This window comes from Carcharodon carcharias, chromosome 11 (genome assembly GCF_017639515.1).
Source record: "Carcharodon carcharias isolate sCarCar2 chromosome 11, sCarCar2.pri, whole genome shotgun sequence".
Taxonomy (NCBI): domain Eukaryota; kingdom Metazoa; phylum Chordata; class Chondrichthyes; order Lamniformes; family Lamnidae; genus Carcharodon; species Carcharodon carcharias.
The window spans coordinates 93,076,322-93,364,679 of record NC_054477.1 but is presented as its reverse complement, the minus strand read 5'-3'; the positions used below and the strand labels follow the sequence as shown (position 1 = coordinate 93,364,679).

General features: G+C 41.7%; 3 protein-coding genes and 1 non-coding gene across 4 annotated transcripts; 1 reads left to right on the top strand and 3 right to left on the bottom strand.

Annotated features, from left to right (window-relative positions):
• Window positions 1–62,497: 62,497 nt before the first annotated feature.
• LOC121284302 (V-set and transmembrane domain-containing protein 5-like) lies at window positions 62,498–85,712 on the top strand. The gene is made up of 4 exons (XM_041199679.1): window positions 62,498–62,659; window positions 77,317–77,643; window positions 79,377–79,520; window positions 84,985–85,712. The coding sequence occupies exons 1-4, from the start codon at window positions 62,581–62,583 to the stop codon at window positions 85,014–85,016; spliced, it is 582 nt and encodes a 193-aa protein (XP_041055613.1). The 5' UTR covers window positions 62,498–62,580; the 3' UTR covers window positions 85,017–85,712.
• An 8,368-nt stretch (window positions 85,713–94,080) lies between these two features.
• med17 (mediator complex subunit 17) lies at window positions 94,081–124,769 on the bottom strand. The gene is made up of 12 exons (XM_041198529.1): window positions 124,404–124,769; window positions 122,958–123,124; window positions 116,538–116,748; window positions 114,786–114,922; window positions 112,878–112,962; window positions 109,033–109,185; window positions 107,741–107,871; window positions 100,648–100,832; window positions 99,808–99,945; window positions 99,168–99,285; window positions 97,454–97,613; window positions 94,081–94,609 (listed from the first exon to the last, which is right to left on the bottom strand). Exons 1-12 carry the CDS (start codon window positions 124,753–124,755, stop codon window positions 94,401–94,403), a joined length of 2,046 nt encoding a protein of 681 aa, XP_041054463.1. The 5' UTR covers window positions 124,756–124,769; the 3' UTR covers window positions 94,081–94,400.
• Window positions 124,770–147,736: 22,967 nt separating this feature from the next.
• Window positions 147,737–267,614, bottom strand: cep295 (centrosomal protein 295). The gene is made up of 29 exons (XM_041199489.1): window positions 267,531–267,614; window positions 255,355–255,473; window positions 253,092–253,292; window positions 249,387–249,511; window positions 247,309–247,402; window positions 245,327–245,440; window positions 241,535–241,675; window positions 240,914–241,097; window positions 238,022–238,198; window positions 219,028–219,291; window positions 217,856–217,962; window positions 216,080–216,376; window positions 212,733–212,833; window positions 202,556–203,624; window positions 192,700–192,925; window positions 191,726–191,905; window positions 190,475–190,705; window positions 188,834–188,952; window positions 184,173–184,314; window positions 182,408–182,662; window positions 181,097–181,254; window positions 172,957–173,128; window positions 166,939–167,627; window positions 164,458–164,613; window positions 158,225–158,348; window positions 156,396–156,584; window positions 156,200–156,305; window positions 151,740–151,839; window positions 147,737–148,369 (listed from the first exon to the last, which is right to left on the bottom strand). Exons 2-29 carry the CDS (start codon window positions 255,460–255,462, stop codon window positions 148,328–148,330), a joined length of 5,871 nt encoding a protein of 1,956 aa, XP_041055423.1. The 5' UTR covers window positions 255,463–255,473; window positions 267,531–267,614; the 3' UTR covers window positions 147,737–148,327.
• Window positions 188,258–188,325, bottom strand: LOC121284558. Its single transcript, XR_005944520.1, has one exon. It is a non-coding gene; the product is annotated as a small nucleolar RNA U2-19 (small nucleolar RNA).
• Window positions 267,615–288,358: the final 20,744 nt, after the last annotated feature.

Below are 288,358 nucleotides of genomic sequence, written 5' to 3'. Positions count from 1 at the left end.
TGAGATTTTTAAATTACCCCACTTTACCAACTGCGTCAGTCATAGCACTCACTGGAATCTTGCCACGCCTTCTAACCTTCTGTCATGCCAGCGGGAAATTACATTAGCATCAAACACATTTGAAAAGGGGAGGTGTGCACAAGTCAGACCTCAGTAACTTTGAGGTGAGTGGAACATACCTGCCATAGCACTGTGCCAGTCTGGTTGTGATGGACGCCATTCTGTTGGGACTGTAGGGTTGGACTGCTCTTTCTTTTTGCTTTCATTATCCCAAGGCACACCACTGTACTGTGGTACTCATTCAGGCCTCCACTTTCAGAGACTAGCAGTTCAACCAGGAGTGGGCTGTGAGGCAAGGGTTGGGTCAACAATTATGATGGGGCAATGGGGAGGGAAGAGGGAAGGGTGAACACATTGACGGCCTTCCTGGGGTCGCCTCTAACCTCTTTGGAGTGATTAGAAAGAAAGGAGTACTTTTTTTTTGCAAAATGTAGTTTAGTCATAAAATATCTGAAAGAGCATTACAAAACATTTCAAAATGGCCATTACAAAAAGTGCAATAATATTCCAGTTTTCTACATAGATAATGTTGCACCCTGAGGTGCTTCAATACAATCAAAGAACATTACAGACATTTCTAAATGGTCCTAACAGACATTCAGACAGTGCAATGGTATTTAAGTTGTCTACATAGATCATGTTGCACTCTGAGGTGCTTCCATACAATTGTGATACATGTAATATTCACTGCATACATGCAACATGAGTCATCCAGCCCGAGGGGTCTATACAATTCCCAGCCCCTCGGTGCACTATGACAGAAAGGTCTTAGACAGTGACCTTTCCCCATTGCACCTCTGAGGTGGCTGCCCCAAGCTTTAGTGTGTCCCTCAGCACGTAGTCCTGGACCTTGGAATGTGCCAGTCTGCAACACTCAGTCAGGGACAACTCTTTGCGCTGGAAGACCAACAAGTTTTGGGCAGACCTTAGGGCGTTTTTCACTGAGTTGATGATCCTCCAGCTGCAGCTGATATTTGTCTTGGAGCAGCCCATAAAGCACAGGGTCCTGTGTCATGGAACTGCTTGGGATAAACCTTGACAAAAAAACCACTGCATCTCTCTCCAGCCTTTCTTTGCAAAGGCACATTCCACACAGAAAGAGTCTCTCCCCCACCACAGCCACATCGAGGGCAACATGCCAAGGGAGTGAGCCTTCTGGCATGTAGGAAGGATCTGACGGGGAGGGCCTTTCTCACTACTGGCCAAGCTACGCCTTGGTGCTTGTTGGAAAGTTCTGGCGATGAGACATTCTGCCAAATGACTTTGACAGTCTGCTCAGGGAACCATTCGACAGGATCCACCATCTCCTTTTTCCGCAGGGTCTCTAGGACGTTACATGCCAACATCTGCCTGATGGACTTGTGGTCAAAGGTGTTCCTCTACATAAATTTTTCCATGAGGGACAGGTGGTACAGCACAGTCCAACTACTTGGAGCGTTCCGCGGCAGCGTGGCCAGACACATCCTTTGCAACACTGGGGACAGGTAAAACCTCAGCACGTGATAATGTTTGGTGTTTGTGTACCAAGGGTCTATGCATAATTTGATGCAGCCACACACAAAGAGGGCCATCAGGATGGGGGCGATGTTGGGAACATTGTTTCCTGCTTTATCTAGAAGTTTGTACAGCACGTCCTTATGGACACAATCCAATTTCGACCTCCAGATAAAGCGGCTCGGTGAACGCCACAGCGCCAAAGTGAGGAATGGGCCAGACCCAAGCCACGTACAGTGACACTGAGAGTGCCTCATACCTGCTGACCTGGTTCTTACTCTCAATGGAGAGGGAGCATCACTCCCACATGCCTGGTTTTTCTTTCACCATGTCTACTCGCTCCTTCCAGTTTCTAACACATGATCTGATCCCAGTGAACCATATCCCCATCATCTTCAGGTCATCAGACTTGACCGCGAAGGGGACAAAGAATCGGTCAGCCCGGTTTCCAAAGGACAGGCCCTCACTTTTGCCATGATTTATCTTGGCACCTGAGGCCAGTTTGAACTGGTTGCACATGTTGATCAGCCTGCACTTTGACAGTGGATCTGAGCTGAAGACGGTGACGTCATCCATGTACAGGGAGGCTTTGACCTGAGTGCTTCCACTGCCTGGGATCGTCCCTCTCCTTATGCCCAGATCTTTCCTGATGGACTCAGCAAAGGGTTCCATGCAACACACAAACAGGACAGGGGAGAGAGGCCAGCCATGCCTGATTCCAGATTTAATTGGAAAGCTATCTGATTCCCACTCATTGATTGAAACTGCGCTACTGATGTTTGCGTAGAGCAGTTGGATCCAATTGCAGATTCCCTCCCCACACCCCATTTTGGAGAGCACATCCACCTTGTAGATGTGTCAAAGGCCTTCTCCTGGACCAGGCTGAAGAGCTGGGTGTCCACACCCCTGTCCCATATATGGCAATCGTATCCCTGAATAGCGCAAGGCTGTCAGAGATCTTCCTGCTGGGTACAGCGCAGGTCTGGTCAGGGTGGATCACCAACTCTAGAGCACACTTGACCTGATTAGCAATGACTTTGGACAGAATTTTCCATTCAACAGTGAGATGGGTCGCCAATTTCTGATTTCCTCCCTTTCCCCCTTCCACTTGTAGATGAGGGTGATGGAGGAAGACCTCCTTGTGGTGAAAGCCACTTAAAGCCAATGCCTTCATTAGCACTGTTAACAGGCTACTCAGAACTCAGTGGCTTCACATCCCAGTCGCTGCATCTCAAGAGTAACACACAGGAATGTAGAATTTGGGAATGCAGGCAATAGTGAAGGAAGCACAGCTGCATCACATATGGCATTCCATTAATGAAGGCCTGTCACGTGTTTACCAGATTTGACACTCCTAATGGGCCAAAGGGCATCCACTTATTGACCATGAGCAACTGATTGGTCATTAATATGCTACATCAGAGATTAGAGTACAGAACTATGTTGGGTCACTCATCTCAGTTAAACCTAAGCATCCCATGCAGCTCTCAAGATGTTACATATTTGCGATGCCAGCTTGGTCACTTCGATGTGTGTGTTAGTGTCTCAGGGACAAGGCAGAATCAGCCACCATGCAAGTAGGTCAGGAGGAACTATGGATCCTTACAGTCTCCAAACATGTCATCTTCTGAGCTTTACTTTCTGGCTCTTAGAATCATTAATGCCTTAAGTATTTCCTTTCAGAGAGAAGGCAAAAGCAGATATGTATCCAGGGCTCAATGCTGCCTTTGTCAGGGTCCTAATGCAATAGAGGAAGTGAAGGAGGGAGAGGCGACTCTGCGCGGAGATCCAGCAGGAGAGTCAAGTGGAGATACAGAATGAACAGGAGGGTTAGGAGGAGAGACCCAGACAATGGGGGTGAATCGCCAGATCTAGGGTTTATTGTCCAAGAGTCTCCCATTTACAAATGAGTGAGAGGCAATGCTGTGCATGTCTGCACTTGTCCCGAGCTCTGGTATATCACATATGCCACATTCTTCATGCAGACCTGAAACCACATGGAGTTGGAGGGTACCCCCTGCCAGTGGCTTTGAAGGTGACCACAGCGCTAAATTTCTTAGCCCCTGGGTCTTTCCAGGGATCAACAGGGGACCCTTGTGGCATCTCTCAGTCCGCAACACATCGATGCATTAGGGAGGTCACAGATGCCCTTTACAGGAAGGCCCATCATTATATCAGGTTTGCCCTGGATGAAGAACAGCCAGGCTGTGAGATTCACCTGCTTTGCCGCCATCTCAGGCTTCCCAAGAGTGCAGGCTGCAAGAGACTGCACCCATGTGCCTATACGGGCTCCATGGCAGCAGCCCCTAATGTTAATAAACCACAAGGGCTATCATTCCATCAATGTACAACTGCTGTGTGATCACCAGAAGCATATACTGCACATTTGTGCACTGTACCTTGGGAGTTGCCATGAGTCCTACATCCTGACTCATTCCCAGGTGCCTGAGATTTTCAAGGGGCCATTACATCTGCAGGGATGGCTGCTTGGGGATAAGGGGAACCCACTGAAATGCTGGCTGATGACACCAGTGCGTCGCCAACACAGTCACTCCAAGAAGATGTACAAAACTGCTCACAGCTCCATACTTTCTCTTATAGAGCAGACCATAGGGCTTCTGAAGATGCTTTTCAGATGCTCGGAACACTCAGGTGACTCACTCCAATACACTCCCAATCGGGTTTCCCACATCATCGCAGTGTGTTGCTCCCTTCACAATCTGGCAATGCAGAGGTGAACCCCTGCCAGAGGGTGAACTGGAGGAGGATGAGAGCTCATCAGAGGATGAAGATCCCGAGGCCCAAGAACCTCAGGAGGCTGCTGAAGGTCAGTATGAGCGTGGTCACGCCATGAAGGAAAGAATATGTGTGAGATGCGCCCATGATACGTTAATTGCTGACAGGGTCTTGGAAGTGTAAAGTCAAGCCAGGGTATATGGCCACATCTCTCCTTGCCCTCAATGCCATTTACTTTCATCTCACTTGCAGCGAGAATGAGTCCAGCATTCACTCTTGCGCATTCTGGCCTCATGAATCACCAGGCCATGATCTTTGCTTTGGTCCGTTGGGCCCTGTGAGTGAGCTCACTCTGGGAACTGAGAGTCCACTGAGGAACAAGAGCAATGCGAGAAAAGACTTGAAGCCTTCAGCATCATCTAATGATGCCAACACCACTGTGAATGAGATGTGGACATGCCTAGGGATCTCCTCCTCCACATGTCTTTTCTTCTGCCCCCACCACTGAGGAGACACAAATGCCGCTAGAATATCAATGCTGATGAACTGCCCTCACTCAGTGGTGTTCCTTGAGAAAGAAGGGTGAGAAACACTTACCTCACACTCTTCAAATAAAAATTTAAACACAGCTCCCTGACATCACACTAGGGATGTGGAGACTAGCTCAACTGAGGTTGGCATCACAGGAATGTGAATCTCACACTGGAACACTATCACTGAGTGGGAGGATGATTAAACCTCAAAATAAGAGGATCCCAATGTACAAATTCACAATGCTTTCAGTTGACAGCAACTTTCACATAACCATCAAACATATTAACAGAAGTGCCATTTATTTACAGGTCTAGCACACCCGTAACCTAAAAGTGACATCAATTTTTCTTAACTTTCCTAATTCTACCACCATGCCTGGGTGCAGCCCTGACATCCACAGCAGAGGTGGACGCAGCCTGCTGATAAAAGTTAAATACTGCAGATGCTGGAAATCTGAAGCTAAAACAGAAATGCTGGAAAAACTCAGCAAGCCCAACAACAGCTGTGGAGAAAAAAAAACAGTTAACGTTTCAAGTCCTTATGACTCTTCTTCAGAGCAAAAGAGAAGTAAAATGTAATGAAATTTATACTGTTTAAGGGGGGTGAAGCTGGATAGAAGGCCAGTGATAGGCGGAGGCACAGGAGAGATTGCCAGAGATGTCATGGACAAAAGGACAAAAGGGTGTTAATGGTAGTGGTATAGGCTAAAGGAGGTGCTAGTGGTGGCATTAAGGTCAGAGAGCAGAATATGGCAGGAGTCCTCCCCTCATTCTACAGATCCTTTCATCCACCTCCAGTATTCTCCCTCCAGTGGACTCCTCCCTCTGGCCCCTTGCCCGCTCTTAATCTTTTCATTGAGAACTGTCGGCATCATATCAGCCATCTGAATTTCTCTGCTCCTCTCACCCACTCTAACCTGTCTCTTTCTGAACTTGCCGCACTCTGTTCTCAGGTCCAATGCTGACTATCAAACCTGCTGACAAGGATGGTGCTGTTGTTGTCTGGCGTACTGACCTCTACCTTGCAGAGGTTGAGCGTCAACTCACAGACACTTCCTCCTATCTCCCCCTGGGCCAAGACCCCACCACCAAACATCAAGCCATTGTTTCCAGGACTATCACTGACCTCATCTCCTATGGAGATCTTCCCTCCAAAGCTTCCAACTTCATAGTCTCCCAGCCTCGGACAGCCCACTTCTACCTTCTCCCCATAATCCACAAACAGGAATGTCCCAGTAGACCAATCATGTCAGCCTGTTCCTGCCCCATGGAACTTATTTCTTCCTATCTTGACTCAGTTCTCTCTCCCCTCGTCCAATCTCTTCCTACTTACATCCGTAATTCCTCTGATGCCCTGCGTCATATCAAAAATTTCCAGTTCCCTGGCTCTAACTGCCTCCTCTTCACCATGGATGCCCAATTCTTCTGCACCTCCATCCCTCACCAGGATGGCCTGAGGGCTGTCCACTTCTTCCTTGAACAGAGGCCCGAACAATCCCCATCCACCACCATTCTCCTCCGCCTGGTTGAACTTGTTCGCTCACTGGACAATTTCTCCTTAAAATTGTCTCACTTCCTCCATATAAAATGTGTGGCTATGGGTACCTCCATGGGCTCCAGTTATGCCTGTCTCTTTATGGGGTATGTGGAACATCCCTTGTTCCATTCCTAATCAGGTCCCCTCCCACAATTCTTTTTTTGGTACATCAATGACTGTTTCGGTGCTGTTTCATGCTCTCGTCTGGACTTGGAAAAATTTATCAATTTTGCTTTCAATTTCCACTCGTCCATCACCTTCACATGGTCCATCTCTGATACCTCCCTTCCCTTCCTTGACTTTGTTGTCTCAACTTTGATGATAGACTGTCCACCAATTTTCACTACAAGCCCACCAACTCCCACAGCTACCTCGTCCTGCCATTATCACATTCTGCTCTCTGACCTTTATGCCGCTTTCAGCACCTGCTTTAGCCAGTATCACTATCATTAAAACCCCTTTGACCTTTTGTCCATGGCATCTTTGTCAATCTCTCCTTTGCCTCCGCCTATCAGTGGCCTTCTATCCAGTTTCACCTGCTCCACCCTCCATAAATAGTATAAATTTCATCACATTTTACTTCTCTTTAGTTCTGAAGAAGAGTCATAAGAACTCGAAACGTTAACTCTTTTTTTTTCTCCACAGATGCTGTTAGATCTGCAGGGTTTTTCCATTATTTTCTGTTTTTGTTTAAGGCAGTCCACTGACTGCTACGCCCTAATGCCTGTGATGATCTTGACGGACATTGTCTGGTGTGCCCCTGCCTGATAAGGGGCTTTTGCTCAGGGTCAGAAGCGCCCTCAGCGGCCTGAGAAGCTGGAGTGGATGGGCTCACAGGCAGACGGGGCTGTGAGGGGCTGCACACCCTTGGAGTGTCCTGAGAGGAGGCCCCTGTTATGTCTGGCTGACGCTTATCCTCCCTGTGGGTGCCCAAGGGCCCTGCCCTGAATCCTGCAGGAGATGGTGCACTTGGAGGGAGGTCAAGTTCCTCGTCCCCATGTCACTTATATCCTAATGGTGCCCACCAGGGTGTGTGGCCATGGAGTGCAGGGCCAAGCGCAAATCCAGCAAGACCTGCTGGACCAAAGTCTCCATGGTGGTTTCCGGTCTTCCCATGGTGACCTCGAGGCACTTGCATGTTGGAGCCACGACATGAGACAGAATGCGAATGGACTCCTCCATCATTTGCTCTAGTCTGCTGAGTGACTGTCAAATCTCTGCCTGATGTTCTGCCACATGTTGTTCCATCTCCAGCATAGATTTGGCTGTTGCTTCCAGAGACTCATCATCCAACTCAGACCAAGCGGGTGGCTGGTCTCCAGCAGCCCTTCAAGTGCCAGAGACCTGGGCTGTCCCTGCTTCCGACTGCTGCAGGGACGTGTCAGTGAGGCATCCTCCAGAAAGTGAGCCTGGGCCTAATCTACGTCTGTGCCCCACTGACATGGGTGTCTCTGAGCTGGTGGAGGGTGCGTGTGAGCGCCATGACGGTTCTTCCAGAGCTTCCTCTTCAGACATGGTCTGGGGGCTCGCACTGGTGTTGTTGGAATCGCTTGCAGGCCTCAAACTGCTGGTGCCGTGAAAATAGAAAATAGAGTTTCGGTTAATGAGCATGAGCCAGATAAGACTGTGTGTGGCTCACTGTGAAGGTCAGGATTTGATGAGGTAATGGATCTGTGATCCGTAGCAGGTTTCTGGGAGAGGCCAATCTCCCCTTCCCCACAGGAGCGATCCCTGTTCTCCCCAGACAGTTCGGATGCAGCCTCCACAAACTCAGTGAGGGCAATGATGCTGGCCATCCCCTCCCCCGGTCTGTGGTCTCTCGCATCTGTTGTGCGCCAGCTTGGCCTGTATGAAGAAGAAAGAAAGACATGTGATGTGAAGGGATAGAGCAGAGATTGGGTGAGATGCATGTCCCCTGTGCGTGGTGACCGCGCCCCCCCCCCCCCCCCCACCCCCCGCCACCAACCCCCCCCACCTCCAACCCCCACCCCCCGCCTCCAGCAGGGCCAGAGGATGGAGTGTGAACAACATGTAGATGGGATGGTGGTGATGTGAACGTCTCAGTGAGAGAGTGAGTGTTGAAATGTGTCCCCGACTAATGTTGTGTGAGATCCTTGAGGAGAGTGGCCATTTGACTGCATGAAGCCTTAATGAGAGTTTGATGTAGAAAGTGTGTTGAAGAATGACTTACCCTAGCAGAGCGGGTGAGATCATTCATCCTCTTCCTGCACTGGACGGTATTTTGGGTGCAGGTGCCTGCCACACTGACCTGCTCTGTGACGGCCTCCCAGGCTGGAGATGTGAGGCTGCTGTTCTTCCTGTGGCCATCCCTGGGTTAGACCTCGTGCCTGTGCACCTGCACCCCTCTGATCAAGGCCTGGAGGTCCTGATGGGTGAAATGAGGTGCTGCCTTCTTCTTGAGGCTCTCGGCCTTCTGCTTCTGGCTGCCAGACATCACTTGGTGGGCTGGAGAAAGTGAGATTGCGTGTTGGATTGGCCTTTAAATATGGCTCCGGGACCTGTGAAACCACCAGCTGCCAGCGGCCGCAAGAATCAACTCCCGACCCGTCAAGTGATTCGGACCGATAAACGCCTTTGCCTAATTAATGAGGCTCCAAGCGCAGAATGGGGCGCGAGTTCCCGCCATTCCAGTCAGCGGGGTGGGCACTGCCAAAACCGCCCAGCACCGCACCTACTCTCATTTAAGGAAAACTCTGCCCTATATTTTTGTCCTAATAAAACATGCAAGTCCTAGCAGAATATTTTCAGCTGTAATAAACCTGTAAGTTACAAAATCACAATATATAATTGATTCCCTATCTATTTATTACATTTTATTTTTTTCTGCACAGCCTTCTTTTATCAATAAAAATAATTAAAGTAAAGCAATTAGCTCTAGAATTACTGAAACCGGAGCTACAGTTCATTTGTTTACTGGTAGGCTGAATAAAATTTTGTAAGATTCAGCAATTTGGTTTTTAAGTCACAGTCCTAAAGGAGCTATCAGATTACCAGGGATTCAAACAATTTCACCAGTGCATTGATGTAAAAAGTAGTTGCTAAATTTTGCATGAAGTTATTGATATGGACCACATTTATCAGTGTCTGTGACAAGGCACCTAACACCATGCAAGATAGGCATTCTGTCATCATGACATTCAATATGAGTAAAATAATTACTTAGGCTAACAGGGCATAGAGTTATGAAAGATCATGTTCAAATTCTAGGGCAATGGGTGGCAGCCAGCAAACTATAACCAGAAAGAGCCATTTCATTCCATTTTGTTGAGGTCACAAGTGTATTGCACCCAGTTTATATTTTTGTTTAGAGTTCAGATTTATTCAGGTGGTGGTGCTAAAGGCGAGGTGGAATACTTCCAACATTTGTCACCATAAAACAGTTTCATGTCAGGTGTAGCAGGGAAATGGCACAACTGAAGTGGAGCATATCATCATATGCTGACCTTCTGGTCTGATTTCAATCTGCTGGTATCCTGGTCAGATTTAACTTGGAGAATACACAATCTGTTTGACTCTCCTAACCTTTTTCCAGTCAAAAACTGAATAGGATAAAATGAGTGACAGGACTGTGATTTTAAAATGCTATGGAACGTGCCAAATGGGCCATCTCATGAACGTCTGAACATAAGATTGCTCTATGTGTACACTGCAGTTGCTTAGTTAACAAACGAAAACTGAATTTTTGCGTGTATTGTTTTAACTATCAGGATCATCTATATTGTCTGACACTAAACCCGATGTGTGGTCACCCTGCTGGACAGTAAACCATAACCTCCTATCTCACCAGTGTGGCTTTATCTTTTATTCACCACACCAGCTTTCACTGTGATCGCTGAGTGGGAATGTAAACTTGTGTTGAATTATATTTGATTGACATTCTTCAAACTTATTTTACTTGCTGGCGATCACAGGTTTCAAAAGGAAAGGTCATACTTGAGGAACAGAAAGAGCAGGCAAGAGTAACGTGGTAGATGTAATATGTTGCATTTTCAAACAGCCTTTGTAGTAGCCAAATGACTAAGAGTCTGTGCTGTTAAAGGACAAGTAGCAATGGACAACAAGCTGGCTACAAAACAATAAACAGGGACTAGGGGTTTTGACAGTATTCAAACTGGCAAAAGGTAGGAAGTGGTATTCTGTAGGGATCAGTATTGGAACCACCCTTTACCTAAACAAAAACAGAATTACCTGGAAAAACTCAGCAGGTCTGGCAGCATCGGCGGAGAAGAAAAGAGTTGACGTTTCGAGTCCTCATGACCCTTCAACAGAACTGAGTGAATCTTAGGAAAGGAATGAAATATAAGCTGGTTTAAGGTGAAGGGGAGAGAAGTGGGGGGGCTGGTGTGGTTGTAGGGACAAGCAAGCAGTGATAGGAGCAGATAATCAAAAAATGTCACAGACAAAAGAACAAAAGAACACAGAGGCATTGAAGGTGGTGATATTATCTAAATGAATGTGCTAATTAAGAATGGATGGTAGGGCACTCAAGGTACTGCTCTAGTGGGGGTGGGGTGGAAAGGCTAGCAGGGCATAAAAGATTTAAAAATAATGGAAATAAGTGGGAAAAGAAAAATCTATATAAATTATTGGAAAAAACAAAAGGATGAGGGAAGAAACAGAAAAGGGGTGGGGATGAAGGAGGGAGTTCAGGATCTAAAGTTGTTGAATTCAATATTCAGTCCGGAAGGCTATAAAGTGCCTAGTGGGAAGATGAGGTGTTGTTCCTCCAGTTTGCGTTGGGCTTCACTGGAACAATGCAGCAGGCCAAGGACAGACATGTGGGCAAGAGAGCAGGGTGGAGTGTTAAAATGGCAAGCGACAGGGAGGTTTGGGTCATACTTGCGGACAGACCGCAGGTGTTCTGCAAAGCGGTCATCCAGTTTACGTTTGGTCTCTCCAATGTAGAGGAGACCGCATTGGGAGCAACGAATGCAGTAGACTAAGTTAGGGGAAATGCAAGTGAAATGGTGCTTCACTTGAAAGGAGTGTTTGGGCCCTTGGATAGTGAGGAGAGAGGAAGTGAAGGGGCAGGTGTTACATCTTTTGCGTGGGCATGGGGAGGTGCCATAGGTGGGGGTTGATGAGTAGGGGGTGATGGAGGATTGGACCAGGGTGTCCTGGAGGGAACAATCCCTACGGAATGCCGCCAGGGGGGTGAAGGGAAGATGTGTTTGGTAGTGGCATCATGCTGGAGTTGGGGGAAATGGTGGAGGATGTTCCTTTGAATGCGGAGGCTGGTGGGGTGATAAGTGAGGACAAGGGGGACCCTATCACGTTTCTGGGAGGGAGGGGAAGGCATGAGGGCGGATGCTGAGGAGATGGGCCAGACACGGTCGAGGGCCCTGTCAACGACCGTGGGTGGAAAACCTCGGTTAAGGAAGAAGGAGGACATGTCAGAGGAACTGTTTTTGAAGGTAGCATCATCAGAACAGATGCGACAGAGGCGAAGGAACTTACATCAAGCCATTGTTTCCAGGACTGTCACTGACCTCATCTCCTCTGGAGATCTTCCTCCCACAGCTTCCAATCTGATAGTTGCCCAACCTCGGACAGCCGGCTTCTACCTCCTACCCAAAATCCACAAACAGAACTGTCCTGATAGACTGATCGTGTCAGCTTACTCCTGCCCCACGGAACTCATTTCTCATTATCTTGACTCCCTTCTCTCTCCCCTTGTCCAGTCCCTTCCCACCTACATCCGTGATTCCTCTGACACCTTATGTCACAACAACAATTTCCAATTCCCTGGCCCCAACCGCTTCCTCTTCACCATGGACATCCAATCCCTTTACACCTCCATCCCCCACCAGGATGGTCTGAGGACCCTTAGCTTTTTCTCAAACAGAGGCCCAAACAATCCCCATCCACCACTACTCTCCTCCGTCTGGCTGAACTTGTTCTCACACTGAACAATTTCTCCTTCAACTCCTCTCACTTCCTCCAAATAAAAGGTGTGGTTATGGGTACCCAATGGGCCCCAGCTATGCCTGTCTCTTTATGGGGTATGTGGAACATTCCTTGTTCCAGTCCTACTCCGGCCCCTTCCACAACTCTTTCTCCGGTACATCGATGATTACTTCGGTGCTGCTTCATGCTCTCGTCGGGACTTGGAAAAATTTATTAATTTTGCTTCCAATCTCCACCCCTCCATCATTTTCACATGGTCCATCTCTGACACTTCCCTTCCCTTCCTTGACCTCTCTGTCTCAATCTCTGGTGATAGACTGTCCACCAATATCCATTATAATCCTACCGACTCCCATAGCTACCTCGACTACAGCTCCTCACACCCCGCTTCCTGTAAGGACTCTATTCCATTCTCTCAGTTCCTTCGCCTCCATCGCATCTGTTCTGATGATGCTACCTTCAAAAACAGTTACTCTGACATGTCCTCCTTCTTCCTTAACCGAGGTTTTCCACCCACGGTCGTTGACAGGGCCCTCAACCGTGTCTGGCCCATCTCCCGCGCATCCGCCCTCACGCCTTCTCCTCCCTCCCAGAAACATGATAGGGTCCCCCTTGTCCTCACTTATCACCCCACCAGCCTCCGCATTCAAAGGATCATCCTCCGCCATTTCCGCCAACTCCAGCATGATGCCACCACCAAACACATCTTCCCTTCACCGCCCCCCCCCCCCCCACCGGGACACCTTGGTCCACTCCTCCATCACCCCCTTCTCCTCAACCCCCACCTATGGCACCTCCCCATGCCCACGTAAAAGATGCAACACCTGCCCCTTCACTTCCTCTCTCCTCACCGTCCAAGGGCCCAAACACTCCTTTCAATTGAAGCAGCATTTCACTTGCATTTCCCCCAACTTAGTCTACTGCATTTGTTGCTCCCAATGCAGTATCCTCTACATTGGAGAGACCAAACATAAACTGGGCAACCGCTTTGCAGAACTCCTGCGGTCTGTCCGCAAGAATGACCCAAACCTCCCTGTTGCTTGCCATTTTAACACTCCACCCTGCTCTCTTGCCCACATGTCTGTCCTTGGCTTGCTACATTGTTCCATTGAAGCCCAACGCAAACTGGAGGAACAGCACCTCATCTTCCGACTAGGTACTTTACAGCCTTCCAGACTGAATATTGAATTCAACAACTTTAGATCTTGAACTCCCTCCTCCATCCCCACCCCCTTTCTGTTTCTTCCCCCATCCTTTTGTTTTTTCCAATAATTTATATAGATTTTTCTTTTCCCACCTATTTCCATTATTTTTAGATCTTTTATGCTCTACTAGCCTTTCCACCCCACCCCCACTAGAGCTGTACCTTGAGTGCCCTACCATCCATTCTTAATTAGCACATTCATTTAGATAATATCACCACCTTCAACGCCTCTGTGTTCTTTTGTTCCATTGTGACATCTTGTGATTATCTGCTCCTATCACTGCTTGCTTGTCCCTACAACCACACCAGCAACCCCCCCCCCCACTTCTCTCCCCCCGCCACCTTAAACCAGCTTATATTTCACCCCTTTCCTAAGACTCACTCAGTTCTGTTGAAGGGTCATGAGGACTCGAAACGTCAACTCTTTTCTTCTCCACCAATGCTGCCAGACCTGCTGAGTTTTTCCAGCTAATTCTGTTTTTGTTTTGGATTTCCAATATCCGCAGTTTTTTGTTTTTGTCTCTTTACCTAAATGATTTGGTCTCGGGAATCGGAAATATAATTCCAAAATTTGCGGGAGACACCAAATTCAGGGGTATAGTTAATGCTGAGTAAGAATACAACAAACACACAAGAAGGCATTAATAAACATGCAGAATGGGCATGGCATTTGCAAATGAATTTCAATACAGCTAAATGTGAGCTGCTGCATTTCTGGTAGTTTCATAGACTCTTTTGAAAATAATAGTTTAATTGGGGCAGAGGGAAGAAAGGATCTAGGGTAAAATACACAATTCACAATCTATAGTGATACAGGCTGATAAGGCCTTTTTCTAAAAAAGAAACAACAAGGCATTGTGGTTCATTTCTTGAGGGATAGAACTGGAAAGCAGAGAAGTTATGTTTAAACTTGGATAGAACATTGGTTAAATTACATGGGAAGTACTGTGCACAGTCCTATCATGTATCCTGACTTTCAGATGAGACGTTAACCCAAGGTTCTGCCTGAGTAAGCGTTAAAGATTCCATGGCACTTTTTGAAGAAGGGCATTGACGTTTTAATGGTGTCCTGGCCAATATTTACTCCTAAATGAACACCACCAAAAGCAAGTTGTCAGGACATTAACCTTATTGTAGTTTGAGACATTGTGGCTGCCATATGTCCCATAACTATACTTCAAAGTATTTGATTGGTTGTGCAATAGCTTGGGCATTCTGCAATTGTGAAAGACCTTAGCTGATGTACTTCAATTATTTCTAAGAGGTAAGTTTAAAACTAATATTGGAAGTTATTCTTCATATAGAATGGCCAATGGATGGAGTGGACACCATACAGGTGGAGCAGTAGTAAAAATCCTGGGCAGGGATTTTACCAGCTCTCTGGAAATGAGCTGGGAGACTGGAGCGCTCAGAAAATAGGAGAGGAATCCAATGTCTTCCTGCCACTACAACATATTTCCAAAGACAGGAAGAGCAGTGGCCAATTAATCTAATTAGCTGGTCTATTAACAGCCATTTTACAAACTCGCCTGCATTTTACCAGCATGGAAACATCTTCCCCACCCTACCATGTGGGGAGATCACCAAACACATTGGGGCAGCCACCCAGTGGCTTCCAATGGGGCAAGGTCCTTCCTTGCCTGTGGCTTGATGTCCCATGGAGGGAACACGACAGCTCCAATGCTGCCACTGGAGGGTTCACTCCTCCAATTGCTGAGGCCTGACTGCCTGAACCGGCACATTAAAAAAAACGTGCTTACCTCCCCTTCGAAAGTGCTTCAAAATGGAGGTGCCCTCTTCTCCCTGCAGCCTCAGCAGCAGCCATCTCTGTCAGTCATACAGCTGAGGCTGCCAAGCTGCTGGCCCTCTACTTGGGCCAGCAGCTCAGAGTAACAGGCCAGCAGGTCGGAGTGATGGGCCAGCATCTCAGAGTGACAGACCAGCTGCCCAGAGTGACGGGCCAGCAGCTCAGAGTGACAGGCCAACACCCTTAATTGGATGACAGTCCCAGTGGCAACCTCTTAATTGGCCACCACCAGTAAAATCCCCTCCACAATCTCAACATGCAGGCTGCAGGACCTGCATTCAGTCCTAGCAGTGGGACCCAGGGCATGCTGGTAAAATTCTGGCCTTGGAATCATTTAGGAAGCAATTGGATGTGATTAGAGGAATTTGGGATTCTTTCCGAATGGATGGACTAAGATTGGCCAATTTGCCGATCTTGGTAAAATTGAAACAGCACAAGTCTGTGGCTGAATTTTATGGTGCTATTCCTTTGCATATAGTAGGCATATTTGTGGTAGCACAATTTGCCCACAATACCTGGTGGATGGTAAAACCATCATAGGTAAAAAATACCAACAGCTGGCTGAAGCTGCCATAAGTCTCCACTTTCTAACTGTCTCCTGTAGTTGTTGACATTGTAAACATCTGATCAAGGTTTCAAGCAGCTTCAATCACTGTGATGACTCAACAGAGCAGACAGGTTTTGTAAAGAAACAGTGAAACTTTATTACGGGGGCATCGAGGAGTGCTTGAATTTGAACTCGACCCACCACCCAAAAGGCTTCGCCCCCGGATTGCTCACCCTAAGGTCTCACTGGTTGAAGCTCCCGCAGTATATCACCTGACCCATGATTGACAGGAGGGAGGGACAATACATGCAGTTGCCACATTTTCTCCCCTTTTAGTTTTTTTACAATTACTCTTTACAAAACATATTTGAACATCCAACAAACATATACCATTTCAGGTGATTAAAAATCAAGTCTTTGAGGGGCTCTTCGAACATGGCTAGAGCAGCGTAGCTCTACCATTGGAGGTTCCTGAACAGGATCGACAGGATCTGGAGCTGCACTATGAGACATATCATCAGAACTGGGCAGTTCAGGATTTGGCAACTCCTCTGAAACATCTGGAATGTCTGTTCTAGGTCAATCACATAGCTCAGAATTTGACGGTTCAATGTTAATCACAGGTTCATCAGTCAATTGTTTGAATGTTTTTCTGGCACGGATGTGATCTCCATGTTTACGAGCGATTCTCTCTCTCACTTGTACTTAGAAAGATAATGGACCATTCTCTGAAATAATGGCTCCCAGAGCTCAACAGGGTCCACTGCTGAAATTTTGCATGCATACCGTGTCACCTACACTGAACGTGCGAGCTTTATATCATGTGTATGTCATAGATAAATTTCTGATTATTCTGGTTCTGCACTACCTTCTGCTCTAAATTCAGAAACACCAAGTGCAAACATGTACACAGACTCCATTTCTTTAATAACTCCGATGGTGTTGAACCCTTAGTCAAATATAGTGTTGTACGGTAACAAGAGAAACTGGGAAAGTCGAGATTTCAGAGTACCTTCCGATTACTTTTTCATACCAGGCTTAAAAGTTTGTACAGCCCTCTCGGCTAGACCATTTGATGACAGATGCCAAGGAGCTGTCTTTATATGGTGGATTCTGTTCAGATCCATAAATTTCTGAAACTCAGTGCTGGTAAAGGCTACACCATTATCACAAACGACAATTTCAGGCAGGCTGTGTATGCTGAAACAACTTCTGACATAGCTTCTCGATAGTTGTGATCGACATAGACGCTTTGACATCGTATACATGCATCCGTTTGGAATGTGCATCTACAATTAACAAGAACATGGTACCTAAGAATAGTCCTACTTAATCGATATGTAGTTGAACCCAGGGTCAACCAGGCCACTCCCACAGATGCAGGGGAGCTGAAACAGGCAACCTCTGTTGTTGTTGACAGTGGAGAAAGTGCTTGACCATGCTTTCAATGTCACAATAAATGCCTGGTCACCATACATAGCTTCGTGCAAGCATTTTCATCTTTGATATACCTGGATGAGCATTGTGGAGCTCTGTTGAGAGTGGCTCTCTACCTTGTGATGGAAGCATAACTCTTGAACCCAACAACACAATTCTGTCTTGACAGCTTAATCCTGTGTTCCTGGCATGGAAGCTATACTGGAGTCAATGGGAATCAGGGGGAAAACTTTCCACTGGCTGGAGTCACACCTAACACAAAGGAAGATGCTTGTGGTTGTTGGAGGTCAGTCATCTCAGCTCCAGGATATCACTGCAGGAGTTCCTCAGGGCAGTGTCCCAGGCCCAACCATATTCAGCTGCTTCATCAATGACCTTCCTTCCATCATAAGGTCAGGAGTGGAGATGTTCATTGATGATTGCATGATGTTCAGCACCATTTACGACTCTTCAGATACTGAAGCAGTCCATGTCCAAATGCAGCAAGACTTGGACAATATCCAGGCTTGGGCTGACATCACACAAGTGTCAGTCAATGATCATCTCCAACAAGAGAGAATCCAACCATTGCCCCTTGATGTTCAATGGCATTACCATCACTGAATGCCCCACCATCAACTGCCCAGTTCTGATGATGATTGACCATATAAATATTGTGGCTACAAGAGTAGGTCAGAGGCAATAAATCCTGCACCGCAAAGCCTGTTCACAATCTACAAGACACAAGTCAGGAATGTGATGTAATACTACCCAATTGCCTGGATGACTGCAGCTCCCACAACACTCAAGAAGCTTGACACCGTCCAGGGCAAAGCAGCCTGCTTGATTGACACCACATCCACAAATATTCACTCCCTCCACCACCGATGCACAGCAGCAGCAGTATATACCATCTACAAGATACACTGCAGGAATTCACCAAGGCTCCTTTGACAGCACCTTTCAAACCCATGACCACTACTATTAAGAAGGATAAGGGCAGCAAATAGATGGAAAAACCACCATTTGGAATTTCCCCTCCAAGACACTCACATTCCTGACTTGGAAATATACCGTTGTTCCTTCATTGTTTCTGGGTCAAAACCCTGGAACTTCCTTCCTAACAGCACTGTGGATGCATCTACACCACATGGACTGCAGCAGTTCAAGAAGGCAGCTCACCACCACCTTCTCAAGGGCAACTAAGGATGGGCAATAAATGCCGGCCCAGCCGGCAAAGCCCACATCCCATGAATGATTAAAAAAAGAGCCTCAATTCTCCAGGTACAGGTGAGCTTGGCCATTCTTGCAAAATGAAGTATCTGACTTTTGACAATATTGGATCTCTGTTCATCCAATTTCTAATTTGCTTCACACACACAGGTGGAGAATCTAAGAAATTCAATATTAGCACTAATTATTGTGGAACGAGAATATTTACAATACTATCTGGTAACAGGAGATGACTGAATGCATCCGTATTTGCAATGTGTAAGCCAGGGTGGTACATAAAAGTATACTCGTACACAGATAATGTCAGAGTCCAGCGTCGTATTCTTGCTGATGCTATTGGCGGAATGGCCTTGTCCTTGCTGAATAATCCTGTTAATGGTTCATGGTCCAACACAACGGGAAAATGTTGCCCATATAGGTACGGGTGAAACATTTTTACACTGAATACTACTGATAATCCTTCTTTTTCCAAGCCTTTTTCGGCTTGGGAAATTGTTCTCGAGATATAGCCAATGGGTCTCTCTGATCCATTTTATGTGATAAAACGGCTCCTACCCCATCAAGGAGAAGCATTACATGCTAACACCAGCTCTTTCGATGGGTCATAGTGTACCAATAAACACGACGAATGCAGCAATTTCTTTGCTGTCACAAAGGCTTCTTCCTGTTGTGAACCCCGTGACCAACAATGGTTCTTTTTTAACAACGAGTGCAATGGTGCCAAAATAGTTGATAGGTTAGGTAGGAAACGACTATAGTAGTTGATCATACTCAGGAAGGACTTGAGTTCTGTTACATTAGATGGCGATGGTGCATCTTTTATTGCCTGAACTTCATCTTCCACAGGATGCAAACCCCTTGCGTCCACTCTGTGACCCAGCTAAGTTACTCCTGATGCTTGAAGTGTGCATTTTTCCCTCTTTATCCATATGCCAGTTTCCATGAATCTTCTCAGCACCTCCTCCAGATTGGCTAAGTGTTCAGCCTCAGTTAACCCAGTGATGAGAACATCATATAACTATTCAATCACTCATGGAAGTCCTCACAGAAGACTCTCCATTGTTCCCTGAAAAATAGCGCATACTGATGAGACTCCAAAAGGTAAATGAGTTGTAGTAATTGAAGGTATAGTCTTTCTGTAGTAATTATGGTTTTATTTAGTGTGGAATGTATCTTTAAGAATAACACTTGTTAAGGAAGATCAAATGATCTGTAGTAGCCAATAGGAGAGTTGCCCAGGCTACCTCAGCAGTCAATGTAGAGATAGAGTTGGACTTGAAAGCATGCGTGTAGTTCCTGCTGAATATATTGTAAATAAACTTAAATTTTCCAGCCAAAAAGTGTATGCAGATCAACTCTATCATTAATAGCACTACTTGGCCATCCTACAACAAACTGGCATTGAGGATAAAACATGAACAGAAGAAATCAAGTTAAAAAGAAAATGGCACTGCACCTCACCTAGTGATTGTAAGTAACAAGCTCTTTTAGAATTGAAGAAGTTATCCTCTCTCAAAAGGCCACAATTTTGGAGAATTGATCCTTTTGAATCAGCGACAGACAACTGGTCTCAATATAATTCAAGCGAATGAGATTCCGGGGGAAGAGAAGAGGCGAGCAATCTTCTTGAGTACTTGTGGGAGCAAAACCTACAGCTTGATTCAAAGTTTGATGGCACCTAGTGCCCCAGATTCAAAAAATTTTGATGAATTGGTGGACTTCGTGAAGGGTAATTTTCAACCAAAGCCCTTAGTCACAATGCAGGCTTTCAGGTTCAATTCATGAAACAGAACCCTAGATGAGACAATTGCATGCTACTTGGCAAATTTGAAGCAGCTAATAGAACATTGTGAGTTCGGTACAACTCTGAATGACATGCTCAGACGTCGTTTAGTATGTGGTGTGAAAGAGGACACTATTCAGAAAAGATTATTGTCCGAAGTGAATCTGGATTTTAAGAAGGCACTAAGAGATAGTGCTGGCCATGGAAAGTGCAGTAAGAGATTCAAAAGCAATACAGGGCATGCAAAATGGCGCCGTCCTCCATATTGGACTGGAAACCTCAACCGGAAGAGGAGCGAGAAAGCAAGACTCTGCCGAAAAGTGGCAAACAACCCCACTAGCTGAATAATAAAGAAAAATAATTTAGAAGCAAAATCAAAGAATAATTTGAATAGAGATGGAAACAATCAGTGTCTTAGTGATTGGCAGTTTAAAAAAAGTGAATGCAACTATTGTCATAGAAATGAACATATGATGTGACAATGCAAGGAAAGATTTAAGCGGGTTTGTAAACAAAATAAGAAGCCCAATGAAATCTACAATGTAGAAGAGCCTGAGGCAACAAATTCAGACATTCACTCATGGTTTAACCTGAAAGTTGGAAAGATAGGACCAATATTTGTCACAGTGAAAGTAAATGGCAAGCCTGTTAGAATGGAAGAAACGTAAACCGTCTTAAGCCAAAACTTGGGAGAACTACAGGAGGAATTTGAAGAGACCCTGCTTAATGGCAGAGTTCAAGACGAGGTGAGTAGCCTTCGAAGGGAAAAAGAATATCTGCTGAAAGACCTTCACACACTACAAGATTCCCTCAGGTTGAAGTTTGTACCTCTAGAAAAGTATGAAGGGAAACAGAAAGAATTTAGCACCTCCGTGAACAAACTGAAGAATCAGTTGGCAGAGAAGACACAACAATGTTCAATTTCCCAGGAGGCAGCAAATAAACACAAAAAAGAGATGGAAGAGCTGAAGAACCAGCTAAATGAAGCTAAAGAGGCTTTGGAAGCAAAAATTGCAGATTTTCTAAGAAGCAGACAAACTTTGGGAGACTCAGCCACTGAGCTCAGACAGGTTGAGCTTGCACTTGATAGAAGTCTGGCCAACAGTGAAGTCAAAAAGAAGGCTGAGATTAATGTCTGCGCTAGAAAGGGGAAGGCACACAGAAAGAAGATGCAGAAATATTAATAGGGCTTTAATTCTGGCAGCATATGAATACACTTTCATACATAGGCCTGGCAATCAAATCACAACGCCAATGCCTTTAGTCATTTGCCTTTACAGAAAAATGATGAGCATGTCCCAGTTCCAGAGGAACTTGTTTTACTGTTAAATTTCTTAGATTCCTCACCGGTATTTGCTCAACAGATCAGAGACCGGACAAATCATCTCAAGTCCCATCTCAAGTACAAGAAAAAGTGTTACATGGTTGGTCACATGAGCCTGTATCTGATGAAATAAAACCGCACTTCAACAAAAGACGTGAAATAAACAGCCAGGATGGCATCTTATTGTGGGGAGCACGAATGATAGTACCTCTAAAGGGCAGGGAGCTACTTTTAATTGAACTACACCATGCTCATCTAGGAATTTTCTGAATGAAGACCATAACACGCAGCTATCTATTGTGGCCTCGAATGGATGGTGAAATAGAGAGTTTAGTAAAGCACTGTGTGCAATGTCAGCAACTGCAAAAGCTGCCAATGACAGCTCTATCACACCCATGGGAGTGGCCATGTAGACCCTGGGTGCAGTTACACATTGACAACATTGGACTTTTCCTGGCAACAATGTTTCTGCTCATTGTCGATGCCCATTCAAAATGGTTGGACATGTATGAGGTGAAATCACCAACAGCAGCTGCCACAACTGAGAAATTATGTCAAAGCTTTGCCAGTGCGGACTACCAGAAGTAATTGTTTCTGATAACAGCATGGCATTTACAAGTGATGATTTTCAACAGTTTATCAACCTCAATGATATCACTCATGTGAAAACTGCACCATACCACCCCTCCTCAAACAGACTGGCTGAAAGGGCGGTTCAAACGTTCAAGGCAGGCATGAAAAAGCTAACTGGTGATTCCTTGGCATCCAAGCGAGCGCGCTTTCTTTTTCATTACAGGACTAACCCTCACACAACAACAGGCGTCACACCTGCGGAGTTATTGCTGAAACGCCGTCTCAGGATGAGATTGAGCTTAATAATGCCGAATTTAGAGGGGAAGGTGGAAAGGAGTCAGGGAAGCCTGAAAACTAAATACGACTGGCATAGTCGCGAGAGGAAATTTACCATGGGAGAGCTGGTATACATGAAAAACTTCGAGGAAGGACCAAAGTGGTTACTGGGTGAAAAAAGTGCGGTAACTGGGCCTCTATCTTACCACGTGGAGGTGGAAGGCTGGATCATCCGTAAACATGTGAACCATTTAAGGAATAGAGAGACAAATCACCAAGATTTGTGATCATGGCCGGGTCTGCGTTTCCTGTTGAGGATACTCAACCCAGGACTGACAGGTCTGATGTTCCTGTAAGAGATGAGGATACAGAATTATAAGTGCCCACTAAAGCACCTGATGTTCAGGCAACTCCAGAAAAGGAGGTTCCTGACAAAGAATCTGAAGTTGTGGAGCTGCAACATTCTACACGTACCAGGAAATCACCTGAAAGACTGAACTTTTGGATTCCTTACCCATTGTAAATATTATGTTGCCTTGAAAAATATGTACTTGTAAATATAATATGTTTAGCTGAGTTAAAGGAGGTGGGGAATGTAGTAATTATGTCTTTATTTAGTGTGGAATGTACCTTTAAGAATAATACTTGTTAAGGAAGATCACATGATCAGTTGTAACCACGGGATACCTCAGCAGTCAGAGTAGAGATAGAGTTGGAGTTGAAAGCACACATGTATTTGCTGCTGAGTATATTGTAAATAAAACTAAAGTTTCCATGCAAGAAGTGTCTGTAGATCACTCTATCATTAATAGTACAACTCAGCCACCCTTGAACACTTTCCTACTGCTTATCAGGGGTCACGTGATTGTTCTTGGAGATCCAACCAATGAGCCCTAAATGCAGGTAATCCGGGGGGCGTGGGGTGGGGGGTGGAGGGGTTCATTGTTCTTCTAGTCGAGGACCTGGTTCAAGCATGTAGCTCCTGAAAAGCTCTCTGTAATAAAGTTATCTGTTTCAAGTAGAAACCTGTGCGTTCATCAGGTCATTACGCTTGGCAACGAGGGTAAAATATGTCCGATGCTGCACCTCGCCTTGTGAATGTGAATACATCAAATATTAAGAAAAAAAGAAAAGTAAATTCACCAGTCATGCCACTGTTTGGCAGAATCAATCCTTATGACATGGTTTTGGAAGACTGGAGCCAGTATGTAGAGCACATTAGTTTTTATTTCGTGGTGAATGAAATTACCGCGGAGGAGAAACAGAAAGCAATCCTTTTGAGTGTATGTGGTAGCAAGACATACAATCTCATCCACAGTCTGATGGCTCTGAATACACACATTTCTAAGTCTTTTAATGAACTAGTAGACCTCGTGAAAACACATTTCCAGCCGAAGCCATCAGTAATAATGCAGAGGTTTAAGTTTACCTCTAGAGTAAGGGCTCTGGGAGAGTCCATCACAACCTATATAGCAACCTTGTGGGCTGTATACTGTTTACTCGCATAAGTCAACATCGATTTGCAGCACAGCATGGAAATAGCACTAGCCATGGAAAGTGCTGTGAGAGACTCGCAGGCTTTACAGAACGTACAACATGGCGCTCTTCATGTAGGGTAGGAACCTACTGCCAGGAATGGCACGAAAACCAGACACACAACAGCGAAATGAGAGGTGATTCTGCCACTCAAAAAATGAAAAGGCCTAATGGAAGCATTTCAACACAACTCCGAGGTTAATCTGTTACAGATGTGGGGGTAACCATGTACTGGAAACCTTCAGATTCAAGGAGGGAGAATGCCACTACTGCAATAAGAAAGGTCATATAATAAAGCAATGCAGGGTGAAATCGATACAACCCATAAGGCAGCAAACCAAAATGATTGAACTGAATAATATAACAGAACCTGAAGCTGACAATACTAACATCTATTCTGTGTGGTGACCCTCAGGTTAAACTCAACACCCGTTGCCTCTCTCTGATAAGAGAGTAGCCTATGGTCCACTGGGACTATGGCAACTTTCACTTTCACTTCACTACCCTTTGGAGTATCATCTACATGTGCAATCTTCCAAAGGACAATGAAGAGTCTTTTGCAAGGACTTCCCTGAGTAGTAGTATTACTAGATGATGTTCTGATCACAGGGTCAACTGAAACCTAACATTTGGCCAACCCGGAAGAGGTGTTAAGAAGATTCTTGGAAGCCAGTGTGCCAATAAAGACTCCAAGCGCTACAAGTTACTTACCTGGGTCACCGGGGTGGATGCCATGGGTTTGCATCTGGTAGAAAAGAAAGTTAGTGCAATCAAGGAGGCGCCGTCTCAGTCCAGTGTAACTGAACTCAAGTCTTTTCTAGGCGTGATCAATTATTATTGTTACTTCTTGCCAAACTTGTTAACAGTATTAGCACCATTACACTAGTTGTTAAAAAAGAATCATCATTGTTCATGGAATTCGCAACAAGAAGAAGCCTTTGTGAAAGTTAAGAAGTTATTACAGTTATCATGTTTACTGGAACATTATGACCTGTCGAAAGAATTGATATTAACATGTGATGCATGTCCTTATGGTGTGGGAGCTATATTATCACCCACGATGGAAGATGGATTAGAAAGGCCTATTGGCCATGTCTCCAGAACCCTCTCCGCAGCCGAGAAGGGATATTACCAACTAGAAAAGGAAGGTTTATCAGTGATATTCAGAGTGAAGAAATTCCATCACAGTATCTGCATGGATGACATTTCACCATTGTGTCAGCCAATAAACCATTAATGAGTTTATTCAGTGAGGATAAAGCCATTCCACCAATAGCCTCAGCAAGAATTCAATGTTGGGCTTTAATATTATCTGCTTATGAGTATAACTTTATGCACCGCCCTGCCTTGCATATTTCAAATGCGGACGCACTCAGTTGTCTACCATTACCAGATAGCATTGTACTTTAGTGCCACAAGAAGATGTGCTTGTACTGAATTTCTTGGATTCTTCACCTGTGTATGCAAAGCAAATTAGGTATGGACAAACAGAGATCCAATTTTGTCAAAAGTCCAATATCTTGTATTGCAAGGATAGTCAAATTCACCAGTGTCTGAAGAGATGAGACCATTCCATGCCTGAAAAACAAAGTTAAGTTGTCGAGATGGAATCTTGTTGTGGGGATCAAGAGTTGTTGACCCTTCACAAGGAAGAGAACCACTCTTGACAGAGCTTCACAGTGTGCATCCAGGAATATTGAAGATAAAAATGCTTGCGCAAAGCTATGTCTGGTGGCCAGGTATGGACAGTGACATTGAAAGCATGGTTAAGCATTGTCTCCATTGTCAACAACAACTGAAGTTTCAGCTCCACTGTATCCATGGGAGTGGCCTGGTCGACCATGGGTTAGACTAAATATTAATTACATAGGTCCATTCTTAGGTACCATGTTTTTATTGATTGTAGGTGCACATTCTAAATGGATGGATGCGTATGAAGTCAGATCATCAAATATTGTGTGCGACTATCAAAAAGCTGTATCAATGTTTTAGTATACATGACCTACTGGAAGTCATTGTTTCAGGTAATGGTACTGTCTTTACCAGTACAGAGTTTCAGAGATTCATGAGTTTAAATGGAATCAGACATATTAAAATAGCACCCTATATCTCTCATCAAATGGTTTAGCTGAGGGAGCTGGGCAAACTTTCAAATCTAGAATGAAGAAGCTATCCGCTTTACCTAGAAACTCAACTTCCCTGTTTTCTTCTCAATTATTGTATGATGTCTCATTCAACTATGTATTCAACACTATCTGAATTATTGATGAAATGCCACTGACATACAAAGTTAAGTCTGGTGTTTCCAAACTTAGAGGGGAAAGTAGAGAAGAATCAGGGTATCAAAAATTGAACCATGATATTCTTAGCAAAGCTTGAAGATTTACTGTAGGAGATACAGTTTTCATGCGAAATTTTGGAAGCGGATCTTGTTGGGTTCATAGTTCCAGTGGCCAAGCCTGACCAGACCATACATTATATGTGGAGACTACAAGTTGACGGTAAATAAAGAAGCAAAACTAGATATGTATCCCATTCCAAGGATAGATGACTTGTACGCCAAGCTGGCAGGAGGCCAGTCAAATACGAAATTGAATATGAGTCACACCTATCAACAATTAGAATTGGATAGCATGTTGAGAGATTATGTGACTGTTAACACACACGAGAGTCCCTATTAGTACACTCATGTAATGGCTTGACGTATTGGACAGCTTTCTATTTGAAACAGATAACTTTATTATAAAGATTTTTTCAGAAGCTACACGCTTGAACCAGGTCCTTGACTGGATAAACCACACTGCACCTGGATTACCCACGCTTAGAGCTCATTGGTCGGGACCAGGTTCTGAGACAATTGTACAGAACCTGGTCCCTTGTCCTTCCAGGTGGAAGTGGAAGTCCGAATTGTTCAAAAATATATGGATCATCTTAGGAATGGAAAGACATTTCCAATAACCAGCTATTCCACCTGTGATTAACGTCGAATCATTAGCCCTGAGGTGACAGATCGACCTAGAATAGACATACCTGATGTCTCTGTAGAGTTGTCTAATCCTGAACTGCCACTTTCAAATGATGTATCTGATGCTGCAGTTACTGATCATGTCGATCCAGTGGAAGAATCTCAAGTGGTAGAGCTACGCCACTCTAACCAAATCAGGAAACCCCTCAGAGACTTAATCTTTAATCACCTGATTGGTATATATGTATATGTTGTGGGTTATTCAAATGTCCTCTGTAAATAGAAACTATAAAAAAAAACTAAAAGGGGAAGAACTATAGCAATTGACAGTATAGCCTTTCCTACTGCCTATCAGGGGGTCACGTGATTGTTCTTGAAGACTCCGACCAATGAGCTCTAAGTGTGGGTAATCCAGGTGGGGTGTGGTTTTTCTAGTCAAGGACCTGGTTCAAGCGTGTAGCTTCTGAAAAGGTCTTTATAATAAAGTTATCTGTTTCAAATAGAAACCTGTCCAATACGTCAAGCCATTACATGAGTGTACTAATAGGGACTCTCGTGTGTGTTAACAGTCACATAATCTCTCAACATGCTATCCAATTCTAATTGTTGATAGGCCGACTCATATTTAATTTCGTATTTGCCAGCTTGGCGTACAAGTCATCTATCCTTGGAATGGGATACACATCTAGTTTTGCTTCTTTATTTACCGTCAACTTGTAGTCTCCACATATAATGTATGGTCTGGTCAGGCTTGGCCACTGGAACTATGAATTTGATGGACTGGATTACTTCCAGGCTTTCTAACCTTCACAGATCTGCATTCCCCTTTTATTTCAATGCATAAGGCATGAACCTTCTAGAAACGTGATGTTGCTTGGGGATCGACATATATCTTAGCATGCATGCCTTTCAGCTTTCCTAATTCATCCAAAAAACCATGTTGTATTTCTTTGGAAGTTCTAGAATTGCATCTGATTTTAGGTGAAATATCTCAGACCTGTCGTGTCTTATCTTCTGTGGCTAATCTCGAACCAGAAGACTGGGTCCCTCTCCTTTTACAATTATCATAGGCAGTTGAGCTGCCTGTTGCTTGTAACTGACTGGTACAGTGGCAATGCCCTCAACTTGAATAGACTCTCACATGTAAGTTCTTAACTTAGCAATTGTCCGCCCCAAGTTTCTCACTCACTTACTGCATTAAGCTATCTGAAAGTGTACTGTCCAACCACCGTAGTTGAGGCACCAGTATGCACTTCCATACGCTTCTCATTTACTTGTATTGTCACTGTAATAGGCTCAGTTTTCAGAGCAGTTACATTATTCAGGAAGTACACATCAGTATCAGCAGCTTCAGCCTTTGCTGTGCCCGTTAGCTTGATCATGATTGTTTCCTGTCTTGCAGAATGCTTCATCTTTGTTCGACATTGCCTAACCACTTGTCCCTTCTTATGACAATAATGACATTCTGCCTCTCTGAGTTTACATGTTTCTGCTCCGTGGTCACCTCCACATCCATAGCAATTTTGATTAAGCATTTCTGTTACGCTTCTTAATGTTTCTTATAGACATTGAATCGTGCTTTAGTTCTGCTGATCTGGTTTTTGCACCACACTCGGTGGCAAGTTCCTGCCTCACATGAAGTACAACACCATTATCCATGTGTTGAAAAGCCTGTAAGTCTTTTGCAGCACTTTCCATGCCAAGGGAGATTTCTAGGACACGCTTAAAGTCAATATCAATTTTAGCAAGCAAGCAGCACTGTGTAATGTCGTCCTTGACTCCATTTACCAGTCAGTTTTGCAGCAAATCGTTTAATGTGCCCCTAAAGTTGCAGTATTCCATTAACTGCTTGAGGCTCACTACATGGGTTGCGATGGATTCTCCCGGGGCACGAAATCTTGAATTAAATTTAAAGTGTTGCATTATCACGGATGGCTTTGGCTGGAAGTGTGTTTTCACTAGCTCTACTAACTCACTATATGACTTGGAATCAGGCACACTCAGGGCAGTCAGGTTCCGAATCGAGTTGTATGTTTTACTGACACATTCACATAAGAAGATTGCTTTCCATTTTTCTTTGGCGGTTATTTAATTTGCTATAAAGTAAAATCCAAGGCGCCCAACATACTGGTTCCAATCTTCAATGTTAGCATCATATGGATTGATTCTTCCAAACAGTGGTATGACTGTGAGTAGCTTTTTTAAAATTCGAGTTACTCATGGTAACAGGGCGAGATTGCACAGTCGAAGTTGATTTTACCCTCGTCGCCAAATGTGATTACTCAATGTAGCAGATAGATTTCATAAAGAAACAGTAAAGCTTTATTACGGAGACATCTCGGAGTGCTTGCACCTGGACCCGATCCCTCGCTCTAAAGGCTTCACCCTTGGATTGATCGTTCACTGGCCGAAGCCCCTGCAGTACATCACATGACCATGATTGACAGGATGGAGGGACAATACATGCAGTAACCACAATCACTATTCAAAATTCACACTATTAACTAGGAGAGGCAGTTAGAAAGGGAAAACTTTGAACAGCTTCAATCAGTACATTGATTATTTTTGTATGTTCACTATCCAAGTATTTAACTTTTGTCCATGAATTATGAGACTCTGACCTGCATTTTAATTTTGTGACCTGCCACAGTGAGGGAGGCCAGCAATGAGCTGGAAACCCAAAAATTCATGGAGCAGGTTTTCCCACATCTCTTTAACTGAGCCACGGCACTAGCAGCCCACACCTGAGCATTGAAGCCTCAGTATTTAAATGAACCCCAGTGAGAAACAGAATGGAACCATTCTACAACTGACTGGTGGAAGATAGTAACTCAAACAATGGAGTCTCAATGAAGAAAGGCCTCCCCCTAATCCCTGGAGATCATGCTGTGGGTTTTAAGAGTCCACAGAGAAATAATGTTCCCAGAAGATAGAAGGAAATAGTTGGAGCCCCTCTAAGCTCTGTTCAGCTGGACAGAGACGCTTCGTTGTTTATGAGAAGTGCTATTCTGGAGCAGTAGCAGAAAATGTGCGTGGTTCCATCACCATTTCCAGAGGTGATGCACATCCTTGGAGAGAGATCAGAGAAGTCCATATCTAACATGTGGGCCATGATACCTCAAGTCTTTGTGCTAATGTCCACCTGCATGGAAAGAGTGGTCACTTGTATGGAATGTCAGACTTGGAAAGATATCGAGTGCAGGCCGGCCCTCACCTACAAACTCATCAGCCACCTTAAATGGGATGGAGGAAAGCTGCTCACTGAAGTTCAGCAAAGCGCTTTCCAGCATCTGGCAAATCCAAGTACTGTCTCATTCTGATGGGTCACATCAGTAGCAGAGTGGACATAATTGGCAGGTCTTGTGAACATGGCATTTGTCACCTGGGAGATACAGTTGTCCACAGCATTTTGTGATAGCCTCCCAACGTCACCAGCGAATCCCAAGAAAGAACTGGAGTGGAAGAAATTCAGGGTGGTGCTGATCTTGACAGCCTTTGAACAAGGGACCATCACCCCACCCCCCACCACACCCCCAACCCCCAGGAAGCCCATAAGCAACCCCTACAGGGTTTGCATTTCAAGCTTCCTGCATGGCGAGTACCACTTCTCCCCTCGCCCCCCCACTGACCCACCACCGCCCCCCACCCCCCCGTCTTACTGAATATCAGCAGGAATATATGAGGCAGGATGTCAACAAGCCTCCCCATCATGGACTTAGTCAGGGCAAATCCAGGAAGGCAACAGGGTTCCTAGATACCACTCTCCCGCCTGATTAAATGCCCCAGCCACCAAACTCACTATGGAGGAGGGTAGTGTGAGAAGAGCTAAAAATCAATAAAAACCTTGGAACAGGAGGAGGCTATTCAGCCTCTCAAATCAGCTCTGCCATTTAATTAGGCCATGGCTCTTTTATACTTTAACTCTACCAACCCATCTTGGTTCCATAAGCCTTAATACCATTGCCTAACAAAAATCTGTCAACCTTGGCTTTAAAATTTGCAGTTCACCTAGCCCCAGCAACCTTTTGGAGGAAGAGTTTCAGATTTCCATTACAGTTCTATGAAGTGGTGTTTCCTCACATCATTTCTAAATTGTCCAGATCTAATTTTAAGGGGCTGGAGTGTGGCAGGCTGGCTACAATCTCCCCCACACTTATTTAAAATATGGCATGATGACATTGAAAGGTGACGCACAGAGAGGAGACTACTCCTGTGTGAGACATAGACAGAGTGTGTAGTTGGGAATTTGGTTCACATGGTAGGTTCTAGTAGGTTTTTTCAAGTTTAAATTTAGATTAAGAGTCAGGCTCTGACATAAAACTTTCAAACTTCAAGTTAGTTAAATAATCTAGATAAATATGGGGCTGTATGGCAGTGGCAATTGTCTGTCAATCAGCTGAAAGTAGTTGCCTTCAATAGATGTTGATTGCTGTAGCAGGAAGCTGAGCTGGCTAGTGAGTCATCAGTGGCTCTACATATGCAAAGGGGTATTCAAAATGCATGGAGTACACAGACACAAATAGGAGACTATATCTGAGTGAGACATAGACCAACTGTGTAGTTGGCAATTTGGTTCATGTGAGAAGTTTTGGTGCAGGGGGGAAAGAGGCATTCCTTTATCTAACTTGCTTCAACCTCCAGTTGCTGTAGAAGACCGAGGTTGCTCCCCAGAAATAGAGACAGCAGCGAGAGTTTGAAGAGCTGGGGGGTTGAAGCTGTGGATTCAGAGCATTCCCAAGAAAATTGAAGTGTGATGTGACAGCAAAAGAGATAAGTAACTGATTGGTTGGTAAGCATTTGCACTTTTTCTCTTTTCTAATCTAGGCAAATGAGTTGGGGTAAGAAAACTTTCATTGAAATAATATGGACATAAGCACAAGCAAGACTAGAGGCATTAATTAAATTTTAATTATGAAAATAGTGAATTAGTTAATTTAAACACCATGAGGGTGGTAGGGCAGGTGGTGTGTTGCAGCTGTAGTATATGGGTTTGATGCCAGTGTGATCCACGGCAACCAGATCTGCAGTAAGTGTCCAATGAGGAACATTGGTTCAGAGTTCATGAGCTGGAGGCTGAGCTTCAAACACAGAAATGCCTCAGGGAGGAAGAAGGTTACTTCGACACTTTGTTCCAGAGGCAGTCACACCCCTTAGGTTAAGGTTTTCTTATTTAGGCCATGGTCAGGGTTGGTATGACTACAGGTGAGGCAGTTTCGGGTGGAGGAGACTCAGTCTTTGCAATTTTCCAACAGGCCCAAGGTTCTTGCAGCTTTTATGGGTGATATTGGGGGCTGCAAGGTGGATGTCCAAACTGACCATGGCAACATTGTGCAGAGAGCCACTTGACTCGGGGGAGTAAGTAGAAATGTAGTGGTAGAGGAGACAATATAGTCAGGGGGATAGACACAGTTCTCTGTAGCTGAGAGTGAGAGTCTAGAAAGCTGTGTTGCCTGCATGGTGCCAGGATTCAGGACATCTGTTCGGGCTGGAGAGAAACTAGCAGAGTGAGGGGAAGGATACCAATGATATAAGTAGGGTTAGGAAAAAGGTTCTGCTTTGGGATTATGAGCAGCTAGTGTCTAAATTAAAACATAAAAGCTCAAAGGTAATAATCTCTAGATTACTACCTGAGCCATGAGTGAAATAGTGTAGTTTAAATAATATTCCAGAGTTGAATGCATGGCTCAAAGATTAGTGTGGGAGAAATGGGTTTCGATTCATGAAGCACTGGAACCAGTACTTGGGCAAGTGGGAGCTGTAGTGCTGGGATGGTCTGCACTTGACCTGTGTTGGAACCAGTGTTCTGGCGAGTCATATAACTAAGGCAGTAGAGGGAACTGTAACCTAAATAGTGGGGGCAAGGGACCACATGAGGGGAGATGTTGTAAAATTAAGAGAAAGGGCAAGGCGATAGAACAGGGTAATAATGTGGGTAATGATAACCAGAGTATGGCAGGAAGGGACAGAGCATATAAACTTAAGATTGCATCAGCAGATAAAGCCAGAATTAAAGCCTCTGTATCTGAATGCATGCAGCATTCATAACAAAATAGATGAACTGATAGCACAAATAGAGTGATTAAAGATTGGACAAATCAGATTGGCAAAGGTAGCCTGGCAGATGAGATCATAGAGTGTATTCAGGACATTTTCTTAGAGCAGTACGTTCTAGTGCCAACCAGAGAGCAGGCTATTTTAGACCTGGTAATGTGCAATAAGACAAGATTAATTAATAACCTCATAGCAAAGGAGCCTCTAGGCAACAATGATCATAACAAGAAAGAATTTCACATTCAGTTTGAGGGTGAAAAGTGTGGGTCTAAGACTAGTGCCTCAAATTTGAATAAAGGTAATTACAATGGTATGAAGGCAGAATGAGCTAAAGTGAACTGGGAAAATAGGTTGACAGGTAGGACAGTAGAGAAACAATGGTAGACATTTAAGGAGATATTCTATAACTCTCAGCAAAGATATATTGCATTGAGAAATAATCTGTGAGATGGTTAACTAAGGAAGTTATGAGTAGTATCAAATTGAAAGAAAAAGTGTACCATACTGTGAAGATTAGTGGTAGGTCAGAAGTTTGGATAGATTTTAGGAATCAACAAAGAATGACCAAAAAATAATGGGGGAGGGAAATTAGAGATTGAGAAAAAGCTAGCTAAAAATATAAAAACAGATACTAAGAGTTTCTACAAGTATTTAAAAAGGAAAGGAGTGACTTTAAAAGGAGTAAAAGGAAAGGAGGAAAGGTGTGTTGGTCCCTTAAAGGGTAAGAATGGAGAGTTACTTATAGAAAACAAGGAAATGGCAAAAGCATTGACCAGGTATTTTGCATCTATATTCACTGCAGAAGACACAAAAAATATGCCAAGAATTCTTGAAAATCAAGAGGTAAAAGGGTGGGAAGAGCTCAAAACAATCACAATCCCTAGGGTAAAGATACAGGGAAAACTATTAGAATTAAAGGTTGACATGTCCCCTGAACCAGTTGGCTATCATCCTAGGGTCTTTAAAAAAAAAGTGGCTACAGAGATGGTAGATGCATTGGTTGTGATTTTTCAAAATCCCCTAGATTCTGGAAAGGTCCCAGCAGATTAGAAAATTGCTAATGTAACTCCTGTGTTGATGAAAGAAGGGAGACAGAAAGCAAGAAACTATAGGCCTGTTAGCCTAATATCTGTTATAGGGAAAATGCAAAAATCCATTATTAAGGAGATAATATCAGGACATTTAGAAAATTATAATACATTCAGGCAGAGTCAGCATGATTTTGTGAAAGGGAAATCATTTAGAGTTCTTTGAGGATATAACAAGCAAGGTAGATAAAGGAGAGCCCATAGATGTGGTAGACTTGGATTTCCAAGAGACATTCAACAAGGTGCCACATCAAAGGTTACTATGCAAAATAAGAGCACATGATGTAGAGGATAACATATTATCACAGATAGAAGATTGGTTATCTAACAGGAAGTAGAGAGTAAGGATAAATGGATCATTTTTAGGCTGGCAAAATGTAACTAGTGGAGTGCCATAGGGATTAGTGCTGGGCCTCAACCAATTACAATCTTTATCATTGATTTTGATGATGGCACCGAATGTATGGTAGCTAAATCTGCTGATGACACAAAGATCAGTAGGAAGGTAAGTTGTGAAAAAGACATAGAGAGTTTACAAAGGGATATAGATAGGTTAAATGAGTGGACAAAAATTTGGCAGAAGAGTATAATGTGGGAAAATGTGAACTTGCCCAATGGGAAGGAAGACTAGAAAAGCATTATATTATTTGAATGCAGACCTCGATGGTTTAGATGGATCTGGGTGTCCTGGTACACGAAACACAAAAAATTGGTATGCCGGTGCAGCAAGTGATTAGGAAGGCAGATAGAATGTTGGTATTTATTGCAAGGGGAATTGAATATAAAAGTAGAGAAGTGTTGCTGCAGTTGTACAGGTCCTGAGTTAGACCACATCTGGAGTACTATGTAAAGTTTTCGCTCCTTAACTAAGAACGGATACAATTGCTTTAGAAGCTGTTCAGGGAAGGTTCACTTAACTGATTCCTCAGGTGAAGGGGTTGTCTTATGAGGAAGGTTTGAACAGTTTGGCCCTACATCCATTAGAGTTTAGAGGAATGAGAGGTGATCTTATCGAAACATATAAGATCCTGAGGGAATGTAGTAAATTAAGGTATATCCTCTCCAGCTTTCTATCAGGTGTCATATGATGTTCTTAGAGGCTCTGACCAATGAGCCCTAATCAAGGGTAAGGCGGGGGGAGCATAGCTTCCTGATGAGAGTCCTGATCGAGCATGGAGCACTCGAAAAGCTCTCTGTAATAAAGTTTACCTGTTTCTTGTTGAAACCTGTCTGCTCTGTCAAGTCATTATAAGGGACTTGACAGGGTGGATGCTGAGAGAATATTTCTCCTAAGATAAAAGCAAAAAACTGTGGATGCTGGAAATCCAAAACAAAAACAAAAATACCTGGAAAAGCTCAGCAGGTCTGACAGCATCTGTGGAGAGGAACACAGTTAATATTTTGAGTCCAAATGTTCTGTTGAAGGGTCATTCGGACTCGAAACATTAACTTTGCTCCTCTCCACAGGATATTTCTCCTGTTGGGAGAGTCTAGAACCAGGGAACACAGCTTAAAACTTTAAGACTGAGATAAGGAGACTTTTTTTTCTCTCAAGAGTGTTAGAATCATGGAACCATAGAAAAGTTACAGCACAGAAGGAGGCCATTCAGCTCATCTTGTCCATGACAGCCCGGGACACACAGGCGCCCTTTCTAATCCCACCTTCCTGCACCCGGCCCATAGCCCTGCAGCTTACTTAAGGTGCAGATCCAGGTACTTTTTAAAAGAGTTTAAAGTTCCTGCCTCTACCACCAATTTGGGCAGCGAATTCCAGACACGCACTGCGTAAAAAAGTTCTTCCTCATGTACCCCCTACACCTTCTGCCACTTAGCTTGAATCTATGTCCCCTGGTTCTAGAATTCTCCACCAAGGGAAACAATTTTATCCTGTCCACTCTATCTATTCCCCTCATAATTTTGTACATCTCAATCAAGTCACCTCTCAGCCTTCTTTTTCTAAGGAAAATAACCCTAACCTATCCAATCTCTCCTCGTAGCTACACTTTTCTAACCCTGGCAACATTCTTGTAAACCTCCTCTGCACTCTCTCTAGAGCTATTACGTCCTTCCTGTAATGTGGTGACCAGAACTGCACACAATACACCAGTTGTGGCCTCACCAGTGTTTTATACAATTCCAACATTATATCCTTACTTTTATATTCTATACGTCTGCCAATGAAGGAGAGCATTCCATATGCCTTCTTTACAACCTTGTCTACTTAAGCTGCTGCCTTCAGGGACCTGTGTACTTGTACGCCAAGATATCTCACTTCATCTACCCCTCTTAGTATATTCCCATTTATTGTGTAATCCCTGTAACTTTTTGACCTCCCTAAATGTATGACATCACACTTCTCTAGGTTAAAATCCATCTACCATTTTACCACCCACTCCACAAACCCACCTATACCATTTTGGAGATTATGGCTATCCTCTACACTATCCACTACTCGGCCAATCTTTGTGCCATCTGCAAATTTCCCAATCATGCCCCCCACAATCACATCTAAATCGTTAATATATAACACAATATATAACACAAACAGTAAGGGTCCCAACACCGAGCCCTGTGGAACATCACTTGAGACAACTTTCCATTTGTTTCCTGTTTCCACCAAAGCCAACCTTTTATCCAGTTTGCCACATTACCCTGAATCCCATGGGCTTTTACTTTCCTGACCAATCTGCCATGTAGGACCTTGTCAAATGCCTTGCTAAAATCCATGTACACAACATCCACTGCACTACCTTCATCAACCCTTCTTGTCACTTCCTCAAAGAATTCAATCAAATTTGTGAGGCAAGACCTCCCTTTAACAAATCCATTGTTGACCATCCCTGACTAGCCCATGCCTTTCCACAGTTAATCCTATCTCTCAGGATCGATTCTACTAATTTGCTCACCACCGATGTAAGACTAACTGGCCTATAATTATTTGGTATTTCCTTTGATCCCTTTTTAAACGATGAAACTACGTTTGCATTTCTCCTGTCCTCCGGTACCTCCCCTGTATCTAGTGAAGATTGGAAAATCACCCTCAGAGCATCTGTTATCTCCTCCCTGACTTCCTTCAGCAGCCTCGGAAACTTATCAATTTTCAAGGATTTCAACCCTTTGAGTACTTCATCCCTCTTTATAAAAATCCTGTCCAATATCTCAGTGTTCCTCCTGGACTACTATATCTACATCCTCCCTTTCCTTTGTAAACACGGAGGCAAAATATTCATTCAAAACCCTTCCCACAGCTTCTGCATCTACATACAAGTTTCCATCTTCATCTCTGATAGGCCCCACTTTTTTCTTAACTAACCTTTTAGCATTAATTAGTGTCAGGAATTCTCTTCCCAGAAAGAAGTGGAGGCTGGGTCATTGCATATATTCAAGGCTATGTTAGACAGATTTTTGATCAACAAGGGAATCAGGGTTATGAGGGCAGGCAGGAAAGTGGAATTAAGGCCACAATCAGATCAGCCATGATCTTATTGAATGGCAGAGCAGACTTGAGGGACCAAATGGTCTACTTCTGCTCCTATTTACTGTGTTCTTGAATTCATCCATCAGTTTTTGACAATATGAGAGACGAGCAGGTGCAGAAATTGGAAATCTGCCCACACTTTTGTGAAAATCAACTAATTTTTTGTTGCCTACTCCATTTTTCACTTGTCGCATGGGAAAAACATTGGGATTGATTTACATCAGGTATGAGGAAGCAGTACAAAGGTGGATGAAAGGGCCTGCAAACAGAGCCATAGCTGCAGGTAGCAGAAGAGTCTGCTGCTGAAGATGGCAGCTTTTGGCTGTTAGTCGACTTTATTTATTTTGTTTTTATAAGCTGACATAACAATTAAGAAGAGAGTGAGAGGGAAGAGGGGGGGGCCTTTAAACTAGTGGCTGGAACCGACTTCTGGTTCACAGCCTAACCTTCCCCTGCCGGATGTCCCGCCTTCACAATGCTAATTGGCTGCCATTCCCGCTGGCCGGCTGTTAATTAGCTGACTCATCCTTGATTCAACATGCTGAAAGGACAGAAATGGGAGGGAACGGACCACGCACTTCCCATTCAGTCTCTCTTACTCCCCAGAAACCAGCCCAAGGTTGTGGCCCCTTGATCTGGACTTGTCCATCAGAGGAAATAGTTTCTCCCTATCTACACTATCAAATTCTTCAATCATAATTAATGTATCAATTATATCACCTCTTAATCTCTATACTCAAAGGAATACAAGCTTAGTGTGTGCAACCTGTCCTGATAATTTAACCCTTTTAGTCCCAGCATCATTCTGGATTAGGAAAGCAGAATGAAAATCATGAAAAACTGGCAAAGTCAAACAGGCTCCAGTAACCCAAGAGTCTGGCGAAAGAAGGAAGTACATTGACCCCCAAGTGTATGAACCACTCTGCCGACACAGTATTCTGACTGACGGGGTGGTCAATATCCCAATCACAACCCACTTCCCTTACCCATCCCTCAAAATGCTGGCACACCTACCCTGCATTGTCAGCCAAGAGAAAATAGGAACTATCAGTATGACCTGAACCTGTTGACCACAATGTTAAGTCAAAAAGACTGCTGGGTGTCCAGTATACATTGAACTTAGTTGGAAAAGTGTAGAAAGCTAAAGACAGAGAGATCAGGGGAAGAGATGGATCAGAAATGAACTGGCAAGTGACAGGGAGCTCAGTGTGACACGTGCAGAAGGTGTTTGGCAAAACTGCCATTCAGAAAATGAAACAACGCTCCTTTACTTGCTGTAGCAGCGCAAAGACCAGTTAAAGGAAAATTTGGATAGATTTTAAATGAAGACCTTCAGGCTGGACGGAGGCCTTCTAAATTGAAGGTTTAAAGCCATTATGGAAGCAAAGATGACCATCACTGAATCCATTCCCCCAAAGCAACAAAATGATGGGTCTCCCTCTCCTGCCTTGGGTCCACCACCGTGCATCCTCCTCCCCCAGCAGCCTCTGGGGTTGACCACGGTAGCAATGGGCAGAGAGAAATCAGACAAGTTCCTAGCCTGACATCCTTCCCATTAATTACTTGTGACAGCAGAGTCAAGTCAGCACCTTCACTGCCAGGAAAGAGGAAAGAAAATCTATAACTGTGCTGGTAGAGATTGTGCTATGGCAATAGGCCTCCTCATCCAATTCCACTTGCTATTCTGCTATTATATCAGCCAATAGTGGAGGAAAATCCAGACGAATGTACAGTAAACATTCTGCCAGAATTCTCTACTAACTGGAATTTCTGATGTTTCCCGAGTACGAATCATCACTTTGCCAACCGGAAGCAATTATGAAGTTATCCAGTATACTGTATTCTTTTATACTTTAATTTATGTTTTAATGTACTGCTAAAGATTAGAAGTAAAAAGAATACTGCTCTTTCCCCCCAAGTACTTGCCTATTAGTTCATGCTATAAGTATTGTGCTGTATTCCATTGGTAAATTAGGCATTAACAAGCATTTTTGATTAACCAACACCACCCATTCCTCATGCATGCCAAATAATAAAAATTTTACTCAATATACTTAGTGGGAAAGTTTCCCTAGGGTTTGTCTAACCTCTACCAGAAGAAATACAGCAAAATCACTGACGAAATGGTGCAAATGATTGCTTTCATAATTCATGCCATTTCTCCAGCATTTCTGCCAACTTCTCACCAAATTTGTGGCAGTGCATTGAGATTAATAGGAAGGAAATTTGGACCTGGATTATAAAGGGCACAACAATAGCTCCCCCTTGTGATTTGGTTGGAATATTTGTGTCTTTAACAGGTTTGCTTTAATCTCAATGAAGATGAGTCAAGCAAATACGTGGTGAAATGAGATTGATATGAATCATTGAACTACTTCATTTAATAGCCTTTAATAAATAGTTTTGATCAGATTCACTTAGTTCAGTTGATGCAACGTAATAACATAAAATCATAGGGCGGATTTTAATGCCCTCACCGTGGCAAGTTTGGTGGTGAGGGCATTTAATCGGGCAGGAGGGGGATGGGTGGGAACCCCACTGCCTTTCAGCCTCTGCCTCCAGTGAATTCTTAACTTGTTTCAGTTCTGTAATGGTGCCATTCTTTCTCTGCCTACCACAGACCTTTGTCCTTGACATTCACTTTGGTTTCAGTGTTAGCCAGGTCTGCCTCCGGTGAATTCTTAACTTGTTCCGCTTCTGTAACGGTGCTGCACATGGCTTCATTATCCGCTCATAGCGTGGAACGCTCCACAGCTTTCCCCTCGAACGTAGTCAGCTGGCTCAGCACTGCCACCTGCTGTTGCAGTTCAAGAAATGTGTCACAAACAAAAAAATTGCTAGAAAAACTCAGCAGGTCTGACAGCGTCTGCGGAGAGGATTCAAACCATTAATTGTCTTTCTCGCCACAGATGCTGTCAGGCCTGCTGAGTTTTTCTAGAAATTTTTGTTTTTGTTTCCAGCATCCGCAGTATTTTGCTTTTATCTCAGGAAATGTGTCAGTGCTTTCAAAAATATTTCCAGAAATTTCCCTGCCTCTCTGACACCCTCATGTGGTTTGCTTGGTTAGTGTCCTTTTCCTTTTGGAGCTTAATTGGGCATTTTCTATCCTTTTTGAGATCTGTGTGCTCCACAACTTGAAGGTTAAAGTATTTGTCAAAGGCATTTAATATTTCATTATAGTTGGCTGGGGCTTCATCAATACATTGCATTAGGTTTACTTCATCAGCAAGTTCACTGAATGAGTACATAAAAAATATTAATCTGGACTTCTTCTGATTTCCTACTTAGATCTGATGTACTCCAGTAATTTAAAAATTTTCTTCTCCAGGAGGCCCAATTTTGTGTCAGGTTTGACCTTTGCATGAGTCCAAACTAGCCTGGAAGAGTGGGTGTCTGATCCATGGTTAAATTTTACAATTGCAGGTTCAGCTTTAAGAGGTTTCCAAAAATCCAAGATGGCGCCGCCATACACTACTTTGAAAGGATTTTCCCCCACTTGCTAGTTTTGACAAGGTCCCACAATAATGGCATTCACAATCACAGCATTTTCATTTTTTTCAATAATGGTTGCCTTGATCAACTGGTTAGCCCACTTTAGCACTACGTTCTTGGGTTGTGAACATGTCGAAACCCGGCTTTTGCTGGGTTTTTTAAGCTGCCTACTTGGTAACGATTAATTTTAAATTCATTTTTTTTTCTTCATTCAGAGTGAGCTCGGCCGTCACGTGTTCAAGTGCTGCCTCGAGAATCAGGTTTCTTGGACTGTGATTTAAACAGCAATTTCTTCTTTTTTCAGGACCTGTGTTGCCCAGAAATGTTAAATTTTTAGCTCACCTCTGCTAGGCCTACTGACTCTGCACAGAGTATTAACGCTAGACTTCCATGTGACTCAATGGAGTCTTCTGCTGCAGTGAGGAATTTCTGCCATCAGCTTCCAAATCTGTCTTTGGAGCTTTTCTCTGCTGATTTCCTTGTGTACCTTTGCTTCTTGAGTTTTTCTTCAAGTCAGAATGCTTCTTCGATGTTTCCTTCAGTTTTCCAGGATTTTAATTTTTTTCTGCAGTCTCTGCAAGGTTTGAGTTGTTCCATTTGCTGCCACCATGTTGTAAGGTGTTAGTGCAGTTCGATAGGTTATATTTGTAGGTATGAAGAGAAGATGTTACACTCTCTGATCCCACAACGACCACAGAGACTCAGTCTTCCTTTTAACCAGTTTTATTCAAGCATATGCAAGTGAGCCGCAATCATTCCTAAGAATGAAGACCCAGCTCCCAGATTGATTACATTTCATTACTTTTGTACTTTTTTTTATCATAATGCATTTGAGTACATTTGAATACATCCAATTGGTAATCAACACACCATTTCCATACTAACTTTATCCTATTGAGTACATAAACATGTGATTTTTGCTAACCAATTAGTCTATTATGTATACATAATTATATTATCCAATCAGAATTAAAACACATACACAAAACCTTGGTTCTTACAACTCAAGACTGTTTGTGTTTCATCAAAGCCCCCTCTTTGTCCATTGTTCATCTTCCCATATCTAAGGTAAAACCATCTGCCCCTTCCCTATGTGAGAGGGGTGTACACTTAATCTAATTTATGTCATACTTTTGTCTCCAGTCTGACTATCAAGGCTGTGCAATGTTCATCTGGTAGTCTTCAATTCTTAATATGTTTAGCAGCCATGTCTACCTGGAGATTTTAGGGGTTTTTCAGTAAATTCTTACTGTATCCTCTTTTAGCATTTTTAATTTCCCCCTAACAGTCCCCCCTTTTGGCCATTGGCAAAGCCCAAACTGGCCACACCTTAAGTTGAGAATTCCTCTTCTGGTCCTTTGGGTGGCCAGTTATCCAGACCTCCAGAGGAATCCTAAACCACTTGGTGGTACAACATAACTTTCTCTTTTTCTATCCTCCCCCTTGGAGTATGCATAGGTTGGGGAACTGATTCGCACCTTTGGTTTGTTATTGTCTGTGCCTGGAGAGTCCCTTTCTAGGTTTTACGTTGGTAGCAGCAGAGTCCGATAGCCAATAAGAGCATAAATCCTGTGACTATTATCATAACCATTCTAACAATCTCCCATCAATTCACCAATCTTCCAGCCGTAGCATATGGAGTAGCTGATTGGGCTAAGCTCCTGGCCGATTGGGTGGCTAAATCCACTTGCACGCGCCCCCTCTTGATTTGCTCTCTAGAAGCTTCTACATATGATTGAGCTATTCTTGTGGCTTCCTGCATGGCTAAGCATGCTATTCTGACAGGAGTTTGATCAGTGAACAAGGTGTCATACCACCAAGGGCTAAACAAGTATCCTGTGGTTCTACCTGGCAAATGGAAGTCTCCTATCGTAAATGGATCGGTCACCTGTGGGTAGAAACTCAAGTTGCCAGCAGAAAGTAAGTCCCATAAAGGAACTCAGCCTCACTGGTCATGAAGCACCATTGAGTTGAGGATACCTGAATTGCCTTAAATGCTTCCTGAATTGGTAATGTGGTGAATGTAACTTTGCTTGTTTTTGTGAATACCTCCAGCGTTTTACATACGCACACAATGTAATTTCTTGATCCTGTACAACAGTCTCTAGTATTCATCAGTACCATGTCTTTTCTATAGGATATATATCCATCTAGCCCTAGCGGAATACTATTCCCCCTTTATCTATTCCTGGGGACTCAAACCTATAGCTGTTCAGGAAAGCCCAGCTTGGATGATGTTCTTGGGGAATGGCCATGATAAATTTTATAACCCCATCCTCTCCTCCACCTTGAGGTTGCGTAATCACCAATTCCTGCCGTTCCTTGCGTAAATTTGTGAAGTTTAATTGGTAAACTGACTCGAACATGTGCTTGGGAATTGTTGCGAACCTGATATCCTCAATGTCGGATTTTACCCCATCAATTAGATCTAGTGCTAGCATATCACATGCCCTCCCTGTGGTTTGTGATTCGGCTGTGTCTGTTATCCCATCTGCAGTCTGCCTAAGGATCCGTAGCAGACCTTCTCCTTGTAGCTCCACAGCTGTCAGGGTATATCCTGTCCCATGCACTCTGTAGTGCAGTCCTCGGGCAGTCTCAGCAGCCACTCAGGAGGCATCATCATTGAAGTCATAGATCTGACTGGAATTAAGCATGGAATTGGCACTCCCAAATAGCCGTCCGATGTCTTCTAGTATACTTCTTTTTAACCTGGCCTGTGCTTTTGCTCTAATTCCTGCGATGATTTGAAATTTATAGTCTTTAACTCTCCTTTTCAGTTGGCTTCAAGCCCATTTTATGGAATTCTGGTGGCTGTGATAAGCAGTATGTCATACTGACAGGAGTACATTGTATGTTACTTCCAAGGAGACCATAGTTACATCATGTCGTAGTGGTTTCAACTTTCCTAACCTGACTATCCCATCTGTGGGGGGACTTACAATATCTGAATATTGAGTGGGTCTTTGATAACCACACATAGTCAAAGTGAAACATGGTGTATCATAACAGTCATGCCAATTACATATTTACATATTTCTTGACAATATTGTCCCTCAAGACCCGGTTCCCAAAGGGAGGTAGGTCTGTTCAAGCAGAGGTCATATTAATCTCCTGATACATCCAAATGCTTGTTGATGAAAAACTGTAGGGGGCACATACATTCTACATCCCCCATACCACCAATCCAGTCCAGTTCTATTGCCATAAATCCCAATTATCATTACCCCACCACTCGTGTCTATACTTATGCTTAGTGAGGTGTTACTGGGTGTGTACTTCCTGCTGGGGTGTATCCTCAAAAATGCATTCGTCAGTTTACCCTTGGGTAAGTACCACCATCCCATGAAGTTCCCATTGTTACACTCGAATGGTGTCAATCGAAGTAGCTGCCCTGGTGCTGATAAATGTAAAGTACTCTTACAATTCTTTGTGTGATCAAACATGGGGGTCCTGTTCCCAATTGTTCATTTGATGTGTCCATGTAATGACTTGATCCGTAATCCAGATGTTGGGCTTCCTTATCCATTCCCCACTTCCTCCTTGGGGAAGTAGTACGTACTGCCCAGGGTGAAGGAAGATGTCATTATTGACTTTGAACGTTGGTGCTTCCCATGCCAGCGCTGACACACCCATAGCCAGGAACTCAGACCTGTGGAAATATTAGCATTGGCTCCCGTTGTCCGGTTTACTGCTTGGTGATTCATCATATATCTTTAACTGTGTGTAATGCCTCCCTTTATTTCCCATTTTCATATCCACAAGTGCACACATATCACCTGTCATAATTACCTCATATGGTCCATGCCACCTGGGTACGAACCCAGTTTGTTCTGAGCTTAGCCTGACCATTACTTTATTCCCCACTTGGGGTGTCTGTTGTTGCTTTTTGGATTTGCCTGTTTCCATATCCTTAATCATCTGTTGGTCCCTGACTTCCTTCCTTAACTCATGCAATTGCTTACTCATTTCTCTCACATAGTCTCGCACCCTTCCTTTTAGGGGTCCTACATCTCCCCCTCCTACTATGATTCCCTCAAGTAACTGCATTGCTCTCCTTGTCATTCGTTCAAATGAGGTGAACCCAGCGGCCCTGCTTGGAGTAGCCCTAAGGTGCATCAGAATATTGGCTAACATTGTTGCCCAACTCTTTCCGGTTTCTTGAATTGCTTTTGCTTTTGATGTTTTTAAATTTGGGTTCATCCTTTCCACCATCCCTGAACCCTGGGGATGGTAAGGAATGAGAAATTTTTGATTAATCTCTATAAATTTACACATTTCTTTAATGAGTCTTCCTGTGAAATGAGTTTCCTGACCTGAATCCATCTGGGTAGGCACCCCCTCCACTTCTTCCAGTCCACTATCTCCTGCTGCTGTCCCACGTCGGACGTCAATTCCTTAAGCTGTCTACACAACTCTACAATAATGCACTTTCTTTATCCTATCATTCGATGGCCCAGTATCTTCACTTCCAGTGGTGGTTCTCTCTGAGAGCCACTTAACTCTGCCTGTCAACATGGTGTTAAGTATTATTCCTCCTTACCCTTCAATTGCCTCAACTACACATTCCAAATAGTTTTACTTCTAAGGTTTTTTTTTCCTGACCACAATCCTCCTAAGGTTCTCTTGAGGTCAGTTTCTCTATTGTTTTGATCATTTTAAATGTTTCCTTACTCTTTAGGCCATATTAACTATTCCATGTCAACAGGGATCTCTGTCTCTCGATCTTTGCTTATCTCCCCCTGTGTGGTTCCAATGACTGTGTGTTTATGTCTTTTTGTTTTCCTAGAATCCTTCTGAAATTCAGATAATTTTTTTCCCTCAGAATTTTAGAATACCAACTCGTATGTATCAATCCCAATCAGCTTGGAAGCTGGTGATAAGGATTATTCCCTACTAGTCTGCAAGGGTGTGGTACAAAGGTTGGTTCAACTCAAACAAAGGCAAACCCTGTTTCATCTTTACAATACCTTCAAATTGCAATTTTTGCCAGAAATCTCAACTCAAACCTTATACTCAAAACTTTGGAATGTTTGAGTATACTTTTCCTTTAATCTAATATGGGGCTTTTGACTCTAAAGTGCTGAACTACACACACAAATGACAATTTAGGGAAGAAAACACATTAAGGCTCACATACAAATGCTTCCTTACACACGAGCAAGCACAAATATAAAGTTATGTATCTATATTTATAATATTGAATTTAACTCTAAACGAAACTTCAAGTAGCAGTGGGGAAATAAAGGGATCTTGGCATCTCCACCTATAGGGACAATCAAACTGGCTGAAACTCATGTTTCTTCTGCTCCTGCCTGTCACTGCTCACTAACCCATTAGGGGTACTCCCTTTCTCTCTCTCTCCTCAGCACATAGAGCTCTTGAAACTTAGATCAATTCATTTCTTTTAAGTTACAAAAATTTAGTAGGGGACCTTTCAGGTCCCAATTATCCTTCCACATATTCCCAATGTCTGTTGGTGGCCCTTGGGAGAATTCGATCTGCCGCTACAACCGGCACAGCTCAACCGAGATATTTCTGGAATAGTTTAGTTTGTTGCAGATACAGACTCAAAACAAGTACTGTAGCTTTGTCAGTTTTATCGTTAACCTGAGCTTTCCACCACTCCTTAGAGCAGATCGCTCGGCTACCAACCTTGTTGTTTCATTTTGCCAATCAGCTTTCTATGCTTCCTAGCGAGGTGAAGGGATATGGCTCCTTCACCTCCCCGTTCTGCAACAAACTCGAGTTTGGTCTTCTCAGCCACATCCAGACACACAGACCACCCACCCACCACACTAAAACAGGGACCCACAGTTCACCAGAGATCTGAGTCTACTGAGACTCAATTTCCCCACCTGTCCATCTGAGTCTCCCTAGCCAAAACGTTCGGATTCACCCAATTAGACCTCCGTTCTAGTCTGACACGAACAACTGGAGAGTATCTTTCAAATGAAACTACTCATCGGATCATTGTTCCGCCTTCACAGAGGTCGGGTGAATCCTGCCGACTACACCACTGAAGAGATGTTACACTCTCCGATCCCACAAGGACCACAGAGAGTTAGGCTTCCTTTTAACCAGATTTATTCAAACCTATGCAAGGGAGACACAATCATTCCTAAGAATGAAGATCCAGCTCCCAGATTGATTACATTTCATTACTTTTGTACTTTCTCTTATTGTAATACATTTGAGTACATTTGAAAACATCCAATCACCCATATCAGCCTGGCAAACCCCAATTGAGGACCACCTGGCAAGGCACATCAAAGTCATGGCCCTCAAGCCACAAGGCTCTCAGTCCAAGCAGCCAGGGTTCACTCCCTTGGCCAACGCCGGTGTGATAGACAATTGGCATTCAGAGTCTAACACCCCTGAGGTCCAAGGGGGGACAGCCAGACCTTAACACATCTGCAGGCTGACCCATGCCAACCTGGTACTCACCCTGAGTGCAGGTCATGGAAGTGCTTCCGGCACTGCACCCAGGAGCGCCGCACTACATCATGGCTGCTAACCAGCGCTGCCACCTCCTCCCATGCCCTCTTGGTGAGGTGCAGTGGCCTCCTCCTCCCATCCCTAGGGACAAGGGTGTCCCTCCTGGCAGCCACCTCCTCCAGGAGGACAACAAGACACTCATCAGAGAAGCGGGTGGCCAAGTACCCGCCCGACCTTCCATCCCGCCTGCAGTGTCCAGCTGCACTCGGGTCCATAGCATCAGTTCAGAAGTCGTCCTCCGTGGCAGCCTTCCAGGGGCTGCCTGGGGCGCTTTTAAACCAGCCGCCGTGTCACCATTGGCGGCCGACAGGCCCTGCCCCTGCTTGGCCCTTCCTGTCCAGTGCGGAGTCGTGTTTCACGCTTGGTGGGCCTTAGTTGGCCAGTCAGTATGAGATCGTGGCCGGGCCCATTCACAGGCAGTGGTCCATTGCGTGGCCACTCCCGGGCCCACCCACCGCGCCTGCCCGACGACCAGAAAATCCTGCTCTATGATTCTATGTTTCTAGTGCCAGCCATGGTTCAGTTGGTATCACATTTGTCTCTGAATCATGAGATTCTAGGTTCGAGACCCAATCCAAGGCTTGGGCACAAAAATCAAGGCTGAAGCTTCATGGTAGCACAGAGGGAGTTCTCCATTGTTGGAGGTGTCACCTGTCTTTCAGGTGAAATGTTTAACCAAGGCCCCATCTGCTTGCTTGTTTGAATGTAAAAGATCTCATGGCAGTAATTTGAATGGGAGAGAGGATGGTGTAGTGGTAATGTCACTGGGTTAGTAATTCAGAGGCCCAGCCTAATGATTTGGGAACATACGTTCAAATCCCACCATGGCAGCTGGAGGAATTTTCAAAGGTTATTGGGGTTAGGTGGAATGTGGAATAGAGGCCATGATCAAATCAGCCATGATCTTACTGAATGGCAGAGCAGGCTCAAGGGGCTGAATGATATACTCCAGTTCCTAAATTATATGTTCAAAACTTCCTGCCCCTGCCTCCCTCAGCTGATGAATCAGCACTCCTTCATGTTGAACACCACTTGGAGGAAGTACTGAAGGTGGCAAGCATGCAGAATGTCAGAACTTAATGTCCATCACCAAGAGTGGCTTAGTAATGCCACTACTGACTGAAGTCTGAAGGACATAACTGCCATACTGGGCCTACAGCAGGTGGTGAGAGAACCAACAAGAGGGAAGATCCTACAGCATATCATTCTCAGCAATTACCTATCGTAGAAGCATGAATGAGAGGAGCGATCACTGCACAGTCCTTGTGGAGAGGAAGACCTGTCTTCACATGGAGTTCACACTCCGTAATGTTGTGGGGAATGAACACTACTAAATTGGATAGACTCAGAAGAGATCCAGCAGCTTGAAACTGGGCATCTGTGAGGCACCGCGACCCGTCAGCAGCAGCAGAATTTTATTCAACCACAATATGTAACCTCATGGCCCGACGTATCCCTCACTCTACCATTACCATCAAGTGAAACAGATCAACCCTAGTTCAAAGAGGACTGTAGGAGGGCATGCTAGGAGCAGCACTGGTCATACCTAAAAATGAGGTGACGACATGGTGAAGTACAACACAGGACTACATACATGCTAAACCGTAGAAGCAGCATGTGATAGGCAGAGCTAAGTAATCCCACAACCAACTGATCAGATCAGAGTTCTGCAGTCCTGCCACATGATGAATGGTGGTGGACAATTAAACCAGAGGAAGAGGCTCCAAAAACATCCCAGTCCTCACTGAGGGGGCAACCCAGCACATCAATGCAAAGACAAAGCATTTGAAACCAGAAGTGCCAAGTGGATGATCCATCCCTGTCCCCTCCTGAAGTCCCTACCTTCATAGATGCCAGTCTTTAGACAATTCAATTCATTCCACATGGTATCAAGAAACAGCTGGAGTCACTGGTTTACAACAAAGATGTGGGTCCTGACCACATTCCAGCTGTACTATTGAAAACTTGTGCCCCAGAACTAGCTAACCCTTAGCCAAGCTGTTCCCATACAGCTACAATACAAGCATCTACATAACAATTTAGAAAATTGCCCAGGTATGTCCTGGAAAGCAGGAAAAATCCAAGTCAACTAATTACCGCATCATCTGCCTTCTCTCAATCATCAGCAAAGTGATGGTGTCATCGGCATTTAATCGGCAACAATCTGCTCAGCAATGCTCTATTTTGGTTCCACCAAGGCAACTCATCTCCTGATCTCATTACAGCCTTGGTCAAACATGGACAAATGAGCTGAATTCCAGAGGTGAGGTGAGAGTAACTGCCCTTGATATCAATTTGACCAAGTGTGGTATCTTAGAGCCTTAGCAAAATTGAAGACAATGGGAATCAGGAAGAAGACTCTCCACTGGTTGGAATCATACCTAGCACAAAGGAAGATGGCTGATGTTGGAGTCCAACCATCCTAGCCTCAGTACATTGCTGCAGGAGTTCCTCAAGATAGTTTCCTAGCCCAACCATCTTCAGCTACTTCATCAAGTACTATTCACGACTCCTCAGATACTGTAGAAGTTCATGTCCATATGCATCAAAACCAGGACAGCAGTCAGGCTTGGACTGATAAGTGGCAATAACATTCAGATCACAGATCTACCAGGCAATAACCAGCTCTGACAAAAGAGAATCTAACCATCTCTCCTTGACATTCAAGAGTATTACCATCGCTGAATCCTCAGCCATCTGCTGGGGGGGGGGCGGGTACCATTGACCAGAAACCAAACTGTACCAGCCATATAAATACTGTGGCTACAAGAGCAGGTCAGAGACTAGGAATCATCTGACGAGTAACTCACCTCTTGACTCCCTGAAGCCTGTCCACTATCTACAAGGCACAAGTCAGGAATACTTTCCACTTGCCTGGATGATTGCAGCTCCAGCAGCATTCAAGAAGCTCGACAACACCTAGGACAAAGAAGCCTGCTCGATTGGCAACCCATTTACCATCTTAAACACTCACTCCTTCCACTGTCACTGCACAATGGCAGCAGTGTGTACCATCTACAAGATGCACTGCAGCAACTCATCAAAGCTCCTTCAACAGCACCTTCCAAACTTGCAATCTTTACCATCTAGAAGGACAAGGGCAGCACAAGCATGGGAAAACCACCACCTGCAAGTTCCCCTCCAATCCACACACCATCCTGACATGGAAATATATCATCGTTCCTTCACTGTCTCTCGGTCAAAATCCTGGTATTCATTTCCTAACAGCACTATGGGTGTACCTACACCACATGGACTGCAGTGGTTCAAGAAGGTAGCTCACCTCCACCTTCTCAAGGGCAATTAGGGATGGGCAATAAATGCTGGCCTTGCAAGCTCACATCACAAGAACGAATAAATAAAAACAAAACTCAATTCAGACACCTCATGATTTTGAACACGTTTATCAAATCTCCTCTCAATCCTGTCCTCTGCAAGGAGAACAGCCCCAGTTTCTCCAATCTATCAACGGAACTGAAGTCCCTGGAATCATTCACGTAAAGTTTTCTCTACCCTCCCCAGTGCCTTCACATCGTTCCTGGAGTATTGTGCCCACAAACTTTAATTGAGGACAAACCAGTATTTTATAAAGGTTCATTATATCTTCTTTGCTCTTGTATTCTATGCATCTATTTATTAAGGCCAGGACCCCATTTGTCTTACTCACCATTTCCTCAACCTGCTTGGCCACCTCCAATGATTGGTGCACATATAGCTCCAGGTCCAAAAACAAGTGTAAAATTTATAGAGTAGTTATAATGGGGGACATTAATTATTCTAATATAGACTGGGATCATAATAGTATAAAAGGCAGAGAGGGGAAAGAGTTTCTAAAGTGTGTTCAGGAGAATTTCCTAGATCAGTATGTTTCTAGCCCAGCAAGGAAGGAGGTATTGCTGAATCTGGCTTTGGCGAATGAGGTGGGTCAAGTTACATTGGGAGAACCTTTAGGGCATGGCAGTCATAGTATTATAATAATAAAATTAGCAACAACAACTTATATTTATATAACATCTTTAATGTAATGAAACATGCCAAGGCGCTTCACAGGAACATTACAAAAACAAAATATGATACCACGCCTCTTAAGAAGATATTAGGTCAGAGATCAAAAGCTTGGTTAAAGAGATAGATCTTAAGAAGAGTCATAAAGGAGGAAAGCAAGGCAGAGAGATGGAGAGGTGTGGGGAGGGTATTCCAGAGCCTGGGGCAGGGACCACTGAAGGCACAGCCACCGATTGTGGAGAAATTATGATTGGGGATACACAAGAAGCCAGAATTAGGGGAGCACAGGATGGTTGTGGGGTTGGAGGAGATTAGAGATTGAGAGAGACAAGGCCTTGGAGTGATTTGAAAACAGGGATTAGAAATTTTAAAAATCAAGACATTTCTTGGCTGGGAGCCAATGTAGTTCAGCCATTGCAGGGGTGATAGGGGGAGAGAACTTGCTGCAATTGAAGGCACGAATAGCAGAGTTTTGGATGACTTCAAGTTTATGAAGGGTAGAATGTGGGAGACCAGCCAGGAGTGCATTAGAATAGTCAAGTCTAGAGATAACAAATGTATGGATGAGTGTTTCAGCAGCACATGAGCTGAGACACTGGAGAAGTCGAGCAATGTTATGGAGGTGGAAATAAACAGTCTTAGAGATGGCATAAATATCAGTTCAGAAGCTTATCTCAAGATCAAATAGGACACCAAGTTATGAACAGACTGGCTTAATCCCAGACTGTTGCCAGGGAGAGGAAAGGAGTCAGTAGCTAGGGAACAGAGTTTGGAGTATGGACCAAAAACAATGGCTTCATTCTTCCCAATGTTTAATTGGAGGAAATTTCTGCTCATCCAGTATTGAATGTTCAATAAGCACTCCTATAACTTAGCAAGGAGCAATCAAGAGAGGTGGTGGTGAGGCAGAGCTGAGTGTCATCAGCATGCATGTGAAAACTAATGTTGTGCTTTTGGATGATGTTGCCAAGGGGCAGCATATTGCTCAGACATAGGAGGGGGCCAAAGATCAATCCTCGGGGGACACCAGAGGTAACGGTGTGTATTAGCTATCGAAAAGAACAAGGAACGATCCAGAGTAAAATTAATTAATTGGGAGTGGGGCAATTTCAATGGGGTAAAAATGGTCCAGCTAAATTGGAAACAAAGACTGGCAAGCAAAACTACAACAGGTCAAAGAAGAAATGATTCAGGTACAGTCAAGTACATTCCCATGAGGGCGAAAGGAAGGACAAACAAGGCCAGCACTCCATGGACTACAAAAGAAATGGAGAGTAAGATGAAACAGGAAAAGGTTCCGAATGACTGATGTTAGGTTTGATAATACAAGTGAAAATCAGGCTGAATATAGAAAGGTCAGAGGTGCAGTGAAAAAAAGAAATATTTTGGAAAAATAATGAGTAGGGTCACTGCCATTCTATATCTTATCGTTGGAGGGTCCAACATATCTTCACATTGCCTCTTTTGCCCTTCCGAAATCAAGCAGTGATTCACCAATATTTCATCCTAAGACTCACTGATACATTCAACAGTGCACATGTCTGCAGTAATGCTTCCTTCAAGTAATGGAGATATTTATTGAGTTGATTTTCCAGGCAACTTTTCTTGGTGGAAACATTGAACTTTATTTACAATACAGCAGCAGCAGGTACATGTGTGCATCGTACTCTATAACTAAAGAAGAACTCCCTCCTAGATGTTCCCCGTGCTACAAACCAAATCGTTTACACAGATCATGTGATCTTAAAACACAAGACTATTCTTAAAGCTGCAGTCCTTTGTTTATCAAGACTGTAATTATTACATTCCTCCCTCCTTAACTTTTCTGTACATTTTGTATTTACAAGGATACTTATCTCATGATGTTACAATATTTATACAGGTCATGAAATCATAAGTTCAGTCTTTCAGGTGGTTTCCTGGTCCAAGTGGAATGTCGTAGCTTCATACTTCTGAATCTTTGACAGGAACCACAGTCTTTGGAACCACAATAACATCAGGTACCTCATTAGGGATAAGCGGTTCAGTGTCATCCACTCCGACAGAGACATCAGGCATTTCTATCCTTGGTTTAACAACTTAAACAGGAACCACAGGTTTAGCCGTGGTTACAGGTGGAACATCACTTTTTGGGGATATCTCCTTTCTCCTTAAGTGATCCACGTGCTTACCGGTGATCCGGCCCTCCACTCCTACGTGGTATGTCAATGGTCTGGTCACAGAGCTTACTTTACCAGATAACTATTTCGGTCCTCCACCGAAATTCCTTATATATACTGCTTCACCAACAGTAAATTCTCGCTCACAACTATGCAAATCATGAGTGGCTTTTTGGTTCCCTTGCCTTTTCTCCACCTTCACCTCGAAATTGGGAAGTATCAGGCTTAGTCTTGTTAAAAGACGACACCTCATGAGTAACTCTGTGGGTGTTGCACCTGTAGTCATGTGGGGGGTTGTTCTGGTATGAATTAGTAAACGAGCCAGTTTAGCTTCCAACTATTCATCTGTTAATTTTTTCATTCCCACCTTAAAAGTCTGCACTGCTCTTTCCACCCATCCGTTGGATGACAGATGGTATGCTGCAGTCTTCACATGGTTGATACCATTTAGGCTGACAAATCTTTGAAATTCAGCACTAGTAAGTGTAGTACCATTATCTTAGGCTGTTACTTCTGGCAATCCATGGATAGAAAAGCTTTGGCATAACTTTTCTATAGTAGCACCTGACGTTGGCAACTTAATCTTTTTCTGATAGGCAGGGTATGATGAGTGGCATCCAACAGGGGTCTGTACTGGGGTCTCAACTTTTTATGATTTACATCAAAGCCTTAGATGAGGGGAGTGAAGTCATGGTAGCTAAACTTGCAGATGACACAAAAATAGGTAGGAAAGTATGTTGTGAAGAGGACATGAGGAGATTGCAGATGGATACAGATAGGTTGAGTGAGTGGGCAAAGATCTGGCAAATGGAGTTTAATGTCGGAAAATGTGAAGCTATTCACTTTGGCAGGAAGAACAAAAAAGCAGACCACTACTTAAATGGAGAACAGCTGCATAATTCTGAGGTGCAGAAGATGTTCTACTACATGAGCCACAAAAAGTTAGTCCACAGGTACAGCAAGTAATTAAGAAGGCTAATGGAATGCTATCCTTTATTGCGAGAGGGTTTGAACATAAAAGTAAGGATGTTATGCTTCAGTTATACAGGGCATTGGTGAGACCAACTATGTGCAGTTTTGGTCTCCTTATTTAAGAAAGGATGTAAATGCATTGGAGGCGATTCAAAGGAGGTTTACTAGATTGATACCTGGAATAAGTGGGTTGTCTTATGAGTAAAGGTCAGACAGGCTGGGCCTGTTTCCACTGGAGTTTAGAAGAGTGAGGGGTGATTTGATGGAAGTATAGAAGATCCTGAATGGCCTTGACAAGGTGAACATCAAAAGGATGTTTCCTCTTATGGATGAGCCAAAACTAGGGGGCACTATTTTAAAATTGGGGGTCGCCCTGTTAGGAGAGTGATGAGGAGAAATTTTTTCCCTCAGAGTGTTGTACAACTTTGGAATTCTCAGCCTCAAAAGGTGGTGGAGGCAGGGTAATTGAATATTTTTAAAGCAGGGGTAGATAGATTCTTGTTAGGCAACTAAATCAAAGATTAACAGGGTTAGAACAGAGAAGACTGAGGGGTGACTTGATCGAGGTGTACAAGATTATGAGGGGCATGGACAGGGTGGATAGGGAGCAGCTGTTCCCCTTAGTTGAAGGGTCAGTCACGAGGGGACACAAGTTCAAGGTGAGGGCATAAGGTTTAGGGAGGATGTGAGGAAAACCTTTATTACCCAGAGGTTGGTGATGGTCTGGAATGCGCTGCCTGGAAGGGTGGTGGAGGCGGGTTGCCTCACATCCTTTAAAAAGTACCTGGATGAGCACTTGGCACATCATAACATTCAAGGCTATGGGCCAAGTGCTGGTAAATGGGATTAGGTAGGTAGGTCAGGTGTTTCTCACGTGTCGGTACAGACTCAATGGGCCGAAGGACCTCTTCTGCACTGTGTGAGTCTGTGATCCTGTGATAGATTGGAATGTGGAAATCAAAACACAAGAAGACCAGCCATCATCTTATTGAATGGTGGAGCAGGCTCGAGGGGCCAAATGGTCTACTCCTGTTCCTAATTCTTATGTTCTAACCTCATAAATGTCTAACCACTTGGCATGAGCATCTATAATCAGTAGTTCCAAGGAAAGGACTGATGTAATCTATGCACAATCTCACCCAGGGCCCACCAGGCCACTCACATGGGTGTAATGGGGCTGCCACCAGCAGCTTCTGTAGTTGTTGGCATAGCACACAGCATGTAACCAGCTTCTCAATATCGCCATCCACTCCTGACCACGAAAGATAACTTCATGCGATCATTTTCATTCTTGGGATACCCGAATGGGCACTGTGTAACTCTACTAAGAGTGGTTCCCTCCCTTGTGAAGGAACTACTACTTGCGCACCCGGTAATAGGATACCATCTTGACTGCTCATTTCGTGTCTTCGGTTTAAAAATGGCTTCAATTCATCTGGACTGGTTCCTGGGACCATCCATTTAGCACTTGGGGCAGGCTTATTAGGTTGACGTGCGGGCACGATCGGCAGCCACAGGCGGCCAGGGAATGGACCGCTACCCGCGATCAGCCCCCCGACTGTGATTTCACGCTGGCTGGCCAACTAACAGCCATCCAACGTGGAACGCGAGCTGAAACTTCAGCGCTGCTGGGGTGGGGGGTGGCAGGAGGGTGAGCGCTGACATAAATGTGGGCGGCGGGGGACACAGAATGAAATCTCCCTAAAGGCAGAGAGCTGCCTCAGGGAGCTGAAGAATTTAAAGGCAATAAATGAAGATTTAAAATCCAGAAAAAAATGTCCACGCATCAGAATCAGTCACCTCAACATATACATGATGAAAATTCTGTCCATATATTTTTATTTTTTTTATTTAATAACGGAAACCTCATCCCGCCCTTTGATGATGTTTCAGCAAAATGCAAATCTGCCTGGCAGATTCACCCGTCCACCAACCATAAGGTTGGATGAACCACAAAAAAATCGGGGACAATTTTACAACTTTAATAGGCTTAATTGCCCTCTGAATTGTCGATCAGCACGCTTCCGACTTTCTGGCACGCCTGCCGATTGAAATATTGCGCGAGCTCAGGATGATGTCAGGACGCTGGCTTGACATCATCACACACTATTTTATGTTTGAATGGGTTGGGTGTGCTCCTGCACACCGAGCTAAAAATTCTGCCCTTGGTCTCTTACTCAAGACAGGACTGGATCATGATTTATCCAGTTTCTTATCTGCCTGGCACAGACTGGTGAGGAATCCAAGAAATTCATTACTAATACGATCTCTTGGGGAATTGGGGCATGCTCATTGTCTCTTGCAAAGGAAGGCAACTTAGGGCATCGGCATTGGCTATATGAATCCTTGGTCTATCCACAAAAGTGTATTCACGTGCCACTAAAATTAGGGCCCATCTTTGAACTCGTGCAGAAGCTATGAAAGGGATAGCCTTTTCCTCACTAAACAGACCCAAGAGTGGTTTGTGGTCTGATGCTAACATAAAGTGTCACCCATGCACATATTGGTGGAAATCTTTTACGCCAAAGATAATCAACAGGCCTTCCTTTTCAATTTGTGAGTATCCTTTCTAGGCTGTGGTAAATGTCCTGGATACATAGTCTATCGGCCTCTCTGCACCGTCATCCATCTTGTGAGATAGTACCACTCCCATACATTAAAGGGATGCATCATAGGTTAGCACCAATTCCATTGCCGGGTCATAATGTGCCAACAAATTTGAAGAGTGCAATAGCTGTTTGACTTTCATGAAGGTTTCTTCCTGGGGTGACTTCCAAACCCAACACTGGTCTTTCTATGGCAGTGGGTGTAGAGGGGCTAGAACCGTTAGTAAGCTGGGTAGGAATCGACCATAATAGTTTACAATCCCTAAAAATGATTTAAATTCAGAGATGTTCTTAGGTGCAGCTGCCTCTCTGAAAGCTTTAACCTTCTCTTCAACAGGGTGTAACCCTTGGGCATCTACCCGGTGGCCCAAATAAATTACTTTGTTTGCCTGAAAAGTACATTTTTCCTTCTTTAGGCGCACTCCTGCTTCTAAAAATTGTTTCAGCACCTCCTCCAGGTTAGCCAAGTGTTCACTTTCCATGAATCCAGTTATTAGTACATCGTCCAGGTAGACCTCGACTTGAGGTAGTCCTTGTAGCAAGTTCTTCACCATCCTCTTGAAAATGGCACAAGCTGAAGAAACACCAAAGGGCAGGCATATGTATTGATATAATCCCTTGTGGGTGTTTATGATTACAAATTCTCTGGAGGCATCATCAGTTCCAGTTACTGATATGCTTGACTCATATCAAGCTTTGTATACATTGTCCCTCCTGCTAGTTTGGCAAAGAGGTCTTCAATCTTGGGAATAAGGTACCTGTCCAGTACGGCTGCTTTGTTGACCGTTAGTTCATAGTCTCCACAGATCCGGACAGTCTGATCCGGTTTTAAGACAGGAGCTATAGGTACTGCCCACTCTGAGAACAGAACCGCTTTTATGACACTGTCAAGATGATATGATAATGCTATTGGAAATTATTTTTTAAAATAGAGTTCTAGTGGGGTCTGTGTCTATGTGTGTGTCTGTGTGTATCTTAACTGGATGAAAGCCAGCTAGCCTGGGTGCTTTGATGTATAGTAGTTTTGAGACATTAATTAGATAAACATAAACTACAGTGTAAATTTGCATTTTTTAAATAGACCATTCAAGAATGTGGGTGAAATCTTAAACCTAGCTAGAAGATGCCAAGTAATGTGTTTATTTTTTTCAGCTTACTAATAAAATTGGTGGGATGAAAGTATGTTATTGTTAGAAGAGGTTATGTTAAAAGCCTAATGATACAATGGAAAATTACTTTCAAAGAGAAAGTTGTGTATAAAGGGGAAAGGAGATTTGTGTAAGGTAGAGGCAAGTGCAAGAAGCCTCCAGCCTGTAAGCCTCAACTCTATTTGCAAGGACCCAGAGCTGAAAGAAACTCATTTTGAATGAGAATGACCAGGGTATGCTTTTCCAGAGGCCGTATAAATCTATGAGTTTTACTGTTGCCTTACCAGAGGTGTAATTGAGAGTTCAGGTTAATTAGCGATTTTTTGTAATTACTATAGTGGTAATTTTGTAGACATTTGTAGAGGATAACAATCTTTCTTGTGTTAATAAATGTTTAATTTAGTTTTATAAAAAACCTCTTGAGGCTCAGTGGTCTTATTACTACTGAATTCAAAGCCAGCATCTCGAAACATACAAATTGCAAAAATGGTTTATGACAGTTGTTTCAAGATTCACTCTGGGATTTGAACAACTCGGCCTTTACCATTGGCTGTGTCATAATAGTCACCCAGCCTCTCTAGCCGGTTCAACTCAGCGTCAACGTTCTCTCTCTGAACATATGGCACTGGTCTTGCTTTTAAGAAGTGAGGAGTTGCTCCTGAGTCAACTTAATTCTTGGCCTTTAGACCTTGGATTTTCCCCAGTTCATCCCGGTAGACAGTGTCATTTTTTTTTTAGCAGCTCTGCGAGTCCTCCTACTCGCAACTGGAAGATTTCAGACCAGTTTAATTTAATCTCTTTTAATCAATCACGGCCTTGAATTGTTGCTCCTTCACCTTCTACCACCATCACTGGTAGTTGTGCTGTTTGGTATCTATAATAAACAGGTACACTGGTAATACCCTTTACTTGGATTTCTTCTCCTGTATACGTTTTCAACTTGGCAGAAGTCTGTTCCAAATTTAATTGTTGAGCACATTATTTAAATATCTTAAAGTGTGTTCTCCTACTACAGTGGTAGAAGTTCCAATATCTACTTCCATTTTAAGCGCTTCCCATTCACCTGTAGAGAGACAGTGATTGGCTCTGTCTTTCCAACTTTCAAGTTGAATAAGGAATAAATTCAGAAGTTGTTGTTTCTGGTTCTTCCATATTATATATTTCATCTGACCTCGTTTGTTGCCTGGAAGCCTGTTTAAATCTCACTTTGCAATGTTCCAATATGTGCCCGGTTTTGTGACAAAAATAGCACTCCACCTCTTTAAATCAGCAATCGTTAGGAGTATAACTGTTTCCAAGTTGATGACAATTAGTTTTTGAATTTGCTGCTAAGCTGTTTCCTCTAAATTTTCAGTTAGCGGAGGTTGTTTCCTGCTTCGTGACAGAGTCCCAGCTTTTCACATCACTATCGGCTGGCAGTTCCCGCTCAACTAGGAAAACTGTGCCATTTTGTGCACCTTGAATTGCTTGTGAATCCCTTACAACGCTTTCCATCACAAGTGCTATTTCTAACACTTTGTTAAAATCAAAATCCACTTCAGCCAACAATCTTCGCTGAATAGTATCATCTTGCACACCACAGACCAAATGATCCAAAATCACAATATTATGTTAGTTGTTTTAATTTCACCACACGGGTAGCACTGGCCTCCCTGGGGCTCAATTCTGTGAATTGAACCAGAATCTCTGCATTGTGACTGAGGGCTTGGGTTGAAAATGTCCCTTAATGAGATCTACTAATTCACTGAAGGTCTTCAAATCTAGGGCACTAGGAGGCCGTCAATCTTCAAACTAAACTGTAGGTCTTGCTCCCACAAATACTTAGGAGAATCGTTATCCTCTTTTCCTCCCCTGTCATTTTGTTGGCTTGATGGTAGAACCCAAGATGTTCTATATATTGAGACCAGTCATCTGCGGCTGGCTCAAAGGGATCGATTCTGCTAAACTGTGGCATCTCAGGTGAGTATATCTTCCTTTCTTTTTAATTATCTTAGGTACTCACAATCACTGGGTGAGGGACAGCCCCGGATTTGATTTATCCTCATCGCCAGTTTGTTATAGAGTCGATTTTCCAGGCAACCTTTCTTGATAAAAACGTTGAACTTTATTTACAAGACTGCAGCAGCAGCTACATGTGTGCATCGAACTCTATATGTAAAGGAGAACTCCCTCCTAGAGCTTCCCTGCACTATGAACCGATCGGTTTATACGGGTCATGTGATCATACAGCACAGGATTATTCTTAAAGCTACAGTCCTATGTTTATCAAAACCATAATTACTACAGAGGTGATACTGTGCTGAGGTGAATTGGCATCACAATACCTGCTCCCTATTGGTGACATGCTAATTTGGAGATAGGAAATTGATCCATGCAGCCATTTCTCAAAAGGAGCTGCATTTCCTTGTGTGGGGCAGAAAAGCAACACTGAGGAGCAGCAAGAAACATGAACTCATTATTAAACAGAAGCTACAAGTATTTCCTAATTCTTCAAGTGAAAAAAAAACCCACAAGCTACTGCGCGAAAAGTATCTCCAAACGCTCCAGGTCCAAGAGCAGCTGAGAATGGTTATATCCTATTCTATACCATGCATGATTAGTGAGCAACAGCAGGAACTAAGAGAGGTGGTGAGAACAGAAAATGGCACTGGAGTCAAAATGAGTCTTACTTATAACATTTCATGAACTTCCTACCTATTCTAAAGGTCTGGCCACACCAGGAATGATGTCCACCAGAACTGGGACTGCATGTAAAAGCCGCGGTAAGTGGGTGGGACAATCAGTCAGTTTATTTTCCATCCACTGCTAGACATTTCTGAGTCCAAACAGGGTGATAATAAAGGAAAAGTCAGTCTGTGTCTTGGCCGAGAATAAACCAGTGTTTGTTTTCTAATGTAGAGAACCTGAGTAGAAATCAAATAAGATAAACTAAATAAATGTACACACCTTTGAGATAACCATAATTGGCTTAGGGAGATGGAAAGTGCAACTAATGCTTTGTACAGATTATCTAATACTGAGGGGTTTATAAGCCTTTAGCACAGGTTTCAGTGCACAAAAAGAAAAGTAGGAATTGCAAGCGGTTAGTGTCACTGGGGGAAAATATTTAGACATAATACATTATAATGTTAGAAAGCAAGTCAAGGAATGTAAATCATCTACACATACTACTTTGACAAGAATACACAACCAGAATTATAGCATGCTATTATAGAAATATGTTGCAATACTGGATTCCTCTAAAGGGGAAATATCTTTAATAGGAAAAATAATCTGGCATTCTGTTTTTGTGTGAATGTGATTGTGTAAATTGTATTGGCTGACAGTGGCAGTTAGAGCCGTAAGAAGGGAGCAGGTCCTGACTTCCCCTGACTCTACTGCGATCTGATGGTGATCTCCGTATTTCTGCTAAACCGAGCTTGGAAGATGCAGCAAGAAATGAGGAGAAGCCTCAAGGTGGGGAAAAGGTTTGAGCAGAGCAGCAACCTGACGATAATTGTCACTCCTCGGAAGACCTGGGCCGGTGACAAAAATGCCACTCTACAGTTTCTCTCCCTTTCCAAAGTAAAAAAAAGTTTTAGCAAAGTTTTCTTTATGAAGGCGATAAATCTTTAGTAATTAAAGCTGCCATTAAAATAGATATATTTACTCAGGCTTCCCATGTGCTGTACATTGCGTTCCTTATTTTAACTCAGCCAGCATTTACCATCCTTAGATTTACAATCGGGTTCTCTTAGGGACCTGAAGCTTTAATAGACATGAAGCCTTGAAATAACAGGGGCCTTAAAGTTTAAGAAATAAGGAAGGAATGAAAAAGGATTGCAGCAAAACTGCTACAACTGAATATAAATTATCCCAATTACAAACTGCAGAGTCATACAGATATACTGAAATCTCTAATTTAAACATTACATTTCTCAATATGTACACATTGGGACAAGGATTCACAAACACCTCCTCAATAATCTTGACACATTTCTTGTATCAGGCCAGGTGCCAACTCATTTGCAAATGAAAAGCAAACCAGTTTGTCCAGTGCGCTTGCAGTACAAAGTCCATTAAAATAGGCTTCAGAGAACCAGAGACTGAAAGTACACACGTGCTGTAATAATCCATCTCCTAAAGAATGGTTGAATGTTTCTGATGAGGACTAGAAATTGGAATAACAAGAGTCTTCTTTTAATCCTGTGTTTAACAGCATTGTATTTATCAGGTAAGTAACTAGATTTCATTGATACTTCTGGTTGTGAACAAAGATGCTTTATCCTTAATTGGAACAGGAGAGACAGAGCCTGAGGAAAGAGAACTACGTTAATATGAAAGCAAAAAACTGCGGTTGCTGGAAATCCAAAAAAAAACAAAAACAAAAATATTTGGAAAAACTCAGCAGGTCTGGCAGCATCTGTGGAGAGGAACACAGTTAACGCTTCAAGTCTGAACTAAGTAAAAATAGAAGCGAGGTGAAATATAAGCTGGTTTAAGGGTGGGTGGGACAAGCAGAGCTGGATAGAGAGCCAGTGATAGGAGGAGATAACCAAAAAATGTCACAGACAAAGGGACAAAGAGGTGTTGAAGGTGGTGGTATTATCTAAGGAATGTGCTAATTAAGGTAGAAAACAGGACAAGCAAGGTACAGATAGCCCTAGTAAGATCCCAGCAAATAATTCAGGTTGATGGCATTTTGTCAAAAGCTAAGGTAGTTGGTGTGTCAGATTGTGTATGCCCAATACATACTGAATGGTATACCGCTGTTTACAATTAATGTTTGCAACAGTGAAGCTTTGAGAAAGGTCTTTCTGAAAGCCCAAAATGCAACTAGCTTTCAAAGTTCATTTAATGTATGTGGGTTAACTGCATAGCAGAGATATTACGCAGCATTTGGGAAATTGTTAAATTGATTGTGGTCATGGAATTTTCACATATTTTGTGAAAGCACTTTATACTGTTTGTTATGATCGATGCAGTTAGTGAAGCTGAGTTAGTTAAAAATCTCAGAGGGAAACTTTAAACAATTGTCATAACCTATAATTTTAAGTGTTATGTTTGAGATGCGACTCTGAATTCAGGAATCAGACCACTAGTTCTCAAGGTTTTACATTAAACTAAGTGAAACATTTTATTAATTTACACAGGTTAAAATATATATACACATGGCTACAAATTACTACAATCATAACTTTTATGTAATGATCATAAATCATTATCTCCATTAAGGCAACAGCAGCCCATAGACTTAACCAAACACCAGGCAAAGTGTTTTCACCTTATGATTTCAAAATGAGGTTCTTTTCACTTTGGTTCCTGTGGAGACGGTTGGAGGCTTACAGCTGCCTTTTGATCTCACATTGCCTTTGATCTGCACACAAAAAACTGCTGAAGCTATACCTACCACCACCCATTGAATGTAAATTCTCATTGTGTCACCCGCCTCTTCTATCAATAAAACTCCTTCATATTACCAATTTTATTAGTAATATTAACATATTGCTTGGTAGCTGTTAGATAGGTGTCAGTTTTCACCCCACTTCTTGAACGGTCTATTCAAAAAATGCAAATACACTCTATCTCTCTTACATGTCAAAACTACTATACAGCAAAGCACCCAGACTAGCTGGCTTTAATCCAATTAAGATACACCCACAGACTAAACCTCTATTTTAGAAGAAAAATATTTTCCAAAATATTCCATACATAAATAGCTTCATGACATCCCCCTCCTTATCAGAAAATTAATCATCATTATTCTAAAAAGTTGTTTCATTTTAATAACCCATCTCACACTATCTCCTATACTTATTACACTATTACGTTACCAGCTGCATGCATTAACATAACAATATATATACACAAGTCCTTGGTATCAACAGGAATCACTCCAGTTCATGCCCAGGTTTTTTTTAAATGTCCCGTTTTCCTTTAAGCTTCAAACTCTTGATAACACATCTACGAACAGATTTTCTCTTCCAACAATACGTATAATACCTAAATTGAATGGTTGTAATAATAGACTCCATCCGAAAAGCATTGCACTTTTGTCTTGAAATTTGTCCAAAGCTTCAAAGGACTATTGTCTGTATAAACAATTGTTTTTGATGAATTGTTTGCAACATAGATGTCAAAATGCTACAATGCTATCATCAAACTCAAAGTCTCTTTTTTGATCGTTGAATATCTTTTCTGTTGTACATTCAGCTTCCATATCGATTTTTCAATTCCAGTGTCATCTTCTTGTAACAGTACGGCCCCAATGCCTATATCGCTTGCGTCAATGGCCAACTTAAATTGCTTGGCATAATTGGGCACTGCCAACACTGGTGCCATAGTTAATACAGTTTTCAAACTATCGAATGACCCCTGACACTCCAGTGTCCACTGAAACTTCTTCTTGTTTTTTAGTAGTTCAGTCAGTGGAGCAACCACTTGGCTAAAATTTGCTACAAATTTCCAGTAAAACCCACTCATGCCCAGAAATCTCAAAATTTCTCATTTTGTTGTAGGCACTGGGAAATCTGCGATAGCCTTGACTTTCATATCTCTCGGAGCCACCTTACTATATCCAATGGTATGCCGTCGATACCTAACTTGTGCTTTTGCAAGTTCACTTTTAGCCAAGTTCTTCACCAAATTAGCTTCTTGTAGTCAAGTAAATAATTCTTCCAGATGCTGTAAATGCTCCTCCCGCATCTGGCTGCAAACAATTAGATCATCAACATAAGCCGCATAATTGCCTAAACCAGCAATTACTTTGTTTGTCAGTCTTTGAAATATTGCAGGTGCATTCTTGGCATGACTTTAAACTGATATAGTTCACTTGGCATTATGAAAGCTGATATCTCCTTTGCTCTCTCCGACAACGCTACCTGCCAGTATCCTTTTAGCAAGTCAATCTTTGTGATAAATTTCAATTGTCCCACTTTCTCAATGCAATCCTCCAACCGTGGTATGGGATATGAATCTGCTTTTTGTCATCACATTCACCTTCGATAGTTCACACACAGTCTTTGTGTTCCATCCGGTTTCGGTACCAGTACAATAGACGAACTCCAGTTACTGCAACTAGACTCGATGATATCATTTTGAAGCATGAAATCAATTTATTTTTGTACTTAAGATAACTTTGCCAGCTTTAATCTATAAGGTTGTTGCCTTATTAAAGATGATATTCCTATACATACATCATGTAAAGCTAAATGTGTCTTTCCGAACTTATTGCCACAATTAGGTTTGTGTGATTGCAAAAGCTTTTACACTTTGACACTTGCTTGGAAGGTTACTCAACATTTCAATTAAATTGTCAAGCACCCCTTCATTATCCAATTTGATTAGAGGAAAAGCAATTTCAGAGTCCTCCACTTCTACCTCTTTCTCATCATTCAGCATTACAAATACCTCCTTTTGTTCCTCTTCTCTGTCAAAGTATTTCTTAAGCATATTTACATGACATACCCTCTGCTTCTTTCCTCTATCTGGAGTATATATTAAATAATTTACTTCACTCAATTTCGTTTCAATGTTGTAAGACCCTCTAAATCTTGCATTTAATGAATCATCTAGTACTGGTTACAAAACTAGTACTTTCTCTCCAGAAACAAAACTGTGAATTTTAGCCTTCTTATCTGCTTTCACTCTCATCATTGCTGTGAGAGCTTTAAATTTTCCCTTGCAGCTCACATGCTCTGTTCAATCTTTCCCTGAAATTTGATACGTAATCCAGCAAGGTTTTGACCCACTAATTCCTCACGAATCAATTTCAGTCGTCCCCTTACCTCATGACCATAAACTAGTTCAAAAGGCTAAAACCAGTCAATACATTAGGAGCGTCTTTAATTGCAAATAACAAAAATGGAATTCCTGTGTCCCAATCCTGTGCATAACCATGACAGTATGCTCTTATCATAGTTTTTAAAGTTTGATGGCATCTTTCCAAAGCTTCTTGTGACTCTGGATGATAAGCTGTTTACTTAAATTGTTTTATCCCCAAACTGTTCATTACTTCCTTAAACAGCTGTGACATGAAATTTGACCCCTGATCTGATTTAGTCTTGTGAAGGGGACCTACACAATCAATCGTGACCCTGGTAAAAGGTTCTTTAAATGTTGGTGTTGGGCTTAATCACTGCTTGTGGTTTTCCTGTTATTTGACACATATAACAGGTTCTACAGAATTTGACTACATCCCTAGCAATCCTGACCATAAAGAACCTCTGTATCCTTCCCTATGTTTTCCCAATTCCTAAATGTTCCCCCATTGGAATTTCATGAGCAGTCTTCAGAATCCCATTTCTATACTCTAATGGGATAACAATCTGATGCACCTCCCTCTAGCTTTCATTTGATGAGATATAATCCGACCATCATTTTCTCATCAGAATAGATAATAACATGCCAGAACACATTTTGCTTCAGTTTCTAAATGAGCTTTCTGATATAACTGTTTTAATTACAAATAATTTTTCTGTCATTCCACTAACCTCTTTGAGTTAAACATTTCAACTGAACTGTACTGCATTCCTTCTTTTTGCCTTTGAACTGCCTGCTCATCTTGTTCTCTATGAGCCTTTGATCTCATTATAATCCAGGATATTCCTTCTGTAACACTTCTGTTGAAAACACTTCTACAGGCTGCTTAACTGCCATAGGCATCACCCACATTTGCAATCCAGTTATATGATTACCCAGAATAAATTGAACCCCTGCAATGGGCAATTTTTCCACCACTCCAACCATAACTTCACCCATCTTCCATTTGCTCTTTAAATTTACCTTCCACAATGGAATAGACTTAGCATCTCCATGAACCCCATTTATTATTACCTTCTCCTGCAACACTCATTTTGAATAACAAATATCATTATCCCACATTAAGGATTGATTAGCCCCTGTGTCTCTTCAAATTTTAACACCTTTATTTGCTCCACCCTGTACACATGGAAAGACTTTCCCTTCACATACAAAGTCTTTAAACATTTCTGCAACCTGCTCCCCAGAACTCTCTTGAGTAAACTGTGAACACACTTTGAATTCAAAGTGCCTCATGCACGTGTAAGATTTAAGATTCACCAATTCCAAATCAATCAAGGAATTAGAAATATAATTTATCTTGGCAAGAGGCCCCAATTGTTATGACCAATGCAGTTGGTAAAGCTGAGTTGTTTAAAAATCCCAGAGGGAAACTTTAAACAACTGTCATAACCCATACTTCTAAATATTATGTTTGAGATGCGACTCTAAATTCAGGAATCAGACCACTAGTTCTCAAGGTTTTACATTAAACTAAATGAAACATTTTATTAATTTACACAGGTTAAAATATATATACACTTGGCTACAAATTACTACAATCATAACTTTTATGTAATGATCATAAATCATTATCTCCATTAAGGCAACAGCAGCCCATAGACTTAACCAAACACCAGGCAAAGTGTTTTCACCTTATGATTTCAAAATGAGGTTCTTTTCACTTTGGTTCCTGTGGAGACAGTTGGAGGCTTACAACTGCCTTTTGATCTCACATTGCCTTTGATCTGCACACAGAAAACTGCTGAAGCTATACCTACCACTGCCCATTGAATGCAAATTCTCATTGTATCACCCGCCTCTTCTAACAATAAAACCCCTTTCATATTACCAATTTTATTAATAATATTAATATTGCTTGATAACTGCTAGATAGATGTCAGTTTTCACCCCTCTTCTTGAATGGTCTATCCAAAAAATGCAAATACACTCTATCTCTCTTACATATCAAAACTAGTACACAGCAAAGCACCCAGACTAGCTGGCTTTAATCCAATTAAGACACACCCACAGACTAAAGCTCTATTGTAGAAGAAAAATATTTTCCAAAATATTAATACACATTAATAGCTTCATAACAATGTGGTTAAAAGGTGCTGCATAAGTTGCCACAAAACTGAAATCCTCACCATTTCCTGAAAATTTAAATGGGGCGGGATGACGTCCGGGGTTCCGCCCGAGCGCCCCCCCCTGCCACCGCCCCCCTTCGCCAACAGCAAAATTCTGTCCCTTAATTCAATAACTATTATATACTAAAGAATGAAGAAAGTCTTATGATTTCTTAGTATATTTTGCAAATTTCATGATCCTTCTGTAGGAGGCAAATGTCCCAAACTGCCAGCATGGCTTATTTATTTTTTTAAATAAGCAATTGCGGCAAATAACAAGTGGCAGTTTTCTGACATCATTTCCACCCTGACTCAACATGAAAGTCAGTCAGACATACAGATTTGACTAACATGAGACACAAGCTTATTTAGTTCCAAATCACCTTTGTGGGCCTAACAATTCAAGTAGCAACACTGGTCTATCCTCCACGGGAAGCTAAAGAACAGGAGGAAATATTCAACAGAAATTATTGTAAAAAATACAGCATGTCTCAACTAATACTAATTAATATATTGTTTTTGTACTGTTTTGTAGTACATATTGCAGTGTGTGGATTACATTTATTCCATCAGCTATCAATGATTTAAAATAATTCCTTGTAAATACATGTAGTGCTGCTGTGCTTATTGACAAGACACAGTAACATCTTCTAAATGAACCTATAATCTTCCCAAAGCCACTTGCTAATCTCCCTTCTCAAAGTTGCAAGGTATTCATTAGGTCACCTTGATAATGTTGTAATGAGGTGAACAGTGGTTTGGAATATGCCACTGAAAAACTATACTTCACTAGAAATTCTCTTAAATGAGGACGAGATTACTTGCTGTGTAAACTACTTCATCTTCTTAGCATTTGGAAAATAATAATTTATTTGGAAAATAATGTATCTGCAAAAATTTAGCCCTGGGTTGGCCCTTCTCCTGAGATAACATTAGTGGCAGGATACCTACACTTCTAGAGCAGTGCATTGTCTGACTGCTGACAGTGAATTGCATAACAGAATATCGAACCTGCTCAGTGGCATTCTGTCAATATTGGTCAGAAACATGTAAATATGAACACTGCTTGTAAAAATTAACAGCCAAATGAATATGTATGAGGCCAGTGAAAATATAAACAAAAATAAACAAGGTGTCAACACACCTTACATCCACCCACTCCAAACCCACTCTGCATGCCCTGCAGAGAGTAGAAAAGCCAAGTTAAATTAATAATCTTAGCTATTTACAGTTGAATGCTTTAGTTACTATTGTTACAGATCTTTTGTGAAACCTGAAAATTTAACAGCAGAGCTTCTCATTCCACTGCCCTACCCATAACTATTCAATTCCACCCACGCTAGCGGTTGCTCATTGCCAACAGGGTGGTGTTATGGAAATAAAAACAAAAAAACTGCGGATGCTGGAAATCCAAAACAAAAACAGAATTACTTGGAAAAACTCAGCAGGTCTGGCAGCATCGGTGGAGAAGAAAAGAGTTGACATTTCGAGTCCTCATGACCCTTCGACAGAACTTGAGTTCGAGTCCAAGAAAGAGTTGAAATATAAGCTGGTTTAAGGTGTGTGTGTGCGGGACGGAGAGGTAGAGAGACAGAGAGGTGGAGGGGGGGGGTGTGGTTGTAGGGACAAACAAGCAGTGATAGAAGCAGATCATCAAAAGATGTCAATGACAGTACAATAGAACACATAGGTGTTAAAGTTAAAGTTGGTGATATTATCTAAATGAATGTGCTAATTAAGAATGGATGGTAGGGCACTCAAGGTATAGCTCTAGTGGGTTTTTTTTTATTTTTTTTATAATGGAAATAGGTGGGAAAAGGAAAATCTTTATAATTTATTGGAAAAAAAAAGGAAGGGGGAAACAGAAAGGGGGTGGGGATGGGGGAGGGAGCTCACGACCTAAAGTTGTTGAATTCAATATTCAGTTCGGAAGGCTGTAAAGTCCCTAGTCGGAAGATGAGGTGTTGTTCCTCCAGTTTGCGTTGGGCTTCACTGGAACAATGCAGCAAGCAAAGGACAGACATGTGGGCATGAGAGCAGGGTGGAGTGTTAAAATGGCAAGCGACAGGGAGGTTTGGGTCATTCTTGCGGACAGACCGCAGGTGTTCTGCAAAGCGGTCGCCCAGTTTACGTTTGGTCTCTCCAATGTAGAGGAGACCACACTGGGAGCAACGAATGCAGTAGACTAAGTTGGGGGAAATGCAAGTGAAATGCTGCTTCACTTGAAAGGAGTGTTTGGGTCCTTGGACGGTGAGGAGAGAGGAAGTGAAGGGGCAGGTGTTGCATCTTTTGCGTGGGCATGGGGTGGTGCCATAGGAGGGGGTTGAGGAGTAGGGGGTGATGGAGGAGTGGACCAGGGTGTCCTGGAGGGAGCGATCCCTACGGAATGCCGATAAGGGGGGTGAAGGGAAGATGTGTTTGGTGGTGGCATCATGCTGGAGTTGGCGGAAATGGCGGAGGATGATCCTTTGAATGCGGAGGCTGGTGGGGTGATAAGTGAGGACAAGAGGGACCCTATCATGTTTCTGGGAGGGAGGAGAAGGCTTGAGGGCGGATGCGCGGGAGATGAGCCGGACACGGTTGAGGGCCCTGTCAACGACCGTGGGTGGAAAACCTCGGTTAAGGAAGAAGGAGGACATGTCAGAGGAACTGTTTTTGAATGTAGCATCATCGGAACAGATGCGACGGAGGCGAAGGAACTGAGAGAATGGGATGGAGTCCTTACAGGAAGCGGGGTGTGAGGAGCTGTAGTCGAGATGGCTGTGGGAGTCGGTGGGTTTGTAATGGATATTGGTGGACAGTCTATCACCAGAGATTGAGACAGAGAGGTCAAGGAAGGGAAGTGTCAGAGATGGACCACATGAAAATGATGGAGGGGTGGAGATTGGAAGCAAAATTAATAAATTTTTCCAAGTCCCGACGAGAGCATGAAGCGGCACCGAAGTAATCATCGATGTACCGGAGAAAGAGTTGTGGAAGGGGGCCGGAGTAGGACTGCAACAAGGAATGCTCCACATACCCCATAAAGAGACAGGCATAGCTGGGGCCCATGCGGGTACCCATAGCCATACCTTTTATTTGGAGGAAGTGAGAGGAGTTGAAGGAGAAATTGTTCAGCGTGAGAACAAGTTCAGCCAGACGGAGGAGAGTAGTGGTGGATGGGGATTGTTCAGGCCTCTGTTCGAGGAAGAAGCTAAGGGCCCTCAGACCATCCTGGTGGGGGATGGAGGTGTAGAGGGATTGGACGTCCATGGTGAAGAGGAAGCGGTTGGGGCCAGGGAACTGGAAATTGTTGATGTGACGTAAGGTGTCAGAGGAATCACGGATGTAGGTGGGAAGGGACTGGACAAGGGGAGAGAGAAGTGAGTCAAGATAACGAGAAATGAGTTCTGTGGGGCAGGAGCAAGCTGAGACGATCGGTCTACCGGGGCAGTTCTGTTTGTGGATTTTGGATAGGAGATAGAAGCGGGCCGTCCGAGGTTGGGCGACTATCAGGTTGGAAGCTGTGAGAGGGAGATCCCCAGAGGAGATGAGGTCAGTGACAGTCCTGGAAACAATGGCCTGATGTTCAGTGGTGGGGTCATGGTCCAGGGAGAGGTAGGAGGAAGTGTCTGCGAGTTGACGCTCAGCCTCCGCGAGGTACAGGTCAGTGCGCCAGACAACAACTGACCTCTACCTCGCGGAGGCTGAGCGTCAACTCGCAGACACTTCCTCCTACCTCTCCCTGGACCATGACCCCACCACTGAACATCAAGCCATTGTTTCCAGGACTGTCACTGACCTCATTTCCTCTGGGGATCTCCCTCCCACAGCTTCCAACCTGATAGTCGCCCAACCTCGGACGGCCCGCTTCTATCTCCTACCCAAAATCCACAAACAGAACTGCCCCGGTAGACCGATCATCTCAGCTTGCTCCTGCCCCACAGAACTCATTTCTCGTTATTTTGACTCCCTTCTCTCTCCCCTTGTCCAGTCCCTTCCCACCTACATCCGTGATTCCTCTGACAACTTACGTCACATCAACAATTTCCAGTTCCCTGGCCCCAACCGCTTCCTCTTCACCATGGACGTCCAATCCCTCTACACCTCCATCCCCCACCAGCATGGTCTGAGGGCCCTTAGCTTCTTCCTCGAACAGAGGCCTGAACAATCCCCATCCACCACTACTCTCCTCCGTCTGGCTGAACTTGTTCTCACGCTGAACAATTTCTCCTTCAACTCCTCTCACTTCCTCCAAATAAAAGGTATGGCTATGGGTACCCGCATGGGCCCCAGCTATGCCTGTCTCTTTATGGGGTATGTGGAGCATTCCTTGTTGCAGTCCTACTCCGGCCCCCTTCCACAACTCTTTCTCCGGTACATCGATGATTACTTCGGTGCCGCTTCATGCTCTCGTCGGGACTTGGAAAAATTTATTAATTTTGCTTCCAATCTCCACCCCTCCATCATTTTCACGTGGTCCATCTCTGACACTTCCCTTCCCTTCCTTGACCTCTCTGTCTCAATCTCTGGTGATAGACTGTCCACCAATATCCATTACAAACCCACCGACTCCCACAGCTATCTCGACTACAGCTCCTCATACCCCGCTTCCTGTAAGGACTCAATCCCATTCTTTCAGTTCCTTCGCCTCCGTTGCATCTGTTCCGATGATGCTACATTCAAAAACAGTTCCTCTGACATGTCCTCCTTCTTCCTTAACCGAGGTTTTCCACCCACGGTCGTTGACAGGGCCCTCAACCGTGTCCGGCCCATCTTCCGCGCATCCGCCCTCATGCCTTCTCCTCCCTCCCAGAAATATGATAGGGTCCCTCTTGTCCTCACTTATCACCCCACCAGCCTCCGCATTCAAAGGATCATCCTCCGCCATTTCCGCCAACTCCAGCATGATGCCACCACCAAACACATCTTCCCTTCACCCCCCTTTTCGGCATTCCGTAGGGATCGCTCCCTCCAGGACACCCTGGTCCACTCCTCCATCACCCCCTACTCCTCAACCCCCTCCTATGGCACCACCCCATGCCCACGCAAAAGATGCAACACCTGCCCCTTCACTTCCTCTCTCCTCACCGTCCAAGGACCCAAACACTCCTTTCAAGTGAAGCAGCATTTCACTTGCATTTCCCCCAACTTAGTCTACTGCATTCGTTGCTCCCAATGTGGTCTCCTCTACATTGGAGAGACCAAACGTAAACTGGGCGACCGCTTTGCAGAACACCTGCGGTCTGTCCGCAAGAATGACCCAAACCTCCCTGTCGCTTGCCATTTTAACACTCCACCCTGCTCTCATGCCCACATGTCTGTCCTTTGCTTGCTGCATTGTTCCAGTGAAGCCCAACGCAAACTGGAGGAACAACACCTCATCTTCCGACTAGGGACTTTACAGCCTTCCGAACTGAATATTGAATTCAACAACTTTAGGTCGTGAGCTCCCTCCCCCATCCCCACCCCCTTTCTGTTTCCCCCTTCCTTTTTTTTTCCAATAAATTATAAAGATTTTCCTTTTCCCACCTATTTCCATTATAAAAAAAAAACCCCACTAGAGCTATACCTTGAGTGCCCTACCATCCATTCTTAATTAGCACATTCATTTAGATAATATCACCAACTTTAACTTTAACACCTATGTGTTCTATTGTACTATTGTCGTTGACATCTTTTGATGATCTGCTTCTATCACTGCTTGTTTGTCCCTACAACCACACCACCCCCCCTCCACCTCTCTGTCTCTCTATCTCTCCACCCCCCACACACACACCTTAAACCAGCTTATATTTCAACTCTTTCTTGGACTCGAACTCAAGTTCTGTCGAAGGGTCATGAGGACTCGAAACGTCAACTCTTTTCTTCTCCACCGATGCTGCCAGACCTGCTGAGTTTTTCCAGGTAATTCTGTTTTTGTTTTGGTGTTATGGAATCCGTGCTTCCAGAGTTTGTTTGTTTTTTGAGACAGACTCTAATTTAAAAGGGAAACTGAAAAGGGAAACCAAAAACTTCAGGAGAGTCTGGAAATGGTTGAAAGCATATAAATGGACACAGAGCCATCAGAGCTCAATAGATGATGATCCCAGAGCTGTACAGGCAAGCTGAAGGATACAGAGGCCAGACCCAGAAGCCAAAAATAGGCAAATATACAGTTGCTGCAGCAGCTTCTGTTACTTGAAGATAACATTGGTGGATCTACACCTTCCAGACCATCGTAAGCAGAGTTGAGGACATTCTACATACATGTGCCATATTGTGGTGAAGACCTTACCCATGGGACTAGGGTTGGTTGTGTGCTGCTGTCGGCAGGGGATCAGGCTAAAATCCTAGAAGAAGGAAAGGTGAAATTCTTCACGAGGAAGGCAGTGTTTTGAAGGACTTTGTGACTGACGTTGCTTACATATGTGTTGAATGGACTGCAAGCCAATTCATAAGATCGGTCTTAGTTGTATCTGCCATTTAATGTGTCATATATAGATTATAATCGACCACAATTTTCCTGTTAATTCATTTAACTTACATTGATTCTGGGTATTAGACTATAGGGAGTTACCTAAGAAGGTAATTAATATTTGCTTTGTTTGACTCTTGTATAGTTAAAAAAAAAAACTTTTGTTTTAAACCATGGTACTTTGTGTCTTCATTTTTTCAATAAATAACTGGGATTTTGGATTTTTTTTTAAAATATGCTCTAGTCTTGACTGAGATGATAACAGTGGTTTCCATAGAGCTTCAGATTGCTTGTAAGATAACATAACTACTCTAAGATAAAGTAAATATAAAAAGAAATTTATCATCCACTTTAAACTTAACTTATTATTCCTAAAGTTAACACTGTAAAGGACAAGGAGAAATTATGTTCTTGCTTAGTATGTTCAGAAAATTGCTCAGGAAAAGGTAATAGAATAATTTCATATTCATCCATAGCAATTTTGTTGAACCCTTTATGTAAATGCTGTGGTGAAAAATGTTAATTTGGCCATTACTTTAAAAATCTAACTAATCTTGCTGACTCACCTATCCTAACATTGCACAGCATTGCACAGTAACAATCCCTTTCACACCTGTCCAATATTTAACACAAGACTTTAGACAAATGCTTTAGAATGTTACCTTTTATTTACATTGTCATAGTTTGATAATATACAGGATCTATTTAAATAACCTATCTAGGATAAATAAAAAATCACTGCATTAGTATCATGCAAATTTACTTAGCAAATATGAGCATCATAAATAAAGTTCATTTCAACTCTTGAGACAATTAATGAGATTTGATTTTGTGAAAAGAGGCCTTGTCCTAGAAATCTGACTCTGCACACCCATTCTTTTGGGCCTGCAACATACGTATAAGTGTGCGATAAGACATCAAACAAGTGTGAGCTTTTTTTATGAGCTGGAAATAACATATTTAACCTGGCTGTTCCTTAGGTTCCCAATAAAAACACTGGAAAATATATTTAAGTTTGAGTCCTGTGCTTGTTGGAGGAGCCTATTCTGATATTGTTGTACTCTAACGTTGTATCATCCATGATAAAGTTGCCCAGAAACTCATTACTCTTAACAGCCAGCAAATAACCTTTAGCTACACCAGTTAAAGCGAAGACACAATACCTACATGTTCATCGCTGGTTTGTTAGTTCAGGCTACTGGTTAACAGCCAGGTGTTTTTTGGCCTTTTACCAAACTGCAAACTGAATTCTGATTGCCAAAAAGTAGATTTTGCTAAGGTCGCACTGCTTTTGAGTGCCTTATAAATCATTTCATTGCATTCATGGGTGGTCTGGTAAAGCTGCCTTTGGGACTGGAAGTGAAGGTGCAGGAGCAACAAGAGATGGGGGAAGATAGTGGCATAGTGGAAATGTCACGGGACTAGTAATGCAGAGGCCCAGACCAATGCTCTTGGTGTTTTAATAAGGAGGCTGTCAGCACGCAATGTTACCAATTGCAGTCACATCTCAAGCTGCAAACCAGGGATGGGCAGCACTGACAGTGGCTGTCAATGCCACCATGTCTTTAGGCCACGGACTGCTGTCAGGTTGCCACTGATGTCATGGCAATGTTTCACCCTAGAATATTGAGGCCCCATTGGTTTTATTCCAATTACCTTTGAACCTCACTTTACAAATACACGGATTTAGGTGCATTTTATGATCAAGTGTATTCTAATCAGGTCAGTTTGAGTGTAAGGTGACATTGGCAAAAAAGGCATTGGGCACAATTTTGGCTCTAAGCTCCAGGTTGTGCAAAAGGAGATATTTATTACAGGCCAGAAACTACAATTGACAGATTTGTATTTTTTAACTCAGAACTTTAATCAAGGTACTTACTAGGGTATGACAATTCCCTCTCTCCAACTGCAGAGAAATGTCACAGCATGTACTCGGTACCTGACCACCAGTATGACTCAGACTGAGAACCCAGGACCTCCCCTTCCCTTTGTGCTGATTATATGGCACCAATAATTAGGGGGGGTATAGTGATATTGCCACTGTACTAGTAGTCTAGAGACCCAGGCTAAGGCTCACAGGATATGGATTCAAATGGCGGCTGGTGGAATTTAAATTTAATTAATAAATCTGGAATATAAAGCTAGTCTTGGTAATGGTGATTATGAAACTATCATCAATTGTCACAAAAATCTATCTGTTTCACTAATGTCCTTTAGGGAAGGAAATCTGCTGTCCTTACCTGGTCTGTCAACTCTAGACTCACAGCAATGTGATTCACTCTTAACTGCCCCCTGAAATGGCCTAGCCAGCTATTCAGTTAAAGGGCAATTATGGATGGGGAACAAATGCTGGCCCTGCCAGCAACACCCAAGTCCTATGAAAGAATAAAAAACTAAGCAATTTTACAATCACTTTTAAATTTCCTGCCTCGTTATATAACTTAAGGTGCTCAAATACTTTGAAAGGCACAGAGTAGAAGCATATTTATAAATATAATGAACACATCTGATTCTGTCATTTTGCAGCTAATGGAGTTATGGTACTAATACCTCATCACATTGTCAGTGCTACAGTGAATGAAAGTGCCACTCTATCAATGGAATACAGATGCAATGGAGTGCCTACTATTAGATGGAAACAGCTGTCAGCATGGGGAATGAAAAACATTATCATCTGGGAACCAGGCAATTATCAAAACATTTCAAAGAGCTTTGAAGATCGAGTTCAGGAATACAGAAATGGGTCCATCCAACTTTCAAACGTTCAGCTATACGATGCTGGTTGCTATGTAGTGACAGTGACAGATAAAGCAGGAAGCAGCAAAGATGGTGTTATTGTATTGAATATAAATGGTAAGTTACAATTAATAATTCACTTCTTGTTCTTTTCCTTCTGTATAATCTGGCTGCATTTTATGATTATCCTCTTGTCTGAAACAGGAACAGTGGCCAAAACCAAGTACAGGGGTAGTTAAAATAACAGGAGTCGCTTACTTAGACCAATCCTTTTCCCTTCCTCCCCATGAGCCATATTAACCTGCTCTTTGAACAGGTGAGCAGGACCCTGCAAGAAGGAAGTGGTGCCCTGTCTTAAATATGCAAATCAGGTCTGACAATGTCATCGGGACCCAGTCTGCTATCTTAACCTCAAGGCTGACTGAGCATTGGGTGGGGACAGTGTCAGCACCCCGTCATGCAAAACCTGCTGGAAACCCAATCCTGGCCTCAAAAGAAGCAAAAGATAGGTTTTAGTTATATTCTCAAGTTTCCTTATGGACCAGGAGCAGCTCCTCAAGGTCTCACAAGGAAGCTTTCAGCCTGTCATAAGCCGTAAAAGACATAGAAGGGGAAGAATTTCTGAAATGTGCTCAGGTGAATTTTCTTGATCGGCATGTTTCTGGCTGAAAGAAGAAGGTAGTATCGCTGGATATGGTTTTGGTGAATAATTGGGGTCAAGTGGATCAAGTGTCAGCAGGGGAACATTTAGGGAACAGTGATCATAGTATATAAGTTTTAATTTAGCCAAGTAAAAGGTCAAGAAGCAATCTAGAGTAAAAAGACTTAATTGGAGATGGTGGATTTAGGGCAAATCTGTCCTGGGTAAATTGGAATCATAGATTGGCAGGCAAAACTGTAATTGAACTGTAATGGAATTAAAGAAGAGATGGTTTGGGTACTGTCATGGTACATTCCCAAAAGGGGGAAAGGGAGGACAGTCAAAGCCAAAGCTTCTTGGATGATGCAAATGATAGAGAGTGAGATGACGCAGAAAATGGGGCATCCGATAGATGTCAGGTTGATAGTACAAGTGAGAACCTGGCTGAATATAGAAAGATCATAGTGGAAGTGAAAAAGGAAATAAGAGAGAGTATGAGAAGACATTAGCAGCTAAAATAAAAGGAATCCAAAAGTCTCCTAAAAGTAAATAAATAGTAAAAGGGTAGTAAGAGGATGATTGAGGCCAATTGGTAACCAAAAATACGATATACACATGGAGGCAAAGGGCATGGCTGAGGTAGCAAATGAATACTTTACATCTAGCTTTACCAAGGCAGAAAATGCTGCCAATATCTTATCGAAAGAGGAGCTAGTTGAAATACTGAATGGTTTAAAAACTGATGAGGAGTTATCAGAAAATCTGGTTTTCACCCTGTATTTCAGAGGGAACAATGCAACTACTCAACACCTCCCTCAATAACTAAGCAGATTTCAGTGTAGTATGAGATTAGAAAATCTATGTGGGGAATTGCGAGGGAAATTATCTAACCTACCAATCGACAGCAGTATGATAGTGCTACTATGTAATCTAAAATCATCTCTGTTTATTTTGTTTTCCCTCTTTTTGCACTTAGCTTCAGTGATTGTATAGGTGCAGATAGAGTTCGTTAATGATTTGTTGCTGACTGTATGTTTCCTCATAACTTATAACTGCAACAACATGAATATTGTATTGTATTTTCTTATAAAAATTCAGATCAAAATCAGAAATCTAATTATAAAATAATACCACTGACAATATAATATCCATGGTTTAAAGATTTATCCTGAATGAGTTTTCATTTATTTTAACATTTGTATTTCTACAGAACCAGTTTATAAGGACTTGCATTTTGTAGCTGTTGTCGCTACAGTTCTTATGGCAGTATCTATTGTCCTGATGTTCTTCCTATGGATCTGCAATCAAAGTGTGCAACTGTGCAAAATGAAGAGGAGAGCACAAAGACTAAATGGTAATCTAATTGTGGTAAATATGGTTTGCAAAACATGGAAATTATTATTTTGTACACTGCAAAACTTTTTGCCCAGAGGTTACAAATACCATATCTTCTAAATTTTCATTAATTTGTAATAAATGGCTTGCACAAGTGCACTTCTGTCCATGTTCCTAAAATTCCTGGGACTGAGCCAACTTAAAGCGGTTAGTGGCTTTCTATCACTTTTTGAGGACTAATTAACAGCAAATGAACAGAGTTGTTCATGCTTGCCTGTCGGCCCAGCTCATGTTAATGATGCTGGCTATAGAGGTGACAGTAAAGTAGCACACAAATTGGTAGAATTCCAGCCTGGAACAGAGAGGGAGATAATGTAAAACATCACTCAGCTATTTCAAAGCTGTGTCATCGACTCTTGCTATATTGAATATGCTGAAGGAGCAGCAGAGAACGGTCAAGAAAAGCTCACATGTAGGAGCAGGACCACCAGACAGTATGTCCAGCTCAGCCATGCTAATGATTAATGCATAGGAATGTTATTTCTCACCAAGGAAGTCATGAAAAACTGTGTTGCTTCATCCAAAAGTGGAGCAACATTAGCACCGCACAGTCAATAATGTTAAACCTGATGATAAAATAGCATTTAACTCTTTTGCTATAGACTCAAGAGCAGGCAATACTGGAGACATGAAACAAAAACAAAAAATGCTGGAAAAACTCAGCAGGTCTGACAGCATCTGTGGAGAGAAAGACAGTGTTAATGTTTTGAGTCCGTATGACTCTTCTTCAGAGCACCCGGGCCCCCGCCCATGGAAACGTCAGTGTCCGCCCTCCTCCTGCTCGCATCCCAGCAGCACTGAGCATTTCAGAGCATGCTTCACGCTGGCTGGCCATTAATTGACAAGCCAGCATGAAATCATGGTAAGGCGGTCTGTTTCCTGACTGCTCCTGAGCCTGCTGATCATGCACCCCACCAAGCTGAAAATTCAGACCCATGTGATAAGTCAATACACATAATTAGGCATGTTTTAGTGGACAAATAGTAAATGGAAAATTTTGCAAGAAGACCTAACTTAACGTGGGGCAGAATTTTACATTTGGCATGTGGGTGTGCGCCCAGCACATTGGAATGTAAAATGACGCGCGATGACATCGGGCGTGCGTCCCGATGTCATCACGAACTCGTGCAACATTTCACTTGGCAGGCGCGCACCAGAATCGGTTGCACGTCTGCCGATGATTGAAAGGCATATTAAGGCCATTAACTAGGTAATTAAATTGAACTTTATGCTGCCCATCCAACCTTATGGTTGGTGGGCAGCAGGATAAGGTTTCCTAAAGCTAATACTAATTAAATAAAAACTTTTATTCTGAATATAAAAAAAGTCCCATCTCACATGATACAGTCACATGAGGGGATATATGCTTCATTACATTTTTAATGTCCGTTTTTTTTAAAAAGCGCTTCAATGTCCCTGAGGCTGCTCCATGCCTCAGGGAGATTGAAGTGCTCTTTCGCATGCAGGCGCAAAAGAGTGCTGGACCTGACTCTCCCTCTTCACCCCACCCGCACAGGTAGCGCTCCATTCACGATCGACGCAGGGTGGGCCTTAATTGACCCATCCGTGTGAAATCGCGGGCGGTAAGTCAACTCCATGTCCTACCCCAGCCGGTGCTGCCGAACCCACCCAATAACTGGAAAATCCTGGCCATGATGTCTCATATGCCTGCTGAAACACAGAAACACAGTACACAATCATGATGATATGAATAAGAGGAATACTTTTCTCCTTCAACTTGGTCATCACCCATGATGAGTAGTTTTCCAAATAACAACTCCCATGATTAGATCCCCAAAAGATATTGATAGTCAGCTTGTCCATATTCTTTTGCCTTCTGCTGAAGATATCTCTTTTATGTTGAACAATTTTGGGTTTTGTACTATGTGGCCTTACGCATAGCATATCTGAATATAAAGCACCTCATCCATTTATGGATCTGCCTAAAAATTGTATCAGGCAGACCCAGGGCAGTTTGGGACAGTAAGAAACTGGCAGCTGGTGGTTGAAAATCTGCTCCCAACATGCCCAAAATGGAAAATTGGAGGGTAACTTCTTATTTTCATAGAAGGGAACTCAAATGGAGTATGGGTCAGAAACAAGCCTACAGCACTGCTCCAACTCTCCAACGTCTCCAATTCTCCAACCTATGAACTCCTTGAGCAAAGATCCACCTCTCTTTCATCTCCAAAATTATTGAACATGTTGTTACCTCCCATATCTGTGACCATTTTCCCCACTACTCCATGTTTGAATCTTTCCAATATGGTTTTGCTTCACCACTGAAATGGCACTAATCAAAGTATAAATGAGGCTATGTGACTGTGACTGGTAAAATGTCTCTCTTCCTCCTTCTTGACCTATCTGCAGCTTTTGACATGATTGACTACATCTCCTCCTTCAACACCTCCCCTCCAATGTCCAGTTGGGTGGGAATGCCCGAACCAAGTTTCTTTTTTTTCAATCCAGTTGTAGTCACAGAATTATTTGCAATGGCTTCTCATCCCACTCCTACATCATTACATCTGCAATCCCCCTGGGACCTACCCTTGGTGCTTCCTATTTATTATCTATGTGTTGCTCCCTTGGTGGCATCATCTGAACCAGCAGGTTCAATGTGCATGTTGAGTTAACCTAGCTCTTCCTCACTATAACCTCTCTTGATCGCTCCATCGCCTCTGATTTGTTAGACTGCTTATCTCTCCTGGATGAGCAGAAATTTCCTCCAACTAAATATTTGGAATTCTGTTGCCATTTTCTTCTGTTCCTCTATGAACTCCATCACCTAGCAATCAACTCCATGCCTGTGCCCCGCTATGGAGACTGAACCACATCATTCGCAATCTTAGCCTCCTATTTGACCCAGGATGGAGCTTCCCATCTCATATACTCTCTATCACCAAGACCAACATCTTCCACCTCTGCTTCATTGCCTGTCTCCAACCTTTCCTTAGCTCATCTGCTGCTCAAATCCTATTCATGCCTGGAAGACTTGGCTATTCCGAAGTTCTCCTTGCCAGCCTTTCACCTTGCACCCTCTTTAAACTTCAGCTCATCCAAAATTCCGTTGCTTATATTCTAATTTGCACAAACCTGTTCACCAATTTTCCTGTGCTCCCTGACCTACATTGAATTCCAATCCAGCAATGTTTCAATTTTAAAATTCTCAATTTGTTTTCAAATGCCTCCATAGCTTCTTCATGGTTTATTCATGTAACTCCCTACTGCTCTACAACTCTGCACGATTTCTGCACTTCTCCAATTCTAACAATGTGTGCATGCCCAATTTTAATCACTCCACCATTGCGGCCATGCCTTTAGCCATCTATGCCCAAAGCTCTGAATTCCCTTCCTTAACTTCTTTGTCTCTTTATTTCTCTATCCTCCTTTAAGGCACTCCTTAAAATCTACCTCCTGACCAAGTTTTTGGTCATATGCCCTAATATCTTACGCGGCTCAGTGTCAAAGTTTGTTTAAAACACTCCTGCGAAGTGCCTTGGGACATTTACCACATTGAAGGTGCTATAAAAATGCAAGTTGTTGTTGCAGTCTTAGTCCATATGGTGAAGCTACAACATCGGTTCAGATGCATAATGGATGAGTATCAGCGATTGTATGTGTGAGACCCCATTTCTTTCTTTCACAGTGAATCACAAAAATATTTTTTCTTCAATTAAAAAACATGGCGTTTACTCCACCTTTTAGGATTTCTATTTATTTCTTTGTAGCTTTACCCAAGTTAAGTCATTCAACAACAGGTATACACTATGACATGTCAACATTACCTATTGTTGTTTCTGCTATTTTGAGGCATTACATAGCTCTGAAACAGTATTCATCGTCTAAGTATGCTACCAAACACCAAAATATGCCTCCATTAGCATCATTGATTTTTGAACCAATTCATTTACTTAAAAGCAGATTCTACAGAATTGTTCAATAATTCTAAATCTGAGACATTTATACACTTCCCAGTGGCCAGAATTTTGACATTGGCATGAGAGGGCGAGCCCGACACACCGCCACGCAAAATGACACAGAGATGACGTTGGGCGTGCATCCTGACATCATTGCGCGTCATTTAAACCTTTCTTTCAGCGGGCGTGCGCCAAAGATGGCTGTGCGCCCGTCGAACTGTCAAAGGCCTATTAAGGCCATTAGGGGAATAATTTAGATAATTAACAACGCTGCCCGTCCTACTTAAGGTGAGGAGCCCAAGCAGCCTTTGCGTTTTTCAGGAAAGCTCATCCACGGGCAGGATGAGGTTTCCTGAAGGCTTTATTAAATAAATAAAAAATTTTGCACAATTCATAAACATGTCCCAGCTCATGTGACACTGTCACATGCAGGGACATGTCTAAATAATTTTTAACTTCATTATTTATGAGCTTCTATTATGTACTTAATCTCCCTGAGGCAGCTCCATGCCTTAGGGAGATTTCTGCGCTCTTTCACATGCATGCGCGAAAGAGCGCAGGCCCTGACCCTCCCTCCTCCCACTGCCCACACAGGTAGTACTGAGCTCTACTGACCGTGCATTACGCTGGGCGGGCCTTAATTGGCCTGCCCTTGTAAAATGGCGGTGCACAGCCGATCACGGGCGGCAATCAGCTCCGCACCCACTCCCGACCAGCCTGTCTCACATGCAGACAATTCTCCCCAATGTCTCAGTTAGTTATTTTGTTCTATCTCTTAAAGCTGCTTGTAAATAGTTGTTTGAAAGCAATAGTTCATAAAGAACCGTGCATTCTAACTTACCATAAAGTTTTGTTTAGTGGCATTAAGAATATGGACAGCTGGTCAAATTATGTCATGAGGGGGAGTTTTACACTAAATGTTGTCCTCAGACTCACTTATATGAACAGTTATGTGCAAAGCACTGTAATAAATGCTGACTCAGACACATAAGTTAACATAAAATTATAACATTTCAGATTAGGTGCCAATTTAGTTGAATACAATGGGTTAGAAATGCAAAAGCAAAATACTTTGGATGCTATAAATCTGAAATAAAAACAGAAAATGCTGGAAATACTCATCAGATCTGACAAAACCTGTAGAGAGAGAAGCAGAGTTAATGTTTCAGGTATGATCGGCCGCCCATTTTGTAGTACCATCCGAGACAAAATTTCTATCCTACCATCTCTTTAATTGGAAGATATTAAGGTATAGTATCAACAAACAAGGGATGCTTAGCAATGAGGTCTTTCATATCTCACTGAAACCAACATTATGATATGAACAGAAACCACACCTGATAGCAATGCTGCTTGACTTATAAAACACTCAGAAACACACAACTTTGAAGTTCTTGGTAATACTTGTAGCATCAAAAGCTATTTCTTAATCATGCAGATGTACATTCAAAGCTAACAGTTTTCCTTTACTGAATATAATTTATGTGTTTTTTTCTCACAACTAAGCTTCTACAGATATGGAACTATCATCACCTTAATGTTGCATTACACATTCCAGCTTGTTTGTTCGAGCAAGACTGTGGGACAATCTGAAAATATAAGGAACTTGAAGGAAAAATTAACACTAAGAAACTTTAATGGGTGAAAAGGACATATTTAATATACATATGTCATATTTATTACTTGAAGCAACATTATAGCTTATATGACAAGAGGAAAAAACCAGTATGCAAAATAATTAAATGGTCTCAGCAGTTTTTTGTGACATATTCTTGCAACTAATCTCATGTTTGTATACTTTGGATGCATCCTGAACAATGCAGTTCATACATACAGTGCTTACTTTGCATTGTGGATTGTACAACACCAAAAGCATATTTTTGTACAAAACAAGTTTAGAAAATTAAAGCAATACATGTTTAAATAAATTTTAATGAATGTATTCTCTCTTGACCTGTTTGTTTAAATTCATATTGCAAAATTCTTTAAAATGTTGATTTTTCAACCTATTTGGTGAACGCATGCTAAAATCTAGAATTTAAGATAACAAATACTTCACATGCTTGCAGTACCACAATGGTTAAATAGTTAACTGAGGAAGTAACACAAAAATAGTGGACATTTTAATGCACATTATTTTAGGAGACTGTGGGCCATTATTAATATGCACTATAAATTTTTACCAATTATTGTATTGAGGCTGTATATATTAATAAAAATTATATTTTCAATCATTTTCATTTAAGTACTATGAACTTCTCATTTAATATAAAAATACCACATCAATTGTATTAATATTTCCAGTGTTTCAAATAATCTATGTATTAATAAAAGTCAAAAATACTCTTGCTTCCTCCTACCAAATACTGAAAAAGTTTAAAGTGTAATCCACTGAGTCAGTGGATAACTGTGAAATGCAAACAAGCCATACTACTCAGGAAAGTCCTGGGTTCAATTATGAAGCTGTGCTGAATTATTTGGTTTCAATGAAATGAGGGACTGTGACTCCTTCCACATTTAAAGAATGAGGAGGGAATAAAAATAAACATGGTTGTCTACTTTCACTATTCAGTGACTCTCACTGTGTTACACATCTGTCATGGTGGCCTGCAGCAACTAACGGTCTAACCAATACTTACTATCTAAGAATACCCCAAAAAACAGCCACCTTCTCCGACCACTGCCTCCTACTGTCACTGACTGACTTACAGGAAGACCAGAGGTTTGGCAGGCAGACATGGAAGCTAAACGTGCAACTGCTGACTCCAGATGACACTGAGGAACTCAAGAGGGATTACAAAGGTTGGAGAGCTTTAAAGCTCCTCTTTGAGTCCCTGACACACTGGTGGGAAGCAATCAAGGAAAACATCAAGTGGTTTTTCCTCAAAGGCATCCAGAAAGCTAGAAAGGAACAGAGGGAAATGTCCCGACTCCAGAAAAACATGCAAAACCTGCTCCGGCTGCAGTCGATGGGGGTGGTTGTCAAGGAGGAACTCCAAGAGGTGAAGAGCCAGCAAGCCTCATTCTTTGCCTCGGAGGCCTCCAAGATAATTTTCCGGTCCAAAGTCCGCACCGTGGAGCAGGGTGAGACGTGCTCACATTGCTTCTTCCAAAAAGTGCACAGAGAGAGCTCTGTGATCAGCAGACTGAAGGAAGAAGACGGCTCAGTAAAGTCATTGCAATCTGATATTTTGAGGATCAACAAATCCTTTTATGCCGGATTGTATGATGTGAAGCCCACAGACAGCACGGCTTCCCAGTCCTTCCTGTCCTCTTTTATGGAGGTCTTAGACAACAGGACACGGGAGACCCTGGACAAACCGCTAACTTCTGATGAACTGACTAAGGCCCTTGAGTCCTTCAAGAAGAGTAAAACTCCTAGAAGTGACTGCTTACCAGCTGAGTTGTATTTGGCTCTGTGGGACTGGATCGGCCCAGACCTGCGTGAAGTGTACTTGAATTTGCTCCTGGCCTGCAGCATGTCAGAATCCATGAGGAAAGGCGTCATCACCCTCATCTACTAGCAGAAGGGGGAAAGGGAGGAAATTAGAAATTGGCCACACATTTCACTGATGAATGTGGACTATAAGATTCTGTCCAAGTTCATCAACAATCGGGTCAAGTCAGCTCTGAAATTGGTGATCTACCCTGACCAGACCTGCACTGTACCCGGCAGGAAGATCTCTGACAGCCTTGCACTGCTCAGGGATACGATTGCCTATGTGCAGTATAGGGGTGTGGATACCTGCTTCATCAGCCTGGATCAGAAGGCCTTTGACAGAATATCGCACACCTACATGGTGGATGTGCTCTCCATAATGGGGTTTGGGAAGGGAATCCGCAACTGGATCCAACTGCTTTACACAAACATCAGTAGTGCAGTTTCAATCAATGGGTGGGAATCAGATAGCTTTCCTATTAAATCGGGAGTCAGGCATGGCTGCCCTCTCTCCCCAGTCCTGTTTGTGTGTTGCATTGGACCCTTTGCAGAGTCCCATCAGGAAGGATCCGGGCATAAGAGGAGTGACGATCCCAGGATCATGGAGACACTCAGGTCAAAGCCTCCCTGTACATGGATAATGTCACCGTCTTCTGCTTGGACCCGCTGTTGGTGCGCAGACTGATCCACATCTACCACCAGTTTGAACTGGCCTCGGAAGCCACGGTAAATAGTGGCAACAGCGAGGCCATGTTCTTTGGGAACTGGGCTGACCGATTCTTTGCCCCTTCACCGTCAGGTCAGACTTGAGGGGATATGGCTCGGAGGGAGCGGGGATTCGTTAGAAACTGGAAGGAGCGAGTGGCTATGGTGGAAAGGAAACTAGGCATTTGGGAACGACGCTCCCTTTCCATTGCAGGTAAGAACCTGGTCATCAGATATGAGGCACTCTTGGTGTTGCTGTATGTGGCACAGGTCTGGCCCATTCCTCACTCCTGCACGATGGCGATCACCCGAGCCAAATTTCGCTTTATCTGGAATTTGGAAATGGATCATCAACTCGGTGAAAGACACTTTTTGGTCTGCCCGAAACTTGTTGGTCTTCCAGTGAAAAGAATTGTCCCTGACCAAGTGTTACAGACTGGCACATTCCAAGGTCCAGGACTATGTGCTGAGGGACACACTAAAGCTTGGGGCAACCGCTGCAAAGGCACAATGGGGAAAGGTCACTGTCTTAGACCTTGCAGCCATAGTACACCAAGGGGCTGGGAATTGTACAGACCCCTCAGGCTGTACGAATCACAATAAACGTATGTAGTGAATACTAAACGTATTATAATTGTATTGAAGCACCTCAGAGTGCAACATGATGTACGTTGATAACTCCAATACCATTGCACTGTCTGACTTTCTGTAATGACCATATTGAAATGACTGTAATATTCATTGATTGTGTTGAAGCACCTCGTGATCCATGTGTAAAAGTTGAACATGATTGCATTTTTTGTGATGGCCATATAGAAATGTTTTGCAATGTTCTTTCAGGTATTTTATGAATAAAGTATATTTTTCCAAAAAAAATGTAGCCATTCATGTAAAGTAGCAGAAGGTTGTATTGGTGTATTCAACTAAGTCATTTAGTTGCAGAACTCAAAAAAAGAATTAAAAATGTATTCACAGTTTTTGTTTGTTCAGGCATATATTAAACTTTAGTTGTAAATTGTGCACAATGTTTATAACTTCATGAAAGACTTGGGTGAAGGCCCTTCAATCCTCTTGATCTCATCCTTCCAGAGCAGCATTCCCACATTACAACATCATGTGTTTTTTAAGATAAGTCTAATGATTACCTTCTGTGCAAAAATGCACATTGACATCTGTTGTAAACTTAGCTTCATCATCCTGCATCTGTAGCCTATTGTCCTGTTACCCTCGTATATATATCTGAAAGTATTATTAAGGGTAAAGTATTATTATTAACATCTCATACACCTCCTTAAGAGAGGCCTCTTTATCTCTTGTCATTTTACAGGTCTCAGTACTGCAACTTTGAGATCAGCCTCATTACTCTACCCTGCATTGCCTTTAAAACCTTTTGGTTCCTTTAGTCTGCAGGAGCTGTACCCAATATTTCAAGAGCTGACTGACCAGAGTCGTGTGCAGCTTCAGCACAGATTTTGGGGATTTAACTTCAAATGATTTGGACACACAATATATACATAAACTTCAGTTGGCAGCCAAAAAGATGGCATTGGATAAAGTGTTACAGGACACTGGCAAGTGGCATGTATAAGGGGACAACCTTAAACCACAAATTTATCACAAAACCCAGTTTGCTGTTTACTGCTACCTTACTGTTAGACATGCAGCTGGACATGAGGAATGACAAACCAACCAACATTCAGTGTCATTTTCCTCTTGCCAAATCCTGCCTAGACCATAGAGAAGATGTGGCTGCTAATTTTAATCATCATGTACTATACCACACATTTGTCCATAATGAATTAAATTTGCCACTGCTCAGGTACAAAGCTGGTCAATTTTCTTCATAAGATTTTAATAGCATCTTTCACAACCTCAGGGCATTCCAAACACTTCACAGCTAATTTTTGAAGTGTAGTCACTGTTGTAGTGTAGGAAACATGGCAGCCAATTTGCACACTGTAAAGTCCCATAAACAGCAATGAGATATATGGCCAGGTAATCTATTTCAGAGGCATTGGTTGAGGGATAAATGTTGCGTAGAACACCGTAAGAACTTCCCTGCTCTTGTCCTAATGGTGGCAAATGATCTTTTACATTCATCCAAAAGGGAAGAAAGGGTCTCAGCTTAACCTTTCATCCAAACGATGGCACCTGCACCAGTGCAGCACTCCTTCAGTACTGCACTGAGGTGCCAGCCTGAAATAGGTGTTTGACCCACAAACTTTTAAAGGTATGAGTACTACCATTGGGCCACAACTGACACCATATAACTACCTTCTCCTGCTTTCCCTTTAGCCATGTATCAATCACATCATACTTTCAATATCCACTAACCTTGAAATTGCAGTCACTGGAATTAGCAGGTTATTTTCTTGATGGTATTTTCCATTTTCTTCTGATTATTTATTCTATTATATTTCTGATTACTGTGGTTTAACTGATAGATCTCTAGCATGGCTCTGATCTTTTTGAATAGAATACTATATCAGCCCATTTTTAATCTCCTGAAGATATTCAATGTTCAATTATCACTTCATAATTATCCTGACTCCCCACCCTTAACCTCACAATGAACTGTAGTTCATCTGCCTCCGTTGATTTACAACCTATGCCTCTCCAGGTACTCTGCTTTCCAAATGCAAGTTCCTGGAACACACAGGACTCTCGTTGTCATTAGATGGTTTAGTGTTAACGTTCCAATTCTAATCAGATCCATTACAGTTGGTTTATTTGAAGCAATGTTTTAACCATTGCTCCTGGATATAAATATAAATATCGACAAAGATCCCTAATGTCAATTACCATCAGGTAGAATCTACTGAATAGGAGGTGACGACAGAACTAGGCTTGGCTTACTGCCCGTAAATGAACACCTTAATGACACTCAACAGCTGGAGCTAAACATAAAGAATTATTACTTTGATTACTTTCACTGCCTGTACCTATGTTGTAATATCCCAGAAAGGTAGCACCTTAAAACGAAAACTGGAAGAGTGAGAAATATTACTTGAAGAATGCCACACACACATACATACATGCTGAAGCAAATTCAACATTCATTTGGACTTGCCCCTGTAAATGCTGCAGATGTGTGAACATAAATTAAATTCATAACTAGGGATAGGTATCCTGCTGGGACTAATTTTCTAGTGATAAGATGCAACATATTGGCAAATTTTCCTTGCAGTAGTTTTATTCGACTCAATGCAGCAGCTCAGTTTCATTCCAGCCTTTGCAATTTATATACATATGTATTCATGCTGCTTTGCAAGAATTTACAGGGATTGAGAATATTTAGATTAACGGAAGTGCACTATTAACCAGAAGTGGAGAAATGGGCCGTATTTTAGCTATACAGACACAGAGTGGGGAAACCAGTAGGAGATCAGGAACCAGTTTGCTTTGTCAATGGGCTTTATCATGGCTTGTTAGCTCATTCTATATTCGCATTGTATTTCTGGGTGTCCTGACCAATCAGACAGGAGAGGCAGGATGATGCATCAAATCTGTCAAAGTAAGGATTTTTTGTTAAAGGAACACTGACAGGTTTCAGAATGGAAGAAATGGACACTAATTCCTGTGGTTTCAGTGATTACAGGAATGGAAAGGCCACCTGTTAAGGTTGTCCCTTGGTTTTCAGACTCTCACTTTAAAGTTCTCCTGCAAGATCCGAGACTGAAATGAGGTGCTATTTGCCAAGAATGAGATGAAGAGACCAGCCTTACCAACCAAATAGGAATGGATTTTTGTAGCCAAGTGGGCAGCAGAGTATGGGTCCTTTGAACCTGGACAGTGCCCCAAGAGGTTCAAGAGCCAAACTGCTGTGTAAAATTCCCAATGAATTGCTCCTCTGAATATTGAAATTACTTGCCTGACCCGACTCTACTTTTTGGGACTTTAACCACTGCACCTGAACCTATCTCCATTTGGCAGTTAAAATTCTGCCCAACATCTCACAACATTTAATAAGTATTCAGATGAGCACTTGAAACGCCATAGCTGGAAAATGGGATTAGGATAGGTGTTTGATGACCGGCATGGACACGAAGCGTCTGTTTCTGTGCTGTATAACTATCTCTATTCAATCTACATGCTTCCTCATTCCAAATTAAGACGTCAGGACATTTCACTGCCTTTCAACCCAAAGACTTGATCTCGAGAGTCCCGGTACATCTACTTGGACTTCAGCGAGGCTTTGATAAGGTCCCGCATGGGAGACTGATAACGAAGGTAAGAGCTCATGGAGTCCAAGGCAAGTTGGCAAATTGGATCCAGAATTGGCTGAGTGGAAGGAAGCAGAGGTGATGGTCGAGGGGTGTTTTTGTGACTAGATGCCTGTGTCCAGTGGGGTTCCACAGGGATTGGTGCTGGGTCCCTTGCTGTTTGTGATATATATATAAACGATTTAGACTTGAATGTAGGAGGTTCGATCAGTAATATCACAGATACATGAAAATTGGTGGGGTGGTAAATAGTGAGGATAGCCTTAGATTACAGGAGGATATAGACGGGCTGATCAGATGGGCTAATCAGTGGCAAATGGAATTTAATCCAGATAAGTGTGAGGTGATGCAATTGGGCAGGACAAACAAGGCACGGGAATACACGATGAAAGGTGGGACCCTGGGAAGTACCGAGGATCAGAGGAACCTTGGTGTCCATGTCCACCAGGCCCTGAAGGTAGCAAGACAGGTAGATAAGGTGGTTAAGAAGGCATATGGGATACTTGCCTTCATTAGCCGAGGCATAGAATATAAGGGCAGGGAGGTTATGCTGAACTGTATGAAACGCTGGTTAGACCACAGCTAAGAGTATTGCATGCAGTTCTGGAATCCGCATTATAGGAAGGATGTGATTGCACTAGAGTGCAGAGATTTACCAGGATGTTGCCTGGGCTGGAGAGTTTTAGTTATGAGGAGAGATTGGATAGACGGGTTGTTTTCCTTGGAGCAGAGGAGATTGAGGGGGACATGATTGAGGCGTATAAAATTCTGAGTGGCAAAGATAGGGTAGACAGGAAGGAACATTTCCCCCATGGTGGAGGGATTAATAACCAGGGGACATAGATTTAAGGTAAGGGGCAGGAGGTTTAGAGGGGACGTGAGGAAGAATTCTTTCACCCAGAGGGTGGTGGGAATCTGGAATTCACTGCCTGAAAGAGTTTTAGAGGCAGAAACCCTCATAACATTTAAGAAGTATTTGGATGTGCACTTGCGAAGCCATAGCATACAAGGCTGTAGGCCTAGCGCTGGAAAATAGGATTAGAATAGTTAGGTACTTGCTTGACTGGCGCAGACTTGATGGGCTGAAGGGCCTTTTTCTGTGCTGTAGACCTCTGGCATAAAAAAGTTTGAAGTTTATAGTGTTATCACAACTCTTGACTACATTGTCATCTAGCAATACTTTTCTGCTCATCTTTTATCTTTATAGAGTCCTGATGTCTTTTATTACCCTTTGCATACAATGGAAGAAATGCTGCTTGCATTATTTAAGCAATATTTTGCATTGCAGCTTCAACTTTGAGCATTTGGATTAAGCTTTTAAAAAATTATATGCAAAGGGTAATAAATGAAGATCACTGCTCCAATTTGTTATTGTGACACCATTGTTCAAGGACCTTCTAACATCAAGATTTTTCATAATTAGTAACATTTTAGTAACAGTAAGTTCCCTTTTGTTTGTAGACACTGCTCTTGTGGCATGGAGGGTCAGTTAGCTTAGTTGGCAGATGGCTGAAGTATGGATTAAACGAAACCCCAACAGCATGGGGTTCCAGCCTGGTTCCAGTATCACAATATCTTTACAATGCAGAAGGAGGCCATTCGGCCCATCGAGTCTGCACTGGCTCTTTGAAAGAGCATTCTATCTAGTCTCACTCCCCTGCCTTATCTATCTGCCATATCCATACAGTCATCCATCTTCAGTTTTTGCATGGGTTATGACAGTATAGATTTCTATGCTTATATACTAGTTCCACAAGAGGTATGAATGTCAGCACATTTTCATCTGAGCACAACTAAGAGATGAACTTGTCACCAATGAACCGTTAAGTGTTACTTGCCATATGAACCTTTGAAGTCAACACCATGTTATTTTCACTTCCAGCATGGAATTCCACATCTTCTATCACCTGCTGTGTGAGGTTCCAGCTGAAGTAGCCTTCTTTAAGAATCATGTCACTTTGCCCTGGTTCGGTGAACTGTGACCAAGAACCTGCCTTTGGGCAGAGAACTCAAGGAGACAGTGACTGTTCTTGTATAGCACCTATCTGGTATTGTCAGCATAACCTCCTTGCAAGTACAACTTGCATTTTGAGGAATTTCCCTAAATGCAAAAAGTAGACAATTTTTTAGTCCATCTATCCCTCATGAATAGTATTTCTGTTGTCATGATCAGATATTATTAACATTTCAGTTTCAGGGCACTATGATTCAGGATCTTATATGAATGTGAAAATCTGCAATTGAAACATGAGTTTATTTTATTTACAGACAATGGAAGCTTCTACACAAAAATGAAAAATTCAAAATTACATTTGCATCACAGCAAGTGAGTATCTAATCACCAATTATGGACAGTTTGGAAGCTGTTAAAGATTTCACCCATCGGCTGACTGATACAACACAATGTTTTGGATATTTCAGCAACACAAGGTACATTTTTTTGCTGAAGTTTTTAAGTTTATATCCTATCTCTCAGAATTCACTGGAACAGTCTGGAGAAACTTATACGTAGGAGGTATCTGCAGAAAGATGCTGATTCATACAAAAGCTATCAATTATGGACAGGGAGCAAGAGCTGCCATTAACAGTTCCATTTTATAAACAAAGTTGCGTCCTTCCATCTTATTCCACAATACTTCTTTGTATGGTCCTCGAAGGTGATTCCATTTATTGTCCTGCATCACATCACTCTTGGGAAGATCTTTGCTCTGACTTCTAGGAAACTGGACCACCACCTTACAGCCACTTTCAGGCCCATTCCGTACTGCAGAAAAAAAGGGTGTCATCAGAAAGGGAAGTTTATAAACAATCAAACTATATAATAAAATCCGGCCATTCGGGCAGCAGGGGGAGGGGAAGGGGGTGTTACATTCCCACGAAATCTCGCGACGGGTGAAATTGTAAAATGTAAACATACTTTATAATGGAAGTGAATTATAAATAGGTTCCAGCCATCCCAAAATTTGACATATTTAAAGGAAAAGAGGCAATTAAAAACTATGTTTTTGAGTAAACACAAGACAATTTTACTGCAGACATTGTTTGGCAACGCAAGAAAACAAGAACAATGTTAAATATGTCAATTACAGTACAATACAAATTACAAATCTGTATATTACTGTACAGATACTGTACTTTACTTGCGAGTGGAGGTGGAGGGAGTGGGTGACATGGCTGACGCAAACGTTGATGTGGATGAAAAGAACGATGTTATTGTTGACTGCTTCGCCTTTTGTTTTTTAATTCTGTAATGTTTTCGGTAAGGAGCAATAACAGCATCAATCACTCTACAAAAGGCAATGCTTCTTTCCATGCTTGTATCATGGCTTGTCACCTATTTTTCAAATCTTTAGCTGATCTTATGAGATCTGCCATCACCCTGATTGTGAATTGAGTCTTCTTAGGCTCTTCTCCCTGCACCTCTTTAGTTTCATTTAATTTCATCAGTTCAACCAATTCTTCTATGGAAAGTTCCTCTTGATGTGAGTGAAGCAACTTACCCACTTCATTTGTGGTCAGGTCTTCAAATCCCTCCCCTCCAGCTTGTTTTGCCAAGTCAACAATCCTGACCTCTTTAGCATCCACAATGGGGAACCCTGTGAAATCATTCACAGTCTCAGGCCAAACGTTTTTCCAACAGGCATTTATGGTTGAAGCTCTAACTTCATCCCAAGTCCTTAATCATGCCTATTCTAAGAGGATGTTGAATTCATTCCAGCAATCACATACTGTAGTTGAAAGGTCAGCTTCCAGAAGATGAAGGATGTGGCTGATACTTCATTGGCTGCAGTGAGCCTTGAATAAGGCAATGACCCCCCCTCGTCCATTGGTTGGATAGTTGGATGGTATTTAGGGGTAAAAACAAAATGTCAACATCTGGGTGGCTTTCTGAGAGACAGTGTGGATGCCTAGGTGCATTATCGAGGATTAGTAAGATCTTGAAAGACAGATTCTTTTCCCTCAGATAAGCCCTAACTTCTGGCAGAAAGCAACTGGCAAACCGATCTTCAAATGCTGCTGCTGTAATCCAGGCATTGCTGTCAGCCTTCCAAAAGACTGGCAGATGAGATTTATTTTTCCCTTTAAAATTGAGGATTTTCTGATCTATAAACTAGCATTGGTTTGCGTTTAAAGTCAGCCTGTCCTTTGCTGCTTTAAAACCAGGAGCTGTCTTTTCTTCTTTCAAAATGTAGGTCTTATTTGGCATCTTCTTCCAGAATAGACCAGTTTCCTGTGTGTTGAAGACCTTCTCTGTCTGGTAGCGTCTCTCCTCAGTGCATTCCTGCAGTACCTTGGGAAACTCTCCTGCAGCTGCATGGTCAGCAGAAGCCACTTCCCCCCACCAACTTCGCATTATACAGCCCGAAATGCTTTTTAAATCGGTTGAACCATCCTGTGCTCACTGAGAATCTTATGGAAGTTGAAGGAGAGGCACCTTCTGCACCAACTTCATCATCACTGGTGACACCAGCACTATTCTCTTTACTACTCTTGATGCTCTGGTACAATTCAAGTGCTTTGTTTCAAATAACTGGAACATTAACCTCCTTTGATGCTGAGACTCTATCCTTACATCAAGTAACTTCTCCATTTCCTCTACTTGTGGATTTCTCCCCCTCATAAAAGTTAACCTGGCAGAAACACTGGCCCTTATTTTTGCTTCAGACTGCCTGAGGTACCCGATGGTGGATTCATTGACATAGTATTCCCTGGCCAACATGGCAGCACTTGCACAATTTTTCAGTCTAAGATTGTGGCTTTTTATTCAAGTGTCATCACTTTCCTGGGATGTTTTCTGCTTGGTTCTGACTCACTCATTTTCAGTAAAGAGCTGTACTGTACCTGTTCTGCAAAATACTGGTCAGGAGTTACTGTATCCTGTAAACCACATGCAGTTAGAGACAGCACATGTGCAGCACGCACTTTCTACATGGGAAAGACAATACAAAAGCGTTGATTTTTATGGCCTCTAAATTCGGTTTTTTAATTTATTTCAGTACCAACATATGTTTAGGTGAGAAGTTTTAAATGTTAAATCACGGATGGGTGAAGATTTGGAGCCGTGAACTGCGATCGGGTGTACAAACACTTTTGCGCGGGTAAACCAATTTGCGATAGAAGGGGTCGCGAACGGCAGGGGTTGACTGTATTTGTGAATACAGTGAACCAAATTAGGCTATTTAAAGATGTTGCTCATTAACTAACAGTCGCATTTTCTTCCTGCTCACTGAAAACAAAGTTTCAGTTGATATGCTATTGTGGTTATGTGAAATGTGGAAATACAATTAATTATTTGTTATTTGTATTAACTTTAAAAATTGTAACAGGAAACATGAGCTTGGATCATTGTGGCAGACAGCATTGTGCTCTAGTGTCTAATCTATTATGGACTGAAGCCACTCCCAGTGACCAGTTATAGACTATCAGCCTTGGCTATGCTTACCTGCTTCCACTGGCCATTGTGTGGAAATGAAAACAAAATGAAGACAAAAATACATCAAGTTTCAAACAAAATATACTTAAGCTGCAAAAGTCTCCAGTCTTGCACTCTTAAAACAAGTTGATTCATCATTCACTGTGCGAAACTTTCTTCTTAGGACACGCTTACCTGAAATTGAATATTCGCCGTTGGGTGAAGCTACCGTTATTGCAGAAGCATTTCCAATACTCTCCACTGGACCCAGGCCCACATGGTTGCTGAAGCTCAATAGATGCCAACCCATTACTTTGGCCAACTGCTGAACCGCATGTACCTGATGCTGCGACATCTATTAGAGACACCAAAGTAAATGGATCATGTCTCATGGAAATTTATTATCCAGAGATCCTACTTGTATCTATAAATATAACATTCACTATGCAACAAAACATATCACAGATACTGTGTGCTGTGAAACCTCTATCTAAAAGGTAGCAAGTCAATCCTTTAAAAATCAAACCGAGATTAAAGCCAAGGTCTCAGGCATTTCACCAAAGACAAGATAGAACTTGACACTATCTGTGCCTCATACATTCATTCCCATGTCTCAAAATTATGGAGAAATTATTCATCATATAAACTGGCCATTTTGGGTGCAGTATTTCAAGCGTTTTGGAATTAAGGACTATGTAGATAAGCTATATATTACATAGTTTAGAAAATGCATTCTTATCCTCAATATAGAAAATTATTTGGTGGGCAGTATTTTGGTCAGCATGGAACATACTTCTAAGGAAATTAGCTTTAAACATCTTTAAAATTGCAAATAATGTTTTAGAATTATCATTCAGATTCACTCTTTTGGGAATTCCAAACACAACCTGATATTTATGAATATGAACTAGTTTGAAAGCTGCAGCACCTCAACAGTTGAAAGACAGTATTCATCAATGATCATAAACAGAAGCAGGAAACGTGGCGCTGGGAGTTCTGATCCTGACGTCACACTTAAGCCTCCATATAAGTAAGGAATCAGTACTTCAGTAACAGTTTTGATAGGAGACCAGCAAGCATATTTTTAAAAAAACAGTAAATTGTAAATAACTAAATAAAATTGTATGCTTACACCTGCATTATGAAAGCTCCAAATATAAAAGCATGTAGAACAATATTCTGCATTTTGGCTAACAGTACCAAAATTACTGGTAGTTTTAACTAACTAGAAATTCTCACAAAAGTGTAATTCATGCATAATTGCAAAAACATGACTGCAAAATCACGTACAGAAATCAGTGAAGCATCTTGGAAGTTTGCAGATATATTTGAAAATATACACAATTACGTAAATTAATACAATATAAAATAGGTTTAATACTTCCAGCATCAGAACTGAAATGCAAAATTTTGGTTTAAGACAGAATAGCCAGTAAACCTAAACAATATATATATAATATATATGCTATACTACTCCTCCTCCTTCAGGTACCATGCCCTAAGAGGGTGTTGGTTCCATTGGATTGATCCATGATTATACTTGGCAAAGTACTGCAGTGGCTCGCCATTGCCTTCTGCAGTGTGGCTGAGCAGCTAACTCTCCCACTCTTTCCACCTGCCATCAAGCATACTGGAAGGATTTACAGGCTGTTAATCAACCTGTTGGCCAAGTTATGAATGCTTGCAAGGCCATCAAGCTCCATACTATTATGATGAATTAAAAGCAGACTGACATCATAGCATTTTCCTCGTTAAAAACGTCCCTCAGCTTTCTAAAAAACAGATGCCTTTCCACAATGTTAAACTGGTAAATACTAAATGATTTCACTCCGTTCACCATGGCGTGTTTATTCATGGGTTTGGGAATGTCTAACTGCTCCCCATTATATTGTTTTCCTCATCTAGTTACCTGGGACAGAAGGAAGTCTTGCAATTCCTGCTCCTGATGGGACAGTGTAATTACTCTCCCGTCTCTGTGCACCACCTTAATCTGTTCAACGCCAATGTTCAACTGTAGCTGAATTGATCTGAAGTAGAGGGGCAAAAAATGTCACATCAAAATAGAAGTCAGATTTTTTTTTGGAGCACCAAACTTTCCATGTATACACAATGTGAAAGTCTGATGAATTTCAGATGCTGAAAATGCAAGGAACAAAATAAATCAAATATATCATTTGGCCTGTATTGGGGGAAAATAGTGTGGTTGCAACCTAGTCAGATTAGTGAAAATCTTTAAACAGATAATCAATCCCAACCAAAATATTTCTTGCCAAAAGTTACATATCAAAAGCGCACAATCTGACAATTAAAAGGGGATGATCCACATGTTGGTTTCCACCAAATAATTATCAGAAGGGTTTAGCATTTTAGGGTGAGAAAAGTCTTATTGCGAGGGTTTATATCAAATGCTTGGAAGTAGCATATACATCAATACTAATGTATAGAACCTTACAGAAAGTGTAAAAAAAGTTACAAAAACACAAACGTAGGGAACACTGGCTTGAAAAACAGAGTAACTATAACATTGCACCCACTCCATCAGTACTCACTTGCAAATCTGCTCATAGCCTTGAGAGGTTATTAACACTTTGACACTAGATTCATACACGTCATTAATGTTTGACCAATGAGCTTGTATCTGTGGATCCTCAATACGGCTGGCCAAGCTGTCAATTGTCCAGGCAGTTCTAAAATTAAAAGCATAAACATTTGCTTGAATCTTTGATAGATTCTGTCTTCACTCCTTATTACCAACAAATATTATAGAATAAACACTTGCAATTTGTCTATTTTATGGATTACACCTTGGTGAAATTAAAAGTACTATATAAATGAAAATTTTGTACTGCTGAACAATAAACAAAGCATATTAAAGAATTCTACACAAACACATTCTATACCAAAGTGTTGATCTTTAGTATACCACAGCCATTTCTTCTACACTTGGAAAATTATTTACACAGTTCCAAGATCTAACTATAATCTCAAGTTTGACCTTAATTCTGTAATTTAGCCTGAAGAATACATTAAAGTGATTTATACTGAAAAATAATTGCAAAATTTACTGTTCTTGACATTTCCATGTTGATACCATTGCGAGGTGTGTTCTTCTGACTTGGACTCTAGGCGTGGGACCTGGTTCTTAGGACAAGTCTGTAGACATACTTCAGTATTTCTTAACACTTGATTACTACATCTAAACATGTTACAGGGTATGCACGTAGCTCCTAGGCATGTTTCCAACCTCTCTCTCTCTCGAGTCTAACAAATGACTGACTCGTGTCAGTAGTACATCAACATCTACGTCATCCATTAGCATAGCCTGTTAACCCTTTATACTACAGATATGTTGTTTTCCTACTTGCACAAATCATTCCAGCATTACTCACCTACGTCTTAAAAAGATGTGCTTAGCCTGTTTGATTATCTTCTCCAATAACCCTTCATTCTGCTGCAAAGCATTGATTTCTCCTTTGTCATATGCCTGAGGTCCTGCTAACCTCATTCTTTTCAGTCCAAAGGGTGCAGTTGCTGGGTGAGGCATCACTGAAGAACTCAAGGTCTGTTTATGAAACTGAAACATAAAGAATAACAATTTTCCACTGGTACAGAAAAGTTTTTAAATAAATACTAGTTAATCACTTGGGGCATTGCATATGTATTGTTAAGACCAATTAGAATCTTTCAGAACAATCAGGGTTTGAAGAGGCAGGGAAGAGGGTGGGGAGAGAGGGCAAGGGAAGTGGGCAGCGAAAATTCAGATCAATGGGGGCAGAGGCATGGAACAGCCACTGGGAGAGGTGAAATACATCTAATAGTGATGAGTGCTTTGCAGGGGAAATGCAATTGGGGATTACTATAATAGGGGAATGGTGACTTTTGTAACCTGTGGGAGGCAATTCAGCCAATTTGTGGGTTGAAATATAAAATGCACTCATCAGTTAAGATGGAAGAGTTGGGAGTCAAAATCATGTTCAGCATGGGAGTTGGTGGGGGGTTGGGGGACGGAGAAGTGGATAGCAAAGATTTGTTCACTTTGATGGGGAAGGGGGTCAAAGGCTGGAAACTGATCACCAAAGATAATGCAGACTGTAATCTGCCCATTCACTTGATTGCAATCACACTGTTTGGTGCAGCTCCATTTCAATCTAATATGTTAACAATGTTTCATGGGAAAGCGAGATTACAACCTTGAGACAAGTTCTGGTATGATAGCCAAGTGGTTATGGTACTGGGCTTGTAACCCCAAGATCAAGAGTTCAAATCTCACAATGGCAAACTATGAAACAATGTAACTTCATCTGAATAGGAACAGATGGAAACATGTTTGTACTCGAAAGAGTTACAACCTTGAGACACCTGGCCCTCAAACACCATCAGTTAAGCTTTTCACCAATCAATGGCACAACTACTGTAACACCAAGAGATGTACACGTGTCCATGTATATCAAGCTATAATAAGTCTTACACCTGCAAAGATTTCCTTTTCACAACACTATGACAAAAAACTGACAAGTTTTTCTATTATAAATTTCCAAATCACAGTTCAAATTTCCTGTGCCAATGTAATTTCCACACAGTTGCCACTGAGATATTATTCAGCAAATTCCAGCTTTGTCTGCCAACTCTGACTTCACCATGTTTTTCATCCAACTTTTAGGTTTCCTCCCTTATTATACTCAACTGATTAATTTAAAATGTGCACATTTTCATTCGCCCATTATTTTCTTCCCCTTCCCAATTTCCCCTCGGCTCTTTTTTTTCAGCTTGTATGCCTCCTTTTCCAGCTCTCATACCTTGGTGTCAGCCCTACTCAACTGTCTACCCCAGAGGCACAGGTTTACTGCCCATGCCAGTGTGTTACAGTCTATTTTTGGTCACTGACTCTCTCTGTCTACTCACCACCCCCCCATGCAATCACAGGAAAGGATTTATAGAGCACACTTAAAGTTGTAGTAAATGCAGGGCCCAGCTTAAAACAGGAAGATAATAGGCCCTCTGCAAGGCTCCACTCCCTCAATTTTATCAAAAGTTTCTTCACCATTCCAAATTTCTCAACGGTTTTCTCTATATTCAATGATAGAACAGCCCCAACTAATTCAAAAACAGAAACAGAAATACCTGGAAAAACGCAGCAGGTCTGGCAGCATCGGCGGAGAAGAGCACAGTTGACGTTTCAAGTCCTCATGACCCTTCAACAGAACTAAGTAAAAATAGGAAAGGGGTGAAATATAAGCTGGTTTAAGTGGGGGGGGGGAGGGGTTTGGGACAAGCAGCCAGTGATAGGTGGAGATAACCAAAAGATGTTACAGACAGAAGAACAAAGAGGTGTTGAAGATGGTGATATTATCTAAAGGAATGTGCTAAGAGAGCAGGACAAGAAAGGTACAGATAGCTCTAGTGGGGGTGGGGTGAAATAATCTTTTGTCTGTGACATCTTTTGGTTATCTCCTCCTATCACTGGCTGCTTGTCCCAACACCACCTCCCCCCGCCACCTGCCAAAGCAGCTTATATTTCACCCCTTTCCTATTTTTACTTAGTTCTTTTGAAGGGTCATGAGGACTCGAAACATCAACTGTGCTCTTTTCCGCCGATGCTGCCAGACATGCTGAGTTTTTCCAGGTATTTCTGTTTCTGTTTTGGATTTCCAGCATCCGCAGTTTTTTGTTTTTTAGCCCCAACTAATTGCCTTCCCACACAGACCAATCCTTTGTATTATTACAATGAACAAAATATAGCTGCAATAAATGTATACAATCTTCTTCCTGCTCCATTATTTCATGGCCCTTTCCAACTTTACTATTACTTTAGTTTCCTCTTTTTCTATGTCCATTATTGAGTCCATGACCCCTTTCAGCATCACTTATTTTATAGCCTTCTCTTCCATCTCCATTATTTATTTCCCTCCTCTCTATAAAACTATACATTATTTCTCCACCTTGAATCCCTTCGTTCCCTACCAAACTCTTTTCCTTTACCAATGCACCCAACTAACTTTGTGAGCCATATTAAGAGGCATCTGCTGTGTTAAAAAATCTTATGTAAACCTTATACTGGATTAACAGGATTTTTCATCATGCAGTTGCCAGCAACTCCCTTTCACTTTTGCTGTATTATTACAGAATACAACCATAGGATCTCGCCATTTAGAGATGTGGTGCGTGGATTTTTGAAAGCTCCCAATTTTGTTCACTGTCTTTTTTCCACTTCTTCCCAGCTATGTCTGCTGCCATGTCTAAGGGCTTGAAGCTGCTTTAAAATTGTTTCAATAATAGATTAATAATTTTAACATTTAAAATAGCCAATGGGACACCAAGTTCCACTCACAGCAAAAATCACCCAATCTGCAGCCCGCCAGAACTGGACTTGTCTCCTTCCTTTGCCTGCCCATGTTCAGTCCTGCTAGAACAATCTGCCCTCCCACAGCCTGTGCAATGCTAGTCCTCTCCACCATGAAACTGAACCAGAAAAATAGTTTAAAGGTGCTACTGGCTGCTACCGAGATTCTTGTTAAAAATCATCCAAATTAGTCTAATCTTATAAGTATTATAAATGTTTGGCTCTTGCTCCAAAATCCTCATACTCTCATTCCTATATGACTGTGACAAAGGTAAATAGCCCCTTTTTTTCCTGCAACCTATGACATGTTGACCACACAATCCTCTTACAAAGCTTTTCCAACATTGTCAAGATGGGTGGCACTGCGTACACCTGGTTCCATCTGATTTTTCAGTCATAATCAGAGAATCACCTGCAATGCCTTCTCTCACCATTACCTCTGGTGACCCCCAAGGATCTATCCTCACCCCTAACCTCTCCCATTTCTTATCTACGTACTATAGGAAGGATGTGAATGCACTGGAGAGAGTGCAGGGGAGGTTTACAAGAATGGTGCCAGGGATGAGACACTTCAGTTATGAGGAAAGATTGAAGAAGTTGGGACTCTTTTTCTTGGAGGGGAGAAGGCTAAAAGGAGACTTGATAGAAGTTTTCAAAATCATGAGGGGTCTGGACAGAGTAGATAGGGAGGAACTATTCCCGTTCATGAACAGATCCAGAACCAGAGGGCACAGTTTAAAAGTGTTTTGCAAAGGAAGCAAATGTGAGGTGAGAAAAAAACTTTTTCACACAGCGAGTAGCTAAGATTTTGAATGCACTACCTGGAAGTGTGGTGAAGGCAGGTTCAATTGAGGCATTCAAGAGGGCATTGGATGATTATTTAAATAGAAACAATGTGCAGGGTTACAGGGAAAAGGCAGGAGATTGGCGCTAAGTTAAAATGCTCAGACGGCCGGTGCAGACACAATGGGCCAAATAGCCTCTTTCTACACTGTGACAATTCTTGACTGTCTCTTCTGCTGCCTATTCTCTAAACCTCTCTGCCTTTTTTCCTCTTTTTCCTTCTTTAAGAAGCTCCTGAAAACCAACGAATGACCAAGCTTTTGGTCTTCTACTCCAATACCTGCTGCTAATCTGGCTGGCTATCAAATTTTGTTTGATACCTTTCCTATGGAACACTTGAATGTTTTAGTACATACCAAATATATATATATATATATATATATATATGTCCAAGTTACTGCTGTATATTAAAACATTATAAGTATATACATTTAGAAACATAAGTTACAGTAGTATTGCACTCTAAGTAGTAGCTGGTAGCTCCTGGATCTCCTTGTACAATTTGCGAAAGCAACACTAAGACTCCACATGGTGAACACCAGAGCCTGTTTTACTTGCTGACTGGGAGCAAGCACCAAATTTTATAATGTGCCAATTTTTCAAATTGCTCCCCAATTTCAGGCTTGTTAAATCAGAGCTGCAAGAGAATTGTAAAATTTGCAGCTGCTGTCTCCCAGATACAATGTGATCACAGCATTCTGCTTACAATGCTCTAAGTAGATGCAAACTGAAACAATCAGAAAGAAAATGGATTTTAATTGAATTTTTCTTCCAAATTGTTCTAGTTTGTGAGACTTTCCTAAGATGTGAGACATCACTGGAAGACTGACTCCTCCATCACAGCAAAGGTAGAAAGCAGAACAAAAGCATCCCACAACCAATATATCTTAATATTGATACTGTTGGCAAGTGCCACAGTATTTTGCACACAATTTACCAAAACAGAAATGAGATAACTGTTTTTAAGTGAAGCTAGTTGAAGGATAAATATTTTCTAGGATACTAGAACTCCTGCACTTGTCTTCATATAACAACATCTGAACAAGCTTGACGAGGCCTGGGTTCAACATTTCACTCAAAGGGCAACACCTCTGACATTGCACCATTCCTTGATATTCAAGCGTCAGTTAGATTATGTGCTGAAGTTCTGGAGAAGGACCTGAATCCATAATCTTCTGACTCAAACGTGACGCTATCATTAAGTTATACTGGGCAGAGTAAAACAACCCTTGTAAACTTTATAGATCAGGAATTACAACACAAACTTTGATACCAAACTTGCTTCTCTATAATTACCCATTACATCACTGAAGTTTTAAGCATACTACTCCTGTGACCACAGCAAGGCAACTAATGTCAATTCAACATTTTTGTGTGTATATATTTGGGATAACAATACCTGCTTTGGCAATGCAAATAGATGGTGTCACCTCACAAACAAACTGCCATAATTTAAACTACAGAAGGACTAAATGTAACAGTACTTCTGGATTGATATTTAGGAATGGAAAATACATTTTCTTAATGTGTCAGTGCAGGTACCATCAACTGCACCTATGAGTAGCATCAATGACAGGCATCAGTCTCTCCCACCCTGAAATGTCCCATCTTCAAGATAGTGAGGCAGAATTACATAAATTTTCTCATGGTTTATAATTTTTAAATCTCTCTTTCACTAAACAATGCCCCTAACCAACATTTTTAAAGCAATTCAGATTACCAGAAAAATAAACTATAATTCAATTTTTTTTTTACTAAACTATGCCCCTAACCACCTAAATAATCTATTATATATATATCTTCCCTCCTTGTTTAATGTTAGTTTTAGGCCAGGATTTCTGCTTGCACACTCGCCAATCCTTTATCCCCATTTGAGTGAACAGGAAAGTCACAGATTGGAAGCGAACAACTGGAAGATCTCTACCTCCTTTAAAGCCATTGGCCTGGATTTTGCCACTGGGATGACACAAACTGTCAGCGTTTGCCATCATTACACAGTGAAACTGACAGAAACCATAGTGTCTGTAGATGCACAGTTAAACGTGAGAAATCCAGAAGTTGCTGTCAGTAATTCCATGTGCCTCCACAGGACGTGCTGTTGAAGTTCCCACAGACTTTAGATATCACTAAACTGATGGGAATCTGTTTTTGCTATAACAATGCTGTTTAAAAATATCCAAAGTTATGTCTTTTAATAAGATGTCATTGTGTTTTTAATGCCATATTAAGTCATAACTGCTGAACAATCTCTTTAGCCAGAGAAAATTAATCTTATATTTGTGTAATGTCAAAATTTACCATTACAATAATTGCATAGTTTTTTAATACAGTATATTTAACAAAAAAAAAGTCAGTTTCTGATATTTCAGCTTCTAATGCATATATTCCAATCTTTTTTTAGCTCTCTGTAAAATTTACTTTAAAAAGTGACGGATAATCATTACATTTTACTTCCAGGTTTGCTGAATGTGAGGATTCTTTATTGTTAGGCTATTTACCCTGCTTAGTGACATCAATGCCGCTGGACACCTGGGGATCCCCTTGACTTGGTGCCAGATTCAAATTAATGTCAGGAAAGGTGAAAACCCCATCACAGATATCACCAGATCTTTGTGGGAAGCTTTCTTCAAGGTCGGTGGCGAGTGCTGTCACTTTGCCGCTGACTGCAAAATCTGAGCCACTTGTCTTTATAATTTCCTTATGTTTTGTAAATATACCAGACATCATATGCATATATTTAGGCTTCCAAAATATACTTTTGCCATTTGGTTGGTTCATCTACAGTACCCTATTGTCAATCTGAAACATTAATTCTGTTTCTCTCTCCACAGATGCTGCCTGACATGCTAAGTATTTGCAGTATTTACTGTTTTCATTTCGATATAAAGCATGAAGAGTATTTTGCTCATGTTAGCTTTGTTTTTTAATTTTTGAGGTAAATACCACCAGATTCCAGGGTTCAGATTCCCCCCACAATCCAAAATCTGCTCAAATTGATTTCCATATAGGGCAATTCTGGTCCTCAGTAAGTACATACTGGCAAAGAGTGTCCTTTAGTCTCATCCCAAGAACAGATCTTAACTCTCCCTTCCTCTAACAATCTACTAAAAACCCAGCTCTTACATGAAGCATTATGTCACTTCCCCAGAAATCCCTACTTTGGTTCAATGTTAATTCTTACCTTATTATACTTCTGTGAAGCAACTTGGAATGCTTATCTACTTTAACTGCAAGTTGTTGTTAATTTCATTGGTATGTTCTAAAAGAAATAGTTAAAGATTTTTGAAGTCCTTCAATACCTCTCTAATTAGCTGGTGAAGATTGTGTTCCAGCACATATAGATGGTCATCAGGCCGTTGCTTCTCAACAGATATTTTCTGGGCTTTTTTATCATTCACAAAGTGGCACAAAGAAATGGATAACTGCAAACCTGAAATATGTCATTACATGAATCAATGATTATGTGTATAGCAACTGAAAATGCAGCTTTAACTGTAAGATCTATTAAAAGAAAAATTCTGTTCCAATTTTATGAACATGATATCTTTTAGTCAATGGGTGTACACTGTAAATAAAAAAGTCTCAAAGGCATTAAAGGTCACAGAAAGGCTGTAACTACTTTGAGTGCACTTTGACCACTGAAAGTTTTCACCATTGCTTAAAGATCTGACATCAAGCTTATTTTTGAATAATTAACAAAAATTATTTTTAAAGACGTCGTAAGTTAATTAAACCTGAAGAGAATTTAGAAATGTAGAGACTGCAGGAGAATGCAGGTTCTACAATTTGCAAAACATCTCTGCAGGATAGGCAGCAACTTGCTCATTTCAAGCAGTAAAGCCTGACAAAGTTAGAGAACCTACAAAACAATGGTGCATCACAAATTATAGAGATCCAGGTCATTCTGAAAATATCTTGCTTAACTCCTATTAGGAAACAGATATCCGAAGAGGGGACAAAGCAACACAAGGTTCAACAAATCAAGATTTTTGTTTTGATGATTAAACAATAATTGACAATACAGGGAGAATTCTGGATAACTCCTCAGTCACAATCTTCAAAAAGACACATCATGGTTTCTGTAGCACCAAACATATCAATATCAGGAAGAACAGAATTTGTTTCACAGGAAGTATAATTTTGTATTCAATGTTGCATTCACTGCTGTCAGTTCATGCTATTGCAATCCTAGTTTACTTTCATTTAAAGGTTTCTGCCTTAAGTGCAGTTATGTGACAAAACTTAAGTGAGAAAATTCTGAGAAAGAAAAATAAATACATGAATGTAATATGCTGGCCTAGTCAAGGTGATAATGTAGAAATTACTGGTGCTCAGAAAGACTAAATTAAATTAAAATATCATGATAATGAATTATTTGTCACTGATTTGGAAAAATTGCATGAGGAACAGAATATGAAACACTTCAAAAAGATTGAGTATTACTGCAGTGCCAAAATATTTGAATACTGAAATTAACTGAAAAATGTTATAATGGCCCAAAATCATATGTCTTTGCTCTTCATAAAATCATCAAAATAATTCATAGTGCATGGCACTAAAATCGAACACAAGAAAAATCCATACTCCTTACCTGGAAATGGTTGAGAGATGATCTGATTTTTCACTACAATGTGAGGTATTTGTGATTTAATCTGTACTGCTTCACGAGATAGCTGTGCAAAGATTTCTTTACATAAAAGAACATTCTGTGCTGCTTCTAGCTTGGTCTGCCAGTGTGCTGTACCTACGAATACAGTTTAACAACAATTCAAAATATTTGTTGCAAGGTTTAGTCACTACTAAGATACACACTTAAGGACACTATTATATGAGGTCAGCTTGGCTCTTCACCATTACAGAAGTGCAAAATATTTTCCCTTCCCAACCCTAATTACAAAAGACTCAAAAACTCAAATTATTGATGTGCAGTGCTGTCATAAATTCTTTTCGATGTTGTTGTTTCTGATTGCATATTTAGCATTCACCCTGCTTGGAAAGAGAATTCTGGAAAGAGAATCCTTAACTAATCAAAATAATCATTTAAGGCAGAGGTGAGGAGAATTTTTTTCCTCTCAGAGGGTCATGAATCTTTGGAACTCTCTTCCTCAAAAGGCAGTAGAAGCAGAGTCTTTGAATATTTTTAAGACAGAGCTAGATAGATTCTTGATTAACAAGGGGGTGAAAGGTTATCAAGGGTAGGCAGGAACGTGGTTACAATCAGGTCAGTCATGATCTTATTGAATGGCAGAACAGGCTCGAGGTGTCAAGTGGCCTATTCCTGCTCCTAACTCGTATGTTTGTATGTAATAAAAAGCAAACTTCTTTCAGAGTATAAATATTATTTAATCTTTCTCCCAAAGGTCACTTCTTTTCAGACAATGAAGCATATTTCAGCGTAAGGGGCATTAGTTCTGACAAGTGGATGTTTTCCCATTTTGGGTACAGGTCTGGATTTTCTACCCCCAGATACCTGCTATGTTGCCAGTCAGGTAGGCAAAAGCAGAAAATAGGCAGAAATTCTGCTCCCTCTATGCTATGTTCCACCTTTTAAGAACCAGTGGTGTTAGCAGATTCTATCTCAAACAGGCACGAGTTTCACTTTAATAATCATTTGGGAATGGAACAGTCCTTCAACACACTTCTGATGTTGGAGTGTGCAAGATATCATTTATAAAGCTGCTAAATGTCATGGGTCTCCAGGATTATGAGTGAATCAACTGTGATGATCGCTGATTTAAAGTGTACAAGTTTTTTAAAAAATGCAAATTCAGTTATATCTTGACTTTCTTTGTTTCTTCTGTTAGCACTTGGGTTCACATGAGCCTTCATATCTATTGTTTAAATTTCTGGATAATATCTGCCTCTAGTATTATATGACTTGCTCCAATGGGATTCTCAGTGAAAATCCATCTACCTGAGATGCTTGGATAAGGAGGACCATTTACTGAATCGTGCCAGGTTGCATAATACAAGTTCTGTGCCCACCCAGTGGCATTTCCATGTCCACATCTGCTTATAAAGATTACCATACCTTGTATTGACAGATAATTATTGGATGTAACACTTCCTATTTCGAATGGAACTTCAGAGAACATGCATGGCATTCTGAAGATGCACCAATATCTGACTAATGTTAATGTTGAACGGTTCCTTGAAATGACTATCTATAGCACATCCTACTTTCACTGGTACTGCACGAAACCAGGCATACCAGAGTATCACAGTAAACTATCATAGCCCATTAAGCATTACCTCCAAAATGGCACATCTGGAGATGCTAGTGTGCACAGCTGTCCATGACAGTGCAGTACTATCTTGTCAGGATTCAGGCAAGCAGAGAACCAGGTGCAGAAGTATATCATCTACTGGACACCTGCAGCTACCAAAAAGCACAGGACTGACAGCCAATTATTTGTGGCTTGAGACTTGATTCCATCTCTCTTGCAGGCATGTTGTCTACATGAAATGACAAGAGTGCAGTCTTCCTCACCACTGCCTAATGCAACCGTAATCAAATAGGTATTTGAGTGCTGGGTTGCTCTGTCACTTGCCTACAGGAATAAGCGGTGCCTTTTGTTTCCGTTCCATTTTTGTCTGTAACTCCTTAATTTCCTCCATCTTCAGTCTTTATCAAAGGAAGCTGATTGGTGAAACGCTGTACTGTAAAGTTTACAAGTGTAAGAACATGGGTTTTTTTGAGGGATCAGACATTGCAAGTTAAATGACCCCAAGCTTTTCACAAGGACAACTAATCTGCAAACCTCCACAGGTTTCGGACTGGAGGTGCTTGGTTATGTCACAAATGGCCTTGTGTAGAACTGCCTTTGGTTTTACTTTAGAGGCTGGGGAAAAGGGCATTGAAGACTCCAAGCAGTCTTAGTCTTACTTTATTTTAAACTTGGGTCAGTGGGAAAGTGAAACTTGGGTACTACTGAAATATAACCAACTAAATTACTTGTGCTAGTTTTCAGTATTTAGTTTTAATAAGCCATAGTTTAATACTAAGATTACAGGCTAATACTTTTTATTAAGTTAGTGCAGTTAATTGTCAGTCACCATCAGAGGTGCATTCTCCATGGCAACGCCACTTGCTGATCAATCACATACAGTATAAATTGCTGTTTTCCCCTTATGTTGGTATTCTTGGGAGTATCCTGATGAGAGCAAGAAGAAAAGTTTAGAGATGTCTCTTTTTTCAGCAATACTCAATTATATTAATTGTTCATTTGTTGGAATTAGATCGAACTGTATTAGAAACCAGGCTAAAAAGAACTCATCATCAAGGTCCTAGCTTACAACATCAGCATGGAAACGAAAAAGGCTCGTTCTAAGGCAAAAGAAAATGTGAGGCCAGAGGCCTATGCTAGATCAAGTCCTTGCCGGGCTCCTGACTGGATAGATTGAGGGGGGAGTGGGTTGAAGCATGTGGAAGACACACAATTGGATGGATTTTTTTGTTGTTTATTTTTGGGGTATATCTGAGGAGGTTTGGGTTCTTCTTAGTGCAGAAAAGTCAGGAGACACACCAGGCTGGTGTGGGCATGGATGTGAATAGGAGAAATGGGAAATGGGCCACATCTTCTATTATTGATATTATTATTCTCATCTGTAAGCTATGCTCAAATACAGATTGTATTAAGTCTCACTTATGCTTAAGCAAAATGAATATGGAGTCAGCTTTAACTATTGAACAGGCATTCCAAAGAAGTTTCAAATGATTTCTTAAACAAGAAAGCAAATAAAATTCCTGTAACCATTCAGGAGCTCTAGCAATCACAGAACACGGGAAAATGTGTAGCATACATCTAGGATTTCCTACTTTCCATTGTAACTGGTATTGTAATCATCCGATGAGCACCCCACATCAAGAGGAAAGGAATAATCCTAAATATAAACCAAGGGGAGAATTTTCTCCCCATCGGGCAGGTGCTTTGGGAGCAGGCAGGCGCGCTTAGCGCTAGCTGCACGGGCGGGGGGAGGAGGGAGAGTCAGGGACTGCGGTCTTTCGCACATGCTCGTGTAAGAGCGCAGAAATTGTCACATGAGCTGGGACATGTTAATAAATTTTCAGAACACATTTTATTTAATTAATAAACACTTCATGAGACCTCATCCCGCCCTTGGATGAGGTTTCATGAAAAATGCGAAGGCCGCCTGGGCTCTCCGCCTGCCTGCCAACCTTAAGGTTGGACGGGCAGCCCTGAATCTCAGTTTAATTAGTTAACTTATGGCTTTAACAGGCCTTTGACAGTTCAGCAGGCGCGTAGCCAACTCTGGTGCGCACCTGCCAAACTGAAGATTGGAATGACGCATGGTGACGTCAGAACGCACTTCCGACGTTACCGCGCACCATTTCACGAGTCAACATGCGAGGCCCACCCCCGCACGCCGATCAGAAGATTCTGCCCCAATTCTTGATTCCGAATTCCGAAGTACCTGGATTGGGTTTTTGTGTAGGTTGTCGAAAGAGGTTGACTGTGCCAAGATCTCCAATGTCATGAGCTTGCTTCTGAATAGAAACCTTAAAAAAAAATTATAACTATAAACCGCTGTATAATAGCCTTGAAGAAAAATGTTATCAAAATTACTCAAAATAAATAAACAAGCTACCCGACATGGAAAAATTAACATTCTGCAACAGCTAATATATAATTCATTCTCGTGAAATTGAAAAGCAGATTACAGTAAGTGCTTAAAATATAAGGCCCTTAAGATTTTCTTAGCTAAATGAATAATGCCAGTTAATCTAGTTAGTTGAATTGAATTCATTTAGCAAGTTAGCCAAGTGTTACAAATTAAGTCACTTAAACAGAGATTACATTTACTTCTGCCTCTAACATAAGAAAACATTCCATGGTACTTCACAGGAGCATAAACAACAATACATTTACTCTGAGCCCAGGAAAGAGATTAAAGGACAGATGACTCAAAGCTTGGTTAGAGGTTTAAAGGGGGTTTTAAAGGAGGAGAGGGAGGTGGAGACACTTGGGGAGGGAATGATTGAAGGCACAGCTCCCAATTATAGAGCAAAGGGAATGGGCAATGCAAAAGAGGTTAGAGTTGGAAGAACTCAAGACTTCTTGGAGGGTGCTGGAGTGGACGAGGTTAGAGATGGGGACATAATGGGAAAGGATTTGAATTCAAGGGTGAGAATTTTAAATCGAGGCTTTGGTGGATCAGGAACCACTGTAGGTAATCAAGAACAAGGCTGATGGGTGTAGGTTAGAATATGGGAAGCAAAGTTTTCGATGAGCTCAAGTTCATGGAAGGTGAAAGGTGGGAGGCAGATCAGAAGAGCAATTGAGTAGTCCACTTTGGAGGACACAGAAGCATGGAAATTAACTGAAGTACGGGCCAAGATGGGCAATGTTAGGGAGATGGAAGTAGGCTGCCTTTGTGATGGAGTGAGGTGCCAGAAGCTCAGCTCAACATCATCTAATATTGTGAACAATCTGACTCAGCCTCAAACAGATGCCAGAGAAAGAGAAAGAATCAGTGACAAGGGAATGGAGTTTGTGACAGAGACTGAACACACTGAGCTAAAACTTCATCAGCCCTGCCTTTTGGGTGCCGGGAGTCTCGATTCAAGCATGACCTGCCTGCGCCAGTTCTGTTGGAGGTGGGGCAGCACTCAAACTCAGTGCTGCTGGGTCCATTGGCTGGCTTGACACACAGCATCCTGTCACTGTCAAGAAGCAAGGAGTCTGGTTCTAATTTGGCAAAGTACATCGCACAGAGCATACTCTCTGCACAGCTTCTGTTCCACCTTGCTATTGTGCTGCAGATGCAGAGGCAACTTTTGCCCCCCATATCAGTTGCAGCCTTTGTGTACACAGATCACTTAATCATCTTCCCACTATGAAGATGCAGCAAGTTTCTCTGGCAAATCCAGGAACTCGCCATAACACATCCAAAAGCACTCAGAGTACTTCCAGACATTTTGTAATAGCAAAAGTTATCGGCAGTTTTAGTGCCTGGCCAATTAAGATTAGGGTCCATCTTCCAGCTGAAAGTCTGTTGTTTGCAGAATGGCAGGTGAATTTGCAGTCTGAACCTACAATGTTCAAATTAGGTATACTGGCTTTGCATCAGCAAGTTGGGCTGTGCAGCACAAACAATGCTCTCCTTCACTGACTTCCAACATAAGGTGGGATCGCCAACTCAGGCACGCTTCTCATGGGGGGACATCACGTGGACCATGCAGGAAGTGGCTGGCAGCTCAGTAAGCCCCAGAAAAACACATAAGACCTCCATAGCATCTGGTGCTACAGTCTCCCTAAAGGTTAATTGGAGAAAATTGCAGTTCAACCAGGGCTAGATGCTGTATAAGCAGTTTGTATTTACCTTAATATACGCTGATCCTTCCAGATCGCTAGGAATCATTATGTCAAGAGGGCAATAATCATCTGGAATTTTCTTATCTGGATCCAGATCAGTATTCTTTAGTACTTCAAATGTGCCATGGTGAGGAAAGAGAGATCCTTGGGTAAAAAAATCAGGTTTAATGTAAAGCTTTTAACCGTTATTCATAGGTTTATTAATTCAACATATGTTAGCAACTTAAGAAATTATACAAGTGGTTTCCAGGAAAATAATACTTCCCTAATATTTGAAACTTATGGTGATTTATCTTTAAGATACACTTTGCAAAGTTTTTTTGTATAGGGAAGACATATGTAATTTTTGCATCCCTCATAACATGAAGTTAAAAGATACACTGCATGCCAAGGAAAGGGTTACATAATACAGTCTACTATTGTGTTGATATATTTACCTTGTTAGGAATAGTGGAAACTTTTAAAGAAAGAAAATGAATGTAAAATAGAGTGAAGGATAGTGAAGCTATAATGATATAATATTAATTCAAGTATTTGAAAACAAACTACTGCATACTGGAAGATTGTCATTTAAATGTAGAGGTTCAGGAATAATAAATTAAGAAGCTTTTTAAAATGTATCTATGCATACAAAGAATGTCAAGTTTCATTTCATATGTATAAAGTACAAAGCTTAACTCATTTGGAATGTTTTGCTTATTAACATAAAATATTTCAAAACATTTTATTTTTGTGCAAGTGTCATTTTCCTTGCTGATTGAAGTAGAAGTGTGAAGTTGGATATGTGACGGTAGAAGGACTGTAGGTTAGGGCGGTAAGCTGGTTGATATGGAGGCATGAATCATTAAAGTATTTTTTAAAAATTATAAGCACTGGGAAAAGGTTTTTTGAATTCTAAGGCAATGAGGTCATTTATGTTCACATGCACACAATTACATATACATATAAACAAAAGAACAGAAATAATGAACAGGAGTGTTTAAAAAAGAAGTGGAAACAGGAATAGGAAATAAAATCAGATATCAAAAACTCAATACTTACCTGACAAATATCCTTCATACCTATTTCTCCATAATAGTCTTATCAAGTAGATTTTCAGGATCCTCACATCGCAAGTTATGTGAGTACACATCAGGAAACCATGTACCCTGTGCCTGCAGTTTGCTATCCATTGATTTCAATTAGCCAGCACTTCCTGATATACATTTGTAACATGTGAGGTACCTTGCCGCAGGACTTCAAAAGTGCATACACATATTTTCTAGTATTTTATTCCTTTAGGCTTATTAGTACTTAGAATTATTGCAAATTTCATAGTTGAGAATTTGAAGCAATAACAAATAATTACTGTACAGAATAATTTTTAAAGTTTTTTTTATTCGTTCATGGGATGTAGGTATCGCTGGCTAGGCCAGCATTTATTACCCATCCCTAGTTGCCCTAGTTCAGAGGGCATTTAAGAGTCAGCCACACTGCTGTGGGTGTGGAGTCACATGTAGGTCAGATCAGGTAAGAACAGATTTCCTTCCCTAAAGGACATTAGTGAACCAGATGGATTTTTACGACAATCAACAATGGTTTCAAGGTCGGCATTAGACTTATAATTTCCAAATTTTTATTGAATTTAAATTCCACCATCTGCTGTGGTGGGATTCAAACCCAGATCATTCCGCTGGGTCTCTAGATTACTTGTCCAACAACAATACCACTACACCATCACCTCCCCTAAGAATTACTTACGCACTGAAATTCTACACACCTGCACTTCTATAGCTCAAGTCCCCAAGGATCTTGTCACCCACTTTTCTTAGTTTCCAGTGCTGCCGTAGTCTGAGTAGCTCTGAATTGAAGTCTCTTTGCCGTTTTTGCTCCTGGTTTTCAGCTACAGATTTATTTAATCTTTCTGCTCCTTTCAACAGAATCTGAGCAGCTCCTGCTAGGGATTTCTTTTTCCCACACAGTTGCAAACCCTGAAGGAAAACAGCAAAATAGGGCAAATGATGACAAGGCAATGCAAAAACTAAGGACAAGGCAATACATTCAGCAAAAAGTAACTCAGGCTAGAAATTTTCTTTAAAGGACTTATACCCTTTAAAGCCAGACCTTTCATCACATTTAAAATGTTTAAACATACAACTGAAAGACAACCAATTGAAGGTAAAAGCAGATCAGTATGTTTCTGGCCCAATGAGGAAAGAACATTGCTGGATCCGGTTCTGGGAAATGAGGCAAGTCAAGTAGATCAAGTGTCAGTAGGGAAACAATTAGGGGACAGTGATCATGATATCATTAGCTTTAGTTTGGCTATGAAAAAGTTCAGGGAGCAATCAGAGTAAAAATAATTAATTGGGGGAGGGCCATTTTCAATGAGGTGAGAAAGGATCTGTCCTAGGTATATTGAAGTCAAAGATTGGCAGACAAAACTGTAACAGTTGAGATACATTCCCACAAGGGGGAAAGATAGGAAAAACAATTCAGAGATCCCTGGATGAAGTAGAGATTAAAGGTAGAATCTTCGGCTCGGCGAGCGGGGCTGGGACCCGCTTGCTGAGGCATAAAATGACAAGGGGTGACGTTGGGCATGTGTCCCAACGTCACTGCGCGTCATTCAGATTTTCAGTTCGGCGGGCGCACAGCCAAGTCGGCTGTGCACCCGGAAAACCATCAAAGGCCTATTAAGGTTATGATTTTCCAAAATTCCCTATATTTTGCAACAGCGCTAATAGATTGAAAGTTAGCTCTGCTGTTTAAGGAGGGAGAGAGAAAACAGGAATCTACAGACCAGGCAGGAAAATTCTGGAATTTATTATTAAGGAAGTCCTAACAATCTACTTAGAAAATCACAGTATGATCAGACAAAGTCAACATAGCTTTATGGAAGGTTAATTGTGTTTGACAAATTTATTTGCATTTTTTGAGTGTGTAACTAGTAGAATAGACATAGGGGAACTAGGAGATGTGATATACCTAAATTTTCAAAAGATATTCAATAAGTTACCACACTAAAAGTTAATACACAAGATAAGGGCTATTGGAGTTGGAGTTGGGGATAATATATTGGCATGGATAGAGGATTGGTTAACGTACAGGCAGCAGACAGTAGGGTTAAATGGGGCATTTTCAAGTTGACAAGCTGCGGCTAGCACAGTGCTGGGGCCTCAGCTATTTACAATCTATATTAATGGCTTACATGAAAAGACCAAGAGCAATGTATCCAAGTTTGCTGATGATACAAATCTAGGTGGGAATGTGAGCTGTGAGGAGGACACAAAAAGACTGCAAAGAGATATAAACAGACAAGCTAATTGAGTGGGCAAAAAGGTGACATGTACAGTATAATGTGAGAAAGTGTAAGGTCATTCACTTTGATAGAATGAATAAAAAAGAATATTATTTAAAAGGCATAAAACCTCTAAATGTTGATGCTTCAAAGGGCTTGGGTGTACTTGTACAAGGAACACAGAGTTAGTATGCAGGTACAGCTAACAATTAGGAAGGCAAATTGCATGTTGGCCTTTATTGCAAGAGGATTAGAGAAAAGAATAAGGAAGTCTTGCGACAATTGTACAGGATTTGTGAGACCACACCTGGGGCTGAATTTTACGTCCCCCCACCAACGATTTATGGATGGGGGAAGACCGTAAAATTCTTCGGGATGGTCTTCCCACCGGCCTTCCATCTGCTCTAACCTCTCTACTACTTTACGCTGAGATGAGCGAGGCCTCAGCCGGCCTGCCTGCCCTTGCCGCAACTGAGGCCCTTAAGTAGCCAATTATTGGCCACTTAAGGGCTGTTTCCCGCCCATCCTCAATTTTCAGGCTGGCAGAAGGGATTCAGGGACAGGGGTTAAGCCTGAAAAGTTACCCTGTTCATGCCTCAGGTGGGAAGGTGGGGTGGAGGCACCTCCATCAGCAGCCTCCTTTTAACATCAGGCGTCGCCCCTTCACCCCACCCCAAAAGGTCTGGGACCCTGCAGGTGCTCCCTTTCCCCCTAGCCTCTCCACCAACACCCCAACACCCCTGGGCTTCACCTCTCTATCCTGCCCTGAAACCACCACAGTTACTTGGCCCTGGACTCCTGGGGCAGAATTTTACTGATGGCAAGCGGGGGGCAGGGCTCGCTTGCCGACGCGGAATGACGTCGACGGGATCTCCGACGTCACCCCGCCCCATTTAAATTTTCAGGAAGGCGGGGGCGCAGCAAAATCAACTGCGCGCTCATCGACCTGTCAATGGCCACTTGAGGCCATTGACAGGATCAATTAAGCAATTAAAGGACCTGCCCATCCAACCTTAAGGTTGGTGAGTTGGCCAGGAGCCCCGGCGGCAACTAGAAAAAACATGAAACCTCATCCAGTGGTGCGAGGTTTCATGGAGGGTTTTAAAAACTGTAACAAAGTTGTTCTGTAAATTATGAACATGTCCCAACTCATGTGACATTGCACTTAGCCTCAGGGAGATGAGTGCACTCTTTCGTGCGCATGTGCGAAAGACTGCACTCTTGATTTTAGGGATTCCCCCCACCCGCACATGGAGTGCATAGCGTTTCCCAGTGGACATCATGTTGGGTGGGCCTTAATTGGCACGCTCACGTAAAATGGCGGTGCGGCCCCCAATCGCTGGCGGCGATCGGCTCCATGCCCGCCCATGATTCGGTCAGGCCCGCCCGCCCGACAAATAGAAAATTCTGCCCCTGGGATTTAGACTCTGGAGTCTGCCTGCAGCCCCATTCCTGTCCTCTGCAGCTTCTGGCGCTGGAGGGACCAGAGGGCTGCTGGTCAATCAGATTGGCTGACAACTTGCTGAGTTGGACCTTCTCCTGAGTGAGGGATGGAAGTACCATCTCCAGCCAATTAATGCTTGTTAGAGAGCTAAATGGCTGTTAGGCAGGCAGTATCGGTGTGGATGTGTTCTCCACCAACTTTGCAGATGGCGGGAGGGGAAACCCCGCCATTCTAAAAATCCAGGCCCTGGAGTAGTGTGTGCAGTTTTGGTCACCATATTTAAGAAAGGATATACTTGCATTGGTGGTGGCGCAGCTAAAATTCACTAGATTGGTTCCTGGGTTGAGAGGCTGAGTAAACTGAGCCTATACTTTCTGGAATTTAGAAGACTGAGAGGTGATCTCATTGAAGCATACAAGATTCTGAAGGACTTGATAGGATAGACAATGAAAGATTACTTTCCCGGGCTGGGGAATTTAGAACACAGGGCCACAGACTCAGACTAAGAGGTCAATAATTTAGGAGAGGAGAAATTTCTTCATTCAAAAGGCTGTGAACCTTCTGAATTCTTTACCTCAGAAGGTTGTGGATGCATCATGGTTAAGGCTAAGGTTTACAGATTTTTGGTCTCTTAGGAAATCAGGGGATATGGGGAGCAGGCAGGTAAGTGGAGTTAAGACCGATGATCAGCCATGATCGTACTTGAATGTCGGATCAAGCTGGAAGAACCATTTGGTCCATTCCTGCTCCTATTTCTTATGTTCTTGTACTGGATTGGCTAAAAATTGATGAAAAGAGGTACTAGAAAGGCTGGCTGTACTTCAAGTTGATAAGTCACCAGGACTGTATCAGATGCATCCAAGGATACCGAGAAAAGTAAGGGTGGAAATTGTGGAGGTACGGGCCATAATTCTCCAAAAACTCCTTAAATGTGGGGTGGTGAAGAGGACAGGAGAATTGCAAATGTCACATCATTGTTTAAGAAAGGATGCAAGGGCAGGCTAAGCAACTACAGGCCATTCTGTTTCACCTTGGTGGTGGGAAAGTTTTTGAAAATTAAAAATCCAGGACAAAGTTCTGAGGCATTTTAACAAATGTGGATTAATAAAGGAAAGCTAGAATGAATTGTTATAGGCATACATTGTATAACTAAACTGAGAGTTTTTTGATGGAGGGCACACAGTTGATGTGGTGTACATGAACTTTCAAAAGGCATTTCATGAAGTGCCATATAACAAGCTTGTCAACAAAGTTATAGTCCATGGAATATAAGGGATAGTGGCAGCATTGATACAAAGTTGCCTGAGTGACAGGAAACAAAATAGTGGTGGATAGGTGTTTTTTCGGACTGCAGTAAGATATCCATTGAGGTTCCAAAGTGGTCAGTACCAGGACCACTTCTTTTCCTGATCTATTTTAATGACCTACACTTGAACGTTAGGACACAATTTCAAAATCTGCAAACGACACAAAACTCGGAAAAGACCCGTGCAGAGAATAAGGATAGTCTTTAAGAGGACATTGACAGGCTGGTGAAATGGGCATGTGAAATTTATTGTAGAGATGTGTCAAGTGATTCATATTGACAGGAAGCACAAGGAGAGAAGGTATAAAATAAAAGATGAATCCTAAAAAGAGTGCAGGAGCAGGGGGACCTGGGGGCATATGTGCACAAAGCACTGAAGCTTCCAAGACAGAAAGCAGTTACGTAAGGCATGTAGGATTGTAGGCTTTATAAATGGAGGCACAGGGTACAAAAGAAGGAAATTATGGTGGAACCTTTATATAATGCTGGTGCAGCCTCAGTTGGGATCCTGCTAGTGTGGAATTCGATAAATATGGGTCTGTCTTGGGATGTCAAAATTACACTGCAAAGTGATTAAATTAACTTATTTCTCATTAAAGGTTGAGGTTTGTTTATAAAATATCAAGGTGATAGTGATTTTTAGATCCAAGAGCATAACAATGGCAGCATGAATGACTCCACTAACTTTAAAATAGCCAAAGATAAATTTGTGCACTTGACATTTCGTTCTGTGGCATTGGAGATAGATTTTCCTGAAGGTATGAAAGAAAAAAATGCAGTTCCCAAATCACCAACCATAAGATTTCTGCAGTGTTGTTTATACTGCTGTAATACTCTGTCAATTTAATTGTGCACTCATTAATTCTAAGACAACGTACCATCCATTTCTCTTTTATAAAGGTTGTATTCTTATATGATAAATTAAGTATTACTTTACTGAATGAGATTGCTGCAAATTTGGTTACTGGAAGCATTCCACAAAGCGTTTCCCATCAATTTCTGTTAAATGCACTGTAGCTCAGAAATAGGGTCAGGATAAGACTTACGATAACTGAAAAAGTTCCATCTGAAACAGTTTTAAAGAAATCCATTTTGCGAAAGCTGCCTTATCTTCACTGAAAATTAAAACTTTGAGACTGAACTCCTAGCTAGTACACCTGTGAAATGTTGAGAGCAGCATTTGTCTTGAAAAATACTTAATGGACACTTGATTGTTCTTGTTGCAGTTCTGCATTATTCTGGCTACATGCTTGAGACTTTCAAAGGGTCTTATTACAACGCAGTCTCGAGATATGAAACCCTAGAGCCACGTTACAGTGGGGTCCCAATGCATTGTATCCAGTTGTGGGCACCACACATCAAGACAGATGTGAAGGCACTTGAGAGTGTGCAGAAAAGATTGACGAAAATGGTTTCATGGATAAGAGACTTTGGTTATACAGATAGATTGAAGAAACTAAGGTTGCTCTTCTTAGAGAAACTTGAGAGATTTGATAGAGGTATGCAAATTCAAGAGGGATCGGGACAAAGGAGAGAGAAACTGTTTCAAATTTAGCAAGAACCAGAGGACACGATTTATGGTGAATGGCATAAGAACGAAAAGCGACATTATGAAAAACATTTGCACACTGAGTGGTTAGGATCTGGAATGTGCTGCCTGAAAATGTGGAGAAGGCAAATTCAAGCGTGACTTTCAAAAGAGAATTGTTTAATTATCTGAAGAAAAAAATTGCAGGGCTACAGGAAAAGGCGGGGGTGTGGGACTAGCTGATTTCCTCTTGCAGAGAGCCAGCATGGACATGATGGGCCCAATGACTTCTTTCTGTGTTGTAACTATTTCACGATTCTATTCTATCAAATTTTAGAAAAGTTTTAAAATCACTTAGAGGATGTAGAGAAGAGAAAATGCTGTCAATGAAAACATCAAACACTGTCACTACAGATTTTTACCTCAACTGTCAAAAATCTGAGGTGTTGCAATATATCATTTTTGTTCCAGAAGCTTATCTCACCTTGCTACAGTAAATGAAGCACATTACTACTTCACTGCCTGACTGAAAACTAGTCAATTTAATGTCATATTAATCCAACAACTAAAATATTAACTTCAGGCAACTGATAATTCTGCTGCATTGCGAAGTCTAAATACCTGCTTTGAAGGGGGCGGTTCCTGCGAGACAGGGTCCAAGGCCATATATTTTTTCTCCTTCAGGACATTAAGTACATCATAAAGCACACACATCTCTGTCAATGTGCTTCTCAAGTTATTCCTAACGGCATCCCAAGGCCACAGAGAGGGTTGAAACTTCAATATTGCTAAATGTCAAAAGAAAACAAACATATTAAAGGAAAAACTTGTGATTATATAGCACCTTTCACTACCTCAGGGATATCCCAAAATGTTTCATGGTCAATTAAGTGCTTTTGAAGTGTATATACCATTGCAATGTAGGAAACACAAGACAATTTGCATGCACAAGGTTCCACAAAAAGCAATGTGATAAAAGACCATTTCAACTGCTCTTGTGCTTTTGGTCAAGGGATAAATATTGGCTCCTCTGCTCTCTTCAAATAGTGTTGAGATTTTTACATCGAGCTGAGGGGGCAGACAATGGATGTTATATCTCAGCTTAATACTCACAACTGAAACAAGGTACCTGTGACAGTACAGCACTCCCAAAGTACTGAATTGAACTGTTAGCCAAATTATGTGCTCAAATATTTGGAGTGGGGCTCAAATCCCGTGACCTTATGACTTAGAACTGAGAGTATTACCACTGAACCAAAACTACCACATAATCAAAGAACTATAGTGCTTTAGCATAGAAAGAGGACATTTGGCTCATCAAGTCTGTCTAGTAATTTTCTGAGTCACAGTGTAATCCCACTCTCCTTCACCCTTCCCATACCCAAAGAATGATCACAAAGTCCATCATCCCACATCTGCTAATTATTGCAGAGATCAGCTACAAATCTTAAGCCCATTTATGCCAGAACAGAAATAGTCGACCTGATTTAACTCTCATCACTAACAGCATTTTTGATCACAAGCAGGCAATAAAAATTTATGTTCAAGGAAGGGTTCACCGTATCTTATAGTAAAAATATTGGATAATTTAAATTACATAGTTGCCTGTTGTGTAGTAGGGCAAAAAGGCACCAAAACCCAAGTGGGTATCAGGTTGTCCTGTGACAAGCCACTGCACTGACAGCGACTTCGAATGCATATGATCCCACAGGTAAAATTGTTCAAAGGACCTTATAAAAAAAACTTTTGGTGCTACAAAATGTCCATTGTAGGAATTTACCAAAAACTAGCCTTCGGAGGTGAGAGGGAAGCAGGGAGGAGAGAGGGAGTTTGGGGGGGGGGGGGTGGCAATGTGGATGGGGGGGCGGCAGAGGGGAGGAGGATAAGGGTTCCAGAGAGGAAAGAGAGGAGGGAGATCCAGGTGAGGAGGGGAAGGAAGGGCTCCAGGTAGGGGTCAGTCCATGAAGGGAGGGGGGTGTACGGGGTCTGGGGAGTTGAAGAAACGGGGGCGGCGGGAGACGCTTTACGACGGGGAGCCCGGGGCTCTCCAGTTTCCTCCTCACTCACTCTCCTCGTCGTCGCTGTCCTGCTGCCGCTGCGCCCACTCCTCCCCGGCCTCCTGCTCCTCGCCCTCCGAGTCGCTTCGGTTGAAGTCGATTTTCTGCGCCAGTTTGGCCAGATTCTCGGACATGGACAGCGGCTGGACATAGGCCTCGGTGCCATCTAGAGCCACCTCCTGGACCTGGTTCTCACAGGCCGCCTCGATACTGATGGTAACAGCTGGACCGGCCGCCATGTCCACAACGCAACTTCTCGGAGCCCGGACACAGAGAGAGACACTGAGACTCTGACTTAGACCCAGATCCGGGTCCCAACCCAGCTCCGGGAGCCCAACACGACCGCTGCAAGCACCACGCATGCGCACCGCCCGCACTCCGCCTTCCACTGACGTCACTTGAATAGTGAAGTTCATTCAAACTAAAAAACAACCAAACATCAGGGAAGTCAGTATTATTCATGTGGCTGGGAGGTAGTTGTAGTTCGATGTCCAGGTTAACAATCCATCCAACAGCTTCAGCCGAAACAGTGTGAATGATTGCGATGTCATCAGAAGTGAATCTCTCTGGGATTAGTGTATGGGCACAGTCTGGGCTTGCCAACTCTGGCTAGACATATTCCAGGAGATATGGACAGAAATTGTGTCCCAGAAATCCCAGAGAGGAAGACACATTGAGACCTCTGTCAAACCTATTGCAAAAGCCCATTTCATACCAGCGAAAACTTCCCGTATAAATTTGCACCAATTTGCACAACAGTTTCACTATTTAAAAAGTCAGCTAGGACTAAAATCTGCACTGTTTTTAACCTCAAGTCAGGCCAGGAATAAAACTTTATAGGTTTAGTTTTGTCATTTTTCTAGCCAGGAGCCCAGAACTCGCTTTTTTTACCTCCTCGCCTCAAGTCGCTGTGGAAGAAAACAAGCAACAGCGCTCTTGGGCACAGTACACATATGCATCCCGCGTTTTACGTCATCACACTATCAAGCAATCCATGAATGATGAGCTTCTGTGTACAAATTATTGGGCATGTTAGTTTATTTGCTTCAAATATCATTTTAAAATCTCCCAGATTGCTTTCAGTATCCACCGAGAGATCGATTCGGATTCCGGTAGACTCCCAACCATTCCATGAGGGGTGGCAACACTTCCACAGTCATAATTTGAGCTGGTCTCATGTTTCACTTGTGAGCAAGTGGTCACATCTTCCCTGGCCCATTTTCAAGTGGTTGATGGTTATCCAGATTTTATGTAGAAGGTTGAAAACTGGAACTTCATCACTTGTATCAGTTACAAGGTTGCGGTTGGCGATGTTTGTAGTCAACCAGAAGATGCACATGCATCGAAAGGTGCGGATGACGTCAGGAGTTCACCAAGGCTCCTTCAACAGCACCTTCCAAACCCATGACCACTACCATCTAGAAGGACAAGGGCAGCAGATAGAGGGGAACAACACCACCTGGAAGTTCCCCTCCAAGTCACTGACTTGGAAATATAGCGCCATTCCTTCACTGTCACTGGGTCAAAATCCTAGAACTCTCTCCCTAATAGCACTGTGGGTGTACCTACACCACATGGACTGCAGTGGTTCAAGAAGGCAACTCCACCACCTTCTCAAGGGCAATTAGGGATGCGCAATAAATGCTGGCCCAGCCAGCGAAGCCCACATCATATGAATTAATTTTTTTTAAAAGTTTGTAGGATGTGGACTGTGTTCCTGTAGGGGCTATGTGATTTCAGACGAGTGCATGGGGTTTTTTTGAGGTCCTGTGTCAATGGGAGTACTTTGTGGTGTTTGAAGAAGATGTTTTCCTGTGGAGGATCAATGTGTGCTAGCCCAGGAAGCCATTTGAGCTGTATTGAACTTAATGTTCCAAAAATAATCCTCTTAACTTCCCAGAAGCGGATATCAACCAGGTTTATGAAGCAGCTCCTGAGCCAGGTTGAGCAGCAGTATTCTGATGTTGGATAAACCAGGGCAAGTGAAAAAGTGCATAGTGTGTTGGGACTCTGCTGCCCCAGGTGGTATCCTACAATTTCCATATGAGATTCACTCAGCTTGGCCTTGTCTTCATTATTCTGGAAGTGTTGCCGGTAGGTCAACGTATGGTCAAGAGTGATGCTGAAGTATTTTGGCATTGGGTCATGGCTCAGTGGTCAGCCACAGAACTGGACATGAAGTTAAGAACATCAGAAATAAGACCAGGATTAGGCTATTTGGCCGATTGAGCCTTCTCCGCCATTCAGTAATATCATGGCTGATCTGATTGCCTGATGACCTTAACTCTACTTTCCTGCCTGTTCACCATAACCCTTTACTCTCTTGTTATTCAAAAATCTGTCTAACTCAGCCTTGAATATATTCAATAACCCAGCTCTCTGCTGGGTCATTGACTGCTCTCTGAGGCAGAGAATTCCAAAGAGTAACCACACTCAAAGAAGTAATTCCTCATCATCCCCATCGTAAATAGGAAACCCCTTATTTTTAAACTGTGCCCTCTAGTACTAAATTCCCCCATGAGAGGAAACATCCTCTCAGCATTGACCCTGTCAAGACCCTTCAAAATGTTATTAGTTTCCCCCTGGCCTTTGATTTGTTCAGGTGGAAGGCTGAAACAACAGTCTTGGCAGTATTTAGTCAAAGTCTCCATTTTCTGATAAAAGCAAAAAACTGCGGATGCTGGAAATCCAAAACGAAAATAAAAATACCTGGAAAAACTCAGCAGGTCTGACAGCATCTGCGGAGATGAATACAGTTAATGTTTTGAGTCTGTATGATTCTTCAACAGAACTAAGGAAAAATAGAAAAGAGGTGAAATATAAGCTGGTTTAAGGTGGGGGTGGGACAGGTAGAGCTGGATAGAGGGCAGTGATAGGTGGAGATAGCCAAAAGATGTCATAGACAAAAGGACAAAGAGGTGTTGAAGGTGGTGATATTATCTAAGGAATGTGCTAAAAGGTGACATTAGGGGTAGAAAGCAGGACGAGCAAGGTAAAGATAGCCCTAGTGGGGGTGGGTTGGGGGGAAGGGATCAAAATAGGCTAAAAGGTAGAGATAAAACAATGGATGGAAATACATTTAAAAATAATGGAAATAGGTGGGAAAAGAAAAATCTACATAAATTATTGGAAAAAAGGGGTATTGGAAAGGGGGTAGGGATGGAGAAGAGAGTTCATGATCTAAAATTGTTGAACTCAATATTCAGTCTGGAAGGCTGTAAAGTGCCTAGTTGGAAAATGAGGTGCTGTTCTAATAGTCTGCGTTGAGCTTCACTGGAACAGTGCAGCAGGCCAAGGACGGACATGTGGACTTGAGAGCAGGGTGGAGTGTTGGAATGGCAAGCAACAGGGAGGTCTGGGTCATGCTTGCAGACAGACCGATGGTGTTCCGCAAAGCGGTCATCCAGTCTGCAGTTGGTCTCTCCAATGTAGAGGAAATCGCATTGGGAACAGCGAATGCAGTAGACTAAATTGAGGGAAGTGCAAGTGAAATGCTGCTTCACTTGAAATGAGTGTTTGGGCCCTTGGACGGTGAGGAGAGTGGAAGTAAAGGGGCAGGTGTTGCACCTTCTGCGGTTGCATGGGAAGGTGCCGAGGGAGGGGGTAGAGGTGTAGGGGGTGATGGAGGAGTGGACTAGGGCGTCCCGGAGGAAATGATGCCTGCAGAATGCTGCCAGGGGTGGGGGGGGTGTGAAGGAAAGATGTGTTTGGTGGTGGCATCATGCTGGAGTTGGCGGAAATGGCGGCGGATGATCCATTGTGTGCGGAGTCTGGTGAGGTGATAAGTGAGGACAAGGGGGACCCTATCATGGTTCTGGGAGGGAGAGGAAGGTGTGAGGGCGGATGCGCAGGAGATGGGCCAGACACGGTTGAGGGCCCTGACAACGACCGTGGGTGGAAAATCTCGGTTAAGGAAGAAGGAAGACATGTCAGAGGAACTGTTTCTGAAAGTGGTGTCATCAGGACAGATGCGATGGAGACGAAGGAACTGAGAGAATGGGGTGGAGTCCTTACAGGAAGCGGGGTGTGAGGAGCTGTAGTCGAGGTAGCTGTGGGAGTCGGTAGGCTTGTAATGGATATTGGTGGACAGTCTATCACCAGAAATTGAGACAGAGAGGTCAAGGAAGGGAAGGGAAGTGTCAGAGATGGACCACGTGAAAATGATGGAGGGGTGGAAATTGGAAGCAAAATTAATAAATTTTTCCAGGCCCAGATGAGAACATGAAGCAGCACCGAAGCAATCATCGATGTACCGGAGAAAGAGTTGTGGGAGGGGGCTGGAGTAGGACTGGAACAAGGAATGTTCCACATACCCCATAAAGAGACAGGCATAACTGGGGCCCATGCAGGTACCCAAAGCCACACCTTTTATTTGCAGGAAGTGAGAGGAGTTTAAGGAGAAATTCTTCAGTGAGAGAACAAGTTCAGCCAGACAGAGAAGAGTAGTGGATGGGGATTGTTTGGGCCTCTGTTCGAGGAAGAAGTGGAGAGCCATCAGACCATCTCAGTGGGGGATGGAGGTATAGAGGGATTAGACGTCCATGGTGAAGAGGAGGCAGTTGGGGCCAGGGAGCTGGAAATTGTTGATATGATGTAGGGTGTCAGAGAAATCACGGGTGTAGGTGGGAAGGGACTGGACAAGGGGAGAGAGAACGGAGTCAAGATAGCAAGAAATGAGTTCCGTGGGGCAGGAACAGGCTGACACAATTGGTCTGCTAGGACAGTCCTGTTTGTGGATTTTGGGTAGGAGGTAGGAGCGGGCCATCCGAGGTTGGGAGACTATGAGGTTGGAAGCTGTGGAAGGAACATTTCCAGAGGAGATGAGGCCAGTAAAAGTTCTGGAAACAATGGCTTGATATTCAGTAGTGGGGTCATGGTCCAGGGGGAGGTAGGAGGAAGTGTCTGCGAGTTGATGCTCAGCCTCTGCAAGGTAGAGCTCAGTGCGCCAGACAGCAACAGCACACCCTTGTCAGCAGGTTTGATGACAATGTCAGGGTTGGACCTGAGAGAACGGAGTGCAGCTAGTTCAGAGAGAGGCAGGTTAGAGTGGGTGAGAGGAGCAGAGAAATTGAGATGACTGATATCACACCGACAGTTCTCAATGAAAAGATCAAGAGAAGGTAAGAATCCAGAGGGAGGGCTCCAGGTGGAGGGAGAATATTGGAGGCGGGTAAAAGGATCCGTTGAACGGGGAGAGCAGCACCGCGGCACCCTATTTCTAAGCTGCCCGTGCCCCCAGTTTCATTTTATTCTTCGTCTCATCGATGCCTCAACACGAAACTTTGTCTCGTTCTTTCAGGTGCAAAGGAACGCAAGCTCCAACAACTCATTGACACCAACGCCCATACAGGACCCTCCACCCCTGCCTGTCCCCATCCCGTCTTCCAATCCTAGCCCCGGCCATGTATTTACCATTTGCCCAGACTTTTCCCTCTCTGATGCTGAACATTCAGTGCTCAGCAAAGGACATAGTTTCATACCCTTGCGCCCTCTTCTCAATGAATTTTGGGCTCGGCACGATGCTGAACTCTTCTTCCGCTGACTTCGTCTCTGTGCTCAGTTCTTTGGGCAGGATTCCTCGCCCCGTTCAACGGATCCTTTTACCCACCTCCAATATTCTCCCTCCACCTGGACCCCTCCCTCTGGATTCTTACCTTCTCTTTATCTTTTCATTGAGAACTGTCGGCATGACATCAGTCATCTCAATTTCTTTGCTCCTCTCACCCACTCTAACCTGTCTCTCTCTGAACTTGCTGCACTCTGTTCTCTCAGGTCGAACCCTGACATTGTCATCAAACCCACTGACAAGGGTGGTGCTGTTGTTGTCTGGCGCACTGAGCTTTACCTCGCAAAGGCTGAGCGTCAACTCGCAGACGCTTCCTCCTACCTCCCCCGGACCATGACCCCACCACTGAACATCAAGCATTGTTTCCAGGACTGTTACTGACCTCATCTCCTCTGGAGATCTTCCTTCCACAGCTTCCAACCTCATAGTCTCCCAACCTCGGACGGCCCGCTTCTACCGCCTACCCAAAATCCACAAACAGGACTGTCCCGGCAGACAGATCGTGTCAGCCTGTACCTGCCCCACGGAACTCATTTCTTGCTATCTTGACTCCATTCTCTCTCCCCTTGTCCAGTCCCTTCCTACCTACACCCGTGATTCCTTTGACATCCTACATCATATCAACAATTTCCAGTTCCCTGGCCCCAACCGCCTCCTCTTCACCATGGAAGTCCAATCCCTCTACACCTCCATCCCCCACTGAGATGGTTTGATGGCTCTCCACTTCTTCCTCGAACAGAGGCCCGAACAATCTCCATCCACCACTACTCTCCTCCGCTGGCTGAACTTGTTCTCTCACTGAAGAATTTCTCCTTAAACTCCTCTCACTTCCTGCAAATAAAAGGTGTGGCTTTGGGTACCTGCATGGGCCCCAGTTATGCCTGTCTCTTTATGGGGTATGTGGAACATTCCTTGTTCCAGTCCTACTCCAGCCCCCTCCCACAACTCTTTCTCCGGTACATCGATGATTGCTTCGGTGCTGCTTCATGTTCTCATCTGGACCTGGAAAAATTTATTAATTTTGCTTCCAATTTCCACCCCTCCATCATTTTCACATGGTCCATCTCTGACACTTCCCTTCCCTTCCTTGACCTCTCTGTCTCAATTTCTGGTGATAGACTGTCCACCAATATCCATTACAAGCCTACCGATTCCCACAGCTACCTTGACTACAGCTCCTCACACCCTGCTTCCTGTAAGGACTCCATCCCATTCTCTCAGTTCCTTCGCCTCCATCGCATCTGTTCTGATGACACCACTTTCAGAAACAGTTCCTCTGACATGTCTTCCTTCTTCCTTAACCGAGATTTTCCACCCACGGTGGTTGTCAGGGCGCTCAACCGTGTCCAGCCCATCTCCTGCGCATCTGCCCTCACACCTTCCTCTCCCTCCCAGAACCATGATAGGGTCCCCCTTGTCCTCACTTATCACCCCACCAGCCTCCGCACTCAAAGGATCATCCTCCGTCATTTCCACCAACTCCAGCATGATGCCACTACCAAACACATCTTCCCTTCACCCCCCGGCGGCATTCTGCAGGGATCGTTCTCTCCGGGACACCCTGGTCCACTCCTCCATCACTCCCTACACCTCTACCCCCTCCCACAGCACCTTCCCATGCAACCGCCGAAGGTGCAACACCTGCTTCTTTCCTTCCCTCCTCCTCACTTTCCAAGGGCCCATACACTCCTTTCAAGTGAAGCAGCACTTCACGTGCACTTCCCTCAATTTAGTCTACTGCATTCGCTGCTCCCAATGCGGTTTCCTCTACATTGGAGAGACCAAACGCAGACTGGATGACCACTTTACAGAACACCTTCGGTCTGTCCGCAAGCATGACCCAGACCTCCCTGTTGCTTGCCATTCCAACAGTCCACCCTGATCTCATGCCCACATGTCCATCCTTGGCCTGCTGCATTGTTCCAGTGAAGCTCAACGCAAACTATTAGAACAGCACCTCATCTTCCGACTAGGCACTTTACAGCCTTCCAGACTGAATATTGAGTTCAACAATTTTAGATCATGAACTCTCTCCTCCATCCCTACCCCCTTTCCAATCCCCCTTTTTTCCAATAATTTATATAGATTTTTCTTTCCCGCCTATTTCCATTATTTTTAAATATATTTCCATCCATTGTTTTATCTCTACCTTTTAGCCTATTTCGATCCCTTTCCCCCCACCCCACCCCCACTAGGGCTATCTTTACCTTGCTCGTCCTGCTTTCTACCCTTAATGTCACCTATTAGCACATTCCTTAGATAATATCACCAACTTCAACACCTCTTTGTCCTTTTGTCTATGACATCTTTTGGCAATCTCCACCTATCACTGGCCCTCTATCCAGATCTACCTGTCTCCCACCACCCCCCACCCCACCCACAACCACCAGCACCACTTAAACCAGCTTATATTTCACCTCTTTTCTATTTTTCCTTAGTTCTATTGAAGGTTCATACGAACTCGAAACGTTAACTGTATTCCACTCTGCAGATGCTGTCAGACCTGCTGAGTTTTTCCAGGTATCTTTATTTTTGTTCTCCATTTACTGAAGTAGGCTTTCAGAGATCATAGATCTTCATTGAGTGTTTTCTCAATGTCCTGAAGTTCATTAACCTGGAAAGCCAGGGCCACATCATGACCATATGCAAAGATCCATGAATTTGTGGATGGTAGGTAACTGATATACATGTTGAAGAGACTGATCCCTGCTGAAGCCTGTTGTTGGTTATCTATGAGAGGTTGATTTGATACCCAATGTGAACACTGAATGGTTGGCTGCAGAGGAAACTCAGTGAATGTGAACAAACCAACTTCACATCAGGGTACTCAGTGAATGTGAACAAACCAACTCAATATCAGGGAACCCTGTGAATGTGAATTAAACCACTCTAACACCAGCAAAACTAATGAATAAGAATGAAATAGTCATTTGGTAGTACAGAACTTGAGTATTGCTGAAAAAAGAGACATGTCAAAGCTTTTCATCTTGCACTCATCAGGGTACTTTGCAAGAATACCAATACAAGGGCAAAACAAGAAGTTATACTGTATGAGAAGAAAGTGCTGATTGGTTGGCAAGTCAGGAGGGCACAAAGAGGTTGCAAAGAAATATAAACAGGTTAAGTGAGTGGGCAACAAGATGGCAGATAGAGTTATTCATTTTGGTCGTAAGAGCAGAAAAGCAGAATATTTTTTAAAAGGTGTGAAACCTGTAAACGCTGATCTTCAGAGAGACGTTAGTGTGCTCATACAAGGAATGCAGAAAATTAGCATGCAGGTACTGCAAGCAATTAGGAAGGCAATTGGCATGTTGGCCTTTATTGTAAAGAAATTGGGTCTACTGGCATAAAGAAGTCTTGCTACAATTGTACAGGGATGTGGTGAGACCACGCAGAATACTGGGTGCAATTTTGGTCTCCATATTTAAGGAAGAATATGCTTTCATTGAAGGCGGTACAGTGAATGTTCACTGGGATGAGGTGGTTGTCTTATGCTGATAGCTGAGTAAATTGTGTCTATATTCTCTGGAATTTAGAAGAATGAGAGGCAATCTCATTGAAACGTGCAAGATTCTGAAAGGGCTTGATAGGATTGATGGTGAGAATTTGTTTCTGCTGACTGAGAAAGTTAAAACACAGGGGCGCAGTCTCAGGATAAGGAGCCAATCATTTAGGACTGAGATGGGGAGAAATTACTTCACTCAAAGGATTGTGAATTTTTGGGACTCTGTACCCCAGAGGGTTGTGGATGCTCTATCATTGAATACATTTAAGGTTGATGTGGACAGATCTCTGGTCTCTCAGAGAATCAAGGTATAAGGGGAGTGAGTGGGAAAGTGGAGTTAAAACTCAAGATCAGCCATGATTGTATTGAATGGTGGAGAAGGCTTGAGCTGCCATATGGCCTACTCCTGCTTCTATTTCTTGTGTTTGCACTGTGATTATGTGGTTCAAGAACTTAGTGTTATTGTCCAGGAAGCTTCTCAAAGCCCTATACATCAATCTTCACCTTCAAGTGTTCCTTCACTCACACCTTTGCATGCATTGATTCCACAGAAAGCTTCACTTTAAATATTTTTGTTTCTTCCATCCAACCATCCTCCCCCATTATGATCTGCATAATGACACCTGATTTGGATTGCACCTAGTGTCAGGCAGCCTCTGTAAAACACATAGCAAGGCAAAGCATGAGGAAAGATCTGCCTGGCCCATTGCTGGCAGCCTTGTCAGAACTACATTGCAAATGCCGTCATTCACAGTCTCCCTGCCCTGCATTAGTCCATTGATAGCTACCTGAGAGACAGCAAACAAGTGAGTCAGAGCAGCCTGGCCAATAGAATCTGTGGGTTGGAGGTGAGTTTTTTGGGGGGTGGGGGTGTGGGGAGGTGTGTGAAGTAACAGGACTCAGATTCCACATGTCGATTTTTAAGGAGAATGCTTGCAAGGCATTCTGTATGGGTGGTGTCTTAAAGCATTGTGCAGATGGTAGAGAATGTGCAAGAATTCAAGTCTAACATTCACTCCTACAGGGACATGCTGCAGGTCAATCAAGCATGTAGCCGCCCCAGGCTGACTCATAGCAAACACTCTTTATTTGTTAAGGTAGGTAGAACTGCATTTGTATAACACCTTACATGTCCCCATCATGTCCCTAAATACTTCACAGCCTATGAAGTACTTTTGAAGTATAATCACTGTTTTAATGCCAGAAAATACAGCAGCCAATTTGCAGAGAGCAAACATTCACAAATACCAATGAGATAATTGATCAGATAATCTGTTTTAGTGATGTTGTTTAAAGACCAAGGGCCAGATTTTCATGCCTCCATCTATGTTAGAATGGTGGAGGGTGAGATTCTAAACTGATGGAAGGGACTTGATTCCAGGATTCCTGCCCCCATTCCCAGAAAGTGGGATGTTTAAGGATGGTGGCTAAGGTGCAGGTGGTGAGCCTGACACAACACTCCAACCCTCGCCGGCTCCAGTTCGGCGGTGGGGGGGGGTGGGGGGGTGGGGGGGGGGGGGGGGGGGCGGTGCATTTTAGATCCACAGCTATTTCCATGGATTCAGGCCCATTGTCCAGGGCTCAGAAGAGTTGTGAAAAATGGAGAAAGCCTAGACTGGAGTTGGGAACCTTTTGACCTCCCAGCATAATGTAATGATGTATGATAAGTTAAATATGTTTTATCACAGTAATTAATGATAGGACTTTGGAAAATGTAAGTGCTCATTAAATTGACCAGAATTATGAAATTTTTCAGATGCATTAGATTACTTCACCCACAGATAAAGTGCTCTTCTGCATTCAACAGTATTGAGATTAAGATTTTAATGTTTCACTTGGACCATGTGATCTAATCTTTTCTTTGATTGACATTCTAGGCATCTGTCGCACCTCTGAGATAGATGAACAGATGACTGTCTTCTTTTGATTGACACTCTAGCTGTCTGTTGCAATTTTTGAAGCAATGCAACAGATCTGTTTCACTACTTCACAGGTTTCAATATATTCAGCACTGGAGGTTTTGTTGTTACAGCTGTCCAATGGAATCACTTTGAATGCTTGGCTGAGCTCCAAACCCCTCTAGTGGATTCAGTTGAGCAGGAGTTGTTAATGAAGCTGTCAAAGGGAATATGAGCTTTGTTTATTTTGCCAATTTTATTAGCACTTAAGAGGATTAAGTTTTCTTTCCAAGTGGAATTTGAATGGCTGCACATTTGTTTGACAGTTTTATGAGCTCCTAAGAGGATCAGGGTTTCTTGAAGAGGTTTTTGAATGGCTGTTTGTTTATTTTAACAGTTTCATAAGCATCTCAAAGCCATCCCAATGTTATTATAGGAATCAGAAATTCTGTCAGTGGTGGATACTGGGTGAATGAGCATTGTGTATATGAGGAGGCATGGGGGTATATGGGGGGCATGGGGAATATAGATGGGGTATGGGGGATATAAGGGGGTGGGATGGGAGGTGTGTGGCAGTGATGGTTGAGGACTAGGGTGCTTAACAATCATGTACAGAACTGGACCAAAGTCCCAGTGAACCAAGGGGACATTCTAAACTGCCCACCTTAGCATCTGCTTACCTCTGTTCCCACTTTGGGTCTGTTTATGGAGGTGGTGGCTCAAACTCCAGTCCATCCCCCCAATAAAAATAGTGTGGGCGGAAACTGCTAGGCAGGAGTTGGGATTGTGATATTGGAAAATGACCTGACTCACACTTCCCACATCAAAGATGAAAATCTGCTCTTAAATATTGGCCAGTACAACTGGAAAACTCCAATGTTATTCCATTAATGCCATGGTATTTTAATGACCAACTGAGAAAGAAGCCCAGTTCCAGTTTAGTATCCCATCTTAAAGACAGCATCTCAGACAATATAGCGCTCCTCCAGTACTGCATTGAAGTGTCAGCTTAAATTACATGTTAATTTTGAGTGAAGCTTGAACCAACTCAAAGATAAATGTGTCACTGCTGGGCCAAGACTGGCAGAACTACCTTCTGCCACACATAGTCAGATTGCTGCCATGCAAGCCTGAAATGTTAGATTGGAAAGAGTCATCTATTCTAGCTTCTAATGGTTGCAGGGCATTGCTTTTCTGATTGTTATCATTAGGTCTGCTTTTCCACTGATCAATGGCTATTTGGAGAAAGTTCTTAAACCTAGTGCGATTGTATACTGCACTCATGAAACAATAGGGAGGTCTTGTAACGCAATGGTAGTGTCCCTACTTCTTGGCTAGAAGCTTTGGTTCAAGTCCCACTTCAGAACTTGATGGTCAGGGCAGGTGCATTCATAACCTGGCCAAACAGGTTGATCATTAGCCTGTAAATCCTTCCAATATACCTGATGGCAGGTCATGAGAGCAGGAGCGTTCCCTAGTCTGCCAAACTGCAGAAGGCAATGGCAAACCACTGCAGTTGCCAAGCATTATCATGGAGCAATCCAATGAAAGTTCAAGTTTGCCAACGTCATCTGAGGGCATGGTATGAAGAGGAGGAAGAGGAGGACTCATGAAACTGCTGTATCTCAGGAGAATAGTACATCCACCAGCTCTTCAGGTGCCTAGACAAGTGACAGTAAAAAGGGAGAGCCAGGATGTTTATGCAACAGCACAAGAATTGCAGGCTGCAGCTGGTCAATTTCAGAGCTTAGCTACCAATAGACTAAGGCCTCCCTAGTGCTAAGAGATTTATATTAGAACACGAAGCTAGGCAGCTCATGTACAGCTAGCATTCAGATTAGTACCTAGGAATACCGGATGAAGAGTTCCAGTATTATGTACTGGTATCTAATAGAAGAATAATGGTAAGAGGCATTTGGCACACAGAGCACAGTAAGTAAAATTACGCATTCAGTGAAATTACATGTGCAAATGCTGTTTTGACAAGGGTTGGAGGGTGGCTTCAGTGAGATGAAAAGCATAGGAACAGAGTTCATTCACGTGCTTGGGCATCACAGGATTTATATGACACATTGCTACTTCTTTCCAGAGTATACAGATTCATCCAGGAGCTATGCTTGTAGGACCTACACTTTACTCGGAAAGCCATGAGTTGTGACATGTGCTGCTACATAACCAGAAGTCCATTGCAAAATGACTGACATCTGGAAGCATAGCATCAGGCTTGCAAATGAACAGAGGTGTCCTGTAAAGTGATTACACATTCTGCATTTGGTGTCCCAAATGTAGAGCAGACCACATTGAGCAGCAAATAATGTGTACTAAATTGAAAGAAGTTCACGTAAATCGCCGTTTCACCAAGAAAGAGTGTTCAGGGCCTTGGACAGTGAGGAGAGAGAGGGTAAAAGAGCAGGTGTTGCTGTAAGGGTGGAAGGTAAGTTTAAAGGGAACCCAATTCTGGCTCTGCAAGGCAAGGGATAGGGTTAGAGCAGGCGTGCAACAAATGGGACAGACACACTCGAGGGCCCTGTCGACCATGGTGGGGGGAATGCTCGGCTGCAGAGAAAGGAAGACTTGTCAGAAGCATTGCTATGGAAGGGTATCATCAGAATGAATATGATGGAGATAGGGAGACTGCAAAAATAGAATGGAGGCCTTACAGTAACAGGGTGTGAGGAAACGTAGTCAGGCTAGCTGTGGGAGTTAGTGGGCTTAGTCAATATTTGTTGATAGCCTGCCTCCATTTCTGGGGACAGGCTGAGAAGAGTCTAAGATGGACCATGTGAAGGTGAGAGAAGGGTGAAAATTCAAAGCAAAGTTGATGAACTTTTCCAGTTCCGGGCAAGAGCAGAAAGCAATACAGTATTCAATGCACTGGAAAAAAGGGTGAGGTATGGGGCCTGAGTGGGACTGGAACAAAGAATGTTCCATATATTCCACAAAAAGACAAATATAATTCAGACCCATGCAGGTACCCATAGCAACACCTTTTTGTTTGGAGGAAGTAAGTGGAGTTAAAGGAGAAGTTGTTCATTGTGAAAACAAGTTCATCCAAGTGAAGGAGGGTAGTGCTGGATGGAGGCCATCCTACTGGGAGATGGAGGTGTAGAATTATTGGGTATCCATGGTGAAGAGGAGATGGTTAGGGTCAGGAAATTAGAAACTCTTAAAATGATGGAAGGCACCGGAAGAGGCATGAATGTCGGTGAGAGAAGATTGAACTAGGGGAGAAAATGTAGTCAAGATAGGAAGAAATAAAGTCAATGGGGCAGCAGTAAGCTGAAACAAGAGGTCTACCAGGGCAGTCCTGTTTGTGAATCTGGGAAAGGAGGTAGAAGGGGCTGTTCAGGGTTGGAAGCCATGGAGGAAATGTTTCCAGATGATATGAGGTCAGTGACAGTCCTAGAAGCAATGGCTTGATGTTCAGTGAAGGGGTCAAGGCCCATGGGCAGATGGGAGGAAGTTGACACTCTGTCTCTCTACACGGTAAAAGTCAGTTCATCAGACAATAACAGTTCCATCCTTGTCAGCAGGTTTGATAACTTTAGGGTTGGATCTGAGAAACAGAGTGCAGTAAATTTAGAGGGAGATAGAGTGAGTGAAGGGGGGTGGAAAAATTGTGTTGACCGATTTCAGCTGGCAGTTTTCAATGATAAGATCAATGAGAGTAAGAGACCAAAAGGAGGGGTCCATGTGGAGGGTGTTTATTTGAGATGGGTAAAAGGGTCTGCTCTTCAGAAGGGGGTGGGTGACGGGGTTCAAAGTAGTGGGTGTGGAGGAAATGGAAGAGCTCAACATCATGTCAAGCTCAAAATTCATTAAGGTGGGAACATAAGGGGATGAAACTGAGATTTTTGTTAAGGACATAATGTTCACGGTCAGGGAGGAGAAGATTAGAAGGTATGTGAATCCACAGCAAGGGATGAGATTAGAAGAAGGGATGGGGTCAGGCAGAAGTGAAAGGGAGAAAGATCTAAATGGATGTTGGTACCTATAAACTTTTGAAACTCACAATCTTTCATATCTGAAAGAAAGGAAAAATTGTATTGTTAAAGCAGTGGATGAGGCAAAGGATGAAATGAAACTGCAGGCCAGGACAGCTTTCAGACAGTGAGATGGTGATGCTGACATAGGTTGAAAGTATGCATGTGGTGGCACACGGCATTGAGTGTGAATGTTAGAATGCCATGAGAACGTTGATTCAAAGAATGCAGAATATCTAGGAGATACCTGTAATCATGGGTAGTTCCCAAACATTAAGGTTGAAATTTTTGTTCATATCCAAGTAGAATAAGTCCGAGCCAGAGACAGTTGCTGAGGCAGGAGATTTGGCTGCAAAAGCAAATTTTAATAGATAGCTGAGCAAATACAAGAGAAATAGAAAACAAAAGGTGATGAAGGTAAAAGATGAACAGAAATCTCATTGGAGAGAAGAGCAGAACTTCTTCAAGGTGGGAATACCTGGAGGACAAATGGCAGTGAATTAAACACTAATACAACATACTGCCACTGCAGGAAATCTGAAATAAATACAGAAAATGCTCATTAGGTCAGACAGCAACAGTGGAGCGAGAAAGTGTTAACATTCCAGATCACTAACCTTTCATCAGGAGAGGTAAAAGTTAGTAATGTAATAGAATTAAATGCAAGTAAAATGGGGGAGAGTGGGAAATGAAAAAAGGAAAGGGTTACCACCCCGCCACCCCACATGATCCGTCTGCTTCTGCCCCCACCAAAATCAGACTCTCTAGATCTACTTGCTCTCAGCCCAGCTTGGTTGTGGCATTGTGTTGCTGTAGCAGTTCATGTCAGACAGGCCTCTGGCCTGTCAGTTAGGCTGGATGTGGAGAGGAAACTACAGAAAAAAATGATTGAAAGATGTCCTGCAGTTAAAAATTGCAGGATGTTCGGGAAACAATACTTGTGGGTTTACAATCCTCAAATCAAAGACGCCTGGAGTCATTGTGGCACAGAAAGCCATTTAACCCATTTAGTACATGCTGGCTATTCGTAGAGCAATCCAGTCAATCGCATCGCCCCGCTCTATCACAGTAGCTCTGCAAGTTTATTTCACTCAAGTACCAACTAGTTTCCTTTTGAAATCTTTGATTGCCTCCACGTCTACCACTCTCATAGACAGCAATTTCCTGTTCATTACCACTCACTGCATTAAAAATTTTCCTCACATCCTCCCTGTATCACTTGCCCAAAGCTTACCCCTGAAAGAAATGTGCCTCCAATCTAAAATCCAGACCAAAGCTATAGAGGTAGTCATAATGGAGTTCTCAATGTGTCCTCTGTAGAATAGGCGAGTGGACAAACAAATGCAAGTCTCGCTGCAGAAGACAGAAAGGCGGACGATGAAATAGTATTCAGTATGTAAGGTCCCCTTACTTGAGGAAGGATGTAGTTGCACTGGAGGCAGTTCAGAGGAGGTTCACTAGATTGATTCCAGAGATGTGGGGCTTATCTTATGAGGAGAGATTGAGCAGTTTAGGCCCATACTCGCTAGAGTTTAGAAGGATGAGAGGAGATCTAATAGAGGTATATAAGATGCTAAAGGGGATAGACAAAGTAGACATGGAGTGGTTGTTTCCCCTTCTGGGGCATTCTAGAATGAGAGGCCATAGTTTTGGGCTAAGGGGTGGTAGATTTAAATCAGAGATGAGGAGAAATTACTTTTCTCAAAAGGTCATGAATCTGTGGAATTCACTACCTCAGAGTGCAGTGGATGCCAAGACGCTGAATAAATTTGAGGAGATAGACAGATTTTTAATTAGTAATGGGTTGAAAGGTTATGGGGGGAGAGAGGGCGGGAAATTGGAGTTGAGGCCAAAATGAGATCAGCCATGATCGTAATGAATGGCAGGGCAGGCTCGAGGGGTTGAATTGCCTACTCCTGCTCCTAGTTCTTATGTTATGGACATGAATGGTTCCCTCTTAGCCCAGTGTTCAACTGATCGCAGATAGATGTGTTTGAAAGGGAAAGTGTGTTTTAATCCCCTGAGTGTTGTGACTCCCAAGAACAGACAAAAAGACAGGTTTTCTCATAAGTTTAAAAAGTGAAGAATACATGTTTATTTTCTTAACACCTGAACATATTTGCAACAGCAGCCATTCACACGTGTGCACACACAAGAAAAGATAATTACAGAAGAGGCAGCATGCACTTAGGTTTTTAAAACATCCAAAAAATCACTGTTGTACTTGAGTCTTTCGAGATGGAAGTTTGAAATGTTGCAGGCTGGGTAATTCCCATTGGTTCACTGAAGAAATGGAGGTTGGAAGTTTCCGGTGATGTATTCACAGTGGTTTACTACTTGCAGCAGCAGGTTTCTGGCATTGTTCCATTTGAGCTTCTGTTGCAAAGATCTGACGTGGTTCTTTGGATCAATAGGTAAAATGGCTAGCTTCACTTCTCTGCCTGTTAGTGCACTCTAGGCAGGGTCCTTCCTTTCCTGAATAGGATCCCTTCCCTCTGACTCTGCCTTTCAGACTGACTGATAGCAGGCTGCTCTCAAATTGTGCATTAATAAATGTTCCTGACCACAAACTGATTTCTGTCAGGTGACCATAATATCTGTTTTCCCATTGTCCACACAAATGGTTCCTGATGACTTGAGTATTGACAGACAAAAGGGTTTGAGTTTCAGCCATTTGTGCATCCATGTGATTGGATGAGGAGAACTCATTCTTATGCGGAATTCCATTCTGCAGCCAATAATTTTGTGGAGTCATTGTGCACTAGTTTCTGTAGGTATTTGGACAAAAGCAGCTGTTAAATCCACAGGAAAGATATTTTGCATGTTAATGTACTCTCAAATGGCCCAAAATGGTAGTTTATATTTTAATGTCCTGACCAGACAAATGGGCTAACTTCCAGCCTTGGGTAGTTTCATGTACATTGGCAGACAAGGAAGGTCACCTGACCTCTCAACTATACCTTGTTTCAATGCAGATTGCCCATTCTCCATGTTTTTAAAAGCAGTATCCATTTTTACATAGGTTCGTGGGTATAACTGCAAGGGTGTGATAAATAAATCCTAAGGCAGATATTTATTTTAACTGACTCACATGAAGCGGAGAGGTCAATAGTGGATCAGGAACCCATTTGTTCTGTCAGCTCTAACTCAGCCACTGCATTGACATTTGCAACCAGAAAGGATGAGCGGGATGACATGGCAAATCTGTCAAATGAAGGAATTCTAGTTAAAGGATCCTGCAGAAGTCAGAATGGTTGAACTGTACATTGATTCCTGTGGCTTCAGCAACCACAGGAATGGAAAGGAGACATAGGAACATAGGTGGAGTAGGAGTAGGCCATTCGGCCCTTCAAGCCTGCTCCACTATTTAACTGGATAATAGCTGATCATCTCCTTCAAATCTATTTTTCCACATTAACCTATCATGCCTTGATGTCATTGGTATCTAGAAATCTATCGACCTCTGCTTGAAACATACTCAATGACTGAGCCTCCACAATCCCCTGGGATAGAGAATTGAAAAGATTTACCACCCTCTGGACTGAAGAAATTCCTCCTCAGCTCAGCCCTCAATGGCCTATTCCTTAATCTGAGACCGGTGTTCTGTGGCTCTAGACCCCCATAGCCAAGGGAACATCCTGCATCTAAACTGTCGAGCCCCGTAACAATTTTACACACTTCAGTGAGGCTACCTCTCATTCTTCTAAACATTAGAGAATATAGACCCAGTTTCCTCAGTGTCTCCTCATAAGACAATCTGCCAGTATATAGCCAGTTTATCCTACCTTAGGTAAGGAGACCAAAACTGCACACAGTACTCCATGTGTGGTCTTACCAAGGCTCTATACAACTGCAGCAAGACTTCCTTACTCTTGTACTCAAATCCCCTTGCAATAAAGGCTAACATACCATTTGCCATCCTAATTCCTTGCTGCAACTGCATGTTAGCTTTCAGTGACTCATGAATAAGAACACCCAAATCTCTTTGGACATCAACACTTCTCACCTCGCCCCATTCAAAAAATACTCTGCATTTCTGTTTTTTTCTACCAAAGTGGATAACTTCATATTTTTCCATATTATATTCCATCTGCCATGTTGTTGCCCACTTACTTGTCTAAATCTCTTTGCATCCTTCTCACAACTCATTCCTATCAAGTTGTGCCCTCAGCAAACTTGGAAATATTACATTTGGTGCCCACATCCAAATGATTGATATGGATTTAATAGCTGGGGCTCAAGCACTGATCCTTGTGGTACTCTCCATTAGTCACAGCCTGCCAACCTGAGAATGATCCATTTATCCCTCACACCCTCATGCCTTCTCCTCCCTCCCAGAAACATGATAGGGTCCCCCTTGTCCTCACTTATCACCCCACCAGCCTCCGCATTCAAAGGATCATCCTCCGCCATTTCTGCCAACTCCAGCATGATGCCACCACCAAACACATCTTCCCTTCACCCCCCTGGCGGCATTCCGTAGGGATTGTTCCCTCCGGGACACCCTCATCCACTCCTCCATCACCCCCGACTCATCAACCCCCACCTATGGCACCTCCCCATGCCCACGCAAAAGATGTAACACCTGCCCCTTCACTTCCTCTCTCCTCACTGTCCAAGGGCCCAAACACTCATTTCAAGTGAAGCAGCATTTCACTTGCATTTCCCCCAACTTAGTCTACTGCATTCGTTGCTCCCAATGCGATCTCCTCTACATTGGAAACCAAACGTAAACTGGGCGACCGTTTTGCAGAACACCTGCGGTCTGTCCGCAAGAATTCACCCAAACCTCCCTGTCGCTTGCCATTTTAACACTCCACCCTGCTCTCTTGCCCACATGTCTGTCCTTGGCTTGCTGCATTGTTCCAGTGAAGCCCAATGCAAACTGGAGGAACAGCACCTCATGTTCCGACTAGGCACCTTACAGCCTTCCGGACTGAATATTGAATTCAACCACTTTAAGTCTTGAGCTCCTTCCTCCCCCTTCCTTTTGTTTTTTCCAATAATTTATATAGATTTTTTTTTCCTGTTTCCATTATTTTTAAATCTTTTATGCCCCCCCACCCCCACTAGAGCTATACCTTGAGTGCCCTACCATCCATTCTTAATTAGCACATTCGTTTAGATAATATCACCAACTTTAACACGTGTTCTTTTGTCTGTGACATCTTTTGATTATCTGCTCCTATCACTGCTTGCTTGTCCCTACATCCACACCACCCACCCCCCCCCCCCCCCCCCCCCCCCACCTTAAACCAGCTTATATTTCACCCCTCTCCTTGTAAAGAAAAATCAGTTCCTCATGAAGGGTCATGAGGACTCGAAACGTCAACTCTTTTCTTCTCCGCCTGCTGAGTTTTTCCAGGTAATTCTGTTTTTGTTTTGTTTTGGATTTCCAGCATCTGCAGTTTTTTGTTTTTATCCATTTATCCCTGCTGTTTTCTGTCTGTTAACCAATCTTCAATCCATGCCAGTACATTTCCCCTACTTCCACGAGCTCTAATATTGTTTACTAACCTCCTGTGAGTGACCTTATCCAAAGCCTTCTGAAAATCCAAATACACCAGATCCACTGGTTCTCCCTTATCTATTCTGCTTGTAACATTCTCAAAGAACTCCAACAGGTTTGTCAAAATTGATTTCCCTTTCATAAGTCTATGTTGACCCTGCCAATCTCATCACTATTTAAGTGCCCAGTTATCACATTGTTCACAATTGATTCTAGTATTTTCCCTACTGATGACAGGCTAACACGTTTGTACTTCCCTCTTTTCTTAAATAGTGGGGTTATATTTCCAATCTGCAAGGCACCATTCCAGAACATAAACACTTTTGAAAGATGACCTGGGAATGTTGGCCCCAGTATTTGAGGGACTGATTTTTGCCAAGTACAGGAGGAAAAGGCCAGCCTCTCAAATACAGCAGCTGAGGATGAAAGTGGCTGAGGAAGTAAGCAGCAGGAGTGTGGTCCCTTGAGCCCAAAGAAATTAAAGGGCTTCAGGAGGGCAGGAAAGGTGAGTGGCATAGCTCTTTCAGGGCCAACACCCACATCATTCACAACACACCGTGCAGCTCCACATACTCCTCACTCTTGAGGCATTTCCTCACATTCCCACCTAAATAGCCAACATTCACATTCACCCTAATATTTGAGGTATGGGTGTAAAATAGTACAAAGTCAGTTTCTCAAAATGTTGCCCTTCACACAACCCATTTCTCATACTTGTAGCTCTATTTTCTTTCCTTGCAGGAGTACAGAACTCCAAGGAGAGTACAGAGCTCCCTTGTTGGCCACTGTCAATAAATGCCCACCTGGTTCACTGAGGAAGAGGTCTTGTTCCAGGGCCGTGTCCTAGGCCTAACCATCTTCAACTGCTTCATTAATGACTTTCCTTCCAACAGATTCAGAAGTGGGGATGTTTGCTGATGATTGCAAAGTGTTCAGTACCACTCATAACTTTTCAGTTAATGAAGCAGCTGTGTCCATATGCAGTAGGATCTGGACAATATTCAGGCTTGGGCTGATAAGTGGCAAGTAACATTTGCGCTGACCATATCCAATAAGAGAGAATGTAACTATCTCCCATTAATGGCATTAACATTGCTGAACCTACCACCATCAACATCCTGGGACTGACCATTGACCAGAAACTTAACTGAGCTAGCCATATAAATACTGTGGCTACGAGATCAGATCAGAGGCAGCGAATTCTGTGGTGAATAACACACCTCCTGAGTCCCCAAAGCCAGTCCAAAATCTACAAGGCTCCAGTGATAAGTGTGATGGAGAGCTCTCCACTTGCCTGGATGAGTGCACCTACTGCACCCAAGAAGCTTGACACCATCCAGGACAAAGCAGCCATCCACCACCTTAAACATTCACTTACTGCACAACTGCAAAGTGGCTCCGTGTATCATCTACAAGAAACACTGCAGAAACTTGCCAAGTCTCCTTAGACAGCATCTTCCACAACATCCACCATCTAGAAGGGCAACAGATGCATCAGAACACCACTGCCTGCATGCTCCCCTCCAAGTCATAGCATCATAACTTGGAACTATAATCACTGTTCCTTGCTGGGTCAAAATCCTGGAACTCCCTAACACAATACTGTGGGTGTACAACACTAGATGGAATACAGTGCTTTAAGTTGGCTCACCAGCACCTTCTCAAGAGAAATTAGGGATGGACAATGAATGCTGGTTTTGCCAACGATGCTTAAATTGCATGAACGAATAAAATAGCTGCAGACGTCAGCAGTGACTTGCTGTGAAAGTCTGAGCATCCTGAGTCACTGGTACTCACAGATATCCAGAGTGCTCATCTTCTACCTGTAGACCCCATGTTAGAAGCCTCATTTCCTTCAAGTTGGATCTCTGTGCCCAACCCCTCTATCCTATGTAACAATATGTGCCTGAGAAGGCAGCTGATGTTGCTCTTGGTGCTTTTGCTCCTCTCCTTCCTCAAAGACATAAGGTAGAATTGCATAGCTATTCCCATGCCATGTTGAAGGCCAAGAGCAGAAAAGTATAGATCAAGGTGACTGAAGTCCAAGATAGGTGGGAACTGACTTCCAAATAGTTGGAAATCACCTACCAAGCAATAAGAGCACACTTTTCAGAAGTTCTGTGAGCACCATCCTATCACGTAGGCATGGCTGCAGCTATTCAGTTTTGTTGTTCAAAGACTTCCCAACATGTCAGTTTCACAGAAGCAGCATTCCCTGCTGCGCTCTTGCCTGGTTAACCTGGCTAGTTCCACACAGCTCAAGAGACCTGTGTACCTGATCTTAAATCAAAAATGCTGGGTACGTCTTCAATTAATTACTTACATGGCAGCTCCAGAGGTTCCCAATCATCTGCAAACCGACCTGAGGTAAATTCAGAACTGAGCAGATCATGTTGAGTTCCTGACCTGCTGCCTGTAGCTTAGCCTGCCTCCCCTTGATTGTTGATCATTACCTAACAATGAGGGTCAGCCATTTTCAGATATATTGTACTATTAATTTATTGTTAATTTTAAAAAGGAGGTATATTTTTGCAGAAGGCAAAAGCAAACCACTGCAGTACTTTGCCAAGCTTAATCATGAATAATCCAATGGAAGTCCATGGTCGTTAATGTCCTTTTGAGGCATGGTTCCTGAAGAAGTGTATTTTTAGAAGGAATACACATTTGAAATTAAGGATCTCAACCAGAAGGTTGGTCTTTCCTACGTTATTTATTCTTTCACAGGATGTGGGTGTTGCTAGGAAGGACAGCATTTGTTGCCCATCCTTAATTGCCCTTGAGCTGAATGGCTTGCTAGGCTATTTCAGAGGGCAGTTAAGAGTCAACTACATCGCTGAGGTTGTCACAATTATTCCACAAATATTCTAAGTAATCTAAAGCAGTCAGGCAATCCAGCACAAATGCTAGTTTTATTTGTGGCAAATTATCTAAGAATTAGTATGTTTGGACACACTGTACAAATTCACAATGTAGTATTTGATATTAGGTACGATTTCTCCTATTTGCATTATTACACCAGAATGCTAAGCAATAGTTGGTACAATGGAGAAGCTTCTATGTACAAAACTAAAAATATTGTGGATGAGATACAAACTTGAACAAAAGATAACATTTATTGAGTGATTCAATTGAAGAAACTAATTTTCCAATTTGTATATAGTGATAAGTATTTTTATAAAAATTGTATTACTTTAGCCTATAAAATGGATAAATATGAAATTTATTTTATAAATTCTCACTAATATAATAAAACTAATACAAAATTTACAAAAAAAGAGAAACCATCTAAAATTCTAATCACCATTTACAGATATCTTCATTGGATGGAGCTTAAAATATAAAATTACAAATAAGATATTTATTATAAAATAGCATTAAACAACAGACCACTCAGAGAAGTTTACACATTAATACAAATATTTATGTGGATAAGGTCGTAGGCTGTTCTTGATTGATTCGTAGATCGTACAGCATCACTGGTGCATTTTTTTAGCTCTTAGTTTTTCCAAAGTTTTCTAGGGGAAAACAGAAACACAGCTTTCAGTAGTTTCATACATAAGTTTAAAAACTGGCCCTAGTGATCACAGTGAATACACGTTAAATGTTTTGAAAGACTATTCCACCACATCAACCTGTATCGAACATGTATTTTATGTATTCCTTTAGCGTGACCAAAAGAAATATCTGATTAACAGACGGGAGGTATTGATGTAACCTCATATGTACCTTAACTCATTGGCAAAGATACTACTAAGCTTTACAAAATCATTATGTATGCAGGAAGGAGGAAGCATTTTACCCTTACTGCTGTGCTAGAAATTTCACAATTTGTTAAATGCATTAACTACAGCCAAAAGTGAGTTGAGGTGAGAGATCAAGGCAGCATTTGACCGACCATCAAGGAGCTGCTCACCAACGTGTAATATGACGCGGGATGACGTCGGGTGGAGTTCCTGATGTCACCCTGCGTCATTTCCATTCTCGGGTCGGCAGGGGTGCAGCCGAGTCAGCTGTGCGCCTGCCGATCTGTCAACGGCCTTTGAGGCCATTAATAAAACAATTTAGGTAATTGGCAGAGCTGCCCGTCCAAGCTTAGGGTTGGCAGACAGGCTGGGAGCCCGGGCGGGCTTAAGAAAAAGCATGAAACCTCATCCACACGCGGGATAAAGTTTCATGAGGGTTTTTAAATATTTAATAAAGGTTTGAGTTAAAGTGATAGGCATGTCCCAACTCATATGAGTGTCACATGAGGGGACATGTCAGGGAAATTTTTTTTAAACATTTACCTTAAAAGTTTTAATTCTGAGTTGATCTCCCTGAGGCAGCATTTAGCCTCAGGGAGATCAGTGCGCTCTTTTGCACGCATGCATGAAAGAGCGCACTCCGGGCTGAGGGAATCCCACCCCACCCCTGCAAAGAGAGCACATAGTGCTTCCTGGCGGATATCATGCTGGGCAGGCCTTAATTGGCCTGCCCACTTAAAATGGCATTTGCCCCCAATTGGGGCCACCAATCGGAGACACGCGTGCCCGCTCCTACACTCCCCCCCCCACAACCAACCAACGGGGGTGAAAATTTTTCCCTATATCACCATTTCTTCAACATTGCTGGGTCAAAATCCTGGAACTCCTTTCCTAACAGCACTGTGGGTGTACCTATACCAGATGGATTGCAGCAATTCAAAAGGGCAGCTCACACCACCTTCTCGAGGGCAAGTAGAGATGGGCAATAAATGCTCGCAACGTCAGTGATGTTCACATCCCATGAAAGAATAAAAAAAGTAACAGGTTGTTCAGCTGCCGTAAGATTAGAAACTGTCCATACTCACAATAGGGGCCACAGGATTATGGGACCATTAGGTTTGCAGGTGGGGGGCCATGCAATTCTGCTGGTGTCCTTGCTACTACCTACCATTCCAATCTCGCAGCAATTTAATGGATTGTGGGGGGGGGGGGGGCAAGGCCTTCACCCCAATTGAGGCTCTGGTAGCCACTTAAAGGCTGCTTCCTGCCTGACCACAACTTTTAAGGGGGGGGCAATGAGTAAACCCAGTAGGTTTGCTTGGGCTTCGCGTGGGAAGCGAGGTGGCTGGGGTGCCGCCTCCCTAATGGGCCCACTTTCCCGATCAGAGGGCCCCTACCAAGGTCTGTCCCCCCTCCCCCAGGTGTACCCTCCCACCCTAGCCTTTGCAATCTGGCCCCGGTCTCCACAGCGTATTAACTGGCTGAGAGGCAGCCATCAGCAGCAGGAAACCCTGTCATTAGAAAAAGTGAAACCCAGGTAGAGTAGAAGCTGAGAAAGCGAGAGAGAGGCCACAAATGGGGTGGAGGCTTCCTTCAAAAGACACCTTCCAAATGGACACAAACTCTACCCAGAATGGCACAGGTAATAAATATTTTCGGTTTTTTTACTGTAAGCTACTGCCACTGTTGAATCTTGTGGGTAAAACCTAAGAAAATACTCTGTACCATACTGAAGTCTTGTCATACATTGGGAAAGGGTAAAAAAAATCCAACATTTTTCATCAAAAAACATCAGAATTTTTTCTCAATTACTGTTTTCTTAGCTTTCCCCATGTCAGGCACCATCCTTGGTTGATAGAAGGGGAATATGTGTTTTGTTTCCAGGCCTCTGCTCATGATGTTCTATAAATGACTATTATCAAGTGCATGATAATATGAAGGGAAATTTGAGCTAATTATTTTTCTCCGTGGTGAACTACTGGTTAAATTCAAGTTTCTCCAAAATGCCATAGATTAAAGTTGGATAACTCACTGGGAAGATCAGGGCAAGTAGGGTAGAAATTGGAAACAAAAACAGAAATACCTGGAAAAACTCAGCAGGTCTGGCAGCATCGGCGGAGAAGAACAAAGTTGACGTTTCAAGTCCTCATGACCCTTCTCTGATTTAGAGGCTGAATGGTTGATGGATATTAGTCTTAGAGTCTCATCAGTATTCTCAGCATGATCTCATGAAAAACATTTTCATTTAGAGGGTGGTGGGCGTCTGGAATTCGCTGCCTTAATTGGTGATTCAGGCTGAAACACAACTCATTTAAAAGGAACCTGGATCTGCATCTAAAGTGCTGTAACCTGCAAGGCTACAGACCAGGTGTTAGGAAGTGGGATTAAAATGAGCGGCTAGTTTCTTTATCCTCTTTTTGGCTGGTGCAGAATGGTCTCTTTTTGCACCATAACTTTTCTATGGATCTATCTAGTAGCACTGGTCACACCTCCATCGGAAGCTCAACTGCTGACTTCTCCAACAGCAGGCTTTGGAAAGTCCTGCAAGGGCTGGATTGGAATGGATGGGCGACTGCAACTCAGGGAGTTACAGGAGCACTCATGTTCGTCCTGGCTCCACAAGAACATTAAATAAAATACTTATTTTTCATTGACCACCACTAGGCCATTCAGTGGTAACTAATCTCACAAGGGGTCCATCAACAAGTGTTAGTCCCTGATTTACATAGAACACCTAAAGAAAGAACCCCATAAATTTAGCAATGGGACAAATGCTTGTGCAGATTGAGCTACTGCTATTAACTTGGTATGCTTTGCGCCTGAATATCGGGGTAAACGCAAACCAATTTCTAATTTGTGCAGAAACATTACAGCTCTGTTGTTTGCCATTATTAAAAGTACTATTCACCTATAAATAAGTACTATAGTTGTTCAAGAGAATGGAATTAAGCCACATAACATTTACCTAGCATAAGCAATTATTCAAAGAAAAGTACAGCAACCTTGTCATTGGTCTTTAACAACTAAAATATGAGGCCGGGAAAGCAAGGAAGCAGCAGGCAGATTATCCTTCCTAAAATTTATTTGGATTCCTCCTACGTCATTTCCCAGAAACGCAGAGATATACAGACTGAACATTTACCTTTTGGAATTCTTTTGCTTTCTCACGATTTCTGGCACAAACTATTTGTCTGGTCACCTCCTTTTTCCTGTTTTTCACCTCATCAAGCTGGCTGTAGAGACTGCAAAGTATGAACATTATGCTAATACATGGGAATTAATAAGTACCAGCACAGAGCAGATATGGAGACGTTAATTAAAATTAGTTTAAACAAGGTATCAACTAGATTCTAAAAAAGGGAATAGAACTTAGATGGATCATGGATGAGCAGCTGACACTAGTTGCTTGCAATTGCTGCACCATGTGGGAACTTCAGGACACTTCATGTACCTTGGGTGACCAGGCGTGCAGGAAGTGTCTCCAGCTTGAGCTCAGAATTTCTGAGCTTGAGGGGCAGCTAGAGTCACAGTGGAGCATCAGGGAGGATGAGAGTTTCTGGATTGTATGTTCCAGAGGCAGAGAGATCAGGATAGTAGATGGGTGGTCATCTGGAAGAAAAGGTTAAGGGCTGGAAGTGCAGGAATCTTCTGGGTGTGTGACACTCTCAAACAGGTACTCAGCAAAGGAGACTGCTGGGAGTGACAATACTTTGAAGGAGTGCAGCCTAGATCATAGCACCAATGAGCAAGGAAATGCAAAAATGGGAAGAGTAAAGAAAGGAAATGCACTTGTTATAGAAGATTCCATAGTTAGGGGATCAAGCTGGTGCTTCCGTAATCGTTATCGTGAATCTCACATGGTGTGCTGCCTCCCTGGTGCCAGGATAAAGGACACCACAGAGAGGGTGAAGAATATTCTGCAGGGAAAAAGGGAGTGAGCCAGAAGTTGTGATGCGCTTCGGTACCAACAACAGAAAGAGAGCAGGTATTGAGGTCTTGCGATCAAGACTTTTAGCAGCCAAGGAGGAAGTTAAATAGTAGGACCTCAAAAAAGGTAGCAACCTCTGGATTACTCCCAGTGCCACACGCTATTGAAGGTAAAAAAAAAGGGAGAATCAATGCATAGCTCAGAGCATGGTGCAGAAGGGACAGGGCATTGAGAACTACTCTGAGGCAGAAAGCACCTAATCAAAAGTAACAGGTTGCACCTCAACAGGACTGGGACCAATGTGCTCACAGCAAAGTTCACTAGCTTGGGTTTAAATTAAATTGGCAGGGAGATGGGAACCAACACAGAAGTAGAAAAGAGAAATAAGGTGCATAAAAGAGTGATTGTTATGGATAGTACTGGGGAAGAAACTAACAGCATGTTAGATAGGAGCAGACTTAGAAGGAATACAAAGACAGGTTTACAATGTATGTAAATGCACAAAGTATAGTGAACAAGACTGGTGAGTTACAAGCATAACTAGCCATGTAGAAAAATGATAAAAGAGCTCTCTCTAGAGAGTGAGCGAGAGTGAGAGAGATAGATAGAAAAGCAAATCTGCAGGGAAATAAGAGATGTGCACGAACTACAGTACAGAGTGTGATACTGGGGACTTTACTACCCAACTAAGTACTGGGATAATGTTAGAGTTCTCTTTGGAGTAAAGGAGCTTGAGAAGAGATTTGATCAAGGTGTATAAGATTATGACATGTTTAGATGAGGTAGGTAAAAATCTGTTCCCATTCACTGATTGTACAAGGACTAAAGTATACGGATAAATTTTGGGCAAGTAATGCGGGTGGTGGGGGTTATATGAGGAAGAACAATTTCTTACGCAGTGAGAGTTAAAGACCTGGAACTCTCTGCACCTATGGAAGTAGAAACAAAGAAATTCAAAATGACATTGGATGGGCACTTGAGCAAAATAAACTTAAACGCTGCAGGGGAATAGGACTGACCAGATTGTTCTAGAGTGCTGGCAAGAACTTGATGGGTCAAATGGTCCTCAGTGCTGTAACAACTCTATGGGCAGGGTTTTCAACTCGGCGTGCGGATGCGCACTTGGCATACACAAGCGTGAAATAGCGGCAAGCCCATTAACAGCCAACCAGCATGAAATCGCGGGCGGCGGACCATTGCACAGCCGCTCCCAGGCCTGCCTGCTGCGCCTGCCCGACGAGGGGAAAATCCTCCCGTGACTCTGATAAAGAGACTAACAATCCAAGAACAGGACTTAGTTTCCCAAACATTTAAAATGAATTCATGAAACTAGTTGAACAACTAGGGATCCTTTTTATGAACCATTGTATTAAAGTATTAATATGAAAGTTACTAAGGTGCATGATTTTTTTGTACTCGTAATTAACAACAGCAAAATCAGAAGTGGTATTGGCATTTTTAACCTGGTTACAGTGGTTAAGATCAAATTTCTCATTTCTACCTTATTCAAACACAAACACCAAGGAGTTATGTTTGGGATTTTCAGCAAACCTAATTAAGTCTACCTACATTTATTCCTTTACATAGTGGAATTGAAGGTACCTAAGAAAACAATTTGCAAAGCAGGCAGGTTTGGGCCAGGTTCAAAGTAAAAAACATAAAAATCAGCAACTGGGGCGGGGGGGTTTGCAGGAAAGAGGCGTCAAGGGTGCGGGGTGAAGTTAGACTATGAGGGGGTAAGTGAGGCTGCAAAAGAGAGAACAGTTTTAAACCTATCAACAAAGGAATACTCAGCTAGCTGGGAGCTGAAAAACTTGAAGTCACCGAGTTAATTAAATCCTTGCAAATGAATGTGGAGTCTCTAGCTTAAGGCTGCATAAGTTCAGGAGTTAGTGCCATTGCATGGGGGAAAAAGTACTAGATGCTATAGTAGTGAACACTGTTAATTGGATAATTTAATACTGAACAGTTTTATTTCATTAAAAAGATTTGCATTTATATGTTATCACATCTCAAAGCATTTCACAAACTGAATTACTTGAGGTACAGTGACCGTATTAGAGACAAACATGCAAACATTTTGCATATACTAAGATCCCACACAGTAATGAACGACTTGTATTTTTGTATTGCGTTTTATGATCTCCATACATCCCAAAGTACTTTACAGTAAATGAAATGCTTTAGAAGTGTAGTCATTGCTGTAATAAGGGAAATGTAACATGGTAAATAATCAATTTAGTGGAGTCTAGGACTTGGAAAAATAATCTGAAAATTAGTACCAAATCTTCCAGGAGTGAAATTAGGTAACACTTCTCCATACAAAAGTGGTAGAAGTTTGGAACTCTCCTCCGCAAACACCAGCTGATGCTTGATCAATATTGATGCTAGTTCAATATCAATACTAGATTAATTGTTAAATTTAAATCGGAGGTCGAGATCTGAGATGCAGTGAACAAGGATAGCAACTTTTAACGAAAATCTTTTGACTTTTTTCACATGCATAGATGTGTTTAGGGCGATGGGTCAGTTATTTTGGGGAAAAAAACTTTTGTTGCTAACTTATACTTGCGCTAATTTAAATAGCGATGTCTAGGAAATTCATGGTTTCCTTGTGTGTTGTAGTTTTACATTTAACAGAGGGGTGATTTTTAAGGATATTGTGAATTCTTCTAATTCTTCTTCCGTGCAAGTCCAAATACCTAACATGTCAATACAAATACAGAAGGTAATGTTACTACGTGACATCACCTAATAAAAGAGAATAAAAAAGTAGCCCTTGAAAAAATCTCAAGAGCAGCCTTGAGAAAATCTGAAGATCATCCCTTGGGGGAAAAAAAACCCTGATTCCAAAAGGCCCTTGATATGATAGTACAAGATAGACCAATGAATCAGGTCAAAGCATGTCAAGTCAGGCAACATACAGCAGAAAGGATAACTAGCTGGCTGAAAGACAGAAAGCAGAGAGTAAAAGACGAACTATCCAGAGTGGCAGATGGTGGGAAGCAGGCTTCCACAAGGACCATTTCTGGATATGTTGCTGTTTTTCCTTTGGAATGAAAAGCAATTATTTCTAAAGTTGCAGATGACGCCAAATTGGAGGGATCGTCAACTCTAAGGAGCATTGCAATAAGTTACAAGAATACATTAATAAGCTTTCAGAATCTGCATATATTGACATACAAATCTCAAAAGAGATAAGTGAGGCAATCACTGCCTTGGCTCTAAGCTCTGGAATTCCCTGCTTAATCCTCAGTCTCTCTACTGCTCTCTCCTTTACAGTGCCCCTTAAAACCTATCTCTGACCATCTGCTATAAGATCTCACACAGCTTGTTGTCAAATTTTGTTCAGTAATGCTCTTGTGAAGCTTCTTGGGATAGTTTACTACATTAAAAGATGCTATGGCAATGCAATTTGTTGTTGACATACTGATGAAACATCTAGTCACCCTTCAGATTTGGTCTTTGGTTATTCAGTTGTGGTTTAGATTTATGTATGTGGCTAAACTTCAATATGCAATCTAATCTAAATTTATTAAAATAACAATGGGGCACAGAAAAGTATGTACTAACTTCAATTGCGACCACGTTTGCTTTAATTTTTAAGTACATCATACCTATAATGTAAGGGAGTTAAATGGTTTAACAGACTTCTACATCCACTTCTACCATACCGAAATGTTCTTTGTCGCATCTCTACTTCTACAGCCTTTCTGTCTTCGGGAGTAGAGACTTTCACTTCCCCCACCATCTTCAATTGGGCTGCTACTGACGATGATGCTGATGAGTACAGGAAAATGAGTGAGATTAGGACTGTATGTCAACTCGTTTTTGAGCAATTAATGAAAGAAGGTACAGGACAATTCTTACCAAACAAAGTCTGTTCTTGATTTAAAGGCAATGATTTATTGTGTAGTTCAATAGAGTTCACTACTCCAGGTTTTTCCTTTCTTTTCATGTCCTCCACTCGTTTTGCAGAATTTGCAAGAAATTTATGTTTTTTCTTCAGAATTGCTTCATTCAAAACCTTAGCAGGTGATTCAAACTCAAATATCATAACTGGAAATAAAAATTTGGTAGAAGTATTTAATAAAAATTCTCTCTATCCTGAAACAAGAACCAGGCTGTTATGAGCTACTGTAACAGTGATCAACCCACTTAAAATAAATTGTTAAATCCCGTTAAAACTGTGGACAAGTTGTGAAATTTCATGTGAAAATGTCCACTATTGAAAATAAATTGTTTAAACTTCTGTTACAAGTTAATTTTGCACTATAATTTCAAGGACTTCTAAATGATGGCACAGATGATTTCCATGGCTTCACCATTGCTTCTGCTAGCCTTCAACTTCCCTTGCCTCATCTCTATTTTACGAATGCTACTATAACAAATGCTCTTTTGAACTTTCCTCTCCTGTTCCTCGGCTTGAAGTATGAAATCCTTTCTCTCATCACGGGTGCCTGAGTATTTACAGCATTTCTGTTTTATTTCAGATTTCCAACATCCATGGTATTTTACTTTGCTATACATTTAAAGTAAGTGTCAGAAGGATAAGAGGGGAGTTGAGGAGGAATACTTTCACTCAGAGGGTAATGGGATCTGGAACTTACTGCCTTAAAGAGTGGTAAAGGCAGAAACACACACTGCATTTAAAAGAACAGTGAAGGCAAACGCTTGGGGCAGAATTTTGCTGTTCGCAAGCTGGGGGCAGGGCCCGCTTGCCGACACGTAAAATGATGCGGGATGACGTTGGGCGGAACCCCCGACCTCACCCCGCCCCATTTAAAATTTTCAGGAAGGCGGGGGGGCGCAGCAAAATCAGCTGTGGGCCCGCCGACCTGTCAATGGCCACTTGAGGCCATTTAACCAATTAAAGGACCTTAAGGTTGGCAGGTCAGCCAGGAGCCCCTGCGGCAAATAGAGAAAACATGAAACCTCATCCAGCAACGGGATGAGGTTTCATGTAGGGTTTTAAAAATTGTAATAAACTTGTTCTGTAAATTATGAACATGTCCCAACATAAGGGATTTTTCTTTTCTCTATTTTTAATAGTTTTAAAAGATGAAGTGATCTCCGAGGCTGCACTTAGCCTCAGGGAGATGTGCGCTCTTTTGTGTGCAGGCACAAAAGAGCCCACTCTCGATTTTAGGGATCACCCCCCACCGCACAGGGAACACTCAGCGCTTCCTGGCGGGCATCACGCTGGGTGGGCCTTAATTGGCCCTTCCACGTAAAATGGTGGCGCGGCCCGCTTCGCTGACGGCGATCGGCTCAGCGCCCGCCGGTGATTGGGTCGGGCATGCCCGCCCGACAGGCAGAAAATTCTGCCCTTGAGGTTTTTGTAACATACAGGGCTGCAGATCAAAAACTGGGGTTGGGATTAGACTGATAACTTTTATAGCTGGCATGGAGATGATGGGCTGAGTGGCCTTCCTCCGTGTTGTAAATCTTTCAATGTTTCTAATTAAACATTTAGTTTTTCATGTAATTCATCCCATTGATGAGTTTATTACTTCTTGTTATCACCAATAGGCAGAAAGCAAACAACCTTTCTAAAGTCATTTGCTATCAGCTAAAAGAAAAATATACAACATAAAACTTTATTTAGAAGAAACAATGCACTGAATCAATTGTACAAGCTAAACATTAAAAAGTGTCAGCGTTTTCAACATTAGCATTCTTAAGTTATTTTTTCATACCTGCTGGACATTTTTGAGATGAAGATTCTTCGTTATTTACTTTGTGATTTGCAACTGTTAAATTGTGCAAGGTAGAAATTCTGTGATCTGTGGTATTAGGCTTTGATGGCTGCAACCCACTTGACTATGTAAAAAGATGGAATACTTATTATTCTATATGACTTACAAAAACAAAAATTTTAGGAAACAAACAAGTTATAACTCAGTTGGAACACCACAGTTGAAATGGATTCTCTAACACCTGGGGGAGATGGTGGCATAGTGGTAATATCGGATATTATCATTAGCATTGCCAAAAGTATTACAAGACATTAGCTGCTCTTGCCTTGTTTCAATTTCATTGTTTCAATTCAAACTACAAAAACGGATGTATTCCAAAGCACTATGTAAAGATACAAAATTATCCTCTGGAATTTCAGATGCACATTAACAAATAGCTGTGTGTTTCATAAGTGAATGGATATTTGGAGAGATAAAATAAGTTTCAAATACAGGCTTAAACCAGCTTTTGAACTAGAGATTTGAGGTTTGGATTTGCTCTATTTACGCCTCTTTTAATTTATCCAAATGAAGATGAACACCACTGTTGAAATGGATTCTCAGCACTTTCAGGCTTTGTACATCAACAGCCATACTACAGCTATGGCAATATATCTCCATATTCAGCCTTTATAATCTACTTATACATATAGGGCAGAATTTTCTGCCTGTCAGGCAGGCGGGCCCAACTCAATCTCTAGCGGGCAGGGAGCCGATCCCCGCTGGAGAAGCGGACCCTGCCGCCATTTTAAGTGGGCAGACCAATTAAGGCCTGCCCAGCGTGATGTCCGCCAGGAAGCGCTGTGCGCTTCCTGTGCAGGGTTGGGGGGGGGGGGGGGACTCCCCAAATGCAAGAGTGCTAAGTGCTGCCTCAGGGAGATCGCTGAAAGTTTTTCAAACTCTAAAAATAGAAAACTAAAAAAATCGTTAACATGTCCCCCTCATGTGACAATGTCACACGAGATGGGACATGTTAATAAATTTCACAAAAACTTTTTTTAAAAACTTACATGAAACCTCATCCTGCCAGTGGATGAGGTTTCATGTTTTTTTCAGAAGCCCGCCGGGGCTCCTGGCCTGCCCGCCAACCTTAAGGTTGGACGGGCAGGTCCTTTAATTGTTTTAATTATCCTGTCAATGGTCTCAATTGGCCAATGACAGGTCGGCGGGCGGACAGCTTATCGCGCTGTGCCCCCGCCTCCGCCTTCCTGAAGGTCCCGTCCCCCCTGGACGTCATCCCACATCGGCGAGCAGGCCCTGCCCCCTACTCGCCGATGGAAAAATTCAGCCCATAGTTAGAGAGTAAAAGGAGACTGAGTGTCATAAAAACTAAAGCATATGTGCAAAGATATTCAGCATGTGGAAATTAGCACTCAAACTTGGAGTGAAAAATAAAATCAGGGTTTTGTTTGGAGTGACAAAATAGATAAGGAAGAAGAATGCCAATTCTAGTGGCATTTTAATGTTTAGCTTGTACAACCGATTCATTACTGTTGACAAGACAACATAGTCAATTTGATTAGAGATCAGGAGACATAAAGAGGAATATCACATCGCCTGGGACTCTAGTACAGACTCCGTAATTGTGGGAAGGAAATAGAAGAGAAAATTTGCAGACAAATAGGAATAAAAATATCTTTCCAGAAGATTTTAATTACTTACTCAAACAAAATTGAATGGAGTTCCTAAACCACCTGCAAGACTCCTTCCTTAAGCAGTACAAAGTACAGATGTCTTGCTATATCCAGTTATCAAAAACTAATTAGATCAGGTACATGATTTAGGAACAGGGGGCTTGATCTACCATATAAGCACCTCAACTTGACTTTCCTGCCTTTGCTCCATAGCCCTTAATGCCCCTAATTAACACAAATCTATCGATCTGTCTTGAAAGCTCCAATATCAGTGAGCATCTCAAGATTAGTGCTGCTAAAACTATATGCTTAAAAAAAGGTACAAACAGAAATAAAAAGATACAAAAACCAAGGGCACCAGATTGGGAAAGGGTAAATTTTAGGAAGCAGAGGAGGGAATTTGCTGAAGTGGAGTGGAAAGTGAAACTGGTGCACACGGCTGTTGATCAGCAATGGGATATTAAACGGGAAATAAAAGCCTGAGCTCAATCCATCCACTTCCTGTTTTAATGCAGATGTGCAGGGCACTGGCAATCTACTCACTCCCAAGAGATATATCACTCATTTAAGTATTCAAATGAGGCTATATACCTCAGAAATTTTCTTTCCTCTGTCCCAGCCTTGATGTTGACTCGCCAGGTTTCCTGGGCCCAGATAACATTCCCTGGTAATGATGTATTCTACATGTTTTATAGAACCGCGGCTTACATTATACCTGAAGTTCAACAGCTTGTAGATAACTACAACGCAAACAAATGTTAACTCAAAAGTGCAACAACATTAAGTTATTCATGTCTGAATATTTAGGTTCACTAGCATGCAACATATCAAGAACAATCACATGGAGCCTGTTACTTTTAATATTTTTCCTTATGATTTATAGTCCTGGTCAGACTAATAACCCAGCAACTTTATAAAAAGGGTTTTGTAAAGGAAGCATCTCAGAACCTGATCTGCTGATGTAAAGCAGTGGAAGGAATGCATTGCCTCACATGTTGCGAAGCATTGAGGAGAGAAGATGATAATGGATTACATTTTTTAAATTTTAAAAAGAAACCTTTCTTCTGGTTCTTGCCTAGATATCATATGTCATTTTAAAAAATCTTGATGCATTAACTATACTATTGATAGATACTTTTAATTTCTGGAATCTAATGAAGGAAGGTACCATACCATGCAGTGCTCTTTATAATTGACGAGTTACTTGGCAGCACATTCACCCAAAATTCAAGTTACATAGTTCTTCACTGCCCAACACACGGGCCAGGATTTTCCTATCGGCGATTTGGGGGCAAGGCCCACTCACTGAGGGAAAAATGACGTGGGATGACATCGGGAGGAACCCCTGACATCATCCTGGTCCATTTAAATATGCAGGAAGGCGGACGGACAGTGAAATCAGCTGTCCGTCCACCGACCTGTCAATGGCCAATTAAGGCCATTGACAGGCTCATTAACCTTGTTAAAGACCCTGCCCGTCCAAGCTTAAGGCTGGCGGGCAGGCCAGGAGCCCTAGCGGGCTCCAGATTATTCATGAAACTTCATCCACTGGCGGGATGAAGTTTCATGTCCGTTTTTAAAAAAATTTAATAAACTTTGTGTTTCTTATTAACATGTCCCATCTTGTGTGACATTGTCACGTGAGGGGGACATGGTAATAATTTTAATATTTCTCTATTTTTTGACTTTTCTTACCTGTCAGTAAACTCCCTGAGACAGCACTTTGCCTCAGGGAGCAGTGGGTTCTTTGACAAGTGGGGAATCCCTCCAGCCCCCGCACAGGAAACACTATGCGCTTCCTGTCGGGCAGGCCGCTGGGCGGGCTTTAATTGGCCCGCCCACTCAAAATGGCAGCCGGTCCCATTTTGGCAGCGGAGTTCGGCTGCTCGCCCGCTGCCGAGTCAGTGGGGCCCGACCGCCATCCAAGGGCAAAATTCTGCCCACTACTTGTATTGGTCACCTTATTTAAGGAAGGATGTAAATGTGTTCAAAGGTTTACCAGACTAATACCTGGAATCGGTGGGGTTGTCTTATGAGGAAAGAATGGACAGGCCAGACTATCAGCTGGAGTTTAGAAGAGTAAGAGGCGACTTAATTGAAACATGAGATCCTGAGAGGTCTTGACAGGGTGGATGTGAAGAGGATGTTTCCTCTTGTGAGAGGATGTTTCCTCTTGTGGAAAAATGTAGAACTAGGGGTCACTGTTTAAAAATAAGGGGTCGCCCATTTAAAACAGAAATGAGGCGAAATTTTTTCACTCAGATGCTCGTCAGTCTTTGGAACTCTCTTCCTGAAAAGGTGGTAGAAGCAGAGTCTTTGAATATTTTTAAGGCAGAGGTGGAGAGATTCTTGGTAAGCCAAGGGGGTGATAGGTTAGCAGGGGTAGATGGGATGCAGATTTCAGCTTACAATAAGAGCAGTCATGATCTTATTAAATGGTGGAGCAGACTCGAGGGGCTGAATTGCCTACTCCTGCTGCTTGTTCATACGTGACCTTTGATCTTTCATACCCTAAAAGTGACACTTTTTAGGTCAGCTCTCAGCTGCAATTCAAAATCCAGAAAAAGACATTTTCTGACAATAAGTGGAAATTACTCAAAACATCTTAATTCTAGCAAAGGATAGTGGCGCTACTGCATGCAGCCTAATGTGCTCCAAAGCAGAGCTGAAACCATTGCACAAACCTAAACATGGAATCAGAAAAGCTTCAAAATTCCACAAGGTCAATTATTTAAAAAGCAGTTTGGGGATTCTAAATCACAACCATTTATTTATTGTTCTAATACAAAATCAGCTAATTTAAAAAAAAAAGCCAAATTTGAACACAAATATTCAAGGGTCAAAAAGTTCTGTACATAAACAAATTAATTGTTTCATTTCACAAGAATGGAAATATTTATTCAAACAACATTATTGGGCTCCAGAAGAACTATTTTTTCAATAAAATAATAAAACCAATTGTGGCTTTGTTTCTCATGTGGTGTATCATCAGATTAATTCTCTTAAATGCAGTAGCCCAGGACTAGTACACCCCTTTCAAACATTAGATAATTTTTTTGTCTTTAAGTAAAAACAAAAATTAAAGGCACTGCAATAATTCACCATGGCTTCTAAGACAGCACCTTCCAAACCCACGACTGCTACCATCTGGGCAAGGGCAGCAGACACACGGGAACAGCACCACCTGGAAGTTCCCCTCCAAGCCACTTACCATCCTGACTTGGAAATACATAGCCATTCCTTCACTGTTGCTGGGTCAAAATCCTGGAACTCCCTTCCTAACAGCACTGTGGATATGCCTACACTACTTAGACTGCAGCAGTTCAAGAAGGCAGCTCAATACCACCTTCTCAAGGGCAATTAGGGATGGGCAATAAATGCTGGACTACCCAGCGACACCCACATTACATGAATAAAAAACATCTGAAATATTTGCATCTGAGTAAAAAATGGAGACCACATAGATGTATAGAGAGTAATATTACATTGAGTAATATAGCAGTTGTATACCATGGTTATGTGCATTTTTGCAGTTGAGGTTATGGGTAATTGTATCATCTTTAAGCATTGAAGGGATTGACTTTGATTTGCTATCGTCGAAGTTTCATAAAAATTTCATTGTAGTTATCGAGCAAAATACCTTTCTCATCTTCAACTTTGCAATAGTTTAGTGGACAGTCACTAAAAATCCTTTTGCCCCACAATGTTTCTTTATTCAATTTTAGAAATTAATACTTGATACAGCATCTTTTCAACTTCAAATCATATTCAGTCACAGATTAGGTACTGCTAGCATTGTAATATTTTGCTGTATTTCTAAATTTCCAATCCTGTGGGAAAGCACTGTTTTCAACTCTGCTTTCATCCACATACTTCCAACAAACCATCAAGGACTGGGGAAAAATGAACTTGCATCGAATAATTTTGTGGTGTGTACAGTTTTGCTCCAGTGTACTGTACCAGCTCTAAATAATATGCATTGCAAGTTTAATAATTTTCTAGCAGTGACATAAGGGCAGAGATGCATAACCAAAACAAACAAACCTTCCCAATAAAAATGTAGGGTATAGCACCTTCAGTACACTTGGAAATTATCATCATAAATATCGCATACACGTCAATTTCCAATGACCATCAACTGGCAAGGTATATTTAGTACATAACATGTATCCCAAATATGCAAAAAAAACCTCTTAACACTCTTAAAAAAATTAGTAATGCAGATACAGTTATGCTTGTCTCTCATGGTTATATATGAGCTGCATTTTCTTTTAAAAACTGCATATAGGTACCAGACTTTACTGAATCTTAGTTAGTTACTTGGTCAATTGAGCAATACAGTCACTTAGGACTACATTCATCAAGGAGTTTGACAGCAAAAGTTATTACGAGCTGTCAAACTGTCGTGCATAAAATTGTAGCCTGAAAGTTAGTTATATCTATTAACATTAAGTTTAAGTTGACCCGTGCAGCTGAATTTTGCTTACGGGTAGGGAATACAAGACAATTTGTAGATCAAAGATGTGAAGCCAAAGGAATAATGCTTATTTGACATTTCACCTGAGAAAATGCTTGGAATTCATTCAGTTCATTTTTAGTTGTCAGAATTTCAATTGGAAACTCCTGTCCTACTTCATCATCTACTAAAGTTGAATCATTCAACGTCAACTGGGTCAGTTCAGGTTCTTCCAGGATCCCAACATCTGACTCAATCTCCTAAAATGAAATTTATAAAATGGACCATTAGAACTCCCTGACATCAGTTGCATATATATATATATATCTATATATTATGAAGGAAAAATCCCAAGAACATGGCTCATAAAAATGAACTAAATTCAATGCCACACTCAGTCTTCCTAATATTACAACAACAAAATATTATAAAACATTTCCTTGACAGCAATGCTGTTAAAGCATTGCTCAAGAATGACTGAACTGTGCCCCCAGGAGATTAGTGTTTTTGAATGCTTAAGTTTTATAATTAACAATTCTTCAATTAAAAATCATTACCATTGTAAGTCCTGCTCTGCCAAATTTGTAGATATTTGTACATATGACTGTTTGATATTCAATGTATTTTGCCAGTCATGAATTGTGGTCCGCTTATTTTAAAATAATACTTTTAGAACAATTAAGTAATATGTATGTAAAACGAAAACACATTCACAACGACAGCCAAAAATAGCTTGTATATAAATAGTCGTTTCCACAGCAGAAACATTTAAAGAAAGATCTAAGGGGAACAGAAAAGCACAATTTCCCCCATAATACTTTTTCCTCCCCCTACCCAGATCTCTCTACTTTAAACCTCACTCCCAAAATAGTTTAATGGGCAAATATAAAGAGGAAGAAAGCCATTGGAAAGGATTTAGCATTTTTCTTATTTGGTTATTGTTATTTCAGCAGTAGTTTGTAAACTTGAAAGCTAGGCCCAAAAGGAGGGTTTTAAAAGTAAAAATAAAGATTTTCTTTAAAAGAGTTAGGAAATCCTATACATAAATAAGTTGCAAGTTTGAAAGGGGCAATATTGCCTGTTCTTTTTTTCTCTCCCACATTCCCTCTCTGTCACAGACACAGCCAGAGTCGCTTTACCTGCACCAGATCTGCTGTCATCTTGGCTTCCCTTTCTCTTCTCTCCCATACTTTCTGCGATAACAATTTCTTCTCCCTCCTGCCCTTGCTGTTCCTCCAATCATACATTCTGTCTCGGAGGAGCAGAAGGATCAGGGGAAAGGGAACATGTGACTGGAGGAGCTGGAGCAGTCAGCATGGGAGAGACAGAAGTTGTGATTGGAGGAGCAGCTCCTCATTTTCTGTCCCCCACAGTCGCTGCTCCTCCAATCAAGCTCTGCATTATTTTCCCATTCTCAAAAAGATTCCTGTGCCTGCGATTGTTCAGCCCCAGATCATGGAGGAGCCATAATGTAAAGTAATATTGTGACTTCTCTTGAATTTTTTGCCTGCCCTGTCTTTATTTTGTTGTGGGCTATGTATGACGTTAAGGGCAAATTCGCTTGCCGTCCTGCGTATTTTGAATCTTGTTTGGCAGGCACTGACAGCACAGGATCAGGACCAGGACCATTCAGTCCCTCAAGCCTGCTCCATCATTCAATTAGATTATGATTCATCTGCATATCAACTTGCTTCCTCTTGATACTCATACTTCATGAAAAAAAAGTGATATGTGACAGGATCACTCAACTGAAATTAAGGGAACAATGTGACCCCTTAGAGAAAATAATGATTGTGTTCTTTTGTTTGAAATAATACAAAAATTATTGTGTCAGAGACATGTACCACACACAGATACATACATATATGCATACACACACACACGCGCTATATCACAACTGTGATATACAACATCTTAAATTTGTTAAACTATAAAATATATTAGTAACATTTCGTTCATTACTAATATAGGCAAAGTTATAAATTCAATTCCTTTAATTGCAGTAAAGTTTAACTTAACATTAAAACTGAAACATGCATCTGAAAGATTGGGGAAAAAAATCTGAACTTCAAATTTTGTAGGATGGTGTTATAATGGAGGGGATGATCCAGTGAGTTATCATATTTTTAAAAATTTTCTGTGACCTGGGTTCATACCCAACTCAAGACAATGATATCAAAGTATCCTCTTTGCTGGTATGAATAAGCTGGGCAGTATTGATCCAGTTCCTATTGGCCACGAGCCCACAGCACAGAATGTGGCATAGCAGGCAATCTCATTCAGAGCACAACTATAACTGGCTCTGGAAATACAAAGTAAAAAATCTTGGTGCAGTAGGAATGGAGATACATTGTTGAGACAACGGAGGAGCTTTACTTTGCTGCAGTATTATACTTTGCCTAAACAAAATGTAATGGGTTATAAAACTGCCAATTCTTTCAACAGAAAGAAATATTTTGCCATAATAAAAATACACCAACTTGCTATAAATAAAACGGTTTATACAAAGGAATCAACTCAATCAATTCTTTGTTCACAGGCACAACCATTGATTTTTGAACCAAATATATACATTAAAAACATACCCACACTGGCATAATACTCTGCCACGTGTAAACTTTTGATGCAAGGGTTGAAGATCGAGGCTGATCCTCTTCAGCCTCAAATTCAAGTTCATTTCCCAGTATAGCAGCAGTTTCTTCTCTTGCATGAGGTAACTGCTCAGAATGCATCATGTGATTCTGCTCTGAAACATGTTGCACTTCACTGCCAGTGCAATACTGCTCCTCTGGTAACATTAACTTAAAGGGTTCAATAGGTAGATCATTCAGCTCATTCGAATTTATCTTCTTGGTAAGTGTGATGACCTGTGAAGTTATGCACTCACAATCCTCCAGCTGTCTTCCATTTTGATCAGAAATGTAATGGTCACCATTGTCTACTGAACTCAATGTTGCATTTCGCTGGATGACCGAACCAAAATGCTCCCGTGAGGTTTCTCTATCATCTCCTTGCAAATTTTCGTTTGCTAAGTCAGAACAAGTTGATTGGTCTGCGGATTCCAGTGTTCGTGAACCAGCAGCCACAGTTCCTGGTCTAATAAGGTGAGGTGGAGGAAGGTATTCACTGTTTATTGAAGGTGCTTCATTATTAAATCCATGTTCTAAAGTTCTGTCAAATGTTAGACTTACGCCAGAATTGTCCGTGTCCAAACTGCACTTACTTGGAGAAATTTCTAGGTGAAGTTGTTGAAAATATTTCAACTCATCGTCTTCTACAAAATAGAATCATCTTTAGACACATAATACACAGCACATTTTCAGCATACTATATCCTTGCTATTGTACACCAAAGCATTTGTTTTGTCTACTGTATTTGCTAAAAACTAAATTTTAATATATGCTACATAGATTTATGAAATAATTCAATGAAGCACTTCCTGGTTTCAGTTACTTAAAGGGTGAATTATTAAGACATTTTACTCCTTAGACAGGTGAATGGAATACAGATAGTTTGAAGAGTGCTAAGTTTCAAAATGAACCAAATTAACTGATGAGGAAAACGGCACTTAAATACTGCTAAAATTTGGTGAAACATTTATATTTTCAACAAAGACTGTTATATTAGTCAACTAAATGTAATAATAAAGGCAAAACATTATCTACAATAATAATGGTCCATTTTTGTCTGTCTGGATTGTTTTGATTTGTCAGCTTAAGGGGGTTTGTCTAGGACTCGAGAGTGTGATGCACCTATGGCTGTTGGTGGCAGCGATGGCTGGGTGGGGTGGTTAGTGGAGAACAAAAACAGTAGAAGGTAGGGGAGCCCAACAAAGATACCCTAGCTGGAGAGATTATTACTGTGAGGGATGGAAGGAATGGGATGGGAATGGTATGACAGGGGAAAGATGGAATGATATGGGGGAGGGAGGGAATGGCATAGGAGGTGTGGATAAAATGATGGAATTAATGAAATGTGGCAAAATGGCAGGGACAATTATTTAATACAAGTTATTTGAAAGCTATTCGGTGTGTCAAAACAGAAAATTCATTAGATTTGAATGAAAAAGTTTTAGAAAAAGCTATCCACTTATTCCATAGGCAAAGGGGATGTTAACAGTTTATACCTTCCTGAGTTTCTATACAGTTCAACTTCAATGGGCATGCCACGACACAAAGTTAAGACACAAGGAAGGAGCAGTTATCAGGCTGCTACGAAACTTGAATCCTTAACAAGGACTGTGTCATGCAACATGATTGGTAGTTAGAAAGCGGTTTTACACACGTTACACATTCTGCTATTTTGTTTTCAGACAGCGCTGACCTTTATTCTGCTATTTGCACCTACTCTGGACCAATGCTTTGTTCCTTTACTGTCACCATTCCCAATCTTTGCTTTTTGTTCCATGACATCTTTGTAATTTAAACTTCTCTGCCCTCAAACCTATCACTGGCATTTCCTTTTTGCTCCGCCTGACATTTCCCCTTTTTCAAGAGCATAAAACCCATCACATTTCTGCCTCGCTTCAGTTCCAAAGAAGTCCAATTGGACTCGAAACATTACCGCTGTTCTTTTCTCCACATATGCTGCCAGATCCACTGAGTTTCTTCAGAACTTATTTGTTTTTATTATCGTTTTGTTGATGTTTGAGAGTAGACTGATTGGCAGTAATTAGTCAGATTGGATTTCCCCTGCTTTCTGTGGACCTGGGAAATTATCCAACATATCATGTAAATGCCAACATTGTAGCTTTACTGAGTGCTTCCGGGTGCGTGCCATGCTGGGCGGGCCTTAATTGGCCCACCCATCATAAAATGGCACCGCACAGCCGATCACGGGCGACGATCAGTTGTGCGCCCACTCCCGCCCGTTGTGCTTGTGGTGTGGATAGTTCTGGAGTACAAGTCTTCAGCACCACAGCCAGATGTTCCTCATGGCCTTTGCTGTACCCAGTCTACTCAGTCATTTCTTGATGTCACAGAGTGAACCAAATTGACTGAAGACTGGCTTCTGTGATAGTGGGGAATCTCAAGAGGAGGCCAAGATGGATCTTCCACTTGGGACTTCTGGTTGAAGGTTGCTGGAAATGCTTCAACCTTGTTTTTTTCCCCCCCACCATCTTCGAGGATGTTTATGGAGCCTCCTCCTCCTGTTAGTTTAATTGTCCACCACTGATCACAACTGGATGTGGCAGGACTGAGGGCTTTGATCTGATCAATTAATTATTGATTATTTAGATTAATAGTATGCTGCCTCTGCTGTTTAGCATGCGTCTATGTCCTATGTTCTAGTTTCATCAGGTTGGTTTTTTAGGTATACATAGGAGAGAATTTTCTCCCCATCAGGCATACTGGGCAGGAGCGGGCGCACAACTGATTTTACGTGGGCGGGCCAATTAAGGCCCGCACGACGCGCACCCATAAGTGCTCAGCACTATCTGTGCAGCTAGGGGGAGGACGAAGAATTGGAGCCTGTGCTCTTTTTCTTGCATGCGTGCAAAAGGGCGCAGAAATCTTCGAGGCACGGAGCTGCCTCAGAGAGATTACTTTGATTGTGAAAACTTTGAAGAAGAATAAAAAAAATTATTCAGACATGTCCCCTCATGTGACTGTCACATGAGCTGGGATATGTCAATGAATTTTAATAAAAACGTTTATTAAAGTTATAAACCCTTCATGAAACCTCATTCCACCCATGGACAAGGTTCCATGAAAAATACGAAGGCCGCCTGGGCTCTTCGTCTGCTCGCTAACCTTAAGGTTGGGCGGGCAGCCCTGAGAACTACTTCAATTAGTTGATTAATGGTCTTAATAGGCCTTTGACAGTTCGGTGGATGCGCACCGCCGAACTGAAGATTGGAATGATGTGCAGTGACATCGGGATGCACACTTGTCAGCTTGTAGGGTGTGCCCCGCAAGCTGACCAGAAGATTCTGCCCAAAGGTGCTGCTCGTGACTTGCTCTTCTACACTCCATACTGAACCAGTGTTTATCACCTGGCTTTATCAGTAATGTTAGTGTGAGGGATATGTTGGGTCACAAGGTTAGAGTTTGTGCTGAAATACAATTCTGTTGCTGATGGCCTACAGCGCATCATGATTGCCCAGTTTTGAGCAGTTAGATCTGTTCTGAAACTATCCCATTTAGAATGGTGCTACTACACACAACACAATGGCGGGGGGGGGGTCCTCAGCGTGAAGTTGGGACATTGCCTCTGCAAGGACAATATAGTGGTCACTAAAATGGATAAATGGATCAACAAAAGGTAGACTGGCGAGGATGGGGTCAAGCAGATGTATCCCTCTTGTCGATGTTCTCACCTCCTGTTATGGGCCCAGTTGAGTAACTATGTATTTCAGAACTTGGACAGCTCAATCAGTCGTGGTGCTACTAAGTCACTGTTAGTGATGGACATTGAAGTCTCCCACCCAGAGTACATTCTGTGCCCTCATCAACCTCAGCGCATCGTCCAAGTGGTGTTCAATATGGAGCACTACTGCTGATTATGAGCTGAGGGAGGGCTGTAGGTAGTAATCAGTAAAATGTTTGCTGGTCAGTGTTTGACCTGATACCATGAGACTTCATGAAGTCCACAGTAAATGTTGAAGACTCCTAGGGCCATGCCCTCATGACTGTATACCACTGTGCAGCCACCTCTGGTGTGTCTGTCTGTCAGTGGAACATGCCATACCGAGGGATGGTGATGGAGGGGTTTGGGACATGGAAGAAACTATATCAGGCTGTTGCCTGGCTACTCTGTGGGATAGCTCTCCCAATTCCAGAAAGTGAGAAGAATTTTGCAGGGTCAACTGGGCTGGGTGTGTCTTTGCGTGCCAAGTGCCTAGTGCTGGATTGTCTATCTGGTTTAATTCTTAGACTTTTTCGCAGTAGTTTAATACAATTGAGTGGCTTGCTAGGACATTTCAGAAGTAACTTATGAGTCAACTACATTGCTGCGGGTTTGCAGTTGCATATAGGCAAGACCAAGACCAGGTAAGGACAGCAGGCTTCTTTCTGTAAAGGATATTACTGAACCAGGTGGATTTCACAACGGTCTTCTAATTTCATGGTCACCATTACTGATCCAAGTTTTTTTTTTAAAATTCCAGAATTTAGACCCCAGCTGCCATGGTGGGATTTGAGCTCATGCTTTTGAATCACCAATCCAGTTGTCTGGATTGCTAGCATAGTAACATAACATACCACACCCAATTGTAATCACAATCTTACAGCACATAAGGGGGTCATACAGTCCATTATGCCAATGCCATTTACAATGTGCTTTTTACATTTAAAGTAGAGATCCCCAAAAAGTGGAGTCTAAATAGAAAATCACAATCTAAGTGTATCACTTCATCATTTTCTTTTGTTCCTGAATTCCTTTGGGCTTGTCTACATATTTTACAACTACACAGGCACGAACTGTATGTTGCTACTGCTGTAAGATAATCAATACAAACTATTCAGACTTTCAATGGAAGTGCAGCACTGGCAGATAAAAGTTTGCTGCTTTGAATTTTTTTTGTAAATTTGAGTGCCGAAGAAAGATTCATACCCATTCCTAAGTTTTCAATGGAGCCAAATTCATATATTTATCTTTATTGCTTTTGTGGTTTTAATGCTTGGGAAACAGACTACTATTTAAACTCATGTACTATCATTTGATATTAATGCTTTTGGTGAAACAGTGTTGACAACTACCAAATTTAGTTTTACTACCAGGGTTTCTTGAAGTAGATCTAATAATCAGTGACACAGTAAGTAGTCAGAGTACTTACATTGTAGTTGCATATAATAAACTGAATAGATACTGATCCAGTTCTAACAGCTTGCCAGATCAAGGAAGCAACATCATGGAATTTGCATCACACATTTAGTGAGCCAGTATAGGAGTCAAGATCACGAGGCTAAAAATGGGATCTGCAGTACACTCAGAATTAGAGTATAGGTGAAATCATATAATCTAATGATGGTAGGATAACTGGACATTTGTCATTAACGATACATTTCAGTGAATACCATAGTATTCTAGGCTCAATGTGCAGAAGCACAGGTCAGGAATCATCATTTGCCTCGCTGTAAGTGAGATAGTCCAGGTGCATTACATGAGTACCCATCTTAAAACTACTGGAATTTTCTGGATTTAGGATAAACTGAGCATTATTCTCCATGCATTCTTTATCCAAATATACACAGCCAAACTTCAACTGTTGATACCTGTGGTAATTATTTAATAGGGAAATTAGGTTTGGGATGTGATTCATTATTGTACGATTACCAGCAATTTTTTATTAGCACAGATCTGTATACAAAGTCTGAGCTATTTTGGTTGCACTAAATAGGTAAGTGTAGAAATTTCCAGAATTTGGTGCAGTCTGTTGCACTGCATCAATTCATTTGCTTATTATGTATGTACATATAACAATTGTTTTTGTATTCAAAAGGATTGTAGGGCTGAAAATTTGATGCAAAGCATTTTCCCAACTATTTAACATCTTCTGGACCATTTTACATAACAGTATTAAGGTATACCCTATGGGCATATTGAATACTACATTGGAAAGAATTGGTGTGTTTTCCCCCTATTATCAGACAGACACTTACCAACATTATAATCCTGCTGAATATATTCTTCCTTTTGATCTATACTGTAAGCTGTTCTTTCATGGTCAGGAGTGGATACAATGCTGTCAGTGAAGGATTTGATCTTTGAGCATGCGGCTGGGTTAGAATGCTGATCTTTCGTGGTGCTGTCAGTATCAAGCATATTTGAATTCTGTAACAATTTAAAAGAAATGTTATCTCAGAGTTCTTTCCATTTTTCCCCTGAATGAGGCATTTTTAATGTACCTTAGGGAAGCTAAGCATCAATAGTGTTGTTATGTTTTGAGATTAGAAAAACAGGAACATCTGCCCTTTCTCACTTCTGAACTGCATGAATAAAACAGGTCACACGAATGGAAGCTTCAGCCAATTATAATCATGCAACCTCGGATGGAAGATAAAGGTCGGATAAAGACAATCCTACCATTTAGGTAACCATTTGAACTTTCAACATTCCTTACACACCTTAGGGAAATGACAAGCAGTGAAATCAGGAAGGTGGTCCCTGCAGGTCTTACAGACAGCTAGCTGTCTGTAAAGCAAGTTGCGACATCCTTTAATTTAAAGGAACTTCTACAGTTATTGTTACATTCATACCAATTCAAATAACCTTAAATAATCCTCTCTGCTCTTCAGTGGTAGCCATTTCAAAATCATTTCCCCACTCAGGTTTTGCCTATAGAGTCCATGTTCCATGAGCCAATCCTTATGTTTTATTTTTGAACCTCTTCAGTTGGACATTTCCACCTCAGCTGCAAGTTTTCTAGAGTGGATTCCGGAGCCTCAAACAATATCAAGTTGCAACATGATCAATGCAGGATTGACAGGATTACTTCCTTTAACAGCCACTGCACATCTTATAAAACTTAACAGAGATTTGTTTTTTGATGATCAAATATCAGATTGATCCTTTTCTTGATTAAAAAGGTGCAGCTGACTGTTTTATTTATTTATGCAAATAGTCGTTTGGTAGTAAAAAACTTGAGTGCCGCTGAAAAAAGAAACATGTCAAAGCTTTTTGTTTTGCACTCATCAGGTCACCGCTAGAATACCAATACAAGGGGAAAACAACAATTTATACTGTATGTGAAGAGAGTGCTGGTAGGTTGGCAAGTGGACTCTGCTTGGTAGAGGAGTTGCATGGAGAATGCACCAGTGATGGTGACTGACAGTTAACTGCCAAACATTGTTTGAAATTTAAACAGGCAGCTTGACCCTGATTAGTCAAGGCATTGCCCTGAGGAATGAGTCAGCGAATGGCTGTCACTTAATTTGTTTAACTAAAACAGGTGCAACGTGTGCACGTTCTGTCTGCAAAGAACAGGACTCTAATAATATACATAGCTTCCAGTGCACATAAATGCTGCCACACTGCGAGCCTGATTGACAAACTTTCAATTGGTTGTCAGCTTAATTCTTAGCACGAGGATTATTTAGTAAATTTTGTCCAATTGCGGACTCGCCTCTTAACACCCTCCTCACCACTCACATTCCCACCAAGTTTCGTGTCATCAGCAAACTTAGATATATTACATTTGGTTCCCTCATCCAAATCATTGATATATTGTGAATAACTGGGTCCCAAGCACTTATTCCTGTGGTATCCCACAAGTCACTGCCTGCCACTCTGAAAAAGACCCATTTATTTCTAATGTTTCCTGTTTGCTAACCAATTCTCAATCCACGCCAATATATTATCCCAATCCCATGTGCTTTAATTTTGAACACTAACCTCTTTTATCAAAACATCACATATTTCAGGAATTCCTTCCCCTCTTCATCCTTTACGCTGCTATCCTGTTTACAATCGGAATAATCAAGACCTCCATTATCATTAGTTTGCAGCTCTTGTATTTTTCTGTAATTTATCTTCAAATTTGCTCCTCTATCTCCTTCAAACTATTTGGCTGCCTACTGTGTACACCCAGTAGCATAATAGCTCCTCTATTGTTCTTTAACCAAAGAGACTTTTTGACCCCTCAAATACATCACCTCTTTCCAGTACTATAATAGTTTCTTTGATTAATACTGCCACACCATACCCTCCTTTATCCTTTTCTGAATGCTTTATAACCAGGAACATTAAGTTTCTAATCTTCACTTTCTTTGAGCCAGGTGTCTGCTATTCCACAATGGCATGATCTCATGAGGTGACTCGTACGTGGGAGCTTACCAACAACAATACATGTATGTATGCATGTGCACTCTAAACTCATCTTAGACTGCCCTGCATCTGTACTCTGTCTGACCCTTCCTATTTCTGAACCACTCATCAGTGTTATTCATCTCTCCTAGCATGCTACACCCCTTTTTCCTCCTTTCTAATGCTTTAACCTAGTGCTCATCCACTACCAAATTAGTTTAAACCCTTACCCATAGCATCTGTTAACCTCCCTCAAAGACACTGGGGCCAGCTCTGCTGAGGTGCAACCCATCCACCTGGAATACGTCCTCCTGCCCCAGGAATCTAAAGCCTTCCCTTCTACATCATTTTTATAGTATTGACATAACCTGTTTGATCTTACTACCTCAATAGTCAGTAGCACATGCACTGGGAATAATCCCTTTTAAATCCTTCTTTACAACTTCCTAGCTTCTGAAATTCTGACTGTGGGGCTTTAACCCTTTTCCTGCCCAAATCATTGGATCACACATTGACCACAATTTCTAGCTGTTCCCTATGCCTTCAAATGCTCTGTCCCCTTTCAGTGATGTCCTTTACCATATAAATCTCATATTGGTGGTTGTATAAACATTAGCTATCCCCTGACCATCTAATCCCTTATGATCACTGCATTTCTACAGAAACCATTTGCAGTACCATGGATGTGCTCTAGACTGCACCTGAAGTGCTGCCACCCTCAGCAGCACTGAGCATTTAAAGCCGGTGTAACAGCACCTCTTCTCCCAGTGCATTCCTGCATTGCCTGTCTCTTCCTACCCTGCATGGGAGTTATTCCCATTGTCCTGGCCAATATTTATCCCTCAATCATCATCACAAAAACAGATTATCTGGTCACACTGCTGTTTGTGGGAGTTTGCTGTGTTTAAAGTTGGTTGCTATGTTTCCTGCATTACAACTGTAACTACACTTCAAAAAGTACTTTATTGGTTATAAAGCACTTCGGGGCATCCGGTGGCCATGAAAAGTTCTAAATAAAAGCAAAACTTTCTTTCACGTAAAATTGCCGTTAATGTTGGCATCCTCTACTTAATTTTGAGTTTATCCCTTTGGATCTAATTAATTACTAATGATTTACATATTTACAATAACTTACATTTATAAAGTGCCTTTAGCCTAATAAAACATCCAAGGCACTTCACAGGAGCATTAGAAAACAAGCTCCGACACCAAGCCACCTAAGGAGATACTAGGTCAGGTGACCAAATATTTGGTCAAAGAGATAGCTTTTAAGGAGTGCCTTAAAGCAAGAAAATGAGATAGTGAGCTTGGGGCCTGGCAATTGAAGGCATGGCCACCAATGGTGGAGCAGCTAAAATTGAGATGGACAAGAGGCCATAATTAGAGCAACAAAAATATCACGGAGGGTTGTGGGGACAGAAGAGATTACAGGGTTAGAGAGGGACAATGTTATGGAGGGATTTGAAAGCAAGGGTGAGAATTTTAAAATTAAAACATTTCTCGACTAGGAACCAATTTCAGTCAGCAAGCACAGGCTTGATAGGAAAATAGGACTTGAGGAGAGTGAAGGCACAGGCAGCTGTACTTAGATGACCTCAAGTTCACATGAGTTGAATGTGGAGACCAGCTAGGCCCATCTCCCGCGCATCCGCCCTCACGCCTTCTCCTCCCTCCCAGAAACATGATAGGGTCCCCCTTGTCCTCACTTATCACCCCACCAGCCTCCGCATTCAAAGGATCATCCTCCGCCATTTCCGCCAACTCCAGCATGATGCCACCACCAAACACATCTTCCCTTCACCCCCCTTATCGGCATTCCGTAGGGATCGCTCCCTCCGGGACACCCTGGTCCACTCCTCCATCACCCCCTACTCCTCAACCCCCTCCTATGGCACCACCCCATGCCCACGCAAAAGATGCAACACCTGCCCCTTCACTTCCTCTCTCCTCACCGTCCAAGGACCCAAACACTCCTTTCAAGTGAAGCAGCATTTCACTTGCATTTCCCCCAACTTAGTCTACTGCATTCGTTGCTCCCAATGTGGTCTCCTCTACATTGGAGAGACCAAACGTAAACTGGGCGACCGCTTTGCAGAACACCTGCGGTCTGTCCGCAAGAATGACCCAAACCTCCCTGTCGCTTGCCATTTTAACACTCCACCCTGCTCTCTTGCCCACATGTCTGTCCTTGGCTTGCTGCATTGTTCCAGTGAAGCCCAACGCAAACTGGAGGAACACCTCATCTTCCGACTAGGGACTTTACAGCCTTCCGGACTGAATATTGAATTCAACAACTTTAGGTCGTAAGCTCCCTCCCCCATCCCCACCCCCTTTCTGTTTCCCCCTTCCCTTTTTTTTTCCAATAAATTATAAAGATTTTCCTTTTCCCACCTATTTCCATTATATAAAAAAAAACCCCACTAGAGCTATACCTTGAGTGCCCTACCATCCATTCTTAATTAGCACATTCGTTTAGATAATATCACCAACTTTAATTTTAACACCTATGTGTTCTATTGTACTATTGTTGTTGACATCTTTTGATGATCTGCTTCTATCACTGCTTGTTTGTCCCTACAACCACACCACCCCCCCTCCACCTCTTTGTCTCTCTATCTCTCCGCCCCACACACACACCTTAAACCAGTTTATATTTCAACTCTTTCTTGGACTCGAACGCAAGTTCTGTCGAAGGGTCATGAGGACTCGAAACGTCAACTCTTTTCTTCTCCGCCGATGCTGCCGGACCTGCTGAGTTTTTCCAGGTAGTTCTGTTTTTGTTGTGTACTGAAATAGTCAAATCTAGAGGTAGTGAAGGCATGGATGAGGATTTCAGCAGATGAGTTGAGACAGGGGCGAAATCATTGAAAGTTAGAGGTGAAAAGAGACAGCCATAGTGACGGCACAAATAAGAGGTCAGAAGCTCATCTCAGGATCAAATGTGACACCAAGGTTGTGAACAAATTGGCTTAATCTCAGTCTATGCCATGGAGAGGGACAGAATCAGTAGTTAGGAAACAAGAGTTTGGAGCTGATGACATCCGTGCGGTGACCTCAGACTGCAGTAGAGTGACGCTATAATGAGGCTCATGCAGCTGCTCGCAACTTGGTGGAGCAAACCATCGGGATGAAGATGCGGTTCCAGTGCCTGGACCGGTGTGGTGGAGCCCTGCAAAACAGTCCCCAGGGGGTGTCATGCATCGTCGCCGTATGCTGCACCTTTACAACCTAGCGCTGCAACAAGGTGAGGAGCTGGCTGAGGAGGAGATGGAGGAACTGCATGTCTCCTCCAATGAGGACTGACACTGGGGATAAGGGTGAGGGGTCCTCGGTGATACCGACGGGCATGAGGCTTTCGGATTGGCTAAATGAGGCAGGTGCCCTCGGGAGGCCCTCATAGCCGCCAGATTTGTGGAGGATGATGACGACACCTCAGCCCTTCAGGAGCTGGTGCACAGCATCACTGGTCACAGGTGCTGGTGTAATGGGGGCCAGCCCCAGCTTAAAAGGTGCTGAGAGCACACAGAGTATGAGAGGTGGTGCCTACCCACTACATTCTGGCAGCAATGACCAGCACTCCGAGGTGCAGGCATCAGTAATGTTTCCAGAAAGTGAGAGGCTGGACCATCACTGTGGTCTAAAGGCTGCACAGAGCACAGGGAAGAGGCCCTGAGACACCTGTCTTTTATTTTGTGCAAAAAGGTTTCACATCCGAGTGACAAGAACACTGCTCATCAGAACAAGGAGCCATAGGTAGGGAGACATTCTTGGAAGTTTATTGACAATAGTGAACAGTATGTACAAGTGATTAACATTCGTGGCCAGGCTGTGCAACTAATTCTTCTCAACTGTCCTCACCCTGCTGATATGTCTTGGTGCTCCCTGGGCATCCTCAGCAGCCTGCTGACTGTGATACCCTGTCAGTGATGACTTTGGTGGGCGTCCTCTGGAGGGCCGAGACTTGGAGGGCCCCGGCCTGCTTTCAGGGTCCTGCTGTGTAGCAGTGGCATCCTCCCTCGACCTGTGAAGCTGAATCTGTGGAGGTCACAGGAAATGGGGAGTCAGCTGGGCTGGTCACTGCCAGAGTCACCTGGGTGGATGGCCTAGGAGCGTGCACCTGCTGATCCTCCTCCCAATGGCTGCAGGAGGGCCCCTGGCTGACTCCACGCACAGAAGGAGTAGCTGGAGTGAGATCCAGCTGCCCAGCACCCCTCTCGCATACACTCTATTGGAGGCCAACTATGGCATCAGCGATGGAGTTAAGCCTGCGCAGCAGTGATGTCCTGGACCAAGGTCTCCATGGCAGCCACCATCCTGCCAGTGTTGACCTCGGTGCATTGCAATGCCAGCGCTTTCACCTCAGCCTGAAGATGGACGGACTCCTCCATCATGCCTTGCAATCTGAGAAGTGCAGTGGCCATCCCTTCCTGACGTTCCCGAGCTTGCGTTTGCAGCTCCAGCAACTGTACCACGACCAAGTCCAGAAGCTGGTCATTTGACTCGGACTCAGCAACGTTCTGGCCTCCAGCAGTCCTCTAAGAGCCGGGGACCTGGGAAGTCCCTGCCTACGTCTGCTGTGGAACAGGAAGTGCGATGTGCTCACCAGATTGTGATCCCGAGGATACTTTAAAGCTAGGTCCCACTGAGGTATGTGTCTCTGCGCTGGTGGAGGATGTGGGTGAGTGCTGCGACAGGGCTTCAGGGAGGGTGCCTTCAGATTCCTCTTCGGAGGTTTCTTCAGAGCTTGATTGGAGGCTCTGGGTCGTGGACTCCATCTGCTGCTTCCCAGGTGTGCCTGCAAAAGCAAGGGGAGATAATTAGTGCATGGCAGTGGCCTGTGAAAGAGGGCACATCACTCATGGCATGGTTGTCTGACGGATGTTGCACTGCTGGATCCTCACTTGTAGAGCAGCACCAACCTCACTGTTAGCACAGGACCAGTCCCAGTCATCGCCAGCCAGCTGGATAGCTCTGATTTCAAATTCTGTGAGAACTTTGAATCCCTCCATCTGTCTGTGACCTTCCCCTCCTGTTGTGTGCCAGTTTGTCCTGCATGGACAGAGATGGGAAGTGTGTATCAGGATGCCTGCCAGGCCAGATGGTAAATATGCCTGGCCTGTGTGGGCTGAGGACAATGATGGTGTGTGAGAAAGAGTGAATGGTGATATCCCTCGCACTGACAGTGACGGAGGGCTCTCTGGGTGTGTGATGGGTTTGAGTGACAGGGGGAGTTGGGAGTGACGAAAAGAAAGAGTGACTTACCTTGGCAGAACGGAGATGATCATTCATTCTTTTGCGGCACCGGGTGGCTGTCCTCTTTTGAAGGGTGTTGATTCTAACCACCTCTGCCACCACCTCCCAAGCTGGGTTGGTGACATTGCTATCCATTCTGCGGCCAGAGTGGGAGTACAACACATCCCGACAGGCTTTACGGCATCTAGCAGTCGCTCGAGGAAACAGTCATTGATGCAAGGGGCTGCAGTCTTTTTGCCTTTGCAGGCCATGTCTCCCAGTAAGCAGTGATGAGCTGGTGGCGATGAGCACTTTGCTGGTGGCTGCCTTTTAAAGATAGCAGCTGGCGTGATGTAACAGCGGGGTGATGGCGAGTGGGCGAATAAGAGTCTGCTTGCCATGGAAACAGCATATTTTGAGGAAGTGAATATATAATGAGGTGGGCTCGGGAAGATATGGCATGAAAACCCACTATTTTCATTGGTGGGTGGGACTCCATTTTACCCACCCGCTACCACACTTAGTGCAATTCTGGGAAAATTCAGTCCTAAATATTATACAGTTTTTAATAGCAACTGATATGTTCTTCTCTTTGCCCATAACTTTGAAGTTAAGGCTGCTAGTTGATTACAGCTCTAGAATCCAATTGATTTGCTTTAACATAATCTACAATTTTAAAAAATTTATTTTGGTTTGACTACAAAGCACTATCTGCATATATCAAGGTCATTGACTTAGCATTAGAATCAAACATTGTCTTAGCACCTTGCTAGAAGTAGGAGATAATGAAGAATCTGAAATGCTGAAATCAGGTCTGGACTCCAAAGGCTGGAATTCTGGATCTGAATCCTGTTGGAAAGGCTGCAGTTGTAGATGGAAATTAGGGACTCCTTGGTCTGAAATGTTATGACCAGTTGTAGACTCTGAACAAATAGAAAAATTAAGCATGCTTATACATAAAATTGAAATACAACAGTATAATTTTCAACGTTAATTGCAATACTGAAGAAAATGAACTATCATAATAATGAATGAGTGCATATGGGTTCACTAAAAATTAAACTAGGCTGCCCTTTTGACTCAGCAAATTTATCCAATGATAGATAATCCATAAAAATAGAGAAAGACCCACCACACAACAAGCCTCTGTGTCCCAAATAAAGTGCAGGGTGGGTGCAGGAGGAAAGAGTGTGAGAAAGAGTGTGAGGGAAATAAAGTAGTTGCTTCCTAAAGTACATGCACATTAAGTGACAGCTAGGTTGGAATAGCATGCAACGCTCACACTGCGGGCTCACATTTGGCCTAAAAGCATCCAGAAAACGTAAATCCACAAAAAGACCTTCAAGTTAAGCATTACTGGCGGCAGCATGGTGAGCGGTAAGAAAACTGCGAACAAATGGAAGGCTATACAGCATGTCTTTCCCAGTTTAAACTTTTATTTTTCCCCTCTGTTCAAAAACGCCTTAATTTCGGGTGCAACAATGTGCATTCTGCATTATGTTGTGGTAGCAATCCTGACAAAAAACCCACTCTGCATTGCTTTAGTTAATGACCCAAAAATTGCAGACCAACAAATGCCACCTGCTGTTAGACTTATCTGTTCAATATTTATAATATTTTGCTCTGCAAGTTGCTGGAAGTGCAAGAGAAAAATGCAGTGGTGACTGAGATAGGTGCTGCAGTGGGTATCAAATTGACAAAGTGTACCACTTAGAGATGCAAAGTATTATATGTTGGATCTGAGAGTGATGGAAGGCTCAGGAGGAAAGATTGGGTAAACTTATATGTATATATAGGACAAGCCATGAGTATTACTTTAAAGTAAGGTAAATAAAGCACAACCCCAAACCTTCAACTTAAATTAGTATAAAATATTAAATGACATTTGATGTGAGTGAAAATATTTAGGATAATCTTCCAAGTGGGGCAATAGAGGCAGAAAAATACAGTTAGGTGTTCAACAAAAAACCACAGATACTATAATGGAAAAGTTAGATATGGATAAACTTTGGGTTAAAATTACATTTACTTGTCTTTGACTATTATGATAGTTTAAAAAAAATTAAAATTACTTACCTTGGTACTTTCCACTTGAATCCAGTAATTGATTTAGATTTCTAGTATACTTCTCTATTACCTGCTGAGTTTTGCTTCCAATAGGAATACATTCCTCTAACTTGGGGGAACAATGATTTGTGTCTTGACTCTCAGCTGTATCCTGGTTTACAGGAAATGAAGATAGTGAACTTGATGTACTATCAGACGATGTAGCAGTCCACTGTCCACTAGTAATGTCATGAATGGCATAGGGATTATCACCTGTTAATAAAGCTAAGTTAATAAGTACAATACATTAATCACTGCAGGATTTGTACTGAAGGTAAAACAAACACGTTGCAATACAATAGCTACAACTGGAGATGAAAAAAGGTTTGAAAATCACTGTCTCTTGCCAATGCAATTCAGCTGCCGATACCAGTGTGCGCATAGACACTGGTTCATGCATGCGTAGAAATCCGCTGCACCCTGCCTGCCAGTATCCTCTGCACGAATCAATCTTATGAATTTCCTCCGTCCGGCCGGTGGGACAACATAACAAGGATCCAGAACCAACATCAATTTCAGAGAAATTAATCCCCTGCACGGACACAAACTATTCCCCCCAACTCCTCAAAAGAGTCTGGGCTGTGTGTCAGGTGGGGAAGGCCCCAGTAATAACTGCAGCCAAGGAGCAGTGAGGTTAATGTTGTGGCTGGAGGGAACAGTGGGTCAAGGGGCAGAGCAAGATTGGGTCAATGATGGGGAGCTCACAGAGGACGGGTTTCACAGGTCTGCTTTACAGCCATCAGGGTCGATCTCTTTTTACAATTTTGAGCTGCCTTCTACAAACAAAACGTGAATTTATTTAGCATTATACATTGGAAGCTGAAACAATGGACTATGTTGGGGTCACATGCAATTACATTATAGTAGATCAACATTCCTGTAACAGTTAATATTACATTATATGGCCAACTTATAATTTCTATTCCCAAATTTTATACAAGAAGTTGCTTCACAATAGCAGGAGTCAAAATTCAGTCAGTCAGTCAAAGAGGTCCATGCTTTCTGGTTTCTGGCCCATAACCCCGCCCCATGCTCCTAAACCCCACCCAGTTTATACCGGGACCTTACAGTTCATCAACTGGAATGTGCCAGCCTGTTTTTAAAGCCTGCTGGTGTTTCCTCTGGTAACAATGAAATATTTTACCAGTCACAGGGTGTCACTGAAACACTAACTCCCAGTTCAAACAACTTGGAGTTCATACACAGAATTCTCCCCTATATCCAGTACCCAGTACTAATTAAATCACTAGATAGGGATCCGGGTCTTAAAACTCTCAATTACATTGAGAACACCTTTGTAAGTTCCCCTCTGTTTTTTTCTGAAACACCAAAAGGGCATTTTTGAAAACTTATTTAAACTTTGCCAACCACAAAGAGCATGCTGAAAGCCACGCTGCCTAAAACACAGCTGTGATTATTTGAGCAGTGCCATCTTTGCTCCTGGCTGCTGCCTACTCTGTCACTTGCTATGGCAATGGAATTAAACACTAGAACTGAGTATGCATGGCATTGACAACAAATGCAGCCTTTAAAAGTACTCATTCTTCCTTCACTTCTTCCCTTAACAATGTAAAGATTGAAGTCGGATTATGCAGAGCTGAGTTCTGAGTCTGCATTTAAAATTGTTTGTACAACAATTGCATTTATATGGCACCTATATTATAGAAAAATATTCCATGGTGCATCACAGAAGTGTCACCAGGCAGTGAAATAAATAGAAACGAATATTACAAACCTGAACTGATGGGACCAATAGCTATTTGTTCACTTGAAGACAAACTCCCAGTGGACAGCGTTGTGGAAGATATTTGATCTGCCTCGGGGGCTTTTTGAGCATTAAAGCCAAATGCATTACTGGACCAAGAGTAAGGAAGTACCTATGGTGTATAAAGATTTTATATATAAAGAGTGAAATCCAACAACAGAACTTAAAGCACAATCAGTTCAATTAAAAATGAAAATCCCCCTGTATAGTTCATTGCATAACTGTGAATAGTTTAGTTCCAAATACTCCTCAGCAACACGTTCTAAGCAAAACAAAATGCTTATCACCTGCACGAAAAGTTGTTGAAACAGCCTGAGAGAGGTCAGATATTTTGGGTGTCGGTCCCACTTCAGGCACTCAATAATTACAGAGGTGATCATTGTGTATCCTGGAACTGCAATGGGAGCAGACATAAGATTGGAATTAGAAGCTAACCTAGAATGGTATTACAACAGAAAGTTTCCAAAATGAGCATGGGATGGTAGTGGATTCTTTTCCCGCTGTTAGATGATTCTTGGTTAACCCCAACTACAGCAAATAGAATTGCTCTGGGATACATATAGGCTCTTCCCATAACAGAGCAGAGTTTGGCTAAGGAGAGAAAAAGATCCAAAACAGCAGGGTTCAGTGAGTTAATTGCAACAACTTGAATGATAGAATCTTCTTAAGATATGGAAAGGTGCCTCAAAGAAGTGTGCATAAAAGATAAGCCAAACTGTGGCACAGGCGAGCAAACATTTTGACAGTATCAAATATAAAGTTTTCTCCCCTGCTACTCCTACCAAAAAGGATAAAGTACCGTGAACAGAAATTTCTCTATTTAAGTATATCAAATGTCAAACTACATATTCTAGGGTGCAGTTAAAATTGCAGACAGTAATTCATTCATATTTAATAATTTTCATGGACAAATTTCAAAAGGCCATTAAACAGCCAAGATTAGGTTAAGAACTGAGATACTGGAAACATTGAAATTTAATTTTGAACCAATGTATTCAATAGACAGCAAGCTTGAGTACTTTATTACTGAGCTTAATGCTGCACATTTTTGAGAAGCTGTCTTTAAATTATTTAATTTGTTAGCTACACTAGCCTTCATTAGAATCACTTAACGATTCTACAGTGATGCTTCATTCAGTAATAAAAACATGAAATGCTGGAAAAACTCAGGTCTGGCAGCATCTGTGGAGAGAGAAACAGAGTTAAAGTTTCAAGACTATGACTCTTCTTCGCCACTTCATTCAATATTGTGAATCTCTGCAATCCAAACTACCCAGAGAGTTAAATTACTGATTATGTGGCAAATATCTAAATGATGCATTCCACTGGCATGTCAATAATAACAGTATTGCAAAAGTACTCATTTAAATGTTGAGGCCAAGCTGAATATTTGGGTACACGTGATTATGTGTTCTCATATTTAAAATACTCATTATAAAGATGTGTTACATAAAATATTAATTTATAAAATCATCAGGTGGACATATATTACTCTATAATGAAATCAGATAGACCTGCATATGTATTGAATTTTCTTTTGTAAAGGACACTGGCTACCGCAGCTACTGCGTTGCGTTTGCAAAGGATGCAAGTTGCTTTTTATGGAGACACAGAGGGCGAGATTTTCTGGCCCCATCCGCCGCTGGGATTGTTCAGCCCCATCGCGAGTCATTGGACTTTTGGCTGGGCCACTGAATCTCCCACAGAGGTTCCCGCCACAATGGCGCTGGAAAATTCTGGCCAGAGTCTACGGAGCTCTGAGAGGTTATGTGATCCCGCTCTTGGGTGAAAAGATACTGGATTTAAAATAGTAAGAGAGAGAGAGAGAGAGAGAGAGCGAGAGAGCACTGCAGAGGCAACAGCCTTATCCCATCTGTTTACTTCTGAAACCTCGCCCATCATAGCTGATCTGTTTGTGATTTGAGAAACCACCAGGAGACCTGCTGCAAACAGAGTTTTGAAAGGAGAATACCAAAATCAACCTGCCACAACTACAGACCGACTTTGGAAAGGGACCCTTCAGCTGTAAACAAGCCCCTGGGCTATCCATGAATAATTATTTTCTGACTTTACTTGTTACTTGGCCAAGCTTCTGAGATTGGATGCTCTGCTGAGTTTTATTTCTTTTCTACATGCTTGGTGGGGGATGGGGTGTCAGTGCATGCATGCGTGTTGCTTTTGCATTAGTAGGTAGATGGATTTTTTGTACATTGCAAACCTTTCATTAATATTTTCTGCATCTTTATCCGAGTGAGTCTTAGCAATAAAACTTACTCTTAGCTTAAGGAACCTGGCTGACTTAATTCTTGCACCGAGCTGTACAAAGTTAAATATATATTAAACTGGCACTCTCATCTCCCTTTTAAATTCACATTCTGTTTATAACCAACTCAGGAGTGGGACAAAGAGAGGAGTCAGTTCACCCGTTAGCCTGGTCGTAACATACTAGATATTAATTTCAATAACTAAGTAATATAACTTATGGTCAAAGGTTAAAGATTGAAATATACTTGAGGGTTAAGTTGATATCTCGGCATTTAAAGTTAAATAGAGTTTAAATTTCTGTGTTTCCTACTTTACTGATCCTGAAACAACAACTTATATTTATATCGCGCATTTAACTTAATGAAATGTCCCAAAGCACTTCACAGGTGTATGATAAAACAAAGTATGACACCGAAATGCTTAAGGAGTTATTACGTTGTTTTAGGAAGTGTCTTAAAGGAAGAACGTGAGGTTTAGGGAAGAGAGGTAGAGAGGATACTCCAGAGCTTAGGGCTGAGGCAACTGAAGACACTGCCACCAACGGAGGAGCAATTAAAATTGAGATACAAAAGAGGCCAAAATTAGAGCAGCACAGATATGTCGGAGGATTATTGGACTGGAGGACATTACGGAGATAAGGAGTGGTGAGGCCATGGAGGGATTTGAAAACAAGGTTGAGAATTTTAAAAATCAAGGCATTGCTTGACCAGGAGCCAGTGTAGGAAAGTGAGCCCAGGGATGATGGGAGAATGGGGCTTGGTCTGAGTTAAGATACAGACAGCAGAGTTTTGGTTGGCTTCAAGTTGAGAGAGGTTAGAATAAGTATGATTATAATGAGAATGAGGATAGACACCAATAATTACTGACCAGTGTATTAAAATAATTGTCTGTCACACTGCTGATTATGTACTGAATTTCAGAGCGAGACTTTACTCAAAATGTCATAGAATTATGTGGAAGAATTGAATGCTGAGCCAGAAATACGCTGACTATTACTTAAAAACTAAAGCTTCTTGCAACTATGTAACTTTCTACAACATTTATTTTTAAATTACAAAATAATCTGACCTCGAAGCCCCTTTCTTCATACTTGTGAACAATAGGTTTGTCATGCAGAGGCTGCAACTAAAAAATTAGAAGCTGAAGATATTATCTCATCCACATATTTTAATCATCAAAGAGCATTATTTCAAAGACTGAAAAATCCTTTGAAGAGCACTAAATTGGCAAATAACAGTTATGCTGAATCAGTGTAAATGGGAGGAATGGTTTTAAAATATTTAATTTTTAAAATGGAGCATGTATGTAATACAGGAGCATTAAACACAGTCAAGTACCTTGGACAACTGCACTAGTTCACAGAAATGAGACATGCTGTCATACAAAGTATTGAAGAACTTTGTTCAGTTCAAGTTGTGGTGAGCTTCACTAAAAATATTTTTTACAATCAGCGCAAATATATTTACATAACTGCACAACACAGAACTGTTAGAATGTCATGCACGAAATAGCCATTTGCACATGCATACATGCAAAAGCAATCAGTATGTACACACAAAATACTGAGCTCAGTTCAAGTGTAGTGAACATCACGGAAAGCATTTTAGAAATCAGTATGAACATATTTGCATCATTGCTCAGTACAAAACATACTAACAATCTCAGATGAAATACCTGTTTGCGCATGCACACACACACACACACACAAAAAAACTGTATTCAGTGAACACACACACACACACACACACACACACACACACACACACACACACACACACCTGCTTCTCTGGTCTGAGCACTAATCATTCACTATTTAGATCAAATAGTGATCAGATTTGGCTATTTTTCATCACTGACCCACTGAATAAACCAGTAGATCTCAGAAGAGACTCAGAGTGAAATGGAGTAAAACAAAGTTATATCTGTAACAAAGATATCTCCCTTTTTTATTTTAAAAAGATCATAAAATGCTTTTTTTGTGTGCTTAGACTTCCCTGGAGATCATAACTCAATGTAACATTCTTCTACTTTTTATCAAGCTCGGTGGCACAATGAATTACCTTTGGGTCAGCTATAACATGGGTCAAATACAAAATGAAGCAAAGATCAAAAATAAATACTTCATTATTGCATTTAAAATATAGATCCCGGTGTTACCAACTTAAGTAAGTGGTACAAATTAATAATTCCTTAGACTATGGCTTATGCTATGAATTGTTTAATAATTTTATTATTTAGTAAATGCATAAGTGAACAGAAACACATACTTGGTAGTAACAGCATATGCCTCAAGTTAGAAAGAATGTTACAGAACAAACACCAGCCTTGATAATAATGATGTTGTTCATAGTATAATTATTACTTACTTGGCTGGTTGTGCTACATGTTGATGAAGGTAGGCCAGGGTTCTCAAGCATAATTCTTCCAACATCAGCAGAATATCTTGGCAAACTTGAAATGGGTACTGAAGGGCCTGTAGAGAAGCCTAATTTTAGATAAATGAGAATTAATACAATACTTCTTGGTCTCTGGAATTCATTGCTTCCAGAGATTAATGTAACATTTTATCTGCTCTATCACAACCTTATCTATATAATTTCTCCCATTCCAAGATTTTTTAATAAATTACTGTTTATTACTCTATGGGGCATGAAAATCCTTTTAAATTTAAAATTTTGCCTTGGGGTTATTAATTTCACAACTCTCAGTTCTGTATTCCTCTTGTTTTGCTACTTATTTTAATAGTCAGTTTTAATATAGCAGATATTTTAAAGTTTATAGCTTCCTGGATATGTGAACATGGGTCATTTGAAAATTACATAACTAGGTTAGAGAATATTTTTGGTATAATAAAGACAGAACTTACATAATATAAGGCTTCTACCAATCAATCAGTTCTAATTTTTTCAGAATATATTTAAAAGGACCCAAATTTTATAAATTAACATTTAAATTTCCACACAGTTGCGGTAACATGGACACAGTAATATATTTTAAACTAAATGAACTGCACATCTTTGGAATTAACTTGGGGCATGTCATGAAGCTATTAATGTATATAATGTTACTGGAATTTTTAAAAAAAATAGAGGTTTAGTCTGTGTGTGTGTTAATTGGATTAAAGCCAGCTCACCTGGGTGCTTTGATGTATTGTAGTTTTGAGATGTAAACAGAGGTAGAGGTATATCTGCATTTTGTTGAATAGAGCATTCAAGAGTGGGAGTGAAATCTTGCACCTAGCTTGGAGACACCAAGCAATATGTTTATATTACTAATAAAATTGGTACTATGAAAGGGGTTTTATTGTTAGAGGAGAAGTTCAAAGGACCTGGTGATACAATGAAAATTTACATTCAAGGGGAGTGCTGGGTATAACCGGAGGGGAGTCTGTGTGTGCAGAGCAGATGCATTTAACATCAAAGCAGCTATAAGCTTACAACTGTCTGCAAAGGAAATTTTGAATTTGTAAGGTGAAAATGCTTTGCCTGATGTCTGCTTAAAGTCTATGGGTTGTTGCCTTAGTGGAGATTAATTTGGGAATTTGTTAAAAAGTTATGATAGTAGTAATTTGTAGCCATGTGTGTGTATTTAATACCTTGTTGTAAATTAATAAAAGTCTCATTTAGTTTGATATAAAAACCTTTTGAGAACTGGTGGTCTTATTCCCGAGTTTAGAGATGCAGCTCAGCCATAACAATTGAAAATATAGGTCATGACAGTTGTTTTTGAAATTTCCCTCTGGGATTTTAAAAAACAGCCTTTTCCAACTGCTGTGTCATAACAGGGCAGGAAGGGCAAAGAGAAATCCCAAATTCTAGGGTATTACCATCAGTCGCTTAACTATCACATTTGTTGGGAATATTCTTAAATAATTTGCTGCATTTTTAACTTTTGAGGAGAACCCCAAATTACATCTACTCTAACAACAAAGAAGTCCAAGGTATTGGAATCTAAATCATATCAAGTCTTTAATATTTAACATATACTTATGCACACTTTTTTTTTACCTTGCCCTGAAAGACTGCCAGTCTCAAGTTTCAGCTTCTCCCTCCAAGTCATTCTGCCCGTTTGAATGGATTCTCCAGCGCTACTTGCAACACCAGAACTTTGCTGGCTGCTGCTGCTTGTTGATACTCTGGACAAGTCTATTTCAGAGAAACAAGATGAATCCACCCTACTTGACATTAACTCTCTGGCTTCTGACCAACAGCAGTTTTTTGAAAATGCATTCCTGTTAACTGACATAAAACAAGTTGCCTCAATTAAAGGTTATAACTTAACTGCCTACTAATCACAAAAAGTATCACCTATGCAAGAATTAGATATTTTTTAAGCATCAAATGTTTTGTGAAAATAAGTTTTCACTGCAAATATTTTCTACAATACTGATTTTCCATCACTTCACATTTCTGTGGCAAAGCTTCCATTAGAATAATTCTAAATGTTCTGTTTTTGGTTAAACAACATGATTCTTTAAACGGCTTTCTGATCAAAAATATTCTTTGCCATCTGCCAAAATTGCATGTGCTGTGTTGTATATGAATGTGGCTTGATTTTGCTTTTCTACCAACAGAGTTGGTAAATTTGTAACAATTCAAAAAAAAAATCCAGGGTGGGCTTCTCAACTTCCATTCAAAACCTAAATGAAATTAGCTGAGCTAAGGTGTTGCCTGTTCAAAGTCAGCCATTTTCAGTTTTGGGCCTTATCAGCATAATTTGATCAAGCTGCCAAGTGCTCAAATGAGTGCTAGCAGGCAGCTGGCCAAAGCAGGGCATACTGCACTCATTTATTGTGACCAGGGTCCTATAATTGGCCATATGCAAGTAGTCATTAATCTGTTTTGTGCAGGCATAGGGTGCATCTGAAAACTGCATCAGGTGGGCACTGGGCATCCAAGGTGACTTGGCTGCCCCAGCTGGCCTGCAGCTGAAAATTGCCACGTGTAGTTTTCCAGTTTGTTAGATTTGTTTTAGCTAGATTTCTCCCCAAATATGAAATATACGCTGTGTGTGTAAAGCAGGGAGGGGTGGTGTGTAGAAAAGGGAAAACTGGTGAGCAATCAATCCCATACTACTTAGTAGCACAATCAGGGATTTGACTATAGGTTATGTTCCAGTCTTTCCCTCTTAGTGGAGAAATGTCTCTAGAATTGGGGAGTGGGTCTAACAGAAGCTGGAAAAAAATATAAGTATTTAGAAAAAAAACTTTTGCTTCGTTAGAGAGGGAGAAAAAAAAAACTAGAAAGGAAAAAAGTTACCAAACATAGACGGTCTGTCACTCTTAGGAGATTCCACTTCTTGAATTGCACTTAATTCGTGCTGTTCAATTAGTCCAAAAAGTCCCAACCTGGTCTTGGTTACAGGTGGCTTTGAAGGCCTCCAAAGTTGATCCTCTTTTGTGAAAACTTCAATATTTGGAGATTCTGAGGAACGACTTCCTTTGAAAGGAGAAAAATATACAATAAAATATTTTCCAAATTTTTTTGAACTATTTAGTTGGTTTGTCAACAAAGTAGGGATTTGTTATTGTACTTGACAACATACAGATTTGGTTACAAATGTTGACATAGGCAGTTTCAATGTTTATTGTTGACATAAAAATGACAAAAATAATGACACAAGAAGATGGTATGTGGACAAAAAGTCAACATATACAAGATTATGAACAGTGCAGATATTTTATAAAACCAAACATCAGAATAAGATAGATTATTTCACTTATGTAGCAGTCTTCCATGTCAGAGTCGAGAAAATACTCCAGCACGGAAAACTGCTACATGTGATTCAAACATTTGATATTGGAACAGGTCTAAACCACAGAAATGTCTATTTGAAAGAGATACTTGTGACTTGAAACTAATGCTAAAGTAGTTTTAGAGTTATTGACACTTAACAATTGGTTATGATTTATGTGGACAAGAAAATAATTTTCAGTGGAAAGGTACATACTTGGTTCATATATGTTTCATTGTGTGCTTCATTTCCTGACTAATGCTACATCATATTTTAAAACCAAGTGATAATACCACCTATCAACTTGTCTTTTCCCTCAATAAGGCCAGCACGCTGCTGCTGGCCTGAAGTGCCAAATAACTATATACAATGATTCTCCATAAAAAGCTCCATAGGTAGTACTTACAGAAAAAGTTGCAACTTATTTATGCCTTTCTTCTACTAAATAATTTAATCACACAGATTTAAAATAATTATCAAAATTTATAGCTAAAATTACCAGCTTGAATCGATTTGGAATCATTGCACCATGAAGGATTTAATGCTCCATTTATTTGAGCTGCTGGCTCCAGATTTCTGAGCTGATCTTCATTTTTTAACTGGAGATTCTCCTTAGTTGATCCAGTATTCAAGCCCTCCAAGGTTCGCAGCACAGATGAAAGAGGACCAAATTGCTCAACATTTCCACTTCCAGATGTTGTTTTATTCAGCAGCGAGTGTCCAGGCTAGAATAACATTTAAGAGATATGTTCTACCCAACATACTTTTACCATCTTGATGCATTTTTTGTGCTTTTAGACAGCAGAATTAAAGTTCATATTTAAATGTCTAAGTGTACAAAACACTGGTACAGCACTGGTTGAAACATTCCAGATCGTTAGGATGTGACCAGGGGCATATGCATTTAAAACTTAAGACTATAATTATAGTTTCCAGTGTAAACATTGTGCTTTGGATATTAACAGGAGTGGTTGCATAGAGACAAGAGTTTTGGATGGGAAACCCAGAGGTCTGGGTTTCCTCACACACTGTGACACTTAACTCCATAGCGTGTGTCTTTTGTACTTGACACTTTCCACACCTGGAAGTCAGCCTGATTGATAGGCTAGGCTTCCAATTGGATAGGGAGGATTCAGTGCAGGTAGGTCTGATTCTTGACCCATAGAGATTTTGATTGGGAAAGGCGGAAACTGAACAGGACAGGGAATGTTCCTCTCAACTGACAAATAGTATTGTAAAGGCTCTTAGCTTCTACCGGAAAGCTGGTCTCGTCTCCCTTCAGCTACCTTATTTCCCAAAGTCTGGGAAATCCTGCCAGCCATTGTTTAACCTGCTTTAGATTCATTAGAGGCTGCCAACTTCCTTAAAATATTAAAATTATCAACCCACCTGCTGGGAGTGGGTTGACTACCTGTCTGCCCCTTATCCCACCTCCATTAAACTCACACGTGAATGGGTTGGACACAGGTATCAGTTTTTTTAAAAACTAACATCTGATCCCAACTGACATGCTTTTAAACTGTTTTTAAAATTCTTCATGGGATGCAGGTGACTCTGGCAAGCATTTATTGCCCTCGAGGTGGCGGTGGTGCAGTCTGTTTAGTCAAAGTACACTCGGTGCCATTAGAGAGCTCCAGGATTTTGATCCAGCGACAGTGAAGGAATGGCTATACATTTCCAAGTCAGGATGATATGAGACTTGGAAGGGAACAGGTGTTCCCATGTGTCTGCTGCCCTTATTTTTTGAGGCAGAAGTCGTCACAGATTTGGAAGTGAGAGAAGCCTTGGTGAGTTGCTACAGTGCATCTTGCTAAGGGCACACAACGCAGTTATAAAGCACCAGTAGTGAGGGACTGGAGGTTAAGGTGGAGGATGGGGTGGACTAAGGAGGCGTGAAATTATGTTCATACATTTGGTGGAAGGAGGAGCAAGGGATTTTGTATGTGTGTTGGAGGGTCAGAGCCCAAATGTGTGTGTGTGTGTGTGTGTGTGTGTGTGTGCGTGCGCGCGCGCACATAGCATTGTGTTCATATCACCCGAATGAGTTCAGCCAACTGGTGTGTGGGTTTAAATCAGAAAGTGCATAATCCATCAACTGTATTATGGAGATAATGGTTCAGAACTACGTTCCACCCAGGTGGCATATGAAGGCAATGGGACACAGTGTTATCACCAGTGCGAGCCAGTATAGGCTCAACAATGACACGTGGTGTCCCATTCAGGACCCGGCCCTCTGTTTTAAGCCCCTGCTGGAGGTTCATATTTCACAGGAAAGGATAATTCTTATTCTGGGATCTATCTCGATGAACTTCAAGTAGGCAATGCCCTCCCAAGCCTTCAAAGATACATAGCCCACTTTGATATGATACCCCACCACTGCCCGAGCATCTCTCAAAATTGGTGAAGGAGGTGGAAGAGTCTCAAAAGCACTATTATACTCTTGAACAGAGAAACAGAGACACGAGGAATGAGATCAGGGAAATAGCCTCCCCACCTTGTGGGGTTTTTGGTTTCAATATTGAAATTCCCTCCTGGATTTGAGTTGCTTCACACGTACAAATGATTGTACAATTGATTATGAATTGTATGTGTTAACATTGTCATGCAAACTGAAACAAAAGTACTATTTGTCAGCCGAGAGGAACATTCCCTGTCCTGTTCAGTTTCTGCCTTTCCCAATCAAAGTCTCTAGGGGTTGAGAATCAGACCTACCTGTTACAGCAATCTGCACTGAGTCCTCCCTATCCAGCTGGAAGCCAAGACCATCAATCAGGCTGACTTCCAGGTGTGGAAAACAAAAGGAAAAACACTGCTGAATGGTTAAGATGGGGTTTGGTAATAGATTCTAATGTATAGACAGTGATTTGGCTGAGACTCGCAATTCCCGTAACATGGCAGAAGATTTCATCGGAGGTAATATCTCTAGTATTCGAGATGTTAAAGGGGGAGATGTGGGATCGGAATCCCATCCAGCTAGACGTAATGAAATATGAAAACGCCCAAAAACCACAGAGAAGTACTGTAAATGAATGCCAAAACTCAACACAAAACACACAGAGGCTGGCTATACTGTAAGGGGTTAATTTCAAACATTCCAAAATCACAAACTGACACAATTAAAGGACTAGAAATGGGGATGTTATCACAATTGTGCAAGGTAACTACTTCTGCCTGATGTAGTTAAAGGACTGAATCATATACAATGGTACAAGACAGCTACCATCACATATCCCAATTAAGAAAATGGGAATGCCATTAGCATAGTGGCCCCAGACTACGGCCATTACATAGCAACATTCACTCCTAGCAACACTAAAGAGAAATAGAAATGTGGTGAAATAAGCTGTTTAAGGGGGGGGTGAGACAGGTGGAGCTGGATAGAGGGGCAGTGATAGGTGGAGGCAAAGGAGGGATTGCCAATCTTTCCTTTGCCTCCACATATCACTGGCCCTCTATCCAGCTCCACCTGTCCCACACCCCCTTAAACAGCTTATATTTCACCATATTTCTATTTCTCTTTAGTTTTGATGAAGAGTCATACAGATTCAAAACGTTAACTCTATTTTCCTCTCCAAGATGCTATCAGACCTGCTGAGTTTTTCCAGCAATTTTTGTTTTTGTTTCAGATTTCCAGCAACCGCAGTATTTTGCTTTTTTCACTCCTATCAAGGAAGGAAAAAAATATTGACATGCCCATCATCTTTGAACTCAGAGATATCTCACCTGGATGGAGTCCATTGTTTTTGGTGATGGAAGTAACAATAGCATGGAGCAAGTCTGTCCGGACCAGGGCATGTAACAGACTAAAAGGGTTGAAAGGTGCTAAGTACTGACCATCCAGCAAGACGGCCTCAGGAAACGTGTTTATAATATTCCGATAAGAGCCATCATAAAAAAGGACAAGAGTTTCGAAGAGTTTGGCGCTGCTGTTAGAAGAAGGGTCAGGGCTGGTCACCTTGACTCCGGGCCTATAAATCAACACAGGGCAAATCAGCTGTGTTGAGGATTGCAAGTGGTTTCAGCCAAACTGTAGTGAGATTGGTCTGGGGTTTTGCAGACCACAGTCATGAAGGAGGGTCAGGAATGGTCAAACTGACTTACAGACCTACAATTCACACTGGAAAGGACCAACTACATGGGAGGATTGTAAATATCAGCCAAATCAGAGAGGTATTGGGGTTGAGGTATTAAATAAATTTAAGTGTAACAACCAAATCCTGGGGGAGATTTGGGTTTGAACTGAGGAAGGTTTGGGCAGAAATGTGGGGTTTTGCCTGTGGCTTTTAAATAGAGGCTTTCTAATAAGTCGTAGTGATTGTGTGTTTAAGTAGAAGTAGAGGTTAAATCGTGGAGGGATTTAAACAGGCCTAGCCAAATACATGGAAAAACTCAGCAGGTCTGGCAGCTGTCGAAGGGTCATGAGGACTCGAAACGTCAACTCTTTTCTTCTCCGCCGATGCTGCCAGACCTGCTGAGTTTTTCCAGGTAATTCTGTTTTTGTTCTAGCCAAATACATGTTGTGTATTGTCAATTACACTAATTTAGAGCTCTTTGTATTAGGGTGTTAGGAGTTTTAAAAATAAACAGCAAGTCTGTGGCTGAGCCAAACCCAGTTTCTGTGTAATTTTGTCCTTTATAAAAATCTGAAAGTCAAGAACCATCTGTAAGGGGAAACAGGAGCATGAATCTCTTAGTGCCAGACAAGTGAGCTGCTTTGTTCTGGATGATACAAAACCTCTTCTGTTGTTAGAGCTGCATTCATCCAGGCAAGTTGAGTATATTCCATCACACTCCTGACTTGTGCTTGTAAATGGTGGAAAGGATTTGGGGTGTCACAAAGCAAGTCGTTTACCACTGAATACACAGCCTCTAAGAAGCTCAGTCACAGTGTTTAACGTGTACAGTAGCATAGTGGCGTTGCTGGACTAGCAATCCAGAGGCTTGGGCTAATGATCTGGAGACTCAAATTCAAATTCCACCATGGCAGCCAAGGAATTTCACTTCAGTTAAATAAATAACAATCTAGAATAAAACATTAGCATCAGGAATGCTGACCATGGAACTACCCGTTTGTTGTAAAAACACAACTAGTTCACTAATGCCTTTTGGTCAAGGAAAGCATCTGCTCTTACCCTGTCTGGCTGCTACGTGACTCCAGAACAACAACAGTGTGGTTAGCTCATTTAACTGCTCCGTGAAATCACTTAGCAAGCAAGTTGCATCAAACTACCACAAGAAACAAGAATTAAAAGAATGGACCACCTAGAGTCAACCTAGGCACTGGACATGACAAAGGCACAACCAGCCCAATTGACCTTGCAAAACCCTCCTCAGTAAAATCTGGGAACTTATACCAATACTGGGAGAGCTGTCCAACATGACCAGTCAAAGCAACAGCCAATGTTCCAGTCTCTTCCGTCACTACCTTGAGAGGTTGCTGTACAGTGGCATACAGTCTTCAACATGGACTCTAAGCCTTATGCAATCTCATAGCATCAGGTCAAACATGGGCAACGGAGCCAGTTGATTGCCACCTACCACCCATCTTCAGCTAATGAATCAGTACCCCTTCATGTTGAACACTACTTGGAAAAAACACTGAGGGTAGCAAAGCCTAGTCACAATTTTTGATTAAGAGACATGGGTGTTGCTGGCAAGGCCAGTATTTACTGCCTATCCCTTATTGTCCTTTGGAAAGTTGTTATGAACCTCCTTCTGGAACCACTAGTCCATGTGCTGTTAGGTAGAGCTCCAGGACATTGACCCAACGCCTTTTGTCTTTGACCCTTTGCCTGGGCCAAAGTGCAAACATATGAGTTAAGAGGAGTAGGCCACTCAGCCCTTTGAGCTTGCTCCGCCATGCAATAAGATCATTGATGACACAGCTGAAGATGGTTGTGCTTAAGACACTGCCCTGAGGATCCCCTGCAATGTTGTCATGGGCTGAAGTATTGACCTCAACAACCACAAGCATCTATTTGTGCTAGGTATGACCCCAACAAGTGGAGAGTTTTCTCCCTGATTCCCACTGATTTCTGTTTATAGTATGCCTTGGGGTCACACTCCATCAAATGCTGACCCAATATCAATGGGCAGTCACACTCACCTCGGGTTGGGCCTAGGACACTACCCTGAGGAACACCTGCAGTGATGTCCTGTGGCTGAGCTGATGGTCCTCCAAAAAACATACCATCTTCCTTTATGCTAGGTGTGACCTCTGCCAGTGGAAAATTTTCTACCCGATTCCCAATGATTTCAATTTTACAAGGGTTCCTTGATATCACACTCAGTCAAACGCTGCCTTGATGTCCAGGGCAGTCACTCTCATCTCACCTCAGAAATTCAGCTCCTTCGTACATACGAAATAGGAGCAGAAGTAGGCCATTCAGCCCCTTGAGCCTGCTCTGCCAAGTAATAAGGTCATGGCTGATCTGTTTGTGTTGAGTTCTACATTCCCAACTCTCCCCCCACCACCGATAACCTTTAGTTCCCTTGCCTAACAAGAATCTATCTACCTCTGCCTTAAAAATATCCGCTTCCACCGCAGAGTTCCAAAGTTGCACAACCCTCGGAAAAAAATTCTCACCTGTCCTATAAGGGTGATCCCTAATTTTAAGAGTGTCCCCTAGTTCTGGACTCACCCACAAAAGGAAACTTCTTTTCCACGTCCACCTTGTCAAGACCATTCAGGATCTTATATACTTCGATCAAGTCACCCCTCACTCCAAACTCCAGTGGAAACAAGCCCAGCCTGTCCAATCTATCCTCATAAGACAACCCGCTCATTCCAGGTGTCAATCTAGTAAATCTCCTCTGAACCGCCTCCAATGCATTTACATATTTCTTTAAATAAGGAGACCAAAATTGCACACAGTATTCAACATGTGGTCGCACCAATGCCCCATATAACTGAAGCATAACATCTTTACTTTTATGTTCAATTCCTTTTGTAATAAAGGATAGCATTCCATTAGCCCTCTTGATTACATGTTGTACCTGCATACCAACTTTTTGCACACCTCCACCTCGGTGATCCTTCTGCAACTCAGAATTCTGCAGTCGTTCTCCATACAAATAATACTGTGCTTTTTTATTCTTCCTGCCAAAGTGAACAACTTCACATTTTCCCACATTATACTCCATTTGCCAGATTTTTGCCCTCTCACTCAAACTATCTATATCCACCTGCAAACTCCTTATCTTCTTCACATCATACTTTCCTATCTATCTTTGTGTCATCTGCAAATTTAGCTATCATCCCTTCGCTCCCCTCATCCAAGTCATTGATGTAAAAAAGTTGAGGGCACAGCAACACCCCTGTGGGACCCCACTAGTCACATCCTGCCAATCAGACAAAAACCCATTTATGCATACTCTTCATTTTCTGCCAGCCAGCCAATCTTCTATCCAGGCTAATAAGTTACCCCCTACACCATGAGCTTTTATTTTCCATAATAACCTTTGATATGGCACCTTATCAAATGCCTTCTGGAAATCCAAGTACAGTATGTCTACAGGCTCCCTTTATCCACAGCACATGTTACTCCATCAAAGAGCTCCAATAAATTGGTTAACTAGGAAATCCTATTTCAAAAAACCATGGTGACTCTTCCTGATTACCTTGTGTTTTTCTAAGTGCCCAGGTATAACTGCCTTAATGACCGATTCTAACACCTTCCCTACTATTAACTCTCCATTCTCACTCTCTAGAGAACCAATACTCAATTTAGCTCACTTTTCCTGTTTAAATACTTGTAGAATCTCTTGCTATCCGTTTTTACATTTCTAACTAACTTGCTCTCATACTCTAATTTATTTCTCCCGATTAACCTTAAAGTTATTCTTTACCGTTCTTTATATTCTGACCAATCATCTGACCTGCCACTCATCTTTGTGCAGTTATATGCTTTTTCCCCAAAGGTTCATGCTTTCTCTAACTTCTTTACTTAACCACAGATAGTGGGTCCTCCCTTTAGAATTGTTCTTTGTGGTAGGAATGTACTGATTCTGAGTATTCTGAAATATTCCCTTAAATGTCTGCCACTGCTTCTCTATTGAGCTATCCCCTAGCCTAGTACCCCAGTTCACTTCAGCTAGCTCAGATTTCATACCCACAGTTACCCATATTTAAGTTTAAAATACTAGTCTTAGACCCACTCTTCTCCCTTTCATACTGGATGTAAAATTCAATCATATTATGGTCATTACTACCTAGTGGTGCCTTTATCCTGAGGTTGTTAATTAATCCTGTCACATTACACCATACCAAGACTAATATAACCTGCTCTCTGATTGGTTCCAGAACTTGCTGCTCTAAGAAACTATCTCAAAAGCATTCTATGAACTCATCATTCAGGCTACTACTGCCAATCTGATTTTTCCAGTTTGTGTATATTAAAGTCACCCATGATTATTGCCGTCCCTTTATTACAAGCATCCAATATTTCTTCTTGTACACTTTGTCCTACATTGTGATTATTGTTACGGAGCCTGTAGACCATTCCCACTAGTGACTTCTTTCCCCCACTATTCCTCATCTCTACCCAAACCGATTCAACATCCTGATTTCCCGAACCAAGGCCATCTCTGAATATTGCACAAATGCTATCCTTGATTAACAGTATTACCTCTCTACCTTTACCTAGCTTCCTATTCTCTTGAAGGTCATATACCCCTCAATATTCAAGACACAACCCTCATCATCCTGCAGCCACGCCTCCATGATGGTCAGCAAATCACATTTATTTATTTCAATGTGCGTTATCAATTGTTTACTTTGTTATGAATGCTACGCACATTCAGATACAGAGCCTTTAGTTTTGTCTTTTTGCTATCTTTGTAATATCTAGTCTTGATTCTTGATGCATTCTTAGGTTCTTTTCTCTGTCCCTTCCTGCCATTCTATGACCCTCATTTCCCATATTACTTTTCTCCTCCCTTACCTTGTCTCTGCTCTTTGTTATACCACATCTTTCTACATTTGATCCCTTCTCCCACTATTTAGTTTAAAACCCACTCTATTTCCCTAGTTATGTGGTTCACAAGAACACTGGTCTCAGAACGGTTCAGACATAGACCGTCCCAACGGTACAGCCCCCAGTTTCCCCAGTACTGATGCCAGTGTCCCACAACCCAGAACTTCTCCCACACCAGTCTTTGAGCCACATGTTCATCTCTCTAATTTTATGCACCCTATGCCAATTTGCACGCAGCTCAGATAATAATCCAGAGATAATAACCTTTGAGGTTCTGCGTTTCAATTTAGTACCTAGCTCCTCACACTCTCTATGCAGAACCTCTTTCCGAGTTCTATCTATGTCGTTGGTATCTACATCAACTACAACAACTGGATCCTCCCTCTCCCACATCAAGTTCCTCTCCAGGTCCTGAGCAGATTTCCTAACTCTGGCAACAGGCACGCAACACAACCGTCCTGACGCTCACTCTTTGCTGCAGGGAAGTGTCAAAGCCCCCCACTATACTGTCCTCTACTACCACTACATTCCTTTTTGCTCCTCCCACTTGAATGGCTTCCTGTACAGAGGCATGGTCAGTTTGCTCATCCACCCTACAGCCCCTGCTCTCATCCAAACAAGCTGAAAGAAGCTCAAACCTACTGAACAACTGCAGAGGCTCACACCCCTGCCCTCTGGGTCCCCATACCTGCCTCACTCGGAATCATACCCTCCTGTCCCTGACTGCTAACAAAGTGGAAGACCCTATCCTAAGTGGTGCGGATGCCTCCTGACACAAAGCATCCAAGTAACTATCCCTCTCCATGATGTGTTGCAATGACTCTGAGCTGAAGTTCCTCAAGCCACAAAACACTTACTGTAGACATGTTTGCGCTGGATCATAATGTTATCCAAGAGCTCCCACATGCTGCAGCCTGCCACCCTTGACGACTTTTAAATAATTACTTAATTATATCACTTACTTATGTTGCTTTTTATGTATTTTATTAACTTTATCAATTTGTATACTATTTTAAACCTTAGGAATAGAATAGACCTTAGCCACTCACCAGATACTCACCAAACAGCTAGTTCCTTTCCTTGTAGTTTAGCAAAAACCAATTCCTACAGGGTGAGACAGATAGAAAAAGGAAACAAACACCTCCTCCCCCCCCCACAATTCACCAAACTCCCCCTGTCACCAAACTCCAAGTCTGCACTCAGTTTCCTCAGTTGCATTCATTTGCCAAGGCTGCACTAAAGAGGCCTGTATTTATGAGTTCTAGAGTCAAGTGGTTCTTGCAATGATAAAATGAAACTTTTACACTAAAGTCATCCTTTTCTACTTTATATATTACTGCACATGCAAAAATAAGAGCCCTTAGATATGTGTACCGTTACCTGATTTTCAATAAAATTCTTCTCCAGGGCATTGCACTGTTGTTGCATCGGTTCCTTGAGCTGGCTTTGCCTGTGGATGAACTCCTCCTGTAACTTGTGTGTTGCAGCAAGGTCCTCCCTCTGTCTATACAGCTGCTGCTGCAATTCTTTCAAATGTTCTTGTTGAACCCAAATACCTACTGGTGAAGCACACAACTTCTCTTGATCCCTCAAAGTTTCAGTATGCTTTGTGAAAGTTGTGGAAAGCATTGAGTGTTTCAAAGCTCCCCCTAAAATTTCTGATGTTCCCAGCTGTTCTCCTTGGGGTTTTGATTGACCCAGCAACATCTCCATTAACCTTACTTGTTTCAGCCCTTGCTGTGGCTCAACTATAGCTGAAGTCCGAATGCAAGGCTCTGAAACTTCTGGACCATTCACTTCAAGTACACTGTAGGGCATTACATGTCTTTCAGATTTTGGTGAATCACGTGGACTATTGCTTACATTGTATACAACAGACTGGTTTTGATTAAAATAGTCAGGGGCTTTAGAACTACTTAATCCATCTTCAGGTATTCTGGCTATTTGTTGCTGTGCCATTGTATTCTCAGCAATGGCAGCATGCTGCTGGGAAGTTTTGAGCAATGCTGAATCCAACACAATATGATTTTTAAAAAGTCGGTGTCTTGGTAAAAAGATAGAGGCATTTTTGGAACTCTCGGGTAAGCAAATTGTGTGACCTGGTGCTTGTATCGCTGGATTGATTTGTGTTTGACCAGTGTTCGTGCATGGTAATTCTGGTAGTTGTAAGTGAACAAATGGCATCGTCATGGGTTGCCTCTGATTCAGAGTTCTAGATTGATTCATAAAATCAGGATATTGAGCACTAGGAACAAAAGTCAGTTCAGGCTTATTAATAGATGTATCAACTTTGAGTTCAGGTCCATCACATTTATCATAATGGCTTATCTGAGGTACCAAGTGCTGCTCAGCTAAGTGCTTTGTTATCGTAGAAACAGGAGACCATCCTTTTTTCAACTGATACTCCTCTAATTGCTTCCTGATTTCTTCCACTGATTTTTTATGCAACCTTAAAATAAAACATAGCAAAAAGACTTACTACAGGTTATTTTCTTCAATAGCAGAAAAGTCATAAATGGCAACAACTAATATGTAAATCTACTATTCTTAAAAGAAAATAAAGGAAATACCCTTATAGAATGTACTACCACATTAAAAGCTAAAAAGTATTTAAAAATAAACAGTTAATTTATCAAAGCAAAATCTCATATCGCAAATTTTACTGAATGGTCTCGAAATCTCTCAAGCTAACCAATCAACATTGTGGTCTTGACCACCAATACTCCATTTGTTTAGGTAGGTTCCACATTATAAAAACATATAAAAAGTGTTCTCTTTTTCTCTTTCCTCATCCCACTGTTGTCCCACCTCCAATTGCTGAATATTTACTTCAGCTTCTACTCAGATTGAGAGAAATTCCAGATTCAAAGTAGGTCTGGAATCTATAACATATGGATCACAGAACAGCTATAAAATGTTATAGCACACAAATAACTATATGACCCATTTTGTGTGTGCTGGTTCTTCACTGGACCATCCCGAAACTAATCCTATTATTCTCTCAAACACATTGCATCTTTCTCTTCTTCAAATGTTTATCTACTCTTCCATTAAGAGATGCAATTGTTTCTTCCTCAATTAATCAGCATTCGAAAACATTCCATGCTTCAACTCTAAGGAAATCTCTTCCAACCAGTCCTCACTCTAAGTGAGGCTCTGAAATTGTTAACTGCGTCTTCTGTGTGGAAAGCAGTGGCATCAGGTCAAAGCACTTTCCAATTTGGAAAACCTATTGGACCTCCTCTCAGTTTTCTCTACATCAGTGGGAATATCTCAAGTTCCTCTTCAAACTAGGATTTCTTATCCATGCTGGTAACTATACTGTCAACTCTACACCCAGATCTTTTGATCAGCAGAAATGCTGGGTGCTGACCAGAAGTGGGTGAACGGTCAGGTCGGCTTGGAGGTGGGGAGTCAGGTCAGGGGTCGGTTGTGGTGCTCAGTTCAGTTACATTGGTTAATCTCTGAGTTACACCAAAGATTAAACTATGCAACCAATTCCAGGGTAAGTATCCTAATAAGTCCTGCATATCAGAGCTCAGGGCTGAAGACGTTTGTGGCTTCTCCAGGGCAGCGCAAATCAGCCCATCAAAGGTTAAGCTTCCTGGGCAATTAGAGCACATCGGTGCATGCCAAGACTTTCACAAGGTCCTAATGCATAAGACAGACTTAAGTTCAGATTTTGTTGCTCTGGACATCTGAAGATTTAGGCCTATGACTTTAAAGTAGTTTCTACAATTGTACATATTATTCTAACCATTGTCTTATACGGATTTACCATGACCTCTCTGTTCTTGTATGACATACCTTTACATAAAACTGATTTTAGCCTTTTTAATGGCTTTATCCAACTCCATTTATACTTTCAAAATCAATTATGTTTCTGTTATTGGAATGCAACAAATATTTAAATGAACATTAAAATAAGCAAGACTGTGCCCACATGTTCAAAAAGGTCATATAAACAGGACTTGGATGAGAGAACTGACCAGGAATAAACCCATTTTACAAATAATGGGTCTGAACTTCCATAGGGTGGCAGAGTAGGATTGCCACACTGCTCCTAGCTTTTTTTTAAAAATCTCAATCTTCTTTTGAGGTTTTGCTGTAAACCAGGTATCCAGCCAAGTTTAAAGGTCCTTGACAGGCCAGGGCTACATTCTTTGTAAGCGGGATTGAGAATCCCAGATGATATGCTGTCTACAAGTTGATAGGGTGTAGGACATTTCAAACTAGCTTGAATAATATTGGACAGAAAGAGGAAGGATCACTTGTGGCGATCAGTGTTGGGAACAATATCGGGAAAAATACCAGAAATTGGGGGCTAAATTAAACAACAGGGCCACAATGATTGTAATCTATGGATTATTATCTGAGCCACATGCAATTGGCATAGTTTCAGGAGGTGAGGACATGGCTGAAGGAATGTCATGGGAAAGAGGGGCTGAACTTCCCGGGACACTAGCACCAATATTGGGCCAGATACCATTGGGACAGGCTCTAATTGAACTGGGCTGACACCAGGGTCCTAGCAGCAAAGATAAATAGGGTGATCACAAGAATTTTGGATTCCTAACTCAGGTTGCGGAGGGCTTAGGTAGGAAAGGTGGTATAGGGAATAGCTCAGAAATAAAGGAAAGGGAAGACAGTAAATAACAGCCAGAAATTGTCCTTTAGACACGACGGGTAAAGAGAAAACTAAAAAGTGTAAAGTAATTAAATCAAGAAAGAGGAATAAGTGGTGGAGTAAATATAGCAAGAGGACAGGTTACAGTGCGTGGTCCAAACAAGCATTCTTTCGACAAACACAGAGAACATATGGGACAAACTGAACGAATTGCAAGTTCAAATTCAACTTGGGAGGCTATGTCATGGTAGCCATTACTGAGATATGGCTTCAAAATGTTGTGGACTGGAAATTAATTATACTAAGTAATAAGATTGACCAAAAAGATAGGGAAAATGGTCGAGGGGAGGTGTAGTCTTAGTGATTAAGTATGAAAGCACTTAAATGATAAGAAAGGATATAACAAGAGGGAAACAAGTAGTGGAGGAGACTTTTTACATAGAATTAAGAACTAGAAAAATACTTTAAAATTGTAGAGGGAGTCGTGTATAGGCCCCGTGCTGGCACCTGTGCAGTGGTAACTTGTTTAAATGCAGAGAATAGGCTAGCACACAGCAAAAAAAAGTGTTTTTAATAGAGAAATTTTAATTTTCCATATAGATTGAAATAAGCAGACTATCAGAAAAGGTGGTGAATTTTGAGTGTATCCAGGATAGCTTTCTACAACAATTATGTCCTAAAGCTAACAAGTGGGCAAGCAATATTAGATTTAGTAATGAGCAGTAAGCCAGATTTAGTAATTAACAGTATAAAAGTGCATGACCAGTTACTTGAAAGTAATCAGAACATGGTAGAGTTCAATGTGGTATTTGAAAAGGAAAAATGTGAAACAGCTATTAAGATTCTAGTTTCAGGTAAAGCTTACTTCAATGGGATGAGACAAAAACGGACGACAGTAAGCTTGGCAAATTGGTTAATGAGTAATATGACTTCAGATCAGTGGAAGGTGCTCAAAAAAGATTTAATGTGCTGTACTTGCTAAAAAAGAGAGCCATGGGAAATTAAAGGTAAGTGTCAATATAAATCTAAAGAAAGACAGAAAAAAAAAATTCAAAAAATAGCACACATCTTCATGAATAAGCAATACAAAGAACTGCAAAGGGTGACAAAACAGAGAGCCATGGAAAGGGAAAATATGACAATCATTGCAAAAAATTTTTTACAATTATATTCCAAAAAAGTGAGATCAGGAGCACAGATAATAGTGATACTGTAAATGAAAAAAAGAAATGACATATGAATAATTATTCTGCATCAGTGTTTACAGTGGAGGAGAAGGCAACATGCCAGACATCTCAAGTAAACTAATATTCAATCAGGGACAGGGACTCATAAAAATTAACGTAAACAAAGTAACAGCATTGAAGCAAATAACGGCACTAAATAGTGACAATCCTTAGGGTCAGATGGTTTCCATCTTGGGTTTAAAAGGAAGTAGGTAAGAACATTGCAGATGCCTTAACTCTTCCAAAGTTCACTTGATTGAGCAACTGTTCTTTTTGACTGGAAAACTGCATGTGACTGCATGTAAGGAAGGGGATAGGCGGGACACTAGGAAATTCAATACCAGTTAGCATAACATCATTTGTCAGGAATTTGACATTCTGTAATTCAGGATAGAGCAACTGAACACCTCAAAATATATCTTAGCATATCAGGGAGAGCCAGGATGAACTTGTAAAGGCTAGGTCATGCCCAATGAGCCTGACTTGACTTTTTCTTTTGAAGAAGTGACTAGGGTAGTGGACAGGGGAATGTCTATGGATGTTAGTTGTATGGACTCCCAAAAGGCATTTGAATCCTTCATTAGAGGCTGTTAGCTAAAGTTCAAGATCATGACACTGAAGAGAAACCAATGACCTGGTTAGAAACCTGATTGAATGGCAGGTGACAGACAGTCGGGATAATGGGCAGGGAGACTAATTGGTAGGGTTTGACTAGAGATGTTCCACACGAATCAGTGTTGGGGACGATTCACCATACTTATTAACAACTTAGATGATGGGATAGAAAGACACACATCCAAATTTGATGGCAAAAATAGCTAGCATTGTAAGCCATATACATGGAAACATAAAAGTGCATAAAGATGTGTAATAGATTAAACAAACGGTCAAAATTGTGGCAATGGATTTCAATGTAGGCAAATGATAAGTATTCACATTGTTCGGACAGAATACTCATTAAATAGTAAAAACGTGGAAACACTGGAGGTCCAAAGAGACTTTGGGGTCCAGATTCACAGGTCATTGAAATGTCATGACTAGGTACAGAAAATCATCAAAAAAGCTAATAGAACACTGACCTATATATCTAAACAATTAGAATACCAGAGAGTAGAAGTCATGCTTCAGCTATACAAAGCCCTGGCTGGACCATACGTAGGAGGAGTGCATCGAGCAGTTTTGGACACCGCTCCTTAGGAAGGATATAATGATCTTGGAAGGAGTGCAGAGTAAGTTTATCAGAATGATGCGTGGTCTCCCAGGGCTAAATTATGAGGAGGGATTACACAAACTAAAGCTGTATTCCCTGGAATTAAGATGATTATGGGGTCATTTGATTGAAAGATTCAAGATTTTAAGTACAACAGTTTGGGTAGATAAAGACACACTACTTCCACTGTTTGGTGAATCTAGGACTAGAGAATTTGGCTTAAAAATTAGAGCCAGGCCTTTCAGAAGTCAAGTTAGGAAACACTGAGGGCAGTACAGGCACGTTTGGCGGCATGAGCAGGAAATATGGCAAGGCGGCCAAAAATAGTTTGCAATCATCCCCACTGCCCATCAATGGTGAGCCGCGTTTCCCACCATTGGGAATTTCATTGTAATGCGTCTGCAGATCATTAAAAGCTCAGCTTGCCAGAATCATCCCACTGATGCGGGATCATCCGAGCATGCCGACATGTTTCACAACAGCATGTATAAGGGTGCATCTGGCACGCTGCACTTGAGGGGAACTCTGAGGTGGGTGTATTGTAATGTTGCGCAGCACTCGCGAGGGTCACCTGTTGGACTTCAAGGAAGAGGCACCGTGCATTCAGGTGAGGGTGCTGGCAAGTTGCTTTTTCCTAGCTGGCTGGCAGTGCGGTGCTGGGACAAGGACTGCCCTGCAGTTGAGGCAACTTCTGGGGGCACAGAGGACAGGGGGGGTCAAGGGCTGCGCTTTGGTCGATGGTAGCGCACAAGCACGTGCAGGGAGGAAAGTGGCCAGTGGCCATGCATTAGGGAAGCCTGGTATAGAGTGACCATTCCTCTGCAGCTGAGACAGTTCAGGCGCAGCAACATTGACATGCTTGGAGTTGGGCTTCTAGCTTATCTACCCACTCGAGCAACGCAGTGGCATGAAATTCCTACCCAGTGCTCCAAAGCTTTTCAACACCTGGGCACAAACTGCAAACTAATGAGCGTTTTAGTGGACTGCAGAACAGACGACTGCACCTGTTGCGCAATTTCCTTGCTCAAGCTGGCCATGGAGCAGTCACTGGTGGAGGCGCTCACAGCCCCTTGTAATGTCGTCACTCCAGTTTGGACCAGTCAGCCCCATGGTTCAAGCTAACAGCACAGCTTTGCAGTGCAGGTTAGGAGGATGCCTGCGCCTGAGCTGAGCACACAGCACGCAGTCCAGTGGGCAAAGCTGCCGCCAGTCAGGTGGAGTGGGCGGAGTTAGCTGGGGTCTCAGGCAGCCATGCACCACACTAAACACTGGTCATCCAAGTGGTGGCCAGCATGCGCCGGGATGCGTTAAGGGGCCTTCAGACTTGACCAAGAAAGGTTCTTAGTACACCCAAGCTAACCCATGTGTCTCTCTCTTTCATCCTGTAGGAGTACAACATCAGGCACATGGTGCCAGGTGACTTAACAGTGTGCCTCGTGGCTTAAAGAGAGCAGAGGCGAAAGAGAAAAAAAAAGTGACGGAGGCGCCTGGCTGGGCAGAAGGAGGAGCAGCGTCCTCAGGAAGAAGGGGCAGCTGGAGCTCCCGCACATGCTGCTCCAGAAGCTCGTCATCAGACTCAGGCTCAGCAGGTTTCTGGCCTCCAGCAATCCTGAGTGCCGGATACCTGGGTAGTCCCTGCTGCTGCCTGCTATGGATCAGACAGTGCAATGTGTCCACCAGATTGTGATCCTGAGGCTACTCTAAAGCTAGGTCCCACCGAGGTATGTGCTCTGCGCTGGTGGAGATGTGGGTGAGCTCTGTGATGGGCCTTTAATGAGCAGACAATCTGTTTTTTGTGATACTGATTGAGGGACAAATATTGGCCAGGACACCATGGATAACTCCCCAGCTCTTCTTAGAAATATTGCCATGGGATCGTTTACATCCACCTAAACAGGCAGATGGGGCCACTAAGGTCTTATCTGATCCATGGCACCTCCCAACAGTGCATTTTTGCCTCAGGACTGCACTGGAATTTGAGCCTCGATTTTTGTGCCCAAGCGCTGGAGTGGGACTTGCACCCAAACCCTGTGATTCAGAGGCAAGTGCTACCAACTAAGCCACAGCTGAAAGGTACGAAGAATACAGATAATGAATGGGGTAAAGTTTAATAGGAAGAATGTATTGGGAAAGTTGGCTATGTTTAAGAGTGGTTAAGTCGCCTGGTCTGAATGGCTTGCATTCCAGGTTAAGGGAAGTGGGCGTGGAGGAGACAGAAGGCCATGCCACAATCTCCCAATCTTCTCTAGGTATAGCAATGATGACAATGGATTGGAGGGTGGGAAATGTGACATCTTCATTCAAGAAAGGATCCAAGAACATTCCTAGTAGCTACAGGATGGTCAGTTTAACATCAGGGTGGATAAGGCTTTAGAAACAATAATCAAGGGGGGGATTAAAAAACTTAACAGGCGCTTGGAGAGATTTGAATTAATTAAGGAGAGCCAGCATGAATTTTTAAAAGGCAGATCATGCTTGACTAAACTAACTAAATTTTTTGTGGAAGTAACAGAGAAGATTGATGAAGGGAAAGCAATGGGTATTGCATATATGGATTTTAAGAAAGCATTTGACAAAGTGCCTCATTAAAGGCAGGTTAACAAAATTGAGGCTCATGGAATAGGAGGGCCAGCATCAGTTTATAGGCTCAAGGATAGAAAACAGCGAGTCATAGCAAATTGTTTTTTTTCCAGACTGGAGGATGGTAGACAATGATGTTCCCCCAAGGGTCAGTGCTAGAATCACTGATTTCCTCATCTATATAAACAACTTGAATATTGGAACATGGCAGTGTGGCAAACAATAAGGGTAATATCAATCAACTGTAACAGAACATAAATAGACCAGCAGAATGGGCAGACAAGTAGCAGGTGGAATTTAATAAAGAGAAGTGTGAGGTGATGCACATTGACAGGAGGGTTAGAGAGGCAAAACAGAGTTAACGGCATAGTTCTATAAAGTGTACACGGACAGGAGGACCATACATCTTTGAAGGTGGCAGGACATATTGAGAGCAGCTAGCAAAGCATATGAAATAATGGGCTTCATAAATAGAGGTTTTAAGTACAAAAGCAGGGACGTTATGCTGAACCTTTATAATGCTCTGGTTAGGTCACAACTAGGGCATCGCAATCGATTCTGGCTACCTCATTTCAGGAACGACGCAAGGATGTAGAGGAGATTAACCAGAATGGTTCCAGGGACAAGGGATGTTAGCTGCAAGGTTTGGCTGGGGAAGTTGAAGTTGTTCTAATTGGAGCAAAGGAGGTTGAGAGGAGATTTGGTAGAGTTTGATAGAATTGTACAAGATTATGACTAGTTTAGATAAGGCAAAGAAAAGTTGTTTCCATTAGCTGATTGTACAAGAACTAGAGGAGATAGATTTAAGGTTTAGCAAAGAGATGTGCAGGTGTGTGAGGAAGAACTTTTTGATGTAGCGATTTGGAAATCATTGCCTAAGAGGACAGTGGAAGCAGAGACGGTGAGTGATTTCAAAGGAAATTGGATGGGCACATGAGCAAATAGAGGGACAGAGAAGGGGAATGGGACTGATTTTATTGCTTTACAGAGTCAACATGAACTCGATGGACCAAATGGCCTCTGTGCGCTGTAATGACTCCATGATTTATACATGCAAGGGTGATAGAAGAGTACTCTTCTACAAACAGCAGTTGATGCAGGTCAATTGTTAAATTGTTAATCTCAGATTTAAAGTTATGTTAACTGAACGTAGCGAGATATAGGGCACAGGCAAATGGAGCTAGGTCACAGATCAGAGTGGCAGACCAGGCTTAAGGGGCTAAATAGCCTGCTCCTGTTCTAATTTTTTCCTGTGCTCTTTTTTGTATTTGTCTACTTTCTTAAAAGCTGGCTGAGTACTTATTTTAAACAAACAAATGACTAAGCTGCAGAAATGCCAAGCCCACCGTCTCAAAATCAAGAAACAAACTCTTTTTTCAAAAGAAGCAATTTGCTACAAAAACCATGCATTTTTTTCAAAATGTAAATCAATACAGATCCAAGCCATTCAAAGTTTGCCAAGGACTTCTCCGTTGTAATGGTGCTGCCTCTAAGTTTAGGTACCACGCAGAAGAGAAATCACTCAGATTTTGGAATGCCTGTGAAAATTCTAAGAATTCAGAACTCTCTCACAAGATTGACTTAATTGTACTGAGAAATTAGATCACCTGCAATAATGTTGATAGTTGGTATGTATGGGGTTATTGCAGTTTCATGTCCGTAACTGCACTGCCCCAAAACATACAGTACATCAAATCAGCATTACACAGATTGTTGCATGAGAAAACTTTCTGCAGACATTTGCATCAAAACACAGATTTAAATAATTTCATCAGTAAACACAATCTACGATTACGAGCCAAAATATATAGCTTATATACACCTTTTCAAAAATCTAAAAAATACATGTTTCACACTAAGTAATGAATAACTAAGGGTTTCTGCAAGTCAGGAAATAAGCAACTGAATTCTTGCCTGTTTTGTTCAATAAGATGCTGCTGATACTGATGAATTGTATGCATATGTTCATCTGCTGGCGCCAGCTTGTTTGATACAAGAAGCTTGCAATGCTCAATCTGTGGAGAATACAAAATAAACCAAATGATCTGTTTTTGAAAAAAAAAAATCAAGTTCTTGTCCTTTGTAATGCACAGATGAATGCATTGGACACCTGCTTAACAAAAAGCTAAAACTTTGTTTATACCCTGTATACCCACGAAGCATGCTATAATGGAGCAAGAAGTACTTTATAATAAAGAGTGTAGTAACTAATGGCTTAGGTAGAAATGATGATATATTAAAATCTCCAGACATGTATTAGCAAATGGTGTTCAAAATACTTCATTAATTTTCTTTTCCATACAAAGAGCTGATTCAGGTCCTAGTTAAAAACAGAAACTTTTGCACTTCACATCATATGTAATAATTATCAAGGGACTTATAAAGGAATCTCTATCTTCATTAAACACTGTCCCATTGAATCCCATACTATATCTCTCCAAAGAATAGCAATTTCATGGAAAGCAGATTAAATAAAGGCAATAATTAATAATAAAAGATAGGACTACAGTTATTTGCCTAAAAAGCCTAGAATGAGAAATTAGTTTTACTGAATGCTAATCAGATCAGGACATCAATTCTATACAGCACTGCAATAGAAACTTAAGTATTGCATGAAATGATCGGAAGCAATTTATACTTTCTGGTAACCAACTTGAAATGTTATTAGAGCCTGTTAATACACCAGGGCATCTTATTCAAGGAAATGAAAAAGCATAAGATAGAACAAAGCTGCCTAATGCTTTTAGCTAAACATGTGCAGCTGAACCGTGAGGTCCATAAGGCAAATAGCATGTGTGGGTGTGGGAAAATCTTTGATATCTGTTGAGCATGAAAACATACTGACTGGCTCATGTCTCAAGTTTTCCACTATATTTTGCTAAATAAAAGGCAGTCAATTAACCACTGGTAACAACTACCTCAGAGGGCAAAGAATAAGGTTTTGATCTATTACTGCCATTTGAGTCAACATTGGGATACATTGTCCACTCCCCCAATTAGAAGGGCATCCGATTCACTCTGCTTCTTTCAAGAGCCACTTTGCAACTGGATATGATGCAAAGAAACATATGGCTGGATTTCATGGGGCACTGTGGTCTCCCCACCCTGGTTAAAAAGTCACAGGGGGTGGGGTAAGAAGCCCACCCATGTCCCAGTCGCTGTCCTGCACCAATTTAATGCTAATAAGGCGAGACTTCCACCCCTTTCTCGGGAGGAAGTTCTGCCTTAAAGGGCTGCTGGCCAACTGGATGGCCGACAGCTGGGCGGCAACACGAGCCAGTGCTGGGACTACAGGCAGCCTCACCACATTGAGGAGTGCAAGTCTGGGATTGGGGGTCTTGGGAGGAATGGGGATTGGTTGGGGAGGGGGGGCCAGGGTTCAAGAGGCTAGAGAGAGAATTAAAGGAGGGTGACCATTGAGAGTAGGGAGGGTGCCTCTGCTGGCAGGGGCAGCAGATGCATGGGAACTCCATCAGTAGCAAGTTCCCCTCCAAACCACACACCATCACTGTTCCTTCACTGTCACTTCGTCAAAATTCTGAAACTCCCTCCCTAACAGCACTGTGGGTATACCTACACCACATGGACTGAAGTGGTTCAAGAAGGTGACTCATCACCAACTTCTCAAGAAATAGAGAATAAAAATGGTGGCCTAGCTGGTGATTACCCTCGTCTACCTTATCACACCTACTTAAAAAATTCAAACAAGTTGGTCAGGTACAACATCTCAACAAATTCATGTTGTGTGCCTTGAATTATGTGTCTTTCTAAATGATAACTTATACTGTCTTAGATATCGCCCCCCCCAATAATTTGCCCACCAGGAAAGTTCGGCTGACTGGCCTGAAATTACTCGGTCTAACCTTGTTCCCTTTTTAAACAATGAAACAACGTTAGCTGTCCTTCAAACCTCTGGCACCATGACTGTAGCTAGAGCAGATTAAAAAAAATTCATCAGAGCCTCTGCTGTCTTCTCCTTTGTTTCTCTGAACAGCCAGGGATAAATCATCATGCTTGGATGAAATGTATCTACTTGCAGAGATGTTAAACCCCTTTGTCTGGTCTTTGAGCTAACAACCAGACAATCCCCCAGGGCCAACTTTTTGTAGTGTTCACAAATATTCTGAACCTCTGCCAATTTTTTATCCCTTCAAAACATCTAGGCAAAAATAATGCGGATCTTTTAAACCTGTGAAAGTATTCTTTCCACACCACATCCAATACACTGATAACTACATGGCTGATTATGCCTACTTCCATCCTCATGGAGGATGCTGCTTTCCAATTTGTTTGCATATTCCAGCCTAGAACATTGGAGATTTAAAATTATACCTTGCACGTACAGGGATAGTGCTTTTAGGCAGAACTAATTTGCATTATCTGCATGGGAGCTTGCATAACCTACTAAATCAACCACAATAAATTAGATTCTACAATTCTCTTCCTCTCAAAATGCTTAATTACCCAAACTCCAAAAAAAATAGAGTAGATTGTTGTACAAAATAAGACATCCCTATTTATACAGGAACATTGTGTACCCTCATTTCTTCTCCAGGACCACCCCCCACCGCACCCCATCTTGCTGCAATTCTTTTGATTCTCACTCTTGAATGTCTTCCTCACCTCAGTCCCTGGCACATATTCCTTTACTGTGGGAATCTATTACTTACCCCTTTTTAAACGTTATTGGTATATGCAAGCTAGGAGCCAATATGTATGTACAAGTCAGAGGATAAGGCAGATGCCTGAAAGATGTTGCAACAAAAATAATGGAGACATACAAGCCACCATGTACAGCATATGTATCAGCCAGAAGCACAGTGAAGAAGTCATCAGCTAGGAGGGGTCCAAAGTGTTCAAGGAATGCTTGCCTTGACATGGAGTCATTTCTGAGAGAGCCACATTGTGTGAAGTAACTTCATTTTCTTATAGCACAAAGTCTTTATTCTGTTTAAGCAGGGAAAAGCATTCCAAAAGAATTCTATAAAAGCAAAGTAATTAGAATCTTTCACCTGTGATGCCACATCTCGTCCTTTCATTCTTTTTCAATAGCCAAAATAAATTGCTGGTAACATACTAAACAGAATCAGCATGATCAGCTATTATTACTTGCATTCAGTGATAAATATATAAAATGCTCTATAAAAAAAGTCAAGTTTGCTCTCTTCATCCTTTTTATAATGCAATCATTTATGACAAAATAAAAACCTGCATTAACAGGCAAAATTTAAGGCCCTGCAACAGAAATCCAATTCACTTACCTCAGTATTCACATTTGGGTGCCCTATATCCTTATTTGCAGTTTGAGGTCTCCAAGTACCTTGTTCATTCACAGTGTTATTTTTCCTTTCCTCCCGACATCCCAAACAGTCATCTCCTTTCCCATGCTCCTGCTGTGACTGCTTTTCAAAATCACTACTCAGTCTCACTTGCATTTGAGTTTCTTCTCCTTGCTGCAGTAACCGAGCTTTCTGCAAATGGGCTTCTAGATTCCGTTTCTGCTGTTCAGATTGCCAGATCAAAGCCAATTGTTGCTGTTTCTGTTCTAATTCATGCAACTAATGAAAAAACAAAAGTGGAGACAGGTAATGCATCAGGGGTACAATGATACTTAATTATAATGTAGGAAGGGCTGGGTGGCACAACAGGTTAGAACTGGGACTCAGCCCGTCACTTTTCTGTAAGTCTGAGGTTTGGATATATGGAAAGAACTTTATTGTATCTTAACTATACTGTAACATATTTGATGTTGACAATGCAATAACTGGAGAAAATGCTCTCTTCACCACACATGATGAACACAAATTCCAGCCTCATATCCCACCAAAAAATTTTCTTCTTAATTAGAATATTTGCACTCCAGTTTCTTAATTCCAGCATCTTTCAGATAGTACAGGGGTACAACCTGGGGGACCATGAGGATAAATCATTGAAAATAAAAGCCCTTCCAATGTTAAGGCATTACTCTTACACTAAACTACATTTAAAAAAAGGCATTTCTCCTGAATTACCAAATTAACAAAGTAGAAAAAAATGAAACAATAATCAGCATTTATATAGCATTTTTAATAGTAAAATGTCCCAAAGTGCTTCATAGGAGTGTTATCGAACAAAATTTGATAATGAGTCACATGGTGAGATATTGGGACATCTCTGACCAAGCTTTTGGTCACCTCTGTATTAAGAAGCAACTTGGAAAAAGAAAAATGGTGCTATGTAGACAGATATGTTTGGATGGAATTCCAGAGCTTTGTATATAGGCAGCTGAAGGCATGGCCAAAAAGGTAGCTTGAAGGAAACTCGAAGAAATATCAGAAGGTTATAGTTCTGCTGGGAGGTTACAGAGAAAAGCTGACCATGGAGGGATTTAAACACAAGGATGAGAATAATGGTGATATTTTTGAAATACAGTTGGAGCTTTCATTTCAAGAATTAAGACAATGCCAAGAAAGCAACGTCCATTTGATGAAGTGATAGTTCCGCTGGTGCTATTTTAGCATACAGCAGGGAATTTATACTAGCCAAAATATTTCCAGAGAGATAACAGGCCACCTCATGAATGTGATAGATAAAATTAGAGTTTGGTGAGGGAGAGAAAATCATTCAGTGAATCCTGTACACTTGTGCATGGCCACAGAGACCTCAGAAGGTAAAAATACTAAGCTAGAAAAAAGTCAGGTGATTTGAACCAGGAAGACAGGTAGATGGTGGAGCCACAGTAACTGGTAGAAGTTCTGTGTCTACCCATCGCTAGTAATAAAACCACCCAGAGAGAAACCCAGCCTAAAATATATACTTTCAGCTTCATTTTTTTTCAAATTTTCAGTAGATTTCCAGTGTAGTTAAGTGCCAAAAGATTCATCCAAATGATTAAAATAGAAAGTACATTGAGCATGCTGCAGTGCTAACGCGCACTTTGTAGCAGGCCAGAAAAGTATTAACTATCTTTGTGGGTAGGAGTGTTAGCACAAAGTAAATATACAAAAAAACGTCTGTAACTTAGCCGGTGTTTTTGTTTTGAGTTTCCACAAACATACTTGTTTCTTTCTGTCTGTGTCAGATCTAATTCTACTTGCTTGCTCCTTCGGATGACATAAGGTAGCACTTCCGGCCATTATGGTACTTTCAGAAACTTCATTTTGCTCTAGAAAAGCACAACACCATGCATTATGCTTCACAAATATATGTCATTCATTACATAATTGATATATAGCATAAGGCATTTAATTTACATCAAATCCACAATGCCTCAAATTAAGTTTGTTTTAAATTCTACCCAACATTTTATACGTACATATAGATTAGGAGCAGGCACTTCAAGAGTGAGGGTGGGGAGGCGACAGAGAGAGAGGGTGAGAGAGGGGGTGAGCACGTGTGCGCGTGCATGCCTGGCTCACTCCCAGCCTCAGAAATCTCACTCAACCTCATCCCCACACACCAACTGATATTCACACCCACTCAAATAACGAATGAGGGTGAATGAATGAACACCCTCAAGACTTGGAATGAGCCGGACACACATATAGACCCTCTCTCATGAACGGGCACCTTTATTAATTACTTTTTTTCAATTATCAATTTATTGCTTTGACATTGCTTTATTTTTGCTCAGCAAGTTGTTTCTCTTCATCATACCTCAACTCTTGTTTTGAAATTCACATATCTTTCTGAAATTTGCTCATTGGCTCCTTGATTGAGAAAATAATGGAAATATGCCCCCCTACCCCCACACAAAAAGGTTGGACAAGCCTGATGTAGGTTATAAATAGTTAAGGCCCCAACACCAATTCTACTAGTTATAGCTTGCCAACCTGAAAAAGACCCATTTATCCTGAACCTCTGCTTTTCATTAGCTAACCAATCCTCTAACCATGCTAATATGTTATCCCTTACACCATGAGCCCTTACTTTGTGTCATAATCTTTGTGGTGACACCTTATCAAGTGGCTTTTGGAAATCCAATTACACCAAATCTACCTGTTTCCCTTTATGTACGATGTTTCCTCAAAGAACTCTAATAAATTAGTCAAATATGATTTGCCTTTCATAAAACCATGTTGACTCTGCCTGATTGCATTAAGATTTTCTAAGTGATATTAAAATAAGATTTCTGAAAAAGCAACAATACAAAACTTAGATTTAGAATTAGTTTGAATGATTGCGCAGTCTAAAAAGGATGTCAGAATTGAACATTCATTATAGGACTTACGTTTATTTGCATCAAATAGCACTGACTGCATTTCTTGATTCCCTTCACTTGCATTGTTGTTGGCTGTGGATTTTGTCAAAATTCTTTGCTCACTTTCTTCACTGGTGATAGAACCTGACTCAATGGTCATATCTTTGTTTACACCCTTTGGTTCAGGTTTTGAAGTACAATGTTCCCTTTGTGTCCTTATCTTGGTAAATAGTTTCTTTAAGGCAGCCTTAGATAGGCTTCCAGAGGTTTGACTGGATGCAACCAACTGTGGAACTTCACAGCAGCAGAAAATGGTAAAATTAGTTAAAATGTGCAAACGTTTTTTAAATCTCTACACCATTCTACTAATTGTTTCACCAAAATGAAAATTAAACAAAAATATCCTCAAAATTTGATGATCTACAGAGAAACCATGAATACAAACATATGAATCATATAAATTAGTACATTAGTGGTATTATACAACATGTAGTACCATAGAGAGTAACAATTGAAATTATAGGGTTAAAGAAATGCCTTCAAACCTAATAAACCAATCCCTTTTTGACAGATTACACCCATCATTATATGCCCACTCATATCACTGGATCCCTTCCACTTTCAACAATACATCCAATTTTCTCCAGAACCCAACTTGTATTATTTAATTCAGTGGTCATCCCTGGCCCTTACTCCAAAACATTTCATCCTCTATTTTACTTAACTGCTCTTATGTTCCCTGTATTAAACCTTTTGGGACATAGGAACAGGAGTAGGCCATTCAGCCTGTCGTGCCTGCACTGCCTTTCAATACAATCATGGCTGATCATCCACTTCAATGCCTTTTTCCCCACACTATCACCATATCCCTTTATGTCATTGGTATTTAAAAATGTCAATCTCTGCTTTAAACATAGTCAATGACTGAGCTTCCATAGCCCTCTGAGGTAGAAAATTCCAAAGATTCACAACCCTTGAGTTTAAAAAAACTCCTCATCTTAGTCCTAAGTGGCTTCTCCCTTATCTTGAAATTGTATCCCCTGGCTGTAGACTCCTCAACCAGGGGAAACATCTTACCTGCATATACCCTGTCTATTCCTTTAAGCATATGGTAGGTTTAATGAGATCACTTCTCATTATTTGAAACTGTAGAGAACACAGGCCCAGTTTCTCCAATCTCTCTTCGTAGGGCAGGTCGGCCACCCCGGGAACAAGTCTGGTGAGCCTTGGTTGCACTCCTTCTATGGCAATAATATCCTTTCTAAGGTAAGGGGACCAAACCACCAGAGAGTACTCCAGGTGTGGTCTAACCAAGGTTCTATATAATTGAAGCTGGACTTCGCTACTCCTGTACTCAAATCCTCTTGCAATAAAGGCTAACATAGCATTACCCTTCCTAATTTCTTGCTACACCTGCATGTTAGCCTTCCGTGACATATTGACAAGGTCACCAAGGTCCCTTTGTACATCTACACTTTTTAATCTCTTGCTATTTAAGAAATCCTCTGCACCTATCAAACTGGATAACCTCATATCTTTCCACATTATATTTCATCTGCCATGTTCTTGTTCACTCATTAAGTCTGTCTAAATCCTCTTTGTTGCTTTGCATCTCTCTCACAACACACATTCCCACCTAGCTTTGTGTCATCCATGAACTTGGAAATATTATATTTGGTCCCCGTATCCAAATCATTGATATACATGGTGAATGGCTGGGGCTCAAGTACTGATCTCTGCGGTACCCCATTAGTCACAGCCTGCCAATGATCTGTTTATTCCTACTGTTTTCTCTGCCTGTTAACCAATCTTAATCCATGCCAGTATATTACCTCCTATCCCATGTGCTTTAATTTTGCTAACCAACCTCCTGCGGGGGATTTTATTGAAAGCCTTCTGAAAATCTGAGTATACTACGTCCACCAACTCTCCTTTTATCAATTCTGTTAGTAACATCCTCAAAAAACTCCAACAGGTTCATCAAACATGACTTCCCATTTATAAATCCATGTTGACTATGTCCAATCAGATCATTATTATCCAAGTATCTCCACAGTAACCTCTTTCAACCTTCTGGGATGTACAATATCAGGTCCCAGGGACTTAGCAACCTTCAGTCCTAATAATTTCTTCAACACAACTTTCTTATTAATACTAATTTCCTTCAATTCCTCATTCTCCCTAGTCCCTTGGATCTCCGATTCTGGGAGATTTTGTGATTTCTTGTATTTTCCTTAGTGAAAACAGGCTCAAAGTAATCATTTAGCTTCTCTGCCATTTCTGTTCCCCATTATGAATTCTCCTGACTCTGTCTGTAATGGATCCACATTTGTCTTAGCCGAAGGTTTCCTTTTTACGCACCTATAGAAGCTTGTAAAGTCTGTTTTTATGTTTTTTGCTAGTTTATATTCATATTCTATTCTCCCTTTATCAGTTTCTTGGTACTCCTTTGCTGTATTCGAAAATGCTCCTAATCTTCAGGTTTATTACTATTTCTGGCACCTTCATAGGCCCTTTCTTTTCATCTTATATGATCTTTAAATTCCTTTGTTGGCCACGGTTGACTGACTTCTTTTTCGGTTTTTGTGCCTTGAAGTAATGTATAATTCCTGTAAACTATGTAATAATTCTTTAAAAATATTCACTGCCTATGTGCCACCATATCTTTCAATGTATTTTCCTAATTCACCTCAGCCAATTTGCCCCTCATACCACCATAATTTCCTTTGTTCAGACTTACACCCTGGCTTCAGATTGAACTACCTCACTTTCAAACATAATGTAAAATTCTATCATATTATGGTCACTCATCCCTAAAGGTTCTTTTACGGAAAGATTAATTAGTCCTTTGTCGTTGCAAAATATTAGGTCTAAAACAGCCTGTTCTCTAGTCGGTCCCTCAACATATTGTTCTAGAAAACCATCCCTAATACTTCAGAAACTTGTCATCCACATTACTACTGATTAGGTTAACCCAGTCTATATGCAAATTGAAGTCATCCATGATCCTGTAATACCCATGCATATGCTTCTCTAATGTGCTGGTTAATACCATGTCTCACACTACCACTATTGTTTGGTGGCCTATATACAATCCTACCAATGTTTGCTGCCTCTTGCTGTTTATTAGCTCCACCCAAACAGATTCCACATTTTGTTCTTCCTATGAGAGCCTCCCTTACTAATGTACTGATCCCATCCCTTATTAGCAGCGTGACACCACTTCCTTTTCCTTTCTGCCTGTCCTTCCTAAATATTGAATACCGTCAAATATTCTGTCCCCAGTCTTGGTCACCCTGTAGCCATGTTTATGTAATGTCAATTAGATCATACCCATTTACCTCTATTTGTGTCTTTAAAGCATCTACCTTGTTGCGAAAGCTGAGTGCATTCAGGTAGAATGCCCTTAACTTTGTCTTTTTGACATTATTTGACATTCTAAACTTAGTTGATGGTTTCCTTCATTTCTCCTGCCTTCTAATTTCACTTGTCACTTGCCTACTTCCCATTACCAGGATTGCTTCCAATTTGAGCTACCCCTCAGGTTCCCATCCCCCCAACAAACTAGTTTAACCTTCCCAACAGCACCAGCAAAATCTCCCTTTGAGGATATTGGTTCCAATCCTGTTAAGGTGTAACCCATCCAGCTTGTACAGGTCCCACCTGCCCAAGAACTGGGCCCAATGCTTCAGAGGTCTCATGCCCTCCCCTTACACCACATCTCCAGTCATGTATTTAAATCGATCAATCCTACTATTCTTATGCTCACTAGCATATGGCACTGGGAGTAATCCTGAGATTACTGCTATTGAGGTCCTGCTTTTTAATTTCCTTCCTAACTCCCTAAAATCTGCTTTCAGGACCTCATCCCTCTTCCTTCTTGTGTCACTGGTACCAATGTGGGCCACGACCTCTGGCTGTTCACCCTCCCATAGGAGCAAGTCCCACAGCTGCTCTATGACATCCTTGACCCTTGCACCAGGGTGGGCCAATGCATCACTTAAATTGTATTGTATTAATTGCTTGTAATCACGTAACTGTGCTTTTACTTCTTTCATATTAATAAATGTAAGTTGTTTGTGGAGTCCTACGGGCAGAGTTTGTTTCACGATGGTGAGAAGATGGAGCTACAGAGAAGGGGAGCTACGGAGAAGGGTTTTTGACTGAAGGCGTCACTGAGGCTCATATTGAACATTTAAAAATAAAGACAGTTTCAACTAAACAGACACCCAGATATCTCAGGGCAGGTACCTGAGGTGATGGTTTGCCACAGACACTTGATCTACAGAAAATGAACGAGACAATGGCCACTCAGGAATGTGTGAATGACCTTCTTCCTGCCCCAAGATACTGTGATCACACCCATTGTTGGCATGCACCTGGAGACACCCTCTCTGCTGAGGGCAGGATATGATCATGTAGAAGTGGTCCTGGATGGCCAGGGTGGGGTTAATAATCCAAATGGATGGTCCACTTTAAGGGCCAGGGTCAGGAATGGGTATAAAGAAACAGCTCTCAAGGACATTGTTACTGTAGTCAGTAAAGTGGTTTAGTCAGCCATTCTGAAGTCACACTAGATCTGTTAAAGGACTGACCACCAGAGGCAGAACCTAGCTCGCGGGATTCCTAAACACCCAGTCCCATTGTATGTTCTATTGCTTCGAGATTTAATTAATAAAGGTGCTCCACATTCAGGGAAATAGTATTCAAGTTGTTGTGTGCCATCAATATCAAGAGTAGAGACAAGAGCCTTTAGACCAAAGAGATGGTCTTACACCAAGGAGGCAACACCATTCCGGAGTCACATTTACTGCCACAGAAATGCCTGTCCAATCCCCGGACTACAGAATCCCCTAACACTATTGCTCTTCCACTCCTCTTTCTCTCCTCCTGTGCAGCTGAGCCACCTGTGGTGCTACAGACCTGGCTCAGGCTGCACTCCCTGAGGAACCATCACCCTCACCAGTATGCAAAATGGGGAACTGATTAGCAGGCAAGATAGACAGACTTAGGGCACTTCTGTACTACCTGCCTGGCCTCTTAGACCACCTGCTGGTCACCCATTCCCTCTCTGCCTGTACACTCCTAACCCACGGTGTGACCACCTCTCTAAATGTGCTAACAACATAGGTCTTTGCCTTATGGATGCAGAACAGTGATTCCTTCCGCCGCTTGAGTTCCAAAACCCAGAGTGCAAACTTCTGCAGTAGGTGACACTGCCTGCAAATGAGTTTGTCTATGACACATGGTGCATCCATGGCTTTATACATACTGCAGGATGTACATTCCACTCGGCGTGCCATTTATGACATAATGAATTAAAATAGATTTCTCTTGGGAGTATCCTGCACTGTTAAAATTAATGACTCAAAACATTGTGGACTCAAATCTGCTTAACTTTCTGATATGCATATCTCTACAACATGAACACCAGTTTATAAAATTTACTTGACCCCAAATGTTCCACATATCATTAAAACGGTTACTTTAATGGATTCTGGGAAAACCATGAGAATCCATAGGTATATAGTCAAAATGTTGTATGTAGATGGTGCCACACATATCAAATACCTGCACTGTAATAAAACAAGCAGGATCTGCTCATTTGCACCAGTTTGTTTTGGCTTGAAGTCAACCTGAAAGTAACTACCTCACATAAACATTCCAAACAATACTCTTACACAACCCAGTTTGGGAGTCTTGTGAAGAGCCAAGTTAAGGTCCAAATAGGACCTTGAGAAAGGTCAAAATGGACACAATTTCTAAACAGCTTCAGATAGGATTATCTGTTGATGCCCTACACTGCATTAAATACAAATGGATAATGTAAGACAAAATGTCCAAACAAGAACAAGTCCAAATGAAGTTTTAAACCATTGCTTAATAAATGCGCCAAAACGTACAGGGCATCACATGACATTGAACTAATGAACTTAGGAGTACAGTATTGCACAATCTTTTTTCAATTTTGTGTTATAGAGCTATATTTTCAGGCAGTCATGGAAACTTCATGGACATTCAAAAGTGGTGGGCAGGACACTATTCACAAGTCCCACCCCCATTTCTCAACAGATCCAATTTTCCCCGGTAGGGGAAAGGGGGTGGGTTGTGACTCACATGAGAGGAAACCCGAACTCAGCAGGGCCATTTGAATTCAATACGGAGTTCAAACAGATCCAATTTTCACTGGAGCAAGGGTCTTAACGAGCAGTGTGGGAGTCACGAACGTTTAGAGTGTACAAATTCTCACGAAGGGTAGGTAAGGTCTGCTGAACTGTCAAGCTGTGAAATTACTTATATCCCCAACCCTTTAATTTAAAAAAATCTGCTCCCTGTGTCAGTAGGAGTTGCAAAAAAAGTGTTCTATCAGTTCCCTAATGGCTATCATTACATCATTCTTAATGCTTGGCTACTTTCCGCAACCTACAATTATCTCAGCAGGGAGTTCACAATTTGATTGATAGCTCAGAGGTTATTACAGGATTAGCTCTATTTGATATGGGGTTATGAATACAGATTTGTTAGTTTGCTTTTTTAAGTAAGGGATCAAGTATTTAAAGGGATTCAAGAGTTTTGAACGGGTGCATCTTTTTAAAAAAAAATAAATTGAAGGCTGTAATAGATACTTAGACCTTTATTTTATTTCATCTCAGCATGGCTCCAGAGGTTTGCCTATGGTGGATACAGTGTAGGTTAACATGGAGGGTGGGAGGAAAAAGAGGGATGGGTGGGACCATAAATTGCTATTAAGTTTGCATGGGTCTATAAGTTGCCATAGGGATAGCTGGGAGGTCATGAGGAGCAGGCAAGTAGGTGATGGAGTGAGGGCTAAGGGCCTAAAATTTAGGAAAACAACTGGGACGAAGTCCCAGAAACCAAGGCCAGCCTTTTAAACAGCCCATCTCAGCACTTGCCAACGCCTGTAGCAGCCTCCGACCTCCATCTGGGGTCATTGGGTCCGACTCCCCAGGGTGAAAACCTGGTGGGACAACTGCAGCAGTCAAATGAACTCTTTCCTTAACATACTAATTATGAAAACTGCCAGGGGGTTCTCTACCATAGTGTACCGCAAGCATACTTACACTGGACAATAGGTGCATTGGGATTCTTACAGTTCCACACACAAGGTTGGCCTTATAAGCAACCTCATAAATAAAGCCCAAGCCATTTGCTCACCATGCTTGGTGCTGAAATAGGGTGCAAAAAAGCCATCCTGTGGGATAATGGCTACTCCGGTCAGATCATTTTTCGTTATATATCATGCAAACACTTGAACGGACCCATGGCCATCGCTTTTGGCCCTGAAAAATGCCCAGTCTACCTCAGATTACCCTGGAAGGGCAAGGTAAAATTTGAGCAACAGGTGACACTAGCTTATTCACACTGCTACTATGCAGTAGCAATACAAGCGGTATTCATCACTAACAGGATGTTACTGTCAAGCCAAACAGACATTCTGCCTATCACACAAATGAACAATGTGGTGTATGAATTTCAGTGCCAGTGTGATGCTACGTATGTACGTCGTACGTCTCAAAGGCTGGTGGATTGTATAAACAGCATGGCCCTTCCACTGTCCACATTGGGCAAGGTATCCAACCAGCCAGTGTTTGGAAAACTCAAAACAATGTCCAACATTACGTGTGATTCTGTGATTGGGCAAAATTTGCTAAATAATCCTCAGCATGCCAAGAATTACGCTGACAACCAATTTAAGATAGTCAGTCGGTCTTTCAGTGTGGCGCATTTGCATGAACTGGAAGCTACATATATTAGTACATAGGGCCCTGTTCTTTGCAGGCAGGAAGAACATGTACACACATTGTGCCCATTTCAGCTACACAAAATAAGTGACGTCCATTTGCTGGTTCATTCTCCAGGTCAGTGTCTTGACCAGAGTCAAGCTGCCTGGTTTAAATTTCAAACAATGCTGGACAGTTAACTGCCAGTCATCATCACCATCAACTTGTGCATTATTCATGGTAACACCTCTACCAAACAGAGTCCACTTGTCAACCAATCAGCATCCCCTTCTCAATGTTTCCCTAACATTGGTATTCTTGCGAATTGTGTAAGATGAAAAACAAAAAGTCTTTTTTTCAGCAATACCAAAGTCCCATCTGGATGTTCTTAGAAGATATTGATAATTTTTCATTCCCTCACCTGAATAAAATAATTAAGATATGTAAGCAGTTACAGTCTCTATTTACCAGGAGCATAATCTACTCAGTGGCTCTGAAGTTGACAACCTGTAGTACATTTTTATGCATCTAGGTATTTCCAAGCTTCCTTTGGTGATGTAATCATATCAATCAGCTGTGATTGATGGTGCCCTCTTTCAGTACCCTTCGGATTCCATTAATTTGCCCATGACAGCAAAGAAATTTCAAGTTCCATCAGACTGGAAAGTAGCAAATATAACCCCTCTATCCAAGAAGGAAGGCAGAAAAAACAGGAAACTATAGGCCAGTTAGCTCGACGTCTGTCATGGGAAAGGTGTTAAGATTGATCATTAAGGTGGTTATAGCTAGGCACTTAGAAAAACACAAGGCAATCGTGAAGAGTCAGCATGGTTTTGTGAAAGGGAAATCATGTTTAACATATTGCAGTTCTTTGAAGGAGTAACATGCGCTGTGGATAAAGGCAAGCCTGTATATGTGCTGTACTTGGATTTCCAGAAGGTTTTTGATAAGGTGCCACATCAAAGGTTATTGCGGAAAATAAAAGCTCATGGTGTAGTGGGTAGCATATTAGCATGGATGGAAGATTGGCTGGCTGGCCGAAAGTGGAGAGTATGCATAAATAGATCCTTTTGTTGATTGGCAAGATATGGGGATTGGAGTCCTGTAGGGGTCTGTGCTGAAGGCTCGACTTTTTACAATTTATATCAATGACTTAGATGAGGGGAGTGAAGGCATGGTAGCTAAATTTGCAGGTGACACAAAGATAAGTAGGAAAGTATGATGTGAAGAGGACATAGGGGGTTTACAGAATCACAGTGCAGAAGAGACCCTTCGGCCCATTGAGTCTGCACCGACACGTGAGAAACACTTGACTTACCTACCTAATCCCATTTACCAGCACTTGGCACATCATAACATTCAAGGCTATGGGCCAAGTGCTCATCCAGGTACTTTTTAAAGGATGTGAGGCAACCTGCCTCCACCACCTTCCCAAGCAGTGCATTCCAGACTGTCATCACCCTATGAGTAAAGAAGTTTGTCCTCACATTCCCCATAAACCTCCTGCCCCCTTGAACTTATGCCCCCTTGTGACTGACCCTTCAACTAAGGTGAACACCCGCTCCCTATCCACCCTGTCCAAGCCCCTCATAATCTTGTACAGATTGCAGATGGATACAGATAGTTTGAGTGAGTGGGAAAAAATCTGGCAAGTGGAGTATCTTGTAGGAAAATGTGAAGCTGATCACTTTGGCAAGAAGAATAAAAAAGCAGAGTATTGCTTAAATGGGGAACAGCTGCAGAATTCCGTGGCGCAGAGAGACCTGGTGTTCTAGTGCATGAGTCACAAAGGTCATTATGCAGGTACAGCAAGCAATTTAAGAAGGCAAATGGAATGCTATCCTTTATTATGAGAGGAATTGAACATACAGGCAAGGATGTTATGCTTCAGCTATACAGGTCATTGGTGAGACCACATTTCAAATATTGTGTGTAGTTTTGGTCTCCTTATTTAAGGAAGGATGTAAATGTGTCGGAGGCGGTTCAAAGGAGGTTTACTAGATTGATACCTGGAATGAGCAGGTTGCTGTATGAGTAAAGGTCAGACAGGCTGGGCTTGTTTCCACTGGAGTTTAGAAGAGTGAGGGGTGACTTGATTGAAGTACATAAGATCCTGAATAGTTTTGACAAGTTGTATGTGGAAAGGATGTTTCCACTTATGGGTGAGTCCAGAACTACAGGGCACTGTTTTCAAGTCAGAGGTTGCCCTTTTAGAACAGAAATGAGGAGAATTTTTTCTGAGGGTTGCGCGATTTGGAACTCTCCGCCTCCAAAGGCAGTAGAGACAGAGTCATGTTTTAAGGCAGAGGTAGATAGATTCTTGTTCAGCAAGGGAATCAAAGATTATTGGAAGTAGATGAGAATGTGGAATTGGAAACAAACAGATCAGCCATAATCTAAGCAGGCTCGAGGGGCCGAATGGTCCACTTCTGCTCTTATTTCATATGTTCATATTGTAAAGAATATATCTTTTTATTTCTGTCGGACTGTGGATTAAAGTTACAGTGGCTGCAGTTTGAAGGACATGTCTACTGGAACAGTGTGAAGGATATATACAATGTTGCTGTTCTGGAATAGAGTGTGCCGTGAAAGACAGGATGGTGCCAAGGAGTCTGGTCTAATGGGGAATTGCCTGGCAACAACATTTTAATTGGCTCATGACCAGGTTTTAGAGAGAGCAGTGCAGCAGAATAGCTCCTAGCCTGAAAGGAAAAACCTCTCTCTCCTGTGTGTGCACGCAAGATTCCAGTAATTCTACAATAATAGCTAGCTGGCTTTTTCTCCTCATATCTCCACAACCTGCTCTCTCTCTCTGAAAACTCCTGTCAAGAGGCAAAGGTGAAAATCACTGTTAGAGACATAGAAAGGCAAGTGCTCAACCAGTGAACAAAAGACTGAAAATGCTGGAACACCACCTCATGTCATCAACAAAGAATTGAAAGGAACTTGGAAAACATCAACCCATCGAATGCTGTATTCCTGAATTGGTGATATTGAACCGTTTTATCCCACCCCTAAAATCCATGTTTTTGTGTGTCTTGTATGTGTGTCTATAGGGATTTAAGAAGAGGTAGAGTTTAGGTTATAGAGTTAGGTTATAGAGTTAGAAATTAATAGTTCATATTCCTTTCCGTTGCCACTGGTTAAAGACAATTTGTTCAATCAACAGTTATTTACTTAAGTTTACAAACCTGGTGCTCGTATTTGGTTAACCTAAATTAAACAATTAGGTGGGTCGATCAAGCTTTTTCACATTTGTCGTGGCTCTGGGATTAGTGGGCTTGATATTGGAGTGCACTATCCCCAATGAGTCATGACAATATATTCGTAAGTGGCTTAATTTCTCCAAGGGCAGGATGCAACCCAACAAAAGGCTCTGTCTGAGTGCTCATTTCATGGCAAACACCTGTACTGTTCAGTCAAAGTAGAATGTAAGGGTGGCTTAAAGGACAAAAGAGGTAACCACTGAACCAATGACTCCTGTCATTGGACCAACCAACAACCAAACCATTGAGTGCTATTGAGCAGACCAGGTCCTATTTCTATTAGCGAGATAAAAAGGGGCAGGGAAAAACCATGGTACAGTGAAACATGATTCTAAGAATAACGCAGGCCCCTAAACTCTTCCTTCTATATGATACTATCTCGGAATCAAGATGTTGAGGTTTGCAACTGGAAGTATATCAATAGAGCACCGCAAGACTGAGGTGATACTCATATCAGTGATGCTGATGACAATGCATAACCTGCCTAGTGAGTGAAAGCCAGCAGCTCTTTTCCACTGGAACTGGAGATGGCTGCCTTAATTCAGATTCTTTCAGGATCACAAGAAAAGACAGGGGGATATGATCGTGTAGTGGTCATGTCACTGGACCGGTAATCTAGAGGCCCAGGCCAAAGTTCTGAGGCAGAGGTTCAAATCCTACCATGGCAGATGGTAGGACTTAAATTCAATTAATAAATCTGGAATTGAGAGCTAATTCCAGTAAAGGTGACCATGAAGCTATCATTGATTGTTGCAAAGATCCATCTGGTTCATTAATGTCTTTTAGGGAAGAGAATCTGCCATCCTTACTTGGTCTGCCCTACATGTGACTCCAGATCCACAACAATGTGATTGACTCTTAAATGCCCCCTGAAATATTCAGTTCAAGGGCAATTAGGGATGGGCAACAAAAGCTGGCTTTGCCAACGACACCCACACCCCATGAAAGAAAAAAGGAAACAAACAAGCTGCACATCAGATCTTTGATTTTCTAAGGCTTTGTCATCTGTGAGGAATGCATAGGACACTCTTTTAAGGAGGGTTTTTCCCCCCCATTCTCAGGCTGCAGGAGTCACTGGCAAGGCACATGTTTCAAACTTAAACTATTACGGTGGGATTTGAACACATGTACTCTATTATTAGCCCAGGACCCATGATTACTAGGTCAGTAACAACCACTGCATTACCCATACCTCATGTATTCTAAATTGCAAATCAGAAAATGCAATGAGCAAACGACAGGAGGCCTTTCAAATAATCTAAATGCCCAAGGACATAAATAGTCAAATTGAATGGTTGAGGCAAAGCTTTTCAGCTTTTAAATGAAAATTCAATCAATATTTGAAGAAGAGGAACAGACAAGCCAATGGGGAGAATAGACCCAGTGGGATTATCTTGATTATTCTAGCAGATATGATGGATCAAATACTTACCTCCTGCACTGTGAACATCTATGGATGTTTGCAACAATTATTTTCAGTACGTCGCCATAAAGATTCAAGGGACAACAGTAGTTCTGGTCTACACAAGATTCAGAGGAAGAGTTTGGGGATCAATCAAGCCAATAAAATTAGGCTTAGGAGTAGATCATGTTAAACACATTGAAAATCTGTTTTAAATTAAAGACCCAGTTACCAAATAATTCCTCATTACAAGAAATTCCTTTCTTTGATCATTGGTATGCAGATGTGGGTGCATTCTAGAAAGCAAGACTACTTGTATTCAATGGATGCCTCATTAGTGCAACCATAGTAACTTGGCAAAATCATCAAGTACTAACAGTTTTAATGAGTCTAATTATTCTTATTCTGTAGTTCTCTAGCATGTTTACCAACAAACAAAATGGGCTGCCAATGCCTCACCCACCCCACCACCCTCTGCAAAATGGGAAATAAATCAGGGTGGCCGGGTAGGCCACAGACAAGTCACACACTGCGTTTTATAACTCCCTCCCCCACACACCTTCATACCCACCAGTAGGAAACCATAAAATTCTGCCCCAGATTTTGTTTGGCTTGCCAAGCTAGATACCTTGTTATGAACATAGGAAATAAGATGCAGATGTCCCATAATTATGAAAATTATCAAAGGCAAATTACCCAAGCCATGATATTATGCTTAGGCAACAAATAAAGTGTCATCAATTCCTTCATATCTATTTTGCAATATTTAAGGCCTTTGGCAGTGTTGGTGGCAACACTGAACAAACCAAGCACTTAGCTGGTTACTAAAACTGATGTCATTCATTGGAAGGTGCCTAAAGGTAAACTGTAGAATGTGGTATGTATATTTTTATATTTGTATTTTTTGAATATATTCTGTATAGGTAAGGGTAGACTGTGTGTGTGTATGTCCAGGGTTAATCAAAGTGAGGTTGTTGGAGTTGGATTGTCTATAGGATTTAAGGGATGAAAGTTATCTTCTGCATTTTGTAATAAGGCCTTATGATGGGTGTTAACCTTACAAGGCCAGAGTAGAGCTGAAATTAGCATATGGCGATCAGTTTTGAAATTGATTTGTAGCTGTTGCATTTCAAAAAAGAGTCTTAATGGTAAAAAGAACATTTGTATTTTGAGGGGATGAATAAACATGGAGCAGGTGAAAGAGAAGTAAAATAGGAACATGAAAGGTTTTGATATTTGGGAACCTGAGGTTTCAAAAAGATATTTAAAGACAACGGACAGCTAAGATGAAAGGGGTGGAAAGGTATTTATGAAAACAGGGTTTCAGCTGTAGTAGTTACCGTGAGGGAGTCCCACTGAAAGCCAACTCCTGTGTTTTGGAGTGCGCTGAAAAGCTGTGAAAGCCATTTAATTGAAGAAAGCAACTCAGTTTTGGGCCAGGAGAATATTTGTCCTGAGAAACAGTATTTAAATCTCCCTTTGGAAAAACCACATAGGCATGGATTTGTTCTGGGAAATTGTAGATTGTACATCTGTTTAAAAAGTGAAAGCAATTTCTTGGTTTGGGTAATATTTCCTGAATTCTATGGCTAAGAATCTATCAGGGCTGTTGCCAAGAAAGATAGTTTTAAAGCGTACCTTTGATAAAGCGTTTTGGAGGTTATTTTTGTAAGGTTTTTTTCTGTGTACCTTTTATCTTGTATGTTTAAGTTTATATTTTTTCTCTTTTTCTTTTAATAAACATTCATTCTTCAAATTTAGAAAGTTATCACTAGAGTCCTGTGTTTTTGTGTTCAGTAGCTTTCCTGCCTCATTTCTATGATACAGAGAAAAGAAAAATTATGATCAGCCTAGACAGATTTCAATCCGAGATCTGACTTGCTTAGCATTAACATGGGCTGTGGTCATAACAACAGATATCAATTGGAGTATAAAATTCCAGTTTGTCCTCAAGCCTTCAATATGTGAATTGCCTATTTTTGATATATGTTCTGGCTGTAGTTCTACTGGTGGTCTGGAGAGTGGTCAGTTGAACCAAAACTGCAAAGATTTATTTTGTACAGTTGCTCTGAAGTGGATAGCCTAGTATATCTTTCTTCCTAACCAGCAGTACCTCTGGCTCCAGAAAAACTTGGAAAATAGGATATAAAACACTTGATGGGCAAGGTTATATTTGTTGAACATATCCTACCCATTTAGAGAGGCTGGACACTTATGGTGTGCTGAGTACAAGAAACATGTGCCATCACCTTTCTGCAATGTTGTGCATATTTTCCAATTTGGTGTTCAGCACTTGTTTCCCCCTTAAGCTAATTGGTATTTTGTTTAAGTTGGGTGGATGTTTTGCTTTGCCAGCCCCTTTTTATTGACAATTTCAAATGAGTCACAATGCAATTTCCACTTTTTCAAAAATCAGGTCACCATAACTTAAATCTCCTGACACCAATTTAATATACTGTAAATCCTTCCCACGTATAAAATTGATTAGTTCAAAAAATAGTGGCACTTATACAGCAGTATGCTCAGCTTCAACTAAACATTATTTGCTCTTTCTTACTGCAGTTAAGCATCAGGCTGGCAATTTCATACATATCTTCAGAATAAGTTTTCAATCTTTTCCTTAATCAGTACACTTTGGTTCTGTATACTTGTCCATATTCCTGTATTGTTGCTCTAGTAACCAGAATCATCCAAAGCCTTTGAATCAAAATTCTCATTCTTTGTATCACCAACTAACTTGGCATAATCCGATAGTGATGGGTCTCTTTGGACTTTCACTATTTCTAGCTTTCCGCTGATTAGTAAGTACTTTGTTTTATCATTCACAGAATAATAGAATATTTACAGTGCTAGCGGCCATTCAGCCCACTGAGTCTGCACTAGGTCGCTGAATGAGCGATCTACCTAATTCCACTCCCTTGCCTTATCCCTGTAATCTTGCATATTCTCTCTTTTCAGATATAAATGCAATTCCCTTTTGAATACCTCAATCAAACCAGCCTCCACCACCCGTTCATGAAGTTTATTTCAGACTCCAACCACCCTCTGGGTGAAAATATTTTTTCTCAGATCAGTTCTACTCCTTTGGCCCATTATTTTGAATCTGTGCCCCCTAGTTCTTGATGTACTCAAAAGGGAACAGTTTCTCACTATTTACCCTGTCCATGGCCCTCAGGATCTTGAATACCTCTATCAAGTTTCCTCTCTGCCTTCTTTTCTCCAAGGAAAACAAACCCAACCCCTCCAACTATCCTCATAGCTACAGTTGTTTATCCCTAAATCACTCTTGCGAATCTCCTCTGTACTCTCCAATGCCTTCACATCCTTCCTCAAGTATAGCATCCAGAACTGGACGCAATACTCCAGATGAGGCCTAACTAGGATCTTATACAAGTTTAAGATGACCTCTTTACTCTTGCACTCAATGCCCCTATTAATAAAACCTAGGATACCATATGCTTTATTAACTGCTCTCTCAACATGCCCTGCCAACTTCAAATGACCTATGTACATATAAACCGAGGTCCCTTCATTCCTGCACCTCCTTTAGACGTTCTCCCTTTATTTTATAGTCTCTCCACATTCTTCCTGCCAAAATGAATCACTTCACTTATCTGCATTGAACTTCATCTACCATTTGTCTGCCCAATCCACCAATATGTCTATGTTCTTTTGAAGTTCAAAACTATCCTCATCACAGCTGACAATGCTTCCAATCTTTGTATCATCTGCAAATTCTGAAATCATGCCCTGCACACCAGTATGGGTCATTAATATACATCAAGAACAGCAAGAGTCCCAACACTGACCCCTGGAGAACTCCACTACAGACCTTCCTCCAACCTGAAGAACAACCATTTATCACTACATTTTTAGACCTAAAGTGTCCAATTTGTTTTTATTGAAATCCATTTGCCACAATTTTGCCCATTCACTTTATCTATAGCTCTTTGTAATTTTATGTTTCCATCTATACTGCTGCCTATCTTTCTATTATCAGCAAATGTGAAATGTGGCTTTCTATTCCATTATGTCATTAATAAATATGGTGAATCGTTGAATCCCCAGCAGATACTTGCAGAATGCCTCTAGTCACATCCTGACAATTAAGAGTACCTGTCTCCTACTGTTCAGCCAATTTTTTAACCAGCTCAATAATTCGCTTTTAATATCATGAACTTTAACTTTAGCTAACAGTCACTTATGAGACTTAATCAAATGCCTTCTGGAAGCCCATTTAAATAAAATTCATAGACATTCCCTTATCCACTGCTTTAGTTACCGCTTCAAAAAAAAAGTCAGACTCATCAGTCACCTAGCCTTTACAAGTTTATGTTGGCTCTTCCTTGATCAGCTGAGAGTTTAAGATACTTAGTCACCCTATCCTCAATTAGGCACTCTGGCAATTTCTGACAACAGAGGTCAGGCCAGTTGGTATAATTCCCTGCTTCTCTTCTCTCACCCTTAAATAGCAGAATGACATGCATAATTTTGCGATCTAAAGGAACTTTTCTCAAAATCCAGAGACGTTCAGGTATCACTTTTTAGTTGTCAAGTGACCCACATTGCTCCTCACCACCCATTTTTCTCTTAACAATTGTACAAATGCTGCTTTGGTTTTTATAGACCTTAACTTTCTTTTCATACTCCTTTTTTGTAGTTCTATGTCTTGTCACCATCTGCTATTCTTTGTATCATTCTCATTTGCCAGTATCTGTTCTATTTTTAGCACTTCTGTATCCTATTCTTCTAGTTTTATGCTGCCCTTACTCATAACTCATCCATAGCTGTTTTCTTTGTGACAAGTGGAGCTCTTGCCCCTTAGGTGTATAAACTGGTTTAGTGTTATGCTAAATCCATTAATGAACATCTCACACTGATCTTCTGTCTTTAACCATTAACAGGCCTGCTCACCTTACTGTGGATATTCTATCTCATTCCACTGAACCATCCTTCCATGAACCTAGAATCTTGATAGCTGTTTCAAGTTTCTCCATTTCAAACAGTACAATGAATTTGATCATATTATGATCGTTATCAAGTAAATGTTCACATACCATTAGGCTGTTAACTAAATCTGGCTCATTACTCATTACTAAATTTAATATGGCCTGCCCCTTTTATTACATAATGTTCAACTGGACAACTATCTTTCTCATATTTCCCAACCTATATGAAAGTTAAAATTCCCCATTAAAGCCACTTTGCTTTTGCTACACTATGATCTAATCGCTGTAATTATACAATCTCCCATTTCACAGCTGCTACTAGAGACCCTATGCTTGGCCTAAATAGCCAAGTGGTTATGGTACTGGGTTTGGAACCCCAAGATCAAGAGTTTAAATCTCACAATGGCACACTATAAAACAATGTAACTTCATCTGAATAGGAATAGATGGAAATGTGTTTGTACTCGAAAGAGTTACTAGAGACCCTATACACAATCTCCCCTGCCTGCTTACCAGATTATATTCTCTCATCATTGAAGTGACTTCACCCTTAACCACCAAGACTACTCCTCCTTTACCATTTTCCTTTTCTTCCCTGTAGGCCTAAAATAGCCTGGTATATTTACTTTCCAGTCTTGACTGTCTTGCAAGCATGTCTCAATTATACTACCATATCATATGCCTTTCTGCTGGGACCCTAGTCCTAGCCTGGTTCAGGTGGAGCTGATCCCAACAGTACAGTTCCTTCCTTTTCTAATACCAGTGGGTGTTGCATGAAGCCCCTCTTTTTCACACCATAGCTTCAGCCACATGCTCACCTTCCTATTCCTACACCAATTTGACCATGACTTAGATAATAATTTAAGGGTTACAAACCCTTGTGCTCCAGTCCTTTAAATTTAGCTTCTGATGCCTGGCACTTTCCGAACAGGACCTCTTACCTACCTCCTCCAAATGTGATCTATGCTGGGACCAACAACGAATGAACCCTTACTCTGTCAATTTCCATTCAAGATGTCCTTCACCCTAGCACCAGGCAAACATACTATATGTCAATCCTGCTTACAAAGCACATTATCCATTCCCATAATTATTGAATGCTCTACACCTAGCACATTACACTTCCCCTCCTCCACCCACCTTTGGACAGCCTTATGCTCCAAAGTGCCACTGTTTACATTCTGGCTGACCTTCAGTCTTTATCCTTATCCATAAAGGTACAAGTATATCATACATATTGGATACGATCAGTTTCTGCAGATTCTTGTTCTTCATCTCACCTGGTTTCCCCTTACACTGTATACCATCAGTCATGCCAACCCCACTCTAAGCCTGCATCACTCCAAAAGGTGTAACTGAAGTCTGGAAAAAACTGTCCAGTAACTGTTCCCTCTTCCTTTGTGTCAAGAGTGTCACCAACTCACAATCAAGATCAATTACTCTGAGCTGCAGTGATTTGAGATGCAGACATTGGCTGCAGATATATGTTAGCTCTGAACAGTTTCGCTCCCCACAAACTCTAACATTCTTCAGTCCAGAAACACAACCTGCTTCATCATATTTTAATCTAGGTTACTAACTAAATTTATTTCAAAATAACTATTGGCTCATCTGCTCTAAATATACTACATTATACAGGGAAATATTTTTAAAGGATTCTGTTACCTTGGGTTTTACCCAAGTGCAGTATCGCTGGCTCTCCCTGGCTACCCTTATCATGTTGCTCGTCCTTTTGAAATGCCTCTGGCTCCACAGAAAGGTCTAAATCTTCATCTTGTGTCCCAACAGATGGGGCTGGTAAAGGTTCAGGCTCGAGTCGCAGTATCAGGTCACCTCTGATCTCTGGGTGGGGTGGGGGGAGCGGAAGTCAACAAAATGGTTACAAAGAATTTAGTAGCTTGACAGTAAAATATTACCACTTTCACTTGCAGTCAGATACCAGTCTCAAACATAACGGGCACAATATTTCTTGCATAAGAAAATACATAAGCTACTAAAACTGAAAGATCCTTTAAGCTAAAAACATGGCCCTGCAGTTGTCACTGAAATATTTGCAAACTTTGACAAGGAAACAACATAATACATTAAATAATGGGCACAGAATCATAGGTCTGGATTTTGGCACCATGGTCACTGAGCTCCCCAACCCCGGCTAAAAATGTCAGGCAGGAACCTACGCATGATCCTGATGGCTGCCTCGCAACAACTTAATGGTTGCAATAGCATTAGTTATTTCAAGGTAAGACTTACGCCCCTTTATTAAGAGTGAGTCCCACCTTAGAGTTCAAGCTGTAATCCCAGCAGCACCACTCGGAGCAACTGCTGGGACTACGGGCAGCCACCAATGCTGAGGAACCTGGAGTGACAGCAAGTCCAGGGTTGGGAGTCACGGGGGGGGGGGGGGGGGGAGTGAGTGTGGGGGGGGAGGCTGAGTTCAAGAGCCAGGTAGGGGTGCCTCTGGTTCACTGAGGGGGACCCCCAAAGGAGGTCATCCACTACCCCTGACTTGCCTGACACCAGCCTGCGCAGCTAAAGCTACTGAGCTTTCCACATAGCGTGCGTCTCCCCCCGCCATGGGTTAAATACCAGCAGGGGAGGGATGAGGCCCTCAGCTGGCCATTAATTTGCTACTTAAGGGCCTCAATAAGCCTAAGGGCAGGCAGGCTGTTTGACACCTCCCCATCCCCCCACAAAATTTCAGACCCGGTGGGGGCGAGCAGGTTGATGACAGAAGGCCACCGACTATGTTTTATGGCACCTCTACACCTCCTCCTTTCAAACCTGCCAGCAGGGAAGTGTAGAATACAGCCCAGAGTGTCACAGGAGGCAGCTATTCAGCTCACCAAGTCTTCGTAGATCATTAGTCATCCCATCTCCCAACTTTATCCCTGTAGTCCTACATGTTTATTTCCCTTAAGAGCCCATCCAATTTCATTCAAAATCATAAATTGTCTCCACTTGCATATGAAAAGTTTCTAAGCAAGAAAAGATTTAAGAATTGTAACCTCACCAACAAATGATTAATTTCTCCCTAAATAACCTTGAATACATGTAACATCATTAAAAACTGAACTTACCTCATATCCATTATATTTCATGTGACTGGACAAAATTAAATATAATGTCCCCAGTTTATGTAGTTATGTTTAGCTCTGTTTCAAAAAGGGCTTTGGAAAGCAATAGTAGTTTTTGAAGTCAATACTGAAAGATAGTTCCCGATATTCATGCTGGATATCTCGAAAGATTCCATTCTAAGGCACTCTAATATCAGTAGTACCAAAGCTTAATTTGTAGTCAGGAATCATGTTCACAATAATCAATTTAAAAAAAAGAAAATTTCATACTATCATCTTTGACCAGAGCATTTGTAAAACATTATCTCTACAAGACTGTACAGCTGAATTCAATAACTCGAGGAAAGATATGGATATTTTGATCATAATTGTCCATCAAAACAAACTGAAAGGGGAGAAAAATGCAAAAGCTTTGCGTGGCAGCTCTAGACACACCTGAGTCATTATACTAGTAAATAAATCTCTCCGGGAGATACAATAATTTCATAAAAGAATGACTAGCGAAGAATCACATATTAGATTTCCAATCATCTTCTAGTGCCATTCTCTGAGATACACAATTTCAGTTTTTGGCAGACTTAGGATTGGTAATGGGATATGCACTCATACTTGCCTAATATTTTTGGTGAAAGGTCTACGCAGTTTAAGGTCAGACCTTAATTGCATGGAATTTGCAAGCTGCACATACTGAACTAGGACTCATCAAAGGCACCATATTTTTGGAGAAGGTTTGGCAGTAAGTCCATTGACTTTGCCATGGAACTCAACTTGAAGTTGGTAGAGCAGCAAGAGTCACCGACCAGTAAAATGAATCACAAAAAATGAATCAGTTATCCTATTTTGGCACATAGCCCTGCATCTTATTTCATTTAACAGAAAATGCCCTGTAGGGAAAGAAAGCTTTCCTTCCCTGGTCTGGCCAATGATTGACTCTGCAGCAGCCTAGTAAGACACCCAATTATCAAGCTTGAATGGCAATAAATAATAGGGCTACTAGTACTGCCCACATGCAGAGGAAGATATATTTTTTTAAAAAACAGCTTCAGTAATAAATGTTTCAAATTATTCAAATCTTTTAGTGGTACTACACGCTCAAAATTTCTCAAATCACAAGGGTTCAACTCCACTGTAGCATAAGTTCAAATAACCAAACTGAATAGCACTCTACAAGTATTAGATCACCACCCTAATGGATAGTTGCTAACTCTCCCTTTCCGGTGAAGGTTTTTACCTGTAAGGCTAATAGCTGTCAAACAGATCTTCATAATAACTCTGTAGCTTTCAATTGCACTGTTCAGATTTTTAAAACTTTGTTTTCCCATTTATAGTGCACTGAAATGTTTGTGCATACATTAAAAAAAGTGTTTCCAGAACTACATTTCACAACACCTTACCACTCAATTCCCAATAACCCAAGTTTCTGAAAAACATTTAGCTTTATATCAACCTTCAACCAACTAAAAGTTTATACTCTTGATCTTACTTTTATCACCAGCATACATATCTTCAAAGGCAAATTCCATCACCCTCTGTCGATCCTCTTTTACTTCCACACGTCTATATGGTGGCTCAAACAATTGGGGCGGCATTTGAACCACAGCCTTCCTTCTACGTGTCAGATCAGCTTGCTGCATTTGTTCCAGTTCCTTCACCAGTTTCTCTCTATCCTGGAGGTAAAGGTGAAAAGATATTTTAAAAATGTACATTATACATTTACTCTTTATCAAGGATTACAGCAACAGTAACTTGAAGTACATTAGTATCTTGCTTCAATCCCTACTCTTAACAGTGGTGCTTTAACTGGAATTTCTTTAATTGAAATAAAACAGCAGATATAATAATAAAATAGCACTCCACCCAAACTGCTATACCTGTACAGCACATATTTTGGTTTAATGTGGCCAAGGTAGGTCACAAATCTAAGAAAAATGAGAAATATAATATTAAACTCAGTTTTAAAAACTTATTAGAACCACAACATAAATACCGCACGTCCATACCAGTGTGCCATATCACTGCAGTGAATTGTTTTTCTTTAAATTAATACTGTATTGTATTATCCACCTTTTGAATACTTTGAGTTTATGGGTATTACCGTTAGTACCTGTATCAAATGAACCATTTGGAGAGCATGACTGCCTCGCAATCTAGCTTTCTCCAACTGCTCCCGCCTCTCCATCTCAGCTTCCTGCTGCAATTCCTCCAAGCGCTTTGCTTCTACTTCAGCAGTCATTCGAGCACTAGCCTATTGAAAGGGACAGCTTTTATAGATAAAAATCAAACACTGTACAGTAAATCTGTGAAGACAATTGAGAAAGACCAAGTTTTGGAGTATCCAGTGGTAAATTATGTCCCCTAATCTATTTAAAGATTTAATTAATATTGTACATGCTATACTAAATAGGTGGCTCAGTAACTTAGAAGCATCACCATCATTAAATTCAAAAGAAAATATTAAGAATTCTTTTCACTGCTAAATACTTCTATCTATAAGTTTGAAATGTAACATTGTGACATCTACAGCTTATATATGTTTTAAAAACAAAAAAGTGTTCCCGAAGCCCAATTACTATTTACTTTTATTCTATTGAACCTTTTTGGTGTCCAGCACAAATAGAGCTTGGCCCTTGGCAGATGGTTCAGAAATTGAGAAACCATGAGGGTTCTGATTAGGTTATTGTAATTGTGCTAAGAATTACACATAGCAACCAATTTAAGATTATCAGCTGAACTCAGTGTAGCTCACTTACATCTGCTAGAAGGCACACATATTCACACAGGGCCCTGTCCTTTGCAAACAAAAAGAACATGTCCACGCATTGCACCATTTCAACTAAACAAAATCTTGGGGGACAGCCATTCACTGGTTCATTCCCCATGGCAATGCCTTGATCAGAGTCAACCTGCCTAGTTTGAATTTAAACAAAAGCTTGGCAGTTAACTGTTGCCTGGTGTGTTCTCCATAGCAATGCCTCTACCAGAGTCCACTTGCCAACCAATCAGCACCCTCTTCTCATGCAGTATAAACTGTTGTTCCCTTTAAGATTTGGTATTCTTGCAACTGTCCTGAGAAGTGCAAGATGAAAAGCTTTCACAGAAACTCTTTCCAGCAATGCTCCAGTTCTGTACTACCAAGCAATTATTAGTTAGTGTGTTCCCACCTAATGCAACTTCTAAAAAGTTACTTCACTTTATTTCCCAAAAATCTAATCCTCAGTTTATAATATGTACTACAATGTCACAAAGTCAAATGGATTTCAAAAATATTCAAGAGAAACTTGTTTAGATAGCAGCTATTCAAGGGAAAGGGGAAGCTAGAAATGCATGGATGGTAACTGTCAAACAAATGACCCTTCAAACAACTATCTGACCATGTCATGTGGCTTCAAGGATGCAACAGTCAAAGTGACTGCATAATTGGGTCTTGTGCCATGTAACAGTAGTGCAAAGGAAAGAACACCCCAATTGGATCCTGGACAATAGAAAAGGAATACATTTAACGGGTTAACTGTTAGTGGTTCTTTATTTAGAGTGGTTGAATGGCAGTATCCTATACTGTGTTAGACATGTTAGTTTACATTAGTGACTCTAAGACTAGTAAACCTGGGATGGGAAGGAGGGGGCACATGGAAGAGGCAGCTCTCAGAAATGAAAAAAGCCCAAATATAAACAAAAGTAGGAAAGGATGTCATACAACTGACTAAACTAAGGGAGGACATAAATGCCCAGGGAATATACAGAGTTATAGAACAAGAGGGAAAAGGATGGTTAAAATAAAGAACAAGAAGGATTGCTTTTAAAACTACAAGTTAAATTGTTGGTGGAGCAATGTACAATGCCCATAATGAAGAAGAGAAACTGGAGGCGATAATATTTGGCAAAAAGCTGGATAGCTAGGGGTTACTGAGGCACGGCTGTAGAAAAATCAGACTGGAAATTAAACATTGTAGGATATAACATAATTAGAAATAACAAAGGGGGAAAAAGGAGAAAAAAGAGAGTAGATTATCTGTACTTATAATGGAAAAACAAAACAGGATAATACATGGAGAAAAGTCATTTCGAGAGGTTGAGAATGAAACTTGGGAAAATAAAATGAACAACAATATTGGCAAACAATGATGTAGAACAGCAATAGGAAATATTTAAAATGGTGTTCAGCAGAGTTCAGGGAAATACACTGCTTAAAAACACACTAAACATTATGAGACATCATTAATGAATAAAGGCACAAGGGAAAAACTGAGGGCAAGGTAAGAGGCATACACTAAGTGCATGGACAGCATGACAAGGAAGAACACAATCAGATTAGGAAAGAAAAGGGAATAAAAAAGGTCAGAACAGATTGTATCCATGCAGGTTAAAAGAAATGAGACAGCAGAGTCTCTATTATAGCAATTTAATATTTTACTAGAAAAAAAAATTACATTGCCAAGAACTGGAACCTATCTAACATTATAACTATATTTAAGAAAACAGAAGCAGAACATGTCAGGAAAGTTTAATTTCAGTTGTGAGAAAATACTGGAATTTTGGCTAAAGAAGAAAATAGAAAGACATCGAGAAACTAGAAATATGGTTAAAAAGTCAGCATGGATTTCAAAAGGCTTGACTAAAATTGCTAAATTCTTTGAAATGGTAATAAGAGACCAGAAAAGGATAATGTAGTAGATGTAATACATCTAGATTTCCAAAAGACCTTGGTTAAGGTGCCCCATAACGGACTAATGAATAAGGTCAGAGCATGTGGAGTCGGGGGCAAGTAACAGAATGGCTAGCTAGTTGACTGCAGGACAGGATGCAGAGAATAAGAGGTAAAGGGTAGCTATTCAGAGTGGCAAATGGTGGAAGTGGTATTACAAAAGGAAGAGTACAGAGACTACTGTGGTTCACAATTTATAATAACAATTTGAAATTTTTAAATCAAAGATATAAATTTCTAAATTTTTAGCTACACCAAATTTTGGCAGGGGGGGTGGAGGGCGAGGGATGATTGGATGATGGTAAATTGCCAAATGACATTAATATGCTTGCAGAATGGGCATAGAATTGGCCAAAAAGTTCCACACAAATACCTGAGAGATATGACATTTACATTAGAAAAATAAGAGGTCACATATTACTTGGAAAATACAAAACTAAATGGGGTGGAGGAACAAAGCAATCTAGACATACAAGTACAAAAATCACTTTAAAGTTGTGGCACAGGTCATAAAGCCGTAAGAAAAGCAAACAAAGCACTTTGGTTTACAATTCTATCCCTCTAGAAATCAAATGGAGAAGTTGTCCCAAACATATCAAAACTTGGTTAGAGTATAACTTGGTGTACGGTGTGCAATTTTGCTCAACACATAATAAAAGGAATATAACTGTATTGGAAAATGTGTAAAAAATTTAAACGGATAATATCAGGAATGTGAAGTTATACCCATCAGAAAAGGATGAACATGCTAGGTTATTTTCTCTTGCAAAGAAAAGATTCAGGGGTAACCGAACAGATTTTTTAAATTATGAAAGGTTTTGACAGCATAGGCAGAGGGAGTGTTTTCACTTGTGGGGAAGAGCAAAACTAGAGGTCATTAATGTAAGTCAGTTACTAAAGAGTTAAATAGGAAATTCAGAATAAACTCCACCTAAAAAAAGTGTGGTGATGATGTGTAACTTGCTACCACTGGGAGTGGTTCAGACGATTATATTGATGCATTTATAGGCTAGATGAGTATTTCAAGGTGAAGGGAATAGAGGGTTATGATCAGAGTTAAATGAGGAAGAATGGGAGGAGGAGGCTCAAATATAGCATAAGCATCAGCGTGGACTTGCTAGGCTGAGTGGTTGACTTATGTGCTATAAATTCTATGTAATCAAACTATTAACTGTATTCAAATCATTCAGATACCTGTTTTGTGTTAATTTCTTTGTCCACATAAGGCTCAGGCAGATGGTAGTGTGTCACAGAGAAGCCGTCACTATCATACATCTTCACTGCTGGATATTTTTGAACTTCAAGGTCCTACAATTTTAAAGTTATAAAATTGTTCCCGGATTGTTTTTTTTTAAAAAAAACACATGCATTAGATCATTGACATTTACTTCACTTTTAAAAAGTGTGGAGCAAACTCATTTTAACTTTTACAATATCAGGTGCATATAGTTCCAAACAATCTTTTGACTAGCAACAAATTCAGGGCAATTTTCATAATCCCATGCCTACTACCTTCAGGTTTTCAGCTCAAGCAGGCAAAAATTTGGGAGGAAAAACATAGTAGTGAAACTAACATCAGGGGTACTTTAAAAAGACATTGCAATCTTAACCCTAAAATTTAAACACCTTACCTGCACTCATTTGGCTACCCCTTCTATCCCAATTCTCTTTTTCCTAGTTTCCATTTTTATTCTCCAGTATGCCCCCTCACTTTATCCAAATTTAAATTTTTAAACTTGACTTGTAAAAATCTGTTATTGTTATGCAGAATTCATATCCCTAGGGTGATGGTAGTGTTTGTTGCAGCTTCAGAGCTTGTTTACCAATAAATGCCCAAAAGTACCAAGGATAAGAGGCCCTCTAATAAAATACCATAGTAAATATTTCAGATGATATTTGGAAAAATTCATAAACTGCTGTTTCCTACTTGAAGAAATTAGATTGCCCATGCCCCAACAAACAAGGCAAAAAAAATTAAAAGAGTTACCTAACATTTGAAACAACAAAGCATTTAACCAATTGAGAGGATTTCTGTTCATTTTTCAACGTGGAGGCAGGGGGGGTGTGGGGGGGGGAACTGCATTCATATCATGCGGAAGATAAAAGAAAAAAAAGGGTCAGACAAAAATTATTTAAACTTTATTACACCATAAGTTGACCTGAATATCTCCAAAACTATTGGTTGTTTATTTTTCTCAACTTCAGAACAAGGAAAGCAGACTAAAAAAAAATGCTTACATTTTTAATTCCGTCCTATTTATAAACCAACAAATATTATTTACACCATGGGGTAGGGTCTTCCAGTCAGCAAGAGGGGGTGGAGCCCGCTCGCCGACACGTAAAATGACACAGAATGACAATCGGGTGGAACTCCCGACATCACCCCATGTCATTTCCATTTTCAGGTTAGCGGGGGCGCAGCCGAGTCAGCTGTGCGCCAGCCGATCCGTCAACGGCTTATTGAGGCCATTGAAAAACTAATTAAGGTAGTTAATGAAGCCCTGGCAGGCTTCTGAAAAAGCATGAAACCTCATCCACTGGCAGGATGTTTCATGAGGGTACTTAAATTTTTAAGAAAGGTTTCAATAAAACTTATGGACACGTCCCAACTCATGTGAGTGTCACATGAGGGGACATGGCAGGGAAAATTTTTAAACATGTTTATTGAAAGTTTTAAATCGAAGCTGATCTCTCTGAGGCAGCACTTAGCCTCAGGGAGATCTGTGCGTTCTTTCGCCGATTGGAGGTGCGCCTGCCTGTGCCCGCACTTCCCTCCCGATGGTGGTGTGTGTGTGTGTGTGTGTGTGTGTGTGTGTGTGTGTGTGTGTGTGTGTGTGTGTGTGTGTGTGTGTGTGGTGGGGGGGGGGGGGGGGGGGAGGAGGAGAAGGAGGAGGAGGAAGAGATGAGTTTTTCCCATGAGATTTTGTCATTTTTGTTTACAGGTATAACAGCATTCTACTGCAAATCTACTGGTGACTAGGCTTGTCAGTTTCTGGACTTTCAGTTGAAAAAAGTTATCTTTATTATAAGAGGGTTGCATTACAAATTTTAATTTTCTAACTTTGATAATTGGATGCACATAATTCTGATTGCAAGGGGCTGGGGAAGGATATCAAATTGGAAAGCAAATCCAAACTAAACAAGAAATAGACATAGAACTTTGTAACTGCACTTACAGCAAAGGGGTTTGGTGGAGGCGGTGGAAGATGTGCAATCCTTATAGCTCTTTTTTTCTCAATGAGCAGAGCTTTTTTGCGAGTTTTAATATACCTGCATGATGTGGAAAAATATTTAATCTTTAAAAATTCAAACGCACTAGTAAAAAGCACCATTGCAAATACAGCAAAATAATTTGTCAAGTTTAAATTCTCTGTTTAAGCACAGTTTTAACTAATTTTTTTTAAATACATGTTGCTGATTTTAATTTATTTTTCATCACATACTAGAGTATGTTGTTTTCTCTTCCAACTTAGATGTTCTGCAACATCACAAAATGCATCAAAAGCACTTGGGATAGAAGACAAATATGATCCCAGGTGACATCAAGCTTCATTATTCTGTAGGCATGAGCTAGGCATAGGCCAAGAATTTATCAATCAGGAGAAAGGAAAAGTTGTTTCTAGTAATTGTTTTAATGTAACAATGCAAGATTTGCATACCAAGATTTGGCATATGACTAGAAATGACCAAGAAAAATATATGCATAGAAAAGCATTTAATCTTAATTTTAAAAATGCACAGTTCAAAATTCACAAGTTTAATTGGTTATTTAGAACCATAGAAAAGTTACTGCACAGAAGGAGGCCATTCGGCCCATCTTGTCCATGCCAGCCCGAGGACACCCAGGTGCTCTTTCCAATCCCACCTTCCTGCACCCAACCCATAGCCCTGCAGCTTACAGCACTTAAGGTGCAGATCCAGGTACTTTTTAAAAAGAGTTTAAAGTTTCTGCCTCTGCCACCAACTTGGGCAGCGAATTCCAGACACCCACTACCCTCTGCGTTAAAAAGTTCTTCCTCATGTCCCCCTTACACCTTCTGCCACTTATCTTGAATCTATGTCCCCTGGTTCTAGAATTCTCCATCAAGGGAAACAATTTTATCCTGTCCACTCTAGCTATTCCCCTCAATTTTGTACACCTCAATCAAGTCACCTCTCAGCCTTTTTTGTTCCAGGGAAAAATAACCCCAACCTATCCAATCTCTCCTCGTAGCTACACTTTTCTAACCCTGGCAACATTGTAAACCTCCTCTGCACTCTCTCCAGAGCTATTACATCCTTCCTGTAATGTGGTGACCAGAACTGCACACAATACTCTAGTTGTGGCCTCAGTGTTTTATACAATTCCAACATTATATCCTTACTTTTATATTCTATACCTCTGCCAATGAAGGAGAGCATTCCATACGCCTTCTTTACAACTTTGTCTACTTGAACTGCTGCTTTCAGGGACCTATGTACTTGTACACCAAGATCTCTCACTTCATCTACACCTTTTAGTATATTCCCATTTATTTTGTAATCCATATAACTCTTTGACCGTCCTAAATGTATGACCTCACACTTCTCTATGTTAAAATCCTTCTGCCACTTTACCGCCCACTCCACCAACCCATCTATATCGTTTTGGAGATTATGGCTATCCTCTACGTTATCCACTACTTGGTCAATCTTTGTGCCATCTGCAAATTTCCCAATTGTGCCCCCTACGTTCACGTCCAAATTGTTAATACATATCACAAACAGCAAGGATCCCAACACCGAGCCCTGTGGAATACCACTTGAGACAACTTTCCATTCAAAAGGGCATCCATCGACCATTAGCCTTTGTTTCCTGTTACAAAGCCAACCTTTTATCCAGTTTGCCACATTACCCTAAATCCCATGAGCTTTTACTTTCCTGACCAATCTGCTATGTGAGACCTTGTCAAATGCCTTGCTAAAATCCACATATACAACATCCACTGCACTACCTTCATCAACCCTTCTTGACACTTTGTCAAAGAATTCAATTTGTGAGGCAAGACCTTCCTTTGACAATCCATGCTGACCATCCCTGACTAGTCCATGCCTTTCCACATAACAGTTAATCCTACCTCTCAGGATTGATTCTACTAATTTGCTCACCAAATTACATGTTAGAGAAGTAAAACAAAAACTGAAGAGACTACAGAAAAATGTTGGACAAATAAAAAAGGATAGGCTTTAATACGCAATAACAACATATCAAACAAATACAAGAACAATGGCAAACCTATTTTGGACTTCGAGGTCTTTATCCCTTTGCTGCTTCAACTCCCTTAGCGCTTCTCTGTGCCTTTTCTCAGCTTTCTCTGTGTTGATAGATGCCTGTTGTGATTGAGCTTTCAAATCTGGTTCCTGTGAAACACACACACACACGCATGCACACACACGCACACAAGCACGCACGCGCACGCACACACATACAGTCAATGCTGTTGACTGATATTGAGAAAGAAACCAATTTTATGCAAAAGAATCACATATTTTACTAGCTTTGTTGTTCAAATTCAGCAGTTAAAAAAAGACCTGCAAATGTAGCTGACAGGCAATGTCTGTGGAAAGTCAACAAAACCATAAGGCTTTAACTACTGACAACTAAAATAGCCATGAATAATTCTAATCTGGAGGGTTGTGCTCAACCAACTGAAATGAGTATGTTTTGCAGCAAAGCATTTTCTGTACTCTTGGTACTTTGATGCGAATCTCTCATATGTAGCTTTTAGTAAACAACAGTTTTTGATTATGTCCAAGAACTCACTCATGGCATACAGACAACATAGTATTAATAAAAATACTTCCCAGCCATCTAATTGCAATGAAGAGTAGCTAGCAACTCTTAGTCACTTGGGGGAAGCTGAAAAGTTACCGAAATGCACAAAGATGTTTGGTCCCAAACAGGGTGGGTTACTGAGAAAGGGACATGGGTGATCATCAAAATCACCCAAGGAGAGAATGGCTATATGGAGAGTGGGAAGAAGTGAAGCACAGCACAGAAACAAGGCAGCATAAGAGGTTCCATAATCCGGGGACTAGATAGGCACTTCTCCAGGCGCAGTTCAGTGCCAACTATGTGTAGTTTCCCAAATAGAAGGATGATGGACCTAATGAAGCAGTCGCAAAAGATTTGGGGATAACAACTGGAATCATGATACATGTTAGAGCCAAAGGCATAAGTAGTAATAGAAGAGGTGTCCTACAGAGGATGTTTCCAAAAGCAAGGGATGGAGTAAAGAATGAGGCCATCTATTAAGGAAGATTGAACAGGCCAGAGTTCTTTTCTCTAGGGAAAAAAGAGAAGACTGAAGGGTAATCAGATAGATGTCTTTATGCCTCCCCTTTCATAATTCTAGAGAATCTTTTCCACTTGTGGGGAGGGCCAAAACTAGGGGCCATAAATATTAGATCGATAGTCGCCAATAAATCCAGTAGGGAATTCAGGAGAAACTTCTTTACCCAGAGTTGTTAGAACATAAAACTTGCTATCACAAGCAGATGAGGTGACTAGCATAGTTGAATTTAAGAGGAAGTTGCATGAACATGAGGGAGGAAGGACATGTTGATGGGGTGAGAGGAGGTTCATGGAACTTTTAGGCCAAATGACCCATTTCTGGTGCTGTAAATTATATGCAATGTCATGTCAGAATTACACCTATACTCAACAATACAGAAATAGCAAGATTGTGCAGATGGTTAACAAATGGCTAGAGTGATGGCATAGGAAACTGTTTAGATTCCTTAAACAATGGGGCCAGTCTGAGGACCAGACAAGCGTCGTCAGAATAGACTGGAACCAATGTTCATGCCGATACCAATCCTTGTTATGGGACAGGACTTAAAACCAGTAGACATGACATGTAGAACATGCAGAACAATGACACAGATCAAGAGATCTAGAATAGGAGAGAGAACAAATTAGAATAGTAAAGAATTTGTCAAAGAAAGAGGTTTTCCAGTATTAAAAAATGAGCAATACTGCACAGATTTGATTTGTATTACGGATAAATGCACAAAGTATTCTGAAGAAAATTGATGAGCTCCAAGCACAAATCACCATGCAGTGATGTCATATATTAGCACTAATAAAAACATATTTTATGTTAAAGCAGGACTGGGATATGAACACTGTTGGTTACAAAACATTCAGGAGGCCAGAGTATGAGTCAAAAAGAGGTTGTAGCATTAACCAAAAATTCTAGTATTGCTCTGCAATGCAAGGGTGATATAAAAGAATGTTAAAAAAAAATTGCCACTCTAAGTTCATTATAAACAACTGAACAGTGGGGTGGAGACAGATATAAACACACAGATGCTTCAAATATCTCTAAATCTGCCTTCCGGACTATGTGGTAAAGAAGGAAGACCTGATTTTAAGGCTAGAGAAACAACCAGGAAACAGTGATCATTACAATAAAAATTTAACAAAAAGCCAAAAAGGACTGGGAATAACAATTAATATACCCAAAAGTGATAGTTTTTTGACAGATAAAAAGGAAACTAGCCCAAAAATTAGCAGTCATAACAGTGAATAAGAACAGAAAACTAAAATATGATTAAAATATGGATGAGAAAGAATACTACAAGTACTTTAATGAGTAGGAAATTAATATTAAAATCATACTAGAGACAAGAAACCTAGGGAAAATATTACTGGGAGTGTGGGGGCACAAGATTTTTAAAAAGCCTTCAAGTGAAGTAAAAAAAAGAGAAAATGTAAAGGATCTATAGGCATGTAAAAGATTTTTAAAAAAGAGCAAGAGCAAATTAAATAAAAAAAGGAAATCTTTTGATGGAGAACCAAGTAATGGCAGGAGCAACAAATTGTGAATACAAGGATACCAAATGTGTGATAGTGTGATACAAGGGGAGGTGGTGGAGCAATTCGATAGGTTGGCTGTAGTAGTGAAGAAGTTGGTGAAACTCAAAGTGGAAATAGCACCAGGCCCTGTTGGCTTACATTCTAGAATGACAATTAAGGAAGGATAAAGAGAAAATAGTGGAGGCTTAGACAACAATCATTGGCAACTCTGTGTCTTCCAAAGTTGTTCAATGTGACTTCAGTTCAAGCAAAGAGAAAGGGATAAAACAAATACCTCTGGACCAGTCAACCTAACTTTAACAATTGGTAGGCCCGTTAAATATGTTATATGGAATGAAATTAATAGTCATTTAGAAAGGGAAGTTAACTAAGGGCTGCCAGCAAGAATTTGTAAAATGAAAATGGTTGAATGTAGCAGCATGGGGAAAAAATGGCTTTTAAAAAAGTAATATTCAATGAGTATGCAATAAACGTGCAGTTAAGGCAGGCCAGGTCATAGACAAAGTCTTTGTGGTGGGATTAGGACAAGGTAAAATCATTTTGGGGCCAATAAACCAGCAACCAGGTTCAGGTATGTTTTGGAGAGTGGGCGGATCCTGGAACAAAACGTACACATGGAAATGCTGGGTGAAGATCGAATTACAATTACCTGCAATGTGCTGTCAAATAGCAAATACTATGAATTTAAGTGACAAATTACAGGGCAGTGTTGGCAAAATCTTGGGAGCTCATCACCTGACCAGATATGAGTCAGTGAATGATGGCTTGCATAGTGAAACAAAAGAGGTAAGAATAAATACTTCGAAGCTATGTTACAGTTCAGGTTTCTCCCCATGCCCACATCTCCACCCCCAATTTTCTCATATTCACAGCTAGATTAAAGTTTCCAAAAGCAAATCTTATGAGCCAAAAGCCTGTAAGTTTTCTGCTATATAAGGATTAATGTGCTCAGGTTTAACAATTCATTTTGAATTGCAGTAAATTGCTTTTTGGACGACATACATTCACACTCACTAGTCATTCAGAAAACGGAAAAAAATTTACATGTCATCTGACCAATGTGTTCAGACTACTTGGGTCACATTTATTTACAGATGGAAGGCGATATCATTTACTCACATTTTCTTTAGCTTGTCTATGCCCCTCACCCACTTCCTTTAAACTACAGATATACAGCTTTTCTAGACTCTTCGCTTTCTCCACTTGTGCCATCTGCCATTCAGCCTTCAACTCATTTGCCAGTTGTTCAAGTTGTTGATTACGACGATGCTTTACTTCCTCTCGAATCTGCACAGCAATAGAACGCTCCTGTTCTCGGACCTGAACATAACCAGTGAAGTTAGGAGAAATAGTCTCAGCCTTGGCTACCATACATCCTTTTTGTGAAGTTTTTAATATCTATAGTTAAGATTTCACATTATTCCAATTTGCAGAAAATTATGAAACAGTGGTATACAGTAAGCCCCCATTTAATGTTGCCCATCTGATGTTGTTTCACTTTAATGCTCAGTTAAACGGCCCCGTGTTGTCGTTTAACATGTCATTTCCTGCCAGTCTGACAGGACTGTGTGACCTGATCGATGCCATTTTGGAGCAGCCTCTCCCTGATTCATTCTCGCACTGCTGACCCTCTGGGCTCACAGCCTCATCCACTCCCGACGATCCTTGCTCTCACCACTTCACTCTCCTAAACCTTTGCCGTGAGCACAGGCTCTGGAGATGAGTGGCAAGAGGCAGGAGGAGCAGCTTTGACTTGCAGGAGGCAAGTTCTCTTCAAGTGGGTTTGTGATCAGTTTCACCCCTTTTTGATCAGAAATCTCCCTCTCCAACCCGTCTGACTTTTAAAGCCACTGGGAGCAGCTTCCACATCCATAGCGCTGATGGAGGCAGAGTAAGGGAGGCTGCTTCCCACTGTTTTTAACATGGCGGAGAGGAGTCATGTCCTGAACATATTCAATCCATTGAGTAAACTGACTCATTATCATGGATCTGTTACAGATAGAGTACCTCAAATCCGGCACCCTTGGGAACGAGTTTGTGCCGGATTTCGGAACTTGCCAGTTTTCTGAAAAACAGTTGGAGTCCCTTAATCCCTTGCCTCCTGCAAGTTGAAGCTGGTCCTTCGGTCTCTTGCCACTCATTTCTAGAGCCTGCAACAAGGGTTCAGGAGAGGGAAAAAGGCAAGCAGGAGAGTAAGGAAGCAGGAGGTTCAATGAGAGGAAAGATTGGCAAGAGGGTGGGTTAGGCAGCAGGAGAGGCTGCAAGCCTGGAGGGTAAGCAGTGAGAGGATGAGTTCCGGAGCTGGAGAGGTCACAAGTTTGACAATTGGCGAGACAGTGAGTCAGGGAATGACAGAAGCTGCAAACCAGAGGATCGGCGAGAGAAAGGATCCGCAACGACCAGGAGGGTCAGAGACCAGGATGTGTGGTGAGTAGGATGTACTGCAAGTAGAAAGTTACCATATTTCTTTTATATTTAAGTTTATTTTTAAAAGTTGTTTCATTTATCGATATAAATTTAGCAATATAAAATATTAAAACTTAAAGGGTATAAAGCTTTAATTTTTTTTCTGATGAGGAAGGTCCTACAGATCTAGCTGCAGCTTTTACATTGCTTTTAATGGGAAAATGTGATTTGCTTGAAGTCGTTTCACTTAAAGTCATGGGATGGAGCTACAAGTTTAAGTGGGGGCTTACTGAGGTCCTTATAAGCTCTAATGTACTGGTTATGCGGGGAGTAAAAAAAAACTTACAATTACATATCACCTTTCACTTCTTGAGGATTTCCCAAAGCTCCTCACAACTAATTAACTATTTTTGAAGTGTAAGTTACAACTGTTGCAACCTTTTACCCTAAATTCCACAATTATCAATCTTATGTTACCAGGCACGAACCTTATGCTGAGCAATTTTGTACAATAAGCCAAATTAAATGTAGCTCCCAGTGAATAAAGAGCAGGATAGTCACCAGTCATACATTTTGAATATGGGCATTAAAGTCATTTATGACTGCCAATTTAAAAAGCTTGGGTGTTTGTTTTTATTTTATCAATAACAGGGAGAAAAACTGAGAAAACTTAAGAACTCAAAACAACTGAAAACATTTTTATTTTGGACACTACTAAAATGCACTATAAAAAGGGGTCTAAGTGTGCTACAATGCAAGTTTCCGCAAAAGCCTGTCAAAACCACTATAAAACAGACTCCTAAAATATATATTTAAAAGTAGCATATCACCAGTAAAGTAGGATAAAACATACATTTTAAAACAGATTTTGTTTCATTGGATTGAGACACTATGCTGTAGAATTCCACACATTAGTCTTTTGAGTTAAAAGAAAAGAATGACTTCTAACAAATAAGAAGTGCTTTGCTGACCATACCTGTTTTATTCTTAATCTTCGCCTCCTCTCGTGCTCTTCTTTTATCAAAAGTGCTTCTTCATTTGGACTAAGACGAAGGCCACTCAACCTGACCACTTTTCTTTTCATCCTTCCTGTGTCTGTAGGAAAAGCAATTTAGAAACAAGGTTCCTTAAAAATCAATAATTGCAGGTTTATGTTCACCATCTTCCACTTGGAGATTACTGCTTTAATACTTCAATATGAAACAGTGAATCAGCTGCTTTAAACTTAAATGACACCAAGTCACAACCTAGGGCAACCAACCCCCTCTACCAGGAACCAAGGATTCACTTCCCTTCCAATGCACCTATCCCAGTGCAAAGCTCCCAAGTTCTCATCATTCAGGACTTGAAATCATCTAAAATGGCACATTCCACCCTGCAATCTACACATGATCAGAAGACCTGGTCAAACTGGTCTCAATTGATTTCATGAACCTATGGTTTACACAATCTTAAAAATGGATGAGATGGGAAGAAAATTAGATGCCGACCACCAACTATTCACCATGCTAAACAAATACCAATACATATATATCTTGAACTGACACCAGGAGTATACGTCTTTCACAATGATTCTACTTTGCCTAAGTAAACATTATCCCAGCACATGACCTATGGCTAACTCTGGACTCCTTCCTTTTATCTCCCATTTCCTCTCAGGTTTTTATTTTTAATGTAGGCAGACCTACATCCTCACCCCCAAGTCCATCTGCATGTGTATATTCGCTGCCGCTCCAGATCCAAGCTTATCACTCTATTTACACTTTTGCTCTTTCTTAACTTTTCTCTTGACTCACTACTCTACTTCCAGGTGTTCTACCCACCCAATTCCTTAGCTCAATCTTCATGCTCTCTTGTTGCCATCTCAGGCTGGACTCCCTCTTAGATAAGCATACAGCTTCCGTCTGTACCTCTCTAGGCATCCTCCAAAGGGCTTGAGGCACTCAGCGCTGGCTCATTAAGGGCAGCAGCCCCAATTGCCCCATCCCACTCTCATCAGCCTTCCCACCCAGTTCATCCAAAAGGTGGGTGACCAAATCTCCTTCCTGACCAACTCTTTCCCGTCACTGCTGATCCTGTAGACTCTGCCAGTGGATTAGCTCTCACCACCCCTCTACACATATCCCTCTAGAACGTCCCTTCACATGTGAACAAGGCCTTGCCACCAATGAACTTACTGTGGGTGATTACATTGACATTATGGCCTTAATAGAAACCTGGTGAAGGGGTAATGACCCCTTTCCTCTTAATGAAGTGTCCTTACCTGCCTACATCTTCCACCACTTCCCCTGTCATAACCATCACAATGGCAGTGTGGTGAGAGCTAATCCACTGGCAGAGTCAGTGGGTGGGTAGAACACCTGGAAGTAGAGTAGTGAGTCAAGAGAAAAGTTAAGAAAGAGCAAAAGTGTAAATAGAGTGATGGGCTTGGATCTGGAGCAGCAGCAAATATACACATGCAGATGGACCTTGGTCTGACCCTACTCCTCCTGCACTTTGCTCCATTTGAGCATCTCAATGTTCCATCCCTCCCAGCTCAGATTCAAAATAATTGCTCTATACCAGGTTTTTTGCCCAACCTTTTCACTTGGTGTTTGTGGGGGGTGGGGGGTGGTGGTACAGCATTAAACATCAATTTCAAAATAAAATGTTCAGGTATGAAGAAAGAACTTGCTGACCAGAAATGAAGCAACATCAAAGCAATGTATTGATAAGTTAAAAAAAGAGTAAATAACAAAAATGACTATTAGAGTTTCGGGGGGGGTCACAGTATTTCCAGTCTCAGGATGCGCACTCGCTCACCCACTATGCTAGTTTGTGTTGATGTGAGGGTGAGTCTGTCACACACCCCCTTTTCCCCAGGCCCAGCATGTCTCCCCACATCCACCACCACCTACAAGACCCCCATGAGCCTATCAGTAGCAAATATGGGTGAGCAGCAGCCTGTGATTGGAGGAGCTCCTTACTGAATCTTCCACTTCACTTACTGGCATTTTGAACAGTGGTTCAAAGGGCCACATGGAGGGGCTTCACGGGTCGCATTCGACCCACGGGCTAGACAAGCCTTTTCTATACCATCCTCCCAGGTACAATATAAATTTTCTCACTGCTTTTCTCTCATTCCCCGCAACAAACAATTTTGCATCCTGTGATTTCAACCTCTATCCCAACTCATCACACTTGCCCTTCTCTGAATTTCATTACCCACCCATCCTCCCTCCATGTAAACTTCCAAACCCATATTCACAGCCTCTTGATCTCATCATCTCATGTTGCCGCTGGCATCAAATCATAGATAAGACCATCTCTCTGATTACTTCCTTGTATCAATCTGCCCTCATATCTCCCTTCCACAACCCAACATGGCACTTTTATTTTTTGCAGGGGTGGGTACAGCAAGAATAGCCCCCAATTCATTTACAACTGCATTTTCAAGATTCTAACTACCTATTCTTTGTGCCACTGTTTATCACATTTCAGCTGCTGCTGATTTGCTCAACTACACCCTAATCTCCACTTTTGATATCTTAATTCCTATAAAACCATGACACTGTCTCACCCTGACTGTTCTTCTGGTACAACCCTCATCTTCACTCCCTTAAGTTCAAGGGATGCAGACCTGAAAGGTTATGGCAGACAACTGGTTTAACCATCCATCGCAATATCTGGCTGGATCATATAAAGCATTATCAGGTCCTGTTCTCTTCTGCTAAAATCGCTCATTATTCTAGGATCATGTTGGAATGAAAAGATAGCCCCCAGTTTCTTTTCTCTACTGCATACCACCTTCATCAACCCTTCTCCCTGTATCCTGCACCCTCAATAACAATAAGTGCAAGGAGCTCATGACTTCTTCATCATTTAAGATAGAGACTAATGAGCAGTTTCTTCATTCCACTGGCTCAATGGATTAAACTTTCGCTAAGGTTCCCTCCAGCCCTAGCCCTGAGCTTGCATCTTTCTCTAGTTTCTTTCGGATCTCATCCTACCCAGGAGAGCCATCTCTTGCTCCCTCAGCCCTATTCACAATAAAGCGCTGGCCTCCCAGCTTTGCCTCCTGGTTCCCATTTAGCAATTATAGTTAGCAGTTCTCTCCCTTCAGGTGTTTAGAACTGCTATCATCATCCATTTCCTGAAAAAAGATTATTGATCTCACATTCCTTGCAAACTACTGCCCCATCTCCAACCTCCTTTTCCTCTCCAAAAGCTTTTGAATGTGTTTGCGCTTCTCAAATCCATGCCCATCCTTGCCAAAATCCTTCCAATCAGATTTTTGCCCAGTCACAAAATCAAAATAAAAAATGCCATCCTATGAAACTGTGGGAAAACTAATCTTTCCCCCTTTGTTCTTCTCAACTTATCTGCAGCCTTTGACACCATTAACCACACTTGCTTTCACCAACACCTTTCCACTGTCATCCAGTTGGGTGGGACTGTGCGCTGACCTGATTTCATTCTTATCTACCTAATCATAGGCAGAGAATCGTTTGCAATGGCTTCTCTACCTGATCCTGCAACTCTGATGTCCCAAGGATCAATCCTTGGTCCCACCTATTTCTCACCTACATGCTATGATTCAGTGATACCATCCAAAAGCACAGCGTTAGTTTTCACATATACACTGATGACACCCAACTCTGCCTTGCCACCACCTCTTTTGACTTCTCTGCTGTTGCTAAATTACCACATTCCTAATCCAATATCTACACTGGATGAGCAGAAATTTCATTCAATTAAACATTAGCTTCATCTGCCCAATATTTTTGGTGCCTGCTTCAAACTCCTTTCCCAGCTACCAACTCCATCCTTCTCCCTGTCTGAGATTAAGCCTGTCTGTTTGCAACCTTGGTGTCACATTTGACCCCAAGTTGAGCTTCCAATCACATATTAGCAATAGTCTCACCATTTCCACCTCTATAACATCACCAGACTTCCCCCGCTGTCTCAACTCATCTGTTGCTGAAAGCCTCATTCATGCATTTGTTACCTCTAGACTCAACTATCATAAGTCTTTTGGCAGGTTTCTGTAAACTTGAAGTACCAAAACTTTTCTGCTGATGTGTTAACATGCACCAAGTCTTGTTCACCTATCACCTTTGCGTTCTCTGACCTATATTAGCTCCTGGTCAAGCAATGTCTTTGAGTTTAAAATTCTCATTCTTGTTTTCAAATCCCTTTATAGCCTCACACCGTCATCTCTGTAATCTCCTCCAGCCCCACAACTCTCAGAGCTATCCGCACTCATCTAATTCTGGTCTATTTCCATTTTAATAACAACCATTGGTGGCGGTGCCTTCAATTGACTCAGCATCAATTTCCTCCCTTCACCTCCCCACCTCGCTTTCCTCCTGAAAACCTGTGTTTTGGCCAAAGATTTTGGTCATCTGATCCAATATTGCTTTTTGGGATTTGGTGTTATTTTGTTTTATAACAGTCCTGTGAAGCATTTTAGGATGTTTGTTATGTTAAAGGTGCCATACGAATATAAGTTGTTGTGGTGGTTAGTTGCTCTGCCTAGTACTAAGAAGATGGAAAAATAAAATGATTATAAAAGATGTGAAGAAAGCCAATCAAATAATATGAGACTCAACTTGTAGCAGATAAGTACGGAACTCAGGATAGAAGATTAAATTGTGATGAATACAATCCATGTTGGACAAAAGAATATAAGACTTTGAGCTCTCCAAAAGCATGACTTACAATTATTAGACAAACTTGAATATAATTACTTTTGTAACATGTTCTCTTAGATCATCTGTGATAGCACTACTAGCCCTCAGGAACATTACTAAGTCCCAGTAGGTGTTCCATCATCTTGCGATGGTTCCAGTGTTCTTTTCGACATCTCTCCTTTCCTTCCAACTACTAGAGATTACCGCTGCTTTTATTTTCGTCTTTCAAATCAGATACAGCAGTTCAGCACCCATGAAACCTGCATTTATGCCGTCATATCTGGTTACCATTCAACTGAAAACAGACTCAAACACAGGTGTTTGATCATAAAGTCTTGCAGAAACTAGAATCAATTAAGAGACTTCAGAAATCCACTTGAAAGATCAATATAAAAGGATCTTTACTAGTCCTAGAAACAATTCATCCTTGCTTTATCTAGAGATTATATATTCATAGAACAAAAACCTTGGGCCAATATGCAAGTTCTGTCGATTCCTTCTAGCTTCAGTTCAACCTATCTTCTAAGTTAAGAACATGCTGGAAGTTACACAGGTGAAAGGGTTCAGTTTGTTTTTCCTCATATCTTCAGTGATGTCTGAGATATAGACAAGTGTGATTGCAGCACCTACAGTTGACTTTGTTTTAATCACAATTGAGTTTTTTTAAAAACACACTACTAGTCCATTTTGTTTTTATATAACACGGGCAAGTTGAACACTGCAAATCAGTATTCTTGACCAGCTGCATTAAGACCCTCACTTTGCAGGCTGCCCATAGTGAGCCTACAGTGGCTGACACTATTTATCATGTCATTCCAGCTGATGTGAAGAATCGCCATTTAGATTAACCGTTGCAACCTCCAGAGACTACTGACTTTTAAAAATTAAATTAGAACTTCTAGTTAATAGCTGAAAGGCTAACAAGACAAGATTTCACATTTTAAAGACTTAAACCAAAATTAACAGTACTATTAACTAAACACTAGTTTTGTAGGGAGTTTGTACAGAACCACATTCCCCCACAACCAAAAAGAAACTTCACAGGTATATTTTACACCGTCCTTTAAGAAAACATTCAATTTTCACAGACTCAGTCCAGTGAGTCTTAGCTCCCAAGGGTTTACTTCCGTTCTTTTCCTCTCAGCCTGGTAGTTCTTAAAGCCCAGGACTGTCCTTTACAATGAGGGCTTTTTCCTGTTGATTCCTCCTTTTAGCTAAAGCTAAGCAAATCTTCCAACCTTGTTTAAATTCCCATGAAATTGATCTTTTCAATCAAAACACGAGTTCCCACCTGCACTGTGCTGTGAACCTTAAGAGACTTTCAGCTTCTGGCTGCTCTCTCTCTCTCTCTGATCCTGAGCCTTGTGTCTGGGAGTTTCAGGGATATTTTCCTTCCCCTCCCAAAGCCCCTTTCCATGGCCACATGAATCACATGGGCCTTGCATTAGCTATTCATAGAGCCCAACTCTCGTCTTGGAAATAATTGTACGATTTAAAGCACAACTGCTTACAACCCAATATTCTCAATAACTTCCTGGGACTTGAGGATGAGCAATAAATGCTGGCCTAGCCAGCAACACACATATTCCCTGAAAGAATTAAAAAAAAACATCTTTGGAGTCTAACCACTAAGCAAAAATGCTGCTACCATTGTCTCCAACAGTGAACACAGCGTACCTTCTTCCCAACAAAACAATTTAGGCCTCTCTTAATCTTTAACAGCCATCCAGCAGACCTGTTGTCAGGCAGACTTTAGAACAAGTCACATGACCCCCTTCTTACCCTCAATTTAAGACAGTCCCAAAACATAAAACCTTATAAACCTCATATTTATAACAGTGGACTACAGTAATTTTAACAAAAAAAAGTACAACACTACAATTTAATCTCAACTTTGACTACACAAGTTTCATTCATGTATAAGAACATAAGAAATAGGAGCAGTAGGCCCGTTAGCCCTTCCAAGTCTGTTCAATAAGATCATGACCTCAACTCCACTTTCCTACCTGTTCCCCATTAACCTTGACTCCCCTGTCGTTCAAAAATCTGTTTAACTTAGCCTCGAATATATTCAATGACCCAACCTCCACTGAGGTAGAAAGTTCCAAAGATTCACTAACCTCAGAAGAAATTCCTCCTCATCTCGGTCTTAAATGGGAGATCAGTTATTCTAAAATTATGCCCCTCATTCTAGATTCTCCCAGTGAGGGGAAACATGCTCTCAGTATCTATATTATCAAGTCTCTCATACGTTTCAATAAGTTCACCTCTCATTCTTCTAAAATCCAATGAGTATAGGCCCAACCTGCTCAACATTTCCTCCTAAAGCAACTCCTTCATCCCAGAAATAAAGCTATTGAACCTTCAAATAAACTGCCTCCAGTGCAGTATATCTCTCCTGAAACAAAGACACCAAAACTGTACACAGTACCATAGATGTGGTCTCACCACACCTTGTACAGTTTTAAGACTTCCCTACTTTATACTCAATCAGGGTTAATATTCCATTTGCCTTCCTAATTACTTGCTGTAACTACATGCTAACTTTTTGCATTGAGAAACACTCCGCCACGTGACTTACAACATTATGCTATATACTTAATAATAAATCACCTAACTTTTCATTTCATGTGGTCACTATTGAAAAATCTCACAAAGGAAATTAAGTCAATGGTGCAATCACATACTATAAATAACGGACGTGAAAAAATACAGCCATGTAAAAGTAAACCCAACCAGATTTCTAAATCACATGCCTACTGACACCGCAGATGCACACGTGGTGCGCCAGATTAGAGTATGGGATTGTAGTTGCAGAGATATAAACCTCAATGTTAACAATGAGAAGCAAAGAGTGCAAGGGAGCCCAGTGGGGAGCAAAAAACACAGTAAGACTAGGAACCTGGAAATATGGCCAGGAACGAGATCAGGTTGTCAGAGGACCAGAGAATTGCAAATATTACACCTTTGTTTAAAAAGGGTCTATGGGTAAGACCAGCAAGTACAGGCCAGTCTGTTTAACCTCAGTGGTGGGAAGCCATCGCGATATTTTGTTCAGCAGACGCGTGCCAGAGTTGGCTGCATGCCCGCTGAAATGTAAACGGCCTATTAAGGCCATTAAGATATTAACTGAAGTACCTGTGAATGCTGCCCATCCAACATTAAGGTTGGCGGGCTGGCAAAAAGCCCAAGCGGCCTTCACATTTTTTTAGGAAACCTCATCCACAAGTGGGATGAGGTTTCCTAAAGCTTTTATTAAGTAAATAAATTTTCATAAACATACAAACATGTCCCAACTCATGTGACACAGTCGCATAAGGGGACATGTTTAAATAAATTTTTACACCATTTATTTAATGATTTTTCTATCAATTCAATCCCTCTGAGGCATCCCCGTGCCACAGGGAAATTGTTGCGCTCTTTTGCGGGCATGCCCTGACTCTCCCTGCCCACACAGGTAGCGCCGAGTGCTACTGGTTGTGTCTTCTGCTGGGCGGGCCTTAATTGGCCCGCCCGCGTAAAATGGCAGCGTGGAGCCGATCACAGGCGGCGGTTGGCTCCACACCTGCCCCCGCCAAGTCCGCCTGCCATATGAAAAATTCTGCCCCATGTATAAGTAAGCCTGGGCAGTAGATTTTAATTTAACTTGACCAATTTTAGGACAGTTTCATGTTACATTCACTTTAGTAAGCTAACAAAGTAAGATGCTATTTTGTACTGTTACAAAAACTAGACTTACATTGGTGTTAAGGGCAGAGGTCGGGAACTTAAAATCCAGGCTGACCTCGGAGCTTTTGCACATGTGTAGACCAGGAGTGGGCTGCACACGCGCACATTGGCATTGTTATCTTCGCTGCACCCAGCACACCTGTATATAAGAAAAATGGCACGAAAACCCACATCAGGTTGACTGGGAGCAGAGTGCCATGGAAGGCTAGGATGCCAGGCAGGTGACAGGAAGAGGCCAAAAGAAGAGTTCCAAAGAGGGGTCAGGGTTGGGTAAAGGTCCCAGTTCAGTTAAAAAGAAAGAAACAGAGAAACAGGAAAGGGACTGTGGGGAACAAACTGTAAGTGATGAAGGCAGCCAAAAGTTGGGCCGTTGTTGATGCCGACTGAGTTTGGTAATTGAAGAGGGCTCAAGAGAGGCCCCGAAGATCCAAGAAGGCAATTGAAGGTTGGTGGCCTCTTTGGAGCAGTATTCTTTTGCTCAGCAGAGACAAACAGCTAAGCTGTACTTATGAGTTGGTGATTCGGTATATACATGGGAATCCAGGGGAACGGAAGCTCGGGAAACAAGATTGAAATTCTGTGGGTGAAGCTGTCATTGATGCCCTTTAACCGGCGGACTCACGGCAAGATCTTCAAAGGTGAAGACTGGATTCCCTATTGAGAGAGACAGAGTTACAGTGAAAATGGTTGACTCTGTTTTACTGACATCCAGTGGGTTGTTGAGAAATCTGTGGACTCTCTTAGTTGCATCTGCTGTTTATTGTGTAGTGTGGTGTGTTCGACCACATTTGTTTGTTAATTCACACGTACCTCATTTTTACCCTGAATATTAGAGTATAAGAAAGATATTGTAAATTGTTCCATCTTTCTAACCTTGTATAGTAAAGTTTACTCATTTGTTCAAAACCCATGGAATTTCGTGGCTTTGTTCTATTAGCAAGTGTCTTGAATCTTTGCCTATTTAAAGAAAATGTTATTGGTCCCTAACCAGATCTTGCCAAAAAGTGTCTGATCAAGAATCATAATAGCACTAGCTGGGCCAAAGAAGCCATTTTGTAATCTGTATAACTATACAACCTACAAGACGACAGAAACTGAACAACAATTACTGTACAATTAGTAACCAGCCAGAAACAGGTGATGGAATAAGTAGTGTTCCATATTATGATTGAAGAATAGGTAATTAATCAAGTAGTTATTAAGACTGGAAACAGTAATGTCTTTAAGTTTAAAAGTATTAATTTGCTGCTGGGGAGCAGCCAGATACCCCTGGGCGTAAATCTCCATTTTGTTCTTGGCAGCATGGAATAGGTGTGAATGGGGATTTGTACAAGTTAGGTAAGGATGAGAGCGAGCACGCGACACTCCCATGGAACCCACACTTCTACCTGGATTGATCCACAATTTAAATTGTAAAAGTCTGTCGTCTGTTGACAAGTATACATTTTTCCTTTTAAAAATAGACCTCTTCTACAATTTATTATCCAGAGTTCTGCTCTTGCCTTAATTGATTAGTCTAGTCAGAACCAGTTGTAGATGACAAGGTCAGATAACAAGTGTCCTGTAAAAGTTTATATATGGAATGAAAGGGTCAGTTGCAGCATGGATACAAAGTTGGTTGAGTGACAGGAAACAGAGCGGGTAGTGCTGAACGACTGGAGAGCAGCATATAGCAGGGTTCACCAGGTGCTCAAAATTAGGACATCTGTTTTTCATGATCAGCATTAATGCCCTAGGCTTGGGAATGCAGGGCATAATATCAAAAGCTGCAGATGACACAGAACGGGGAAGTATAGTGAACTGTGAGGAGGATATTGATGGACTCAAGGACAGAGCCTGACAGAATGGGTGGATTTGCATTAGTTGCATCTGCTGTTTATTGTGTAATGTGGTGTGTTCGACCACATTTGCTTGTTAATTCACACGTAGCTCATATTTACCCTGAATATTAAGAGTATAAGAAAGATAGTGTAAATTGTTCCATCTTTCTAACCTTGTATAGTAAAGTTTACTCATTCGTTCAAAACCCATGGAATTTTGTGGCTTTGTGGCAGATTAAATTTATTGCAGATTAAACTTATTGCAGAGGTGTGAAGTGATACATTTTGATAGAAGAAAGCATTCTGATAGGAAGAAAGAAGAGCAATATTAAACAAAGGGTACAATTCTAAAGAGGGTGAAGTAGCAGATGGACCTAGGGGTATATGTACACAAATCATTGAAGGGGGCAGGGTGAGAAAGTGGTTAATAAGGCATAGGGGTTTCTTGGCTTTATAATTAGAGGCATAAAATACATAAGTCCAAGGTTATGGTGAACCTTTATAAAACACTAGTTCAACCTCAACTGGAGTATTGTGTCCAATTCATCACTCTTTAGGAAGGATGTGAAAGCCTTGAAGAGAGTGCAGGAAAGGTTTATAAGTATGGTTCCAAGGACGAGGGAATTCAGGCACACTGATAGATTGGAGAACCTGGGATTGTTCTCCTTAGAGGAAGCTCACGTATGTTTTGATAGGTGTTCAAAATCACAAGTGATCTGGACAGAGTAGATAGAACCACAGAAAAGTTACAGCACAGAAAGAGCTCAACGTATCTGCACCAGCCAAAAGCAAAGAGAAAACTGGCCACTTAATTTTAACCCCACTTTCCAGCACCTGGTCGGTAGCCTTGCAAGTTACAACACTTCAAGTGCAGATCCAGGTATCTTTTAAATAACTTGAGCATTTCAGCTTCAACCACAAATTTAGGTAGTGAATTCCAGATGCCCACCACCCTCTGGATGAAAAAGTTTTTCCTCATGTGACCTCTATTCCTTCTACTTTAAACCTACATCAAGTATAGGGAGAGCCTGTTCCTGTTGACAGAAGGATCAAGAACCAGAGAACACAGACTTGAAATGCTTGGCAAATGAACCATTGGCAAGACAAGAAAAATTGGGTTTTTTTGGACACATAGTGGTTCAAATCTAGAATGCACTGCCTGAAAGTGTGCACCCGCAGACTGTGGTTGTCTACAGGGAATGAGAGAAGAAGAAAGATTTGTAGGACTATGAGGAAAAGGCAGGGGAGTGGGACAGGCTGAGTTGCTCTTGCAAAGAGCTGTCACAGGTACAATGAGCCAAAAGGCCTCCCTTCTGTGCTCTAAAAATTCTATGATTTCATAAAAATTAAATAGTGGACATTTGTACTCAAAAGTGACCAACCTACCAACTGTATTCGGGAAAATTCGAAGTGTGCAGATGTAGGTTACCAAAATAACAAGGGACATTTATGCAATTCAGTTCGACATTTTGGATCAAATTTAGAGGAATTCATTTTGTTGCTTTTAACTTTTTGATCAACAACTTGATTTCAGTTTGTCCCTGAAAATTTAACTTTGCCACATTTTAAAACATTTGCTTGGGAAACTCTCAAATAATTTGGGGCTGAAACTAAATCGCAAATCAGCACAACCCCAGGGTTAGCCAGCTGCTGTGCACGTGTAAATTTCAGGCAATAACCTGTTTACAAAAGGATCATTTTCAACTGAGCATCGCGGCTTCGGGACAATTTTTCTCATGAATCGCTTAAAACATCACAGCCACACGATCGGCGCTGGATGAGAAACATTCCGACTCTTTAACCCGGCAACACAACTGAATGCAAAAACTTCACCTGAAACTCAACCTACAACACAAAAAAATTAGCCGGGCGGTTTGACAGGAGCCTGCCCTTCACTAGCCCAGTAGCGGGGCCGCCGGTTGTGAACCCACCTGGACAACAAGCCTCACGCTCGCTCCCCAGTAACGGTTGGTCGATAGCGACAGGCCGACATTTAATAACGAACTGCGCATTGTGACATCACTTCCGCGATTCAAACCGAGCGCCAACCAACCTCGAGTCGGCGCGAGTGGAGGAATGGACTGAATCCAGGTCATATACGTAATTAAAAACAAAAAACTGGGGATGTTGGAAATCCAAAATAAAAAATACCTGGAAAAACTCAGCAGGTCTGGCAGCATCGGCGGAGAAGAGTACAGTTGACGTTTCGAGTCCTCATGACCCTTCAACAGAACTAAGTAAAAATAGGAGAGAGGTGAAATATAAGCTGGTTTAAGGGAGGGGGGAGAGAGAGAATGGGGGGGGGGGGGTGGGGGGTGGTGGTTGTTGGGACAAGCAAGCAGTGATAGGATGGGATAACCAAAAGATGTCACAGACAAAAGAACAAAGAAGTGTTGCAGGTGGTGATAATATCTAAAAGAATGTGCTAATTAAGAATGGATAGGACAAGCAAGGTACAGATAGCTCTAGTGGGGGTGGGGTGAAAAAAGACAAAGGGCATAAAAGGTATAGATAAATGATCGGTGGAATACACTAAAAATAATGGAAATAGGAAAAGAAAAATCTATATAAATTATTGGAAAAAACAAGGGGGGGAAGAAACGGAAAGGGGTAGGGATGGAGGAAGTCCCTCCTCCATCCCCACCCCCTTTCCGTTTCTTCCCTCTTGTTTTTTTCCAATAATTTATATAGATTTTTCTTTTCCTACCTATTTCCATTATTTTTAGTGTATTCCACCGATCATTTATCTATACCTTTTATGCCCTTTTAGTCTTTTTTCACCCCACCCCCACTAGAGCTATCTGTACCTTGCTTGTCCTGCTATCCATTCTTAATTAGCACATTCTTTTAGATAATATCACCACCTTCAACACTTCTTTGTTCTTTTGTCTGTGACATCTTTTGGTTATCCCATCCTATCACTGCTTGCTTGTCCCAACAACCACCCCCCCACCTTTTCTACCCCCCCCCCCCAGCCTTAAACCAGCTTATATTTCACCCCTTTCCTATTTCTACTTAGTTCTGTTGAAGGGTCATGAGGAGTCGAAACATCAACTGTACTCTTCTCCGCCAATGCTGCCAGACCTGCTGAGTTTTTCCAGGTATTTTTTATTTTTTATCCAGGTCATATACGACAGAGAGAGACTCCAGATTGCATATCACAGAGAGAGGGAGAATCCAAATCACATACTGCAGAGAGAGTACAGATCATGTACCACAGAGAGAGAGGGAGAATCCAGATCATATAAAACAAAGAGACAAATCCAAATCAAAGATGACAGGCACTGCATATCACAGAGGGACAATTTGGATCACAAGACGAGACAATCAAATAGTAGAGGGAGACAATCCAGATCACAGAGTTGGACGATCTGGATTACAGAGAGAGCAAGAATCCAGATCACAGAATGAGACAATCCAGATTACAGAGAGAGAGGCAATCCAAATCATAGATCACAGAGTCAATCCATCCAGATCACAGGCAACCGGGGCAATCCGGATCATAGACCACAAGGTATAGAAACAATCCAGATCATAGACCACAAAAAAAATCCTTATCACTGACAAGAGAGGAAATGCAGATCATGATCCAGGTTGTCACAAGGAGCACCTGTTAACCTCAGCTGGATATTTGTGCACAGATGCATTAAACTAATCACAATGTCTTCCAGAGCTCAAAATTTCTTCAGTTTAAATGGACATGGACACCTTGTGCAAACATGATAGCACACTGTTTTTACCATGGCCATGGACATATTGTGCAAACGTGATGGCAAACTGTGTTTTTACCCTGTGGCAGGACGTCTCAAGATTCAATAAGTATTAAATGGCATTTTGTTAGCCATTGCTGTCATTTTAATTAATTGCTTGAAAAAATTTAGCATTAAAAGATGGAGTTCTTTCAATGTGACACAAAAACAAAATATTACAGCTGCTGGAACTTTGAAATAAAAACAGAAAATGCTGGTAATACGCATCAGGTCATCAGACAGCATCTGTAGATGGAACAGAGTTAACGTTTCAGATTAATGACCCTGCAATAGAAGTTATGATGAAAGGTCATTGACCTGAAACACTAACTCTGTTTCCACAGATGCTATTTTTAAAGAGGCTATGTTTTTTGATTGATTTTATTTTAGAAGTTATTTAATTTACAAATATAAAAATTTAGCAATACAGTATTTCAACTTACAAGGTATAATGTTTTAATTTTTTTTCCTGAGGAAAAGGGTCCCACAGAACCTAACTACAGTTTTTACATTATTTGTAAGGGGAAAATCAGATTTACTTAACATTGTTCGCTTAAAGTTGCACTTTTCAGAAGTGTAACTGTTAAGCAAGGACATAATCTAAAGAACAGCAAAGAATGACAAAAAAATTAATGAGGGAAAAATTAGAGTATGAGAGAAAGCTAGCTAGAAATATAAAGATGGATAATAAGACTTCCTATAGATATTAAATAAGAATTAATAAAGTGGTGTTGGTCCTATAGAAAGTGAGTGGGGAATTAATAATGGAAAATAAGGATTTGGCAGACGAATTGAACAGGTATTTTGCATCTGTCTTCATGATAGAGGATACAAGTTATATCCCAGAAATAGCTATAAATCAGGAACTGGAAGGGAGGGAGGGAGGGACTCAGGAATATTAAAGTCACTCGGGAAGTGGTAGTTAGCAAACTGTTACAACTGTGGGCTGACAAATCTCTGAGTCCTGATAGACTTCATCCTATGGTCTTAAAAGAAGTGGCTAATGAGATAGTTGATGCATTGGTTTTAATTTTCCAAAATTCCCTGGATTCCAGGAAGATGCCTTTAGATTGAAAATAGCAAATATAACTCCTTTATTCAAAAAGGGAGGGAGACAGAAAGCAGGAAATTACAGGCCAATTAGTTTAACATCTGTCTTATGGAAAATGTTGGAAGCTATTATTAAAGAAGTTATGGCAGGGCATTTGGAAAAATTCAAGGCAATCAGGCAGAGTCAGCATGGTTTTGTGAAGGGAAAAACATGTTTATCCAAAGTTTTGGAGTTCTTTGAAAGAGTCACATGTGCTATGGATAAAGGGGAACCAGTGGACGTACTTAGATTTCCAGAAGTCATTTGATAAGTGCCACATCAAAGTTTATTGCGGAAAATAGAAGCTCATGATGTAGGGGGTAAGATAATGGCATGGATAGAAGACTGACTAACTAAAGGAAACAGAGGATAGCCATAAATGGGTCTTTTCCTGGTTGACAGGATGTAATTAGTGGGTGCCACACGGATCAGTGCTGTGCCCTCAACTTTTTACAATTTATATAAATGACATGGATGAAGGAATCAAAGGCATGGTTGCTAAATTTGTTGATGACACAAAGATAGGTAGGAAAGTAAGAAGTTGCGAAGAGGATTTAAGGAGGCTGCAAAGGGACATAGATAGGTTAGTTGAGTGGGCAAAGATCTGGCAAATGGAGTATAATGTGGGAAAATGTGAAATGGTCCATTTTGGCTGGAAGAATAAAAAAGAAGCATATTATCTAAATGGTGGGAAATTACAGAGCTCTGATGTTCAGAGGGATCTGGATGTCCGAGTGTATGAATCGCAAAAGGTTAGTATGCAGGTACAGCAAGTAATTAGGAAAGCTAATAGAACGTCATTGTTTATTGCAAGGGGAATTGAATACAAAAGTAGGGGGGTTATACTTCAGTTGTACAGGTCAGTGGTGAGACCACATCTGGAATACTGGGTACAGTATAGTCTCCTTATTTAAGGAAGGATGTAAATGCATTAGAAGCAGTTCAGAGAAAGTTTACTAAACTAATACCTGGAATGGGCATGTTATCTTATGAGGAAAGATTGGATAGGCTAGGCTTATATCCACTGGAGTTTAGAAGAGTAAGAGGCAACTTACTTGAAACATATAAGATCCTGAGGGGTCTTGACAGGGTTGATGTAAAGTGGATGTTTCCTTTTGTGGGAGAATCTAGATCTAGGAGTCACTGTTTAAAAATAAGGGGTCGCCCATTTAAGACAAAGATGAGAAAACATTTTTCTCTCAGAGGGCAATGAATCTTTGGAACTTCCTTCCTCATGTTTTCAAAGCAGAAGGAGATAGATTGTTGCTAAACAAGGGGGTGAAGGGTTACCGGGGGTAGGCAGGAGTTTACAGTTAGATCAGCCATGATCTTACTTAATGGCGGAGCTTGCTCAAAGGGCCAAGTGGTCTACCTCTGCTCCTAAATTGTATGTTCATACGTACTACAGCTGATAGGTCACAGCCCTTCATAGTCACCTTGTTTTGAGTTGCTTGATCTGTACTGAATATCCTACTTGGCACGGTGATAGTACTGCATGCTATGATGAAATGTGTCCACAGCGTGAAGGCAGAACTTGTACTAATTGGTGGTCAATACTGCCAGTGCTGCCATATATAGACACATCTGTGACAGATTGATGTGGACGAAGTCAACCAGCATATTGGTTCTCCCAACACCTGCAACAATTGGCAGCTAAATTCTTCAAGACTCAGACAGCTCCGTCAGTAGTGGTGCTACTGAGTCACTCTTTTTGATGGACATTGAAGTTCACCCACCCAGAGTACATTAGGTGCCTTTGCTATCCTTAGTGTTACTTCTAATTGGCATTCAACATGAGGACCATTGATTCAGCAGCTGAAGGATGATGGTAGGTGATAAGAAGCAGGATGTTTCCTTGATCTCACTTGCCATGAAGTCATGAAACTTCATGCTATCCAGACTCACACGCTAGTTTTCCTTGACTGTATTCCAATATGCCACCAGCTCTCAATGGGACAGAACACACCTAGGGATGGTGATGAAGGAGGCAGGGTGTTGGCTGTTAAGTATGATTTGATGAATATGTCTATATCAGGCTGTTGCTTTACTAGTCTGTGGGATAACTCTCCCAACTTTGGTACTACTCTCCAGGTGTTCATGCAGAGGACTTTACAGGGCCGACTGAGCCATTAATTATGTCCTGATTCATGCCTAGTAGTCCATTTATTTTGATGATTGACATTTTTGTCTAGATTTCTGATACTTGCTAGGCTACTTCAGAGAGTAATTATAAGTCAACAATATTGGAGTGGGACAGAGTCAATCTAAATCTATTATGTTTCTTTCCTTGAAGGGCATTAGTAAATCAGTTAGGTTTTTATGACAGTCATAACTTCTACTGATACTTGCTTTTTATTTCTAGATGTTTTTAAAAAGTGAATTAAAATCCTCAAACTGCTGTGGTGTAATTTGAACTCACATTCTACTTAGATTATTAGTTCAGAGTCTTGGCTTACTCGTCTGGTCACATAATCGCTTTGCTACCATAGCCTACATGGTAAATTACTCAAATGAACCTGATAGCTATTTCTTCTTCTGATTGGACCAATCGAGCCCAGTGTCATCAACCCAAATCAAAATACCGTAACAAAAATGGCCCCTTTTTTAAAGGACACAGACAATAAATACCCAATTACAAATAACATCTTGGAAACTTAATAAGTTAAATTGTTAATATTGTTTTAATAACCATAACAACTTATACTTATATATTGCCTTTAACATAATTAAACATCTCAAGATGCTTCCCAGGAGCATTTAAAACAAAATATGATACTAAGATACATAAGGGGATATTCGGTCAGATGGCCAAAAGTTTGGTCAAAGAGGAAGGTTTTGAGCTGAATCTTAGAGGAGGAAAGCAAGGTGGAGAGGCAGAGAGATGTCGGGAGGGAATTCCAAAGCTTGGATCCTAGGCAAGCGAAGACACAGTCATCGATGAGCGTGATTAAAATTGGGGATGCTGATGAGGCCAGAATTAGGTGAACACAGACATCTCGGAAGGTTATGGGGCTGGAGGAGATTACAGAGATAGTGAGGGGCAATGCCTGAAGTGCCCTGAAGTAGTCAAGTATAGGGTTAAAAGAAAGGCATGAATGAAGGTTTTAGCAGCAGATGAACTGAGACAGGAGTGAAGTTTTATGTTGTTGTGGAGGTGAAAATTTGCAGTCACAGTGATGACCATGAGAATGAGGTTGGAAACTCATTTCAGGGTCAAATGTGACACCAAGGTTGCAATCAGACTGCCTTAATCTCAGGTACTGAAAATGATGGATTTGGTCATCCCAATATTTAATTGGAGGAAGTTTCTACTTAACCAATACTAGATTTTGGATAAACAGCCTGATAGATTAACAACAATGGAGGAGCTGAGAGATGTGATGTCATCAACATACATGTGAAAACTAAATTTGTGCCTTTGGATGATTGGCAGCATGTAGAGGAGAAATAACGTTAGCTTAATCCCTATTATATATCTTTCAGCATGGAACATTACTGTTAGAAAAAGTCTGAATTGTAATTAATTAATAATACCCTGTAACATTTACTTAAAAATAATATTTAATTGGATAGCAATTATTGACTTATATATCAATTTGATCATTATTGGGAGATGGATCTCATGCTCGGTTTTCAGACAGAAATATTCCTTCTTTAAGTTTCATTCAGTACCTAAGTGGTTCTTGTCATTTGGTTGCATGATATACAGCACAAAACGATCTGATCAGTGCACATCAAAGACATCCTGCAGGATAATGGCTACCCTGATCAGGTCATTTTGTGCTATTTATAACGCAAACTCATGAACAGGCCTAAAGCCGTCACTTTCGGCCCTGTGAAGTGCCCAGTCTACCTCAGATTACCCTGGAAGGACAAGGTATCTCAAAAATTTGAGCAACAGGTGAAGTTGTTTCATACTGTTATGATTCCAGCTGAGGTTACCACTGGACAAGCCAGATCTCAGGGTGGAACCCGGCTTGATAGATCCTAACTTTTTTTTTCTTTACGTACATGGAGAGTGGCTACTGAACAGAGTCACAGAAGTCAGCTAATGAACTTTTAACAAAAAGATAAAACATTTATTTAACAAGAAAAAATGAACTATCTTACAATACTCCTTCACCCACAACTATACCTTTACAGATATATACAGATTTGTAAGGATATCATAAGCTACGAAAGCTATCTTTTACTCTAAGTAAGTACACAGTAAGTACACAGTCCATGCAAACCAATAGGCAGCCTGTGGTCAGGCACACCACACTCTTAAACCAAATAACAGATGCCACCCCATACAGATGCTATGGATATCTCCTCAACTGCCCTCAGACCCTTATCGTACCATGAGCCAACCGGTCTCACTGAACTCTGTCTTTTACACGAGGGTTTCTAATCTCCACTCTTGAAGAACTCACTTTGGAATCTTCTCCCAAACCAATGCTTTCTCTCAGACGCCTTCCGCAAGGGTCCACCTCCATGGTTTTGAACTTGCCTTCTGATGTTCCTCCCCCCTGGATCACCACAAGCATTCAAGCTTTCTTCCACGCACTCTCTCTCTCTCTCTCTGACTCAGACATGCCAACAGGACATGCCCATAGTAAAGAGTTACAGACCTTCAGCTGTCTCTTTGGAACTTCCGGCTTCTCCCAAGACCATACTGCCATAAATTTGCGTCCTGCAATTTTCTCCCTTTAAGCTTGGAGCCTTCCTCTCTGCCCCTTACTCTCACTTCGACCGAACAGGACCTTTTCCAGACTCCTGTTCTTCCTTTGACTAGAAGGACTTCTTGGGATCCGTCCTTTCCGTCTCACTTCTTGGCTTTGGGACCTTTCAGTTCTTTTCGGAGATCTACTTTCTCTGCAGTTCCCTCTCCCAATAACCTGCTAACAACTTGGTATCTCCCTTGAGATCCAGAACTCACCTGACGTACACTGCTAATTTAACTTTAGAGCAACTCATCTAAGATTCTTTGACTTATTTTCCTCAGCAGTCTGCTAGTATGTCAGTTAGAGAGAGCTTAAACTGCTCCCTTCAACTTACAGCATAATGACCAACTGAACTCAAACTGAGTGTGTGTGTGTGTATGTGTGTGTTTCCCTCTCTGGACCCCCATTGCTAAGCAACAGCACCATTTTTTTTCTCTACTCTGTTGGCTTTTACTCTCTTTCAAGAGTCGTAAAAATTTAATTAGAAATGCAGGTATAAAACAGAGCTTTCTTCACTCAAAAATAAAACTAGATCCCAGGTTTCTCCTTTTAACTCAAAAATAGAAAAAAATATAAATTGAACTTAAACTTAAGGATATACCTTATTCCTAACACACAAATACAAATATAACTTAGTTAAACTATCTCTTTCTCTTAACAACGCTGTAGCGACACGAGTGGTATTCACCACTAACAGGATGCTGCTGTCAATCCAAAAAGATGTTCTGCCTATCACACAAATGAATAATGTGGTACATAAATTTCAGTGCCTGTGTGATGCTAGGTATGTAGACTGTGCATCCCAAAGACTGGCAGATCGTATCAAACAGCATGTCCCAGCCAAAAACAGAATTACCTGGAAAAACTCAGCAGGTCTGGCAGCATCGGCAGAGAAGAAAAGAGTTGACGTTTCGAGTCCTCATGAACCTTCAGTTCTGTTGAAGGGTCATGAGGACTCGAAACATCAACTCTTTTCTTCTCCGCTGATGCTGCCAGACCTGCTGAGTTTTTCCAGGTAATTCTGTTTCTGTTTTGGATTTCCAGCATCTGCAGTTTTTTGTTTTTATACCATGCCAGCCGCTGTTTGCAACCTGCAAGGTACAGACTGTACCCAACCAGGCCATGCTTGCAAAACTCAAAGCACAGTGTCCAACATTAGATGTGATTCCACGATTAGACAACATTTGCTAAATAATCCTCAGTGTGCTAAGAATTACTTTGACAAGCAATTTAAGATTGTCAGTTGGGTTCGCAGTGTGGTGCATTTGCATGTATTAGAAGCTACATATATCAATACACAGAGCCCCGTACTTTGCAGACAGAAAGAACGTGTACACACATTGTGCCTGTTTCAGCTAAACAGAATAAATGACAGCCATTCACTGACTCATGCCTCAGGGCAATGCCTTGACCAATCAGGGTCAAGCTGCCTGGTTTAAATTAAAACAATCTTTGGCAGTTAACTGTCAGTCACCATCACTGGTGCATGCTCCATGGCAATGCCTCTACCAATCAGTGTCCATTTGCCAATCAATCAGCACTCTTTTCACATACAGTCTAAATTGTTTTCTCTTTGTATTGGTATTCTTTCAAAGTGTCCTTATGAGTGCAAGACAAAAAGCTTTGACGTCTCTCTTTTCAGCAATACTCAAGTTCTGCACTACCAAATGAAAATATGTACACTATGTTCCGTTAATCTTCTTCTGTTTTACTCTTTTTCTTTCACACACTTTCTCTCTTCACTGCTCCTAATATTTCTGTTTCACATCCTGAACTCCAGTTAAACAACAGCAACTTAGCAAACCACAAATTGAGATTTCTATTAGGTATTCCATGTCTGGTGGACATATAGATGAACTGGAGTGCATTATCATTACAGGAAACTCAGTTAAGTTTTGATTTTAAAATTCTGATCCCTGTTCTCATATCCCTCCATAGCCTCACCCTCCCTATCTCTGTAATTTCCTCCAGCCCACTATTCCTTCTTGGGTTTATTAGTGACTATTTGATATTTATGATTCTTAGTTTTGGGCTCCCCCACTTGTGGATACACATATCAAACGCCTTCATAATTTTAAAGAGGTCCATTAGGTTATCGCTTCATTTTCTTTCAAAAGAAGGTCCAAGCTCATTGAAAAATAATGCACCCTTGTCACATTTATATAAGATTTATATAAATAACTTACTCCCCGCCTCTTCTCCCACCTCCCCCCCCCCCACCCCCCACCTCTGCTCTCCCTTCTCCACTTTATTGAACAAGATTTTGCCTCAGAACTTCTTTAAACCCAAAGAGAAAAAAATTGTAACTGAACAACATTTCAGTCCTGAACCCAGCTGCACCACTAAGTAAAATTTTGACCCCTTGCTCTGCCCACACTGCTGGCTAAGTTTCCTGCTCCAGAAGTTGTATAGTGTAAATAAACGGCAACTACTGGCAATCAGAAATAAAGACAGAACATGCTGAAGATATACAATAGATCTGTCAATATCCATAAAGGAAAAATATAGGTAAAATTGAATATTCCTGATGCTGCATGTTATACGTGATTGTGCCCTTTCTGTACACCATTCAACACAATGCTGTCAACGTCAGAAAATTTTAACATAGATATTTGTGATGCAAAGTAACATCAATTGCAAATTTTAATATGCAAAGTTATTTTACTCAGCAAGAGATGTCAACATATGTTAGATTTCCAAAATGATTGATTCTCACTTGAAATGGCATAGCCTTTGATGGTTCTGCACTCTATATTAGTACTTGTGCCTGCATGTGAATAAATCAATGTGCCTGAAATTCTTAATGTCTGATTGCTGTGGCTGTGTCTATGTGAAATGCTCAGCCTACACTTGCCGTGTGTGTGGACTGGGTGATGTTTTGTTGGGTTGTCGCTACCCATGGTGTGTACTGTTTAGACACCATTAAGCAGTCTTGCAGAAGTTACCAAGAAGTCTTTATTAACAATACTGAACTTTGTACATATTTACAGTAGAGGGTACAGGTGCTGAGAGGACTCCATGGCATGTCCTTACATGTTGCTACTTAGCTCTACACTGCTGCCCTGAGCCCTAGGTCTAGTGTCTTCTTATTTCATTAGTGGGTGGTACTGTACTCAGTCCCAGGTTAACCCTTGATGTACTGGATCCTTCTACCACAGGTGACAGTGACTGTGTAAAATGCTCAACCTGACCCTAGCCTGTGCGTATACTGAATGACAGTGACTGTATCTGTGTGAACTGTTCAGCCAGCCCCTGCCCTGTGTGACATTAACAATACCTTTGTGAAATGCTCAGCCTGTCCCTGTCCTGGTGACAGTGTCTGTGTGAAATACTCAGCCTGTCCCTGTCCTGGTGACAGTGTCTGTGTGAAATGATCAGCCTGTCCCTGTCCTTTTGACAGTGTCTGTGTGAAATTATCAGACTATCCCTTTCCCCCTGCCTTGGTGACAGTGTCTGTGTGAAATGCTCAGCCTGTCCCTGTTCTTTTGACAGTGTCTGTGTGAAATAAGCAGCCTGTCCCTTTCCCCCTGCCTTGGTGAATGTGACTGACCGGCTCCTCCGGCCGACAGAGGGCGCTCCAGGGGATGAGCAGATGGGGGCAGCGTCGCTCCTCTTCCTCCGGTTCCAGTTACTACGAATGAGATTCTGGTGCCACGTATTCAGGGTGATCGGGGCTGGGCAATAGAAGGAGGCGGTGGCGGCGGCGGCGGTGGTGGTGGTGCCGGCTTCCGCACCTGGCGAGCGGAGCTCACACTGTGCAGAGAGGAAGCTGGTGGTGGCGGTGGCGGAGTCTGAGCCGCTTCCAGGAGATTCATCCCCAGCCGGCACCCGGTAAGTTTTCAATGGAAGGGAGACGGAAAAGTTGGGAGAAATCGGGACTCGAGTTCAATGTAATTTTAGGGGAAGAAAACAGGGAGGAAGTAGAGTGGGGGATCGGGAGGGGGAGTGGGGGATCGGGGGGGTGGGGAGAGAGTGGGGGATGGGGGGGAGTGGGGGATCGGGAAGGGGGTGGGGGATCGGGAGGGGGTGGGGGGGGATCGGGAGGGGGTTGGGTTGTGGGGGGGGGTCGGGAGGGGGTTGGGGAATGGGGAAATTGGGAGGGGGGGAAGTAAAAAAAAGTAGGGGAATGGGGGGGAATGGTCGGGGGAGTTGGAAGGGGGTGAGGGTGAGAAAGGCGGTGAGGGTGGGGAAGGGGGTGGGGGGGTGGGTGGCTAGGGAAGGGATGGGCAAGGGGGTGCGGGAGGTGGGGAAGGGGGTGGAGGTGGGGAAGGGGGTGGAGGTGGGGAAGGGAGTGAGGGTGGAGCGGGGGTGTATGGAAGGAGGGTGTGGGGGAGAGCGGAGTGTTGGAAGGATGGTGGGGAGAGTGGAGGGGGGTTGGAAGGAGGGTGGGGAGAGTGGAAGGGGGTTGGAAGGAGGGTGGGGAGAGTGGGGGGGATTGGAAGGAGGTTGGGAAGAGTGGAGGGGGGGTTGGAAGGAGGGTGGGGAGAGTTGAGGGGGGGTTGGAAGGAGGGTGGGGAGAGTGGAGGAGGGGTTGGAAAGAGGGTGGGGAGAGTGGAGGGGGGTTGGAAGGAGGGTGGGGAGAGTGGAGGGGGGTTGGAAGGAGGGTGGGGAGAGTGGAGGGGGGTTGGAAGGGTTGGAGGGAAGTTGGTGAGGGGGAGAAGGAGAGTGCTGGGGGTGAAGGGGAGTGCGGAGGGGGTGGTGAGGGAGAGAAGGGGACTGTGGGTGTCGAGGGGGAGAAAGATCGTGCGTGGGGGGTGGTTGAGAGGGGATGGGGACGGGAGGTGGTGGGGGGTGGTTTGGAATGGACGGGGTTTGGTTGATGGGCTGGGCGGGGAGTTGGAAGGGAGGAGGGGTTAATGATGAGGATGGGTGTTGGGATGGGAGTTAGGAGGGTGGGTGGTTGGGAGGGGTTTGGAAAGAGGGGTTGGCGGGGGTGGGTGGGTGGGTTGGCAAAAATTGGTGGGGTGGTTTGGAAGGGGTGGAGGGGGAGAAGAGAGGGAGTGGGAGAGGCAAAGAGAAAGCGAGTAGAGGGAAAGGGGTGGGGTGAGAGGGAGAAGGGGAATGGGGGTGGGCAAGAGGGAGAAGGAATTCTTGTTGGAATCATAAATTTTAACTGTGAGGATCAACATTTGACATCAAATTTACAAGTTACAGGAGGACGGTTTGGGCAGGAAAAATGTGGCACCTTCAAGGTATTTAAATGATGTAAATGATGAGTCAGTGAGAGGGCAAAGTCCGTGGGTGCCAGCATGGTGGCAGTAGCACAGTGGGGATTGTTGCTGGAATACAATGGATGTGAGAGTTTCCAGTCGGAGTCACTGGAGGATAGGGATGAGGGGAATGAGCATGCGATTGGTGAATGAGTTGAGGCAGTGTCTTGTATAGGTATGTGCTAATTATTCAGTGCTTATATTATGTACCAAGCTGATTTTGAAAAAAATGTTTGTGAATTGTTTGCCTGCTTGTGAAAGATGTTATTTCTGTGCCAAAGCTAATAGTTGAATTCTTAATTGATAACACTGTTAAAATTCTATTTATTTCAATGAGACCCAATGTATATGAGTTACGAGAAGTGAAGGAATACCTTCCTAGAATCGGGTGTGAAGCTGGGGTGGAATCTTCAGCTCCACTTTAAATGAATGCTCAAACATTGCTGCAGTTATGTCTTGTGGTTCCCAGAAGTTTGAAATAAGCACACTTTTAGACACAATGCTGGAGCTTTCTTTGAATGTATTTTATGGATCACATCATATGTTGTGGCACTGATGCATTCCCCTCCACTCTGACTATAGTGCACTGAGCAGTGATGTGGCGCTCTGGATACTTTATGTATACATAAGCATGAACATGTAGTCCCTAAATCACATTGGAATAATCAGATAAAATCCCTGTTTCTCTAAAAAATGCCTCTATATATCAATATTATTTCTATTTTTTTATTTTATACATAAAAATTGACAATTAACTTCTAATTAAGCTGTACAACTTAAGAGTCTTTGATGGCTTGTTTTCTTTTCTCAAAAATCATTATTCCTGATATCGCTTAGGTGGTAAAATGCTGTGCCTCTTCTCTTCAAGCTCTGCATTATGATTTTGTTTCTCTTCAAACACTCTATGCGATATAGTTTCAAGCTACGTCTGCGTTTCACTAATTTGCTGTCTGAACTTAAATTGTTATTGTTTCCTTTTTCAAGTTCTTATTGAAACGTGCTGTTGAAGTTTTGAGGTTCAGGACCTCCCTCTTGGAAACCTCTTCTGCTAACTGAACAGCATGCAGGTTCTCTTCCATATGCTCTTTTCAACATGCCATGTTATGCCCTGCTCAGCCTTCAGTCTTTTCCAGATAGCAACTTTGTTCTCTAGTTCTAACTTTTCATCTTGGAGTGCTGTAGGTTTCTGGAAATATTCCTTAGCTGCCTGACTTTCTGAATTAGCTCTCTTTCCTTTTCTGTCATGAGCTCTGTGCCTTTCAATATAGGCCTTGAGAATTTCAATATCTGACTGCAACTCATTCATCTCTCTTTGCGTGTTATCTTTCATAACAATGGATTTACCCAGTCTGGAGGCTCTGACTCCGGCAATCACTTGCTTTTTTTGATCAGAGGGCATTTTTCAATAGGTGTGCTACCCTCGACCCTCAGTGACACCTCCTTCATCTTATGGTTTACTAAGATCAGCTGCAGCTCTTCACAACAACTCAACCCCTGTGCAGCAGGATCATCTGTTTCAGAAAATGCAGTTAACTTTTCTTCCTTTGTGTCCCCTTCTGATTTGGTTTGTTCCTAGCTCTCGAATCTCAGTTCCACCATATGCTCAGCATGACATTGCTCAATTTCAGTGCATCTTTGTTTGGGTGCCCATTTTCTTTCAAACTTTCAGGAAAGGTCTTCTGGTACAGTCTGAGCAGGATGATATTCTCTGCCCTGGTATCATAGGTTTATGGTTGTGCTTATTTCTTTCCTTTTCCTGATGTGAATGGCCGTGAGAATTTTTCTCTGGGAACTTTTGCAGTTAGCCATTTCATTTAGTTATGTGGTTCGATGTCTATTGTATCCTCAAACTCAGTCATTTCCCAGGGTGTGCATGGTTTCTTTCTCATTTGTCCTGTTGCTCTGCCTCTGGTAACTCCTTTATCATTTTTTTTATTCTGCGCATTTTTTCCCAGCGGTTTGTCTTTCCACAAGCTCTGCAGTTTGATCCATGTGCAGGACATTCCCTTCTGTTTGTGAACATCTTTTTTTCTCTGGTGAGCATTCTTTTGTTGCTGTTTCACTACTCCAAGCCTCCTGCCTTTCTCTTGACTTAATTAAAGGTTAGCATTTGGGTAGTCAGCATCTTCAATTGTCTACTCCTAGCTTTGTGTGCCTTGGCAGTGTCAACAGCCTGCCTTTTCCTACCCAATTGGAGCTTTTTGTGTATCCGTGTGAGCAGAGCCCCAAATCTGGTGATCTATCAGCCTTTCATTTTTGAATTTACACTTGCTGGCTTCATTTCTCAGTCTCATTAAGAAAGTATCAACGGGCTCACCTGGTTACTGCCTCAGGTTTTGAAATTCATATCGGTGGATTGGATGGTTTGACTTTGGCTGGAGATGTGTGCTGAATCTCTCAAAATCTTGTCTGGATTTTTACTGTCACCCTCACTCAGCTCCTAGCTATTAAACAAACTTAACCCTGCCTCTCCTGTCCACAAAAGGCTGTGACTGACCCTTTCTTCTTCACTAGTACCATTTTTAATAAAAATGTGCTGACTGTCAATCTGCACTTTTTGTTAAACTTCTCGAATACCCTCCACAACTCATTAACTTTCCGATTCGTCTTGACCTTGAGCTGTGCATTCATTGCTTCGGCAGTGGCCATTTTGTTTCTGTACAATTCACTCAGTTCTTCACTGCTATCAATTTGGCTTGATTTTTCTCAGTCTAATTCAGCATTAAATCTGTTTAAAGTGTTTTGGTTTTACTGACAGACACCTACTGCTGTCATATGTTTTGTGGTTCCCAGAAGTTGAAATGATCACACTTAGGCACAAAATGCTGCAGTTTTCTTTAAATGTTTTTCACAGATCACACCATGTGCTGCAAATTGATACATTGTTGCTCAGCACCCTGATTGCGGTGCAGTGGTGAGCGATGTGGCACTCTGGATGCTTATGTATATATGAACATATAATGCCTAAATCACATTGGAATAATATAACAATATAAAAGCTGCTGTTGGCTACTAACTGTTATTTCAAATCTGAATAATTGTAATACAGTGAAGTATTAAAACTATAGGCAGGCTCTCTGAGTTAGTTGCTAGAAGGTGGACCGACTCTGCTAATGGTTTAACCTAGTTTGTATAGCAGCTTCCAGCCTTTAGTTACCTTTCTGTCTTATGATCAGAGATATTCCTTGTGCACAATCACATACATGAACTTGCTTTTTGCCACTTATCAGCATGGAACTTTGGAAAAAGAAAGAAAAAAGATTTACATTTATAAAGCGCTTCTCACAACCAGTGCTCATCACAAAGCATTTTACAGCCAATGAAGTCTTTTTGAAGTGTAGTCACTTGCAATGTGGGAAATGCAACAGCACTTGATTGATGGATAAATTTTGGCCAGCGTACTGGGGATAACTCCCCTACTTATCACCCCTCTTCAAAAAAACAACCCTTGACTCTACTGTCCTTACAAACTATTGTCTTCCTATCCAATGTCCTTGAATGTATTGTCCCCGCCCAGATCCATTCACATCTTTCCCAAATCCTTCCAACCTGGTTTCTGTCCTGCTACAATACTGAAACAGCTCTTGTCAAAGTCCCAAATGACATCCTATGTGACTGTGACAAAAGTAAACTTTCCCTCATCGTCCTTCTTGACCTGTATGCAGCCTTTGACACAGTTGATCACACTATGCTCCTCCAATGCCTCTCCACTGTCATCCAGGTGGGTGGGGCTGCTTTCACCTGATTCTATTCCTAACCATCTATTGTAGCCAGAGACTTGCTTACAATGGCTTCCTGCTCCCTCATCATTAACTCTGGTGTCCCCCCCAAGAGTCTGTCCTTGGTCCCCTCCTATTTCTCATCTACGTGCCACCCCTTGGCAACATCATCTGAAGGCATAACGTTAATTTTTACATATACGCTGGTAACCAACAATTCTTCCTCCCCACCACTTCTCTCAACTCCTACATTATTGCTAAATTATCACACTGCTCATCTGACACCCAGTACTTCATCAGCAGAAATTTCCTCCAATTAAACATTGTTTTTGGTCCCTGCTCTAAACTCTGCTCCCTAGCCCCAATTCCATCCCTCTCCCTGGCAACAGTCCGAGATTAATCCAGTCTGTTTGTGTCACGCCACTGGGGATAGTGCACTGTGATATTAAGCCCCACTGTACCCCAAGTTGCGACAAATGTGAAAAGTTTGACTAAACCACCAGGTTGCCCCAATTCTACCGAAATGTTTAATTTAGGTTAACAGAATACGAGCACCAGGTTTGTAAACTTAATAGTAGTAAATAATTGTTTGTTGAACAAACTGTTGCTAACCAGTGGCAAAAGAAAGAAATATGAACTGCTAACCTCTAACACTATAACTTAAACTCTACCCCCTTAAACCCCTATACACAAACACACACATGCGCGCGCACGCACAAACACACAAAGCATGGATTTTAAAGGTGGGATAGACCAATCCAGAGTACAGGATTCGATGGGTTGATTTTGATTGATGTCTTCCAAATTCCTTTCTGTTCCTGTTGATGACACGAGGTGGTCTCCCAGCACTTTCAGTATTTAGTTCATTGGTTCAGCACTTGCTTTTCAATGTCTCTAATAGTGGTTTTCCCCTTTTCCTTTTCACAGGAGTTTCCTCAGAGAGAGAGAGAGAGTAGGTTATAGAGATATGAGGAAAGGAGATTTTAGATGTTTTCTCTTTGTAGGCCAGGAGCTTTCTGCTGCATTGCTACCACACAAAACCTGGTCATGAGCCAATTAAAATGCTGTTGTCAGGCAGTTCCCTAGGTCCAGGACGCCTTTCTGGCACCATCCTGTTTTTCATCGCACACTCTGTTCTAGGGCTGCAACATTGTTTATATCGCTCATCCTGTTCCAGTGGACATGCTTTTCAAACTGCAGCCAAATATAATCTTAATCCATAGTCCAACAGAAAATAAAAATATATGTTCTTTACAACAGTGCAAGGGAAATAAAAAGATATGTTCCTTACAATTTACAACCTTGGTAATCCTGAGATATGCTTCTAAGTTCCTATTTGTGCCTCCTTAATATTGCCCAACTTTGCTCCTGTTTCAGCTCATTTGCTGCTGAACCCCTTATTTATGCCTTCGTTACTTCTAGACTTGACTATTCCAGCACACTCCTGGTTGGTCTCCCATATTCTACTCCCCTTAAACTTGAGGTCATTCAAAGCTATGCTGCCCGTTTCTTAACTCGTAGCAAATCCCGTTCCCCTATTGCCCCTGTACTTGCTAACCTACATTGGCTCCCAGTTAAGAAATATTTTGATTTTAAAATTCTTATCCTTGTTTTCAAGGGGTCACCCTCCTTATCTCTGTCACCTCCTTCAACCCAACAACCCTCCAAGATACAAGTTCTCCCCTAACCCTGGCCTCCTGTGTATCCTCAATTTTAATTGCTCTATCCTTGATAGCTGTGCCTTCAGTGCCTAGGTCCCAAGCTCTGGAATATCCTCCCACGACTTCTATGCCTCACTTTTTTCCTTTAAACATGCCTTTAAACTTACCTCTTTGACCAAGCTTTTGGTCACCTAAATATCATATATGGCTGTGTCATATTTTGTTATATAAACTCCCATGAAGTGCCTTGAGATTTTTCATTATGTTAAAGGCGCTATATAAATGTAAGCTATTATTTTTTGTACTTTCTGAAATAGTGTCACAGTTCCTTTTATATCCACCTGAGAGGTCATAGAGGGCCTTGGTTGAACGTCTCATTTAAAAGATGGCACCTTTGGGAGGTCAGCAGTCCCTCAGTACTGCACTGGAGTGTACAGTGATTTTTGTACTTTAAGCGTGGAGTGGGACTTGAGTATAAACTTCTGACTCCAAGTTGAGATTGCTACCAACTGAGCAATGATTGACAATGGAACTCTGTATCAAACTTTAAAAGTGAAGCCAGGCTGATTGCTAATGACCCAAAGTCAGACACTGTTAAAGTTGAAATGAGCAAAGGAGTTGGGGCAAAGCAGGAAGCCATGATTGGATCGTGCCAAGCATGGATTTTGCAAACTTGAAGATTTGTAGGAGGAAAGAAGGGTTGAGGGTAATCAGGTGCTCCAAAGTTCTGGAATTCTGAGAATGATTTAGAATAGGACATTGAAAGAAGAATCTTGCTTTAAACATTGTAGGAATTAAGAAAGTGGAAGAATATATAGAATGGCATATTTGCAGCTTAAGAAGAACATAAGAGGAAAATTAGAAGAACATTGATTAACAGTATTAAATAAAATGGAGAAAGGCAGGAAATATATTTTTGTGAGCAAAAGTTGCACAGCATTTTCATCTGACTTGTCTGAAAAGACTTTGGCCGACTCCATGCTTAAGTGTACCAGGTGGCTGTTTGCCAGCGAATAGTATAGCTATTTGTAAAATTGACTAACAGACTTTTTTTGAGAATGGATACTGCTATAGATTTAATGGCAATTCAAATTAAAAGGCAGCATGAAGGATTGTACGTTGTAGGAATCTGAAATCCCATTGTAAAACCATGTTTTCAATTCAGATGTTCTCGAAGCCGGCCTGCAAGTCCTGCTATTTGATTGGAAAGCTAAGGCTGTAGCTGTGGTGCCTGGGACTGGGCACTTGCCCTTGGCCTGCAGGCAGCGCTGGTGTAGGGCAAAGATCTGCTGGCACTTCATCTCTGGGCGTTAAGACGAAACCCATTGGTAGTGTGCTGTTTCCACCCAATGCCATCTTCTATTTGTATTCTTAATGCTATTGTCAATTTTAGGTCCTAAAGTAGATACTGATGAAGGCAGTCATTCATCCCGTTTTAGGTGATCCACCCAACAAAAAGTAAAGTTCTTCCCATTACAGCATGTAACTGTTTTGCATCCAGCTGTACAAATGCTCAGAAATGTCATGATGTTAGTGGCTGCTATTGCACTGGAGAATGCACTAATTTAGGATTCTCTCTATCCCTAATAATATTGAAATGTTAGAGCAGTGCTCAGATTTATTGGGTGTATAAGTACTTGTCGTAGTACTTAAGCATACACTTAAAAACAGTATCAAGAATCACACCAGGCGATGCTGATTAGAGAATTAATGCATTACAGTTCTTTGCCTTGTATTCAGGCTGATTCAATTTCTCATTACAAGTATTTTTCTTCACACCAGTACTGCATGACAATCAGCATGTCTCTACATTATATGGTTTTATCAAAAAGTTACTAACGATCACTAAAAATGAGAAATTAACAAGGAATCTGTACATCATCAACTGTTACTAAGCTGATTTTCTCACAACTAGTTTTCCATTTGGATATTAATTTGCATCCTTATTTTTGTTGTTATATATAATTGCTGTTTGGCTATGTGAATCTATTAACCATAAGCTTGCCTTTGATTCAATATTCCTCAGCACGATCCTGGGCCTCCCACTCTACAGAGATTTCAATTAATAAGATAATATTTTGCACAATGTCAGCAGGACTAACTGATATTCTTGTCTACATCCTCTGCTGCTATTATAAGAATTAGTCTCACTTCGAAAGCTCAGTGGTCACCATCTTGGAATTTCTTTATAATTGTACAATTGTGGCATCATTTATTTTAATACAGTGAACTTTAGGAAGGATATGAGGGTTTTAGTGCAAAAAAAATTCACGAGAATGGTTTCAGGGATGAGGAACTTTAGTTGTGTAGATATATTGGAGATACTGGGACTATTTTCCTTGGAGAAGAGAAGGTTAAGAGGAAATTTGATTGAGGTATTCAAAATCATGAGGGGACTAGACAGTGCAGATAGAAACTCTTCCCATTGGTGGAAGGATCGAGAACCAGGAGGCACAGATTTAAAGTAATTGGCAAAAGCAGCAACAGTGATATGAAGAAAATGTTTTTTTACACACCGGATGTTTAGGATCTGGACTGTACTGCCTGTGAGTATGATGGAGGCAGATTCAATCATGGCTTTCAAAAGGGAATTGGATCATTACCTGAAAATGAAAGGTTTTCAG

Excerpts from the sequence above, each read along its gene's own strand:
- LOC121284302 (XM_041199679.1), top strand. The coding sequence starts at position 62,581 with ATGTTTCTGATGAGGACTAGAAATTGGAATAACAAGAGTCTTCTTTTA. Across the intron at positions 62,660-77,316 it reads AACAGCATTGTATTTATCAG|CTAATGGAGTTATGGTACTA; the intron begins GTAAGTAACTAG and ends GTCATTTTGCAG. Across the intron at positions 77,644-79,376 it reads TATTGTATTGAATATAAATG|AACCAGTTTATAAGGACTTG; the intron begins GTAAGTTACAAT and ends GTATTTCTACAG.
- cep295 (XM_041199489.1), bottom strand. The coding sequence starts at position 255,462 with ATGAAAAGAAAAGTGGTCAGGTTGAGTGGCCTTCGTCTTAGTCCAAAT. Across the intron at positions 249,512-253,091 it reads ATAGACAAGCTAAAGAAAAT|GAACCAGATTTGAAAGCTCA; the intron begins GTGAGTAAATGA and ends TGTGTTTCACAG. Across the intron at positions 216,377-217,855 it reads ACACAGACAGAAAGAAACAA|TTGCATGAATTAGAACAGAA; the intron begins GTATGTTTGTGG and ends TTTTTTCATTAG.
- med17 (XM_041198529.1), bottom strand. The coding sequence starts at position 124,755 with ATGCGTGGTGCTTGCAGCGGTCGTGTTGGGCTCCCGGAGCTGGGTTGG. Across the intron at positions 99,286-99,807 it reads GGCTATGAGCAGATTTGCAA|ATCAATTCAGCTACAGTTGA; the intron begins GTGAGTACTGAT and ends CCTCTACTTCAG. Across the intron at positions 94,610-97,453 it reads CGGCGAATATTCAATTTCAG|TACGGAATGGGCCTGAAAGT; the intron begins GTAAGCGTGTCC and ends TTTTTTCTGCAG.